Genomic DNA, 270,347 nt, shown 5'->3' on the forward strand with positions numbered 1-270,347 from the left:
TCCAGCAATAAACAGAGACAATCTCTTCCCATAACGGGCTCACAATGTCGGGGGGGCGGGGGAGAGAGACATCGATACAAGTAAACAGGCATCAACATACTCCCAGGCCTGGGTTCTTTCCATTAGGTCATGCTGCTTCATCCCCTCAGCCAGAAATGCAGTCCAACTCCACCCCCATCTGGCCCCTGGACCCCACCCCGCCACTGTTCTCTCCCTCTCACCCCCATCCCCGGGACTCCCAGACCCTTCCGCACATGAGTTAGCCTCTGGTCCAGCCTTTCAGAATCCACCTCCACCAAAGGAAAGGAGAGGAGAGGAGGGGTGAGCAGCAGCCCGGCCTAGTGAGAAGAACACGGGCCTGGGAGTCAGAAGGACCTGGGTTCTAATTCCGGCTCCACCCCTTGTCTGCTCTGTGACCTTGGGCAAGTCGCTTCACTTCCAGTGCCTCAGTTCTGTCATCTGGAAAATGGGGCCTTAGATTGTGAGCCCCACGTGGGACAGGGACTCTGTCCAACCTGATTAGCTTGAATCTACCTCAGCGCTTAGCACAGTGCCTGGCATTTAGTAACCACTTAACCAATACCATAAAAAAAGAAAGGACATGACCCAGCCCGGGGCTGGGGACAGGGGGGGGTTGGATTTCCTAGGAAAGCTCTCTTGACCCCCTCCTACAGCAAACAGACCCATAGCCTGGCAGCAGAATATCTTAATGGAGATGAAACCAAAATTCCTTTCCAAGGCCCGCAAATGGTTGAAAACAGCTCAAGCTGGGACCCTTTTTCCCTCAAGGGTCCACTGAGTAGCCTCTCTGATTCTCAAGTCCAGGAGTAGGGTGACTGACTCTTATAATGTCAAGTGACCTAGCCATGGCCTAAATAAATAAATTAGCCCAATTAGCCCAAACTTTGCTTGTCCAGTCATTGCTGACAGGAAGTCACAAATTGCTTCCACGCTGTCACCACCATCATCATCAATATCTATTGAGCATCTACTGAGTACAGAGCTCTGTACTAGCAATCAATCGGTGGTCTTTATTGAGTGCTCCCTGTGTGCAGAGTATCTTACTTGGAAAAGTACAGTAGAATTGGTGGAAGATATTCCTGTCCACAAAGAGCTGGCAGTCTATGGAGGGAGACAGGCATTAAAGTACATTAGCGATAGGGGAAATTGTAGAGTTTAAGAAAAGTTACGAAAGTGTCGTGGCTAAGCGCTTAAGGAGTACACAGACAAGTTCAGAGTAGATACAGAGGAGAAGGTTAATATGGGGAGTACAGTCTGGGAAAGCCTCTTGGAGGAGATGCGACATTCTGAGTAATCGAGAGCATACAATAAAACAAAAAAGACAGTTTTTGCCCTCGAAGTCAGTCAGTAAATAGTATTTATCGAGCGCTTACTATGTGCAGAGCCCTGTACTAAGTGCTCGGGAGAGTATGATATGACAATATAACAGAGACATTCCCTGCCCACAGCAAGCTTAGGCAAAGAGTTTACAATCTTCCAAAAGAGAAGGATGGAGGAATTAGTAACCGAAGAGTAAGTAAAGATGAATAAGCAGATGGAATCAAAATCCCGATATCCACAGAAATAATAAGGTGTCTGACAGAAGGGAACTCATCAGGAAAGAGGGGAGGGACAGGCTTTGTGGGGGAGGAGGGAGGGAGTTCCCGTTAGGGGAAGACAACCTCAAAAGATCTGGGAGTCATAGTCCCTCATCAGACACTGGCCTCTGTGGGTGAGAAAGGGGTCCAGGGTTAGCATCGTTGGCTTTACCCCGTAACCAGCAGGCCTGCCAGTTTGGAAGCAAGGCTCTAGGGGAAGCCAGGGGTGGCACAAGGCTGGCACAGGCCTGGGGGATGGTCTTGGGATGGAATTCTGACTGTGGGAATGAAGCCAGGTTGGTGGGGATCAATCAGTGGCACTTATTGAGTACTTGCTGTGTGCAGAGCACTGTAGTAAGCGCTTGGGAGCGTGTCATACAGTAGAGTTGGTAGGCACGATCCCTACCCTCAAGGAGCTTACACTCTAGTGAGGATTAGGCGAAGGGGTCGGTCTTAAGAGTGAGGGCAGTCACACTGGCCCTTCTTTTCCTCCTTTCTGGAAAGATTCTCCTTTCTGGAGGGGCCTGGGGGGCAAGGGGAGAGGAGGTGCTTTGAACTAAGCCCAGGCTCAAGGAGACCCTCAAGGAGGGGGAGGCAAGACGGGGCCCACTGCCCACTTGTCCGTCTGTTCAGGGAACGGCCAGAGCTTTCCAGTCCTGCGCCGGATCTCTCTTCTGGCAATAGAACCATCAAGTTCCGCCCGGGCCGAATGAGGCCTGTCCTGCCTAGGAGCCTGCCTCGGCTTGGCAGGACTCAGAAAGGAGGGGTTTGCCGAGGATGTCCCTCCGTTGGAGGGAGAGGGAGCTCCCGGGGTCCAGACCCACCGGCCCAGTCCTGCCTGTGCCCTCTAGGCTGGGACTTCCAACTGAATCCCCGCTCTGGGCTGGGACCAGCAGGCCCAGCTTCCCTCCCTCCGACTCATCCATGTCCACACCCGCCCCATCTGACTACAGTTCTGAAATGGTACTGTGGTACTGGGGGATTGGGGCTGGGGGCTCCATCTGAAGTCAGAGGGTGCCCATCTCTGTCCCTCCCAGTGCCAGGCCACAGTGTTGCCCTCCTTCTCCGGCCCAAATTGCAAGGGTTCCAAGGCCACGGACATTTCCGGGGCTCTCTAGGCCAGTCCACCCACCCTCAAGGGGAGGCGGGTTTTTTGAGGGGAAGGTCAACGCTGAACCAGGTCACCCCAGCTCCCTGTCTTGGACCCCATTTGGACTCAGGCCGGATCCCACCTGGGCTGGGAACGCTGTGAGGGGACTGGTCGAGGGGTGGTCTTCTCCCACTCCCTTTGACGTCGCCCTGATTTGTTCCCTTTATTTATCCCGCCACTCAGCCCCACAGCACTTGTGTCCAATCCTGTCATTTATTTATTTCTATTAATGTCTATCTCCCTCTCTAAACTGTAAGCACATAATGGTCAGGGAATGTGTCCATTATATTGTACTCTCCCAAGCACTAAGCACAGTATTCTCCACACAGTAAGCACTCAGTAAATAGAATCAGTCAATACATAAAAGCAGTGTGGCCTAGAGGATAATGGTTGGTATTTGTTAAGCGTTTACTATGTGTAGTGCACTGTTCTAAGCCCTGGGGTAGATACAGGGTAATCAGGTTGTCCCACGTGAGGCTCACAGTCTTCATCCCCATTTTACAGATGAGGTCACAGAGGCACAGAGAAGTGAAGTGACTTGCCCACAGTTACACAGCTGACAAATGGCAGAGCTGGGATTCGAACCATGACCTCTGACTCCCAAGCCCGGGCTCTTTCCACCCCTGGGAGTCAGAAGGCCATGGCTTCTAATCCTGGTTCCAGCACTTGTCTGCTGTGTGACCTTGGGCAAGTCGCTTAACTTCTGTGCCTCAGTTTCCTCATTTGTAAAATGGGGATTGAGACTGTGAACCCCATGTGGGACAGGAACTGTGTCCAACTCCATTTGCTTGTATCCACTCCGGCTTTTAGTAAAGTGCCTGGCACATAGTAAGTGATTAACAAATACCATTATTATTATTATTATGAATATTATTATTAATAATAAATACGATTGAGTGACTGACTTCCGGCCTGCTCCGCGCGGCCGACGGGCGCCCCCTTCCGGCCAGGCCTGGGAAGGACGGGCAGGGGCCAGGCGAGGAGGGAGAGTTGTCGGAATTGTTTTTATTTTATTTTTCTTTTTAAATAGGGTCTAAGCGCTTACTATGTGCCAGGGACTGTACTAAGCGCTTAAGCGACGAGGTAGATACAAGAGAATCGGGTTGGACTCAGTCCCTGTCCCACGTGGGGCTCCCAGTCTTCATTCCCATTTTACAGATGAGGGAACTGAGGCACAGAGAAGCAAATTGACTTGCCCACGGTCACAGAGCAGGCAATGGTGGAGGCAGGATTAGAACCCAGATCACCATCTGTTGTTGACTTCCTCCCAGCCCCTGTTTTGTCCGAAGAGGTGGGCAGGCACCCTCCAAAACCAGAGGCGTAGCGGATCTTCGGACCGAGCAGGAGCATCCCCATTCCTGCCTCTGGTCATCGGGGATTCACAGGCTTCAGACTTGGGAAACCAGGACACAGACGGAAATGCAAGACACCAGGCACACATGCCAACAAATCCCAGTCACAGGCCAATAAAGTAATTACGGGCAGTGACACCCAAGTCCAGAATGAGGCAAATCACAACTGTACAAAGGAACCTTCCTGCACTAAGCTTTTGTTTCTCCTACCCCCTCTCCCTTCTGCGTCATCACCTATACCTGATCTCTACTCTTTAAGCACCTGATATTCACCCCACTCTCAGCCCCACAGAACTTACGTACATTTTTTTATGGTATTTGTTAAAGCACTTACTAGGTTCCAGGCCCTGTACTAAGCACTGAGGTAGTTAAAAATAATAATAATGTTGGTATTTGTTAAGCGCTTACTATGTTCTAAGCACTGGGGGAGATACAGGGTAATCAGGTGGTCCCACATGAGGCTCACAGTCTGAATCCTCATTTTCCAGATGAGGGAACTGAGACATCGAGAAGTGAAATGACTTGCCCACAGTCATCCAGCTGACAAGTGGCAGAGCCGGCATTCGAACCCATGACCTCTGACTCCCAAGCCCAGGCTCTATCCACTAGGCCACGCTGCTTTATTTACAAATAAATGAACATTCTAAATTTATTTTAATGTCCGCCTCCCTCCTCAGACTATAAGTGCCTGGTGGATAGGGAACATTTCTACCTACACTGTTGTATTATAGTCTCCCAAGTGCTTAGTACAGGGCTCTGCACACAGTAAGTGCTCAGTAAAATGTGATTGATTGATTCCTCCTTTGCCTTCTACCAAGCCTGGGTGAACTTCCCCGGGGAAGCGGGATTTCACTGACCTTTTTCGTGGAGAGCTGCAGACCTAACCCTGTGATTCCCACCCCGGCCTTTGACCCTCCTGGTTGGAGGAGCAGGAATATGAGGGGATGGTAAGGGAGGCCTCTTGCTATAGGCCTTCTCCCCACCCACTTACTGCCTCTGACCTGGAAAGCCCTCCCTCCTCAATTCCGACAGATACTCTCCCCTGCAACAAAGCCTTACTAAAGGCCCATCTCCTCCAAGAGGCCTTCCCTGACTAAGCCCCCCGTCCTCTTCTCCCCTCCCTTCTGCGTTGCCCTGACTCGCTCCCTTTGTCCCCCCCCGGCCCCAGCCCCACAACACTTACGTACCTATCTGTAATTTATTTATTTATATTAATGTCTGTCTCCACCCCTCTAGACTGTAACCTCATTGTGGGCATGGAATATGTCTGTTTATTTTTGTAATGGACTCTCCCACCCACTTACTACAGTGCTTTTGCCTCAGTAAGCGCTCAATAAATATGTTTGAATCAATTAATGAACACTACAAGGTATTCTCTATCATCACTTCCCCTCCCCATTTAATCAATCAATTGTATTTATGCAGTATTTACCATGTGCAAAGCACTGTGCTAAGTGCTTGGGAGAGTTTAGTATGACAAAGTTGGTAAAAATCTTCCTTGCTCACAAGAAGCTCACTTTCTAAAGGGGGAGGCAGGCATTACTATAAATTAAAAAATGACGGATGTATATGTAAGTGCAATGGATCTGAGGGTAGGTAGAATACAAATGGCTCAAAGTACACAGATCCAAGCAGAGGGGCAAAGTGACCCAAATTTGATACATTAATTCCCTTGTCATATGCCACTTCTTTGAAAGATGTGTTAGCTATCTACTTCTTCAAACCTGGTAGTACTTTTAACAGAATGTTTACTGAAGTCTAGAAATAAACTTAACTAGATTCTTAAAAGTCAAGACAATTTTCTCCTCTTCAAGAGGACACAGTTTTAAAGTGGTCACATTTTGGAGGTTGGGAAAAAAAATATACTTTGACTGTGACTTTTTTTGGCCTAAATGCCGCGTGCTCTTGCTACATGGAAGCTAAGAGCACTTTTACACATCATCAGTTATTTCCTCAAATCTTCACACTTTCTCTCTCTCCTCACTCCTGTCCGTACTTCACTCTGCTGCCCGGATGATTTTTCTACAGAAACGTTCAAGACACGTTTCCCCATTTCTCAAGAGACTCTAGTAGTTTGCCCATCCATCCCCCTGCATATCAAACTTCAACTCCTCACCATTGGCTTTTCAGCACTTTATCACCTTGCCCCCTCCTACCTCACCTCACTACTCTCCTACTACAACCCAGCTCGCTCCTCTGGTGCTAATCTTCTCGCTGTATCTCGATCTCATCTATCTCACCACCCCTCGGCCCACATCCTGCCTCTGGCCTGCAACGCCCTCCCTCCTCAAATCCGACAGACAGTGACTCTCCCTGCTTCAAAGCCTTACTGGAGGCCCACCTCCTCCAAGAGGCCTTCTCTGACTAAGCCCCCCTTTCCTCTTCTCCCACTCCCTTTGCGTCTCCCTGACTTGCTCCCTTTATTCACCCACCCCCTTCCAGGCCCACATCACTTATGTACATATCTGTAATTAATTTATCTATATTAATGTCTGCCTCCCCCACTTCTACACGGGAAGCTTGTCGAGGGCCGGGAATGTGTCTGTTTATTGATATATTGAACTCTCTCGAGTGCTTAGTATTCAATAGTATTTATTTATTTATTGAGCGCTTACTATGTGCAGAGCACTGTACTAAGCACTTGGAATGTCCAAATCGGTAACAGATAGAGACAGTCCCTGCCCTTTGACGGGCTTACAGTCTAATCGGGGGAGACAGACAGACAAGAACAAGTGCTCTGCACACAGTAAATGCTCAATGAACGTGTTTGAATGAGTGAATGAAATGAATACAGTACTCTGAACCCAGTCAGCACTCAATAAATTCAATTCAATAAATTAAAACCATTCCAAGGAATGTTTTTCAAACGGCCCCAGTGGTGTTGATTTTAGTTTGGTACATCCAACCTGAAGCCAGCCAGCATCGGCAAGTTGAATGAGACCGGTGCCTTTCTTCTTGCCGCCTTCACGAGAGTTTCCTCTATTCTGTTGAAGTTTTCTGATCTCAGAAAACTTCTGCAGGAAGTTCACCGTTTGAAATACTTCCTGTCAGACATGGAGGAATAGGGAGAGGAGATAAGCTAGAAATGTTGAGCCAGAACCAGGGACATTTCAAAATGAAGCAGATGACTCGAGATGTGGAGGCCAAAGCTACTGTTTAATCAGCCAGTAGTATTTCCTGAGGGCTTATTGTGTGCAGAGCATTGTACTAAACACTTGAGAGAGTACGCTACAACAGAGTTGGTAGACCCGTTTCCTGCCCACAGAGAGGGAGTCATTAATGTTAAGTCATTTATAATATATAATCAATCGATCAATCGTATTTATTGAGTGCTTACTGTGGGCAGTGCTTTGTACTAAGTACTTTGGCGGGTATGGAGAGTTGGTAGAATTGTTCCCTGTCCACCACGAAGCAGTGTGGGATAGTGGATAGAGCACGAGCCCAGGAGTCCCAAGTCCTGTCTCCTCCACTTGTCTGCTGTGTGACCTTGGGCCAGTCACTTAACTTCTCTGGGCCTCAGTTCCCTAATTTGTAAAATGGAGATTAAGGCTGTGTGAGCCCCTTGTGGGCCATGGACCCCTCCTTATAAAAGTAAAAAATAAATGGTGGTATTTGTTAAGCGCTTACTATGTGCAAAGCACTGTTCTAAGCGCTGGGGGATACAAGGTGATCAGGTTGTCCCACGTGGGGCTCACAGTTTGAATCCCCATTTTACAGATGAGGTAACTGAGGCCCAGAGAAGTTAAGTGACTTGTCCACAGCCACACAGCTGACAAGTGGCAGAGCTGGGGTTCGAACCCATGACCTCTGACTCCCCAGCCCGTGCTCTTTCCACTGAGCCACGCTGCTTCTTGACTCACACTGCTTATGAGACATGGCGTTTCCAACCTGATTTCCTTATATCTACCTCAGCGCTTAGTACAGTCCCCGGCACAAAATCGTGGTTAACACCATGTAGTGGACAGAGCATGGGCCTGGGAGTCAGAAGGTGGCGGGTTCTAGTTCTGCTCCACCATTCATTCATTCATTCATTCAATCCTACTGAGTGCTTACTGTGTGCTAAGTGCTTGGAAAGTACAATTTGACTTGTTTGTGTGACCTTGGGCAAATCACATCAGTTCCTTGGACTCCAGTTACCTCACTTGTAAAATGGGGTTCGAGAGTGGGAGCCCCATATGGGACAGGGACTCTCTCCAACCCCATTTGCTTGTATCCTAAAAAAACCCCAAGTAACAGTCTAGTGGGGATATGAGAAGCAGCGTGACTCAGTGAAGAGAAGATGGGTTAAGCAGTCAGAGGTCACGGGTTCTCATCCCGCCTCCGCCACCTCCCTGCTGTGTGACTGTGGCCAAGTCACTTCACTTCTCTGGGCCTCGGGGACCTCATCTGTACAGTGGGGATGAAGACTGGGAGCCTCACGGGGGACGACCTGATTACCCTTTATCTCCTCCAGTGCTTAGAACAGGGCTCTGCACGTAGCGCTTAACAAATACCAATTTTATTATTATTAAAGGCCATCATTATTATTATCCTTATTGAAGCAGCGTGGCTCAGTGGAAAGAGCCTGGGCTTCGGAGTCAGAGGTCATGGGTTCGAATCCCAGCTCTGCCACTTGGCAGCTGTGTGACTGTGGGCAAGACACTTCACTTCTCTGAGCCTCGGTTCCCTCATCTGTAAAATGGGGATTAAAACTCTGAGCCTCATGAGGGACCACCTGATGATTGATCCTGTATCTACCCCAGCACTAAGAACAGTGCTCTGCACATAGTAAGCGCTTAACAAATACCAACATTAGTATTACAGCGTGGCTCAGTGGAAAGAGCCCGGGCTTGGGAGTCAGAGCTCATGGATTCGAATCCCGGCTCTGCCACTTGGCAGCTGTGTGACTGTGGGCAAGACACTTCACTTCTCTGAGCCTCGGTTCCCTCATCTGTAAAATGGGGATTAAAACTCTGAGCCTCATGAGGGACCACCTGATGATTGATCCTGTATCTACCCCAGCACTTAGAACAGTGCTCTGCACATAGTAAGCGCTTAACAAATACCAACATTACTATTACAGCGTGGCTCAGTGGAAAGAGCCCGGGCTTGGGAGTCAGAGCTCATGGATTCGAATCCCGGCTCTGCCCCTTGTCAGCTGTGTGACCGTGGGCAAGTCGCTTCACTTCTCTGGGCCTCAGTTCCCTCATCTGTAAAACGGGGATGAAGACTTTGAGCCTCATGTGGGACCACCTCATTCCCCTGGATCTCCCCCAGCGCTTAGAACAGTGCTCTGCACGTAATAAGCGCTTAACAAATACCAACGTTATGACTTTATTATTATTACTATTACCCCAGCGCTTAGAACAGTGCTTTGCACCTAGCAAGCGCTTAACAAACGTCCTCATCATTATGTAGAGACGCACAGACTGGGCCCCTCTTGGTGCCTATCGAGTTTCAGTCCCTGGCCACTTTTCCCATGAGGCCGCGGGGCGGCTTGTCCTCTCAGCTCCCGACGCGCCCCCGCCCCCCCGTTTCGTTCCTTTGCCACACCCAAGATGGCGGCCCGGCTTCAGACGCCCTCACGTCGTCGCGGCGCCACTTCCGGCCTCTCCCAAGATGGCGCCCGGCGGCAGGACCCGGATGTCTCGGGGTCGCCGCGGCGGCCGCTCTCGCGAGAGCGAGTCCCGCCGCTTCCCCCTCAGTCGACGCGTCCGCCTCGCCGGGGAGCCGTGAGGGGAGGTACGAGGGCGTCAGGGGCTTTATTTTTTATTATTATTATTATTTATCGAGCGCTTACTACGTGCACAACCCTGGGCTAAGCGCTTGGGAGCTCAGCTCCCCCTCCCTTCCTTCCCCCCCGGCTCACCCCTAGAATTCCATTTCTTTCTGCTCCCGCCTCTTTAATTATAATAATGTTGGTATTTGCTAAGCGCTTCCTCTGTGCAAAGCACTGTTCTAAGCGCTGGGGGGAGAGGCAGGGTCATCAGGTGGTCCCACGGGAGGCTCCCAGGCTTCATCCCCATTTTGCAGATGAGGTCACTGAGGCCCAGAGAATAATAGTGGTGTGGGTATTTGTTAAGCGCTTACTATGTGCAGAGCACTGTTTTAAGCGCTGGGGGAGATGCAGGGTCATCAGGTGGTCCCACGGGAGGCTCCCAGGCTTCATCCCCATTTTGCAGATGAGGTCACTGAGGCCCAGAGGATAATGATGAGATTGGTACTTGTTAAGCGCTTCCTCTGTGCTGAGCACTGTTCTAAGCGCTGGGGGAGATGCAGGGTCATCAGGTGGTCCCACGGGAGGCTCCCAGTCTTCATCCCCATTTTGCAGATGAGGTCACTGAGGCACAGAGAATAATGATGATGTTGGTATTTGTTAAGCGCTTACTATGTGCTGAGCACTGTTCTAAACGCTGGGGGGATCCAGGGTCATCAGGTGGTCCCACTTGAGGCTCCCAGTCTTCATCCCCATTTTGCAGATGAGGTCACTGAGGCCCAGAGAAGTGAAATGACTTGCCCAAGGTCACACAGCTGGCTTGGATGTCTGTCTCCCCGCCCCCACTTCTAGATTGGTTTTAATAATGTTGGTATTTGTTAAGCGCATACTCTGTGCAGAGCACTGTTCTAAGCGCTGGGGGAGATCCAGGGTCATCAGGCGGTCCCACGTGAGGCTCCCAGGCTTCATCCCCATTTTACAGAGGAGGTAACTGAGGCACAGAGAAGTGAAGTGACTTGCCCGCAGTCACACAGCTGACAAGTGGCAGAGCCAGGATTCGAACCCAGGACCCCTGACTCCAAAGCCTAGGCTCTTTCCACTGAGCCACGCTTTTACCGATTTGTCCATTCCAAGTGCTTAGTACAGTGCTCTGCACATAGTAAGCGCTCAATAAATACTACTGAATTCATGACTGCAAGCCAGGTGTGGGCAGGGGTTGTCTCTTTTTATTGCTGAATTGTATTCATTCAGTCCCTCCTATTTATTGAGCACTTGCTGTGTGCACAGCACTGGACTAGACACTTAGTTGTCATAATTATCATGGTATTGGTTAAGCGCTTACTATGTGCTAAGCGATGTTCTAAGCGCTGGGCACGTCATTGTATTTCCAGGCGCTTAGTACAGTGCTCTGCACCCAGTAAGCGCTCAAGAAGTACGATTGAAGCAGTGAATGAATAAATGAGAGGAGAATAGAACAATTAACAGACACATTCCCTGCCCACAAGGAGCTTACAGTCCCGGGGCCTGGAGCTGAGAGAGGAGGGACTGTCTGTCTGTTTGGCTCCCCCTCTTCTAGACTTTGAGCTCGCTGTGGGCAGGACTGTGTCTATTTGTTGTTATTCAGTAGTATTTATTGAGCGCCTACCATTCATTCATTCAGTAGTATTTATTGAGTGCTTACTTTGTGCAGAGCACTGGACTGAGCGCTTGGAGTGTACAATTCAGCAACAGATAGAGACCATCCCTGCCTAATGACGGGCTTACAGTTCTAATCGGGGGAGATGGAGAAAAACAAGACAACATATTCATTCAGTTGTATTTATTGAGCGCTTACTGTGTGCAGAGCACTGTACTAAGCGCTTGGAATTTACAATTCAGCAACAGATGGAGACAATCCCTGCCCCAAAACAGGCTCACAGTCTAAAAGGAGGAGATAGAGAGCAAAACAAACCAAGTAGTCAGGCATCAATACCATCAAAATAGATAAATAGAAGTATAGATAATCACGATAAATATATATGCACAGCACTGGGCTAAGCGCTTGGAACCTACAGTTCGGCAACGGATAGAGACAATCCCTGCCCAGTGACGGGCTCACGGTTGTTATGGTGTCCTGTCCCAAGCGCTTAGTCCAGTGCTTTACGCATGGCTTAGCGGCAGGAGCCCGGGCTTGGGAGTCGGAGGACGTGGGTTCCACTCCCGGCTCTGCCACTTGTCTGCTTTGTGACCTTGGGGAAGCCACTTGACTTCTCTGTGCCTCAGTGACCTCATCTGGAAAATGGGGATGAAGACGCGGGGGACAACCTGATTACCGTATAGCTACCTCAGGGCTTAAACCAGTGTTTGGCACATAGCGCTTAACAAATACCGTAACTGTTATCATTATTGTTATTATTATCAGTAAATACGATTGAATGAAGTTGGGTAGCAAGCGGTGGGTGGGGTTGAGGGGAATTCATTCAATAATATTTATTGAGCGTTTACACGTACTGTGTGCAGAGCACTGTTCTAAGCGCTTGGGAGAATGCAATACAACCATAAGTAGGCACGTTCCCCGCCCACAGTGAGCTTCCAGTCTAGAGGGTTGCTCCTTCCTTTCATTTTCTTACGAAGTCTTGCAGTTACACCGACCTGATTGTCTTTGCTCCTTCCTTTCTTTGCCTTATGAAGTCTTGCCGTTACACGGACCTGACTGTCCGATTGCGTGACTGTAGTGTTTAGCACATAAGAAGAGCTTAGGAGAAGATCAGCTACTGTCGCGTTTTTAGCTAAAGATATTAACGGCCAAAAGACGTGTCAATTCGATCACACTTTGTTTGTCAGTGAGTTTTCACCGTGGGAGAAGCCCCCGGGGAATGGGGATTCAGGCCTTAAACGGGGAGAGAAAGCTCCTTCTGGCCTGAGATTCCTGGATAACAGAAGCAGGACCGCAGCAGAGAAAGCAGGAAAGAAGGTAAGTCCACTCTCTCTTTCCCTCTCGACCTCCAGATCCCAAAGCTCTGTGCTCTGCACGCGGCAAGCGCTCAATAAATACGACTGATGAACGAGTCAGTCCGGGAAAGGGGGGTTTCCGGGGAAGCGTGAAAAGCAGGGTGGTTGAATGGAGAGATCCCAGGCCTGGGCGTAAGAAGGACCTGGGTTCTCTTCCTTGGTCCGCCACTCGTCTGCTGTGTGACCTTGGGTGAGCCGCTTCACTTCTCTGCCTCAGTTCCCTCATTTGTAAAATGGGGACTGGGAGCCCTAGGTGGGATACGGACTGCCCTGATTAGATTATATGGGAGAGGCTGCGTGGCTTGTTGGAGAAAGTACGGGCTTGGGAGTTAGAAGGACCTGGGTTCTAATCCCGGCTCCATCACATGTCTGCTGTATGACCTTGGCCAAGTCACTTCAGTTCTCTGGGCCTTTGTTACCCCTTCTGAAAATAGGGATTAAGAGTGTGAGCCCCATGTGTCGACAAGGACTGGGTCCGACCTAGTTAACTTTTATCTTCCGGCGCTTAGAACGGTGCTGAACACAGAGTAAGCGCTTAACAAGTGTCATTATTATTTTCTGCAGCACGTCTGGCACATCGCTTAACCTACCATAAGTTTTTTTTTGAAGAAAGCGTGGTCCCCCCCGCCCCATTCCTCCCAACTCCCACGGAGAAGAGTGACGGGCTCTGTGTGCGTTGGACCCCCGGGCTGATGTCGCGGTCGTGTGCTCTCTTCTCTCCCCCAGGACCATGTCTGACAGCGACGACAGCAACTTCTCCGAGGAGGAGAGCGACCGCAGCAGCGAGGCGGAGGAGGTGGAGGTGAGCCGGGATTGGGGGAGTGGTGGGTAGGTGTGCCCGCAGCCCCGGGGTTGGCTCGCCCGGATGGCAGCTGGAGACCCAGATCCAGCCCATTCCCTGCCAAGAGCCGGAAGTTGCCTCCTGTGTTCCCAGCCCTGGCGGTGGGGCAGAGTTCGAAGCGTGGGGCTGGGCAGCGTCCTGGGGTGCTTGGGCAGCCGCTTTGGGGGGGACGAGGTGGTTTGGCAGCACTGAGAGAGGACGGTCAAAGGAGCCGTGACCGAGGGGTTGCCTCTGCAGATGGGGGTGGGGAGCAATTCTCTCTCCCTCCCTATCTCTCTCTTTTTCTGTGGTGGGTGGTCCTGGACGTGGCCTTTGGCTTTTGGGTTGACACCCGCCCTCCTGCCCCTTGGCAGTTGGATAAAGTCGTTTACCCCCATCCCTAGCAAGCGGAGGAGGAACGCCGAAGCGTAGCAGGCAGTGAGAAGGAGGAGGAGCCCGAGGAGGAGGAGGAGGAGGAAGAGGAGGAGGAGTACGATGAGGAGGAGGAGGAGGAGGACGATGACCGACCCCCAAAGAAGCCACGGCACGGGGGCTTCATTCTGGACGAGGCTGGTGCGTGAAGCGAAAGGCCCGAGGGGACAGGCGGGGGGGCTGGGGTGGAACACCTGATGGAGTGGCGGGTGTCTCCCGGTGGGGGGCCCGAGGGTCTTCCTCCCTGTCAGCCCCTGCCCCCGGGCATCCCTCCTGCTCCTTGCAGATGTGGACGACGAGTACGAAGACGAGGACCAGTGGGAAGACGGCGCCGAGGACATCCTGGAGAAAGGTAGGGGCCGCCCGCCCGGCCAGAGCGTTCGAGCCGGACGTGAGGGATCGGCCTCGGGGCTGGGGAAGGGTCGGGGGGCTCTGGGAAGAGCCAGGATTGGCCCCGTGGGTTGGGGGGGCACCCGGACCCTCCCCCACATTTCCCCTCTCCCCCGCCGCCTACTCACCGTGCTTCTTTGTGTCCGCTGCCTGCCAGCCGGGGACCCGCCGCTTCTCCCTTGATGGTCTCCAGGGATGCCGCCCTGAGCCTCAAGGGAGAGTCGGGGAGGCCCCCTTCTTCCTCCTCTCCCTCTCCCCCCTCCCTCCGCCTCTCCCATCCTCCTCTCAGACAGTGGGGGTCTGTCTGACCCAAACCCTGACCCCCGCCGCCTCCCCTTTTCTCCGCCCGCCTCCCGCCCTCCCGTTTCTTTTGTTCTGTGCAATTCATACATTCCGGCTTCTGCCGCGCCTGCTGTTTGATTTTGATTTTGTCCTTCCCGTGTTCTGTTTCCCCCTACTTCCCCCGCCCCCCCCCCATCCCGATTGGTTTTGCTGATATAATTTGACTCATACTGTCTGCTCACGCCCTCCACCACCACCACCACCACCACCACCACCGCCTCCCGAGTAGAGGAGATAGAAGGTAAGAGCCAGAGTTGCCTCTTCTTCCCTTTCTCACCCCCTTTCTCCTTCCCATCCCGGGCAGAGACTAGGCTTCCTCCCCGGACCACTGAGGCTCGGACGGGGGCGGGACACGGCGGGGCTGTTGGCAGGAGGAGGCGGATTGGCCGGCAGCCCGAGGCTCTTCCTCCCCTCTCCCCACCAGCTCTGACCCGTTCTGGTTTTCTCCTTGACCTCCCCCGTCCCCGGGGAGCGTGACCGCTCGTTGCCGCCCCCTCTCCCCCCTTCTTCCCTGGGTTGGGGTATCATCGGGGGTCAATACGAGGTCGTCAGATCAGCCCCGGGGCTCACCGTCAAAGAGGGAGGGGTCCGATCACCTGAGGAAACCGGGTGCCGAAATGACTTGCTCAAGGTTACTCGGCAGCCCGGGGACAGAGGGCGTGGGTCTCCTGCCTCCCGACCCCTTTCCTCCTCTACTTCCACCTGTGGCCTGCTGCTGATCCCCACCCCCTTCTCTCCCCTTTGTTTTCACAGCTTCCAATATCGACAATGTGGTTTTGGATGAAGACCGATCGGGAGCCCGTCGACTGCAGAACCTGTGGAGGTGACCAGTGGGCCCTGGGCGAGTGAAACTACTCTTCCCCTCTCCCGCCGCGTCCCCTCTGCCTCCCCTTCCCCATCCCACTCACCTAGCTATTGCACGTGACCATCCTTGTTTTTCCGTGGCAGGGACCAGCGGGAGGAGGAGCTGGGCGAGTATTACATGAAGAAATACGCCAAGTCGTCCGTGGGAGAGACGTAAGTGGGGATCGGCTTGGAGGAGGGCTCTCGGGGCCGGTATTCGGGGAGGGATGCGGAAGCGGGCCCCAACCCTGACCTCTCCTCCCTCCCTCCAGCGTGTACGGCGGATCGGACGAACTCTCGGACGACATCACCCAACAGCAGCTGTTGCCAGGCGTCAAGTATGAGGGATGGGTCTGGGAGGGTCGGGCTCCGAGTCTGGGTTTGGGGAGGGGGGACGCGGAGGCCGGTAGGACCACTGCCCCTCACCATCTTCCCTTCTCTCCTTTCCCATGCTCCAGAGACCCCAATCTGTGGACAGTGAAATGTAAGGTATGGAATTGGGGGGGTTAGGGTGGGGGCACAAAGAGCGATGGGGGAGTACGTTTTGCCCATCCCTGTGCTCACCGTGGGGGCGTCCGTCCGTGTGTTTTAGATCGGCGAGGAGCGGGCCACGGCCATCGCCCTGATGCGGAAGTTCATCGCCTACCAGTTCACGGACACGGTGCGTACCGGGGGGGGTGGAAGGGTCTGAGGGTGGCGGGACCAGCGATGGCAGGATCACTCACGGCGGTCTCATCTCCCCCCTTTCCCTACCACAGCCCCTGCAGATCAAGTCGGTGGTGGCCCCGGAGCATGTCAAGGGCTACATCTACGTGGAGGCCTACAAGCAGACCCACGTCAAGCAGGCCATCGAGGGCGTGGGCAACCTGCGGATGGGCTACTGGAACCAGCAGATGGTGCCCATCAAGGAGATGACCGACGTGCTCAAGGTGGTCAAGGAGGTTACCAACCTCAAGCCCAAGTCCTGGGTCCGGCTCAAGAGGGGCATCTACAAGGATGACATTGCCCAGGTACCCAGGTTGACGGGGAAGGTCTGGGAGCGGGCGGAGGTCGAGGGCGTGGGGCGCTGAGCTTTCCATAGCCGGGGCGAGGGTGAGCCACTGACCTGCTCTGTGCCCAGGTGGACTACGTGGAGCCCAGCCAGAATACCATCTCCCTGAAGATGATCCCCCGCATCGACTACGACCGCATCAAAGCCCGCATGAGCCTGGTGAGGGCTGGGGTGTGGGGACCCGGGGCCGGGCCTGGGGGCTGGGGGCCTGGGCAGGGCTCATGCCTCCCCCCGGTTTCCCGCAGAAAGACTGGCTTGCCAAGAGGAAGAAGTTCAAGCGGCCCCCGCAGAGGTTGTTCGATGCCGAAAAGATCCGGTGAGCGCCCGGGGGATCGATGGCGACGGGTTTTCGGAGCCGGGTGTCGGGGGAGGTCCGTCTTGCGGGGAACCGCTGCCGGTCCACCCCTGACCCCGATCCTCTCCTCCCATTCTAGGTCCCTCGGAGGAGACGTGGCGTCAGACGGGGACTTCCTCATCTTCGAGGGGAATCGCTACAGCCGCAAAGGATTTCTATTCAAGAGCTTCGCCATGTCCGCTGTGGTTAGTGCAGTGTGGTGCAGTGGTTCCGAGTTAACTGCCAGAGGTGTTGGGGTGGCGGCTCCCTTTTCTCCGTAAAACATGACCTGTCCCGCCCCCAACTTCTCACCCACCCCAGGCAGGTCCTCTCCCCACAACTAACTCTCTGATGCTCCCTGTCCCACAATGGCCAGATCACCCTTCTGACCGCCCCCCGACCTGGGTCCCTGACCGTTCGTCCCTCCTAGATCACGGAAGGCGTCAAGCCCACGCTGTCGGAGTTGGAGAAGTTTGAAGACCAGCCGGAGGGAATAGACCTGGAGGTGGTGACGGAGGGCACAGGTAGATTCCTTCCCGATCCCCCAACCCTTGCCCCGAACCTCCCCGCCTCATCCCACACATCATCCACTTCTCCCCACAGGGAAAGAGCGGGAACACAACTTCCAGCCCGGAGACAACGTGGAGGTGTGCGAAGGGGAGTTGATCAATCTTCAGGGCAAGATCCTCAGCGTGGACGGCAGCAAGATCACCATCATGCCCAAGCACGAGGACCTCAAGGTACGGACGGTTACAGGAGGGAGGCGGGGGGAATCCAGGAAGGCGGAGGAGGCGGTGGGCGGGTTGAGGAGGTCAGGAGGGCGGAGGGATGGGCTGCTCCCAGTAATGGAAAGAGACCGAGGCTCAGAGAGGTTGGCTGATCCCGGCCCCATCTCTCCCCTCCCGCCTCTCAGGACATGCTGGAGTTCCCAGCCCAGGAATTACGCAAGTACTTCAAGATGGGAGACCACGTGAAGGTGATCGCCGGGCGCTTCGAGGGCGACACGGGTCTCATCGTCCGCGTCGAGGAGAACTTCGTCATCCTCTTCTCCGACCTGACCATGCACGAGGTGAGTCTGGACGGAGGGCCGGGGACCGTGGGGGAGCGGAGGACGTGGCGGTGGTGGGTCGAGGCGACAGGAGGAACGGGACCCTCTTCATTCCCCATCTTTACTCCCTCCAGCTGAAGGTGCTGCCGCGGGACCTGCAGCTGTGCTCGGAGACGGCGTCAGGAGTGGACGTCGGGGGCCAGCACGAGTGGGGCGAGCTGGTGCAGCTGGACCCCCAGACCGTCGGGGTCATCGTCCGGCTGGAGCGCGAGACCTTCCAGGTGAGCCCGGGGGAGTCGGGGGCCGGGGACGCTGCTGGGAGGGAGCCCCACCCGAGCACAGTATGAACCTCGTCCCTCGTTGATCTCCTTCAGGTCCTGAACATGTATGGGAAGGTGGTGACGGTGAGGCACCAGGCCGTGACCAGGAAGAAAGACAACCGCTTCGCCGTGGCCCTGGACTCGGAGCAGAACAACATCCACGTCAAGGACATCGTCAAGGTCATCGACGGCCCCCACTCGGTGAGTAGCGGCGACGATGGGGTCGCCTGGGATTTGCCGTCTTCCTTCTCTCTTCCGTCACCTCCATCCCTCTGGAGAGGGGGGAGACGGGACGGCGGGGATTGAGCTCTGCCATTTTCCCTCTGTTTCAGGGCCGCGAGGGGGAGATCCGCCACCTCTTCCGTGGCTTTGCCTTCCTGCACTGCAAGAAACTGGTGGAGAACGGCGGCATGTTCGTCTGCAAGACCCGGCACCTCGTCCTGGCCGGAGGCTCCAAGGTCGGTGGGCAGGGGCAGGGGCCGGGGCGGTTGGAGGGGCAGGGAGGGCAGGGAGGGCTCCTCGGCTGACTCTCCCTCCCCTCCCCTTCCAGCCCCGCGACGTCACCAACTTCACCGTGGGTGGCTTTGCCCCCATGAGCCCACGCATCAGCAGTCCGATGCACCCCAGCGCCGGAGGTGACTACCAGGATAGGGAGGGATTCTGGGGTGGGGGCGGACCCGAGGAGAGGAGCTCGTTGTGGGCAGGGCATATGTCTCTTTCTTGTTGTAGTGTACTCTCCCAAGCGCTCAATGAATACAGTCGAATGAGATTAACCCTCTGTCCTGTCCGTCGCAGGTCAGAGGGGTGGATTCGGCAGCGGCGGCAGCAGTGGGGGCATGAGCCGAGGCCGGGGTCGCCGTGACAACGACCTCATCGGGCAGACCGTGCGCATCTCGCAGGGACCCTACAAAGGCGAGTGGGCCGGAGGGGCCGGGCAGGGTCGGGGACGAGCGGAAGCCACGGGACTCCGGGTAACTCCGGGTAACCCGCCTGCCTCTGCCGTCTCTCCTCAGGCTACATCGGGGTGGTGAAAGATGCCACGGAGTCGACCGCCCGTGTGGAGCTGCACTCGACGTGCCAGACCATCTCCGTGGACCGACAGCGGCTCACCACCGTGTACGGATCCCGGGGAGCCAAGGGGGGACCGGAGGAGGCCGGATCTGGGGGGCGGGGGACGAGCAGCCCCCGTTGACCTTCTCTCTTCCGACCTCAGGGGTTCCCGCCGGCCGGGAGGGATGACATCGGCCTACGGACGCACCCCCATGTACGGCTCACAGACCCCCATGTACGGCTCGGGCTCCCGGACCCCCATGTATGGCTCCCAGACGCCTCTGCACGACGGTAAGCGGTCCCCGGGGGTCGGGCAGGTGACTCGGGGCGGAGGGTGCGGAGCGGTGGTCGGGGGGAGTCCCCAGGCTGACGTTCTCGTCTTCCCCCTCCGCAGGAAGCCGGACGCCGCACTACGGCTCGCAGACGCCTCTGCACGACGGCAGCCGCACGCCGGCCCAGAGCGGGGCCTGGGACCCCAACAACCCCAACACCCCGTCCAGGTGAGCGGGGGGAGGGCATCAGGAGGGGCCGCGGGGCTCGGGGGCGGACAGCTGGGGCCTCCGCCCGACGCCTCCCATCTCCGCTTGTCACTCCAGGGCCGAGGAGGAGTACGACTACGGCTTCGACGACGAGCCCACCCCTTCCCCCCAGGCTTACGGGGGGACGCCCAACCCGCAGACGCCGGGGTACCCCGACCCCTCGTCCCCGCAGGTCAACCCCCAGTACAACCCCCAGACACCCGGCACCCCTGCCATGTGAGTATCCATGCTACACCCGAGACCTCGTCTCCATTCTTCATTCTTCATTCCTTCTCCATTCTTTCTTTATTCTCCATTCCTATTATGTACTATATTTTGTGTATATTATACTATATTATATACACTATATACTGTACTACTATACTATATTATATATATACTATATACTATACTACTATACTATATTATATATACTGTGTTACATATATACTATATTATATATTATATACTATATTATTATTGTTATAGTACTAGGAATATTATATTAGTATTATATTATGTAATGTTGTATAACATTAGTATAGCATTAGGAGGATTGGTGGTTTTTACTGAGCCTTGCCTAAGCGCTAAGCACTGCGCTCAGCTTGGATCGGACAGACACATTAGAGCGTGTCCTGGGTTCCACTCGGGGCTCCGGGTGTAAAAGGGGGTAAGAAGCCCCCTTTTCAGAGGAAGAATTGGTGGTCCGGCGGGGTGGGGGGGGGGGGTCAAATGACTTGCCCAGGGTCACCCACTTGCCCCGGGCTTTGTGTCGCTCGCCCCACTCAGGCTCACGCCTTTCCTCCCCACCCCACCCACCCCCCGGCAGGTACAACACAGATCAGTTCTCCCCCTATGCCGCCCCGTCGCCCCAAGGCTCCTACCAGCCCAGCCCTAGTCCCCAGAGCTACCACCAAGTGGCACCAAGCCCCGTCGGCTACCAGAACACCCACTCGCCGGCCAGCTACCACCCCACGCCCTCGCCCATGGCTTACCAGGTACGCGCTGGGGGCGGGGCGCGGGCGGGGGGCCCCCCGGGCAGGGGGGCCGCCCTCCCGACCGGCCCCTCCAACCCCCTTCCCGTTCCCGCCCACAGGCCAGCCCCAGCCCCAGCCCGGTGGGCTACAGCCCCATGACCCCGGGGGCCCCCTCCCCCGGCGGCTACAACCCCCACACTCCGGGCTCGGGGATCGAGCAGAACTCCAGCGACTGGGTGACCACCGACATCCAGGCGAAGGTCCGGGACACCTACGTGGACAGCCAGGTGGTGGGGCAGACGGGCGTCATCCGCAGCGTCACGGTACGGCCTCCCTCCCCTTCTCCGTTGGTCGAGCCCGCCATCCTGGGGGTTGCCGGGGGGCGGGAGGAGTCTCCCGCGGCGCGCTGGTTCCCCTGACACCCGCTGAAGGCTCTTCCTCACCCGCCCAGGGAGGAATGTGCTCCGTGTATTTGAAAGACAGCGAGAAGGTGGTGAGCATCTCCAGCGAGCACCTAGAGCCCGTCACCCCCACCAAGAACAACAAGGTAGAGCAACGCGGTCTCCTTCCCCGTCCCAAGAGGTTGAGGCTTCGGGGGGAGCGGCAGGGGTGAGGCTGGGGTCGCTGACTCCCCTCCGACCCCCTCAGGTGAAGGTGATCCTGGGCGAGGACCGCGAGGCCACGGGTGTCCTGCTGAGCATCGACGGAGAGGACGGTATCGTCCGCATGGACCAGGACGAGCAGCTCAAGATTCTCAACCTCCGCTTCCTGGGGAAACTGCTCGAGGCCTAGGGCAGCTCAGGGAGCGAGGCCGGCGGGGACTCGCCTCTCGCCGCCCCCCGAGGGGGCCGGTGACCAGAACCACGGGAGGAGAGAGGGAAGGAAAAGAGGGGGGCAAAAGCCCCCTGCTTGATGTGTCTCACTGTCTTTCAATAAAAACTCAGACTCTTCGGTAGACACGGAATCACGAACGGTAGTTTCTCTGGTCCGGCTGTCCTTCCTCAGTCTTTCTGGCGGCTTTTCCATTGGCTCCCACTCTCCGACCACCTCTGGATCTCTCTAACCGTAGCTTTAAACCTTCCTTGCTTCTTCCTCTGCCCATCATGCAGAAATTAGAGAAGCAGCGTGGCTCGATGGAAAGAGCCCGGGCTTGGGAGTCAGAGATCATGTGTTCGAATCCCGGCTCTGTCACTCGTCAGCTCTGTGACTGTGGGCAAGTCTTCTCTATGCCTCAGTTACCTCATCTGTCAAATGGGGATTAACTGTGAGCCTCACTTGGGCCCTGTATCTACCCCAGCGCTTAGAACAGCGCTCTGCACATTGTAAGTCCTTAACAAATACCCACATTATTAAATCCCTGACCCAAGAAAGGCGCTCAGTCAGCTCTCTCCCTGCCGTCTCTTTGCCTTCGTCTCCCGCTACAGCCCAGTTTACAACATTTGTGCCCCCCAACTCGCCCTCCTCTCTCTTCAATAGGATTTACTGAGCGCTTACTATATGCAGAGCACTGTACTAAGCGCTTGGAATTCGGCAACAGAGACAATCCCTGCCCAATGATGGGCTTACAGTCTAATCGAATAATGTTGGTATTTGTTAAGCTCTTACTGTTTAAGCGCTCCATAAATATCACTGATGGCCACCCTGCCCTCTTTCCCGCTCCACGTAATAAGAATTATGGTATTGGTTAAACTCTTACTATGTGCCAAGCACAGTTCTAAGCACTGGGGTAGATAGGTGGTGGTCAGGTTGTCTCACGTGGGGCTCACAGTCTTCATCCCCATTTTACAGATGGAGTAACTGAGGCACAGAGAAGTTAAGTGACTTGCCCAGGATCACACAGCAGACACGGGGCAGAGGGAGATTAGAACCCATGTCCACTGACCACTGGTCTGTCAAATCTTCCAATCGCTCCTGAAATCATATCTTCAGGGCACCCCGATTATCTCTCTCCTCAGCCTTTCCGTCACTTCAGCACTTGGATAGTTTCCCTCCACAACATTTCTCAAATCTTTAAAGTCTTGCTTCTCCCTGCCTCTTATCTAACACTGGTATTTATTGAGCACCGTACTACTTAGACATAAAAACTGCCCACAAGAAGTTTACCATATTCATTCAATCATATTTATTGAGTGTTTACTGTGTGCGGAGCACTGAACCAAGCTCTTGGAACGGACAATTCGGCAACAGGTCGAGACCATCCTTGCCCAGTGACGGGCTCACAGTCCAGGACCGTATGTGGGAAGCAGTCTGGCTTAGTGGAAAGAGTCCACGTTGGGAGTCAGAGGACGTGAGTTCTAATCCTGATCCTGCCACTTGTCTGCTGTGTGTCCTCGGGCAAGTCACTTCACTGCTCTGTGCCTCAGTTACCCATGCTAGAGCATGCTAGAAGCAGCATGGCTCAGTGGAAAGAGCACGGGCTTTGGAGTCAGGGGTCATGAGTTCGAATCCCAGCTCTGCCACTTGTCAGCTGTGTGACTGTGGGCAAGTCACTTAACTTCTCTGTGCCTCAGTTCCCTCATCTGTAAAATGGGTATTAACTGTGAGCCCCACGTGGGACAACCTGATTCCCCTGTGTCTACCCCAGCGCTTAGAACAGTGCTCTGCACATAGTAAGCGCTTAACAAATACCAACATTATTATTATTATTACCCATCTGTAAAATGGGGATAAAGACTGAGCCCCACAAGGGGCAGTCTGATCACCTTGTATCTACCCCAGTGCTCAGAACAGTGCTTGCCCATAGTAAGCGCTTAACAAACACCATGATTAGAATTATTACTCCAGCGCTTAGACCAGCGTTTGGCACATAGTGTTTAATACCATGATTATTATTATTATTGTTACCCCAGCACTTAGACCAGCGTTTGGCACATAGCATTTAACAAATACCATGATGATGATGATGATTACCCCAGCGCTTAGACCAGTGTTTGCCACATAACGTTTACCTAATACCATGATGATGATGATGATGATTACCCCAGCGCTTAGACCAGCGTTTGGCACATAGTGTTTAACAAATACCATGATTGTTATTATTATTGCCCCAGCGCTTAGACCAGCGTTTGGCACATAACGTTTAACAAATACCATGATTATTCTTGCCCCAGTGCTTAAACCAGCATTTGGCACATAGCGTTTAACAAGTACCATGATGATTATTATTATTACCCCCGGGCTTAGACCAGCGTTTGGCACAAAACGTTTAATACCATGATGATGATGATGATTACCCCAGCGCTTAGACCAGCGTTTGGCACATAGCATTTAACAAATACCATGATTATTATTATTATTATTACCCCAGCGCTTAGACCAGCGTTTGGCACATAACGTTTAACTAATACCATGATGATGATGATGATGATGATGATGACCCCAGCGCTTAATAATGTTGGTATTTGTTAAGCGCTTACTATGTGCCGAGCACTGTTCTAAGCGCTGGGGTAGACATAGGGGAATCAGGTTGTCCCACGTGGGGCTCACAGTCTTAATCCCCATTTTACAGATGAGGGAACTGAGGCACCGAGAAGTTAAGTGACTTGCCCAAAGTCACACAGCTGGCAAGTGGCGGAGCCGGGGTTCGAACCCATGACCTCTGACTCCAGACCCCGTGCTCTTTCCAGTGAGCCACGCTGCTTCTCATAGACCAACGTTTGGCACATAGCGTTTAACAAGTACCATGATGATTAGTATTATCAGACCAGCGTTTGGCACATAGCGGTTAACAAATAGCACGATTATTATTATGACTATAGAGGAGGGGAGCCGGGCATCACACTAAAATGCAGATGGTAAATCCGTTTTGGCAGAGCGTCCGCCCGTCGAGGGCAGGGCTGGGCCCGTCCGACTCACGCATGCGCGGGAGCCCCACCTGGTCCGGGCGCGCCAAACCGCTTTAGTTTTGTCCCTCCGCGGCCCCCGTCACGACCTTTCCGGGCCTCCCGTCCCCTAAGCCCCGCCCCCTCCCTCTCATTGGCCGCCGCCCGGCGGCGCGTGGGGCGAGAAGGCGGCAAGGGGGCGGGGCCGGACGAGGGAAGCCCCGCCCACGAGCCGCTCCCATTGGCCGCTCCCGCTCGCGCCGCGCTCTGATTGGTGGACGCGGGGGCCCGGCTGGGGAAGGGAGGCGAGGAGGAGGAGGAGGAGGAGGCGGCCGTTTGGGAGGAAGATGGCGGCGGCGGCGTTGGTGTCCTCGCGCCTGCTGCGGGGGCTGCGGGGGGCGCGCGGGGCTCGCGGCCTCTGCGCGCGCCCGCCCCCCTCCCCTCCCCCTCCCCGCCGCCAGGATCAGGTAGAGAAAAGGCGGGAAGGGAAGGGAAGGGGCGGCACCGGGGGCGGGGGGGGTCGAGGGGGCGACGGGGACCTTCCCCCCCCCCGACCCCCTTTCGACCCCCCCCCCTCGCGGCCACGTGGCCGGGTTCCCTCCCCCTCCCCCCCCCCCCGCCGCCGCTGCGCGCACTCTGTGCTCAGCGCTCCGTCATTCATTCAGTCCTATGTAGGGAGCGCTTACTGTGTGCGAAGCCCTGGGCTAAGCGCTTGGAATGGGCGATTCGGCCCCAGAGAGACCATTCATTCCATCAATAGTATCTAGGGAGCGCTTACTATGTGCGGAGCACTGGACTGAGCGCTTGGAATGGACGATTCAACCCCAGAGAGGCCATTCATTCCATCAGTAGTATTTATGGAGCGCTTACTATGTGCGGAGCACTGGGCTAAGCGCTTGGAATGGACGATTCGACCACAGACCCATTCAGTAGTATTTATGGAGCGCTTACTATGTGCGGAGCACTGGACTGAGCGTTTGGAATGGACGATTCAACCCCAGAGAGACCATTCATTCAATCAGTAGTATTTATGGAGCGCTTACTATGTGCGGAGCACTGGACTAAGCGCTTGGAATGGACGATTCGACCACAGACCCATTCAGTAGTATTTATGGAGCGCTTACTATGTGCGGAGCACTGGACTGAGCGCTTGGAATGGACGATTCAACCCCAGAGAGACCATTCATTCAGTAGTATTTATGGAGCGCTTATTATGTGCGGAGCACTGGGCTAAGCGCTTCGAATAGACGATTCAACCCCAGAGAGACCATTCAATCAATAGTATTTATGGAGCGCTTACTATGTGCGGAGCACTGGACTGAGCGCTTGGAATGGACGATTCGACCACAGAGAGACCATTCATTCAGTAGTATTTATGGAGCGCTTATTATGTGCGGAGCACTGGGCTAAGCGCTTGGAATGGACGATTCGACCACAGATCCATTCAGTAGTATTTATGGAGCGCTTACTATGTGCGGAGCACTAGGCTAAGCGCTTGGAATGGGCAGTTGGGCCCCAGATAGAGACCATTTATTCATTCAACAGTATTTATTGAGCGCTTACTATGAGCAGAGCACTAGACTAAGCGCTTGGAATGGACAATTTGGCTGCAGAGAGAGACCATCCCTGCCCAGTGACGGGCTCCCAGTCTAATGGGGGGAGACAGACAGCGGAGCAGAAAGAGAACAGAGCAAAAACAAGACCACATCATCATGAGAGATAGAATAAAGGGGATGTACACTTCATTAGCAAAATAATTAGGGTCATAAATAATATATGCAAATGAGCACAGTGCGGAGGGGAGGGGGAGAAGCAGAGGGAGGAGGCTCTTCTAAGCGCTGGGGTAGGCACAGCCTAATCAGATTGCCCCTACGCGGGGCTCACATTTTTTTGCCCCCATTTTTAATAATAATAATGGTATTAAGTGCTTACTCTGTGCAAAGCACTGTTCTAAACGCTGGTGGGGGGGGATACAGGGTCATCAGGTTGTCCCACGTGGGGCTCGCCGTCTTCATCCCCATTTTATAGCTGAGGGAACTGAGGCCCAGAGAAGTGAAGGGGCTTACCCGAAGTCACGCAGCTGGCAAGCGGTGCTGGGATTAGAACCCACCACCTCCGATTCCCGAAGCCCGGGCTCTTTCCACTGAGCCACGCGATGAGGGAACTGAGGCTCAGAGAAGTGAATAGTAATAAGGATGGCGTTTTTTGAGCGCTTGCTGTGTGCAAAGCACCGTTCGAAGCACTGGGGGGGATACAGAGTCATCATGTTGTCCCACGTGGGGCTCCCAGTCTTCATCCCCATGTTAGAGATGAGGGAACTGAGGCCTAGAGAATTGACCTCCCCAAGGTCACCCAGCATACTGGTGGCGGAGCCGGGATTAGAACCCACGACCTCCCGCCTCCCAGGCCCGGGCTCTTTCCACTAAGCCACGCCGCTTCTCACTTGTCAGCTGGGTGACTTTGGGCGAGTCACTTCACTTCCCCGCGCCTCGGTTACCCCATCTGTAAAATAGGGATGAAGACCGTGAGCCCCACGTGGGACAACCTGATCACCTTCTATCCCAGCGCTTAGAATGGGGCTTTGCACATAGTAAGCGCTTAAATGCAAAAAAAAAAAAAAAAAAACCAAAACCTGGAGCCTGGCACCTTCCCCGTGATGGAGGAGAGGGACCCAGGCGTCCTGGCCTTCCCGGGGCTGAGTGTTGGCCTTTCCCGCCCTCAGGCCGCCGGAGAGCAGCAGCAGCAACGCGGGCCGGAGACCTCGGGCTACGCCAAGAAGCTGGCGCTGTGGCTGGCGGGGGTCCTGGGCGCCGGCGGTACCGTTAGCATCATATATGTCTTCGGTGAGAGGCCCCGGGCCTTCTAGGAACACGGAGGACCGCCCCCCGTATCCCCACTCCCCCGGGGAGGAGCCCCCGAGCCCCCTCCCCGGCTCCCCGCGGGCCCGAAGCCCGGGATCTCCCCCACCCCAGCCCCGACTCGCCCCCCCCGCCCCAAAGAGCCTCTCGCATGGGTCCGCGATCCAGGCCGCAGCGGGGCCCTCACCCCTCATTCCCCCCTCCACCTCTCCCTGCAGGAAGCAATTCGGTGGATGAACACGGCAGCAAGGTGAGGAAGGGTGGGTGGGACGAGACATCTGGGGGTCAGGAGCTTGCCCCTTCTTCCCTTTGTACCCCTTTCCCATTTCCTGGCAAATTGAGATTTGTCAATTGCTTATGAAAGACCCACTTAGCACCTCTCCCCCTTCCTCTTCCTCCCCCTCCTCCATCCCAGAACCGATGGAGGAGCCGTACCCCCTTTGATCTTGCCCTTTTTCGCAGCTGGCAGCTTGGGGATCCGGGGAAAGGGGCTCGAGCGTCCCCTTCTCCCTCCTGACACCACCCCTGCTCCAGCTTTTGCAACGAGTTGTAGTGTAGGAGTACAGAGTAATCAAGTGACACAGTTCCTTTCCCATCAGGAACTTCCTCTCTAATGAGGGATGGTGGGGACAAGCCTAAAGACATATCTGAGTAAATGTCCTGAACTGCATGTACTTCAAACAGTCCAAGGGGAGATGTGAGCTCGTTGTGGGCAGGAATGTGTCAGTTTGTTGTTATATTATGCTTTTCCCAAGCGCTTAGTACGGTGTTTTGCCAGGAAGCGCTCAAAAATTACGATTGAATGAAGGTAGGGGGGAGGGGCCCCACGAGGCAGTCCCCCTCCCGTTACATCTCGCTGTCTCTCCTCTCCCCCATCCAGATCCCTGATGAATTTGACAATGGTGAGTCTGGCCCGGCCCCCGGCAGACAGGGTGGACACAGGGGGCGGACACAGGGGGCGGCCACGTGGGGATCGAACTGTCCGGCCCCCTCCTCCCCCGCCCCGATGGGGCTTTGCCTTGGCCTGCAGGTGGGGGTGGAGAAGGGGGGTGACGGAGGAGGTGGGGGGCAGCTGGTGGGCGGCCCCAGACGGCATCCGAACTGAAAAGAGCAGATGTCTGGGATGGTGTGGGAGGGGAAGGGGGTGTCCAGATGTCACCTGACCTGCTGTTGTGGTCTGGGGGAGCAGCTCCTTCCCCAGCCTCCTCCTCCCATCTCCCCAACAGGCTCCAACCCGTCCTGCAGCCTGTTCTCCTCCCCCCGCCCTCCCCACATTCCCCTGCAGGAATCGGGGGTCCCCCCCCCAGCCCCCTGCCCCGCCTGCAGCTGGCCCCCTCCCCGCACCCGCTTCTGTAGGGAGAGCTCCTTGGAAGCCCCCTGGGGTCCTCTACAGGGGGAGGGGTGGGGAAGGAGCAGAAGGCAAGCCCGACAGCTTGCCGCGCACAAAGCCCCAGCCTGCTGCCCTTCCTTGCCCCCCGTCTGTCCTCACCTCCACTTCAGGGCCCTGTCCTACGTTCCTTAAGGGAGGGGTCCCGTGTGCTTATTCCCCCCCCACCCCCCAGTTCTGCCCAGTGCCCTCTGCTTTCCCCAGCTGCTCTGGGAATCTCCATAACAATCAGCCTCCCAGCTGGACGCTGGATGTCCACTAGCAATACCCGCCCTGGGCCTCTTCCCCCTCAGGCCCCAAGGACCAGAGCTGCTGGCTGGGATGATGTGAGTGTGTAGCCTCTGTCCCCCACCTTCGCCGGCTTCCCTGGGTGTGAGGCGGCTGGTCTAGGGGTCCAGGAGCACGAGGGGTGGGAACCCCCCTGCCCTTCTGGCACCCCGAGCCTCCCCCACCCGTCATCTCCCCTTCCCAGACCCGGTCCTGGTTCAGCAGCTTCGGCGGACGTATAAATATTTCAAGGATTACAGGCAGGTGAGCCCCGGGGCAGGGGTCCTTGAGGGGGCCGGGGAGCCCCCCGTCCCCCGCCCCTCCTGTCGGGTGGTCCCGTCACCTCCCTGCACCTTCATCTTTGGCCCCAACCGTGCCCCTCCCCCCTCCCGCCCTGCCCCCCCTCCCAGATGATCATCGAGCCCACCAGCGCCCGCCTGCTCCCGGACCCCCTGCAAGAGCCGTACTACCAACCTCCGTACACGCTGGTGCTCGAGCTGACGGGCGTCCTCCTGCATCCAGAGTGGTCGGTGGGTACGGGGGCGAGGCAGGGTGAGGGGAGGGCTGAGGGGAGGGCACGGAGGAGCCGGGGGCCGAGCCAGAGGGTCCCGTCGTGTCTCTCTGCCCCCAGCTCGCCACCGGCTGGCGGTTCAAGAAGCGGCCGGGCCTGGACAGCCTGTTCCAGCAGCTCGCCCCGCTCTACGAGATCGTCATCTTCACCTCTGAGACCGGCATGGTGAGCGAGCGTGGGGCGGCGGGGGCTTCCGGGGGGCCCAGGTGTTGGGGGAGGAGGAGCGGTGGGGCGCTTGGGTGGCCTGGTGACTCTCCCCCACCCCACAGACAGCCTTCCCCCTCATCGATAGCGTCGACCCCCACGGCTTCATCTCCTACCGGCTCTTCCGGGACGCCACCCGCTACGTGGACGGGCACCACGTCAAGGTGCGACCAGATGCAGATGCGCCCCGGCCCCCTCCTCCTCCCCCTCAGCCCCCTCCCCCCGGTACCCGGCCTCCTCCTGCTCCTCCCTCGACCCCCTCCCCATCGGTACGGGGCCCCATCCTCCCCTTCTCCTCAGCCTCCTCCCCACCTCAGTACCCGGCCCCTTCCTCTCGGTATCCAGCCCCTTGGCAGACTCAGTTGTGGGGTCAGGGAAGGGCCGGGACTCCCCCCGAGCACCTCCCCAAACCCCCATCCATCCCATCCTCCCCCTGCCCCCTGGCAGGACATCTCGTGCCTGAACCGGGACCCGGCCAAAGTGGTGGTGGTGGACTGTAAGAAGGAGGCCTTCCGGCTCCAGCCCTACAATGGAGTGGCCCTGAAGAAGTGGGACGGAAACTCGGACGACAGGACGCTCTTTGACCTCTCTGCCTTCCTGAAGAGTGAGCCCCCCCGCCCCGCCCCCGTCTCCACCCCTTCCCTCGCCTCCCGCCGGGCCCGCCCTCGTCCCCCGCGGCCTGTCGAGTACTGGGGGGGAGAGGGTTCTGTGGGTGGTGAATGGAGCGCATTGGCTGTCATCATCTAGTCTTCCCCTCTCCCGGTGAATTCGGGGAGTTGGCTACGGTGATCTAGGGCCCCCCTACCTTGCAGCCGTCTTGCCCTTTCCCCGGCCCAGGAAATGAGTCCGGGGGCGCGGGGTCCCACCTTGCCCCTCCGTGTCCGGCTGGGTTGTCGGCCCCGGGCGGTGACCCTGGTGTCTGGTCCCTTCCCGCCCCCCCCAGCTATCGCCCTGAACGGCGTGGAGGACGTGCGGACGGTGCTGGAGAACTACGCCCTGGAGGAAGACCCTCTGGAGGCTTTCAAGCAGCGGCAGTCCCGCCTGGAGCAGGTGAACCTCAGGGATGGGGAGGCCCATCCGGCGGCCGCGGTCCTGCCCCGGGTGGGGAAACTGAGTCGGGGAAGCCAAGGCAACATTCCGTTTCCCTCCTCTGGGGCGGGCGGGAGGGGCTCCCTCCCCCTTTGACGCGCGTCTCCCCTCCTCGGCCGGGACTCCCCAGGAGGAGCAGCAGCGCCTGGCCGACCTCTCCAGGACCAAGAACCAGCAGCTGTTCCTCGGCTCCCTCACCAGCCGCTTCTGGCCCCGCTCCAAGCAGCCCTGAGCTGGGCCGGGCCGGGCCCCGCTCTGGACTCCCACGGCCCCCCGCCCAACCCCGGGGCAGGGGGCTCCCGGCCCAGGCCGGCCCCAGAGAACTGTTGAGCAGCAGCCTGGGCCACCGGCCCCCCCGGAGGGTGCCAGCCCAGGAACTCGATGGGGGGGGAACCAGACCAGACCCCCCCCAATAAAGTCAGTGGCTGAGTTCTGTGTGGGGAGTGCTGTGGAAGGAGCCGGCGCAGGGCTCGGGGGGCAGCGGCTGGAGCCGAGGACCCCCTTCTTGGCTCCCCGGCCCCTGCTTTGCCTTCGTTCTTCTCCACGGCACCCTGGGCCTGAGACCGCCCAGGAGTAATCCATCAGTGGTGTTTGGCCAGCGCGTACGGGATGCAGGGCGCTGTACTAATTTAGCCTGTGGGAAATTACGGGACTAGAATTGGTAGATATAGTCTCCGCCCTCAAGGAGTTTACAATTTTGGGGAGGCGAGGGGCAGATACCGGGCAGTTACAGTCACCGGAAACAGCAGGGTTGAAGTTTCGGGAGGACTGGGTTGTAGTGGGAGAGCAATGAGGACAGGGAGGGAGAGCTGATTGAGGGCTGTGGAATGGATGGTCAGGAGTTTCTACGCAACGTGGTGTGGCGTAGTGGATAGAGCATGGGCCTGGGAGTACTAAGGTCATGAGTTCTGATGCCGTCCCTGCCATTTGCTTTGTGATCTTGGACAAGTCACTTGGCTTCTCTGTGCCTCTGTTATCTGTAAAATGGGGATTGAGACTGTAAGCCCTATGAGGGACAGGGATTGCTCAACCCCAGCGTTTACTACAGTGCCTGGCACAGAGTAAGTGCTGAACGAATCGCACAATTTTTTGGTGAGGTGGTGGATGGGCCAGAATTGGTGGGGGGTGGGTTGAGGAAGGGGATGATGTTGAAGGGTCCGTGGTTCTCCCCTGCAGTCTGGAATTGCCTGAAGGGAGGGGGAGGAAGATGGAGGATCCAGGGCAAACAACTGCCTTTTTTGGTGGGATGTGGGGGTGTGCAGGACCCTATCTGCTCTTTCCTGAGGTGGGAGGGGTGAGCTGGGGGACGGGATACCTGATTACCCCCCCGCTCCAGCTCCCGGTTTCCCCACCCAGTCCAGCGTACTGGGAGGGAGCCGGAGAGAGTAACCACCCCCTTGGGACCCCAACAAGTCTCTAGAGTAAGACCAGTCCTCCCCGCGGTTTCTTCCAGTGGGCCAGAGTGGCTAGCAAGGCCAGCGTCCCAAAGCGCCGGCTGGTCCACCGCATTGTCCCCCACGGCCCCTGCAGCTGGAGGGAGCTGGGAGAGGAGGGGGCTGCTGGCCGGCCCGCACCAGCTGCTGGCTGCGCCCCCCCGGGAGCAGGTGTGTGTGTGGGGGGTCCCGGTCCCTCCGCGGGGCGTCGGACTAAGAGGGGGTGATGGGGAGGCTGCGACCCCCCCCCCAGTCAAGCTGGAAGGGGAGGACGCCAGGGTCACACCTCGCATTTGCAGAAATCTGACACTGTCCCTCGCACCCCCTCCCCTTCACACCTCCCCTGTTGCCGCTGGAAGCCCCCCAACACCCCCCCCCCCCCCCCCGCACCAAATGCTGCTCCGTGCCGGGCAGCCCTTTATGACCCCCAATAAAATGAGGCCCCCCGAGTTGAGGGGGTGAGGGGGGCGGGTCCCCATTCCTCCAGATCTCATCTGAGCAGCATGGCCTAGTGCATAAAGCCCAGGCCTGGGAGTCAGAAGGTCATGGGTCCTAATCTCAGCTCCGCCACTTGTCTGCTGTGTGACCTTGGGCGAGTCGCTTCATTCTCTGGGCCTCAGTTGCCTCATCTGGAAAACGGGGGTTAAGACTGTGAGTCCTATCGGGAGAGGGACCGTACCCGGCCCGGTTTGCTTGTATCTACCCCAGCTCTTAGAGTGCTGGTACACAGCGTTTAACAAATACCCTGATTATTATTATTAGGTCTTCACCAGCAGAAAGGGGAGAGCAACGGCGGTGACCCCAGGTTGAAGGAGCCCGGTGTGAGGGAACCGTGAGCAGTTGTTTTGGCGGGGGAGGATGTAGGGTTGAAGTTTGGGAGCCCCGGAGTCTGGACGGGGCCCCGAGGGGGACCCAGCCGGAGGCAGGCAGATGGCATCATTAGCATACAGCTGGGCCACCCGGCTCCGGACCCCTCCCCCATCAAACCGGGGGCTGTGCGGGACCCTCGGGCTACTCTCAGTCATCCAAACGGGGTAGGGATGGGAGGGGTCTGCGGACGGAAAAGGAGCCCCTCTCCCGATCCCCGAGATAAACCAGGACGGGGCTCCCTAATTATTCCTACCACCAATTGTTTACTCCCGAGGTTGCATCAGAGTCCTGGTGGGGGGAAAAAGGGTGTCGAATCCCCTCTCATTAGGACCCCGCACCCCATATTAAACGAGGCCGGTCCCATTGGCCTTAACTAGAAACAGTGTGGATTTATACTGGCCAGAGTCATGCTTTCCCGCCGTTTCATTCATTCGAGCGAATTAATTGAGCGCTTACCGTGTGCAGAGTACCCTACTGAGCGCTCGGGAGAGGACAGTACAATGCAGGGGAGGCTACTGGTGTAGATCGGGGTTAATTTAGTCATATTAGTTGGTGCAGGGAGCGTCACCGGGATCGTTGTTCCCAACTGGACGTTGGAGAGAGGTTGCGAGCGTCGAATGGGAGGAAGAGGGGCTGGGGGACGCTGGGTGGGAGGGAGGGGAGCTGGGGGGGGGGGGGGTGTTGGATGGGGTGTTGTTTAGGGGAAGAAGCTGTGGAAATGTCCCTTCCCTGCGGTTTTGTCCCGGGACCGGCGGGAGGGGGCGGGGAGGGGGGCGGGGCCAGGGCTCGGCCTCCCTCATTTGGGATATAAAGCGCCGGCCGGAGAGGGCGACCCGCAGACCTGAAAGCATCCGACCCTGGACCATGAGGTCGCCCCCGCGACTCCTCCCTGGACTCCTGCCCCGGCTCCTGCCCCTTCTCTGCCTCCCCATGGTGAGATCAGGCCGCTCTGGGGGGCGGGGGGCGCGGGCTGGGGACAGAGGGGTAAGGGCTGGGGGCCCTGGATGGGAGGGAGGAGGGCTGGGGGCGTTGGAGAGGGGCGAGGGGAGAGGGACCCGGGGCTTGGGACAGGGGAGAGGGGCTGGGGGCGTCGAATGGGAGGGAGAGGGACTGGGGGCTCTGGAGAGGGGCTGGGGGCGTTGATGTGGGAGAGGGACTGGGGGCTTGGGAAAGGGGCCGGAGCATTGGATGGGAGGGACAGGGGCTGGGGGCCTTGGAAAGGGGAGAGGGGCTGGGGGGCTGGATGGGGAGAGGAACTCGGGGAGAAAGGGGTAAGGGCTGGGGGTTTTGGAGAGGGGAGCGGGTAAGGGCGTGGGTTGGGAGGGAGAGGGACTGGGGGCGTCGAATGGGAGGGAGAAGGGCTGGGGGGTTGGAGAGGGGAGAGGAACTCGGGGCTTGGTAGAGGGGAAAGTGGGTGGGGGCTCTGGGTGGGGGAAGAGGGGCTGGGGGATTGGAAAGGGGAGAGAGAGTCGGGGTTTGGGGTAGGAGAGAAGGGCTGGGGCCGTGGGAATGGAGGGACAGGGGCCGGGGGCTCTGGATGGGAGGGAGAGGGGTTGGGGGCATTGGATGGGGAGAGAGGCTGGGGGCGTTGGAGGGGAGGGAGAGGGGCTGGGGCGTTGGATGTGGGAGAGGAACTAGGGGTTTGGGAGAGGGGTTGAGCCCCTGGATTGGGAGGGAGAGGGGCTAGGGACGTTGGAGAGAGGTTGCGAGCGTCGAATGGGAGGAAGAGGGGCTGGGGGACGCTGGGTGGGAGGGAGGGGAGCTGGGGGGGGGGGTGTTGGATGGGGAGAGGAACTCGAGGTTTGGTACAGGGAAGAGGGGGTGGGGGCGTCGGTTGGGAGGGAGAGAGTCTGGGGGCTTTGGAAAGGGGCTGGGAGCATCGGTTGGGAGGGCGAGGGGCTGGGGGCTCTGAATGGGAGGGAGAAGGGCTGGGGCCGTCGGATGGGAGGGAAGGGGTTGGGGGCACTGGCGGGGAGGTGCGAGGGGGGAAGGGGGAGGGGGTCGGGGGGGTCCCCGAGTGAGGGTCCCCGCCGTTCCCGCCCGCAGGTCCGGCCGGCCGGGGTCTTCGAGCTGCAGATCCACTCTTTCCGCGCCATGGGGCCGGGGGCCCGCGGGGGCGGCCCGTGCGGGGGCAGCGCCCGGCCCTGCCGCCTCTTTTTCCGCGTTTGTCTCAAGCACGGCCAGCCGGCCATCAGCCCCGACCCTCCCTGCACCTTCGGGGCGGCCCTCAGCGACCCCCACCCCGCCGACCCCGGACCCCCGACCCTCGCGGCCAGCGACCCCATCCGGGTCCCTTTCCACTTCAAGTGGCCGGTGAGCATCAACCCCCACCCACCCAATTCCGGCACCAGCCCCTCCCCATGAGCCCCCACCCCTCTCCGAACACTGTCCCCACCTCTCCTGGGTCAGTCAGTCGTATTTATTGAGCGCTTGCCGTGTGTAAAGCTCTGTGCTAAGCGCTTGGAAGAGAACACTATAACAGACACATTCCCTGCCCAATCGAGCTTACAGTCTATTCATTTATTAATAGTACTATTGAGCGCTTACTATGTGCAGTGCACTGTCCTAAGCGCTTAGAATGGACAATTCGGCAATAGAGACGATCCCTGCCCAATGTGGGACTCACGGTCAAAACGGGGGAAAAGGACCATGCCCAACGTGGGGCACGAACCCACCACCCTGAGACTGAGTCTCATGCTCGATATGACACTATCACACTTTACCGTGTGATAAAGTGAGGGAAAGTATAATAAAAGAGAGTTTGGAGGACCTGATTCCTTCCCTCGACCGCCTTCAAATCTAGAGGGGGAGTTAGAGCTGAAAAATACATTACAGCTAGGGATGAGGCAGAGTATAAAGACATAAGTGTTATGAGGCTGGGGTTGGAATAATAATAATAATTATCATTAATTATTGAGTGACTAATTATCATTATGGTATTTGCTAAGCACTTACTGTGTGCCGGGCACTGTTCTAAGCGCTGGGGTAGATAGATCATAGAGTATCAAAGCGCTTAGGGAGCCCAGTCCCTGATTAATTAATTAATTCAATCACTTGTATTTATTGAGCACTTGCTGTGTGCAGAGCACTGTACTAAGTGTTTGGGAGGGCACGATACCACAATAGACACATTCCCCGCCCACAATGAGTTTACAGTCTTGGGGCGGGGGGGCAGACATTAATATAAATAAGTAAATTACAGATATGGACATTAGTGCTGTCGGGCTAGGAGGGGGGAATGAGCCAAAGGAGCAAGGCAGGGCAGCATAGAAGGCAGGGGAAGAAGAGGAAAGAGGGCTTAGTCAGGGAAGGCTCCTTGGAGGAGATGGGTCTTCAATAAGGCTTTGAAGTGGGGGGACTCGTCTGACGGATTTGAGGGGAGGGAGGATGTTCCAGACCCAAATGCATATTCGACTGAGAGGGAGAGTGTCCGTTGTCAGCTCTCCTCCCAGGTCTTTCCCAGATTTCTCTTCTTACCCTTCCCTCCGCCCTCCTTTTCTAGGGCACCTTCTCCCTCATCATTGAGTCGTGGCGGGCAGAGTCGGGAGAGCCATCCACAGGTGAGGGGCAGGGAGAGGAGGGGGTGGTTGAGCAAGAGAGACCCCAACCCCCACCTAAACAAGACTCCCCTTTCCCGGGTCCCCATCCCCGCTCCCGCACCGGCTCCCACTCCTGCGGGGGCCCCTTTTGGGGGTCAGGGCTGGGGTGGTGGAACTACAGCCCGGGAGCCGGAGGGTCTGGTGGGTTGTGGGGCAGAGGGACACGGTCTCCCGGCCTCCCCAGACTGACCGGCCTGCCCTCCTGGCCCCCGGCCCCTTCTCCCGGCCCCTCCAGAGGACGCCCAGAACCTGATCAGCCGGCTGGCCACCAGGCGACGCCTGGCCGTGGGGGAGCCATGGTCACAGGATGTGCACGTGGGTGAGGGCGGGGAGCTGCGCTTTTCCTACCACGTGCTCTGCGACCCCCACTACTACGGGGACAGCTGCTCCCGGCACTGCCGGCCCCGGCACGACGCCTTCGGCCACTACAGCTGTGACGACGAGGGAAACAGAGTCTGTTTGGAGGGCTGGCGGGGAGAATACTGCTCTGAGCGTGAGTCCCACCGGGAGAGGCGAGACCCAGGACCCCGAGCCCTTGGTCTCCCCGAGTTCTCTCCAAGCCCACCCCCCACCCTCAACCTGGCCCACCACCAACTCCCAAGCCTCTTTGACACCTCCCAGTGCCCCCATTCCTTTAACACAGGAACACCCAGATGCCCCAGGACCTCCTCAGGGGCTGGGCTCAGCAGAGGAGTGACTTCTTGTTTTGTTTTAATGGTATTTGTTAAGGACTTACTACATGCCAGGGACTGTACTGGCTAGATAGATACACGTTAAGGAGGTTGGACAGTCCCTGTCCCACATGGGGCTCTCGGACTTAATCCCCAATTTACAGATGAGGTAATTGAGACACAGAGAAGTGAAGTGGCTTGCCCAAGGTCACAGAACAGACAGGTAGTAGATCTGGATTAGAACCCAGGTCCGTGCTTTATGCCCTAGGCCACACTGCTTTTCATGTTGTCCAAGCCAATCCCCCCATTTCCCCACACTCTCTCTCCAATCCTCCTGGGACTGGGATCTCTGCTTCCAGATGGCGGGGGTCGGGGGGCTTGGGATTGGGGTGAAGGGAGCAGACCGGACCCTCAGAGTTCCCACAAGTCCTCCTCGCCCCCCATTTCCATCTCTCCCACACTCTCCCCGATCCCCCCGGGGCTGGGGCGACCTCTGCTCCCTGATGGTAGGGGTCGGGGGGCTTAGGATTGAGGTGAAGGGAATAGGCCGGACCTTCAGAGTCCCCACGGGTCCTTGCAGCTGCCCTCCCCTTCCCCGTTCTCCCTGGGGCTGGGGCGACCTCCGCCCCCAGATGGTGGGAGGTCAGGGGGCTCGGAATCGGGGCGGAGGGGTCGACCGGACCTTCGGCCTCCCCGCGGGTCCTCACCGCCGCCCCCCGCCCCCCACAGCGTCCTGCCTGGCCGGCTGCAGCGAGCGGCACGGGTTCTGCGAGCGCCCCGGGGAGTGCCAGTGCCGGCCGGGCTGGCAGGGCCCGCTGTGCCGGGACTGCGTCCGCTACCCGGGCTGCCAGCACGGCTCCTGCGCCCAACCGTGGCAGTGCCGCTGCCGCGAGGGCTGGGGCGGCCTCTTCTGCAGCCAGGACCTCGACTACTGCGCCCACCACCGGCCCTGCGCTCGTGGTGCCACCTGCACTAATGCCGGCCCCGGCGGCTTCACCTGCACCTGCCCCCCCGGCTTCTCCGGCCGCCTCTGCGAAGTGGACACCAACGAGTGCGACAGCAACCCCTGTGCTAACGGGGGAAGCTGCAGTGTGAGTGCCCCGGCTCCCGTAGTCCTGTCTGGGGCCGATCTTTGACCCCGGCCCCCCTCCTGCCCTCCCCGGTTGGCCTGACCCAGGGCCCGACCCCTTTCCCGCCACACCCCTGTGCCAGCGCTACCGGCTGCAGGCTCTGATGGCTAATCCATTTCCCGACTGTCGACTCTGCAGGGAGCTGTGCTAAGCGAGTGGGGGAGTAATCAATCAAGCAATCGTATTTATTAAGTGCTTAATGTGTGCAGAGCACTGTACTAAGCACTTGGGAAAGTACAGGACACCAATAAACAGTGACAGGCCCTGTCCACAACAAGCTCGCAGTCTAGAGGTGGGGAGACAGACATCAACACATATAAAGTTAGAGATCATAGACATGAGTGTTGTGAGGCTGGGTGGAAGGAGAGCAAAGGGAGTAAGTCGTGGTGATGCAGAAGGGAGTGGAAGATGAGGAAAAGTGGGGCTCAGTCTTGGAAGGCCTCTTGGAGGAGGTGCACCTTCAATAAGATTTTGAAAGGGGGGAGAGTCTGGCGGATTTGAGGCGGGAGGGTGTTCCAGGCCAGAGGCAGGACGTGGGTCAGGGGTCGGAGGCGAGACAGGCCAGTTCGAGGCATAGTGAGAAGGTTAGTACTAGAGTAGAGTTGGTAGCCACAATCTCTGCCCATGAGAAGTTTTTTTACGATTTTTTTAAATGGAATTCATTAGGTGCTTACTATGTGCCAGACACTGCACTAAGCACTGAGGTAAATACAAGATCATCAGACACATGTCCCAAATGGGACTCATAGTCTTAATCTCCATTTTACAGATGAGGTAACCGAGGCACAGAGAAGTGAGGTGACTTGGCCAAGGTCACCCAGCAGGCAGGTGGCAGAGCCAGGATTAGAACCAGGGCCTGCTTCTCAGGGCTTGCTTATAGTTTAGCGGAGGAGTTTAATAAAAATAATAATAATAATATTGGTATTTGTTAAGTGCTTACTATGTGCAGAGCACTGTTCTAAGCGCTGGGGTAGTTTACGGACTAGAGTTCACCCTCCTCCACTCCTGGAGCTGCTGCACCAGTTCTGGCATGGCTGCCTACCCCCCGACCTCTAAAACTCTCCCCAGTAATAATAATAATAATGGTGCTATTTGTTAAGCGCTTACTATATGCGAAGCACTGTTCTAAGCGCTGGGGGGATACAAGGTAATCAGGTTGTGTCCCACCTGGGGCTCACAATCTTAATCCCCATTTTCCAGATGAGGTAACTGAGGCCCAGAGAAGTTAAGCGACTTGCCCAAGGTCACACACCGACAAGCGGCGGAGCCGGGATTAGAACCCATGACCTCTGACTCCCAAGCCCGGGCTCTTTCCACTGAACCATGCTGCCTCTCTACCTGCCTCTACCCTCCTCTTTTTTTTTAAATGATATTTGCTAATGCTTCCTATGTGCCAGGCACTGAACTAAGCGGTGGGGTAGATACAAACTCATCAGGTTGGATATAGTCCATGTCCCATGTGAGGCTCAGAGTCTTAATGTGGCCCAGTGGATAGGGCACGGGCCTGGGAGTCAGAAGGTCATGGGTTCTAATCCCTCCACCACCTCTTGTCTGGTCAAGTCACTTCACTTTCTGGGCCTCAGTTACCTCATCGGCAAAATGGCGATTAAGACTGTGAGGCTGATGTGGGACAGGGACTGGGTCCAACCTGATTTGCTTGTATTTACCCCCCCCGCCCCAGTGCCTAGTCCTTAACAAATGCCCCTTCCGCCCTGGCAGGACCTGGAAAACGATTACGAGTGCACGTGCCCCAGGGGCTTCTATGGCAAGAACTGCGAGGTGAGCGCCATGACCTGCGCCGACGGGCCCTGCTTCAACGGGGGCAGCTGCGCTGGCGGCACCGGGGCCGGAGCCACTTACACCTGCCAGTGCCTCCCCGGCTTCCACGGTTCCAACTGCGAGAAGAGGGTGGACGGCTGCAGCCACGCGCCCTGCCGCAACGGTGAGCCCCCCCCGGGGGGACCCCGAGGGCGCTGGCCGGGGAGACCCAGACCGTGGCGGGCAGCGGGGAGGGGAGGGCAGGCCAAAACATTGGAACCATACACTGCCCGGGGAGACTCCTCATCCCATCAGGAAGGACTCCTCTCCCTGGCTCCTCATCCCTTCCCTCCTCCCCTGACTCCCCCTCCCCCCACCCCCCGGCCCTTGCAGGCGGGCTGTGCCACTGGGCTCCTCCCCCTCATTTCTCCTCCCTGGTCCTCCCCGATCCTCCCCCTAACCCCTCCTCCCCTTGTCCCTCTGCGGGCGGGCCGGGCCCGGATAATACTAATAATCGTAGTATTTGCTAAGCGCTTACTGGGTGCCAGGAACCGACCTAAGCTCTGGGGGGGATACGAGCAAATCGGGTCAACACGGTCCCTGTCCTATGTGGGGCTAACGGTCTCAATCCCCATTTGAGGCAACTGAAGCCCAGAGAAATGAAGTGACACTTGGCCCAGGTCACACGGCAGACACCTGGGGCAGAGTGTGATATGCTGCTGGGCTCCTCCTCCCTGATCTGGGGGCTTCTCCCCGATTCTTCCTCCCTGGTCCTCCCGCTCACTCCTCCTTCCCTGTCCCTCCTTAGGCAGGCTGTGCCACTGGGCTCCTCCCCCTTACTCCTCCTTCTCTGCCCTCCCAGCTCCTCCCCCCGCTGACTCCTCTGACCCCTGTCCCTCCTAAGTGCCTGGATTTGGGCCAGAGCTCGCTATGCCGTTGGGCTCCTCCCCCCGACTCCTCCCTCTACTCTGCCCCGGTCCTCCCCCTGCCCCTGGATCTGGGTGGGAGCTTACTATTCCTCTGGGCTCCCCCTGACTCCTCCTCCCCTTGCCTTCTCCTCCCCTTGGCATCTCCTCCTCGGTCCTCCCCCGACTCCCCTTCCTCTTCCCTCTCCCCGTCCCTCCTCAGGTGGGCTGTGCCTAGACCTGGGCCGGAGCGTGCTGTGCCGTTGCCGCCCGGGCTACGGGGGCGCGCGCTGCGAGCGGGACCTGGATGACTGCGCCGGGCGTCCCTGCGCCAACGGCGGAACGTGCGTGGACGGTACCAACACCTTCCGCTGCTCCTGCACCCTGGGCTACGGCGGCCGCGACTGCCGCCAGCGGGCCGACCCCTGTTCCCCCAACCCCTGCGCCCACGGCGGGCTCTGCTACGCCCACTTCTCCGGCCCCGTGTGCGAGTGTCCCGCGGGCTACATGGGCCCCCGCTGCGAGTTTGAGGTCCGGCCCGGCGGCCCCCCGCCGCCCCCCACCCCCGCCAGCCGGCGAGGGGCCCCGTTCTCCCCCGCCCTGGGCCTGCCCTTCGCCCTGGGGCTCCTGGGGCTGGGGCTGGTGGGGGCCACGGCCTGGCTGGTTTGGGGGTGGGGGGGCCGGAGGGCTCCCCTGGACACCGTTAATAACCTCAAGGGGCAGGAGGCCGGCGTCGAGGCCACCGGACAGCTCCCGGACACCGGGGTCTCCCCCCTGCTAGCGGCCGCAGCCTTCGGTGGATCTAGCTGGGGAGGGGCTGGGTGGGCACAGAGGAGGCTGGAGTCCCTGCCGGGCCCTCCTGGGGGCCGGAGGACAGAGGAGAAGTGAGTATGGGGTAGGGGAGGGGGCGGGTGTGTGCGTGTGTTACCCCCCCCCACACACTTAAGCGGCCCCCCGAATCACGTGTAAATCCCGCCCCCTCCGACGGCTGCTTTAGACCTGGATTTTGGCCTCGTCAGTAGAGGACACCTGCCATTTAAGGTACTGGGTCAGGTCCTGCTCCCACTGTCCCCTGCAGCCTGATTTCTTCAAGGCCCCACTGCCTGATTTCTTTGCCGTTGGAGGGACCGGGCTCAGAACCCGAGAGACAGGACTCCTGAGTTTGAATTGTGTTCCCCCATACACTTTCTACCTGAGTGGGGAGGGCCTCCTCAACGCTTCCCGCTTCACACTTTCTGCCCCTAGAAAAGGCTGATAGATTCACCCACTCTGATCGGCTAGCTGACAATCCTTCCAGCAGTCCTTCCCTGATCGGTCCAACCCCCCATCCCCTCGGCCCCCACACTGATGTACAGCAATTAATCGATCCTCTTGGCTGAGCCTCCGGATTGGTCCGACGCATTAAGTGGAAAAGTTGGAGCTGGAACTGGAAGTGAGAGCAGGACGGAAGTCAAGGAGGCCATCGAGACCAGAAGTGGGCCACTCACCCCTGGGGATCTCCAAGCACTTTACAGGCCGGACTCCTGCAGGGGGCACTAAGGCAGAAAGAGGGAAAAAGGGATTGTGGATTCCAAACTTCCAGAGATGCCTCCTTTCATTCTTTCAATCGTATTTATTGAGCGCTTACAGTACGCAGAACACTGTACTAAGCGCTTGGGAAAGTACAACAATAAACAGGGACAATCCCTGCCCCAAATGAACTTACACTCTAGAGGATCCTTGGGTCATTTCTCACTTTCCCCTGCCTCTGTCTGGGGTAGCCCCTTCCCCAAGCCTCTCTGCGTAGCCCTGGCAAGCTGGATGGAGGCTTGCGAGAGAGGGCCAACCTCTGTCCCCTACACTGACCCCATCTCTTGCCCCCTCCCAGAAGAACGGACAGAGGCTTGGCCCAGTAGTCTCCCCAGGGATGCCGGCTAATGGCCCATCCATGTCATTATGGACCGGCCGAATGCCCCTTCCTATGCCACTGAGGTAACCACTCCTCTACAACGCCTTAGTCTTGACCCTCACACTTGGGTGCCCCCCACTCCCACCCCCGGCAGGGTCTCCTGGTCCTTCAAGCCCCCCTCCCCTCACTGCTTCTTGCTCCTCCACACCCACAAAGTGCCTCAGCCCCTGTCCTCCTCCAGTCCCCCCCATCTGGTCTTAGCTTCCTGATCCTCCCCTCCCTTCTCATTCTGCTTCCAGGTCTGAAACGGCCCTCTCACCCCATCAGTTCTAGAGATATCTCCACGCACCAGAGACATCTCTGAAGGGGTCTGTGGGCCTGTCCAGAGAGACAAGCCCCAGAGGAGGGCTTCTATTTAATATTTATTCCTCTTCTCTTCCCCCTGCTTTCTCGCCTCCCCAAACGGCCTTCCCTGATTAGGGGCCAGGAGGAGGATCTAATCCTGTTTGTAGTATTTACCCTTGGGGAGGCAACACCTCCCCTTCACTCCCAGAGCTCAGGTCTAGGGGGAAGCAAGTCCCCCCAACCCCCCTGGTTGTACATAAAATATATTTATATTTCACCCCACCCTCCATCTTTCCACACCCCTCCCTCAATCTCTCTCCAAAGAAATCTATAAATTACTTCTATTTTGCTCGAGTTCTGCCTGTCTATGAGGGAGATGGGGGCTGGGATGCCTGGGTTCTCTGGGCAGTGAGAGAGGTTGGGGAGCTGAAGTCTTGCAGATGGGGGTGGGAAGGGAGGTGGAGAATGGGGTGGAGGGTCCCGGAGTTGGGAACCTGCGTGGGTGGACTGTGCTCCCTTGCAGGGTGATGGTGAAGTTTCAAGAAGAAAGTCAGGGAGCGGTGGGTAAAAATCAGGGAGAGGTACTGGTAATAACGGCAGGCTCTAATAAGAGTAATAATAATGGTGCTTGTTAAGCGCTTACTATGTGCCAAGCAGTGCTCTAAGCGCTGGGGTAGATACAAGTTAATCAGGTTGGACGTAAGAAAAGTTTGGAGGAGGCGGTGCACGTTTAGTGCCATGATGGGTTATTGGGGTGGGGGGGGATAAAGGGGTGTTGCAGGGTCCTACTGCTAGTCTACCTAGGCGATCGGCTGGTGCACGCTCCCTCCATAATAATAATAGTACAATGCCAGCGCCTAGTACAGTGTTTTGCACACAGTAAGCATGCAATAAATACAATTTAATGATAATAATTGTGGTATTTGTTAAGCTTTATGTGCCAAGCACTGTTCTAAGCACAGGGGAAGATGCAAGTTAATCGGGTTGCACACAGTCCCTGTCCCACATGAGGCTCACAGTCTTAGTCCTCACTTTACAGTTCAGGTAATAATAATTACGGTACTTTTTAAGCAAGTGCCAAGCACTGTTCTAGTCACTGGGGTAGACACAAGTTAATCAGGTTGGACACAGTTCCTGTCCCACATGGGGCTCACAGTCTTACGTGGGACAACCTGATTACCTTGTATCTACCCCAGTGCTTAAAACAGTGCTTGGCACATAGTAAGCGCTTAACCAATACCAACGTTATCATTATTAATCCCTCCTTTCACAGATGAAGTGACTTGAGGCCCAGGGGAGTGAAGTGACTTGCCTAAAGACACAACAGCCAAGTGGCACCCAGAGAAGTGAAGTGACCTGCCTAACGAATGGTGGAGTGGGGATTAGAACCCCGGTCCTTCGGGCTCCCAGGCCCGTACTCTATCCACTAGGCCACACTGCTTCAAAAGAGGGTTGGAGCCCAGGGGCAGACACTGCCCCAAATGGCACAACCTCCCTCTGAAGGCTCCTCCTCAGGGCCGGGGAGCTGGACTAGCCGGTCCTTGGCGCAGCTGAATAGCGGAAGGAAAAGAGGGGCGCGGGGCACGGGGAGGGGGGCCCCGGTCGGGCCGTACTTTCCTGTTTACTGCAGAAGCACCGCCGGGAACAAAAGTGGAAAAGACAGTCTCCCGGTGCCCCTCATCTCCTTTTTCCCACCCCTCCTCCCAGTGCTCACAGACACGTTTTTCGGGCGCACGGTTTATTGGACGCCCGGGCCCTCCTCCCCACCCCCCAAACCGGCTGAGATTGGTCGAACCTTCGGCAGGTTGGCCTGGGGGCGGAGCCCGATCACTTCAAGATGCGGAGACTCATCCTGTGCTCCACGTTCAGCGTCTCCAGGGACTGGGGTTGTTGCGAAGAAGAGGGGGGCAGAAAGAGAAGGGGATCTAATCCTGTTTGTAGTATTTACCCCTGGGGGGGGCAACACCTCCTCTTCACTCCCAGAGCTCAGGTCTAAGGGGAAACAAGTCCCCCCACCCCCCTGGTTGTACATGGGTCAGTGGACAGAGCCCGGGCTGGGGAGTCAGAGGTCATGGGTTCGAATCCAGGCTCAGCCACCTATCAGCTGTGTGACTATGGGCAAGTCACGTCACTGGGCCTCCCTTACCTCATCTGTAAAATGGGGATTAACTGTGAGCCTCATGCGGGACAACCTGACTACCCTGTATCTGCCCCAGCGCTTAGAACAGTGCTCTGCACATAGTAAGCGCTTAACAAATACCAGTATTCTTATTACATAAAATATATTTATATCTCACCCCACCCTCCATCTTTCCACGCCCCTCCTTCAGTCTCTCCAAAGAAATCTATAAATGACTTCTATTTTGCTTGGGAAGGGGACCCTCTTCTCTAAATCCTTTAGGAGATGGTTTTTATTTGGCTCAATTTGTGGTTGGCGGGAGTCCCCGGGGGCGGCTCAAAGACGTCTGGGAGCCGCATTTGGGGGTCTGGTTCCCGGGACCGGTTTGGCGGGGGGGGGGGGGGGGGGGGGAAGGGGTCGGGGGGCACCTTGGCGAATTCCTCGAAGGAGATGGCTCCGTCGCCGTCCGTGTCGGCCTCCTGGACCGTCCGTTCAGCGATGCTTTCCAGCTGCTCCTCCGTCACCTGCACCCCGACCATCATTCGCAGCACCTGGGAAGAGAGGTGAGAAGGGGCCCGAGAGACCCGAACGCTCAATCCCCCCCCCCCCTACGTCCAGCATAGGGCAGACTCCACCCTAACCCTCGACCCCCGAGACCCTCCCCCCAATCCTCTGAGTCCCCTCTCTGCTTCACCTCGCAAAGCCCCCCTCCCTTGTGATCCCGTTCTCCCACCTGGAGCATCTCTTCTCGAGAAATCTTCCCGTCCCGGTCCTGGTCGTAGAGTTGGAAAGCAACTGTGGGAAGAGGACTGGGGTAAAGGGGGTGTGCACCGTGGTGGGGGGAGCCGCCTGGGAAATGGGGAGGGGTTTGTTCCCCTGTTCTAGCCAGGGCGCTAGGACTCTGTGAGTTAAGCCTTCCTCAACTCACAGCGCAGTTTGTTGTCTCGGCTGTTGAGAGGTTCAGGGTTCTCCAAAGTCTGGGGGCCTCCATCGTCCTCCAAGGGCCGAAAATGAGCCAGGACCCGAACGAACCCACGGAAATCCACTCTCTCCTCCCTGGCAGGGTGGGGAGGGGAGTTAACCTCAAGGAAACCCCCCCTTACACTTACACACCACCTCTCTTCAGCTTGGCTTAGTAGATAAAGCACGGACCTGGGAGTCAGAAGGATTTGGGTTCTAAATCCGACTCTGCCACATAATTACTATTATTAGTAGCATCGTGGTATTTAAGCGCTCGCTATGTGCAGGCGCTGCCCTAAGCGCTGGGGTTGGATACAAGCAAATCGGGATGGAAAGTGTGACTTTGGGCAAGTCACTTCTCTTCTCCGGGCCTCCATGACCGCGAGCGCTTAGTACAGTGCTCCGCACATAGGAAGCGCTCAATAAATACCATTGAATGAATCTGTAAAATGGGACTGAGAGAATGCGAGTCCCACGCGGGACAGGGACCGTGTCCAACCTGATGATCGTGTGTCTACCTAAGAGAAGCAGCGTGGCTCAGGGGAAAGAGCCCGGGCTTGGGAGTCAGAGGTCATGAGTTCGAATCCCGGCTCTGCCACTTGTCAGCTGTGTGACTGTGGGCAAGTCACTTCACTGTGCTTCTCTGTGCTTCAGTTACCTCATCTGGAAAATGGGGATGTGAGACTGTGAGCCTCATGTGGGACAACCTGATTACCCTGTATCTCCCCCAGCGCTTAGAACAGTGCTCGGCACATAGTAAGCGCTTAACAAATACCAACATTATTATTATTACCCCAGCGCTTAGAACGGTGCTTGGCCCAGAGTGAGTGCTTCAGAAGGACTGTGGTTATTAATTTTTCAACCCCTGTGGGACAGAAAGTCCAACCCCCTGGCGCCACCGCTCCGAGCGCTCTCTAGAGTGGGAGGCGACCAGCCTTCCCCGGGAAGTCCCACTCTAAGTCTAGCCTCGGTCCCTCCTGCTTCGTCCTCCCCCCTCCCGCGCCGGCGTGGGGCCTCCCGGGTGTTGTCGGTTCCCAGCCCCGCCCGCCGCTCCTCCTCACCCCGCGGGGAAGAAGCTACTGACGATGCGGTCTCCCAGGGGGTTGACCGCCAACTTGCCGATACTCTGCAGGTCCTGGCGGCTGCGGGACGCGGGGAGGCAGATTGGGCGAGGCCGAGGAAGGGGAGTGGGTTTCCCCCACTCCCACCGCCCCCAACCCACCCCCAGCGACCTCCGCACCTCAGGTAACCCTTGCTATCCTTGTCCAGGGCCCGAAACCGGTGATGCAGCCGGGAGAGATTGGCCTGAGAGACTGGTGGGGGGAAAGGGGGACGGGGGTCCGGTTCAGGGGGGCGGGGAGAGCCCGGAAAAGGGGGGAGGGGCCGTCCTCTTCCCCTCCTCCCTCCGCAGGGAGTGGGGGGCCGCACCCCCGAGCCACAGTCCAAGGTGAGCCCGCATCCCTGCCCGTTGGGGTCGAAGGTCAGTGGGGCCCTGCTCCCGCAGCCCCAGAGGCCCAGGTCACAGACACCCACACACACACACCCCCGCCCCCCTGCGGACCCCGGCCCGGGATAGACGGGCAGCGCCTCACCCCCCCCCCCAGCCCCCCGGAGCCCCCCGACCCCCTCTGAATGGGGAGGGAAGCCGCGGCCCGCGGCCACCGCCCCGGTGCAGGGGTCCCCGGGGGAGGAACGGGGAGCCCACCCCGCCGCCCCCCGGTTCTCACAGCCCGTCTCCCGGCCGATGGCGTCCAGGTCCGGGACCTGGGCCAGGTGCGAGCCGTGCGACCCCATCCCGCTCCGGCTCCCGCTCCGGTCTCGGGGCCCGGGGCAGGGCAGGGCAGGGCTGGGCAGGGCTGGGGAGGGGCGAGGAAGGAGGGAGGGGCCCGGGCTCGGCGCCCAAGGGGGCCGAAGCCGTGGGGCAGGGCATCGACTCCCTTTCCCCGTCCTTCTTACCCCGCTTGCGCCCCCTCCCCTCCTTCCCTCCCTCACCAGGTTGCGGGAAGAATTGGGTCGGGGGCAGCTGAGGGCTGGAGGGGTGTGGGGGCTGGGGGTCCGCCTGGAAGTCCCTCCGGGGTCTCCCCCCCCACTAGCCCCCCTCCCTCTTCAGGACCAACCCCCATGAAGGGAGCCCGGAAAGCGGGCCCCAGTTTCTCCCGTCTCACCTTCCCCGCACAAGGCGAATGGGGGGTCGCAAGGGTCCCAGAGCCCTGCTCCTACTCCAGCACCCCCCTCCCCACACCAAACACACACACACACTCCTGCCGCTCTCGCAGGGAGGCGAGCTGGGGGTTGGGGGCTGGGGGCTTGTGGGGGGAGGGGGCTGGCACCGCCAACTCTGCAGCAGCCTGCATGCCGTCGGAACAGAACAGGAGGCAGAAGCGGGGGTGGAGGGACAAAAGCTTTATTGATTAAATAGTTTGCAAAACCCGGGGGGCGGGTGGCAGAAACGGTGAGATGGAGGGGAGCGGAGATGGGTGAGAAGAAGATGGGGAGGGGTCTACCTTGGGTTCCAGACCCTCCCCTCCAATACAACTGCCCTCCAACTTGAACACACGAGCCAAGCCCAGAGGCTTGGCTGCGCGGCCCCCACTCCCTCCCGGACCAGCCCGGTCTGGCTGAGGGTGGGGGTGGAGGCTCCGGTCAGCAGCAGAAGCTGTCCACCAGCTGCTTCGGAAGCCAGTGTCCCAGCCCCTCCTGGTCCAGCCGGGCACTCAGCGCCGCCTTGGCTGCCTGGTAGTTCGAGGCCTGAGCCTGGGGAGGACAGGGGGAGGCCAGGGTGGGCTTGTGCCCCTGCCCCTTCCCCCCCTCCCGCCCCGGCAGGAGAGAAACAAGGAGCGGTGGGGGGGTAGGGGGAGGGTGGAGCGTTGGGAGGTCGGGGCGGGGATGTCAGGGCTCAAGTGGGGAGGGTCCGGGGAGAGGCGGAGGGTCCAGACCTTGGCCTGCTGGTAAGTCCTTAGGTCCAGGAGGTCCTGGCGGCCGAGGGCACGGGCGCTGCTGCGGAAGGCTTGGAACAGGGCGGCCTTACAGAGGCGGCTTGGGGGGCCCCGGGCCCTAGGGAAGCTAGGAGAGAAGCAGGGGTGAGCCCAGGCCGGGAGCCTCAGACCCCACCCCGACATACACCCCCTTACCCCCCCCCCCAGCCCCTTATGACTAAAATATAGCGGCACTTTTTTAACTGCTTAACGTGCTAAGCGCTGGGGGAGCTACGTTCCAATTATTACCGCATTTGTTCAGCGCTTACTCCGGGTCAAGCCCCGTTCTAAGCCCTGGGGTACATTCAAGTTACTCAGCTCAGGCGCTCACCCTCACCTGGCCAGCACGCAGCCCGTGGTCACGTCCACCATCTCGGGGGCCTCGTCGCCCAGGCTCCAGTTGAGGCTCAGGCCCCAGCAGGTGGGGGGCGGGTCCACGGGGCCCAGGTTGGGCCCGGTGAACAGATGCATGGGGGTGCGGAGGAAGGGGGCGGGCAGGGCCGGGCCCGAGCCTTCCTCCAGGTTGGGGCGGGAGTGGATGGCCCGGTTCAGCGTGGATGGGTCGTGGCAAGAGTCGGCTGGTTGGCGATGGAAGGGAGGAGAGAAACGGGTGACTCCGATTGGTGCCTCTCCCCACATTCCCCTGTCCCTGGCAGGGCCGCCCGGTCCGCCCGTCGAGGCTCACCCAGAATTAGGCTGGTGGTGTAGAGCGGCAGCAGGAAATGAGAGAGCAGGGCTCCCTGTAGGCCGAGCACGGCCCAGCGGGCCAACTTGTCGCTGCCCGCCAAGGAGAAGACACGGGTGGCCCGTACTTCGGGGCGCAGGCAGCAGAGGGGTCTGAGGCTCCCCGAAGCGTGGACGCAGAGGCGCAGGGCCGGGCTCTGGGGCTCTGGGAAGGGGAGGCTGGAGAGAGGGACGAGGGGCGAGCAGCCGGAGATGGGGGCCATGAAATCCCCCCCTGTCTACTCCCCCCTCCCATGGGGCTCCCCGGGGTACGGGCCCCCCGCACGTACTAAAAGTTCTCGGCCGCTCCGGTGGGGGTATGGCTGAGGTACAGGTGCAGGAAGATCCTCGGCTTGAGGGTGAGGCTGGGGCCGAGACCCGGTGGGTTGGTTGGGGCCAGCACGGAGCGCTCGGCCGCCTCGGGGACCCCGCTGGTGACCAGCAGCAGTTGGCGGTACAGGTACCTGGGGATAATCATTGCGGTCTTCGTTAAGCACTTACTGGGTGCCAGGCACTGTACTAAGTGCTGGGGAGGATTGGGTTGGACACAGCCCCATGGGGCTCTCGGTCTCAATCCCCACTTTACGGATGAGGAAACCGAGGCCACAGAAGTAGAGAAGCAGCGTGGCTCAGTGGAAAGAGCACGGGCTTTGGAGTCAGAGGTCATGGGTTCGAATCCCGGCTCCGCCACTTGTCAGCTCTGCGACTGTGGGCAAGTCACTTAACTTCTCTGTGCCTCAGTTACCTCAGCTGTAAAAGGGGGATTAAGATTGTGAGCCCCATGTGGGACAACCTGATTCTCTGTGTCTACCCGAGCGCTTAGAACAGTGCTCTGCACACAGTAAGCGCTTAACAAATACAAATACCAACAGTATTAAAGTGATTTGCCCAAGGTCACACAGCAGACATGTGGCAGAGCTGGGATTAGAACCCATGACCTTCCGACTCCCAGGCCCGTGCTCTATCCACTATGCCATGCTACTTTTCTGGACCCGGTGGGGTAGGAGGAGATGAAGGACCGACCCCAACTCCTTTTTTTTTTTAATGGTACTTGTTAAGCGCTTACTGGGTGTCAAACCCTAAGCGCTGGGGTAGCTACACGTTAATTAAGTCAGACGCAGTCCCTGTCCCGCCTGAGGCTCACAGTCTAAGTAGAAGGGAGAGCAGGTATTTAATCCCCAGTTTACAGTTGAGGAAGCCGAGGCTCAGAGAAGGTAGGAGACTTGGCCAAGGTCTCACGGTAGACTAGTATCAGAGCTGGGATTAGAACCCAGAGCTTCCGACTGTCAAGCCCGTGCTCTAGGTCCCGCTGCCCCGCGGCTGGACAGGGAGTTGGAAGTGGATGCCCGGTCCCCGGCTTTGGGGGAGGGGGCTTGGGGATGGGCAGAGAGAGGAGTGGGGGGTGGGCGGTCAGGGGAGAGACGTTTCTGACCCTCACCTGAGCAGGGCCCGGCGAGCGATCACCAGGCCGTGGGCATCGTGCAGCTGACGCCCGTTGAACTCCAGCCAGCCCTCGTAGCTGTCCGTCCCCGTGCCCAGGGCCACCAGCTCGTAGGTCTCCTGGCAGCAGCCCTGGGCATCTGTCACTTCTGGGGGGACGGGCGGGGAAAGGGGCGGTCACGGGCTGCGGTTTGGGGGGCGAAGGGCTTTGGGGGAGGCGTTGGGGGGTCGTTGGAAACCACCTACCCCGTTCCAGGATGAAAGCTGCTACGCTGCTCTTGCAGCCCACGTAGGGTGAGTTGGGGTCTACCAGGCGGTCAAACATGGCACTGACCACGGCCGCACAGCGCTGCTGGTGGGTCAGCACATTGTCTGGGGGAGTTAGTGACGATGATGATGGTTTTTGTTAAGGGCTCACTCTATTATAATCACAATAATAAGCGCTTACTATGTGCCAAGCACTGTTCTAAGCACCGGGATAGATATAAGGTAATCAGGTTGTCCCACGTGGGGTTCCCAGTCTTTTTTTTTTTGTATTTGTTAAGCGCTTACTATGTGCAAAGCACTATTCTGAACGCTGGGGGATACAAGGTGATCAGGATGTCCCACGTGGGGCTCACAGTTTCTTTTAATCCCCATTTGACAGATGAGGTAACTGAGGCACAGAGAAGTTAAGCGACCGGCCCGAAGTCACACGGGTGCCAAGTGGCAGAGCCGGGATTAGAACCCACGACCTCTGACTCCCAAGCCCGGGCTCTTTCCACTAAGCCACGCTTCTTCTCCCAGTAATAATCACAAAAATAAGCGCTTACTATGTGCCAAGCACTGTACAAAGCACCGGGGTGGATGCAAGGTAAACGGGTTGTCCCACGTGGGGCTCACAGTCTTAATCCCCATTTTACAGATGAGGTAACTGTGGCACAGAGACGTTAAGTGACTGGCCCCAAGTCACACAGCTGATAAGCGGCGGAGCTGGAATTAGAACCCACGACCTCGGATCTCCAAGCCCGGGCTCTTTCTACTAAGCCAGGCTGCTTCTCAGCGATTATTGCGGGGGGCTTCATCACCGCCCCCCACCCACCAGGACCCAGACTGTCCCCCCGGGCCCCGCTCCCTACCTGTCGGCTGGCAGTAGAGCACGGTGTTTTGGCCTATTTTATCCGAGCCTGCAAGAGATGGCAGGATAGAGAGGGGTTGGGTTGAGCGGGGACCGGTTTTGGGAAGGGGTCGGGGTGAGGGTCCCCTGGGGTGGTACCGAGAAGCGAGGTGGTCGGTTTCTGCTTCTTGGATTCTTCTTGAGGGCGCTCAGGGGGGCTTGTCTCAGCAGGCGCCGGCCCTGGGCGGGAGTCGAGCAAAGACAGTAACTGTGCACCCCGCTCCCACCCCCACTATGGGGGGGCGTTTTCCTCCTGGCGGGGTCCTCCTTCTGACTGCCCCCGGGGTGGACCCCGGGGCTCGGGACACCGTCCAGCCGGTGACGGCGACCGTTTGGAGGAGGGTCCAGGAGCCCCGGCTAACAGCCCATCCCTGGAGCGGTCGAGCAGGGGTCGCGAGGATGGGGAAGCGCCCCAGGACCACCCCTTCACTGCCCCTAATAATAAAAATAATGATGATATCCGTTAAACGCTTACTGTGTGCCAAGCACTGCTCTAAGCACTGGGGTCGATACAAGGTCACCAGGTCGTCCCGCATGGGACTCCCCGTCTCAATCCCCGCTTTGCAGACGGAGCGACCGAGGCCCGGAGAAGTGAAGTGACTTGCCCAAGGTCACACAGCGGACAAGTGGCAGAGGGGGATTAGAAGCAGGTGGCTCAGTGGAAAGAGTCTGGGCTTCGGAGTCAGAGGTCAGGGATTCGACTCCCGGCTCTGCCACTTGTCAGCTGTGTGACTGGGGGCGAGTCACTTAACTTCTCTGTGCCTCAGTTATCTCATCTGCAAAATGGGGATTAACTGTGAGCCCCACGTGGGACAACCTGATTACCCTGTATCTATCCCAGCGCTTAGAACAGTGCCCTGCACCTAGTAAACGCTTAACAAATACCAACATCACTATTATTATTATTAGAACCCACGTCCTCCGAATCCCGAGCCCTCTGTGGGCAGGGAACGTCCCCGCTTATCGTTGGAGTGTATTTTGTGAGAAGCAGCGTGGCTCAGTGGAAAGAGTACGGGCTTTGGAGTCGGAGGCCATGGGTTCGAATCCCGGCTCGGCCGCTTGTCAGCTGTGTGACTTTGGGCAAGTCACTTCGCTTCTCGGTGCCTCAGTTACCTCATCTGTAAAATGGGGATTAAGACCGTGAGCCCCCCGCGGGACAACCTGATTCCCCTGTGTCTACCCCAGCGCTTAGAACAGTGCTCGGCACATAGTAAGCGCTTAACAAATACCGACATTATTATTATTATTATTAGAACCCACGTCCTCCGAATCCCGAGCCCGCTGTGGGCAGGGAATGTCCCTGCTTTGGAGTGTATTTTCCCAAGCGCTTCGTGCAGTGGTGGGCACGCGGGAGGCGCTTAACGAATGCCCCGGGACGCCGGCTCCCACCGCCCCCATGCCCCTCTCCGCCTCCCAGGCCACCCCCCACCCCCGACCTGCCCCCGGGGTGTCCAGTTGTTCCTCCTCCTCCTCCTCCTCCTCCTCCGGCCTGGTGGGCGTCGTCCGGGCCGGACTAGTGGCGGGGAGGGGGGTCCCCAGGCCGGGCGGGATCTGCAGCGAGGCGGCCAGGCGGGGTTTCCTGCGGGCCTCGTTCATCTTGGGCCGGGGAGGCCGCAGGCTCGGGCCACCGGAGTGGAGCCGGTCCCCGGGGAAGGGAGGGGGAGATCACTCCTGCTCCCGCCCTCGAAGACCAAAGATGCGGTTGCTTTTACCGGCCACGCGGCAGCTCCTTTCCCTCCCACCGGCTCCGCGTGTGACACTTTTCCCTTCGGGGCCAATAGGAAGGCTGGAAACCGGCGCGAGGCGGGGCCCTCAGCCAATAGGGAGGCATCGCGGGTGGGAGCGACTGTTTCTCACCCCCACCGGTCGACCCCGCGTGGGAAAGACACATCGGGCCACCCAGGATGGGGGGGAAGGCAAACTTTTATTGGACGCCCCCCCCCCCCCCCCCCCGGCTCTTCCCGAATGCCGAAGCAGGGGGAGATGGGGGAGACGAGCGCAGAGAAGGGGGAAAGTGTGGCCTAGTGGCCGGATCACCCGCCTGGGAGTCAGAGCCACCTGGGTTCTAATTCCAGCCATCCCCCACCTCGGACAGGTCACTTCCCTTCTCTGGACTTCAGTTCCCTCATCTATAAAATGGGGATGAAGGCGGGGAGCCCCGTGTGGGACTTAAGCCGGATCCAACCCGATTAGCTTCTGCGTATCCCAGTGCTTATGTTCGGTGCCTGGCACGTAGCGCCTAACAAATACCCTTAAAAAAATGAGAAGGGGGGGGAAGAGTGGGGTGGGGAAAGAGGAGGATGGTGGGGGAGAAGTGCGGGGTGTGGGGGGAACAGAGGAAGGAAAGAGGGAGGGAAGAAGAGTGGGAAAGGGCTTGGAGGGAAGAAGAGTGAGATTGGGCTCGGAGGGAAGAAGAGTGGGAAAGGGCTTGGAGGGAAGAAGAGTGGGAAAGGGCTTGGAGGGAAGAAGAGTGGGAAAGGGCTTGGAGGGAAGAAGAGTGGGAAAGGGCTTGGCGAGAAGAGGAGTGGGAAAGGGTTTGGAGGGAAGAAGAGTGGGAAAGGGCTTGGAGGGTTGAGCTCTAAGGAGAAAGCCCAGTGGTGGGGTCAGGGGCAGGGGTCCCGGGGTCGGGCGGGGTCGGGGGGCACGAACAGGATGGGCGCCTGGGCCCTGCAGCGGTGGTAGGGGGAGACGGTCCCATCGGGTGGGCCGGACGCCTTGCAGGCCCGGGACAAGTTCTGGAACAGAGACACCTGCACCTGGACGAGCACCTCGCGGCCCTGTGGGTAGCACGGCAGTGGCTGCTGGAGAGGGCCGGGCAGGCCACCCCGGACCTTGCCCACCGCCCCCCAGGCTCTGCCCCAGCCCAGGCCCCTCCCTGGTCCTCCCCAAACCCCTTGCCGGGCTCCCAAGTGCCCCCGCTCCCCGACCTGTCCGTCGGTCGCACACTGCAGCTCGTTCTCCTCACCCAGGACCGGCTTCAACGCCGCTTGCAGGGAGTCCAACTGGGATGAGGAGCAGTGGTTGTGGGGAATCAGACCCCATCAGGTGCAGCTGCCTCAGTCTCCCCCCCCCCCCCCCCGCTAAGGGACAGGTCCTATATTTATATAAATATAGATAGGTATATTTATTTATATGAATACCATCTCTCCCTCGAGACTGGAAACGTGCCCATCTAATCCGTTGTATTCTACTCTCCCAAGCGCTTAGTACAGTTCTCTGCATAAAGCAAGCACTCGATGGAAAGGCAGTGTGGCCCAGTGGATAAAGCCGGGGTGTTGGAGTCAGCAGTCATGGGTTCTAATCTCAGTTCCACCATTTGTTTGCAGTGAGAGCTTGGGCGAGTCACTTTACTTATCTGTGCCTCAGTCAACTCATCTGTAAAATGGGGATTAAGACTGGGAGCCCCATAAGAGATATGGACGGGGTCCAACCTAATTAGCCTGTTTCTACCCCAGAGCTTACTACAGGGCCCAGCACATGGGAAGCGCTTTAACAGATTTCATAAAACAGAAAAAAAAATTCCATTTTTGATAGCAGGGACATACCTGGTAGCTGTGGCTGCAGGTAGGAACGATACCTGCTCTCTGAAAGGCTCTGAGGGAGGAGAAAAACCTAGCTCATTTACATTCTACTTTTTCCTCCTTTCTGATGGTTAGTTTACCCCTGTTAAATTCTAAGCTCTGTGAGGGCAAGGATCATGTCTACTACTTCTCGTGTACTCTCCCAAGTGTTTAGTACAGTGCTGTGCACACAGGAGGTGTTCAGTTGATTGGAGGAGATGGAAGGAACGCTCATTCTCTTCCCCAAACCCAAAGTGAGCCCCCGCCCCCCTCCTAACCTCTGACTTCTCTGCTTCCTAGAGAAGCAATGTGGCTTAGTGGATAGATCACGGGCCCAGAAGACAGAAGGACCTGGGTTCTAATCCTAACTCTGTCACTTGTCTGCTGTCTGACCTTGGCCAAGTTACTTCACTCTCTGTATCTCAGTTCCCTCATCTGTAATCTGGGGATTAAAGCTGTGAGCCCCATGTGGGACAAAGACTGAGTCCAACCTGATTTGCTTGTATCCGCCCTGGCGATTATTACCCTGCCTGGAACACAGTAAGCGCTTAACAAATACCACTCTCATTATTTGATTATTAATTCCACGGCTCCCTCGCATCCTCCCCAGACCCTTCGAAGGCTCTCCACCCAGGTTCCCCAACCCCTCACCTGTCTATGTTGAAGACCTCCCTCAGTTTGAGCGCTGCCCCGAAGAACTTGCTGGGGGAGCTGAGGGTCTCCAGGCAGGCAGCGCACGTGCCATGTTTCCACCACTCCTCCTGCCTGGAGGAGCAAGGTGTATTGGGGGGACCGTTTCAGTTAATTCATCTGACCCCCAAGACCCAGGCAGGGAGCTTGTCAACCAAGGGCCAGAGAGAGGAAGCTCTGAAACCCCGTTTTATGGCTTGTTATTTATTTGCATAGTCACAATCCTCACGTTAGTTGCTTTCAGTGGGCGTTTTTTTTTCTCTCAATGAGGAAGCTGGGTTTTGCCCCATCGGAGGTAAAAGGGAGCTGAAACTACAGCAGGAAGGATGAGGGTTAGACTCTAGGACAGGTGACTGGGGAATTGGCAGCTGAAGATGCTGAGATGTCTATCCCCCTTTCCTCTTTTCCCACTCCCTTCTGCGTCACCCCGACTTACTCCCTTTGCTCTCTCCCCCCACCACTAATGTCCATATCTGTCATTTATTTATTCATATTAATATCTGCCTCCCCCTCTAGACTGTAGGTTCACTGCGGGAAGGGAAGGTACCAGTTTATTGTTGTATTGTACTCTCCCAAGCACTTAGTACAGTGCTCTGCACATGGTAGGTGCTCAGTAAATATGACTGATCGAAGGAATGACTGACTGACTGAATGAATATCTTCTGCGGAGGTCTCTGTCTGAGCAGGTTGGGGGGCCAAAGGCAGGGGGATAGATGGGAAGACCCTTCTTACCAAAAGTGGATGTTGCTGAGATTGAGGAACGTCGGCCAGTGCTGGTCCAGGAGGGGGGACAGATCCTGGAAAAGGGGGGAAGGAAGAGGTGGATTGAATCCCCACCTCCAGTTACAGCCCCGAAACTCCCCTGGACCTCCCCATCGGATCACCTCCTCTAGGAGACCCTATGAGATTCAGCCAGGATCTAATAATAACGATGGTACTTGTTAAAGAGCTCCTGATGAGCACTAGGTTAGACAGAAAATAATCAGATCGGGTACACTTCCTATCCCACAGGGGTCTCGCAGTCATTCATTCGGTTGTATTTATTGAGCACTTACTTTGTGCAAATCACTGTACTAAGTGCTTGGGAGAGTACGGTCTAGAGAAGTCGCAGTCTGACTTGCTCCCTTTATCCAGCCCCACAGTGCTTGTGTACATATCTGTGATTGATCGATTTATAGTAATCTATTCAATTGTATTTATTGAGCGCTTCCTGTGTGCAGAGCACTGTACTAAGCGCTTGGGAGAGTACCGTACAATAATAGACACATTCCCTGCCCTTTATATTTATGTCTGTCTCCCCTCCTCTAAACTGAAAGCTCAGTGTGGGCAGGGTATGTGTCTTGTATATTGTTACATTGTACTTACAAAAGTCCTTAGTAATACAAATAATATTGTTGGCATTTGTTAAGTGCTTAGTATGTGCCAAGCACTGTTCTAAGCACTGGGAGGATACAAGGTGATCAGGTTGTCCCACGTAAGTCTCACAGTTTTAACCCCCATTTGACAGATGAGGTAACTGAGGCACCGAGAAGTGAAGTGACTTGCCGAAAGTCACAAAGCTGACAAGCGGTGGAGCCGGGATTAGAACCCATGACCTACGGGTCTCAAGCCCATGCTCTTTCCACTGAGCCACACTGCTTCTCTACAGTGCTCTGCACACAGTAAATGCTACTGAATAAAAAGAACAGGGCTTAAATCCCCACTTGACAGATGAGGCTTCGAGAAGCTAAGTGTCTCGCTCTGGTCACACAGCAGGCAGAGTCAGGATTAGAACCCCGGTCCCCTGACTTCCCAGACCCGGGTTCTTTCCACCAGGCCGCGCTGCTTCTCTGCCCCTTCGCTTCGGGCAGCGCCCAGGCCTCACCCCCAGGTCGGAGCGGAAGAGTCTCCAGCAGCCACAGCAGTTCTGCACTTTGTTGGGCCTGGGGAGGAGGCAGTGGAGCAGAGGCGAGGGGTCAGAGGCTGGACAGGGAGCAGTGGGAAGACCGAGGGTGGAGAGGCAGACCAGGATGCCCACCTCCTGCCCCCCTACATTGCTCCAGCCCCCCCCCAAGGCCCCCCATCCGCCTCACCAGAGTCCATGGATAGTCCACGAATTCGAGCCGGGAGGCAGGACACATTGAAACTTCTGCTGCAGAGCCTGGGGAGGGGAGAGGAGGGATGAGAGGGAAGAAGACCCCCCCACAGAAAAAGGGGGTGAAGCCAGAGGGTCGCCTCCTCCTCTTCCCCCAGTCCCGCTGCCCTGCCCAGCCCTGACAAGGTGGTGGAGGCAAAGCTGAGGGACTGTAAGCTCCTTGAGGACAGGAATCTTGGTACCTTCCAAGCGTTTAGTACAGTCTCTGTACGCATTAAGTGCACAATAAGTACCACTGATTGCTTTAGACCCTGGGTGGGGACGAACGAGGGGGGCCCAAAGTCTTTGGAGTCTCAGGGGTGTTTCAGGGAATGGGGGAAGGTCAGGGGGCTCACCACACAGAAGGATCCCGGCCACATCTGGACGAATCGGATACATTTCCAGGGGCAGGGGCTGCGTGGAGAGGGGAAGGGGACAGGTGGGACAGAAAAAGCACCCCATCCTCCGACCCACCCCCACACCAGCTCCTGCCCTTGGGCTCCCCGACCACGAATAGCCCCACTTCCTCTGTCAGGGGCAGGGCTAATATTGCAATCAATCAATCATCGATCAATTGCATTTATTGAGCGTTTACTCCGTGCAGAGCACTCTTCTGAGCACTTGGGAGAGTTCAGTAGAACAGAGTTAGTGGGCACGTTTCCCGCCCACAACGAGCTTACAGTCTAGAGGCTGATACAGACATTAATATAAATGAATTAATTACGGATACGGACGTAAGTGCTATGGGGCTGAGGGAGGGGTGAATAAGGACGCAAATCCAAGTATAGACCCTGTAGACTGTAAGTTCCTTGTAGGCGGGGATGACATCGACCAACTTCATTGTGCTGTACTTTCTCAGACACAGTACATTGCTGTGCACACGGTAAGTGCTCAAGAAATGCCATTGATTAGAGGGAGAAACTGAGGCCGAGGGGGAAGCATCTCCCCTTCCCCAACCACCACCGGAGCTGGAGCTGTGGCGGTACCCAGGCCTCTTGCATCCCAGCCTGCGACTCTGCCATCCCTGTTGGCTGGCAGAGGGGGCAGAGGAAGAGCTGACAGGGATGACTGCAGGAGAGAATAATAATAATGATTATGGTACTTGTTAAGTGCTTACTATGTGTGCCAAGCACTGTTCTAAGCGCTGGGGTAGACTCGAGTTAGGTTGGACGCGGTCCCTGTCCCACATAGGGCTCACACTCTTAATCCCCATTTTACAGAGGAGGTAACTGAGGCCCAGAGAAGTGAAATGACTTGCCCAGGTCACACAACAGATGCGTGTCGGAGCGGGGATTAAAACCCATGATCTTCTGACTCCCAGGCCCGAGCTCTGTCCACTAAGTCACGCTGCTTCTCCAGGCCTTCTCCCTGCCAGTGCCTACCTGGGTGAATGCGGAATCCGGGAGCAAGCGGGAGGCAGGAAGAGTCCACTGAGGCTGAAGAGGAGCAGGGTCCCGTGCGTGAACATTGGGCTGGAGAAGAGGGGAGTAAGGGGATACAGAAACCTCTTCTTCCAGCTCCCCAGTCAGCCTTTCCTCTGATTCGGAGCTACAGGCAGCAGATCTGAGATGCAGGGCAGGGTCCCCAGCTGGGGGACACACAGGTGGCAGGGGACAGGGTGGGGGTCGGTTTCATTTCCCATTCTTGGGTGGGGATGAGTGAGAGTGGGGTGGAGCCAGCGAAGAGCTGCAGGGGAGGCTGGGAGCACCATGAGAGACGGGGACTGTGTCCAACCTAATTTTTTCTCTTTTTTTAATGGTATTTAATAATAATGTTGGTATTTGTTAAGCGCTTACTATGGGCAGAGCACTGTTCTAAGCGCTGGGGGAGATACAGGGTAATCAGGTTGTCCCACGTGAGGCTCACAGTCTTAATCCCCATTTTACAGATGAGGTAACTGAGGCACAGAGAAGTGACTTGCCCACAGTCACACAGCTGACAAGTTCCAGAGCTGGGATTCGAACCCAGGTCCTCCGACTCCCAAGCCCGTGCTCTTTCCACTGAGCCACGCTGCTTCGTTAAGCACTTCTTATGTGACAGACACTGTTCTAAACGCTGGGGTAGGCACAAGTTAATTAGGCCAGACAGTCTTCCCAGACTAAGCCCCACTACTCCTCGTCTCCCACTCCCTTCTGGGTCACCCTGGCTTGCTCCCTTTGTTCTTCCCTCCCCTCCCGCAGCCCCACAGCACATATGTATATATCTGTAATTTTATTTATTTTTATTGATGTCTGTCTCCTCCCGCTAGACTCTGAGTTTGTTGCGGGCAGGGAATGGCACTATTTATTGTTGCGTTGCACTTTCCCAAGATTTTAGTACAGTGCTCTGCACACAGTAAGCGCTTAATAAATACAATTGAACGAATGAATGAATGGGGCTCATAGGAGGGAGAAGAGGTTTTAATCCCCATTTTACAATTGAGGCAACTGAGGCACAGAGAAGTGAAGTGATTTGCCCGAGGTCACCCAGCAAGCAATTGGCCTGGCAGAGTTGGGATTAGAACCCAGATCCTCTGCTTCCCAGGCCCGTGCTCTTGTATCTACTTGTATCTACCCCAGTGTTTAGAACAGTGTTAGACACATAATATGAGAAAGAGAGAGAGAGGAGCCTCTGGAGCTGCGGGAGGGTTAATTTCCTCTTGTCTTTCATTCATTCATAAATTCAATAGTATTTATTGAATGCTTACTGTGTGCAAAGCATTGTACAAAGAGTTTGGGAGCGTACACTATAACAATAGACACGTTCCCTGCCCACTTCTAGTTCACAGCCTAGAGCAGGAGGTGAACATTAATATAAATAAATACATACATAAATAGCAGATAGGTACATAAGTGCCTGGGGGCTGGGAGGGGGGAATGAATGAAGGGAGCCGACGGAGAAGGGAGTGAGAGAAGAGGAAAGGGGGTCTTAGGGAAGGTTTTTTGGAGGAAATGGGCCTTCAGTAAGGCTTTGACCTGGAAGAGGGGGAGAGAAATTGTCTGATATGAGGAGGGAGGGCATGCCAGGCCAGAGGCAAGATGTGGGCGAGAGGTCGGTGGTGAGGTAGACGGGAGGGAGGAAGAGTGAGAAGGTTGGCATTAGAGGAGCGAAGTTTGAGGCCTGGGTGGGAGCAGGAGAGGCAAGCGGATCGACTGCTTTAAAGCCAATGGCGAGGAGTTTCTGTTTGATGCCCAGGTGGATGGGCAACCACTGGAGGTTCTTGAAGATGGGAAAATATGGTCGGAACGTTTTCGTAGGAAAATGATCCGGGCAGCAGAGTGGACTGGAGTGGAGAAAGGCAAAAGCCACGAAGGCTGATACAGGAATCAAGGCGGGATAGCACACGTGCTTGGAGTAATGTGGTAGTCTCAGATCCAGGCTCCGCTCCCTTTCCCCCGCACAGCCCTCTAGGGCCCCTGCTCTATCCCCTGGCATTATAATAATAATTATCATTATGGGATTTGTTAAGCGCCTACTATGTGCCAGGCACTGTGGCAGTCCACTATGGGGCTCACGGTCTCAATTCCCATTTTACGGATGAGGTCACTGAGGCACAGAGAAGTGAAGTCACTTGCCTCAAGTCACACAGCAGACGAGTGGCTGAGGCTTAGTGGAAAGAGCCCGGGTTTGGGAGTCAGAGGTCGTGAGTTCTAATCCCAGCTCCGCCACTTATCAGCTATATGATTTTGGGCAAATCACTTTGCTCCTCTGTGCCTCAGTGACCTCATCTGTAAAGTGGGGATGAAGACTTGTGAGCCCCACATGGGACAACCTGATGACTTTGTATCTACCCCAGCGCTTAGAACAGTGCTCGGCACATAATAAGCGCTTAACAGATGCCATCATCATCATTACAAGCAATCCACTTTGGGGCTCATTACAAGCAATCCACTCTGGGGCTCCTAGTCTCAACCCCCATTTTACAGATGGGATAACTGGGGCACAGAGAATAATAATAATAATAATGTTGGTATTTGTTAAGCGCTTACTATGTGCCGAGCACTGTTCTAAGCGCTGGGGTAGATACAGGGTAATCAAGTTGTCCCACGCGAGGCTCACAGTTAATCCCCATTTTCCCGGATGAGGGAACTGAGGCACAGAGAAGTTAAGTGACTTGCCCACAGTCACACAGCTGACAAGTGGCAGAGTCAGCATTCGAACTCATGACCTCTGACTCCCAAGCCCGTGCTCTTTCCACTGAGCCACGCTGCTTCTCGCTTAGAAGTGAAGTGACCTGGCTAAAGTCAGACAGTGGACGAGTGGCTGAGGAGGGATACACTTACTATGTGCCAAGCACCGTTCTAAGCGCTGGGGAGGATACAAGGTGAGCAGGTTGTCAAACGTGGGGCTCCCCGTCTTCATCCCCATTTTCCATATGAGGGAACTGAAGTCCAGAGAAGTGAAGTGACTTGCCCCAGGTCACCCAGCTGACAAGTGGCTGAAGGCGGATTTGAACCCATGACCATGGCTCAGTGGAAAGAGCACGGGCTTTGGAGTCAGAGGTCATGGGTTCGAATCCCGGCTCTGCCACTTGTCAGCTGGGTGACTGTGGGCAAGTCACTTCACTTCTCTGTGCCTCAGTGACCTCATCTGTAAAATGGGGATTAAGACTGTGAGCCCCACGTGGGACAATCTGATTCCCCTGTGTCTACCCCAGCGCTTAGAACAGTGCTCTGCACATAGTAAGTGCTTAACAAATACCAACATTATTATTATTATTATTACCAAAACCGTGATCTATCGACTAAGCCATGGTACTTCTCGCTGGGGCCCGGGCCCGTCAGGCCCAAGCCCCGCCCCCATTGGAACACAGGCCCCGCCCATTTATCTAAGCCCCACCCATTTGGGCACCAAGCACCGCCCAATGGTACCAAGACCACGCCCATTTGGCACATGCCCCGCCCATCGGGGACTCAAACCACGCCCCTTGGTCTAGGCCCCGCCCCTCCCCCAGCTCCGTCCCCCATCCCAGCGTGGCTCAGTGGCAAGAGCCCGGGCTTGGGAGTCAGAGGTCATGGGTTCTAATCCCCCTTCAACCGCTAGTCAGCTGGGTGACTGTGGGCAAGTCACTTCACTTCTCTGGGCCTCAGTTCCCTCCTCTGGAAAATGGGGATAATAATAATAACGTTGGCATTTGTGAAGTGCTTCCTATGTGCCAAGCACTGTTCTAAGCGCTGGGGGAGATACAAGGTCATCAGGTTGTCCCAGGGAGGGCTCAGAGTCTTCATCCCCATTTTACAGATGAGGGAACTGAGGCACAGAAAAGTGAAGTGACTTGCCCACGGTCACGCAGCTGACAAGTGGCAGAACGGGGATTAGAACCCATGACCTCTGACTCCCAAGCGCAGGCTCTTTCCACTAAGCCACGCTGCTTCTCAAGGAAGACCGGGAGCCTCACGCGGGACAACCTGATGACCCTGGATCTGTGCCTCAGTGACCTCATCTGTCAAATGGGGGTGAAGACTGTGAGCCTCACGTGGGACCACCTGATGACCCCGGATCTCCCCTAGCGCTTAGAGGAGTGCTCGGCACCTAGTAAGCACTTAATACCGACATCATTATTACTATCGTATCCTCCCCAGCGCTTAGCACATAGTAAGCGTTTAACAAATGCCAAAATTATTATTATAATTATCTCGTGAGGCCCAAGCCTCGCCCCCCGCCCCGCCCCCCGTCCCATGGGCCCAAGCTCCGCCTCCTGGAACCCAGCCCCCGCCCCCTCGGCGCCTCGCAGCCCCCGGGTCACGCGTCGTGTCCTTGGGCGGAGCCGCCACCGGACAGGGAGAGGACACGGGCGGACATGAGGGGCCTAATGGTGAGGGAGCCCCCCCGGCCTCCGCCCCGCTCCCCGGCTCCGGCCCACCCACAGCCCCGGGCCCTGCCGGACCCTGCAACGGAACAAACCGCCAAACTTTGCCCCCTCCCACCCTCAGCGCCCTTTAGTTTCACTTCCCTCCCCCAGGGACAGGTGCTCCTCCTCCGCGCTGTCCCCCTGAAACGGGGAAGTGACACCCCGGGGCCGGGGGCAGGGGGCCGGGAAGGAGAAGGGGGTGGGGGGGTTGGCGTCGAGGACGAATTGGGGAGGTGGGAGAAGCCACATTGGGGAGGGGAAGCCAAGGGGGGCTAGAGAAAGGGTTTGGGGGTGGGGTGGGAGAGGGCTTGTGGGGAGCGACCCTCTCCTCGCCCCCAAAGTCCCCCTTTACCCCCCCCCCCAGATCTCCCGCTCTGGAGCCCTGCTTCGGGCCTTCAGCTCCAGCGCCCGACGCTCCATCGAGAACCGCGTCCCTGAGAAGCAGAAACTCTTCCAGGTGAACGTCGGGCGGGACCGGAGCCCCTCGCCCTCATCCCCTTCCCGCCGCGGGGGTGGACAGAACCGGGGACCTGTCCAGCGGCATCTGATCTCCTCGGGTCTCACCCCCTGCTTAGGCCTGGGCCCGAGAGCGGGACCCTGGAGTCCTGGCTCCCCGTTTGCGGGGTGGGGACCGTCGTCCTTGGCAGCGGCTGCATCGCCAGAGGAGGGGGGCCGGGTCGGGGGGTTCTATTAGGACCACCCCGGTCCCCCAACAAGCGGACGACCTAACCCGCGCCGTCGTTCCTCTTCCAGCAAGACAACGGCCTCCCCGTGCACTTGAAGGGGGGGACCCGTGATGCCCTGCTCTATCGCCTGACCATGTTGCTCTCCGTGGGGGGTAAGTGACCTCACCCCCAAGGGGGCACCTTGGGGGGGCATCGTGTTAGGTTCTGGCGAGGAGAGAGGGAAGCGGGGAAAATGGAGGGGGTGGCTGGGGTGGGGGAAGAAAGGAAGATCCAGGGGAGTCTGGAAAAGGGGTCCTCAACTCTTCACTCACTTCACCTCACTTTCCTCCTCCTCCTCCTCCTCTCCTCCACAGGCACCTGCTACTCCCTGTACTGCCTGGCCTGGGCCTCCTACCCTCACAAGAAGGAGTGATGCTGGCCAGACGTGCCCTGAACTGCCAGACCTCTGCCCCCAGGTCTGAGCCCTGAAGGGAAGGGTGTGAGTAGGGCTGAGGTCTTCCTTCCTGGACCTGGGGGAGAGGATGTTGCCAATAAACCCCCAGTGGGGGGCAAAGATGTATATGTGTGTACACTGGTTCTTCAACCCCCTACTCCTTCGGAGCTTCGGTTTCCTCCACCACAATTCCTGTACACAAACACAACTTTATTGCTGTGCCTCCGACACAGAGTGGGAGGGGCAGAAGGGAAACCTCTCTCAGCCTGCCCAGCCCTCCCCGTCCCCTAACCCGGGGTAGAGTGGAGGACCAGGGGCTTCATCCTCTCCCCTCCCTGTCCCATTGCTGGATAGCTTCCTTTCTCTCTTCCCCGGAAAGACACCATCCCAACTTGGGTCCCCTCTCGCCCCGGACGGGGTCGGGAGAGGAGCCCGGGCCCAGTTCCAGAGGAGGTCTCAGGCGTTCTTGAGGATCTTTTTGGCTCGCGTGTTAGCCTCTCGGATCCGTTCCTCATTGACGGTCACCTGGGGAGGGTGGGACGGGCCGTCATTGCCATCTCCCCTCACCCTCCTCCCAACCAGATCTGGAAAGGAGAGGGCCGGGCCCCCTCCCTGCCCCTCAAGCCTAGGCAGTCTCCCCCCCGACCCCCGCTTCCCTCCACCGGGCCCCTCCGCCTCTGCTCCCCGTGGAGCAGGGGGAAGGGGTGGCGGCCCCCCGCTCCCTCACCTTCTCCATGATCTTGTCCACTTGCGTGTTCTGGATGTCGATCTCGTTGCTGACGTCCAGGGCCATGCTCCGCAGGTTCCCCAGGACGCTGCCCACCTGCACCAGATTCTCCTCCATCTCGTCCTCCCGCGCGTCCTGCGTCACCCTGGGGCCCCGACCGGTCAGTGGGCCGGAATGAGCCCCCGTCCCAGCCAGCTGGGGTCCTGGAACCGCCCCCGTCCCTGGAGTCCTTGCCGGACGGGGGCTGGAGTGGGAGGGGGGGACTGGGGCTCCGGCTCGGGAGCCCTGGGGCGTGGGGGGAGGGGGGGGTCAGTGAGTTTGGTGCCCCAGTCCGGAGGAGCCCTCGGTGCCTGTGCTGTGGGGGAGACTGGACTCAGGGAAAACCAAAGGCCGCAGGCCGGGAGTCCCAAGGTGGTCATTGGAGTGGGGGAGGGGGAGCCTGCTCACCGATGGATGTAGCCGCCACTCATGACCATCTGCTCTCGCTCGTCTGCCACGCGGGAGGAGGGCTGCCCGGCTACGACCCCGCCTGGCCCCGGTCCCCACACGGCCTGGTACGCCTTGCTCACCTTCAACCTGTGGAATGGTCGGGTGGGGGTGGGGAGTTGCCTTGGGTCGGGGGTTCATATGGGAGCTGAGGCCCGAGGGGGTGGGGTGTCCAGGAGTAGGGAATTGGGGCGGGGTGGGGGACTCCGAGGCTGTGCTTGTTGGTCTCAGACACGGCCCGATACCCTTATACGCCACGGATACCCTCTACCCCTTTCCTTTCTTCTCTGGAACAGGGCAGGTGAAGTGTAAACTTTAGACAGGGCCGGGAGAAGAGGGGACTGCTGCAAGCGGGGGCAGGGAGAGGCAGGGGTGCTTACTGAGGGCGGGGTGGGGGGGCGAACTATAGACAGGGCCCGGAAGAGGTGGACGGGGGCTGCAAACACGGACAGGGAGAGGCAGGGGTGCCTACTGCAGGCAGGGGCAAGCACAGAGCCCACAGCACTTGGCCATGTCCGTCAGGTTCTTCTCAGCCTCCTTCATGTCCTGGGTGATCTGGTCCAGTCCCTCATCGATCCGGTCCAGCTGCTCTGGGGACCGAGGGGACGAGGGTCAGGAGAACTCCCTAAATCCCTGACGGTCTAGACTCCTGTCCAGGGAAGCCACCCCCTCAGCAATAATAATAATTACGGCATTTGCAAAGCACCTACTAGGGGCCGAGCCCTGTACATCGCTGGGGAAGATGTGAGATAATTACTATGGTGTTTAAGTGCTTACTATGTGCCAGGTACTGTACTAAACACTGGGGTGGTCACAAGCAGATCGGGATGGATACAGTCCCCTGTCCCACTTGAGGTTCACAGTCTCCATCCCCATTTTCCAGATGAGGCCCAGAGAATAATAATATTGGTATTTGTTAAGCGCTTACTATGTGCAGAGCACTGTTCTAAGCACTGGGGGAGATACAGGGTAATCAGGTTGTCCCACGTGAGGCTCACAGTTAATCCCCATTTTACAGATGAGGTAACTGAGGCCCAGAGAAGTTAAGTGACTCGCCCACAGTCACACAGCTGACAAGTGGCAGAGCCGGGAGTCGAACCCATGACCTCTGACTCCGAAGCCCAGGCTCTTTCCACTGAGCCATGCTGCTTCTCTGCTTAGAACAGGGCTTGGCATAGAATAAGGGCATAACAAATATAATTATCATTATTATTATTATTATTATTAGCTCTGCTCTGACATCACCAGTGAGGGGGTCGGGTGGGGGGGGTTGTTGGTCTCTCTTCCTTACCTCCCTGCTCGTCCAACATAACCAGCGTCCGGATCCCGGCATCCTTGCTCTGGGGAGACCAGAGGGGTGGTGGAAGTGAGTCAGTCGTATTTATTGAGCGCTTACTGCGTGCGGAGCACTGTACGAAACGGGAGAGTGTAGTACAACACATTCCCTGCCCACAAGGAGCTTACAGTCTAGAGGGCGAGAGAGATATTAATATAAATAAGTAAATTAAGGCAGGGCCTATGAGGGTCTGGCCACCCCCCACCCCCACCCCTTTGCTCCGTCGTCCCCCCGCACCCCAACCTGCCCGCTCTTTACCTCCTCTACCAACTGCAGCATCCGCCGGGTGCTCTCCAGGGACTGAGGTTGGAAGGGAAGAGACACAATAATAATACGTATGGTTTTGTTAAGTGCTTACTATGTGTCAGACACTGTAATAAGCGCCGGCATCTGATACCTCCCCCAGCCATCCCCACGGCCATGTAGCTTGTGGGGAGCGTGAGGTGGCCGGAGGGGAGGAGTGTGGCCTCCCCTCCGTGGAGTGGTGGACCAGAAGGAGGAGCTTGAGTCTACAGGGAGGGTGGAGGGGAGAGGAAAATGGTCCCTGTTGCTGGCCTCTCCCTGACCCAGGATGCCAGGGTCTCTCTGGGGGTTGGGGCTGGACTGGGCTGGGATGCCTGGGTCCCCAGTGTGGACTGGGCTCACCCCACACCCACCTCGTCGGTGACTTGGTTGACCCTCCGCTGGATCTCCTGGAACTCCGGGTCGGCCGCCATCCCGGCCACTCCTGCCGGCGTCTCTCCCTGCTCCCTGAATGGCACAACCAGACCCCTAGGTGGGTGAACCAGCTGAATAAATGCAGCTGGCTGTCCCTCCGTCCCCCAGTGCTCCCAGTACTCTGCCCTTCTACTTCCCAAAGCTCTCAAACTTTGCCCTTCTACCATCCAGTGTCCCTGCCCCTTTCCCCCTCTAGTGCTCCTAGCCTGACTTTCCTACCCCCAGTGCCCACCCGTCCCTCACTCCGGTGCTCCCAGTCTCTGCCCCTCTACCCCCAGTGCTCCTGCCCCCTCACTTCCAGTCCCCCTGCCCTCATTCTCTGGGGGGCCTGCGGCTCTGTGCCCTAGCTGCCCTTCTCTGATCCCCAGATGCCAACCTGGATCTCAATCGCCTGGAACAGCACCGGCCAGTCCTTCTCCTTCTTCTGCCCCTGAAGCCGGCGGGAATGGAAAGTTGAGTGGCGGCGAGGGGGAGGGCGTGGGGGTGGGTGGGAGGGTCTGACGCCGGGAAGTAGGACGCCTGGGTCCCCTCCTCATTCCCTCCCCTAACACGGCTCTCCCGAGAGCCGGAGTTATTCTGGTCCCTCTGGGGGCGGGACCCCTTGGATCTCCCAGGCACCCCCCGGTCTCCCCCTGTCTCCCCTCCACCCGGTCCCATCTCCGCCCCCCGCCCCTGGCTCCCCGAGCCCGTCATTAGCTCCCTGGGTGATGCCGAGCCCCTGCGGGGAAACGGCAGCTGTGGGGAGGGAGATGTCAGCAGGCAGAGAGATGGGCCACCCCCGGGGGAGGACAGTCAGGAGGTGGATCGGGGTGGGGGGGGCTCTCCCCCCAGTAGCTGTAACTCTGGGCTCCCCTCTTGGTTGCCTGGACTCCCCTCTTGGTTGCCTGGGCCGGAGGCCTGGAGGTCAGAGCGCCAGGGGTCCAGCCCTGGCGTATCCTCTCCCTGCTGCTGTTGGGGGGCCCCCCGGTTTCCCCCCTCCCATGAAAGGTGGAGGAAGGGGTCCTGGGCCTTGAGGGACCCCTCCTCACTGCTAAATCCCTGGGTCCTCCAGCCCCAACTGCCTTCCCAATCACACTCCCTTTCCTGCCCTCCACCCCGTCTTTTTCCCTACCTCCTGCGGTTCCCCTGCTTCTGACCCCAACCTCTGACCGACCCCCAACTCTCTCGAAACTCCGCTCCCTCACCCCGATCCCCCAGCATCCCCCTCCTCACCTTCTTCGGTACCTGTCTTTCGCTCTTTCAGCCTCAGCTCCTTTGAGCCTCCTCTCCCCAGGGGGTGTGTAGCGGGTGAGGGTTGGGGGGGGTGGAGGGGCTGTGCCCTCTGTCCATTGGCTGCCCCGCTTGTGTTGGGGCGGGATCAGACCCCCGAGGGGCCCTTACACCCCCCCCCCAGGGGGAGGTACTGTTGCTGGGGTTGATGCTCTAGCCATTGGTGAGATGCGGAGGAGCTGGGAGGATGGAACTGGTCCAGCCCCCTGAGGGTCACCCTGGCAACCAGGCCCCACCTTGGCAACCAGGGCTGCTGCCCTGGCAACAGGCCAGAGGAGGGGCTACCCCAGTAACAGGTTCCCAGCTCCCCCCAGCCCCCCCCCCCCGCTGATTGGTTGTGGTGTTGTGGGGGGGGCAGGTGGCACTCTCAGGAAGGGCTGGGTGGGGACCCCCCTCCCGTCTAAGTTGTCCTTTGAAGATTCCCTGGGAAAGTTTGCGGTTAAAAAGGCAGTGACTAAACAGGAGACCAGGTGGAAGAGAAGGGGCAAGGGCGGCGAGGAGATAGAGGGGGGAGCTGGTGTTCCCCTTCCTCCATTAGGAGGTGGAGGCTGGGGTATTACCCGTTCCCCCCACCCCCAACACCTCAGGAATCATCCCTTGGACTTTGAACCTCTCATTCATCAACCATCATTCATTCCTAGTAATGAGTGAACATGAATATTCACGAGCACCCACAGAGACCATCAGAAGCCAGTGCTCCCTCTCCTTCCCCTCCTGCTTCCTGGGATTGTGGCCCTGCTGGGGCCGGGAGAGGAGAGGGAGGGGGTGATCAGGGCCCAGGCCCAGCCCGGCAACCCCTCTGCCCACGCTTTCTCTTTGCACCTACTTGCCCGGGGCCTCATCTCCACTAGAGCGGAGAAGAGGGGAAAGACCCCCAACCCCTGGACCGTGGCGTCCCCCTATCTAAGCCACTCGTGTTCCCTGTCCTTACTCTGGCTCCTCTCCAGAGGCAGCTGCTTCTGGCTGGGGAGAGGTTAAGAGCTGAGGGGGATGGGTCGGGAAAGGGGTGTGAGGGTCAGCAGGAGAGCGACACAACCAGCAGCTGGAAAACATGTTTATTTTCTGCCCTGGCAGCTGCCACCAGGCGGACCAAGCAGCTCCAGGGGAGGGTCAACCCACAGTCGGCAAGGCCCGGGAGAGGGAGAAGGGGGATCGTCAGGGACTGAGGAGGCTGGAGAGGGCGAGGCCTGGCCTGCGGTCACCCACTTGGGTGTGGCACGTTACAGGGGGTCCGCTCTGAGGCATGTTTTGGCATGGGGAGGTCTGCAAAAGCGTGAAGGGGGAGTGTTGGGGTGTCTGGGTGTGGAGCTGGAGCGGGCCTGTCACTGTCGGAGCGAGAGGTTGGCGGGGGTGCTCAGAGGAGGAGAGGGGGACGATGCTTAGAAAACGGGGGGGGGGGTGCTTAGAGTTGGGAAGGAGGCAGGACTCAGAGATGGGAAGGGGGGCGGTCCTCACTGGCATGTGCAGGTTCGCAGGGCTGTGGGGGTGAGGAAGGGAAGGGGAGGCCGGGCTGTTACTTGAAAAATCCAAACAAACAAGGAACCGGCGAAAAACAAGTCTCAGAGAGTGGGAAGCCTGGCGGGCAGGGAGAGGAGGAGGAGGAGGGCACGTCCCAGAGGGGGTTGGAGTCCAGGCTGGATGGTGGAGGTGGTGGGGGAGGAGGGGGTCCCCTCAATCAGCAGCTCTGACACCATCTGGTGGGGGCGGCGGGAGGGGGGTGGGGCAGACCCCACGCTGGCCAGCCCCACAGCAGCCTCACGAGTACATGGTCAGCTGCAGCCACTGAAGAGGGACAGAAGAAGGGGATCGGGCTCAGAGTGCGGTGGCTGGGGGGTGCTCCCCTACCTTAAGCCCTTCCTGCCCCCCACCCCCACTCACCACAGCAAAGGGAGAGCTAGGGACAGATAACGAGAAGCAGCATGGCTTCGTGGATAGAGCACGGGCCTGCGAGTCAGAAGGACCTGGGTTCGAGTCCCAGCCCTGCCACTCGTCTGCTGTGTGACCCTGGGCAAGTCACTTGACTTCTCTGGGCCTCAGTTACCTCATTTGGAAAATGGGGATACGAGTGGGACCGCCCGCCGCCATGTGGCCCAGGGACTGTGTCCCTCCTGAACTTATATCTATCCCAGCGCTTAGAACAGTGCTTGGCACATAGGAAGCACTTAACAGGTACCATAATTACTATTACTATAAACGATAATAGTAAATTAGTCCTGTCTGTCCGCATCCCCCAATAGTTTGTAAGCCCCTTGAGGGCAGCGAGCCCGTCTTACTTCTGCCGAACTCTCCCGAGCGCTTAGTACAGTGCTCTGCACACAGCAGGCGCTCCAATGCCTTTGACGGTCACAACGAGGACAAGAGCTGCTGGACCCCGGTCGTTCAGTGAGCCGATCAGAGGCTAAACCCGAGTCCAGGGGACCCTCCCGGCTAGAGGGGGCGGCGGGGTCCCTTGCCTACCTCCTGGATGTTCACTCGGATTTGACCATCCCCATCCTTGTCCAGAGACTTGAAGGCACCTGCGGGAAAGGGGACGACGTGAGGGGCCGGTGGAGAGAATCTCAGTGTTTTTAATCGCATCCCTCCCACCCCAATAGAGCAATAGTTAAGCCCTTTCCTGATGCCTCAGGAGCCAGAGGGATCCCCGGGAGATGAGGGGAGCCGTCCTGGCTGGAGAAAGGGGAAGGAGGGAAGGAAGGAGGAATTGATGTCTCTGAGGGATGAGGAAGATGTGCTCTTTGTGGGGGGGGGGGTCTCCCTTCCCAGGCCCCCCCGAGGAGGCCCCTTCGGGAGAGGTCCGGGCCGTCCAGACTCACGGAACATGGCGTCCAGGCGCACGAGGCAGCTGATGAAGTTGTCGAAGTCCATGTTTCCGTCCTCGTCCGAGTAGCGTCGGATGATCATCTGGTACAGCTGCTCGTTGAGGCGGAAGCCTGTGGGGCCGGGGGGCGGGTAGGCGAGGGATCCGCTCAGGGGATCCGCTCCGGGAGTCCATCCCGTCCCACTCTTCCAGGGACCACCCGTGATTCTCCCCTGCTGCCTTTTCCCAAGGGGACACGTAGCGGGGTGCACGGACTAACCCAGTCTGGGGGGCAGGGAGGGGATGGGGCGCGTACACACACAAACACACGCATTCCTGGGTCACCTCCTCCTTTCCCACCTGCAGCCTCGAAGGCACCCGGGAGCTCACTGCTTCCGATGGTCCCAGATCGATCCGCGTCAAACTGTTTGTAGATGCACTGGGGGCGGAGGAGCGGGGTGGTGAGACTCCCCGCCTCATCTCTGCCCTCCCCTCCTCCAGCCCTTTGAATAAGACCGAAGGGCAGCCCAGATCGGGGGCCGGGGGGCGCGGGAGTTGGGGCAAACCTTACCTGCCATTTTTTGATGTTGTTCCACAGATACTTGAATTCTTCAAACCCAAGCTTCCCGGTTGTGTCGCTCTGAGGGCAAAGAGTTAAGAAAAAACGGGCGCAGGGAATTTCTGGGAAGGCTAATGAGTAGGTAAACGAAGCCCAGTCCCGACCTGGGGCCCGGATCCTGGTTGGAGACTGGTAGAAGAGGAAAGAGGACAGAGATCCGGCCCCCTGCAGCCCGCCGCCCCCCTCCCCGCAGGCCCCTGGCTCCGGGATACATCCATGACGGCGACCATGCTGCGGCAGGTATCGATCCCAAAGCCATCCGTCTTCAGGTCAGGGTCTGTGGGGAAGGGAAGGGGGAGGGACGGATAAGAGGATCAGTGAGAGTCCTGGGGGTGGGTGGGCCACCCCCAAGCCGGGTTCCGTAGGGTCACGAGTGGGGGGCAAGGAGGGGGTCGGCCGGGAGGTCAGGAATCAGGCCTCCGGACACGGCCTCACCCGCGGGATGGGATTCCCAGTGGTGACCCCGGAACCCCCTGGGATCTCTGGGCAGGGGGGACCCCTCCACCCCCTTCGTCACACCCCAGACCCCCAGTCCTGCCCTCTCCCCATCGGGCCCAGGGGCCACTCACGCCGGGTCACCACTTTGTTGAGAATATTCATCAGCTCTGAGGCGCTCACCTCCAGGTCCTGGGGGAGAGATTGTTGGGAGGCACGGAGGCTCGCCCGGCCTCCCCACCTCCCTGTGGACCGACTCTGGATGGATCCATATCAAGGGAGGGGCGAGAGCTAGCGGGGGCGGGAGGGAAGAGCGTGGCCGGCAAAGGCCACCAGGCAAGGCCTGTGGGCCAGTGGTGGCAAGCCAGAGAAGCAGTGTGGCTTAGTGGATAGAGTTCAGGCCTGGGAGCCAGAGGGACCTGGGCTCTAATCCTGACTTGTCTGCTGTGTGACCCTGGGCAAGTCACCTTCACTTCTCTGGGCCTCAGTTCCCTCATCTGTAGAGTGGGGATTGAGACCGCGAGCCCCATGTGGGACAGGGACGGTGTCCAACACGATCAGCCTCTATTCATCCCAGGGCTCAGCACAGTGCCCGGCACAGAGTAAATGCTTCACAAATGCCATTCAAAAACAGAACAAAGAATCCAGAAAGCGAAAGCTGCCCGTGCCCAGGCGGCTCACCTCTCCGGCCAACTGGGTGAACAGTCTCCGGAACTGCCGCACTTCCTCGCTCTCGTTGGCCTCGATGTTGGAGTAGTGGGAGCGGGGGGGCTGGGGGCGGGAGACGGGGGGTGTCACGTCGCCTCTCGCCGGGCTCGGCCGCCCCCGCCCACCCCGAGTCGGGAGCCGGGGTCCCTTCCCCACCCCGCCGCTCCCCCCGCTCTCGGGACCGGCTTGGGGGACCGGGGGGCTGGGCGCCGGGGTCTGGGGGTGGGGCCGGGGGGCCGCGGAGGGCACTTACAGGGGGTTCGGGGTTGTACTGAGCCGCAGCTTCGCTGGAAGGAAGAGTCGGGGAGAAAAAGAGGGAGCGTTATCCCCGGGGGTGGGGCAAGAGCCGGGGGAGAGGGGAACATTCATTCATTCACTCCTACGTAGTGAGCGCTTACTGCGTGCGGAGCACTGTACGAAGCGCTTGGCAGGGGCAATACAGCGGTAAAGAGAGACAATCCCCGCCCACAGCGGGCTGGCGGTCTGGAGGGGGCGAGGGGGACATCAAAACAGGTCAACATCAGTGTAAATAAATGGATTATAGCTAGTTAATCTGTAGATAAGTGCTGCGGGGAGGCGGAAGGCCTCTTGGAGGAGGTGAGGCTTCGGGAGGGCTTTGAAAGGGGGCGTAGGGGAGGGATAGTTGGGCGGATTGGAGGAGGGAGGGCGTGGCCGGGGCCGGTTCGGTCCTTTGGCCGCTCCACCCCACGAACGGCCCGTTTCCAGCCCGGGGCCCAGGAGCAGGAAGCAGGTCTCACGGCAGGCAAGAGCAGCGGGCCGGTCCCTCCCCGCCCCCTCCGCCCAACGGCTGTGGCTTGGGTTCGAATCCCGCCCGGGGGCTTAACCCCTCCCCGCCGCTGTCAGAGTCCAGAGACGGCTCAGCCCCCTCCTCACCTGATGGCGCTGATGACCCCGCCGAGGATGCCCATGGCCCCTCCGGAGCCCCCTCCTGCGGCCCGGCCGCCCCCGCCGCTCAGGAAGCCTCCGATGACGTTGCCGATGTTGCCGCCCAGGCCCCCCGAGCCGCCCCCTCCCCCGAAACCGGGGAAGCCCCCGCCCCCGCCCCCCTTGCCGCCCCCCAGGAACGAGTTGACCAGGAACATGCTGCAGCCGCCGGGGCCCTGCAAGGGAGGGGCGGGACAGGGGACACAACGGGAGGGGGGGGGGAGATCGGACGGGGCTCAGCGCTTAGGACAGCGCTTGGCACCTCGTCAGCGCTTAGCAAATGCCAGCATCATCATCATTAGTATCATTACTATTATTATTATTATCATCATGATGATGATGATGTTATCATCATCATGATGATGATGACTCCTCGTAGGGGCCCAGGCCCAGACCCGGAAGCAGCCCCCCGGCCCGGCCTCCCCAAGCCCCTCGCCCCCCATCTCGGGAAGGTGGGTGGGGGGGGTCCAAGCCCCAGGCGCCCCCTGATTTGGGGGGGGGGCTCCGACCCCACCTGGGGGGGGAAAAAGGGGGGGGTGGTCTCCCCGGGAGAGATCTCACCCTACGATCTCTGTGTGTCTCGGCTGCGGGCTGGGCGGCTGTGTCCACCGGGGGGAGGGGACACCGGGGGGGAGGGGACACCGGGGGGGGAGGGGACACCGGGGGGGGAGGGGGGGCTCCCCGGCCCCACCCCGACCGACTCACCAAGGCGCCCGCCGGGTCCTAGCGCCACCCCCCCCCCAGCCCCGCCCCGCTCCCCGACACCACATTCATTCATTCAACTAGATTTATTGAGCGCTCACTATGTGCACAGCACTGGACTAAGCGTCCGTGTTTATTGAGCGCTTACTATGTGCAGAGCACTGGACTAAGCGCCCCCGTTTATTGAGCACTGGACTAAGCGTCCGTGTTTATTGAGCGCTCACTATGTGCAGAGCACTGGACTAAGCGCCCCTGTTTACTGAGCGCTCACTATGTGCAGAGCACTGGACTAAGCGCCCCTGTTTACTGAGCGCTCACTATGTGCAGAGCACTGGACTAAGCGCCCCTGTTTACTGAGCGCTCACTATGTGCAGAGCACTGGACTAAGCGCCCCTGTTTATTCAACGCTCACTGTGCAGAGCACTGGACTAAGCGCCCCCGTTTATTGAGCACTGGACTAAGCGTCCGTGTTTATTGAGCGCTCACTATGTGCAGAGCACTGGACTAAGCGCCCCTGTTTACTGAGCGCTCACTATGTGCAGAGCACTGGACTAAGCGCCCCTGTTTACTGAGCGCTCACTATGTGCAGAGCACTGGACTAAGCGCCCCTGTTTATTGAGCGCTTACTATGTGCAGAGCACTGGACTAAGCGCCCCTGTTTATTCAACGCTCACTGTGCAGAGCACTGGACTAAGCGCTCCTGTTTATTGAGTGCTTACTATGTGCAGAGCACTGGACTAAGCGCCCCTGTTTATTGAACGCTCACTATGTGCAGAGCACTGGACTAAGCGCCCGTATTTATTGAGCACTTACTATGTGCAGAGTACTGGTACTGGACTAAGCCCCTCTGTTTATTGAGCACTGTACTAAGCGCATGTGTTTATTGAGCGCTTACTATGTGCAGAACACTGGACTAAGCGCCCCGTTTATTGAGCGCTTACTATGTGCAGAGCACTGGACTAAGCGCCCCCGTTTATTGAGCACTGGACTAAGCGCATGTGTTTGAGCGCTCACTATGTGCAGAGCACTGAACTAAGCGCCCGTGTTTATTGCCTACTGTGAGGCATCTAGAAATGAAGTGACTTACCCAAGGTCACACAGTAGGCATGTGGCAGAGCTGGGATTAGAAGCCCTGACCTTCTGACTCCCAGGCCGGTGCTCGACCCACTAAGCCACGCTCCTTCTCCCAAGCGTTTAGTAGAGTGCACCGCACACAGTGAGCGCTCAATAAAAAATCCCCCCTTTTCCCTCCGCTCCCCGTCCCCTCCCCGTCTCCCCACCTCCCTCCCTTTGCTCTACCCGCCGCCTCACAGCACTTTTGTAGATCTGTACATATCTAGAATTATAATTCTATGTCTTTTTATCAGTGATGTGTATATATCTATCATTCTATTTATCACAGTGCTACTGATGCCTGTTTACTTCTTTTGATGCCTGCCTCCCCCCTTCTAGACTGGGAGCCCTTTGAGAGCTCACTTCCTCCAAGAGGCCTTCCCAGATTGAGCTCCCTTTCCCTCTGCTAATAATAATAATAATAATGTTGGTATTTGTTAAGCGCTTACTATGTGCCGAGCACTGTTCTAAGCACTGGGGAAGATACAGGGGAATCAGGTTGTCCCACATGGGGCTCACAGTTAATCCCCATTTTACAGATGAGGGAACTGAGGCCCAGAGAAGTGAAGTGACTCGCCCACAGTCACACAGCTGACAGCAGAGCCGGGATTCGAACTCATGACCTCTGACTCCCAAACCCCAGTTCTTTCCACTGAGCCACGCTGCATCTCTATCTCCCCCCTTCCCCTCCGCACTGTGCTCCTTTGTATCTATTTTTATTACCCTATTTATATTGTCAATGAGGTGTCCATCCCCTTGATTCTATTTATCGTGATGATGTGGTCTTGTTTTTGTCCGTCTCCCCCCGATTAGACCGGGAGCCCGTCCTTGGGCAGGGGATTGTCTCTCTCTGTTGCCAAGTTGTCCATCCTAAGCGCTTAGTCCAGTGCTCTGCACATAGTAAGCGCTCAATAAGAAGCAGCGTGGCTCAGTGGCAAGAGCCCGGGCTTGGGAGTCAGAGTTCATGGGTTCGAATTCCGGCTCTGCCGCTTGTCAGCTGGGTGACTGTGGGCAAGTCACTTCACTTCTCTGGGCCTCAGTTCCCTCATCTGTAAAATGGGGATCAACTATGAGTCTCACGGGCGACAGCCTGATTACCTGTATCTCCCCCAGCGCTTAGAACAGTGCTCTGCACATAGTAAGCGCTTAACAAATACCAACATGATTATTGAATGAATGAATTGCCTCTAGTTGTTGCGGAATGATGCTTGCCAAGTGCTTAGCCCAGCGCTCTGCGCACAGGGAGCGCTCAATAAGTACGATTGGATGGATGAATGAATGGTGGTGTGTCTTTAAGAAGTAGCAGGGGTGTCGTCCCCACTCCCGGGGGTGGAGCTTCCCCCCTCTGACTCAGGGCTCGGGCCTGCACCCGGCGGGACAGGGTGGGGCAGTGGGTGGCGAGGCCCACTGGAGGGGAGGTGGGCCACAGCAGGGTCCCCTGCCTCCACAGGCCCCCCTTTTTCCTCTTTTCCACCCCCCTCCCCGCCCCACTTGTGTATATCGGTGCATATTTATCATTCTATTTATTAATGGTGTGCATAGATCTTTAATTCTCTTTCTCTCGACGCCTGTCTACTTCTTTTGCTGTCTGCCCCCCGCCTCCCGCTTCTAGACTGTGAGCCCGTTGGGGGATAGAGGTTGTCTATTTGTTGCTGAATTGTACTTTCCAAGCACTTAATCCAGTGTTCTGCACCCACTAAATGCTCGATAAATACGATCGAATGAATATTTGTCGCTGAATTGTACTTTCCAAGCGCTTAGTCCAGTGCTCTGCACCCCGTAAAAGCTCACTAAATACGATCGATGGAAGGAAGGGCTGAATGAATGAAAGCAAAAGAGGGAGGCCGCTCCTCCTTTCCCGCTCAGTCCTTGGGGATGCGGTGACTCAGCCTCCTGCCTCGTTGCTCCCCTCCCTTTGTTTCCTGGAGCCCCAGGGCCTGGAAGGCCGCCCCAACTCGGCCCACTGAGTCACCGAACCCGAGATAACCTTGGGGTCATCCCGTCCCTCCCCCTGCCGCAGTGCCTGACCCCCCACCCCCAACAGGCAAGGGTCCCCCCAACTATGGAGAGAGCTCTAGGGATGGAAACTCCTGCCCCCTCAAATCCCCAGGCCTGGCCTCTTTCCCTCCTACAAGGAAGCCCTTCCTTGAGTCTAACTTTTACCCTCCTTGCTGCAATTTGCTTTAGGGTATTTAAGTGCTTTCTCTGGCCCAGGCACTGGAATTAAACGATGGGGTGGATAAAAGGGATTCAGGTTGGGCCCGAGCTGTGTCCCACATGGGGCTCACAGTCTTAATCTCCACAAGGAAATTGGGGCGCAGAGAAATCAACCGATTTGCCCAAGGTCACACAGTGTCGCACAGCAGACAAAGGGGCGGAGCCGGGAATAGAAGCCGGATCCTGCTGACTTCCCGGACCGTGCTCCAAGAGGCCTTCCCACACTATGCCTCCCTTTTCCTCCCCTCCCCGTCACCCCAACTCACTCCCTTTGCTCTAAAAATAATAATAATAATGATGATGATGGCATTTGTTAAGCGCTTACTATGTGCCAAGCACTGATCTAAGCACTGGGGCAGGGGATACAAAGTGATCAGGTTGTCCCCCGTGGGGCTCTCAGTCTTCATCCCCATTTTACAGATGAGGTCCCTGAGGCATGGGGAAGTTAAGTGACTTGCCCGAAATCACCCAGCTGACAAGTGCCAGAACTGGGATTAGAACCCACGACCTCGGACTCCCAAGCCTGAGCTCTTTCCACTGAGCCATTCTCTCCCTTTTGCCCCATAGCACTTGGGTATATATGTACATATCTAGAATTCTATTTATTTATATTAATGCCTGTTTACTTGTTTTGATATGTATCTATAATTCTATTTATTTATAGTGATGCTATTGATGCCTGTTTGTTTACCGGTTTTGATGTGTATCTATAATTCTATTTATGTTGATGCTATTGATGCCTATTAACTTGTTTTGACGTCTGTCTCCCCCCTCTAGACTGTAAGCCCGTTGTGGGCAGGGACTGTCTCTCTTGATTGCTGAATTGTACTTTCTAAGCGCTTAATACAGTGCTCTGCACAGGAATACCGGGTGCTGTAGGTATGGGAAGCAGCGTGGCTCAGTGGAAAAGAGCCTGGGCTTCGGAGTCAGAGGTCATGAGTTTGACTCCCGGCTCTGCCACTTGTCAGCTGTGTGACTGTGGGCGAGTCACTTCACTTCTCTGGGCCTCAGTTCCCTCATCTGTAAAATGGGGATTAACTGTGAGCCCCATGTGGGACAACCTGATTCCCCTGTATCTTCCCCAATGCTTAGAACAGTGCTCGGCACATAGTAAGCGCTTAACAAATACCAACATTATTATTAAATACGACTGAATGAATGCGTGAACTCCCCTCTCCCTGGTGAGAGGCTGAGGGTGCCAGGATGGGAGACCTGGAGGGGAGAGACTCGGGGGAGAGAAGCAGTATGGCTCAGTGGAAAGAGCCCGGGCTTGGGAGTCGGAGGTCGTGGGTTCTAATCCCGTCTCCGCCACTTGTCAGATGTGTGACTTTGGACCAATCACGTCGCTTCTCCGGGCCTCAGTCCCCTCATCTGGAAAAGGGGTATGAAGACGGTGAGCCCCACAGGGGACAACCTGATGACCTTGTATCTCCCCCATCGCTTAGAACAGTGCTTGGCACCTAATAAGTGCTTAACAAATACCATCATTAAGCAGCGTGGCTCAGTGGAAAGAGGCCGGGCTTGGGAGTCAGAGGTCATGGGTTCGAATGCCGGCTCTGCCACTTGTCAGCTGGGGGACTGTGGGCAAGTCACTTCATTTCTCTGGGCCTCAGTTCTCTCCTCTGCAAAATGGGGATGAAGACTGTGAGCCTCACGTGGGACAACGTGATGACCCTGGATCTCCCCCAGCGCTTAGCTGTGTGACCGTGGGCAAGTCACTTAATAATCATAATGTTGGTATTTGTTAAGCGCTTACTATGTGCTGAGCACTGTTCTAAGCGCTGGGGTAGATACAAGGCAATCAGGTTGTCCCACGTAGGCTCACAGTCTTCATCCCCATTTTCCAGAGGAGGGAACTGAGGCACAGAGAATAATAATGTTGGTATTTGTTAAGCGCTTACTAGGTGTCGGGCACTGTTCTAAGCGCTGGGGCAGATACATGGTAATCAGGTTGTCCCACGTGGGGCTCACACACTTTTAATCCCCATTTTACAGATGAGGGAACTGAGGCCCAGAGAAGTTAAGTGACTTGCCCACAATCACACAGCTAAGTGATTTGCCCAAGGTCACATAGCTGACAAGTGGTGGAGCCGGGATCTGTATCTCCTGCACCCCGTATCTCCCCCCAGCGCTTAGAACAGTGCTGTGCACATAGTAAGCGCTTAAGTGGTTAAGGCGTTGGACTTAAGATCCAATGGACATATGTGCGCGTGGGTTCGAACCCCACTCCTGGTAGCGAGAATTTTAGAGAAGCAGCGTGGCTCAGTGGAAAGTGCACGGGCTTTGGAGTCAGCACTCATGAGTTCGCATCCCAGCTCTGCCACTTGTCAGCTGTGTGACCTTGGGCAAGTCCCTTAACTTCTCTGTGCCTCAGTTCCCTCATCTGTAAAATGGGGATTAAGATTGTGAGCCTCATGTGGGACCACCTGATGACCCTGTATTCTCCCCCAGCGCTTAGAACAGTGCTCTGCACATAGCAAGAGCTTAACAAATGCCAACATTATTATTAACAACCACCACATTATTATTATTGTTCTGCTTCATCTTCCTCCCTTCTCCCCTCTCCCTCCCCGGACGCCGGGGGCTGCCACTCTCCCTCCGCCCTCCAGGGGTCGCGCTAGCGGCAGAGCCCCGCGGCGGCTCCCGGAAGGGACCCTCCTCCCTCTGGTTCTCTATGGTCCCGCCCAGGGCAGGCTTCTTTCTCCCCTCTCCCTAAGCGAAGGCGGGGCAAGATGGCGGCCGGGAAGCGGGGCATCCTGGGAAGGGGAACTTGGCCGACGGTCCCTGGGCTCCCGCAAAGCCCCGGATGGAGGAGGCCCGACCGGAAGTTGGCAATGGCGGCGGTGCAGGCCGCAGTCCCAGGCCTGGGAGGTGCGAGGCCCAACCTCCTCCTCCTCCTCTTCTTCCTCCTCTTTCTCCTCCTCCTCTGGGGTCCTGCCTCGGTTGACGGGGCCGGCTCCGAGCCCGGCAGATGGACCGTTAGGGCCGAGAGCGTGAGTCCCCTCTCCATCCAGAATACTAATAACACCATTTCATAAGCGCTTACTAGGTGCCAAACACTGTTCTAAGCGCTGGGGGGGATGCAGGGTGATCAGGTTGGCCCACGTGGGGCTCCCAGTTTTTAATCCCCCTTTTAATACTAATAATGTTGGCATTTGTTAAGCACCTACTATGTGCAAATCACTGTTCTAAGCGCTGGGGGGGGGGATACAAGGTGATCAGGTTGGTCCTCGTGGGGCTCCCAGTTTTTAATCCTCCTTTAAATAATAATAATAATGATGACGATGGCATTTGGTAAGCGCCCACTATGTGCAAATCACTGTCCTAAGCGCTGGGGGGGATACAAGGTGATCAGGTTGGCCCACGTGGGGCTCCCAGTTTTTAATCCTCCTTTTAATAATAATAATGATAATAATGATAATGGCGGCATTTGGTAGGCGCCCACTATATGCAAATCACTGTTCTAAATGCTGGGGGGGCTACAGGGTGATCAGGTTGGCCCACGTGGGGCTCACAGTTTTTAATCCTCCTTTAAATAATAATAATAATAATGATGATGATGGCATTTGGTAAGCGCCCACTATGTGCAAATCACTGTTCTAAATGCTGGGGGGGGCTACAGGGTGATCAGGTTGGCCCACGTGGGGCTCCCAGTTTTTAATCCTCCTTCAAATAATAATAGTAATAATAATAATGGCATTTGTTAAGCGCCTACTATGTGCAACTAAGCGCTGGGAGGGATACAGGGTGATCAGGTTGGCCCACGTGGGGCTCACAGTTTTTAATCCTCCTTTTAATAATAATAATAGTAATGTTGGTATTTGTTAAGCGCCTACTATGTGCAAGTCACTGTTCTAAGCGCTGGGGGGGGGGGATACAGGGTGATCAGGTTGTCCCACGTGGGGCTCCCAGTTTTTAATCCCCCTTTTAATAATAATAATGTTGGCATTTGTTAAGCACCTACTATGTGCAAATCACAGTTCTGAGCGCTGGGGGGGATACAGGGTGATCAGGTTGGCCCACGTGGGGCTCCCAGTTTTTAATCCCCCTTTTAATAATAATAATGATAATGATGATGGCATTTGTTAAGCACCTATTGTGTGCAAAGCACTGTTCTAAGCGCTGGAGGGGATGCAGGGTGATCAGGTTGGCCCATGTGGGGCTCACGGTTTTTAATTCTTTTAATAATAATAATGATGGCATTTGTTAAGCTCCTACTATGTGCAACTAAGCGCCGGGGGGGGATACGTGGTGATCAGGTTGGCCCACGTGGGGCTCCCAGTTTTTAATCGTCCTTTTAATAATAGTAATGATGATGGCATTTGTTAAGCGCCCACTATGTGCAAATCACTGTTCTAAGCGCTGGGGGGATACAAAGTGATCAGGTTGTTTCACTTGGGGCTCCCAGTTTTTAATCCCCATTTTAATAATAATAATGATGGTATTTGTTAAGCCCCTACTATGTGCAACTGAGCGCTGGGGGCCGGTATACAAGGTGATCAGGTTGTCCCACTTGGGGCTCTCAATTTTTAATCCCCAATTTAATAATAACAATGATGGCATTTGTTAAGTGCCTATTATGTGCATCTAAGCGCGGGGGGATACAGGGTGATCAGGTTGTCCCACTTGGGCCTCCCATTTTAATCCCCATTTTAATAGTAATAATAATAATGGCATTTGTTAAGCGTCTACTAGGTGCAAAGCCCTGTTCAAAGCGCCGGGGGATGCGATACAAGGTGGTCAGATTGTCCCACGTGGGGCTCACAGTTTTTAATCCCCATTTGACAAATGAGGTCACTGTGGCACAGAGAAGTGAAGTGACTTGCCCAAAGACACCCAGTTGGCAAGCGGCGGAGTCAGGATTAGCACCCATGACCTCTGACTCCCAAGACCGGGCTCTTGCCACCGAGCCACGCTGTTTCTCAATAATAACAGTGGTAGTTGTTAAGCGCTTACTATGTGCCCAGCACTGTTCTGAGCGCTGGGAGAGATACAAGGTAATGAGGTGGCCCCACGTGGGGCTCCCAGTCTTCATCCCCATTTGACAGATGAGGTCACTGAGGCCCAGAGATGTGAAGTGACTTGCCGAAAGTCGCCCAGCTGACAGGTGGCAGAGCCGGGATTAGAACCCACGACCTCTGACCAACGACGGGCTCACAGTCTAATAGGGGGAGACAGACAACGAAACAAGTAGTCTGGCGTCAATATCATCAAGATAAAGAGAATCGTAGATATATATATACACATCATTAACAAAATAAATAGAGTAATAAATTGAGCACCTGCGGTGTGCAAAGCACTGTTTTAAGCGCATGGGAGAGGCCGTTCATTCACTCGGTCGTATTTGTCATGTGCTTACTGTGTGCAGAGCACCAGACTAAGAGCTTGGGGGAGTAAAGTGCAGCAATAAGGAGTGACAATCCCTACTCATTCAATAGTATTTATTGAGCGCTTACTATGTGCAGAGCACTGTACTAAGCGCTTGGAATCGGTAACAAATCGGTACAGGGACAGTCCCTGCCCTTTGACGGGCTTACTTGCAGCGAGCTCACAGTCTAGAGGGCGGGGGAGACCGACATCGGTATAGAGAGACACCAGTGTAAATAAATAAAATGACAGATGTGGACATAAGTGCTCTGGGGTGGGGGGAAGAGCTAAGGGAGCAAGGCAGGGCGAGGCAGGAGAGAGTGGGAGATGAGGAAAAGTGGGGCTTAGTCCGGGAAGGCCTCTTGGAGGAGGTGAGCCTTCAGGAGGGCTTCGAAGCGGGGGGAAGTGTGATTGTTTGGCGGATTTGAGGAGGGAGGGCGTTCCAGGCCGGAGGCGGGATGTGGGCCGGGGGTCGGCGGCGAGACAGGAGAGATGGAGGCACAGGGAGAAAACACCAGAGGAGCGAAGTCTAGTATAAGGGAATTGGTAGACGCATTGCCGGCCCACAACAAGCTTATAGTCTAGATGGAAGATGGGCCTGAATATAAATATATTGCAGGTTTGTACATAGGGACTGTGGGATTGAGAGAGGAGTGGATAAAGGATGCCAAAGGGAGTGGGGGAAGAAGAAAGGAGGGCTTAGTCGGGGAAGGCCTCTTAGAGGAGGAGATGTGCTTCCAATAAGGCTTTGAAGGGAGTGGGGAGAGTGATCGTCTGTCGGATAATAATAATGTTGGTATTTGTTAAGCGCTTACTACGTGCAGATCGCTGTTCTAAGCGCTGGGGTAGAAACAGGGTAATCAGGTTGTCCCGCATGAGGCTCACAGTCTTAATCCCCGTTTTACAGAGGAGGGAACTGAGGCACAGAAAAGTGAAGTGACTTGCCCACAGTCATCCAGCTGCCAAGTGGCGGAGCCAGGAATCGAACCCATGACCTCTGTCTCCCAAGCCCGGCTTCTTTACACTGAGCCACACTGCTTCTCATATGATGATGTGATGAGGGAGGGCATCCCAAACCTTCGGAACTCAGTCGGAGGCTTCCGTCCATTAGGGTCAGACCCTCGGCGGAAGGAGGGATGAGGATTAGACTGGAGGAAGGAGTTCCCTCAGGGGGTCAGAGAAAGCAGAAGCCTGGTTTCCCGCTTTGGATCGCTCTGCTACTGGAAGATCTCGCCTGGGAGGGGGAGAATGGAAGCAGGAGGATGGATGGCATGAAACTGGTTGGGCTGAATGGGGGGTGACCCCAGATTCCCCTCACCCTAACCTCCCTTGCCTCCCGCTTCCACCCAGAACCGATCTGACAACATCTTTGTCTTCTCGAAAACGATGTTCAACGGGACCCGCATCATCCTCAGCGGTAAGTTGCGGTGGAGCGCCAAGAACTTGTCACTTCTTCTTCACGGAGTGAGGGAGTGAGGACTCCTGGGTCCACCGTCCTGGCTCCACCTGTCCTCTCTCTCCGTTTCCCCCAGTGGGCCGCAGAGCCCCTGAAGTGCTTTTTAGGCTAGTGACCCTGCAGCAGGGCGGACGGAGGGTAGACTTGAGGTCTCCCCAGTGGGAGGCGGGAGCAGGGAGGCGGTGGCCTCGTCTCCTAGAGACATTTGAGAAGCAGTGTAACCTGGCGGAAAGAGCACGGGCCCGGGTGCCGGAGGACTTGCGTTCTAATCCAGGCTCTGCCCCTTGCCTGTGGAGTGATCTTGGGCAAGTCACTTTACTTCTCTGTGCCTCAGTTCCTTTCTCCTCTGCAGAACAGAGGTTCAATACCTGTTCTCCCGCCTGCTTACCCCGTGAGTCCCACGTGGGACCTGATTATCCTGTATCTATCCCGGCACTTAGTCCAACGCTTGGCATTTAGTAAGCGCCTAAGTACCGCAGTGATTATTATTTCTCTTCTGGGACAGGCCTGGAGGGATGGGACAGCCCAGGAGTGGGCGGTTGGAGGAGGGGCAGAGTAGCCTTGGGCGGGACCCCTTGCTGACCCCTCATCTTCCCCTGCCCCAGCCACTGAGATCTGCGAGGAGGGGACGACGTTCAATGTCACCTGGTACCTGCGCAGCTCCCGCTGCCATGATGAGGTCAACATTGACGTGAGTATGTATGTGTTTGCGTGCACGCACGAGGAGGGGGACACTGCAGGATGATGACGAGGGAATTTGTTAAGCCCTTACTATGTGCCAAGCACGGTTCTAAGAGCTGGGATAGATACAGGGTCATCAGGTTGTCCCACGTGGGGCTCCCCGTCTTCATCCCCATTTTACAGAGGAGCGAACTGAGGCCCAGAGAAGTGAAATGAGTTGCCCAAAGTCCCACAGCTGACAAGTGGCGGAGCCCACGACCTCTGACTCCCAAGCCTGGGCTCTTTCCACTAAGCCGTGTTGCTTCATTCATTCAGTAGTATTTATTGAGCGCTTACTATGTGCAGAGCACTGTACTAAGCGCTTCGAATGTACAATTCGGCAACGGATAGAGACAATCCCTGCCCAGTGCTTCCTTATGGGACCTCCGGCTTTGGATCGGCTGAGTTTGGGGGCAGCGTGAGAGGACGGGAGAGCCGGAGGGGAGGAGAGGCGGGGTGGAGCGTCGATAACCTTCCCTCCCCATCCCCAGGAGCAGAAAGCGGCCGAGTACCTGCAGTTCCCCTCCCTGCAGCAGTCGGAGGAAGGTTCCGGCTTCTTCGTCTTCTTCACCCTCGGCCCCATCAATTGCAGCAGTCTGGGGCACAAGGTGACCTTGCGGCGATCCCGCCCCCGCCCCCTCCCCTCGGTGAACGCGTGCCTAGGGACCGAGCTGCCTACCGCGTGCAACGCACTGTGCCGAGCCCTGGGCGAGAAGCCCAGGGGTGTGATGTGGAGACAGCCCCTGGCCTTCGAGGGGCTCGCCATCTAAGAGGGAGGGAGGTTGGTCGCAGACCGACAGCGGTGACCCAGAGAAGCAGCTTGGCATAATGAATAGAGCACGGGCCTGGGAGTCAGAACGACCTGGGTTCTAATCCCAGCTCCATCACGTGTCTGCTCTGTGACCACGGGCAAGTGACTTGACTTCTCTGGGCCTCAGTTCCCTTGTCCGTAAAACATATTAAGACTCTGAGCCCCAAGTGGGACAGGGACTATCCAACCTGATAACCTGGTATCTACTCCAGCATTTAGAACAGTGCTTGGCACATAGGAAGGGCTTAACAAGTACCACCGTTATTATTATCGTTATTATTATTTTATAAAGACCCAGAAGTAGGAAGGTGCTGTGGTCAGGGGAACGGCGTTCCCGGCCTCTCACGGCTCAGGCCGACAGCCCCGGGTTCCCAGCCGTGGCCTCCCCGGCGATCCAAGATTTAAGGCCCTGCGATCCGGGTGTTTGAGGCTCCCTTGGGCCGGAGCAGTGACCGGTGCGAGTCCTGATGATACGGGGCCGGAGTGGGGCAGTCTCTCTCCCACCTGGCGGACCCCGGTGAGCTACCGTGAAGGGACTGGACCCATTTTCCGCCTCCACCGCTGCCTGTCTGGAAGTCCTTGCGGGTGTCTGACCCCCCCCCATCCACCCTGCTGCAGCTCCTGTCGTTTTTCCCGCCTTCCCAACTGAAGCATCATGAGTTTCTCCACCCCAAGCCCCTCGTCCTGCCACAGGTGAGCTCTTGATCTCCGTGGGGGAGATTGGTTCGGGAGATGCTTGGGGAAGAGGGAGTGAGTCACTCAATCGTGTTTATTGAGCGTTCTCTCTATGCAGAGTACTGTACTAAGCGCTTGGGAGAGGACAGTATAACAATACAAGGGACAGACTCCCTGCCCACAGCGAGCTTAGAGTCTAGAGATGGGGCAGGGAGGGGGATGGGTCCCCTTGTCTCTAGAAGTAATGCTCTGATCTTCCCCCTTCCCGGTGCTCTAGTCTCCCTCTTCCCACCCCAGGCCGTGCTTTCCTATCCCACCCTTGCACCATATTCCGCCGTCCCCTCCCCAACCCCTCCCGGGAATCCGGTCTCCCCTCTTCCCAGAGTTGTCCGAGGCCCCCGGAGGAGAGGTGGGCGGGGTGGGGGCGGGAAACGACGCAGCCAAGGAGGCCGGGGCCGCCAGTCCCGCACCGACCACCGTTTCCTCTGTGGGGCCGGCGCCGAGCCAGGAGCAGCAGGGGGATGGGGAGAAGCCGCCGGGGGCCGGCCCGCAGCAGCCCGGGACCCCGGAGCCCAAGCCGCCGGCCCAGAGCGAGACCCTCGGCGCTCAGGGCGGGAAAGACGAGGTGAGGTGGGGGGCCGATGACGGGAGAGGCGAGGCGGCCGGCCGCGGACGTCTCCCTGTCCCCATCCCGCTCCCTGAGCCCAGTGTCCCCCGTGGGGTGGGGTGGGAGGCCCCCTCCGTGCCCCCCTGTCTCCAGACGGGACGGGGGCGGATCGTTACAGGCGTCCCGGGCGGGCTTGACGGCGGCAGCCCAGACGTGGGAGGACGGACCCTACGTCTTCGTGCTGAGGATCGGCGCCGCCTCCGTCCGGAACCCCGCCCCTTACTGGGCGGTGACAGGTAGCCAGCTGCTGGCCCGCCCCTCCCCTGAGGGGTGGTCCCGGGAGGCGGGGTCCGGTTCCAGCCCGGTCCGGGTGCGGCGGGGGCGCGAGAGGGCCGTCGCTCACGTCATCTGCTTCTCGGGGGGTGTTTCTGCCCGTCCGGCCGCCGGACCGTCCCCGCCCGGTCACCTCGCCAGTGGACGTCCAGATGAAGCACCCCCGCCACCTCTACATCTCCGCCTCAGAGTGGCCCCTCATGGCGGTGAGAGCTCCAGGCCCCGGGGAAGCGAGGGCTGGGCGGAAGATGGAGCCATCCTGGGGGCGGAGATGGAGGGATCTGTGGGGGGGCGGGGTTCCTCCAACCCCGCCCCCCCCCGCCACCCCCTCACCGCCGCCGTAACCTCCCCCCGGTGACCCCCCAGTTCTACATGGCCATGTGCGTGGTGTACGTGTGCTACGCGGCGCTGTGGCTGCTGCTGCTGGCCTGGCACTGGCGGGACCTGCTGCGGATCCAGCTGTGGGTGGGCGGCGTGGTGCTGCTGGGCATGGTGGAGAAGGCCGTGGCCTACGCCCAGCTGCAGGCATTGCAGACCCACGGCACGGCAGGTGAGCGGGCGGCCGGGTGGCTGGGCGAGGTGGGGAGCGGGCGGCCCGGAAGCCCGTGGGAGGGGCCTCCTTGGGAGACGCCCACCCGCCACGGGCCCCAGGGAGGTCGAGGAGGGTGCGGAGGGGGAGCCAGGCGTCCGGGGCCGAGGGACGGGTATCTGACCCGCCCCGCCCCTCCAGTGCCCGGGGCCGTGGTGTTCGCCGAGGTGCTGTGTGCTGTGAAACGGATGTTGGCACGGGTCCTGGTCATCATCGCCAGCCTGGGCTATGGCATCGTCAAGTGAGAGGGCCCCGCCTCCTCTCCTCCATCATCTCCCCGGCGCCATCTCTCTCTCCGCGACGAATGCTTTCCCCCCACCCTCACTCATCTCCCCGCCCCGGGCCAGGAGGGAGGGGGTGGGGAAGGCGAGGCCGGGGCAGCTCCCGTCCCCGCCCGCCGCCGCCTCACCCGTGGATGTCTCTGCCGCCAGACCCCGGCTGGGTGTCCTGCTGAACCGCGTGGTGGGTGTGGGCCTGCTGTACCTCGCCTTCTCCCTCCTCGAGGGCCTGCTCAGGGTCCAGACAGTAAGTGCGGGGCTGGGCCGCCGGGGCCGCTGCTTCCTCCCGGCTGCCCGCTCCGCTGCCGTCCCCGACTCCCTTCCTTCCCCTACCTTCCCCTCCCGGCTGCCTGCTCCCATCTCCCACTCCCCTCCCGGCCGCCCCTTCCCTTCTCTCAAGTCTCCCCAGTTGGAAAGGCCGCCGCCTCCCCTTTCTCCTCTTCCTCCCTCCCTCCTCCTTTCCCTGCCCCCTCCACCAGAGACCCTGCCTCTTCTCTTTCTCCTCCTCCCCCCCCCCCCCCGACCACCCCCGGTGACCCCACCTCATCCCCCCTTCCCCAGGAGCGGAATGCCCCTGCCGTGACGCTGGGCTGTGAGGTGGTGCTGGCATTTGTGGATTCCTGCATTGTGTGGTGGATATCCTTGTCTGAGCCCCCTTCCCGGGCCCCCTCCAATACCCAGACCACACCCCCCCCCCGGGAGTGAGAGGCAGGGTGGGGGGCGCCTGCTGCAGGCCTACCTTGCTGGGTCCCCAGCTTCCCCTCTTCTCTTGCCACTCTGGCTGCTGCCCCTCCCTCCGTCCGTCCGTCCGATTTCTGGCTGTCTCTGGCCGGCCTACTGCTGTCCATCCGTCGAGCTGCCGTCTGTCTGTCTGTCTCTCTCCCTCCCCAGGCGCAGGATGACCTGCTCCTGCTGGCAGCTATTCCCCTCGCCCTTCTGGACTCTGCCTTGGCCTGGTGGATATCCTGCCAACTCCATCCCCGCTGTGTCAGCCCCCCCCCCGCCTCCCGTCACCTCCTCCAGCACCTTGTCCGGGCTCCCTCCCCCCACCCCCAGCCTCTCCTCTTCTTCGGTGTCCAGTTTTGCTCTTCGGGGGGGCGTCGGGGGAGGCTGCGATCGTGTCTTCTCGCACAACCTGAAGTTTGCACGTGCAGGGGAGTGGTCTGGGGGTTTCCCCGGGGAGGGAGTGGTTGGTCCTGACCCACTTCTGGCTGCCCCTTGACCCGCCCGCCCACATCCTGGTGAGCCTGGTCCAGACCATGAAGCTGCTGCGACTGCGGAGGAACGTGGTGAAGCTCTCGCTCTACCGCCATTTCACCAACACGCTCATCTTCGCCGTCATCGGTCAGCGGCCGGCGGGGCCGGGGGGACCACGGGGCAGGGCGAGGGGCCGGCGGGGCGGAGGGTTGGCCGGGGCAGGGTGGAGCGGCCCCCATTTTGACCCCTCCCCCCGCCATCGTGCCCCGCAGCCTCTGTCATCTTCATCATCTGGACCACCAAGACCTTCCGCCTTGCCAAGTGCCAGTCGGTGAGTGACGGGTTGAGCTCGAGGCAGTGGAGCTGCCCGAGGGTGAGGGTCTGCCCGGCTGGGCGATCTGGGTGGCCGGGGGGTTGTGCCGATCCCCAGGCCCTGGGGCCCCAGGGGCGGGGAGGGAGGACTCCACCCTAAGACCGCGGGTGGATGCGGTTGGATGCCCGGTGCTGGAGGGTTGACCCCGGCAGCCCGGGAATTTGGGGTGCAGGCCAGCAGGAAGGGGAGGGCATCGGCAGAGGACGGGGCCGGGCAGCCGTCTCCTTCCTGACCTGTGGCGGCGGGGGCGGGGCAGGACTGGCGGGAGCTGTGGATCGACGACGCGTTCTGGCGCTTCCTCTTCTCGCTCGTCCTGCTCGTCATCATGTTCCTGTGGCGGCCGTCCGCCAACAGCCAGAGGTGAGTGGGGGGGGCCGCATTTCTCCTCCCACCACCGTCCTGGCCTCTTATCCCATCCTCCTGTCCTGGCCCCCATCCCATCTCCCCATCCTGGCCCCTTAGAGCACAGGCCTGGCAGTCAGAAGGTCCTGGGTTCTAATCCCAACTCCACCACTTCTCTGCTGTGTCACCTTGGGCAAGTCACTTCACTTCTGAGCCTCAGTTCCGTCATCTGTAAAATGGGAGTAAGAGTGTGAGCCTCCTGTGGAACAGGGTCTGTGTCCAACCTGACGAACTTGTATCTATCCCACCACTTAGAATGGTGCTTGGCATAAAGTGCTCAACAAGAACCATAATTATTATTATCTGGCCGTCCCAGCCCCTTATCCCGGCCCCCTACTTCATCCATCTGTCCCAGCCCCCCTATTCCATCCTCATCCCATCCCCATTTCTGGCCTCCTATCCCTTTTGCCGTGGCCTCCTACCCCCGTGCCCCTGCCCCTCGTTCCATCCTCCCGGCCCAACCTCCCACCCATCGCCCCCTCACTGGTGGACCGTGCGGGGCGGGACTCCCTGTGTCCCCCTCAGGTATGCGTTCATGCCCCTGGTGGAGGATGGTAGCGAGGAGGAGGAGGAAGAGGAGGAGGAGCATACAGTGCACGCAGCCTTTGGTAAGGATACTGAGAGGACCCCCCCCACCCCGCCACCGCTCGTCTCCTCCCCTACTTCCTTGGGGGGCAGTTTCAGCCCCTGTAGCAATACCAGTCCCACTCCACTCCCCACCCCCACGGTGACCCCCACATCTCTCCTCACCCCGACCCAGGAACCAAGATGAGAAGCAGCAAGAACGAGACAAACGGGATCCTGAAGCCGAACCGGGCGGTGAGCTAGGGTGGCAGGAGGGACGGGGGGTTGGACGGACGGATGGACAGAGGTGGAGAAGGGGGGTGGGGAATTGGCACATCTGCTTCCCGTGGCTCCGTCCCCTACCCCCTGGGCCTCCGGGAGGGACTGAGGAGAGAGACCGAGGCTGCTGGGACACCTCTCCCGGGACTCCCCCCCCGACCACCTCCCCTCACCCCTTGCTCCCCAGGATGAAGACCTCAAGTGGGTGGAGGAGAATATTCCTTCTTCCATGGCGGACGCGTGAGTGGCGCCCCATGGTTGAGAACCAGCCCCGGGGAGGGGAGGGTAGTCCCGTCCCCTCGGCCCCTCCCTCCCCCCAGCCTGGTGGGATAGAACACAAGCCGAAGACCCGGTGATGTCCCCTTTCGGACCCCAGCTGGCCCGTCCCACTTCTGCCTTCCCCCTGGGGTCCTGCAGGAGCCGTGGAGCCAGGGGGTTGGGACCTGGGAGCGGCTTAGGCGGAGGAGCTTCCCCACGAGGCCAGACCGGGCCAAGGACCGGAAAGACACGGGCTGAGAGGGCAGCAGGGACAGAGGCTGCAGCCCCCAGCTTGGAGGGGCGGGGGGACACGATCCCCCAGCCAGGCTGGGGGGCGTGAGCACAGAGTGCCTCTCCCCAGAGGGAGGGTCTATATCATTCCCTAGCCGAGCAGGTGACGCTGGACCCGGGTCCCAGCTGGCAACGAGAGCACCACTGGGGTCTGGGGTGGACTGCCCGCGTTCCCCCGCCATCACCCCGGCCTGGAGGTCTCTGGTGGGGAGGCCCCGTCCCCAGGCTGCCGCTCTCTGACCTCTGATCTCTCTCCCTCAGCATGCTCCCTCCCCTCCTGGACTCTGATGAGGTGAGTATCGCCTAGCCCCCACTCCCACCCCTCAAGGCCCCTCCCCTGCTGCCCCCCCTTATCCCGTCCTCCCCCCAATTTCTCTTCTCCCCACAGGAAACCGTCACCACCCAGTTTGAGATGTCGAAGATGGAGTGAGCGGGCCTGTGTGTGTGTGTGTGTTCTTGTGTGTGTGTGTGTGTGAGATATGTCCCCAGGGCCCTGCCGGGGGCCGGGGCTGTACATAGTGTAAATGGTTCAAAGATTATTTTATTATAACTCATCTTTTTCTAATGGGGAGGGGCCCTGGGGCCCCAGCCCCCGACCAGTAGGGGGTGTCTCCTCATTCCCTGCCCCCCACCGAAGCTGCAGGTGGCCATCCCTGGTCCCCTGTGCCCTGGTCTAACTTATGAGTGTGCCCGGCCCCCATTAAAGCCGGCTGTAACCAAACCCCTCCGTTCCCCGACTCTGTCTCCACCCCAGGGGCGAGGGAGGGACGGTGTGGTTTAGGGGGCGGGAGGTGGCGAGAGGGTTCACAGCACTCGCCATTTATGGTCCAGTTTGGGGGGGCCTGGGGACCCCACGGTCTATGGGCCAGTGAGGGGCAAGAGAGTACTACCCTGTGGTTTATGCTCAAGTGAGGGGGAATGGTGGGGGGGGACCCCACAGTTTGTGGTCCAGTAGTGGGGGGAAGGGGGTGAGAGGGTACCCTGTGGTTTATGGTCCAGGGAGGGGGGACCAGGGGAGCCCACAGTTCACGGTCCAGCAAGGGGAGAGTCAGAGGTTGGGGGCTAGGTGGGAGGGGGGCCGTTGACGTAGCGTAAGACTAGGTGGGGGGGCCAGGCGGGGCGGTGCAGGGTGCAGTCGGGTCTCCCCGGCGGGAGCAGGAGCCACAGGGAACCGAGGAGCAGCAGGAGCAGGAGCAGCAACCCCGGCCCGGGGCCCGCCCGACCCCGTCTGGGTGGCGATGGGGGTCCGGCCACGGAGCTGCACCAGAGGAGAGGAGCAGGAGGAGGTTGCTGCAGAACACCCGCCCGCCGCCCCCATTCCACCCTCCCCTCCCATTCCCCGTCTTACCCCATTTCGATCTGCAGGGCAACCTCGGGGGGGGCAGAGGAGCTGGGCTGCATCTTCGGGGCCTAATAACAATGGTGGTACTTGTAAGCACTTTGTGCCAAACACTGTTCTAAGTGCAAGTTCGTCAGGAAGCAGCATGGCCTAGTGGATAGAGCCCCGGCTTGGGAGTCGGAAGGACCTGGGTTCTAATCTCCACTAGGTCTGCTGTGTGACCTTGGGCAAGTCACTTCACTGGGCCTCAGTTCCCTCATCTGTAAAATGGGGATTAAGACTGTGAGCCCCATGTGGGTCAGAGACCGTGTCCAACCTGATTAACTTGTATCTACCCCTTCGCTTAGAACAGTGCTTGATGCATAGTAAGAGCTTAACAAGTACTATAATTACTACCTTAATTATTATTTACAGATGAAGTAACTGAGGTCCAGAAAAGGGAAGGGACTTGCCCACGGTCACACAGCAGACAAGTGACAGAGCGGGGATTAGAATCTAGGTCCTTCCGATTCCCAGGCCCGGGTAACCGTGTTGCTGCTCACGGGGGTGGGGGAGACCCTTGGCGGGGGCCCATAGGAGAGAGGACACCCCCCCCCCCCGTGTGATTCCCAGGGGGGCGGGTGGGGGTCTGGGGCTCCCGGTACCTGGGTGTCCGGGGGAGAGCAGCGCTGCCTCCCGCCCGTGGTCGTCCTCAGCCAGTTTTCCACACGGGCCGTCTCCACACCCAGCCCCAGAGGACCCCGGTCCTGCACCACCGCCGGCCCAGCCCCAGCTGGCGATGAAAACGGGGCTGGAGCCCGGCACAGCCCGCCTGGATTTGAACCCTCATCCTGGGCCGGGCAGGGCCGGAGTGGGCAATCCCGCCCCAGCGCAGCAGTGCCGGCCCGGGTGGGGCCGGGCGGGGCCTGGAAAGAGGCGGAGAGAGATGGGGGTCGGCAGAGAGACGTACAGAGCCAGAGAGATCTCTCCCGGCCCGGCCCCCACTCACCCCTGGCGGGAGGGGGTCCGCCGCACCCGGCTCGGTCTGGCCGCACCACTGGCTAGGAGTCGTGCTCGCCCAAACCCAGTCGGCTTCTGGGCCCGATTTCCCTGAAAGAGAAGCCTTAGTTGGCGTCCGGTGGTCAGGGCTATGCCCCCTCCTCAATCTTGTCTCCCCAGGACTGGACTGCGAAAGAGCAGTGCCCCCTCCCCAATCGTATGGTTCCCCTCCAACACGGATGAGGGTAGACCGTGCCCCCTTCCCAATCTCGTAGTTCCCCCCAGCTTGGACCAGGGCAGAGCCGCACCCCCTCCTCAAATCTGGTCTCCCCCCAGATCGGAGCAGAACTATCCCCCCTCCTCAATCTGGGGTCTCCTGGCCCGGGGCAGGGCCGTGCCCCCTCCTCAATCTGGTCTCTCCCAGGTCAGAGCAGAACCATTCCCCCTCCTCAATCTGGGATCCCCTTGGCCGGGGCAGAGCTGTGCCCCCTCCTCAATCTTGGGGGGTTCTCAGGACCGGGGAAAAGCTACGCCCCTTCTCAACACCTCCCGGCGCCTTCTGGATGCCCGGCCGGGGTCAGGGGTCAGGGCACCCACCGCTGTGGAAGGACGAGTCCTCGTCGTCGGGCGAGGTTGAGCCGCCGACGTCCCCCGCCGGGTCCCACTCCAGCTCTTCGGGGGGACCCCTTCCGCCCCCCGCCCCGCACTCCTCTCCCTCCGAGTCCCACTCGGGCAGCCACGAGTCCTCGAACACCTGGGATGAGGGGAGAGAAAGAGAGGGCAGAGGAGGGGTCAGGCCCAAGGCCGGGCCGGCCCCTCCGGGGGCACTGAGGGCGGCGAGGTCCGGCCAGGGGGTCCCGTACCAGGCTGTGGCTGACGAGTCTGCCCTGCAGCTGGGCCAACCGGCCGAACACGGTCTGGCACTGCCCGCTGAGCGCCCGCAGCGCCTCCTCCAACGCCACCGCGTCCCGCGGGTCGCTGCGCTGCATCAGCCCCTCTCCGGCCGCCAGCACCGCGTCCACACGCTTCGCCACACGCTGCACATCGCTCCGGAAAGACTGCTCGGAGGGCCGGGGCCACAGGGCAAGGGAAGGGACAAACCAGAAGAGAGGAGAAGGGGAGCAGAAGATGCTTAGCTCATAGTAAGCGCTTAAATACCATAAAAAAACCAAGAGGGGCAGAGGTCTGCGACCCCAGCCTCCCACCCCTCTGCCAGGGACAGTTTCACATCCACCCCGCCCCTTCCTCCAGCCTCAGCCTCTTGCTTGTCCGTCATAAAATAATAATCTGGCCTAGTGGAGAGGGCCCGGGTCTGGGAGTCAGAATGCCGGTTCCGCCACTTGTCCGCTGTGTGACCTTGGTCAAGTCGCTTCTCTAGGCCTCAGTTAACTCGCCTGTAAAAGGGGGTTTGAGAGGGTAAGCTCCAAATGGGACAGGGAGTGTGTCCAGCTTGATTTGCTTGTAGCCAACCCAGCGCTTAGTACAGTGCCTGACGTAGTAAGCGCTTAACTAATACCATTCTTCTTCTTATTAAATGTCACTCATTATTAGGCGATAATAGTGCCATTTTCAGTGTTTACTCTGTGCCAGCAATTATACTAAACACTGGGGTAGATACAAAGTAATCCAATCGGACACGGCGACTTGGGGCTCACAGTCTCAATCCCCATTTTTACAGAGGAGGAAACTGAGGCGGAGAGAAGTGAAGTGACATGCCCAAGGCTACCCAACAGATAAGTGGAGGATCCGGGATTGGAAAGTAAGTCCTCTCACTCCAGGCCCGGGCTCTTTCCACAAGGCCTCGTGGGTCACCCCCTAACCCCAGATACCACCCCCGCGCCCCAGCCCCTACCGGATAGACCCAGGCCCGCTTTGCTCCGGGGGCAGACTCAGCCATCGGACATTGGAGACAGCCTCCCCGCAGGCTACCAGCTGGACCAGGACGGCCCCTCGGCTGCCCCGCAGCCCCCCGTACCTGGAGCCGTGCCACCTTCTGCCGGGCCGAGCCCCCCGAGAAGTGCTCCACGTCACTGAGCCTCAGGGCGAGTTCGGCGAGCCCCAGGCGCGCCCCCTCCTCCTCCCCGTCGAACAGCTCCCGCCGGCTGACCAGGTGCTGGGGAGGCGAGACCCCCGCCCGGTTACCTCCCCTCACCCCCCAAACCACGCGTCCCGCCGGGAGCCGCCCCCCGCCACTCTGACCCACCCAAGACTCCTTCGGCCCTTCCAGGCTCCTCCCGCCCCGGCTGCTGACCCCCGCACCGACCCCTGACTCCCCGGCCACTGTCCCCCGGCTCTGGCCACAGACCCCCCCCCCCAGGCTGCTGACCCCCTGCTCCGGCTGCAGGCTTCCCCGGATTACTGACCCCCGGCTCCGCTGCAGACTCCCCCAGGTCGCTGACCACCGGCTCCTCCGGCCGCTGATTTCCGTCTCCGACCTCTGACCCCCTGCTCTGGCTATAGACCCCCAGGCCTCTGACCCCCGGCTCTGGCTGCAGCCTCCCCTAGGTCCCTGACCCCCGGCTCCGGACGCTGACCCTTGGCTCCGGCCGCGGACCCATCCTCCCCAGGTCGTTGACCCCCTGCTCCGGCTGCAGACCCCCAGACCTCTGACCCCCAGATCCGGCTGCAGATTCCCCAGGCCTCTGACCCTCAGGGTCGGGCTCCAGACCCCCCCAGGTCGCTGCCCCCCAGGCCCGTCCGCCGTCCGCACCTTGAGCCTCTTGTGTCCGGCGGCCGCGCGTTGGTGCAGCAGGTGCCACCGCCGGTTACTGTCCTGCAGCAGGGCGCGGAGGCGACCCCGGGCCCGGTCCCGGTCGCCGTCCCCGCGGCCCAGCACCAGCCGCCGGTATCGCCCGTTCAGCGCCTCCAGCTCGGCCAGCCGCGCCCCCACCTGCCGCTGCAGCCCCTGCCCGCGGGGACGGACGGACACACCGGGGAGGTCAGGTCTACTAACTCTCTTCCCCTCTCCCAAGCCCTCCTGAGAGCTCACCTCCTCCAGGAGGCCTTCCCACGCTGAGCCCTCCCTTTCCCTCTGCTCCTCCTCCTCCTCCCTCTGCTCTTCCCCCTTCCCTCAGCGCTGTGCTCATTTGTATATATCATCTATTACTCTATTTATTTTGTTAATGAGGCGTATATCTCCTTGATTCTATTTATGTTGATGATATGGTCTTGTTTTGTTTTCTGTTCTGCTCTGCCGTCCGTCACCCCCGTTTGGACCGTGAGCCCGTCACTGGGCCGGGATTGCCTCTCTCTGTTGCCCAATTGTCCATTCCAAGCGCTTAGTCCAGTGCTCTGCCCATAGTAAGCGCCCAGTAAACGGGAAGCAGCGTGGTTCGGTGGAAAAGAGCATGGGCTTGGGAGTCAGAAGTCATGGGTTCGAATCCCACCTCTGCCACTTGTCAGCTGGGTGACTGTGGGCGAGTCACTTAACTTCTCTGTGCCTCAGTGACCTCATCTGGAAAATGGGGATTAAAAACTGTGAGCCCCACGTGGGACAACCTGATCACTCTGTATCTACCGCAGGGCTTAGAACAGTGCTCCGCACATAGTAAGCGCTTAACAAATACCAACATTATTGTGAGAAATACTGTTGAATGAAGGTGAGGTCAGGCCGGCCCGGGGTCTGCTCCCCTCCCGAGGGGCAGAGCGGAGGCGGGGGGCGAGAGGGGCAGGAGGAGCCGGCGGGAGGGGCACCCGTGACCCACCGGCCACGGCGTCCTGGGGTGGGGGAGACCCTGCCCCTCCGGCCCGCGCCCCTCCCCTACCTCGCAGCGCTTGAGCTGGGCCCGGGCCTCGGCGTAGAGCACGTGGGCGGAGCTGGGGAGGGGGGCGGCCGCCTCGGCCCCCTCCAACCAGTCCCGAAAGCGGCTCAGCGAGTCCAGCAAACTGCCCCAGAGCGCTCGCACCTGCTCCATCCTGGGGACGGGGGCCAGATGAGCCGGACGCCTGGGTCCCCCCCAAACACCCGCCTCCCTTTCCACGGGCAGCCGGTCCGCTTCCTCTCTCCTCTCCCCTCGCCGCTGCGTGACTCGGTTTACCCTCCCCAGGGGACGATCGGGCGCTCTCCCCCGCCCCCCCCCCCGACTCCGCCCCAGAGTGGACGGGGATGCGCGCAGGTGCGTGACTCGGTTTACCCTCCCCGGGGGAGGATCCCCACTCTGACTCACCGCCCCCCTCCCCCCCCCGGCGCCCCGGCGTCGGTGCCCGCCTCGGTAGCGGGTTAGGACCGGGGCCGGGCGCCAGGACGTCGGGCCTTCCCACCCAAGTGCAGGAGGGAAGGCCCGGCCTCACCTGATCCTCTTCTCCACCGAGGCTGAGCAGACGTCGCAGGCCGAGGAGCCCCTGAGCGGCTGCCCCCCGGGAGCCCCAGGGGGGTGGTCGCTGCGGAGCCCGGAGGGCCAGGAACTCGGTCTGGGGGGCGGCATCGCCCTGCGGGGACCAGGGGCAGAGGTGGGCAGACCACCCTCCTCAGGCCCTCCACCCCCGACCCGCCAGCCAGCGCTTAGGACATCAACCGTTAGTACGGGGCCTGGCGTATCGGTCGCCCTTAACAAATACTATTATTATTTCCAGCAGGAGAAGTCAAACCGCCCGGGGACCAGCCCACACCACCACCCCTCCCCGGGGGACCTGAGCCCCCAGTCGGCACTATGTTTAGTCTCTTCCAAGCGCTTAGTACAGTGCTCTGCACATAGTAAGCGCTCAATAAATAGGATTGAATGAACTATTGAATGTACGGGGCATCGAGGCACTCCAGAGAGGCGCCCCCACAATCTCTTTGGGGGCTCCGGGCGTCTCCCGTGAATCTCGAGTCCTCTCCACCTGGAAAGTGCTTGGAGATCCTCAGGGGGCGAGGGAAGAAGTCCAGCCCCCCTCCACCCGGGGGAGATCCCAGGGGGGGTCTCAGAGAGAAGGAAGGACGGCATTCCCAACCCAGGTTTCTGTGAGGCTCCAAGGGGGGAGGACCCGGGGCTCCTTTCCCTTCGCCCTTCCTGCTTCTCCCAGCTCGTTTTCGGGGGACAAAGATTACCGGTGGCTGGAGGAGGGGAAATGAGGGGGACGCCTTCGGGCTAGGAGGGAGTCCAAGGGGGGTCTGGGGAGGGGAGGGGGTTGAGGGCCTGCACCTGTCACAGGGGAGGGGCCTCCACCTCACCGGGATCCAGCTCGGCCTTCGATCCGGCCCACCCCCAGCCCCCCTTACCGTGGCCGGAGGGGACCGGGGCTCCCAGCCCGAAGAGGGGGAAGAGCTCGAAGGCCTCGGGGCCGTTGGGCCTCCTCCCCCGCCCCGCGGCCTCCAGCCTGGAGGAGGGGCCGGGGACCCAGGTAACCGGATCCCCAGGTGAGTCAGGGGGCGGACTCCGCCCGCCTGCTTAACCCCTCCCTCCCCGAGGGACGGTTCAAGTCAGGCAATCGAGCGCTTACTGTGTGCGGAGCGCTGGACCGTGCGCTTGGGAGAAAGACAAGCTGGCAGTACAACAGACACTGACCACAGCCAGCTTAGAGACTAGAGCGGGGAGACAGACATTAATAGAAGTAAATAAATGATAGTTTAAGGTGTCTGAGCGGCTTGGGGGCTGGGGGCGAGGCGGGACCCCGCCATCTCCCCAGGCTGAGGCCCCCGGAGCAGACCCTTTTCCCCGCGGTCCGGGGGCTCCATCAGCTCGCCCCCTCCCACCTGACCTCGCTCATCCGCTACAACCCAGCCCACCCACTTGGCCTCTCCGACGCCGACCCACTCACTGTACCTCGATCTTGCCTCTCTCACCGCGGACCCCTAGCCCGCGTCCTCCCTCTTCATATTCATTCAATAGTATTTATTGAGCGCTTACTATGGGCAGGGCACTGGACCAAGCGATTATATCTTCCTATCCGATAGACCACCACCCTCTCCTTCTTCAAAGCCCAGTTAAAATCGTATTTCCTTCGAGAGAACTTCCCTGACCCTAACCCTATCCACCCTCCCCCCTGCGTTATCTCTGCACATCGGCCTGTACCCCTCCAGGACTTTGATAGTCACCCCCTCCTCCCGCCAGCCCTACAGCACTTGTGGACGGAGGCTTATCTTTTGGTGTGTCCCCACCTGATTTATTTTAATGCCTCTCTTCCCCACTACCATGTAAGCCCCTTGAGTTTAGGTACATCATCTACTCTACTGTACTCTTCCAAGCACTTAGTACAGAACCGTGCACATACTGAGCTGATACTGTCCCCAAACCACCCTTCCCAGCTCCCTCCACCGCCATTCATTCTTTCAATTGTATTTACCGAACGCTTACTATGTGCAGGGCACTGTATTAAGCACTTGGCATGTACAATTTGGCGACAGATAGAGACGATCCCTGCCCAACAACGGACTCACAGTCTAAACGGGGGAGACGGACTACAAAACAAGTAGTCTGGCGTAAATATCATGGAGATAGATAGAATCATAGATATATACACATCATTAACAAAATAGATCACAAGACAGGGTCGCGCATCAGCAGGGACAACTCAATTTATTCCTTCCACTTGATACAAATGTCTTTGGCTGTGGGACTGGAAGGGGAGGGCGAGGTGGGCCGGTCTCGAGCCTTCTCCGCTGTCCCCCATATCGGATTGGGAAGCCAAACCCAAGCCAGTCCCTGACCATCCAACGGTCTCCTGGAGGTGGGGGGTTTGGAGACGGTCTCCTGGAGGTGGGGGGTTTGAAGAACTGCCCCCTGGACTCAGGTGCCTGGCTCCTCCTCCACTGGGCAGGGGGCATTGTGGCCTACCCTCACCTCTGGCCCTCTCCCTCCCATAACAGCAGGTCGGAACCGGGCGTCCTGCCTCCCAGCCCCTTCTCCCCACTCACGGCCCGCCATCGGTGAGTCGGTGGACCGCTACTTGGAGACCTCCCTCCTGCCCCCCCATCTTCACCTGGTGGTCACTTGCCCAGGAGGAGGCCGGTCTGCAGGACCCGGGGCACGTGGCGGACGGTCAGGGAGACGCGGGTGCCGCGGGGCAGGGTGGCACCGGGCTGGGCCGAGGGGCAGGAGGGCAGGTTGGCCACGGGGCCGGTCAGGGTATCGGCGGTGGCCGGGCGGATGCCGTGGAGGAGCCGGGTGTAGGCGTCGCCGGCCAGGACCAGCAGGCTGCGGCGCTCCAGCAGCAGGGAGAGAAGGTGGCGCTGCTGCTCCGTCTGGGGGGCCTGGGGGGGTGGGGAGGGTCAGGACCCTTCATTTTGGGGGGCCCTGGGTGGGACACGACTCCCTATCTGAGGGGCCTGGGGGAGGGGGCTACAGGGATAATAATAATGTTGGTATTTGTTAAGCGCTTACTATGTGCCAAGCACTGTTCTAAGCGCTGGGGTGGATACACGGTAATCAGGTTGTCCCACGAAGGGCTCACAGTCTTCACCCCCATTTTACAGATGAGGTAACTGAGGCACAGAGAAGTGAAGTGACTTGCCCAAGGTCACACAGCTGACAAGCGGCGAAGCTGGGATTAGAACCCATGGTCTACATGGATCCACAGCGGAGCGTGAGATCGGAATAATTATAATGGCATTTGTTAAGCGCTTACTATGTGCCAACCACTGTTCTGAGCACTAGGGTAGTAAAAGGGTATCAGGTTGGACGCAGTCCCTGTCCCACGTGGAGCTCACGGTCTTAATTCCCATTTTACATGGGGGTAACTGAGGCACAGAGAATAGAAGATAGAGTAAGGGCCTGGGAGTCAGAAGGTCATGGGTTCTAATCGCCATTCTGCCACTTCTCTGATGTGTGACCTTGGGCAAGTCACTTTGCTTCTCCTAGCCTCAGTTCCCTCATCTGGAAAATGGGGATTAAGAGTGTGAACCCCACGTGGGACAGTGCTATCGATGCCTACTTGTTTTGTTGTCTGTCTCCCCCTTCTAGACTGTGAGCCCGTTGTTGGGTAGGGATGGTCTCTATCTGTTGCCTAATTGTAGTTTCCAAGCGCTCAATACAGTGTTCTGCACACAGTGAGCGCTCAATATATACGACTGAATGAATGAATAACAGGAACTCTGTCCAACCCAATTTGCTTGGATCTGTGGTGAGCCTACAACAAGCTGCCTTATAATTCATTCAATAGTACTTATTGAGCGCTTACCATGTGCAGCGCACTGTACTAAGCGCTTGGAATGTACAAATCGGTAACAGATAGAGACAGTCCCTGCCTTTTGACGGGCTTAGTGACCGCTTGTGATCTGTGAACAATACGGAAGAGAGTGGAGAAGGCACTGATGGGCTTTACTAGAGGACAGGTGGTTGCCGGCCTGTGTGGGGGCGGAGCACTGAGGTAACGACTGCCCCGTACAGCCACAGCTGAGATGACTAGGGCAGATAAAAGGCGGTGGTTGGGAGCGGAAGAAAAGCAAGACAAGAAGAAGCACCTACCCAGCACAGCTGCAGTTGGAAGCGGAAAGAAGCATTAGACAGAACGGGCTCCTTTGACCAGCAGGTGGGTATTGGACCCTTGGTGGAGTGAGGGTGAGTGTGTGTCGTTTCCTTGCACGTTGGTAAAAAACTAAGTACAAAACCTCCCACGGTAACCTTGGTGGTTGGTGGTGTGGTCTGACTCTACTGCGTGTCACTGAGACTCCCCTGATCCACGAAAGTCCCGGTTGGTATGAGCTGGGGGCTCGCGACGGTATCCGCCCCGGCACTTAAAACAGTGTCTGGCACATAGTAAGTGTTTAACAAATGCCATAGTTATTATTGACTTGCCCAAGGTCACACAGCTGCCAGATGCTTGAGCTGGGGTTAGAATCCAGGTCTTCTGGCTCGCGTGCTCTATCCCCGACACCCTGCTGCTGCTCAGATGTGGCAAGACCTCCTGAGGGGCCTAGGAGAGGGGAGTTGCCACGGACCACCATGTGGAGAGGGGGCAGGAGGTGGAATGGGCCACTCCGGGGGTCCTGGGAGCAAAGGAGTTGACTGGGGGGAGCTGCCGTGATGCTTGGGGACAAAGAGTGGGGCGGGACCCTCCATCTGGGGGGAGACCGGGGGCCGGTAGCCGCCACGGAGCGCAGGGACCTAAGTGAATGATGAGGGGAAGCCGGGATGTGGTGCTACTGCCCTGCACTTGGGGGTGGGGCTGGCTTTTGGGGGATGCCGTGGTGGGGGGGGTGTCTTTACCTCCTGCTCTTCCTCCTCGGCCTCAGGACGGACAGGTCGATACAGGTCCAGGAGCGTGTGGGAGCCCAGGCTGATGGTGCTGACGCGCGGGTAGTAGAGGGGCCCGTCCTCGTGGGGCTGGGGGGGGCGGGGCGGAAGGGGCAGAGCCGGGCTCAGAGGCTCCCACCCTCGCTGACCCCCACGGTCCCCCTCCCCGCTCCGCCAGCGACCCCAGGGAACTGCCCTCCCCCAGTGTGGCTTGCTGGGGCGGGGGAGGCACCGTGACGCTTTGTGCTGGGGCCTGGGGGCGGCGCGGAAAGTGCGTCCCATTAGACACGAGTGATTTGAGGAGAGGGAATGTGCCTCGTTTCCCCTGGACTCTTTTTACATCTACCCCACTGCTTAGTACAGTGCTTTGCACTCAGTAGGTGCTCAATAAGTATCAATGAACGACTGCGGGAGTGTGTTGGCGGAACCACCGGAATAAATAACAACGGTGGTATCTGTTTAGTGCTTACACTGTGCCAAGCACTGCACGGAGCACAAGGGGAGATTTAGTACAGTCAGATCAGTACAGTCCCTGTACCACATGAGGCTCCTAGCCCAAGGGGAAGAAGCAGCATGGCCTCATGGCTATAGCACGGGCCTGGGAGTCAGAAGGACCGGGGTTCTAATTCTGGCTTTGCCACTTGTCTGCCGTGTGATCTTGGGCAAGTCACTTTACTTCTCTGGGCCTCAGTTCCCTCATCTGAAAAAGGGGGATTAAGACTGTGAGCCACAGGTGGGACAGGGACTGTGTCCAAACTTATTAGCTTCTACGTAACCTAGAGCTTAGAATAGCGGATGATACCTAGTAAGCGCTTAATAAATACCATGGTTAGAAAAACAGGCAATGAATTTCCATTTTGCAGATGAGGAAACAGAGGAAGGGATAAGTGAAGTAATTTGCCCAAGATTGCACAGCGGGCAAGTGGCGGAGTTGCAACTCGAACTCAAGTCCTCTGATTCCTGGGCTCTTTCCTCTAGGCCTTGCTGTTCCTCAAGGATGTAATAATAACTGTGGTATTGGGTAAGCACTTACTATATGCCAAGCACTGCGCTAAACGCTGGGATAGATATAAAATAACAGGTCCCACATGGGGTTCACAGTCTAATCAGAGGGAGACTAGGCATCGAATTCCCATTTTGCAGATGTAGGAACTGAGGCCCCAAACAGTAAGTGACTTGCCCGAGATCACACAGCAGACAGGTGGCGAAGCCGGGATTAGAGCCCAGGGCCTCCGACTCCTAGGCCCATGCTCTTTCCACTGGGCCACGTGGTTTCCCATGTTTTTGAGGAGGTTGTTGGGGGGCTATCACGATGCCCAGCGGGGAGGGAGGGGGCAGGGATGATTTACCATGATGCCCTGGCCGGGTTGGTACTCATTGATGAGGACGTGGTTGGCGCGTCGGCCCCCGAACACCCCCAGGCTCGTGATCTTGTCCGTGTAGCGCCGCAACCAGGCAGGAAGTCGCTCGGGCACCATGCCCCGGGGGTGGGGCAGCCCACCTGGGAGCGGAGGGGACAGTGGGAGAGGCAGAACTGCCCCCAGCTGGGCTTCTATTTCATTCATTTGATTTTATTTATTAAGCCCTTACCGTGTGCTTAGAACTGTACTAAGTGCTTGGGAAAGCACAATATAACAAACAGTGACATTCCCTGCCTATAACGAGCTCACTGTCTAAATGGGGGGGAGACAGACATCAATACAAATACAATTTTAGCTATATGCTTAAGTGCTGTGAGACTGGGGGGGAAGAGCAAAGGGAGCAAGTCAGGGAAATGCAGAAGGGAGTGGGAGATGAGGAAAAGCGGGGCTTAGTCCGGGAAGGCCTCTTGGAGGAGGTGGGTCTTCAATAAAGCTTTGAAGGTGGGAATTGTCTGGATTTGAGGAGGGAGGGCGTTCCAGGCCACAGGCAGGACGTGGGCCAGGGGTCGTTGGCGAGACAGGTGAGATGGAGGCAGAGTGAGAAGGTTAGCACCAGAGGAGTGAAGTGGGTGGGCTGGGTTGTTGCAGGACAGAAGTGAGGTGAGGTAAGAGGGGGGCAAGGTGCTGGACTGCTTTAAAGCCAATTGTGAGGAGTTTTTGTTTGCCAAGGAGGTGGACAGGCAACCACTGGAGATTTTTGAAGGCTGGGGGGTGGTGAGCTGTCCTGAACGTTTTTGTAGGAAGATAAATCTGGCCCTCGGGGGCCCCCCCGCCCTCAACCCCATTCACCCTAAATGGAGCTAGGTCCCCTTGATATGGGGAGGGAATGGAGGAGGTCTTACCCCAGTTCTGAAGCTTTCTTCCCGACAGCTGCGTCCACTTGGGTTTGGGAGCGTTGTAGACCTGGGTGTTGGGGGTGGGGGGGAGGGTCTCAGGGAGGATGGCTCCCCCTTATAGCCCTGGGCTTCCCCGTCCCTCCCTCCCTCAGCAGCAGGTCACCGCCGACCTTTCCTTTCCATCGGAGGCGTGCCATTCACAACTCTACACTGTAAGCTTGTTGTGGGCAGGGAATGTGTCCATTATATTTATTTAGTACTCTCCCAAGCATTTAGTACAGTGCTCTGCACACAGTAAGTGCTCAAAAACTACGATTGACTGACAACTCAGGGGCTGGGGTGGGGTAGAGATAATACAATAATAGTAATTGTACTATTTTAAGTGCTTACTTGGTGCCGAGCCTTGTACTAAGCACCGGGGTAGGGAGCGGATAATCAGGGCTGTGGAAGCATAATGCATTTGCCTCCTTTCCCTCTTTCGAACCCTTTCAGCCGCAGACCTGCTTCTGGTTACCAAGGCAATCCAGTTCCCAACACATCTTCAATTGGTTTCTAGAGGAGTAGCTGAAAACAAGATGAAGCTATTCCTTTAGTAGGTTTGAGTGGGTCTAATCCCCATGAGAACAAGGTAGAGAACCCCACCCGAGGGGTGTCGGCCCCCCATTCTGATGTATTCATCCTGTACTTGGATTAAATTAGATGCCGTACTGGGTAAAAGAAGCTCTGGTTTACCCAGAAACGGAGCCGGCCTTGACTAGCGGTGGAATCTCCGCTGCTCATCGCCTCTTCTTAGTAATGCTGGATGATGCACTAGTAATAATAAACCGTCTCTGACCTACCCTTTTCTAAAGACAGTGCAGAGTCTAAAGTTTTTTTTTCTTCCGTAGGGCCTACATGGTTCTCACAGGAGAGAGAGAACAGGAATTAAATCCCCCTTGTGCAGATGAGGGAACTGGGGGCCCAGGGAAGTTGAGTGACTTTTCCAAGCAGGTAGGTGGACGAGCGGGGATTAGAACCCAGGGCCTCTGACTGTAAACCCATCAATGGGCAGGGAGGGTCTCGATCTGTTGCCGATTTGTACATTCCTAGCGCTTAGTACAGTGCTCTGCACATAGTAAGCAGCGTGGCTCAGTGGAAAAGAGCCTGGGCTTCGGAGTCAGGTCATGAGTTCGACTCCCAGCTCTGCCACTCGTCAGCTGTGTGACTGTGGGCAAGACACTTAACTTCTCTGTGCCTCAGTTCCCTCATCTGTAAAAGAGGGATTAACTGTGAGCCTCACGTGGGACAACCTGATTACCCTGTATCTCCCCCAGCGCTTAGAACAGTGCTCGGCACATAGTAAGTGCTTAACAAATACCAACATTATTAGTAAGCGTGCAATAAATACTATTGAATGAATAAGCTCTTCCCACTAGGCCACGCTGCTTTCCAGCCACAAAACAGACCAGGCCCCTGAATAGCCCAGTGGATAGAGCACAGACTTGGGAATCCGAAGGTCGTGGGTTCTAATCCAGGCTCTGCCACTTGTCTGCTGGGTGACCTAAGGCATGTCACTTCACTTCTCTGGATTACCTCATTTCTAAAATGAGGATTAAGAGTGTGAGCCCCATGTGGGACACGGACTGCATCCAACTTGTATCTATCCCAGAGTTGAGTACAGTGCCCAGCACTATGCAAGTGCTTAAATACCATTTGAAAAAGAAAGGAAAAAAGAAAACGGAGTGTGGTCGGGGGGACGGAGCGGGGTCCAGGACCCCACATACCTGCCGCAGAAGATACTCCTCCTCCTCTTCGGACACAAAGTCAGGGATGTAGTAGATAGCAGGGGGAGCCTGCAAAGAAATCCCGCTCCTGAGGACCTGGCCTCGAACCTTCACCCCACAGCATGGCTCAGTGGAAAGAGCCCGAGCTTGGGAGTCAGAGGTCATGGGTTCAAATCCCGACTCAGCCGCTTGTCAGCTGTGTGACTTTGGCCAAGTCGCTTAATGTCTCTGTGCCTCAGTGACCTCATCTGTAAAATGGGGATGAAGACTGAGCCCCACGTGGGACAACCTGCTCACCTTGTATCCTCTTTGCACATAGTAAGCGCTTAACAAATGCCATCATTCATTCATTCACTGAGATCCAAGCCTCCCACTCGCAAGACCCCCCCCCCCAACCCCAACTCCAGCTTCAATCTTCTCCAACATCCTGCTGCTCCGAGACCCCTGAGCTTGGTCCCCAGGGGTCCTGGGACCTTGGAGGAGAGACTGTGGCCCAAGGAGCTGACTTTTTATTTTGGACTGGGGAAAGACAGGTAGGTTGGGGCCCATCTGATCTGATCAAGGGCTGCTGAATTTTTTTTTGGGGGGGGGGGGGAGGCAGGAAGATTGGGAACCATCTGTCCCTGATCAAGGGCCTGGGGCTTAGCCCTGCTCTTGAGCCCCTTCTCTTTTCCAACCAGTTACCTGCTCCACCCGGAACGGCTCCAGCGCAGGAACCCAGTCGCCCGGCTCCTCCATCGTCCAGCTCCTTGCCAGATTCCGGAGGTCAGCCTGGAAAGAGCAAAGAAGCAGGAGAAGGGCCGCAAATCCCCAACCCACCCACCGTTCCTCCTTGGACTGGTCCATATTCAATACTATTTGAGTGCTTACTATGTGCAGAGCACTGTATTAAGCGCTTGGAATGGACAATTCGGCCACAGATGGAGACAATCCCTGCCCAATGAGGGGCTCACAGTCTAATCGGGGGAGACAGACGGACAAAAACAAGACAACATAATCACGATAAATAGAATCAAAGGGATATACACCTCATTAGCAAAATAAATAGGGTAATGTTGGTATTTGTTAAGCGCTTACTATGTGCAGAGCACTGTTCTAAGCGCTGGGGGAGATACAGGGTAATCAGGTTGTCTCACGTGAGGCTCACAGTTAATCCCCATTTTACAGATGAGGTAACTGAGGCACAGAGAAGTTCCACTCCCACCCCCATGGGCTGGTCCATATTCCACACTCCCCTCCTCCCCCATGGACAGGTCCACATCATCATCCCCCTGAGACTGTTTAAAACACCCTCTTTCTCCTCCCTGAACACTGGTCCATATCTTACCCCCCGACCCCCTCGCCGGGGTCCAGGCAACATCTTAAACACCCCTTCCTTCCCTCCCTCCTCCCCAGGTCTGGTCCATAGCCCACACGGTCCACCCCCCGACCCATCCCCACCGTGGCCTCATCCACAGAAGAAGGATGCTGGTATCTGTTAAGTGGGCTAACTGCGTGCCAGGCACCGCACCCAACGCTGGGGGGGATACAAGCAAACTGAGCTGGACACAGTCCCTGTCTCACAGTCTCAATCCCCATTTTAAGGATAAGGTAACGGAGGACCAGAGAAGCAAAGTGACTTGTCCAAGGTCACAGAGCAAAGTGGCGAAGGCAGGATTAGAACCCATGACCTTCCAACTCCCAGGACCGTGCCCTTTCCAGTAGGCCCCACTTTTTCTTATCCCACCCTTCCCTGCAGACTGCTCCGTTCGCCCTCTTTCCTCCTTTCCCTCTCGCTTCTCCCTTACGACGGTCCCTCTGTCCGATTTGCTTGTACCCACCCCAGCGATTAGTACAGTCCCTGGCACATAGCACTTAAAGACCACTATTATTATTTGAATCTCAGCTTGGATCAAGCTTGATCACATCCCACCTTGATAAGCAGCGTGGCTCAGCGGAAAGAGCCCGGGTTTAGGAGTCAGAGGTCATGGGTTCTAATCCCAGCCCCGCCACCTATCAGCTGTGTGATCTTGGGCAAGTCCCTTCACTTCTCTGGGCCTCATCTGGAAAATGGGGATGAAGCCTGTGAGCCCCACGTGGGAGTAATAATGTTGGTATTTAAGTGCTTACTATGTGCAGAGCACTCTTCTAAGCGCTGGGGTAGATACGGGAATCAGGTTGTCCCACGTGGGGCTCACAGTCTCAATCCCCATTTTACAGATGAGGTAACTGAGGCCCAGAGAAGTGAAGTGACTTGCCCACAGTCACACAGCTGACAAGTGGCAGAGTGGGGATTCGAACCCATGACCTCTGACTCCAAAGCCCGGGCTCTTTCCACTGAGCCACGTACCTTGTAACTACCCCCAGCGCTCAGAACAGTGCTTGGCACATAGTAAGCGCTTAACAAATACCATCATTATTATTAAAATGGGGATGAAGACTGTGAGCCCCACGTGGGACAACCTGATGACCCTGGATCTCTCCCAGCGCTTAGAACAGTGCCCTGCACATAGTAAGCGCTTAATAAATACCAACAATATTATGATGATGATGATTATCAAACGACCCCTCCTCGAGCTCCCCTCCCTCTCCCCACTTGCCCCCCCGCGCCCCTTTCACCTCCGCCTCCCGCCACGGGGGGGCGGCGAGGAGCCGACGTCGATGCTGCCCAATTCTCACCTAACCACGGCGCGGAGCCACTTCCGGGGTTCGCCCGGGAGTGACAGCCCTCTCGTCCAATAGAAATCCAGAATGGGACCCAGGCCGCCGCGGACAGGCCAATGGGTGACGAGAGGTGGGGCTTAGGTCCGCGGATTAGCCATTGGGAAGGCGGTGGAGGCGGGACTTTGTCTCTCTCCCTCCAATCATCATCATCATAATAATGTTGGTATTTGTTAAGCGCTTACTAAGTGCAGAGCACTGTTCTAAGCGCTGGGGGAGATAAAAAATTGTGGTATTTGTTAAGCGCTTACTATGTGCAGAGCACTGTTCTAAGCGCTGAGGGAGATAAAATAAAAAAAATTGTGGTATTTTGTTAAGCGCTTACTATGTGCAAAGCACTGTTCTAAGCGCTGGGTGATACAAGGTGATGAGGTTGGCCCACGTGGGGCTCCCAGTTTTAATCCCCATTTGACAGATGAGCTCACTGAGGCCCAGAGAAGTGAAGTGACTTGTCCAAGGTCACACAGCTGACTAGTGGCGGAGCCAGGATTAGAACCCGTGACCTCTGACTCCCAAGCCTGTGCTTTTTCCACTGAGCCACGCTGATACAGGGTCATGGGATTGACCCACGTGGGGCTCACATCTTTTAAATCCCCATTTTTCCAGATGAGGTCACTGAGGCCCAGTGAAGTGACTTGCCCAAGGTCACACAGCAGACAAGTTGGCAGAGCTGAGATTATTCATTCATTCAATCATATTGATTGAGCGCTGACTGTGTGCAGAGCACTGGACTAAGCGCTTGGAATGGACAATTGGGCAACAGAGAGAGACCATCCCTGCCCAACAATGGGCTCACAGTCTAAATGGGGGAGACAGACAGCAAAATAAGCAGTCTGGCGTCAATGTCATCCACATAAATAGAATCGTCATCATAATAATAATGTTGGTATTTGTTAAGCACTTACTATGTTCCAAGCGCTGTTCTAAGCACTGGGGCAAGGTAATCAGGTTGTCCCACGTAGGGCTCACAGACTTCAACCCCATTTTACAGATGAGGTAACTGAGGCCCAGAGAAGTGAAGTGACTTGCCCAAGGTCACACAGCTGACAAGTGGCAGAGCGGGGATTAGAACCCAAGACCTCTGACTCGCAAGCCCGGGCTCTTTCCGCGAAGCCACGTTGCTTCTCATAGATATAGACACATCATTGACAAAATAAATAGAGTAATAAATAATATGGACAAATATGCACAAGTGTTGTGGGGAGGGGAGGAGTGGCGGAGAGAAAGGGAGGGCTCAGTCTGGGAAGACCTCCTGGAGGAGGGGAGCTCTCAATCCCCTCCCTTCCCTCCTCCCCTTTTCCCTCCACCCTCAGAGCCAGAGGGAACTGAACAAAACCAATCGTATTTATGGAGTGCTTCCTGTAGGAAGGACACTGTAATAATAATCATTCATTCAGTCGTATATTTTGAGCGCTTCCTGTGTGCAGAGCACTGTACTAAGCACTTGGAAAGTACAATGCGGCAACAAATAGTGACAATCCCTACCCCACAACGAGCTGACAGTCTAGAAGGGGGGAGACAATATGGTGTTTAAATTCTTATTATATGCCAGGCACCGTATTAAGGTCTGGGGTGGATACAAGCCTATCGGGTTGAACACAGTGCCTGTCCCACGTAGGTTTTACGGTCTCAATCCCCATTTTACAGATGAGGTAATTGAGGCAAGAAAAATGAAGTGACTTGCCCAAGGTCACGCAGCAGATAAGTGGCAGAGTTGGGATTAGAATCCATGAGCTTGTGACTTCCAGGCCTATACTCTATCCACTATGCCTGCTTGGGAGAGTACAATATAAGAGAGTTATTATTAATAATAATAACTATAGTGGTATTTGTAAGTACTCATTATGAGCCAGGCCCTGTACTAAGCGCTGGGGATAGATACAAAATAATTGGATGGGCTCACAGTCCCCAGAATCCCCAGGAAACTGTGGCACAGAGAAATTAAGTGACTTGCCCAAGGTCACACAGCAGACAAACGGCAGAGCTGGGATTAGAACCCAGGTCTTCTGACTCCCAGGCCCGAGCTCTTTCCACTACACCATGCTGAGATCATGGGCACGTTCCCTGCTCACAAAGATCTTATAGTCTAGATGGGGAGGCAGCCGTTAATAGGAGTAAATAAATTACAGATATGTTCTGTAAGGGCTGTGAGATTGAGGGAAGGGGGAAGAAATGCAAAACCAAGGGCAAGGGTGACGGAGAAGGGAGCGGGAGACGAGGAAATGAGGGTTTAGTCAGGGAAGGCCTCTTGGAGAAGATGGGCTTTTAATAAGGTTTTGAAGAGGGGGAGAGTGATTATCTATCCCATATTCTTTCATTCAATAGTATTTATTGAGTTCTTACTTTGTGCAGAGCACTATACTAAGCGCTTAGAATAATAAAGTTGGTATTTGTTAAGCGCTTACTACGTGCAGAGCACTGTTCTAAGCGCTGAGGGAAATACAGGCTGATCAGGTTGTCCCACGTGGGGCTCACAGTTTTAATCCCCATTTTACAGATGAGGGAACTGAGGCACAGAGAAGTGAAGCGACTTGCCCACAGTCACCCAGCTGACAAGTGGCAGAGCCGGGATTCGAACCCACGACCTCTGACTCCCAAGCCCGGGCTCGGCAACAGATAGAGACAATCCCTGCCCAATGACGGGCTCAATATGAAGAGGGAGGGCATTCCGGGCCAGAGGTAGGATGCGACATCTCCTCCGAAAGGCCTTCCCACATTAAGTGCCCCCTTTCCTCTCCTCCCACTCGCTTCTGCATCGCCCCGACTTGCTCCTTCTCCTCTTCCCCGCCCCCCAGCCCCCCAGCACTTATTTATTTATCTGTATTGATGTCTGTCTCCCCCCCTCTAGACTGTAAGCTCCTCGTGGGCAGGGAATGCGCCTGTTTATTGTAGTACTGTCTCCTCCCAACTCCTTAGTTGTGCGCTCTGCACGCAGAAAGTGCTCGATAAATACGACTGAATGAATGAACGTGGTCGAGAGGCGGGCAGTGAACAGAAATGAAGAGAAGCTCTCCTCTCTTGCTGTGCTCTCAATCTTTGTTTCCCTCAAGCTAAACTACTTATACAGCCTCGCTCACTCTCTTCCTCCTACGAGAACTATTTCCCCCAACGCGGACCACAAACCACAGTGCCCTTCATCTTCAAAGCCTTTCCGAAAGCCCATCTACTCCGGGAGGCCTTTCCTGATTCGTTCCTCCTTTCCTCCGGCTTTATCATCGTCCTCCTCAGTGGCATTTATTGAGCAGTTCCTATGTGCAGAGCTCTGTACGTAGGAGAGTGTCCTTGGGAGTCTACAATATGACGGAATCGGCAGACACATTCCCCGCCTACAGCGAACTTCCAGTCTAGAAGGGGAGGCGGACTTTTTTTTATATAGTATTTTTTTTAACGCTCATTAGGTATCAAATGCTGGTCTAAGTTCTAGGATAGATTAGGTTGGACCCATCTTGGACATCAATATAAATGATTTATAGTTTTTAATTTGAAGATCTGTATTTTAGTGCTTTATCGTTTCAACTACCTCCCCAACTCTCTGTATCCTCCACCACCTGTGGGACTCCGGTCCATGTTCTGTCTCTTAAGGGGTCACTCACTTAAATATCTACTCTCCTTTTTTATGGTATTTGTTTAATGCTTATTATGCACCTGGCACTGAAATAAGTGTTGGGGTAAATACAAGCTAATCAGGTTGCATACAGTCCATGTCCCACATAGGGCTCACAGTCTTAATCCTCATTTGACAGATGAGGTAACTGAGGCACAGAGAAGTGAAGTGACTTGCCCAAGGTCACCCAGCAGACAAGTGGTGGAGCTGGGATTAGAACTCAGGTCCTTCTGACTCCCAGGCCCGGGCTCTATCCACTAGGCCATGCTGCTGCTTCCTAGCTGTAAATTATTTTAGGGTGTGTCTCCTTTGCTAGATTATAAACTGTAGTCCCTAGACTGTAAACTCGTCACGGGCAGGGAACGTGACTACCCACCTCCCTCTAGATTGTAAAATCCTACGGGCAGAAAACGTCTACTAATTCTGTTGTTTTGTACCCTCCCGTGTGCTTAGGACAGTGCTCTGCATGTAGTAAGTGCTCAAAAAATACGATTGATTATATTGTATTCTCCCAACTACTTAGTACGGTGCTCTGCACCCAGTAGGCGCTCAATAAATATGATTGATTGATTATAAAATCCTGTAGGGTGAGGCACTCATTGATTACCATCGATTGACTCATGTTCAAACTTCAATAGGGCTTTCCGAGGGCCAGGAATCTAAAAATTAGGGATCCGAAGCCGGGGGGGATTCTCCAGGTGAGGAAGAATCCATCATCTCCTAATGCCACATGGGGGAGAAGGAAAGGGTGGAGACTACGGCAAGAGGAAAGGACGTTAGAGCTGAGGTAGAATTTCCTGACTGAAGGTCAAGTGGGGAAACACAGGATTGAGAAGGAGAAAGAAAGGCCGTCTCTTCTCCTGGAGATATTTCTGCCGAGTGGACTCCTCCATCCTGGCGGGCCGGAGAACCGAGACCCGGGGAGGGATGGGATGATGATGATGATGGTATTTTTTAAGCTCTTATTATGTGTCAAGCACTGTTCTAAGTGCTGGGGTAGGTACAAGCTAATCAGGTTGGACACGGTCCCTGTCCCACTTGGGGCTCCCAGTCTTAAAGCCCATTTTACAGTCGAGATAACGGAGTTCCAGAGCAGTCAAGTGACTTGCCCAAGGTCGCCCGGCAGACGAGTGGCAGAGCCGGGATTAGAACCCAGGTCCTTCTGACACGACCCCAGAGGGCAGCACGGTGGGATCGCAGCGACGACGGGAGTCCAGTGCACATAGAAACACTCTTTATTAATGCTTGGGAGGTGAGAAGCGGAGAGACAGACTGTTCTTGTCATGCTGTTTCTGGAGAGTGGGGGGCTGTGGGTTGGGGGACATGCGGGGAGGGAGGGGTTCTGGGGGTGCTCAGAGAGGTGGAAGAGGCCAGAGCAGCAGTGCGCTCACCGAACAATGTAACTCAGATCAAGAGAATAAAAAAAAAGGGGAAGAGGGAGAGGAGGGGACCTCAGAATACGTTAGAGGCAGAGAAAGAGAAAATGGGGCTGGGGGAGACCCTTCTCCCCGACCCCAGGTCTCCACCCCCATGGACCAGCAAGGGTACACTGGGTCTGGAGAGAACTTGGGACACAACCACCCCCTCCACAGGGCCCTGATTTTGGGGGGGGCTCTGGAATTGGGGTGGAAGAGAGGGTGTCCGGGGTCCCCCAGGTGGTCAGTCCTCTGACATCCCACCCCAATTGACAGTGAGTGGGCGATGGAGGGAGGAAGAAGGGAGGGGTCTCCCCACCCACGGCAGCGATGACTGCGGGAGAGGGGCCTCGCGGCCCTGTCCACAGGCCCCCCGGGAGGAGAGGCTTGGGTGGACAGGTGTTGGGAAGACTGGGAGCCAGGATTCCTGCCCCTCACCCCCTCCCCTGCTCCTTCAGGGGGGCGGGGAGAAGGAGGGAGGCAGCCGGTAGATTGCCCCAGCCCAGTTCTGACTGGGGCTCCTGGTGGAGGGGGAAGGGAGAGACAGTTATTTTTAAAAATAGACATTTCTCTAAAAGAGCAAGAATGAAATATCCAGACTTTTTTGGGGGGGGGGTGGGAGGCGGGGCGGGAGGGGCCACGGGGAAGAGGGACACCTGCTCTAGGGGGGAGACACATTGTGGGGTGGCCCGGGAGGTGTGGGGGTCCGTTTAAGACTGCATCTCTGCTCTCAACATCCACGGGAACCAGCAACAGAAGAGCAACCTGGAGAGAGAAGGGGACAGGGGAGGGGTCGGCTGGGGGCTCGAAAGGGCTGGGCTGGGGCCACCTGGATCCTCTCCCTGGTGGCAAGAAGACAAGGAATTCTGGTGCCCCTAGAAAGAGGGACCCCCCAGCAGGAGCCCCTGGAAATTGAAGCTGGAGTGGGGCTGGGAGAGATGGGCTGGGGGGAGATCTGGGGCAGGGGACGGGGCTCGTTGAAAGGGGAGTAACGAGTCACGGGATGATAGTAATAATCATTCTATTTGTTAAGCGCTTACTACGTGCCGAGCACGGTTCTAAGCGCTGGGGTAGTTACGAGGTCATCAGGTTGGGCACAGTCCCTGTCCCACACGGGGCTCGCTGTCTTAATCCCCATTTTGCCGATGAGGTCACTGAGGCCCAGAGGAATTAAGTGACTTGCCCAAGGTCACACGGCAGACAAGTGGCGGAGCGGGGGTTGGAACCCACGTCCCCTCGCTCCGGAGCTCTTGCTATGATGCTTCCCTGGGTTGGGTGAAGGGCAGACCAGGAGATGGAGGGGTGGGGGCCGGGCCCGAGCTGTACCTGGAGATAGAGTTTTCCGACGTGATGTCCTTCGGGGTGCGGACGGCAGTGAAGTTGCGTTTTGGCTGCGTCACTGCGAGGGAGATGGGGTGTCAGTGGGGCCTCCCCCCCGCATCCCCCCGGCCTATATACGTGCTCCTCCTGGACTGTAGTGGAGGATGGAAACAGGAGGCCATCTCCTCCAGGAGGCCTTCCTTGACTAAGCCTCCCCGCTTTCTTCTTCTCCCACTCCTTTCTGCATCGCCCTGACCAGCTCCCTTGTTCTCCCCCCTCCCCATCCCACAGGATTTACGTACACATCTTTAATTTACTTTATTTCTATTAATGTCTGTCTCCCCGCCCCCGCAGACTGCAAGCTCATTGTGGGGAGGGAATGTTTCTGTTTATTGTTGTATTGTATTAATAATAATAATAATGGTATTTGTTAAGCGTTTACTATGTGCAGAGCACTGTTCTAAGCGCTGGGGGAGATTCAGGGTCATCAGGTTGTCCCGCGTGAGGCTCACAGTCTTCATCCCCATTTTACAGATGAGGTCACTGAGAAGTGAAGTGACTTGCCCACAGTCACACAGCTGACAAGTGGCAGGGCTGGGATTCGAACCCATGACCTCTGACTCCCAAGCCCGGGCTCTTTCCACTGAGCCACGCCGTATTGTACTCTCCCAACTGCTCAGTCCGGCTCTCTGCACACAGTAAACGCTCAATAAATACGACCGAATGAATGAAAGGAGGTACGGGGTAGCAGGTGTCGGTGGAAGTGACCCCGGAATGAGGTTGGGGTAACGGAAAGGAGGGAGAGAATTCTGGGGGGAAGTCAGAGGGGAACCGGCCGCGGCATCCCTTCCTGGCCCCCGGGTCGCCGTGGACACGTACTGGTGACTTGATGGACCTTTTTCGCCAATGCACCTTCGCTCTGGGGGTCTTTGGGGCCGCCGAGCCTGCGGGGAGACATGGGGACAGGCGACCCTCAGAGGAGGGAGGATGTTGAAGTGAGGGGAGGCATCACAGGAGAGAGAGAGAGTTCCTAGGAGGGGGTCGGGAGAGAAGGGGAGCCCCTCGGGGGGACAGAGTCAGAGGCAAGCTGAGAGGGAGTGCTGGAGGAGGGGGCCTCAGAGCCAGATGCGAGCTCCTCCTTTAGACTGGAAGCTCCTTGGGGGCAGGGAACGTGTCTACCGACTCTATTTTATCGTGCTCTCCCAAGCGCTTAGTACAGTGCTCTGCACACAGAAAGTGTTCACAAAATACCATCGATTGATAACCCCGGCGTCCGGCTCCCCCCCCCCCGGAGCCGTACCTCCCTGAACCACGGGCTGGGAAGGGGACCACCCGAGGGGCCCATCTGGGGGACCCCCCACCTTCCCCGACCCCAACGCCTCCCCTTCACCTCTGCACGCGCGAGGCGGGGGCGAAGACTCCGTGCTTCGGGGGGCAGGTGAAGTAGCGGACGCCGAAGACGGAGCCGTCGTGCTTGCCCGTCGGCCGGTCCAGCTCGATGCCGAACCAGTAACCTGGCGGGGAGGGGAGGGGCGGGGGCGGGGAGGGGGGGCGGAGTCAGGGCACCCCGTCCCCCCCGGCCCCCGACCTCCGACCCCCGGCCCCCACTCACCGGGGGCGAAGTCGGTCTTGCCGTAGAAGCGGATGACCCCCTGCTTCTGTCCCGCCACCAGCACCTGCTCCCCCAGCTCGATCTTCACCCCCTCACGATCCAGGCTGCTCACCGAGGGGGACTTCTTCTTGACTGCTTTAAGGGAAGAGCAAGGCAGAGCCCGCTCCATTAATCGATCCCTCAATAATAATCATATATGGTATTTAAGTGCTTACTAAGTTCCAGGCACTGTACGAAGCGCTGGGGTAGATACGAGCTAATCAGGTTGGACACAGTCCCTGTCCTAAATGGGGCTCTCAGTCTCTCTTTTACAGAGGAAGAAACTGAGGCCCAGAGAAGCAGAGGGAAGTGCCCACACAGGTCACACAGCCAACAGAGGCAGAGCCGGGATTAGAACCCAGGTCCTTCTGATTCCCAGGCCCGTGCTCTATCCACTAGACTCATTCTCAATCATGAGCGAACCCAGGCATCCGCTCTCTCCCGCCTCCCAGTCCCGGGGTGGTCAGGGCAGGTGCCCGGGTCCATCGAGGAGAGAGCTGGGAGGCCGAAGACCAGGGTCCTTGACTCGCAGCTGGGGGTGCTCAGAAGATATCGGCCCCCTCCCCTCCGTGGCCGGAGAATTGAGCTGGGAGGGACCCCGGTCGGCCCCCGCCTCCTCCCGCACTGACCTTTCTTGTCCTTGCGGCCTTTGCCCGTGACCCGAGAGAAGTCCATCCGCGGGGTGCGGGGGGTGGAGGTGACCGAGGATGGCGTGGCATCCGTCGTCGCCTTGGAGATCTTGGACACGGATGCGAATATGCCTGAAGGGGACAGGGCAGCGACTGCTTCCTGCGGGGCGGCGGGGAGGGAGGGAGGACGGGGAAGGGGGGTGCCCAGGACGGAACCCGGCCGCCCCTGGGATCGGCTCGACCTCAGGAGTGACCCCTTGGCCGGTGGAGCATCTGGGTGGGGGTGGGACCCTTATGCCGAATCGGGGCAGAGACTGAGGAGTCAGAGGCAAATGTTGGCCAGTGTTACGAGCCACCAGTCCCCCAACCTAGGCCTGACCCACTATGACAGTCTCAGGGACAGTTAGGGATAGGGTGGGGTGCCATCTTGGGTCAGGAACCAGTTTGGGATGGGAAGTGGTACCGCTTTGGGACGGGAGGTGGTACTGGTGGTTTGGGATAGGAAGCGGTCCCGGTTTGGGTCCGGTGGGGGTGCTGGTTTAGGGCAAGCGGTACCAGCTTGGAACGGGAAGTGGAAGCGGTTCAGGACAGGAAATAGCCCCGGTTTGGGTCAGGACATGTCTTGGTTTGGGTCAGGAAACGTGCTAGTTTGGGAGAGGAAGTGGGGCCGGTTTGGAACAGGAAATAGTACCAGCTTGGAACAGTTGTGGGGCAGCAAGTAGTAGTTTTGGGACAGGGAATGAATGACGTTCCTTCCCCCCACCTGCCCCAACTCACCCTGCTTGGGGGGGCAATTGAAGTAGCGGATGCCCCCAACGCTGCCGTCGTTCTTGCCCTCGGGTTCATCCAGCTCCACGCCCACCCACTGGCCACTGGCGAACTCCGTGGTGCCGCAGAACCGCAGGGTCCCAGCCTGGGTGAGAGGTGGGGAGGTGGGGGGTTCACACTCAGTAAACAGTATTGATTGAGCATCTCTTGTAATAATAATAATAATAATTGTGGTATCTGTTATGTGCCGGGCACCCTACTAAGCACCGGGGTGGATACAAGTTGGACACAGTCCCTGCCCCATGTGGGGCTCACAGTCTCAATCCCCATTTTACACATGAGGTAACTGAGGCCCAGGGAAGCGAAGTGACTTAATAATAATGTTGGTATCTGTTAAGCACTTACTACGTGCAGAGCACTGTTCTAAGCGCTGAGGTAGCTACAGGGTAATCAGGTTGTCCCACGTGAGGCTCACAGTTAAATCCCCATTTGACAGTTGAGGGAACTGAGGCACAGAGAAGCGAAGTGACTCGCCCACAGTCACACAGCTAAGTGGCAGAGGCAGGAGTCGAACCCATGACCTCTGACTTTCAAGCCCGGGCTCTTTCCACTGAGCCCCGCCCAAGGTCACCCAGCAGACAAGTGGCAGAGCAAGGATCGTTATTATTATTCTCATCATTATTATGGTATTTGTTAAGCTCTTAATATGTGCCGAGCGCTGGGGTAGATGCAAGGTAATCAGGTCGTCCCACGGGGGGGTTCGCTGTTTTGAACCCCATTTTACAGATGAGGCAACTGAGGCCCAGAGAAGTTAAGTGGCTTGCCCAGCGTCACACGGCAGACGAGTGGCGGAGCCGGGATCAGAACCCATGACTTTCTGACTCCCAGGCCAGTGCTCTGTCCACCATGCCGTGCTGCTGCTTGTGTGCTGAGCCCTGCAATAAGCACTTGCAGGAGTAAAACAGAGTTAACCTTCTAATTCAATCCCAGGGTAGAAGTTGGAGAGCCTGCCCCCGATATGTGTCTTCCGGCCTAGAGGGACGCCCACCCTCCTCAGATCCGACACTGACTCTCCCCCGCCATTCAAAGCCTTAGTGAAGGCCCACCTCCTCCAAGAGGCCTTCCCAGACTAAGCTCTCCCCACTTTCCTCACCTTCCACTCCCTTCGGCGTGGCCCTGACTCGCTCCCTCTGCTCTTCCCCGCTCCCCGCCCCACCATCCCCATCATTTATATATTTCTATTGATGTCTGTCTCCCCCTTCTAGACCATAAGCTCGTTGCGGGCAGGGAACGTTATCCGCTTACTGCTGTACTGTCCTCTCCCAAGTGCTCAGTACAGTGCTCCACACCCAGTAGGCTCCCGATGAATACGATCGGATGAATGAATAGCAGCAGCCCCCTCCCCGCTTTCCCCTTCGTAGGCCCGAGCGTCGGAGCCCGGGGGTTTGCCCCCTGACCCCGGCCAGGCCCACCGACCACGTCCCCCGACCGTGCCCACCTTCTGCCCGTCGACCAGCACGCGGTCCCCCAGCCTTAGGCCCAGAGCGCTGAGCATCAGGTTCCCGGGGATGTTGTCGTAGTTGGGCAGCGTGACCCGGGGCAGCGCGCAGCTGAGGGGCACGGCCTCCTGCAGCAGCGTCCGCAGCTCCTTGGCCACCATGGCCGCCTCCGCCTTGTCCAGCGTCATGTCCATGGGGTCGGGCACCACGTCGGCCGGCACCTGCCCCTTACTGTTCTGAGGGAGCGGGGAGAGGGGCGGCGCAGGGAGGGGTGAGCCGCAGGGCACCGCCACCCACCTTGGCTCTCCCGGACCCGGGGGCGGTCACTGCTCCCCAGTGCTTGGAGTCCCCGCTGTCCGACTCGCCCTCTCCCGCTCGCCGCCCCCCCCCACTAGCCCTTCCCCGCTTGCCCCTGCCCCTCTCCCTTCTTGTTGCTGGCCCTAGCCCCTCGCCCCTCTGCTAGCCCTTAACCCCTCTTTGTTCACCCCTGTTCCTCCCTGCTAGTCTCTGCCCTTCACCGTTTGCTCCCCGGCCCTCTGCCCGCTCTCCCCTGCCCCTCTCCCCGCTCTCCCCCCGGCCCTCTGCCCCTCACCCCCTGACCCTCAGTCCGCTCACCCCTGACCCCCTGCCCGCTCACCCGACCCTTTGCCCGCTCACCTCTGACTCTCTGCCCGCTCACCCCTGACTCCCTGCCCGCTCTCCCCCTGGCCCTCTGCCCCTCACCCCCTGACCCCCTGCCCGCTCACCCCTGACCCCCTGCCCGCTCACCCTTGACCCTCTGCCAGCTCACCCCCGGTCCTCTGCCCGCTCACCCCTGACCCTCTGCCCGCTCGCCCCCTGGCCCTCTGCCCAACCGCTCACCCTGAGGGCGGGATTGGCTCCGTGCTCCAGCAGACACTTGGCGGCCCCCAGGCAGAGGTTGGAGGCTGCGATGTGCAGGGCGGTGCCGTGGTTGAAGTCGCTGCAGGTGGAGTTCACCACTGGGGGAAGTGGGGAGGGGGCGGGCATCAGCCCCCAGCCTGCCCTCCCGACTCCCCCCGACCCCCGCGGTGCCCAGGCCAGGCCGCCCCCCCGGCTCTTAACCCCCTTCCCTCCCAACGTCTCCTCCCGTCCCCTCCCCCGGCCACTGGTCCTCCCTGGGGACGGCCAGGGCCTGTCCCTCGGGTCCCCCGCGTGCCCCCGCCCGATCCCCGGGACCCCCACCGCGGGGCCGGGAGCTCTTGAGGAGGATGCGGATGAGGTCCGGCACGTCGAAATAGGCGGCGTAGTGCAGAGCGTTCATGTTGGTCCAGCGGCTGCGCAGGGTCACGTCCACCCCCAGGGCCAGTAGCTGCTGCGACAGGCGCACGGCCGCCACCGGGTCCCCTGTGGGTGCCAGGCGTGGGGAGGGAGAGAGAGGGTCAGGGGCTCCCTCGGGCCCAGCCCCCCACCCCGACCCCCCGTGAGCTCCAATGCGATGGAGATCGTGACCAACGTGATTACCCCCAGCGCTTAGAACAGTGCGTTTAACAAATACCGCAACACACAAACCCGTCCTCGGGAGAAACCCCTGGGGGAACCCTCCGCCCCAACACCTTCTCCGCACCAGAGATCGATCCTGGGACAGGACCCGCCCCGCCAGGCCTGACTGTGGGGAGATGTCTGTCCCCTCCCCACATCTCCCTGGGGAAACCAAGGCAGGCCAGGGTTGAGGGAAGCTGAGAACTGGGGGACAGACAGGAAGGGGGTTGGGGGGCTCCGGGCTCAGAACCCCTCCCTCTGCCCGCCGGGGGCTCCCCGCTCACCCACGCCATGCGCCCCGGCCTTGCAGGCGTAGTGGAGAAGGGTCATGTCCGTCAGCCCATCCCGGTCGTTGACGTGGCAGCCGCGCTTCAGGATCTAGGAGGGAAAATTGTGGGGTGCAGGGGTTCACCTGGGCTCTTCCACCTCCCTCAAACGCTTTCCCGAAGGAGACCATCCCCGGGACCGCAGGACCGAGGAGTGGCTCTGAGGGACGAAAGGGGAGAAGAAGAGTGGAAAGACAGAGAATGGCCCCCGGGGTGTGGCAGGGGTCATCTAAAGTGGCACGGGGACCTATCACGCTTCACCCCCAAAGATATACCCCAGTGTTTAGTACAGTGCCTGGCACTTAGTAAGCTCTTAACAGATACCATAATTATTATTAGTAGTAGTATTATTAGTAGTAGTAACATTATTATCAGTAGTAGTATTAGTAGGACTGCAGCAAGAAGGATGGAGGGTAGACTCCAGCAAGGACTTCCCGATGGGTGGGGTTGGGAGATGTAAGATTGGGTTCGGGGTGTGGGGAGCGGGGGAAGCTGGCGTGACTGCTGGAGATCTCTGCACAGGGGAGACCCTGCTTGGTAGGGTTAGGGAATGGAGATGGGGGGAGGGATGGGATGAGAAGCAGTGTGGTCTAATGGGAAGAGTACGGCCCCGGGCGCCACTTGACTACTGTGTGACCTGGGACAAGTCCCTTAACTTCTCTTTGCCTCAGTTTCCTCATCTGTGAAAATGAGGATTAAATCCCACCCCCTCCTACCTAGAATGTGGAAGCCCATGCAGGACAGGGGCTGTGTCCAAACTAATAACCTTGGATCTACCCTCTAGACTGTAAATTCGTTGTGGGCAGGGAATATATCTGTTATATTGTACTCCCACTTAGTACAGTGCTGTGTCTAGTTAGCGCTTGATAAATATGAATGATTGATCGACTGATCTACCCCAGTGCTTAAAACAGTGGTTGGCACCGAGTAAGCACTTAACAAATACCATAATTATAAATTATTATTATGACCCAGCCAGAGGAACATTTAGGATTGGACCCTTTAAACATTTTGGTGCCCTTGATTTATGTCCATATAATAATAATAATGTTGGTATTTGTTAAGCGCTTACTATGTGCAGAGCACTGTTCTAAGCGCTGGGGGAGATACAGGGTCATCGGGTTGTCCCACGTGAGGCTCACAGTTAGTCCCCATTCTCCAGATGAGGTAACTGAGGCACATCGAAGTGAAGTGACTTGCCCACAGTCACACAGCTGACAAGTGGTAGAGCTGCCATTCGAACCCATGACCTCTGACTCCCAAGCCCAGGCTCTTTTCACTGAGCCACGCTGCTTATCTTTACCTCTGCCGCGTCCCCACTCCGTAGTTTATTTTTATGTCTATTTCCTTCTCTACACTATAAATTCCTTGTGGTCAGGGATCTTATCTACTAAATTGACTGTATTGTACTCTCCCGAGTGCTCAGTACAGTGCTCCTGCACAAGGCAAGCACTCAATAAATAGCATTAATCGATCGACCGAGACAGGATCCCAGAGCCTGGGGAAGGAGTAGGGGTGAGCTGGGGGTGTCAGCTGATGTGAACCTCCAGGAATTCAGGTGTCCTGAACCTTCACGGGGGTTGGGTGGGTGAGAGTAGTGGTGGGGCACTTGGGAGGGTTTTTTTTTTATGGTATTAGTTAAGCACTCACTATGTGTCAAACACTGTTCTAAGCACTGGGGTAGATATAGGTTAATTAGGGCTGACACGGTCCCTGTCCCAAAAGGGACACACAGTGTAAGTAGGAGTTGTTGCTAGGAAGCAGAAGCAGAAGGCCAGCTGGGGAGAGAATTCCCCAACGCCGGGGGAGGGAGGGAGAGGCCACAGGGAATCCAGTACCCCTCTCCCGCCGAGGCCGAGCGAGGCCCCGGAATCCAGGCGCCCAGGTCTCCAGAGGTTGCCAACTCCCAGTCAATCGTATTTACTGAGCGCTTACTGTGTGCAGAGCGTTGAACTATATAACAGCCACGTTCCCTGTCCACGATGAGCTTACAGTCTGGTGGGGGGGGGGGGGGGCAGACTTTAATATAAATAAAAATGAAAGATACGGACATAAGCGCTGAGGGGCCGGGAGGGGAGATGAATCGAAGGAGCAAGTCAGGGTGATGGAGAAGGGAATGGGAAAAGAGGAAAGGAGGGTTTAGTCAGGAAAGGCCCCTTGGAGGAGATGGGCCTTCGGTAAGGCTTGGAGAGGGGGTGAGTTGGCACAGGTGTTGGCTGGGGGATGGAGCTGGAGCTGGGCATCCTGGCTCCTGGATGGGTATCAATGCCCACAGGGTGCCCTCTGCCCCAACCAGGCCTCCGAGCCATCACCCGCTTCCCTCGGGTCTGTCCCTTCCCCACCCGCGCCAGACCCTCCTGACCTCGTTGCCGATGACGTCGATCTTGTGCTGCACCTGGGGCACCCATTGGCGGATGATGGCGAACAGCTCCGGCACTGTGGTCTGCGGGTCGAACAGGATCTCCTGGCAGGCGGGGTCGTTGGGGTCGAAGAAAGTGAACGCTGGGAGAAGGGGAGAGGGGACGACCCGAGGGCGTGAGACGGAGGGAGGAGAGGCTGGATTCCCAATACCAGGTCCCCCTGACCCCCTCGATGGGATTTCACCCTCCCCGTAGGGTGGACGGCCCTGGTTCCCAGACAAAAATCTCTCTCCCCAGACTGGAATCCTCCAAATTTCTGGACCAGATCTTACTCAAAATTTAGTTATGGTCTTTGTTATTAATACCACTGTTACTATTACTACTACTACTACTAATTATGGTATTTGTTAAGAGCTTACTATGTGCCAGGCACGGTACTAAACGCTGGGGTATATATAAGCTAATCAGGTCGGACACAGTCCATGCCCCACATGGGGCTCATGGACAGAATCCCCACTTTGCAGATGAGGTAACTGAGGCACAGAGAAAGGAAGCGACTTGTCCAAGGTGGCACAACAGAAAAGGGACAGAGTGGGGATTGGAAACCAGGTCCTACTTCCTCCCAGGCCCCGGTTCTACCCACTAGGCCATACTGCTTCTCAACCCCCTTGGAAGAGTCTGCTTAGCCTCCCGGACCAGATCTCATTCTATCCCTGGACTGCGTCCCAATTCCTCTAATAATAATAATAATTCTGGTATTTGTTAAGCGCTTACTGTGTGCTGGGAACTCTACTAAGGGCTGGGGGGTTAGACACAGACCCCGTCCCACGTGGGGCTCACAATCTCAACCGCCGTTTTTCAGATGAGGAAACTGAGGCCCAGAGAGGGAAATAATGACGACGATGGCATTTGTCAGGCGCTTACTATGCGCAAAGCACTGTTCTAAGAGCTAGGGAGGATATAAGGTGATGATCTGCCCAAGGTCACACCGCAGACAAGTGGCAGAGCCGGGATTAGAACGCACTACCTTCTGACTCCCGGGCCCAAGCTCTATCCACTAGGCCATGCTGCTTCTAAGGGGGTCTCCTTGGGTCCGAAGGACCAGGGGTGTCTCCATCCCCTTCCCCTGGTCACCCAGAGGACGTTGAGGCTCGGAGGTCCGAGGGGGCCCGGTGGGGAGGTAGCCTTTGGAGGGGCGGGGCGGGCAGTTACCATAGTCCTTGGGCAGGGGGGCCGGGGCTGAGGGGTGCACCACAGGCTTCTGCCTTCTCTCCAGGATGGGGCTCGGGGGGTCCGGTGGCGGCGGGGCCAGCGGCTCCTCCTCTTCAGGGGGCCCGGCCACCGAGTCCGTTTTGGTCATGGTCCCAGTCCGGCCCCCGGGGTCAGGGGAGGCACCGGGCTGACCACCTGAATCCCGAGATGGAGGAAAGGAGGCGGGGAGTCGGGGGGGCTTCCACCCCCGACCGAGGGGCGAGGGGGGTGGGGGGGTGACCCTCCCCAGGCCACTCTGAGGGACCCTGGGGAAGAGAGCCCTCCTCACCCCCACAATCAGTGGGTTTTTGTTGAGCACTTAGTCTGTGCAGAGCACTGCACTAAGCGCTCGGGGGAGGACAAAAGCACAGACCGCGGCAAGCGAAGCCCCCAGGAGTCCTGGCTCCCAGCTCTGGCTCCGCTTCTCCCCACTCCATCCCTCCCAGCTAGGAACAGATTCCATTCCAGCAGACTGGCAGCCCCTTACTACCCTCAGACCCACAGACTAGGCCTCTCCCCCGGCTTCCCCTCAGTCCCTCGCCCTGCTGTCCCCTACCCCTCTCGGCTGGGAACAGATTTTAGGGGTGTGGCTGCCCAGTCCTGCCCTGGGACCCCCGCCAGGGACCCTCCCCCCACCCCCTCCATCCACTCCCCAGGCTCCAGGTGTCCCTACCCTCCCTGCTGTCCCTCCGCATCTCCCCCAACCCCAGTCATTACTGTCTCCCCTCCAGACCCCCTTCCCGCTAACCAGCGTCTCTTCTAGTCCCCAAAGCAGCCCCCTGCCCACCCCCCCCAACCCCCTTAGAGTCCCAGGACCCCGGTGTCCTGGCACCGGGCCCTCCACCGAGGCCCCGCCCCTCCCCAGGCGGTACAAAGGGCCCTCTGTGTCTGCGCCGAAGCCGATCCGGTCCCGAGGGGGAGCGGGGGAGGGGAGCAGAGGGAGATGGAGATGGGGGGGGGGGGTCCCCCACCCAGCAGCTCTGCCCCCTCCCCTCCCTCCATCTCCCCTCCCCACCTCGCCCCCCAGGGTCCTATTCACCCCCCAGTCTCCACCCATCAACGCTGAGCTCCAGCCAAGGCCCAGAGACCCTCCCATCCCCCAAACCCTGCTTCTTTTTCCGAGGGGACCTTGGGGGGGGTGTCTTTTTTTTGGGGGGGGGGGTCTGGAGCTTCGGGGACCAGGAAACTCCTGTTTCTGGCCAGAAGGGGGATGGGAGAAAGCGGGGCAGGGCGCCCGAGCCTTCCAAGATGGGAAAGGGAGGATGGAAGAGGCCGGGGGGACCCCCGCGAAGGAGGAAGAGTCCCTCATCTCCCCTCCCCCCAGCAGGCCGCCCCCCTCCCCCAGTTTGTTTATCCCGGGTGTGGGGATGCTCCAGCCGCCTCCTTCAGCCGCCCCCTCCCATCCCCGGTGTCCCTCGGCCCCTCCGGGGGGCTTTTTCCTACCGCGGGGTCCGGAGGGGTGGGGGGGGTCCCGGGTGGGGTTGGGGGAGCGGGGAGCGGAGAGGGGCGGCGGCGGCGGCGGCGGCAGCAGCGGGAGAGGGAGAGAAGATGACGATGCGCATGCGCCGGCTTACCCCCCCCTCCCCCAAACACACACACTCGGAAAGGGTGGGGGGCCAAGGGGGCGGGGAAGAGGGAAAGCGAGACAGCAACAGAGACCCCCCCCCCAAACGGGCAATGGGAGGAGGGGGAGAAAAGCACTTGGAGCTGTATCGGGGAGGGGTCCCCGTTACCCCCCAACAGGCCCCTTCTGACCCCAGCCCCCTCCCCTCCAAGCCCCTTCCTTCCTGCCCCCCGAGGGCCTAATAATAATAATAATAATTATGGCGGTATTTGTTAAGCGCTTACAAAGGGCTGCTCTAATTGCTGGTGGGGGGCTACAAGGTGACCAGTTGTCCCCCTTGGGGCTCCCCGTTTTGAATCCCCATTTTCCAGATGAGGTCACCGAGGAAGTGACCCCAAAGGCACGCGGCCGGCAATCGGCGGAGCCGCCGTTAGAACCCACGACCTCTGGGTCCCAAGCCGCCCTTGCCACCGAGCTCCGCCGCTCTTGCGGATGAACGTTAGGGGAGGGAAGAGGTTCTCACGGCCCACCCTGGATGGGGAGACCGGGGACCCCGACCCCTAATTGCACGGGGGTGTTTTTAGGGGGGGTGGAGAAGGGCAGTCGGGGGTCCCCGACAGGCGAGGCAGGAGCCCGGACGGTTCCCGCCGCTAACGGCACACGGACAAGACACCGATCCTCCTTTCTGCATTTTATTGGAACCTCAGAGAGGGCCGGGGGCGGGGAGGGGGGCGGGGAGGGGGTCCCGGCCCCCAGCAGCTCTTCACAGCATCCTCCGAGGGCCCGTGCCCTCTTCCCCTCCCTCGGCAGCAGCACGGGTGGTGGTGGAAGCCGAAGGAAAAGCCTCCCCGGGGCCGACGCCCCTCCCGCCCCGTGCCGAGGCCGAACCCGGAGGAGAGCGAGGGAGGGAGAAGATTGGGGGGCAGATCCCCTCCCCCCGGCCACGGCGGCACAATTTAGGAGGAAAGGGAGCATCTAAGGCAATCGTTCCTTGACCCGACTCCCTCCCGCCCCCCCGGTAAGGTGCCACAGCAGTAAGGCCACCAGGCGGACGCCCCTCCCAACCCCACCGAAGCCTGAGGTGAGGAAGGGGCCGGACGCCCGTCCCTGAGCAATGGTGGAGGGGCGGGGGCGGCCCCCGGCCCCGGTCACTCCTCTTCCATGTGGATGAAGGGGCCCGGCTCCTCGGGTTGGGGCGGCATCGTGTAGACGAGCGCTCGGTCGTCTTCCTGGCAGATGATGGCGACCGTGCCCCCGCCCTCTGGCACCACGGCGCCCGTCTGGAGGCAGGCCTGGAGGCGGGGAGGGGAGAAACAGAGACTTTACACGGGGACCGAGGCGTCTTCATGATGGGCTTTTTTTCTCCTTCTTATGGCATCCGTAAAGCACTTACTCTACGCCAGGTTCATACAAGTTTATCAGGTTGGACGGAGTCTCCGTTGCACGGGAGGCTCACGGTCTTAATCCCCGTTTTACGGATGAGGTAAACGAGGCAGGGAAGGGAACGGCCCGAACGAGAAGCGGTGTGGCTCGGCGGATAGAGCGCGAGGCTGGGAGCCAGAAGGACCCGCGTTTTCATTCCCAACTCCCCCACTTGTCTGCTCCGTCACCTCGGGCGAGTCGCTCAACTTCTCTGGGCTTCAGTTACCACGCTGTAAAAGGGGGATGAAGACCGTGAGCCCCATGCGGGAGAGGGACTGTGTCCAACCTGATTAACTTGCATCTACCTCCGGCCTCAGAACGGTGCTCGGTACAGAGCAAGTGCTTAACAGGTATCGTAATTATTACTACGAATAAGGTCACACGGCAGACGGGTGACCGGAGGGAGGGGAAACGGAGGGAGCGGATGTGCGCGTGTCTGTGTGTGTGTTCGGGGGGACGCTGCCCACCCTGCCCGTGACCTCCCCGCCCGCACCCACCATCTCCAGCAGCCGCAGCTTCTCCTCGGACACGAGGTTCTCCTTCCGCAGCTGCTCCACCAGCCCCTCCATGGCCTCCAGCTTAGCGCAGTGGTGTCGGTGCCGCTGCTGCAGGCCCTTGACCTTTCGCTGCAGCCCCGCCACCACCCCGGCCAGCTGGGCGGCGCTCAGCTCCGCTTTATGGTAGCCGTGCTCCGCCTCCAGTCGGCCCTCGGGTTCGGGCTCCGGCTGCCCCCCGCGGTCGCCTCGCTCCTCCTCGTCCTCCTCCTGGTCATCACCCTCCTCCTCCTCCTCCTCCATCTCTATCTCCCCGCCCAGCTCCCCGCCCCCGGCCCCGGCCCTCTGATTGGAGACGATGGGGAGGGTGGAGACGATGGGCAGGCTCAGGGCGGATGACAGCACCGTCTCCGGGGGGGGCGCGGGGGCGGGGGTCAAGGGGGCGGCCGTGGGGATGGTCTCGAAATAGGCCACCATGGGGGTGGGTGAGGCCGCTGGCATCGGGAGGGGCTCCGGGAAGGGCTCGATGGCCACGTTCTCGATGACCAGGGCCCCGGGCCCGGCCCCGCCGGGCTCCCCGGGCGGCTCGGCCCCCACCAGCTGCACCAGGGGCACCAGGCTGACGGTGCCCAGCAGCGGGGTCTGAAGTCCCAGCTCGCCCGTGGCCTCCACGTAGACGGGGGCCGAGGCCAGGCCGGGGTCGATGGCGATGGCCAGGGCCTCCAGGGGCCCGCTCACCATCGTGCCGGGCTCCCCTTCCGCCAGCCTCTTTGCCCCTGGCTCCGCCAGCGGTCGGCCCGGGCTCTTCCGCTTCTGAAAGGCAAAGCCGGATCTCGTGAGTGGGCTTCGGTCCCCGCCCTGCCCCATCAGCCCCGGCTGAACCCTTTCGGCTCAGGCCTCACCCTGGGGGTCAGCTCTGATCCCCTAGCCGGCCAGGGGGTAGATATCCTCCACCCCTCCCTCGGGCTGGGGAGCCCCCCAAGCCCCGCCGCTCTGGCCTCTGTCCCCCCGGGCCCTAGAACAGGTCTGCCCCACTCCCGCCCCACCTCCACCTGCCATTCTCCCCCCACCTCCCCGATTATCCAGACTGCCAACGCATCTCCCCCCTCACAGGGCACACGACGACCCCCCCATTCACCTCTGACCCACCTCCCACCCCCAGGCCCAGCCTGATCCCCGAACCTCCGGGCTCAGGGGGTCTTTGGCGAGATGAGAGAGCTGACCCAGGAGGCCGGGGACACCCGCAGACAACGCAGCAAGCCCGCCGGGGGTTAGACCGCGGGAAGGACCGGCCGCCGGGCGACCCCGCGCGTCTCACCGTGCCACCGGCCGAGGCTTGGAAGATGGTGGGGACGGCGTCGGGTTTGAGGTAGCGGACGCCCCAGCGCCACTCGAAGCAGGATGGGGCGAAGTGCTCGCTGCACAGGTGCTGGTGCCGGGTGGGGACCCACTGCTCCTGCCGCATCTGCTGCAGCCATTCCTGCAGCCTCGCGGGGTCCTGCAAGGGGAACCTGCCGGGGGGAGAGGTTGTCAGCGGGCCGGTGCCCCACGCTCAGTCTCTGGGAACTGAATGCCCTCCCTCCTCACATCCGCCAAACTAACTCTCTTCCCCTCTTCAAAGCCCTACTGAGAGCTCACCTCCTCCGGGAGGCCTTCCCAGACTGAGCCCCCCCTTTCCCTCCTCTCCTCCTCCCCTCCCCCCCCAAGCACTGTGCTCATCTGTATATATTATTTATTACCCTATTTATTTTCTTAATGAGGTGTCTACCTCCTTGATTCTATTTATCTTGATGATGTTGTCTCGTTTCGTTCTGTTTTGCTCTGCTGTCTGTCTCCCCCGTTTAGACTGTGAGCCCATCACTGGGCAGGGATCGTCTCTGTCCGTTGCCGAATTGTCCATTCCAAGCGCTTAGTCCAGTGGTGGTATTTGTTCAGCGCTTACTATGTGCAAAGCGCTGCTCTAAGCGCTGGGGGGATACAAGGTGATCAGGTTGTCCCACGTGGGGCTCACAGTTTTAATCCCCATTTTCCAGAGGAGGTAACAGGCCCAGAGAAGTGAAGTGACTTGCCCGAAGTCACACAGCTGGCAAGCCGCGGAGCCGGGATTAGAACCCATGACCTCTGACTCCCAAGCCTGCGCTCTTTCCACTGAGCCACGCTGCTATCTGCTCTGCACCCCCTCTTCCTTCCCTCCTCCTCCCCGGGTCAGCACCGGTCCCGCCTCTCCAAGGGACACTCTGCAGCAGGGAAGCAGCCTGGCTCAGTGGCAAGAGCCCCGGCTTGGGAGTCAGAGGTCATGGGTTCTAATCTCCGCTGCGCCGCTGGCCAGCTGGGTGACTTTGGGCAAGTCACTTAACTTTTCAGTGCCTCAGTTACCTCATCTGTAAAATGGGGATTAAACTGTGAGCCCCACGTGGGACAGCCTGATCACCTTGTATCCTCCCCAGCGCTTAAAACGGTGCTTTGCACAGAGTAAGCGCTTAACAAATGCCATCATTATTATTCTCTGGGCCCCAGTGACCTCCATCTGGGAAACAGGGATGAAAACTGGGAGCCCCACGTGGGCCCACCTGATCACCTTGTATCCCGGCCCAGCGCTTAGTTGCACATAGTAGGCGCTTAACAAATGCCATCGTTATTATTATTACTAAAATGGGGATGAAAAACTGGGAGCCCCACGTGGGCCAAAGCAGCGTGGCTCAGTGGAAAGAGCCCGGGCTTGGGAGTCGGAGGTCATGGGTTCGAATCCCGGCTCCTCCGCTTGTCAGTTGTGTGACTGTGGGCAAGTCACTTCACTTCTCTGGGCCTCAGTTCCCTCATCTGGAAAATGGGGATTAAAACTGTGAACCTCACGTGGGACAACCTGATCACCCTGTATCTCCCCCAGCGCTTAGAACAGTGCTCTTTTCTGTCCGTCTCCCCCGATTAGACTGTAAGCCCGTCAAAGGGCGGGGATGGTCTCTATCTGTTACCGATTTGTCCATTCCAAGCGCTTAGTACAGTGCTCTGCACATAGTAAGCGCTCAATAAATACTACTGAATGAATGAATGCTCTGCACATAGTAAGCGCTTAACAAATACCAACATTATTATCACCTTGCCTCCTCCCCGGCGCTTAGAACAGTGCTTCGCACCTAGTAGGTGCTTAACAAACGTCATCATTATTTTATTATTAAAATGGGGATTAAAAACTGGGCACCCCCCGTGGGGCAACCTGATGACCTGGCATCCCCCAGCGCTTGGAGCAGCGCTGGGCAGCTAGAGAAGCAGCGTGGCTCAGTGGAAAGAGCCCGGGCTTGGGAGTCAGAGGTCATGAGTTCGAATCCCAGCTCTGCCACTTGTCAGCTGTATGACTGTGGGCAGGTCACTTCACTTCCCTGGGCCTCAGTTCCCTCATCTGTAAAATGGGGATGAAGACTGTGAGCCCCACGTGGGACAACCCGATTCCCCTGTGTCTACCCCAGCGCTTAGAACAGTGCTCGGCACATAGTAAGCGCTTAACAAATCCCAACATTATTATTATTATTAGAGAAGCAGCGTGGCTCAGTGGCAAGAGCCCGGGCTTGGGAGTCAGAGGTCATGGGTTCGAATCCCGGCTCTGCCACTTGTCAGCTGTGGGACTTTGGGCAAGTCACTTCACTTCTCTGGGCCTCGGTGACCTCTTCTGTAAAATGGGGATGAAGACTGGGAGCCCCACGTGGGCCCACCTGACCACTTTGGATCCTCCCCAGCGCTTAGAACAGTGCTTTGCACATAGTAAGCGCGTAACAAATGCCATCATTATTACTATTTAGTAAGCGCTTAACAAATAGCGTCATGATGCTTCTCTGACAACAGGCATGACGTCAGAGGGGTGACGCCGTCCCCGCTGTCCTTCCTTACTTATAAAAGCTGATCCGGCGGTTGTCGGCGCTGACCTGGCCGGCCGTGTTGGAGCAGTTGGGCGCCCGGCAGTACTTGGGCATGGTGCCCGCCCTCCGTCCCCCGGGAATCCCGAGATTCCCGAGATTCCCGAGAAGGGGCGGGCGCTGGGAATGCCGGCGTCCCGGGCAGGAGAACGCGGCCCTCCCCGCCCTCGTCACGTGACCGCCCCCGCCACGCCCTCGTCACGTGCCGGGGGTGCGCCAGGGCGCCTGCGCCAAGCCGCTCCGCGGGCGGGGCCTGCGGGGCGAGGAGGGTTCCCGCGCCTGCGCAGTAGGGCGGCGCCGCCCCCGCCCGCGCCCGACGTCAATCGGCCCGTGCCTTTCCTCACGCAACCTCTCCGGACGTTACCATTTTGGGCGGAGGGGAGGTCACGGTCTGATCCATTCGACCGCGCGCGGGGGTGGGGTGTTTGGGTGTGGATTCATTCATTCGATAATAATAATAATAAGGTTGGTATTTGTTAAGCGCTTACTGTGTGCAGAGCACTGTTCTAAGCGCTGGGGTAGACACAGGGGAATCAGGTTGTCTCACGTGGGGCTCACAGTCTTCATCCCCATTTTACCGATGAGGTCACTGAGGCCCAGAGAATAATAATAATAATATAATGTTGGTATTTGTTAAGCGCTTACTGTGTGCAGAACACTGTTCTAAGCGCTGGGGTAGACACTAGGGAATCAGGTTGTTTCACGTGGGGCTCACAGTCTAAATCCCCATTTTACAGATGAGGGCACTGAGGCCCAGAGAATAATAATAATAATAATAATGTTGGTATTTGTTAAACGCTTACTATGTGCCGAGCACTGTTCTAAGCGCTGGGGTAGACACGGGTTTATTCATTCATTCAATAGTATTTATTGAGCGCTTACTATGTGCAGAGCACTGTACTAAGCGCTTGGAATGAACAAGTCGGCAACAGATAGAGACAGTCCCTGCCGTTTGACGGGTTTACAGTCTAATCGGGGGAGACAGACAAGAACTAAAGTCTAATCGACGGGCTTACAGTCTAATTGGATAATGTTAGTATTTGTTAAGCGCTTAGTCTGTGCAGAGCACTGTTCTAAGCGCTGGGGTAGATACAGGGTCATCAGGTTGTCCCACTTGAGGCTCACAGTCAATCCCCATTTTCCAGATGAGGTCACTGAGGCCCAGAGAAGTGAAGTGACTTGCCCACAATCACACAGCTGACAAGTGGCAGAGCAGGAATTTGAACCCATGACCTCTGGCTCCCGAGCTCGGACTCTGTAAGCCTCGGACATTCGTTCATTCATTCAATGGTATTGACTATGTGCAGAGCACTGTACTGAGCGCTTGGAATGTCTGTGGCTCAGTGGCAAGAACCCGGGTTGGGGAGTCAGAGGTCGTGGGTTCTAATTCCAATTCAGCCGCTTGTCAACTGGGTGACTGTGGGCAAGTCCCTTCACTTCTCTGGGCCTCAGTGACCTGAACTGGAAAATGGGGATGAAGACTGTGAACCTCATGTGGGACAACCTGATTACCCTGTATCTCCCCCAGCGCTTAGAACAGTGCCCGGCACATAGTAAGCGCTTAACAAATACCAACTTTTTATTTTATTATTGGGCAGGGATGGTCTCGGTGGCCGAATTGTCCATTCCAAGCGCTTAGTCCAGTGCTCTGCACATAGTAAGTGCTTAACAAATACCAACTTTTTTTTTATTATTGGGCAGGGATGGTCTCTGTGGCCCAATTGTCCATTCCAAGTGCTCAGTCTAGTGCTCTGCACATAGCAAGCACTCAGTCAATACTATTGCATGAAATGCCGTCGTAATAATAATAATAATAATGGTATTTGTTAAGCGCTTACTATGTGCAGAGCACTGTTCTAAGCGCTGGGGGAGATACAGGGCAATCGGGTTGTCCCACGTGAGGATCACAGTCTTCATCCCCGTTTTACAGATGAGGTCACTGAGGCCCAGACAAGTGAAGTGACTTAATGATAACGTTGGTATCTGTTAAGCGCTTGCTACGTGCAGAGCACTGTTCTAAGCGCTGGGGGAGATCCGGGGTCATCAGGTTGTCCAGTGTGGGGCTCCCAGTCCTCATCTCCATTTTAATAAGAATAATAATAATAATGATGGTATCTGTTAAGCGCTTACTATGTGCAGAGCACTGTTCTAAGCGCTGGGGGAGATCCAGGGTCATCAGCTGGTCCCATGTGGGGTTCACTTTTTTTTTTTTTTAATCCCCATTTTTCCAGCCGAGGTCGCCGAGGCCCAGAGAAGTGAAGTGACTCGCCCCAGGTGAATCCTAACCCCAAGGCGGCTCTCTGTGTGCCGACGCCGCTCGGCCTCTGGGGGGCGCCCTGGCGGGGAGCCCCGCCCTCGGCTGCCATTGGCTGGCGGCGGGCGGCGGCGCCCGCCTATTGGCTGGCGGCCGCCGGGCCTGGCCAATGGGCGCCCCGAGCCGGCTTTCCCGCGTCGGTTCGTCGGGCGTCGGGGGCGGCTAACGGCCGCGGGCTGGGGACATGGCGGCCCCCGGGCCCGGCGCGGGCGGAGGAGGCGGCGGCGGCGGCGGCTACGCGCGGGGCGGCGCCGGGCCCGGGGGCTCCCAACCTCCGGGCCGGAAGGGCCTCAGCTCCTCCCCGCCCCCGCTCCCGCCCCCGCTCCCGCCCCCGCTCCCGCCCTGTCAGCGCCGAAGGACCCGGATCCTGGGGGCGCCGGACGACACGGTGCACGGCCGGGTGAGTCCGCTCCCGGCCCCGGCCCCGGCCCGCCTCTCCACGGCCACGCCCTCCCTCCTCTGGACCCCGCCCCTTAGCCCCGCCCCTCTCCTCCTGACTCCTCCCTCCCCGGCCCCGCCCTTCCTCAGCCCCGCCCCTCCCTCCTCCCGGCCCCGCCCTCATCTCTTGGCCCCACCCCTCCCTTCCCGGCCCCGCCCCCTCCCCCTCTCCCCTCCGCCCCCTCCTCCTCCCGGCCCCGCCCCTCCCTCTCCCTCCTCCCCTCAGTCCCCTCTGGCCCCGCCCCCTCGTGCCCCCGCCCCTCCCTCTCCCTCCTCCCCGTAGCCCCGCCCCTCCCCTTTGGCCCCGCCCCTCTCTTCTCCCTCCCCCCTGGCCCCGCCCCTCGTTCCCGGCCCCTCCCCTGGCCCCGCCCCTCCCCTTTGGCCCCGCCCCTCTCTTCTCCCTCCCCCTCCCGGCCCCGCCCTCCTCCCCCGGGCCGCCCCCCCCCCCGTCCTGGACAAGGCGAGCGACTGGCCCGGGGTCACCCGGCAGACCGGCGGCGGAGCTGGGATTCGAACCCGCGTCCCCCGTCTCCCCAGCCCGGGCCCTTCCCGCCGAGCCACGCTGCTTCTCCGTGTTGGAGGACGGCCATTGGGCGGGGAGGGGTGGGTGGGTGGGTGGATGGATGGATGGATGGATGGATGGATGGATGGATGGATGGATGGATGGATGGATGGGCTCTATCTGTTGCCGCACTGTACGGTCCAAGCGCTCACTACAGTGCTCTGTGCCTAGGAAGCCCTCAGTCAATACAATTGAATGAATGAATGAATGAATAAGCGTTCAATCAATACTTTTGAATGAATGAAGGAATAAGCACTCATGAAATACTATTGAATGAATGAATGAATGAGTAAGCACTCAATAAATACTACCGAATGAATGAATAAGTGCTCAATAAGTACTATTGAATGAATGTGTGAATAAGCGCTCAATAAGTACTATTGAATGAATCAATAAGCACTCAATAAGTAGTACTGAATGCATGAGAAAGCGCTCAATAAATACTATTGAGTGAAGGAATAAGTGCTCAATAAATACTATTGAATGAATGGATGACTAAGCACTCAATAAATACTATTGAATGGATGACTGAGCACTCAATAAATACTATTGAACGGATGAATAAGTCCTCGATAAATACTCTTGAATGAATGTGACAGTGACTGTTCCCCCTCTTCGGAGCCTTCCTGAAGGCCCATCTCCTCCGAGAGGCCTTCCCAGACTAAGCCTTCCTTCCCTCTCCTCCCCTCCCCTTCTCTGTCCCCCTGACTTGCTCCCTTTAATCATAATATTGATTGTATTTGTGAAGCGCTTACTATGTGCCAGGCACCGTACTAAATCCTGGGGCGGACACTAGCAAATGGGGTGGAGCACTGTCCCTCGCCCCATATAATAATTACGGTACTTGTTAAGCGCTTATCATGTGCCAAGCCCTGCTCTGAGCTGCGGGGGTACCTGCAAGTTAGGTTGGACACAGTCCCTGTCCCACATAGGGATCACAGTCTCAATCCCCGTTTGACAGATGAGGTAACGGAGGCCCAGAGAAGTGAAGTGACTTGCTCAAGGTCACACGGCAGGCAAGGTGCAGAGCCGGGATAAGAACCCATGACCTTCTGACTCCCAGGCCCTTCCCCATCCACGACACCACACCGCTTCATCCCCCCCCCCCCCCCCCTCCAGCCCCGCAGCACTTGTGTCCGTATCCGTCGTTTATTCATATTAATGTCCTTCTCCCCGTCTAGACTGTAGGCTGGGTGGGCGGGGAGTGTGTCTATTGTTATGTCGTACCCTCCCAGGCGCCTAGTACAGGGCTCTGCACGCGGTAAGCGCTCAGTGATTGAATATGAATGAATGAACCGTGTCCGTCTGGTTTCCGTTGGAGCAGGTGACGTTGGAGAAGGTCCTCGGGATCACGGCCCAGAACAGCAGCGGCTTGGACTGCGACCCCAGCACGGGCCAGATCGCCTACCTGGCGGGGTGAGTACGGGCTCGTCTTCCCTTCTTCGGGGAAGGCGAGAGGTGCGTCAGAGGCGCCGGGATGCCGACGGGCCGGGCGACCGGTCGCCGGTTCCTCGTCCTCTCCGGCGGACTGGAAGGGAGGACGATGCTTGTTTTTAAATGGTATTTATCAGTGATGATAACTGTGGTTAAGCGCTCAATGTGTGCCCGGTCTAGCCCTGCGGTAGATACAAGGTAATCAGGCTACACGCAAGCCCTTTTCAAGCGCTTATTCTGTTCCGGACGCTGTACTGAGTGCCAGGGTAATAAATAAGCTGATCGGTCAAAGCCCGTGTTCCGCAGCCTTAATCCCTGCTTTCCAGATGAGGGAACCGAGGCACGGAGAAGTGAATTAATAATAATAATGTTAATAATGTTGGTATCTGTTAAGCGCTTACTATGTGCAGAGCACTGTTCTAAGCGCTGGGGGAGATCCAGGGTGATCAGGTTGTCCCACGTGAGGCTCACGGTTAATCCCCATTTTTCAGATGAGGTAACCGAGGCCCAGAGAAGTGAAGTGACTTGCCCGAGGTCACAGAGCAGGCAAGCGGCGGAGCCGGGATTGGAACCCAGGCCCTTTTGTAGCCCGGGCTCTGACCACTTGGCCGTGCTGCTTCTCGTGAAAGGAGATGGTGATAGGGCTTGGCAGGTTAGGGGTGAAGGAGTGGCCGGGAGGTGGACGGGGGAGCGAGACATCCTTCCCCGCCTGACCCGTCCTCCTCCCCCTCTGCAGCTGTGTGGTGGTGATTTTAAACCCCGAGAAGAACAAGCAGAGGCACATCCTGAACACATCCAGGTAAGGGAGCGGTGGGAGTCGGGGGGCAGAGGGGCGCCTCTCCTTTTTACCACCCACCTCGGCCCGTGGGGGACCCATCCTTCCCGGGACCGGGTTCTCCGGAACGGCCCCCCCGCCCCCGTCGCAGCCTGGGGGCGGGCGATGGTAACAATAATAATCACGATACCTGTCAGGCGCTTACTGTGTGCCAAGCACTCTTCGAAGCCCTGGGGTAGGTGTGAGATCATCAGGTCGGACCGGTCCCTGCCCCACGTGGGGTTCACGGTCTTAATCCCCATTTTCCAGATGAGGTAACTGAGGCCCAGAGAAATGAGCCGACCGGCCCAGGGTCCCACAGCGGCCTTGGGGCGGGGAGGATCTCGTTGGGGGCGGGGAATGCGTCTCTCTGTGGTTGTATTGGACTGGCCCAATAACAACAGTAATAATGACGATAATCGCGGTGTTTGTTAAGCGCTTACTGTGTGCCAGGCGCTGTTCTGAGCGCCTGGGTGCGTCCAAGCAAATCGGGTTCGACACAGTCCCTGTCCCACGTGGGGCCTGCAGTCTCCATCCCCATTTTCCAGATGAGGGAACTGAGGCCCGGAGAAGTGAAGTGAGTGGCCCGAGGTCACCCAGCCGGCAAGTGGCGGAGCCGGGATTAGAACCCGTGACTCCCTTCTGCCTCCCAGGCCTGTGCTCCATCCACTCTGCCAAGCTGCTTCCCCTGCGCCGTGCCGCTTCTCCTCAGTGCTTAGTGCGGTGCTGGGCACGCAGTAAGCGCCCGATAAATACGAGTGAATGAATGAGCAACCGCCCCCCCGCCCCCCTCCACCCTCTGCTTCTAAAATACATGGCAAGCCGACGGTGCCACCGGCGGGGGGGATCGGCCAGCTGGGCTAGTCGGGGTCGGCAGGAGAGCCTCCTCGGGCACCGGCGTCCGGGCCATTCCAGATCTGGAAGTGGTTCCAGGTTCTGGGTGCGGTCCCTGGCGTCGGTCCACCCCGGGCCGATGGGCAGGCCATCGTGACCGGCCCTCACCACTCCGTGCCTGGGGGCTCTGCCCTAGGCCCCGTTATCTGGGGGTAATAATGATAATAATAATATTGGTGTTTGTTAAGCGCTTACTGTGGGCCGAGCACTGTTTTGAGCGCTGGGGGACATACAGGGTGAGCAGGTTGTCCCACGTGAGGCTCACGGTCTTAATCGCCGTTTTGCAGAGGAGGGAACTGAGGCACAGAGAAGTGACCTGCCCACAGTCACCCAGCTGCCGAGTGGCAGGGCCGGGATTCGAACCCATGACCTCTGACTCCCAAGCCCGGGCTCTTTCCACCGCTTCTCTTAAAAACTACCTTTCTCCCCGTCGGGGAATCGAACCCCGGGCTCCCGCGTGACGGGGTAGAGAGTCCAGCTGCGATGGACCTGGCTCTGGGGTCCCCTTGGTTCCGACCAAGGGGCCGGTTGGCAGGTTGGGGAGCCCAAGCGGGTGGGCTAATGCCCTTCTCCAGCTGCTGGTCCCCAAATAATCATTCATTCATTCATTCAGTAGTATTTATTGAGCGCTTACTCTGTGCAGAGCACTGTGCTAAGCGCTTGGAATGGACGGTACGGCAACGTGATCGTGATAATGGTACTTGTTAAGTGCTTACTTTGTGACAAGCACGGTTCTAAGCACCGGGGTAGATACGAGTCAGTCGGGTCGGACACAGACCCTGTCCCTCATGGGGCTCACGCTCTTACTCCCCATTTTACAGATGAGGGAACTGAGGCCCAGAGGAAGTCAAGTTATAGGTTCGAATCCCAGCTCTGCCACTTGGCAGCTGTGTGACCGTGGGCAAGTCACCTCACTTCTCCGTGGCTCAGTTACCTCATCTGTAAAATGGGGATTAACCGTGAGCCTCGCGTGGGACGACCTGATGACCCTGTATCTGCCCCAGAGCCTAGAACGGTGCTCCGCACGTAGGAAGTGCTTGACAAATACCAACGTTACTGTTATTACTTGCCAAGGTCAGCCAGCGGACGTGCGGCGGAGCCGGGATTAAAACCCAGGTCCCTCTGACTCCCGGGCCCGTGCTCTGCCCACTGAGCCACGCTGCCTCTCGGTCGAGGATAACAATGATGGTGTCTGTTAAGCGCTTCTGTGTGCCGAGCACCCTTCTAAGTGCTGGGGTAGATATGAGATCATCAGGTTGGACCAGTCCCTGCCCGCCGTGGGGCTCCCACTCTTCATCCCCGTTTTCCAGATGAGGGAACTGAGGCCCAGAGAAGTGAAGAGCCTTGCCCAGGGTCTCACAGCAGACATTTGGAGGGGGTCCGGATTAGAACCCGCGTCCCAGGCCCGTGCTCTGTCCACTAAGCCACACTGCTTCTCTCGGGCTTGGGTCGGGACCCCCAGGTTACAGCACCCCTCCCCCTCTCCCCGAGGACTTTTAGCGGGGCTCTCCCAGACCATCCAGGCTCCTGCCGGGGAGGGGACGGGGCGGCGGAGAGTTGGCAGACTCAGTCTCTGACCTTGCCAGGGCTGGGGGAGGAGCCTGGGGCCGGCCTCCTGGATTCCTCCGTCGCTGGCTTCTCAAGTGAGAAATGGATGACGTTCTCGCTCTGTCCCTGTCTCCTTGTGTCTCTCGGCCCCAGGAAGACACTCAGCGCGGTCTCCTTCTCTCCAGATGGCAAGTTCATCGTCACGGGGGAGGTGAGTCCGGGTCGGATTTAGTGCCGGGCTGAGGCCCTCTCCCTCCCCTTCTTCCCCCTTCCCGCGGGGATCCTTGAGCCCGGCCAACTCCATCCCCGATCCAGCCGACGGGGGCAAAAATCAGACCCTTTGTGCTCTCCCTCCTCCCTTTTTCCCACCCCGACCCGGGCAGGAAGAGCAAATGAAGATTGTGTGGCTCCATATCTGGGTGTGGGTCTGGGGCCAATTCTCCTTTGGGGGTCACAGGTCACACTCAGTAGCATCTCTCTCCTTGGCTTGGGCTCGCTGGGCTGGGGTTAATCTAACCCTGGGCCGTGGAGCAAAAATCCCAGTGTGGCCTCCTCTCCCCCCAACACACGCTCCCCCCCCCCCCGCCGTAGCACGGTACGGTTGTCTCGGAGCCCCGATTTCCGACTAGAGCCTGCGCCTCGGGGTGTCCTGTTCTAGGGGACCCTACCAATCCACGCTCAAGTTGCGATTACACCGTGAGCCCGTCACTGGGCGGGGATCGTCTCTATCTGTTGCCCATTAGCGCTTGGTTCCGTTCTCTGCACATAGTAAGCGCTCAATAGATAATGAATGAATGGCCAGTTAAGCTGAGCCAGACCCTTGCTCTCTCCCACGTGGTCCTCCGGGTCCAGGCGCGGGCGCCTCCGAACCAGAACGTCTCCCGCTCCGGAGCGAGGCTTCCCCGGAGGGCCCGGGGAAGGTGGGGGGGGGGGGGGGGCTCTGCTCGGCGCTCAGGAGCTAGGCCATCCGAAATGGCCGCCCTTTAGAGGTCATGGGATCCAGCCCCCCCGCCTCCGGGCAGGCGGTGTGTCCACCCATCCGGGTCCTCCCTCGCCCACGTCTCCCCCCCGGCCTCTTTCAGAACGGGCACAGACCGGCCGTGCGGGTCTGGGACGTGGACGAGAAGACGCAGGTGGTCCAGCTGCTGGGCCACAAGTACGGCGTGGCCTGCGCGGCCTTCTCCCCCAGCGTGCGGTACATCGTGTCCGTGGGCTCCCAGCACGACATGGTGGTCAACGTGTGGGACTGGAAGGTACCGAACCGGGACGGGGCCGGGGATGAGGGGGCGACGGGGTTAGGCAGCTCTGAGCCCCGGCCGCTGCGGGCCCCCGGTTCGGAGCCGGCCCTCTGGACAAGTGACTTGATCTCTGTGAGCCTTTGTTTTCTGGTCAGCCCCCTGGGCTTCTTCATCCCTCCTGGATCCCTCCCTACGGAAGGCAGCGTGGCGCGACGGAAGAGCCGCGGGCCTGAACCCTGGAGGTCCCGGGTTCGAGTGCCGGCTCTACTCTGACGCCCGTCGGCTGGGTGGCTCTGATGTTGGTATCTGTGAAGCGCTTACTGTGTGCCGAGCACTGTTCTAAGCGCTGGGGGAGATACAGGGTCAGCAGGTTGTCCCACGTGAGGCTCCCAGTCCTCATCCCCCTTTTACAGATGAGGTCACTGAGGCCCAGAGAAGTGAAGTGACTTGCCCACAGTCACCCAGCTGACAAGTGGCCGAGCTGGGATTCGAACCCATGACCTCGGACTCCCGAGCCCGGGCTCTTTCCACTGAGCCACGCTGCTTCTCTGGCTTTGAGCAAGTCACTTCGCCTCCCCGTGCCTCAGTTTCCCCTGCTGGAAACTGGGGGCAATGATAGCCGAACCCTACCTCGCGGCGGGGGTTACGAGGAGTAAATAACTACACAACGTAAGGCGCCTTGCTAATGAAAGCACCACCTAGAAACTCACGTATTATTATTAGATTCTTTCAACGCCTAGAACGGAGGTCGGCACATAGTAAGCGCTTAACGGATACCGTCATTATTATTATTATTTATCCTCCTCGCTCCCAGGAGTTTGGGAGCAAAAACAGTGGAAGTCCAGTTGGGCTGCCCTCACTGGGCAGCTCCCTTATTTATCCATTCAATTCAGTCGTATTTATTAAGCGCTTACTGTGTGCCGAGCACTGTACTGGGGCTTGAGAAAATATAGGACCACAGTTAACAGTGGCGTTCCCTGGGAGGTGGTTGACCAGTGGGCGTCCAGTCGGGGCTCCGGAGAAGGAGGCTGGCGGGATCTCTGGGGCCCGGGAAGACCGGATCGCCCCGCGGCAGGGGAGCCGTTGCCCCCCTCGTAGGAAGCGGGCGCTTGACTGACTCGTGAGGAGGTGGGGGTGGGCGGGGGGTGGGCTAGGAGACCCAGCCTTTAGGAAGGTTACTAATTGCTGGTGTGGTATTAACCGATACCGTAATTAATTAATAAATTACACCAGAGCTGGGGCTTCCCTGCCTGGAGCCGGAACGGCTCTGTATAAGGCGACACTTCCTCCCCTCCTTCCCAACGGTCCTTTTGTTCTTTTTCCGTGACGGGGGTGGATACCAACTAATCAGGTTGGACACGGCCCCCGTCCCACGCGGGGCTCGCCGTCTTAATCCCCGTCGGACAGATGAGGGAACTGAGGCCCGGGGAATTAAGTGACTCGCCCAAGGTCACACAGCAGGCGAAGTCGGAATTAGAACCCTGATCCTTCTGACTCTCGTCCACCAGGCCACACTGCTTCTCGGTCCTCCCACCGCCGCCCCTCTCCTGTAACTCCCTTTGCCGATCCCCTCCCCGGCGATCGCTCTTCCCGTCACCCCGCTTCTCCCCACGCCCCTCAACCCTTCCGACCAGGTTGGCCCCCGGGACTTTGGCCCACACAGGACCCGATCGATCGATCAATCGGTGGTATTTATTGAGCGCTTACCGTGGGCAGAACACTGTACTAAGGGCTTGGGAGAGTCCAGTACAACCGAGTTGGCTGACGTGTTCCCTGCCTACAACGAGCTTGGAGTTTAAAGAGGGAGAGGGATTATTAATATAAATAAGCTAAGGATATGCACATTAGTCCTGTGGGGTGGAGGGTGGGGACAATATGTGCTTAGAGGATACGGATTCAAGAGCGTCAACAACGCAGAAGGGAGAGTCAGGGAAAAGGGGGCTTGATGGGGGGAGATTTCTCGGAGGAGATGAGATTTTAATAAGGCTTTGAAAGCGGGGAGAGTGGTGGTCTGGTGTAATTAATTAATTCTGGTATTTGTTAAGCACTTACTTCGTGCGGGCACCGTTCTAAGCTCCGGGATGGGATGCAGGCGAATCGGGGCCGGACACGGTCCCTGTCCCAGACGGGGCTCACAGTCTCAATCCCCAGTTTCCAGATGAGGTAACTGAGGCCCAGAGAAGTGAAGCGACTTGCCCGAGGTCACGCAGAAGGCCCTTGGGGGAGCCGGAATTAGAACCCATGACCTCCCGACTCCCAGGCCCGGGCTCTAGCCACGATGCCGTGCCGCTTCTGGGGGGCGTGGAGGGGAGGGAATTCTAGGCCAGAGGGAGGATGTGGGCCAGGGGTGCCAGCTGTGAGCTAGAGGAGCGAAGTGTGCGGGCTGGGCTGTAGTAGGAGATCAGTGAAGTGAAGTTAGGGAGGAGGGGGCGAGCTGATCGAGTGCCTTAAAGCCACCTGGGAAGGAGTTTCTGTGTGATGTGGGGGTGGGTGGGCAACCCAGAATGGCGTAACGGATGGAGCACGACCCGAGAGTCGGGAGGTCAGCGGGTTCAGATCCCGGCTCCGCCACTTGTCCGCTGCGTGAATCTTGGATAAGTCACTCCTCTGGGCCTCAGTCCCCTCGACTGTAAAATGGGGATGGAGACTGTGAACCCTAAGCGGGGCCAGGGACCGTGTCAACCCGATTTCCTTCTATCCACCCCCGGCGCTTAGAACAGTGGCCTGGCCCACGGTAACAAAGACCATCGTTATTATTTATTAACCCCTGGAGATTCTTGAGGAGTGGGGCGATGCGGGCTGAACGTCCAAGCCTCCCCTGGCCCGGGGGGACGGGCCCCAGGTTCGGGCAGGACTCGACACCACTCGGACGGCCTCTCGGCCCGGTGCAGGACGAGGCGGGGGGCGGGATGGGGGCGGTGCGGCCCGGGGGGTTGGGACCCGGGCACCCTCCTCTCTGACCCTTTGCAGAAGAGCAGCGTGGTGGCCTCCAACAAGGTGTCGTGTAAGGTGGTGGCCGTCTCGTTCTCCGAGGACAGCAGCTACTTCGTGACCGTGGGCCACCGGCATGTCAAATTCTGGTTCCTGGAGGCCTCCAAGGAAGCCAAGGTGAGAACCTCCTGCCCGCCAGGGTCCCCCGGAAAGTTGGGAAGGGGGCGAGGCGAGTCGACGGTCTTGGGGGGCGCAGAGTGGCCTCCCGGGCTGTAGGAAACGAACCACTCCAGATCCCGGCCTTTCCCGGTCCCAGTTTGTCCCAGTTCGGTGCCAGTCGGTCCGAGAACTCCTCATCGCCTCAGGGGTTTGCGTGATGGAAGGCTGACGGCCCCGGGGCGGGCGGGTCCGGGCCCAGCTGCCGGGAGGGAGGCTCGGGGGCGGGAGGGCGGAACCCCGAGAAGCTGCGAGCGAGTCAGAGTAGCGAGGTGACCTCGGACTAGAGGTGGGGGCCTCCTGGCCCGATGGGATGCTGGCCGGCCCGAAGTCCAGGAGCGTTAGTCAAGTATGGGCTGGTTCCCCAGCCGCCCTGCATGGGTTGGCAGTCAGAAAGGGTGGAGAGAGATTGAGAGACAAAGAGAGGTTACGTCTTCGGTTTCTGCTGGTTCATCTGCCTGATCTCAACGCTTCTTCCCGTGTCTCCTGGTTTCCCACCCACGTGTTCTTTGGGAGACCTCCCCCTTAGTGACTGACCCCCCCCCCCCCCCCGCTATCCGGAACCAAAGGTTCCAGGCTCTACGGCCTTCCCCAACTTCCAAACATTCCCCCCAAAGCCCCACCTCCTCCAGGAAGCCCTCCCATTCTCAGCCCGGCCCACCTGTCATACCCAGAGCTCTGTGCCCCCGTGGGCAACTTCTCACCTCGCTCCCCTCCTACTCCAGCCCAGCCCGCACACTTGGCTCCTGTAGCGCTAACCTTCTCACCGTGCCTCCACCTCATCCATCTCGCCGCCGACCCTTTGCCCAAGTCCTGCCTCTGGCCTGGATCGCCCTCCCTCCTCAAATCCGATAGACGATCAGTCTCCCGCCCTTCCAGAAACCTTACTGACGGCCCATCTCCTCCCAGAGGCCTTCCCTGACTGAGCCTCCCTTTTCCCCTTCTCCCACTCCCTTCCGCGTCCCCCCCGACGTGCTTTCTTTGTTCATCCCCCAGCCCCACAGCGCTTACGTTCATATGTGCGATTTATTTATACTAATGTCTGTCTCCCCCTCCCCGCCCCCGTCTAGACTGGAAGCTCACTGTGGGCAGGGAATGGGTCCTGTTTATTGTTGATTGGACGCTCCCAAGCGCTCAGTACAGTACTCTGTACGCAGCGAGCACCTCATTAAATAACGACTGAACGAATGAGGGGGGGGTGCCCGTCTGCCCTCCGAAACGATGAGCCCGCCCCGAGGTCTGGGGTCGGAATCTGAATTTTAGAACCGCAGGGGTTGGGGGATATGAAGTCGCCCCCCCCGACCGCCCCGTCCCCCATTTCCCTGCGTCTCACTGCCCCCCTTGGCCTGCGCCTTGGGGCCCGTTTCCCGAAGCCCCTCCGCGTCCGAGGCCTCCTCGGCCCGCCCCCGTTAGCGGTCCCCGAACTGCCACCGTTCCCGGCCTCACAGATGACGAGCACGGTACCCCTGGTCGGACGATCGGGGATCCTGGGCGAGCTGCACAACAACGTCTTCTGCGGGGTGGCCTGTGGCAGAGGGCAGCTGGCGGGCACCACCTTCTGCGTTGCCCGCTCTGGCCTCCTGTGCCAGTTCAACGAGAAGAGAGTGTTGGAGAGGTGGATCGACCTGAAGGTAACGGCCCTCTCCGTCCCGTGCGGTACGGGCCCCCCGCCTTTCAGTAATCATCGTGTTAATAATAATGGTGATGATATCGATGATGATTGCGGTGTTGGTTAAGCGCTGACTCTGTGCTAAGTGCTCAGCGAAGCAGCGTGGCTCAGTGGAAAGAGCCCGGGCTTGGGAGTCAGAGGTCACGAGTTCGAATCCCGCCTCTGCCACTTGGCAGCTGTGGGACTGTGGGCGAGTCACTTCACTTCTCCGGGCCTCGGTCACCTCATCTGTCAGATGGGGATTAACTGTGAGCCTCACGTGGGACAACCTGATGACCCTGTATCTCCCCCAGCGCTTAGAACAGTGCTCTGCACATAGTAAGCGCTTAACAAATGCCAACATGGTTATTATTATTATTATATCCGGCGCTGGGGAGGTAGAGTACGTGCTGGTCGGACGCATTCCTTGTCCCACAGGGGGCTTTCGGTCTAAGTGAAAGGGAGAACGGGCGTTTAACAGATGAGGAGACTGAGGCGCAGAGAGGTTTCCGGTGGCTCTTGGCGCTTCGAGATCCCCATGGACGGGGGAGTGGAGGGAGGGCAGCTTATGTGTGTGTATTGAGGGTGGGAGGAATCTCTGCGGACTCGTGGGGTGGGGGGTCTGGCCTACCCCGGGGGTCTCTGTGGCTCGGGAGGTGGGTTTGTCTGGTTGCAGCAGGGACAGCCTGGTGAGCCCCACGGAGCCCCAGATCGTCCCAGCCCAAGGGTTTCCCCCTATCCTGGGGCCTGGATCCCCCCCCCCCCCCCCGCCGATCCGGCCCCTCTCCCCGGCCCGTGTCCCCTCCCCGGCCGGGCTGCCCGGCCCTCTCCCCTCCCGTCCGGCCGCGGGGTCTGCAGCTCGGGGCTCTGCCGTGCCGCCGACTCCCCCAGGTCTCCCTCTCCTCGTGCCTGTGCGTGAGCGACGAGTTGATCTTCTGTGGCTGCACGGACGGGACGGTGCGCATCTTCCGGGCCCGTGACATGCACTACCTGCTCAACCTGCCCAAGCCCCACCACCTGGGCATCGACGTGGCTCAGGGGCCGGAGCCCGGCAGGTACGGAGGGGCGGGCGGGATGCCGGCCGCCCCCGGCCCGTGGGTCGAGACCTCCCTCATCCATCCCCCAGCCGCCCGAACCCCTTCGGCAGGGCAGCCCGGACATCTGGGGCGTCTGGGCAGGGCCCCGCTCCCGGACGTAGTCCAACCCTCGGGAAAGAAGGCAGATGGCCTCTCCCTCAGCTTCCTCTTCTCCAGGAGAGCAGAGTCGGTGTACCCGGACACGGTGGCCTTGGCCTTTGACCCCTGCCGCCGCTGGCTGTCCTGTGTGTACAAGGACCACAGCGTCTACGTCTGGGACGTCGGGGACCTCAAAAAGGCGGGCAAGGTGTGGTCCAACCTCTTCCACAGCTCCTACGTGTGGAACGTGGAGGTGAGCGCCCCTCGTCATTCCCCGACCCTTCGTCCTCCTTTCCCGTCAGCCCCCGGTTTGATCCTGGGGTCTCCCGGGGCCCGATGGGACCGCCGGAAGTCTCTCGCTCCAGTCCCCTGCCTCCGGGCCCGTGACGCCTAAGCCATCCGGGCGGGGACCCGGCAGAGGGATTGCGGCACCTCCCTCAGCCGCCTGCTCTCGCGTCTCCTCCCCTGTGGCCGAATTGTCCGTTCCAGGCGCCTAGTACGGTACAGTAAGCGCTCGATAAATACTGTTGGATGGATGGCCGAACGGTGATCCTTCCTATGTCTAACTGCTCGCTCCGCTGGCACGGGGGAAGCCCATTTCCCCTTGTGTGGGCCTCGGGGCGTCCAGAATTGAACTAGGCCTCGTGCCCCTCCTGGCTCCTTCGGGGCACGGAGGTCGAATCCTCCTTCAGTCGGTCTACGGTATCTATTGAGCGCTTACTATGTGGAGGACACCGTATTAAGCGCTTGGGAGAGGACAGCATGACAGACACATTCCCCGCCCACGGTGAGCCTTCCGTCTAGAGGGCTCCCCCCCAACCTCGTCTTAGGGCTAGAGACCCCAGCCCCTTGTCGCCCGGCACCCGCCTTTCCGTCCCGCTAGTGCCTCTCCATGGCATCCCCTCTCTCCCCGCCTCCCCCGGTCGAAGGCAGGGCCTGTTTTCGGTCGTCTGGGGCCGGGGGGGTCTCGATCCCCACCTCTGTACAACTCCGTAGGTGTACCCGGAGTTCGAAGACCAACGGGCCTGCCTCCCCTCGGGCTCCTTTCTGACCTGCTCCTCGGATAACACCATCCGCTTCTGGAACGTGGACGGCGACACCAGAGCCGGCGACCCGGGGAACGGCTTCAGTCACGTGAGTGGCTCTGGTTTCTCCTCCCAGAATGAATCCCGGGATTCGAAGAGTCCGGGGGTCCAGGTCCGGCCCGGCTCCTGGAGGGCATGAAGTGGTTGGGGGCTTATCCGGCCCGGGGCGGGGGGAGGCGGAGACATAGAGGCCCGGCTCTTCCGGTGGGTTGCTGGGATCCGTAGTCCCGACAGTCCACGGGCTCCCCTTTCATTCATTCGATTCATTCGGTCGTATTTATCGAGCGCTTACCATACGCGGAGCACTGTACCAAGCGCTCGGAACGGACAGTTTGGCAACAGATAGAGACCATCCCCGCCCGATGACGGGTTTACGGTCTGATCGCCTGTTAGAAGCAGCGTGGCTCAGTGGAAAGAGCCCCGGCTTGGGAGTCACAGGTCCTGGGTTTGAATCCCGGCTCTGTGTGACTTTGGGCAAGCCTCTTAACTCCTCCGTGCCTCAGTTCCCTCCTCTGTCAAATGGGGATTAGAACTGCGAGCCCCACGTGGGACAACCTGATCACCTTGTATCCCCCCTCAGCGCTTAGAACAGTGCTTTGCACATAGTAGGCGCTCAACAAATACCATTATTATTGATCGTCCCCTCTGTGTGTGACTGCACTGCCCACTCAGGGCTCCGCCTCCCGGGGGGTTCGCTCCAGGCGTCAGCTTCCGGCCCACACCGTGCGGGGCCGTGGGCTGTCGATACCGTCCTCTGCCCCCTCGGAGGGTTTGGTCACCTTCATGTCCTGGCCTCCTGCTCCGATTCCTGCCTGGGACCGAGCCGGGCAAAGCGGGTCCTCCGGGGACGGCACCCGTCTGTCCTCCTACCGAGCTGGGCCCCTGCCGGTCTCCCGGCTGCGCCTGGGTTGGGCTCCCGCGGGCTCTCCGGCCGCCGGTGACCCCCGGCCTCGCGTTGACCCCCCCCCCCCCGCCCAGGACTTGCTGAAGGTGGTGTACGTGGAGAACGACATCGAGCACCTGCAGGACGGGGCGCACCCCCCGGACCGGAGCGAGGCCGGCGGCTGCGTGGACGTCAAGGCGGGCGTGCGGGTCATGCAGGTCAGCCCCGACGGGCAGCACCTGGCCTCGGGCGACCGCAGCGGGAACCTCAGGTGCGTGGTCCTCCGCTCGGACCTCCTGGCCTCTGGGTCTGGCTGCGGGGGGCCCGGGGGGGAGGGGCTCGCGGCCCACCCTCCACCGACTCCCCGCCCGACCGCCGGCTCCTTGGGGTGGAAACTGAGGCCCCTTCCCCCGCCAGCCTCCGTGGCACCCGCTCCCGGACCCTGCCCCTGTTGATTCTCAGCCTCCCTTCTCCCCATCCCACCCTCCCTACCGTTTCCCACCGCACGTACCCACGATCCTGTGCCCGCGGACGTTGTGAGGAGGGGAACGGAGGCATCACGGCTCAGAGGGAACGGCACGGGATTGGGAGTCAGGAGACCTAGTCCTCGTTCCGGCTCGCCCCGGGGCGAGCCGCTGCACCTCTCCTGGCCTCGGTGTCCTCGTCTGTCAGATGGGCGTGAGATGCTCGCTCTACCTCTCTTTTGGACTGTGAGCCCTGGGGACTGGCCGCTTTAAGAATAATAATCGTAATTGTCGGGCTTAAGCACTTACCGTGTGCCGAGCGCCGTTCAGAGTTCCGGCATGGATGCAAGTTAATGCCGTTGGATTCGGTCCCTGTAAAATCCGTATCTGTAAAATGGGGATTAAGACCGTGAGCCCCAGTGGGACAACCCGATCACCGTGTATCGCCCAGCGCTTCGCGCATAGTAAGCGCTTAACAAATACCGTTACGACTACTATTACCGTTCCCCGCCGTACACGGGGCTCACGGTCTTTTGCAGACGAGGTCACCGAGGCCCAGAGAAGTGAAGTGACTCGTCCGGGGTGACACGGCGGAGGGGATTAGAACCCGGGTCCTTCTGACTCCCAGGCCCGGGCTCTACCCACCCACCAGGCCGCACTGCTCTGATGGTCTCGTGGGGTCCTCGGCGCTTGGCCCTCGGCGAGCGCTCTAGAGACGCCCCGACGGATAAGTAAAGGGTGGGGGTGGGCTGTCGCGCAGAATCCACGAACTCAAGTTCATGGGCGAGCTGATCAAGGTGGAAGCCCACGACGCCGAAGTGCTGTGTTTAGAGTATTCCAAGCCCGAGACCGGTAAGGCCCGGCCCCCCCGGGGCGAAGACGCGGGGAGGACACGGGAGCGAGAGAGCAAAGACCGCCGGGCGGCGACTGTCGAGACACAGCTAACTGGGGGCTCCGTTTAAGGGCTTGCGAAATGCACAGCACTGTCGTCAGCGTTGCGTCTTCGCTGGGGGCGCGGGGTCCCCGCGTACGGGGAGGCAGGCGCCGGCCAAGCGACGGGCTTCAGAATAGAACCCTGGTGCGGGTAAACGTTCAGTCAGTCCGTCAGGATTTATTGAGTGCTTCCCGATGGCGGAGCACTGGACTGGGCCCTTGGGCGAGGGCAATGCGGGAGGGTGGTTAGACGCCATCCCCGCCCTTGAGGAACGTAGCGGGAGGAACCGAGAAATGAAGTGACTTGCCCAAGGTAACTCAGCAGCCGGGTGGCAGAGGCAGGATTAGAACCCAGGTCCTCTGACCCTCAGGCCCGGGGTCTTGCGGCTCCAAGATCCGCCTCCAGCAGGGAGTCACCCAGACTCGCCGACCGTTCCCTCCTGTCGCTCCTCAGCTACCTACTGAGCGAACCAGGTTGAGTCGGCCCAGGTTTCGGGCGACATTTTACGGCCTCGGGGCCGGGTCGTTGCGCTTTAGGGTTCGGTCATTCATTCAGTGGTATTTATGGAGCGCTTACTCGGTGTAGAGCGCCGTACCAAGCGCTTGGAATGGACAGTTCGGCCACAGAGAGGGACCGCCCCGGCCCAACGACGGGCTCGCCGTCCGAACGTGGCTCAGTGGAAAGAGCCCGGGCTTCGGCGTCGGAGGTCGTGAGTTCGACTCCCGGCTCTGCCGCTTGTCAGCTGTGTGACCGCGGGCAAGTCACTTCACTCCTCCGGGCCTCAGTTGCCTCATCGGTAAAATGGGGATTAACTGCGAGCCTCACGTGGGACAGCCTGATCGCCCTGTATCTCCCTCAGCGCTCAGAACGGTGCTCTGCCCAGAGTGAGCGCTTAACAGATACCGACATCTTTAAACGGGGGAGACGGACAGCAAAATGGAACAGAAGGAAAACGTGACGACATTATCAGGATGACTAGAGTCGAGGGGATGGACGCCTCGTTAACAAAATAAATAGGGTCGTAAATAATATGTACCAAGGTGCACGGTGCTTAGGGGAGGAGCGGAGGGAAAGGGGGCTTAGCTGAGGGGAGGGGAAGGGGGAGCAGAGGGAAAAGGGGAAGCTCAGTGTGGGAGGGCCTCTCGGAGGAGGTGAGCTCTCAGTAGGGCTTTGAAGGGGGGAAGAGAGGGGTTCAAGTGTCCGCCGGCGCGTCCGTCCGGCTTGCGTGTCTGGAGCTGCCCCGTCACCCCCCGTGGGGCTTTCCGGCTGGGTTCTTCTCGTTTCCTTCCTCGCGTGGGTTTCTGACCACGGCGGACGCTTCGTGCGTGCCTGCGTGCGTGTGTGTGTTTTTAAGGTTCCGGTTAAGTGCTTACGAGAAGCAGCGTGGCTCAGTGGGAAGAGCCCGGGCTTGGGGGGGTCAGATCACGGGCTCGAATGCCGGCTCTGCCGCTTGTCAGCTGGGTGACTGTGGGCAGGTCACTTCTCTGGGCCTCACTTACCTCATCTGTCAAATGGGGATGAAGACTGTGAGCCTCACGAGGGACCACCCCGTGACCCTGTATCTCTTAGAACGGTGCTCTGCACGTAGTAAGCGCCTAACAAATACCAACATTATTATTATTACCGAGTGTCTCTAGACTGTGAGCTCCTTGTCGGCAGGAAACGCGTCTGTCGACCCTGCGGTGATGTACCCCCCCAAACGCTTAGTACAGCACTCTTAGCCCGGGCTTGGGAGTCAGAGGGCATGGGTTCGAATCCCGGCTCTGCCGCTTGTCAGCTGTGTGACTGCGGGCGAGTCACTTCACTTCTCTGGGCCTCGGTTACCTCATCTGTCAAATGGGGATGAAGAATGTGAGCCTCACCTGGGACAACCTGATGGCCCTGTATCTCCCCCAGCGCTTAGAACAGTGCTCTGCACATAGTAAGCGCTTAACAAATACCAACGTTGTTATTGTTATGTCAAGCCCTCTTCTAAGCGCTGGTCACTGTTCTCAGCCCTGGTTGTCCCTGCCTGTGTTTCTTGTTTTCCGCTGCTTGGGCGGGGTCTGTGTCTCCTCCTTCCTCTCCCACCTGCAATCCCAGTACCGCCCAATACAGTCCCAGTACAGCACCCATCCAGTCCTTTCTGGGCCCGGTCCTCAGAGATGCACCCCCCCAGGCCACAGACGGCCGGACAGACTCCCGGGGGCGGCGGGCCGAGGGGCTCCCGGTTGCCGTCGGCCTGGGGGAGAGGCAGGGAAGCAGGGAGGCGGCATGGTGTACTGGATAGGGCGTGGCCCTGGGAGACAGAGGGTCATGGGTTCGAATCCCGACTCCGCCGCCCGTCTGCTCTGTGACCCTGGGGAAGTCACTTCACTTCTCTGTGCCTCAGTGACCTCATCTGTAAAATGGGGATGGAGACTGTGAGCCCCACATGAGACAGGGTTCGACTTGATTTGCTTGTGTCTACCCCAGTGCTCGGTACAGCGCCTGGCCCTGCCGTTAACAGATATTACAATTATCAAGGCGGGGGGCGAGATGCTGTTGACTGGGTTCGGGCTGGGGGCTTCGGGGGGACCACCCCAGGGCTCTGCTCCGCTCTCTCCAGGGGTCACCCTGCTGGCTTCGGCCAGTCGAGACCGGCTCATCCACGTGCTGAACGTGGAGAAGAACTACAACTTGGAGCAGACCCTGGACGACCACTCCTCCTCCATCACTGCGGTGAAGTTCGCCGGTGAGCTGGGGGTGGGCCGAGGCGAGCGCGGGCTTCCGGAGGGAGGCCCCGGCCGGGCAGCCGGACCCCCGGGGGCAAGGACCGGCTCTCGCCGTGTGCCGGGCGACCTCGGGAGAAGCAGTGTGGCCTAAGGGAGAGGGAGCCCGGGAATCAGGGGACCTCGGTTCTGATTCTACCCCCCGCCACCTCCCTGCTGCGTGACTCTGGTCGAGTCATTTGGCTGCTCGGGGCCTCGGTTTCCTCGCCTTTAAAATGAGGCTCCGGTTCCCGTTCGCCCTCTCCCTTAAACGGAGGGCCCCACGTGGGACGGGGACTGTGTCCGACCTGGTCCTTTTGGCTCCACCCCGGCGCTCGGTACGGTGTTCGGCACCTAGTAAGTGCTTGACGAACGCCCCCATTATCAGTAATGGCAGCAGTAGCGTTCCCTGAGCTTCCCGGGCCCGTTTCCTCCTGTTGAAGCGGGAGAGGACGACTCCTCCTCCTGACCGGCCAGGGTGAGCGCGGAGGCCCCCGGGGAAATGGGGCGGAGGTCCGCCCGCCGGAATCGGAGGTGCCCCTGTGCTCTCCCCCAATCCCTTCCCCTCCCCACAGGAAACCGGGACCTCCAGATGATCAGCTGCGGTGCCGACAAGAGCATTTACTTCCGCAGAGCTCAGCAGGTGAGGAGCCCGCCCCTCTGCCCGCCCGCCCCCGTGGGACCGTCTCACCCGAGGGTCGTGGCGGTAGAAGGACCGGCCCTCCTGGTGGTCCCCGGGCCCGGGCCCGAGAGCGGTCAGGGTTGGGGTGCGGTGAGCGGGTCCTGGGCCTGGGGCTTTGGGAACACCGCGGGACCCGGGAAACAGGCCCGAGGAGAGGCCATCTGGGCTTCCGAGGGGCCCGGTGGGCGCTGGGCCAGCGTGGAGGCGGGCAGAGTCGCGGGGGCCTGGGGGGACCGGGGTGGGGGCTTCGGAATCCGTGGGGAAGGAGGGACCCCGGCCAGGCCGGAGAGAACGGGGACCAGATCTCCCCCGTGCCGTCCCCGCTTTGCCCCCGTCCCAGGTCTCGGACAGCCTGCACTTCGTCCGCACCCATCACGTGGCCGAGAAGACCACCCTGTACGACATGGACATCGACATCACGCAGAAGTACGTGGCCGTGGCCTGCCAGGACCGGAACGTCAGGTGCGGCCCCTCCTCTCCCAAACGGGACCCCTCCCCGGTCAGACCCCCGCCGACATCCTCCCGACCTCCCCGGTCCACCGGCATCGGAAGGCCTCGCCGGGACGGGGGGTGACGAGTCGGGCTCGGGGGGCGAGGGAGGTGGGAGGGATGGGAGTGAGCCGGGGCCCCTCCGGTGGAGCGGGGGGCTTTGTGGGCCCGGGGCACGTCCGGCCTCCCCGGCTCCCCCGACCCCCCCGACTCTCCCCGACCCCGGCCCACCCTCCCTCCACCCCAGGGTCTACAACACGGCGAGCGGGAAGCAGAAGAAATGCTACAAGGGCTCGCAGGGGGACGATGGCTCCTTGTTGAAGGTGGGCCGGGGGCCGCGGGGGCCGGGCTCGGGGACTCCAGTAGGGAAGCATTTATTAAGCCCTTTCTGTGTGCAGAACACCGTCTGGGAGGGAAGCACACGGGTGAGAAATGGGCGACCGTCTCTGACCAGCAAAAAACTCCCGGTCTAAGACTAGGGGAGTGGGGTCGGGGGGAGGGTTGGCGTGCATCAGGAAAGAGAAACCAGAACAAGGAAAGGTCCGTGGGCCCGAGCTCCCCGGACAGGGGAGTTGCAGGGCCTGAGTGGTGCCCCAGCGGGCAAGTGCTTGGTTTAGCTGGGCTCGGGGCGGGAATGGAGAGGAAGAGGCGGGTGGGGGCAAGGCGGGTGGGCGAGAAGTGGGCGTGAGCACCTGGGAGGGCCAGGGCTGCTGACCGCCGGAGCAGGGGCTGAAGCGAGCCAGCGATGGCTCTCCTCCTCGTCCTCCTCCTCCTCCTCTTCACCTCTCCCGCTTTCCCCGCCCCACCCAGGTCCAGGTGGACCCGTCGGGCACCTTCCTGGCCACCAGCTGCTCCGATAAGAGCATCTCGGTGATCGACTTCTACTCCGGCGACTGCATCGCCAAAATGTTCGGCCACTCGGGTACGTCTGCGGCTTCTCGCTCGGTCTCCGTCCTTGCCCGGCCACCAGCCTCCTGGGGAATTCTCCTCCTCCAGGAAGCCTCCCCATTTAACCCGCCCCCCCCCCCCCCCCACCAAAGGCAAAAAGCTCCGCCCTGAGGATGAGTCCCGTATTCCCATCCTACTCCTCGGGCTTTCCCCGACCGTGTTCGTGGTGTTCCCCTTCCCCCCGGCAGATTAGAAGCAACCGGGGGGTTGAAGGATGTGAGCTTCCTTTTGAGAAGCGTTGTGGCTTAGTGGATAAGAGCCCGGGCCTGGGAGTCAGAAGGACCTGGGTTAATAATAATACTAATAATGATAATAATTACGGTATTTGGGAAGTCCTTACTATGTGCCCCGTTCTAAGCACTGGAGTATATACGGGGTAATCAGGTTGGACGCCGTCCCTGTCCCATATGGGGTCACAGTCTTAATCCCCATCTTACAGATGAGGTCACTGAGGCCCAGCGAAGTGACTTGCCTAAGGTCACCCAGAAGACGAGTGGCGGAGCTGGGATTAGAACCCACGTCTTCTGACTCCCAAGCCCGTGTTTTTGCCACGAGGCCACGCTGCTGCTTAAACTGGGTCCTAATCCCAGCTCTGCCACGTGTCTGCTGTGTAACCTTGGGCAAGTCACTTGGCTTCTCTGGGCCTCAGTTCCCTCATCTGGAAAACGGGGATTAAGAGCGTGAGCCCCGTGGGAGACAGAGACTGTATCCCAACCTGACTCACCTGTATCTACCTCAGCGCTTAGAACAGTGCTTGGCATATAGTAGGTGCTAAACAAGTGTCACAATAATTATTATTATTGTCCCGCTCATCTCGTTCCACCCGGGCTTTGCGTCGGCTGCCGTACCGAACGCCGCGGGACCGTCTCCCCTGCCCCTCGGTGGAAGGGGGCCTGACCCGGTCCGGTCCGACCGTCTTGGTGGGTGGGGGGGGCGGTGTGACCCCCCTCAACCCCTCCAAACGGGGGTGTCTTTGGTTTGGTTCCAGAGATCATCACGGGGATGAAGTTCACATACGACTGTCGCCACCTGATCACCGTCTCCGGGGACAGGTAGCACGGCCAGGGGCGGGCTTGGCCGGGCAGTGGGCGGGGAGGGGGACGGGCAGGGGTCCCAGACTACTACTGGGACGCCCCCAGGGCCCAAGTGCAGGACCTGTCCCCGTCTGGATGTCAATCAGCTGCCATTTCTAAGCTTGTTGTGGATGGGGACCGTGTCCATCTGTTGTACCGTCCTCTCCCAAACGCTTAGTACGGTAAGCACTCAATAAATACGAACGGATGGAGGCAGCCTGGCTCGGTGGAAAGAGCCCGGGCTTGGGAGTCACTGGGTCATGGGTTTGAATCCCGGCTCTGCCACTTGTCCGCTGTGGGACTGTGGGCGAGTCGCTTCACTTCTCTGGGCCTCAGTTCCCTCATCTGGAAAATGGGGATGAAGACCGTGAGCCTCACGTGGGACGACCTGATGACCCTGTATCTCCCCCAGCGCTTAGAACGGTGCTCTGCGCATAGTAAGCGCTTAACAAATACCAACATCATCATTATTATTATGAGCGATTACAGGGCCTAGCGCTTAGGCCTCTGATGTCGATTGGCAGTCCCGTGGCCCGTCCGTGATTCATTCGTTCATTCATTCAATAGTATTTATTGAGCGCTTACTATGTGCAGAGCACTGGACTAAGCGCTTGGAACGTCCAAATCGGTAACGGAGAGAGACAGTCCCTGCCCTTTGACGGGCGCACGGTCTAATCGGGGGAGACGGACGGACATTGGAAGGCCCGGGCACTTGGGGTCTGGAAGCACCAGTCCCCCCGGAGAGTCCGGCTTCGTTCGGAAGCGAGAGTTGCGACACTCGGACTCTCTGGGAGGTGTAAACGCGGCACTGGGATCGGGGGGAGCGGTCCAGGCTGTCCGGCTGGTGGGGGGAGGGAGGGGAAGTGGGTGTCGCAGGGCCGGCCCTTTTCGGGCCGAGGGAGCCGTGGGCATCGCGGGGAAGGTGCCGGCTCCCGCCCTGACCCGGCCCCCGGCGGGTGGAACGATTCCCGGGGTCGGGGCCGTGGCCCCGTCGGCTCTCCCCGGGGGGGATCCCGTTCCTCCTTCCCACTTCCTCTCGCTCTTCCCAGTTGTGTGTTCATCTGGCAACTGGGCCCGGAGCTCACGTCCTGCATGAAGCAGCACCTGCTGGAGATGGACCCCGGCGAGCGGCGGCAGGCGACGAAGGTCGCCAAGTGGGCCGAACCCATCAGGGTCCTGAGCGCCTGGCATGGCGAGTCCCCCGAGGGTTCTGGGTGGCCCGGACTCCCTCTCGGCCAACTCTCTGACCTGCCTGATTCCTAGCTCTGGGGGTCCCCAGCCGATCTCTGCCCCGGGGCCCTCGGGGCACTGGGCTGGGCCTGAGACCCACCCCCTCCGGTCAACTCTAGGCCGGAGACCTACTTGTCGGCGCCGTGCCGGACTCCGTCTCCGCCCCCCGACGAGCAGACGGAAGATGAGATGGAGGAGGACGACGAGGAGGAGTCGTCACTGCAGACGCCGGCCAAAGACAGCTTCGATTCTGGTGAGAGCCGGCTTGAACTGGGGGGAGACCTGAACTCGGTGCCTGGGGGCCCTTCCGTTGTCCTCAGCAAACCTCCGGTTCGGCGGGGAGGCAGGGCAGACCTGGAACCGGTTCATACCCGGGGCCAGAGCCAGCCGAGGGAGAAATGGGCAGGGAGCGGGAGCGGGATCAGGGTGGGCCTGTGGGCGAGGGGTGGACCGGGCCTCCGGCTACCTGGAGAGTGACTCGACGATCGCCAGATCGCGTGGTTTCCGCCGTGGGCTCCTCGTGTCTGGCACGGTTTCCTCCAACGCGCGGACCGCGGGGCCCCGGGGCGGGGGACGGCCTGCGTGTCTATCCCACAGTGGGCCGACGCCGACCCCGAGGGCCTCGTTTGCCTGCCTCCCGCCTTGTGCCGCCCCCCTCCCTCCGTGGGGGTGAAAATGCGCTCGGGCAATCGGGTGTCGAAGGCGGTGGGAGGCATGGGTCTGGTGGTCGGGGCATTAAAACTCACCCCACACCACGGGCCCCCGCTCTGGACAAAGCGGACACTCTGGCCTTTTGTTCCAGACCCCCGATGCCTGCTGACCAACGGCAGGCTGCCCCTGTGGGCAAAGAGGCTGGTGAGTGGGGTCTGGCCGGGTGTCCCACGGGCTGCCCCTCCCTCGGCCCCGTGGATCGGCGGAGGGCGGCCGGGGGCGAACCAAGGGCCCGGGGTCTTGGTCTCCCCTCGGGACGGGGGAGGGGGGCGCCCGTGTCCCGGGGAAGCGGGCGACGCTGGGCCCGTGGCCTCTCCCCAGCTGGGGGCCGACGAGGCAGCCGACGGGGCGGCCCTGCACCCCAAGAAGAGCTACCAGCCGCAGGGACGCTGGGCGGAGCGAGCGGACGGAGACCCCATCAAGACCATCCTGGGCCCCCAGGCCCCGGACTACTGCTTCACACCCCTGCGGCCCAGGGCGCTGGAAGACCCGGACCCCCTGGACACGTTGCGGCCCCGGACCCTGGCTCGCCTGCTCTCCGAGGTCAGGTCCCGGGGGCCGGGCCGGGCACCGGGTGGCGGCGGCCACGGGGCCGGTCTTTCCCCTCTCCCGGGTCGGACTTCTCCGCCCCTGGACGTCCTGAGGGGCCTGGAGCCGGTCGATCAGTCAGTTGTATTTACTGACCGCTTACTGCGTGCAGAGTACTGTACTAAGCACTCGGGAGAGTGCGCTTCAAAAATAGACCCATCCTCTGCCCAGAACGAGAGCCGGTGACCCCTGGGCGGGCACGGGGCTCTCGGCTGCTTCCGGGAGCGGATCCGAGTGGGTCCAAGCCCCCCCCCCCCCCCCCCGAGCCCTGTGGAGCGCTAGAGGTTTGAGCTAATAATGATAATTATGGTTATTCGTTGAGTGCTTACTGTGTGCCGGGCCCTGTTCTAAGCCGCTGGGGAAGATACGAGTTACAGCCCCTGTGGCTCACGGTCTTTATCCCATTTTACAGATGAGGTAACAGGCACAGTGAAGTTAAGCCCCTCGCCCAAGGTACACCAGCAGACGAGCGGTGGAGCCGGGATTGGGACTCGGTTCCTTCCGACTCCCAGCCCTGTGCTCTGTCCGCTAGACCACTGGGCCCCGCTCCTCCTCCCGCTGCTAGAATGCTGGAGAAGCAGCCTGGCCCAGTGTGTAGAGCACGGGCCTGGGAGTTAGAAGGACCCGGGTTCTAATCCTGGCCCCGCCACTCGTCTGCCGTGCGACCTCGGGCGAGTCACTTCACTTCTCGGTGCCTCGGTTCCCTCAACTGTAAAAAGGGGATTAAAACGGCGAGTCCCGTGTGGGTCCCTGTGTCCAGCTGGATCAGCTTGACTGTCCCCCGGCGCTTAGAGCAGCGCTTGACGCTCGGTAAGCGCTTAACCAATACCATCGTCGTCATCTTTATCATTATTCCCCAAACCCACCTGTGGTCAGCTGTCCATCACTTGGGGCGGGCCCCTTCAGGGCCGGGACGGCCGCCCTTCTCCCTGCACGTGCGAACACACGCACGTGTACGCAGGCACCCTTCCGTGTCCACGCCCAGACCAGATTTTCTGGCAACTCCGGTCGGTGCGATTTACGCGGACGGGACGTGGGAGGAGGGGGCAGGCGAAGGCGACACGCACAACTCCTGCCGTCAGGGAGCTTCCGGTCTAATCGGCGGGCCCGGGGACCGATAGGAGGGGAAGGGGAGGGGAGAAGGCGGGTGGGGGAGAGGGGCACGCCCCCCCCCCAGGTCTTGGAATGGCCGAGCAGTGTGGGAGACGCTCCCTCCCCTAGCCCCCTCCTCGGAGACGAAGAGGAGGGGGGTTGGGACCCAGGTCAGGGAAGGCTTTCTGGAGGAGGAGAGCGGCAACCGAGAACAGGGAGGCGAGGGAGGGATGGGCGAGAACCGCCGGACCCGAACCCCGAACCTCTCCCTCAGGCCGGAAGCGGGGACCCGGCGGGCCAGCCGGAGGAGCCGGACCCCGGATCCCCGCCGCCCGTGTTGGCCGGGGCCGGCTCACTCGGGGTGCTCACGGCGAGCGGCAACGCCTTCTTCGACTCCGGGGAGATGTCGGGTGACACCGACAGGTGGGTGTCGGTGGAGGGAGGCAGGCATCGATGGGTGGCGGGGGGCTGGGGCCTCGGTCCGGCCGTCCCGTCTGCCCCCGGAGAAGGCCGTCCCCCCCCCCCCCCCCCGGGCTGGGAGCGGGGGGGTGCTTCCCGGTGGGGGAGTGGGGAGGGACCCCTCGGCCTGGACTTCGAGGAAAATCTTTCCCAAGCACGTACTGCGTGAAGGAGGTGGAGGGCCCGACCTCGGGGCGGCCGGCCGACAGCTACTCCGCCATCTGCTCGGTCACCTCGGACGACTCGGACACCTACTTCCTGGAGCGCCCGCTCGAGGGTGAGCCGGGGGCGGGGGCCGCTGGCTGGTGGGGGGCGTCGCAGGGGGCATCGGAGACCGCTGCCCCGGGCGGGGACAGGATGGGGGGCTGGACATCTCTCCCTGGTCTCCCAGGCCCAGACCAGGCAGGGAACGTGTCTACGAATTCTTATATTGCACTCTCCCAAGCACTTTCTACAGCGCTCTGCGCATTGTTAAGCCCTCGGTAAATACGACTGATTTACTGATCCCGCCCGGAGCCTCCCCGTGCAACCATCCCCATTCTTTTGGCCCTCTCCACTCACTCCTGATCTGACCACCCGCTCCTCCCGTCCTTCTTTCTGTCCGTCCGCGGGCCCTGGGATGTGGTTGGGCGAGTGTCGGTTCCACCTCCCCGGTGAGACTGGGAGCTCCCGGAGGGCAGGGCCCCGGCTGAGCCCACACCGCCACCCGCCCACCCCGCGGCCGGCGGCCCGGGGCCGAGCACTGGAGCCCCGGTGTTTCCCAGCGTGGCTCAGTGGAAGGAGCCCGGGCTTTGGAGTCGGGGCTCATGAGTTCGAATCCCAGCTCTGCCACTTGTCGGCTGTGTGACTCCGGGCGAGTCACTTAACTTCTCTGTGCCTCAGTTCCCTCATCTGTAAAATGGGGACGAAGACTGCGAGCCCCACGTGGGACGACCTGATTCCCCTGTGTCTACCCCAGCGCTCAGAACAGTGCTCGGCACATAGAAAGCGCTTAACAAATACCGACATTAGTATTATTATTATTATTATTTCCCCAGAGGGGGACTCGCTGGGGTCGGAGGACGCGGAGACGGAAGCGGAAATCGGGGACTCGGACGAGAGCCACGGAGCGGCCCCGACGTCCCCTCTGACGTCGCCGCCCGAGCCAGGAGGGGCCGTCGGGCAGCTGTTTGGGGTGTTGGTCGGTGAGTTGGCTTCCAGGCATCTGGCGTGGGCCGGGCCACACGGCGGGGACGGGCCGCATAGCGCGACCTCGCTCAGCTTGGATCTGTGCCTCCCCGCCTCGGGGCCTAGGCAGGAGTGAGGAGTTGGATGAGGAGGAGGAGGAGGAGGAGGAGGAGGAGGAGCCGGCTGAGATGGAGAGAGCTGTGCCACCCAGCAGTTCCCTGCCCCAGACGCCCGAGCATGAGAAGTTCCTCAGACATCACTTCGAGACCCTCACTGATGTCCACCCCGAAGGTAAAAGACCCGAGCGGCCCCTGCCACCCAGTCCCGAGGGCCCGGCGGCCCCTCGGATGTCGGCCGTCCTGCCGGGGGTTCCCTTTCTCCTTGCACGCTTCCCGGGGGCGACGGTCAGGGGCTGTAGCGTCCGGTGGGGTGCGAGGTGGAGGAGGGGGGCAGTCCTCGCCAGGCCTGAAGCTGGAGGCCCCAGTGCCCCCGAGCCAGCGTAGCTGGGGGGGGGGGTGACGATTCCCCTCTGCCTGCCGGGCAGTGCCGGGGCCGGGCTTCCTCGGAGCCTCGCCCTGCTTCGTCCCACCCCGCTGCGGTCCCGTCCCCCTGCTTCCCTGCGTCCCCGCCCCTAGGGTGGGCTCGGCCAGCGTGGGTGTGAGCGGGGCGGACAGACGGCCGCCCCCGCCAATCGATTGGTTCTCGTGTCCGGCCCCCAGAGGCGTTCGGCGACTCGCTGAAGGACCTGAAGCCCCCGGAGGATGAGGAGAACTTCTTCCCGAACCCCCGGCTGAGCATCTCGGCCCGATTCCTCTCCCGCTGCCAGAGGAACCCCAGGTGGGGGCCGGGCCGGGCGGGGGTGGGTCTGGGGGCCCGGGCGCAGAGCGGGTAGAGCTGAGCCCTCCATCCGGACGGGTGGGGCCGCCCGGGGCAGCCCCCCCGCCCCCGGCCAGATTTCTCTCATCCAAAAGATGAGAGGACGGGGCCTTCCGGGAGGCCCACGGCCGAGATGGGGGCCCACGGGTAGCCCCAGACCCCCGGTCCCCCCCCCTTCCGCTTCAAAAGACCCACCGGGACTGCGGCAGACAGGTCACCCCCATCCTCCCTAGCAAAGTTACCTGCCGGGGGTGCTGGGGGACTTGGGGGCGGGGGCCAGGTGCCTGTGTTGCCCCCGAGGGTTGGCCCACCGGGCGGCCGGCTCTCCCAATCCCGTTTCCGGAGCCACGCTCGCGACCGGGCACCCCCCGCCCCCCCTGCAGGTTTGCCCACGCCTTCCCGCCCAGGGCGCCCCAGGGGGCCAAGACGGACACCGCGGCCCCAGAGCGTCTGGAGGCTCCCAGGGCAGACGTGAGTCAGGCCTGGATCCCCATCTCCCGGGGCTCGCTGGAGGTGGGCGGAGCGGGGAGCAGGGGGATTGGACGGCTGGACCCCGGGGGTGGGGTTTGGGAGGAGTTGGGGAGAGGGGGTGCCGCGCCACTCCTGTACCCGCCGTGCCGACCCCTCCCTGCCGCTCTGACCCTATTCCAGCGAGTCCCAGGCGAGAAGACGGTGGAGACCGAGAAGAGCGCGGAGTGCGCTTCCTGGAGCCAGCCACGTAAGGCCGCGCTGCCTAGCGCCCACCGCCCTCGGCTGCGGCCTCGCAGTCGGAGCCCCGGGCTGGGCCTCCCCCTCCCCCGCATCTCACTCCGCTCTCCCTGGCAGTCCCGGGGGAGACTGAGGCCAGGAAGTCGGGGGGTCGGCAGGGAGACCCTCAGTCCCAGATCTGAGACCCCGGGGCCGCGGATGAGCCGTTAGGGGGATCACCAGACTAGGAGGTGGGAGGGCAGGGGTACGCGGGCTGTGACCTCTGGGGGGACCCCGGTCTTCCCCTGCCCCAGGGTCTGCCCCATCCCCGTCATCCCGAGGCTTCTGCCCCCTGCCCCGGCCCAGCTCTGAGACTGAGCGGATTGGAACCTAAAGGCGGCGGCAAGGGAGAGCGGGGCAGGAGCCTGGTAGTCCAGGGGCGTGCCCGGCACCGACGCCGGAGGAAGGGCACAGGGGAGGAGAGGCTCATCCCTTTCAGGGGCAGGGGTGACAGCCTGACCGGGGAGGCGGGGCGGGCCCAGCCCACATACCAGAGAGAGGAGATGCCCGGCCGAGTCAACTGATGCATGAGAACGGGTACCGGGAAGCCCCATCATCACAGAGATAGACAGATCTCAAGAGCAAGAAGGAGCCGGAGGGTTCAGGGGCCGGGATCAGGTGGGGTACATCCGGGATGCTTCCCAGGGAGGGCTTTCTCCCAGTTCGGAAGGAAGGAGGGAAGTGGTCTGGGAATGGAGGAGAGGGCATTTCAGGCCGGGAGCACGACAGGGAGGAGAGGACGTTCCGGGCCGGGAGCGCGGCAGGGAGGAGAGGGGACGGCGTTCCAGGCCGGGGGCATGGCAGAGAAGAGAGGGGAGGGCGTTCCAGCTGGGGGGCAGTGACAGGGGAGGGCGGTGGATATTCCAGGTGCAGGGGATGGCGAAGGAGGGGAGGGCATTCCAGACCGGGGGAATGACAGAGAGGTGGGGGAAAGGCATTCCGGGCAGGGGAACGGCGTGTGCCGTGCCTCGGAGGCGGACGACTGAGCCTCGGCCGGGTTCTTCTCCGTCCAGCGGCGTGCCACCCCGCCTCGTCCGTCCCGGCGCTCCCTGACGAGAGGAAGGCGAGGCCGCCCCCGCGCCCTTGGGCCCGGCCGGGCCGCCCCGCCCGGGGCCCGACGTACATGGAGGCCACGGCCAGCTCCCGGGCCAAGATGTCCCGCAGCCTCTCCGTCTCCCTGGGCGACGGCCCGGAGCCCCTGAGGCCCGGCCCGCCGGCCCGGCCGCCGGCCGCCGGCGAGCCGGCCGAGCCGGGCCGGGCCCGGGACGGGTGGCAGGAGGGAGACCGGGCGCTCCCCGCCCGGGGCAACCACGAGGCGAGAGCCAACTTGACACTGGACCTGCCCAGCTTCGCCTCCCGCCTCCTGGGGCCGCCCCCTCCTCAGCCCACGGGGGCGGCGGGGTGTGCCCGGTCCCCGGGGGGCCCCGCCCCCCCAGCCAACGCGACTCCGACCGAGATGAAGTCGCCGGCGGGGCCCCGGCGCCCCGGCGGCCCCAAGCGCCCGTCGGACCCGGAGCCGCCGGGCCTGCCCCCGGCCGGGGCGGAGGCCCAGGACGGCCCCCCGCTGTGCGGGAGGAGCCCCGGGGAGCCGGGGGCCGGCCCCGGGGCCCCCGCCCGCCCCCACCCCCGAGGAGGACTCCGGGACCGGACGGCCGGACCCCGAACCCGGTGAGTGGCCCCCGGCCCGCCGGCCCCGTCCTCCGGCTGGCCGAGGACCGGGCCCGGGTCATCTCCGGCACGGGCAGGTGGGGGGCTTCTCTGGGGAGGGGCTGGGCCCCCAGGGACAGCTCTGGGAGGAGGAGGAGAAGCAAAGAACCGCCCAGGTGGGGGGAAATCAGTCCGGCGATCGTATTTCTTGAGCCATTACCGAGCGCAGAGCACGGTACTGAGGGTTTGGGAGAGGACCGCGTAGCACGGAAGACAAGATCCCTACCCTCGAGGAGCTCATCACGGTGTTGCCGGGGCGGCACGTCACGGAGATGAAACGAGAGCGGAGGATAGGGATACGGACATAAGCGAAGCAGCGTGGCTCGGTGGAAGGGGCCCGGGCTTGGGCGTCAGAGGTCGTGGGTTCGAATCCCGGCTCTTGGCAGCTGTGGGACTGTGGGCGAGTCACTTAATATCTCCGTGCCTCGGCGACCCCATCTGTAAAATGGGGATTAACCGTGAGCCTCACGTGGGACAACCCGATTGCCCTGGATCTCCCCCAGCGCTTACAACGGTGCTCTGCACATAGTAAGCGCTGAAATACCAACGTTATTATTATCACTGTTAAGGGCGGTGGGGCTTTAGAGGCGGGGAGAGGGGTGGATCGTCAGATGTGAAGCGGGAGGGAGTGCCAGGAGGACACGGGCAAGGGGTCGGCAGCGAGACGGACGAGATCGAGGTACCGCAAAACAGACTGGGGTCAGAGGAGCCAAGCGTCAGTCCGTCGATCGTATTTAGCGAGAGCTTACTGTGCGCAGAGCCCGGTACGCAGCCCTCGGGGAGAGTACGCCCTAACGACAGACGGGCACATTCCCCGCCCACAACGAGCTTGCAGTCTAGAGGAGGGGAGACAGACATCAAGGGGAAAAAACAAATTACAGAAGTGGGTGGGCTGGGTCGTAGCAGGAGCAGAGAGGGAAGACGGGAAGAGGCCAGGTGTTCGTTGCTCCCCACACGGTAACGCTCAGTAAATACGATCCAATGTCAAGTGCGCACCACGTGCCGGACACTGAACTGAGCGCTGGGGTGGAGAAGCAGCGTGGCTCAGTGGAAAGAGCCCGGGCTCGGGAGTCAGAGGTCATGGGTTCGAATCCCGCCTCTGCCACTTGTCAGCTGACCGTGGGCATGTCGCTTCACTTCTCTGTGCCTCGGTTACCTCATCTGTAAAAGGGGGATTAAGACCGGGAGCCTCACGTGGGACGACCCGATTCCCCCGTATCTCCCCCAGCGCTTAGAACGGTGCTCGGCACCTAGTGAGCGCTTAACAAATACCAACATTATTATACAAGCAAATCGGTCAGGCGACGGAGTACCTTAAAGCCGAAGGTAGGGAGCGTCTGATGCAGAAATGGATGGGAAACCACTGGGGGTTCTTGGGGAGAGGGTGAACGGGGACTGCCCTTTTTTCCGAGAAATGACCCGCGTAGCCGAGTCAAGTGTGGACGGAGAGGGGAGAGGCGGGGAGGTCAGCGAGGAGCTGGAGCGAGTAGTCGAGGCGGGATGGGCCAAGCGCCCGATAAACGGGGAGGGTTCGAGGTTGTGGCGGTCGGGGGTAGAAGGGTGCCGGGACCCCAGAGATCCCGGGCGGAGAAGGGAAGCAGCGTGGCTCAGTGGAAAGAGCACGGGCTTTGGAGTCAGGGCTCATGAGTTCGAATCCCAGCTCTGCCACTTGTCAGCTGTGTGACTGTGGGCGAGTCACTTAACTTCTCTGTGCCTCAGTTCCCTCATCTGTAAAATGGGGATGAAGACTGTGAGCCCCACGTGGGACAACCTGACTCCCGTATCCACCCCAGCGCTTAGAACGGTGCTCTGCACATAGTAAGCGCTTAACAAATACCAACATTATTAGAAGGGGGCGGGGGCTCGGTCAACCCCTACCCCCCGATCTCCACCTGGTTGGTTGCGGTCGAGGAGCTCCCCTTGGCCTCCACTGCCTCCCACCCGGATCCCGGAGAGAAAGGGAGCTGGAGGGGGTGGGGTGCGGAGATGAGTGGCACTGGGGCACAGCCCTGACCTCCGACCCCGTCTCCGCGCCCAGATGTCCAGCCATCCCCGCCGCGGCGAGCCGAGAGCGTGGCCCAGCGGCTGCGCGGTGCGTTCCAGGAGGCCGTGGACCTGCACAAGGTAAGGGTGGACGGCCGGGGGCCGGGGGCCGGGGGCCGGGGGCCGGGGGCCGGGGGCCGGGGCCTCTCCCGGCTCCGCTCCGGCCCGCCCACCGGCCCCCCGCCTCCCCGTGCCCGCAGGTGGTCTCGGCCAGCGACGCGAGCGCCGAGCAGCTCCGGGTCCGAGCGGAGCTCCTGGCCGCCTTCCTGTGGCTGAGGCAGCAGCTGGAGGCGGTGGGCTGCCCCGGGGGGACCCCCACCCGCCCCCCCTCGCCCCAGCTGCCTCCCCTGCGGAGCACGGACCTGCGGGTCCTGCTGGAGCGCTACTCGGAGCTGCTGGTCCAGGCTGTGCAGAGGAAGACGGGGGGGGCTGGGGCCGGAGGGCTGAGCGGGCCCGGGGGCCGACCGGGGTGGGGGGTGCCGGGGAGAGGCCTCGGTCCCCGCCTGGCCCCCGACCCCGGACGCCCCCGGCTCTGGATGGCCCCGGCGGGTAGGCGGGCCGTAGAGGGGTCCGGTCGAGTCGCGCGTGCGGGCCGAGACCCCCCCCCCGGCCCGGCCCTCGGAGGCTCCGGGCCCCCGGGGTCCGGATCCGTCTGCCCTGCCTGCCCGGGCCCCGCCCGGGGCCTCAACCAGTATTTGCTGCTTTTAACAATATATCTATTTTGGAACAATAACGACTCTGCGGCGTGCTGGGCTTGGGGGGGTCTGCTCGGGGGAAGAGGGGGTTTCCTGGGACGATGTTCAGGCCGGGGATCACAGCCCCCGACCCTTCCCCAGCCCAACCGGAGCGAGACAGAGACGGCGTCTCCAGGGAAGAGGACGATGGGCACCATTGTTTCCCATCCCTTCCCTCCCCGTTTGGGAAGGCCTTCCTGAAGTCTGTCCTCTGTCCCTCTGGCTGCCGTCTCTCCCCTTTCCTATTTTCTCTGCTTCCCGAGGCCTGTTCTGTCCTTCTCCTTCGGTAGCAATAATAATGACGATGATAACCGTGGTATTGGTCAAGCACTTACCCTGGGCCAGGCACCGTACCAAGCCTTGGGGTAGATACAAGCTAATTGGGGGTCGGACCCGGTCCCTCTCCGACGTGGGGCTCGCAGTCTTCATCCCCATTTTACAGAGGAGGGAACCGAGGCCCAGAGAAGTGACGTGACTTGCCCCAGGTCACAGCAGATGAGTGGGAACTCGAACCCACGTATTCTACCTCCCGGGCCTGTGCTCTTCCCACTAGGCCACGCTTCCCCTCCCTTGTGGCTCGCGGGGGGTCCTGGATGGGGTGGGACGTCGGGCTTCCCGGGTCCCAGGGAGGAGGGAGGGTCTGCCCAAGCCAGCCAGGGGTTGGAGTGGGTGGAGGAGTCAAGGGCAGACAGGCAGGCACCTGGTCTTCTGCCTCTGCTGTACTCTCCCAACCGCCTAGCACAGCGCTCAGCACACAGACGATCCGTAGGTACCGTGGACGAGGATCACGAGAGCCAGACGGCAGGAAGGCGGAAGCCAGCGGGGGCGAGAGGGGTCGGGAGGGAGGGTGAGCGTGGCCGGGCCCCCCCCCCCCCCCCCCCGGCACCCAGACCCCTGAACGAGGGGGTGCCCCCTTCCTAGGAACTGAGGGAGGAGTCAGGAGAAGGGGAACCGAGGGCCGGGGCCTCTCGGGAAAGGAGTCGGGGGGCGCGGTGCCTCAGTCTCCCCGCTCGGGAAGGGGCAGCTCTAGGGGACCCAGCGTGGCAGGACCAGACGCCTCCAGCCCCAGCAGCGGTCACCATTCCCACACCTCTATGGCCCCAACTGCCCTCTCCCGCCCCGCCCCCCGGCCGGGCCAAATCTCTGTGGAAAATCAAAATCCAGCTCGGCCTCGCTTCCAGGCGGCCGCCGTGATTTGAATAAGCTGTGGCAGGGCCAGCTTCCCCGGGCCGTTGGCTGGCGTGTGGGCGCCGATTTGACTGGCAAACGGGGAAGGGGGACGGCGCTCCCCCGGCTGCCGTCCGGGCCTCCCTCTCCGCCCTCGAACTCGGGGCCCCCAGTCCGCACCAACCCCCCGTGTGGGGAGACCTCCAGGGGCCACCGCGCCCTCCGGCCCCGCCGTGGACATCCCCCGAGGTCTCGTCCCCCGTCCCCGCTCGTCTGGCCGGAGGTGAGACGCCCACGGTGGCCCCCCACCAGTGGGAGTCCTTCCCACTCTGACCCCGCTCCCGGTGGCTCTGGCTCCCATCCGGCCGTGGATGGGGGGGAAGGGGTAGGCGGAGCCCGGGGGGAGCGGGGGTGCGGCGGGCAGGGGATTTGCATAGGGAGGCCGGGGAAGACCGGGCCCCGCAGAGGGGCAGAAGCGGCCGCCACACGGTCCCACGCGTCGGCGGGTCGGACCCTCCTCCCGAGCCCGGCCCGTGACCTTCACGCCCGGCCCCCCGCCATGCCCAGGTCGTTCCTGGTGAGGAGTCGCCGGCCGCGGCCCCGAGACTGGGCTCACCTGGCCGACCAGCACCGTGGAGACGCCTACGTGCCAGGTACCCCTGCCCGCTGCCCTCCGCCGGGGTGGGGAGAGAGATCTCCGCGGACAGAGATGCCGCAGCCTCCCTCGCTCTCCCCCACCCACCCCAGCTGCAAAGAAGCCTCTAGCCCTGTGCCCAAATCCTCGACGCCCCCCCGCCCCCCACCTGCCCCTAGATGGTTTTATGCCCCCCCCCACCCCATCCCTCGGGGCCTCCAACGCTGCCTGGGGACGAGGAAGGGGGCACGATCGGGGCGGTGACACCGCCCGGGATCCGTGCCCCCAGATTGCAGCTTCGGGCGAGGGCCGGAGGAGGGGCCCCCGGGCAGGGAGCCCGGCGGGGACCGGCCGCCTCACCCGCTCCCGGTAAGTGCCGTGTCCCCGGGGCACCCGGGCCCCGGGGGCAGGCGGGGGGGGACCCCGGTCGGGGCGGGGGCCGGCCGGCCGGACGACGGGGCTGAGCGTCCCCGGTGCCCGCAGGCGGGGCGGGGGGCCGCGGGGGGGCTGGGCTGCCCGCTCTGCCCCAAAGCCTTCCCGCTGCAGCGCATGCTGACCCGCCACCTCAAGTGCCACGGCCCCGCCCGGCGCCACGTGTGCCGCTGCTGCGCCAAGGGCTTCCACGACGCCTTCGACCTGAAGCGCCACATGCGGACGCACACGGGTGAGCGGGGGCCGGGGGGGGGGGGGGGGGGGGCCGGCCCGCCGGGGAGGGGGCCCGCGCCCACCTCCCCGTCGGTCGGTTCTCCCCGGCAGGGTGGGGAGGTGGGGAGTCCCGGCGTCCTCACGGCCCGGCCCCGCCCCGCCCCGCCCCGCCCCGCCAGGGATCCGGCCCTACCGCTGCGCCGCCTGCACCAAGGCCTTCACTCAGCGCTGCTCGCTCGAGTCCCACCTGGGCAAGGTGCACGGGCAGCCGCCCCGCTACGGCTACCGCGAGCGGCGCGAGAAGCTGCACGTGTGCGAGGACTGCGGCTTCACCAGCGGGCGGCCCGACGACTACGCCCGCCACCGCGCCCTGCGCCACGCCCCCGCCCCCCACCAGCCGGGCGCCCCCGCCCTCCACCTCCTGCTCTACCCGCCGGGCCCCTGCTCCTGAGTCCCGGCCCCGGGTCCCGCCCCCTCCGCGCGGGGGGCACCGCACGTCACCCCCGCAACCTTCCTCCCTTCTCCGCTCTGGGCCCTGCCCTCCCCTCCCCCCCCAACCCACGGGGCCCGGGGGTGGTCCCCACTCCCGCGTGCCCGCCTCTAGCCGAGCCGCGGTCCCCGGACGGTAACGGCGGGTCTGCTGACCTCTTCTGCCGGGCGGGGGCCTCCATCCCGGTCTCAAAGGCGGCGGCCACCACAGGGGACGGCGAGGGCGTTTCGAACCACCTGGACTCTATGTCTCGGTTCCGCTCGCCGCCCACCGGAAAACGTGCCTCTTCCGACGCCTGCACGACCGAGGACCGCCCGCCACACTCGTCCGAGGCCATTAGACTCATTAGTCTCTAGACCGTAGACTCACTGTGGGCCGGGAATGCGGTCAGGGTTCCATTGTCCTCTCCCGAGCGCTTGGTACAGTGCTCTGCACATAGTGAGCGCTCAATAAATACGACCGAATCAGAGCTGCCTGCCTTTGGGCCTTATTTTTGGAGGGCTTGGCCCTCCACAGGTACCCACACGTCAGGGTGCAGCCCCCAGCCTTGGGGCGGGAGGACGGCTCCGGTCCGGCCGGGTCCCTCCTGCTTCATCGCCCCCCACCTCGCTCCCCCAGGGGCGGCCTGGAGAATGGAGAGGAGAGGGAGAGAAAAGCAGCATGGCCTCGTGCCACGGGCCTGGGAGTCAGAAGGTCATAGGTTCTAATCCCAGCTCTGCCCCTCGCCTGCTGCGTGACCTTGGGTGAGTCACTTGGCTTCTCTGGGCCTCAGGTCCCTCATCTGTAAAATGGAGATTAAGACTGCGAGCCCCACGTGGGACGGGGACCGTGCCCCACCCGGTTATCCTGTACCTATCCCAGCCCTTAGAAAGCACTTAAATACCATAATAATTATTATCATGAGGGGGCCGGGCGGACACCTGGGTACCCAGGATGACAGAAAGGGAGAGAGGCCAATTCAAATTTTTTTTTTTTAAAAAAAAAACCCCATTTATTAGCAATCCTAACGACACAGACGGGGAAGGGGAGACGACTGCGAAGGGGAAGGTCCCGGGTCACTCGGTCCAGCGGTGGCCGCAGTGGGGAGCAGTGCAGACGTAGTAGAGCCGCATGGCATCCTGAGAAAGGGGAGAGGGTGAGCAGAATTGGGTCCCAACTTCTTCTCCCCCACCCCTCCTTGACCCCAAACCCACCGAGAGAGGAGGAGTGAGAAGCAGTGTGGCCCAGTGGAAGGCCTGGGAGTCGGGGGACCTCATTTCTAATCCCAGCTCCGCCACTTGGCTGCGTGACCTTGGGCAAGTCACTTTTCTGTGCCTCAGTTACCTCATCTGTAAAATAGGGATCAAGACCGTCAGCCCCATGTGGGGCAGGGACTGTGTCCAACCCAATTATCTTGTACGTATGTACGTATCCCAGCGTTTAGAACGACGCCTGGCACATAGTAAGCACTTAAATGGCATTATAAAAAAGAAATTGCTTTCATAACCCTCAGCTTATCACTTCCATTCATTCGAACTGTATTTACTGCACGCTTATTGCATGCAAAGCACTGTACTTAAGCGCTTGGAGCTGGAGCAGCTGCTACAGGACAAACTTGCTGCTACCTGCCTTGGGGGAGGGAGGTGGGTTTACGCTCTAAGTTTATAACAATAATAAATAATTTTGGTAATTGTTAAGCGCTCACTATGTGCCAAGCACCGTTCTAAACGCTGGGTAGATACAAGGTAATGAGGTTGTCCCATGTGGGGCTCCCAGTCTTCATCCCCATTTTCCAGATGAGGGAACTGAGGCCCAGACAAGTGAACTGACTTGCCCAAAGTCACCCAGCTGACAAGTGGCGAAGGTGGGATTAGAACCCACGACCCCCAACTCCCAAGGCCGGGTTCTTTCCACGGAGCCAGTTTAGGCCAGTCTGGGGGTGGGGGGTCCTCTACAGTATCTCCAGAAAGAGGAGGAGGAAGAAGAAGAGGAGAGGGAAGAGGAGGGGAAGGAGGAGGGAGGAGGAGGGAGGAAAAGGAGAAGGGAGGAGGAGGGAGGGGAAGGAGGAGAAGGAGGAGGGAGGAAGAGAGGGAGGAATAGAGGGAGGAGGAGGAGGAGAGAGGAGGAGGGGAAGAGAGAGGAGGAGGGAAGAAGGAGGAGGGAGGAGGGAAGAAGGAGGGAAGAGGGAGAAGGAGAAGGGAGGAAGAGGGGAGAGGAGGAGGAAGAGGGAGGAGGAAGAGGGAGGAAGAGAGGGAGGAGGAAGAGGGAGGAAGAGAGGGAGGAGGAGGAGGAGAAGGGAGGAGGAGGGAGGAAGAGAAGGAGGAGGAGAAGGGAGGAAGGGGGAGGAGGGCGGAGGAGGTAGGCGGCTCACCTCGGCCCGGGCGCTGTGGGACTGGAAGAAGACCGCCTCCTTGTGGCCGCACCTGGAACGGACGGGCAGGGGCGCTGACGACCGAGGTGAGCGCATGCGTGGGGGGGGGGGGGTGGGCGGGAGGGAGGGAGGGTCACCGAGATTGGCCCGCGGGTCCCTCCCCTCCCCTCATTTATTAATTCATTCAATCCTATTTATTGAGCGCTTACCGTGCGCACTGCACTGGGCACTTGGGAGAGGCCGACAACCATAAACACATTGCCTGCCACAGTCTAGCGGCGGGGCAGACCGACATTCAGCAGCATGGCTGGGTGCAAAGAGCCCGGGCTGGGGAGTCAGAGGTCATGGGTGCAAATCCCCACTCCGCCGCGGGTCAGCTGTGTGACTCTGGGCAAGTCACTTCACTTCTCTTTGCCTCAGTGACCTCATCTGGAAAATGAGGAGGAAGACTGGGAGCCCCACGTGGGACAAGCTCATCGTCTTGTATCCTCTCCAGCGCTTAGAACAGTGCTTTGCGCATTGTAAGCGCTTAAATGCCATCATTATTATAAGTGAAAGATCTGTACGTAAGTGCCCTGGGGCTGGAAAAGGGGGAACAAGTCAGGGCGACGCAAAGGGTGTGGGAGATCTTTAACAATAATAATAATAATAATAATGTTGGTATTTGTTAAGCGCTCATTATGTGCAGAGCACTGTTCTAAGCGCTGGGGGAGATACAGGGTGATCAGATTGTCCCGCATGAGGCTCACAGTTAATCCCCATTTTTACAGATGAGGTAACTGAGGCACAGAGAAGTGAAGTGACTCGCCCACGGTCACACGGCTGACAAGTGGCAGAGCCGGCAATCGAACCCATGACCTCTGACTCCGAAGCCCAGGCTCTTTCCACTGAGCCACGCTGTTTATTTATATTGACGTCTATTTCTATCGATGTCTGTCTCCGCTCCCCCTCACCCGCGACTGAGCTCAAGGAGGGGAGTCACTGTCACCCTTTATTGCTGCACTGTACTTCCCCAAGCGCTCAGTACAATGCTCTGCACCCAGTAAGCGCTCAATAAATACGGCTGAACGAATGAAAAGCGGAGGACTTTCGCGGCCGCCAGTACTGACTTTTGGCAAGGATGGTCCTCGGTCCGGGGCAGCGTGGGATCCTGGGAGACATCCGCGATGATCTGGGTCAGCTCACTGCGGGGCGGGAGAGCGGCAGGTAAATAACCATCCTGGGCCCCAGTCCCCCCCGCGACACGGGACGGGGGGACCCAGGCCGCCCGAGCCTCCCGCCGACCCCGGACTCACTCCACCTCATGGGTGATCTTGTTGACGTAGATGCAGCTGTTGTCGGCCTCTTGCTGGTAGTCACAGTTCCGGCACTGGGGACGGCGACGGGGGGGGGGCGGGCGGTGAGAGGAATCGCGGGATGGAGGGTGGGGGGGGCCAAACGTTGTGGTCATGCAACCCCCCCACCCCGCCTCCAAAACCTCCAGTGGTTGCCTATCGGCCTCCGTATCGAACGAAAACTCATTATTGGCTTCAAAGCCCTCCATCACCTTGCCCCTTCTTACCTCACCTCCCTTCTCTCCTTCTCCTTCCCAGCCCGCACACTCTGCTCCTCTGGGCCTTCATCTCGTCGACCCCCGGCCCACGTCCGCCCTCCTCCAATCCACCAAACAATCACACGTCCCCCCTTCAAAGCCCTGCTGAAGGCTCCCCTCCTCCAAGAGGCCTTCCCAGACTAAACCCTCCCTTTTCCGCGGCTCCGCCTCCACTCCGTGCCCCATAATAATAATAATGGTGGTATTTATTAAACGTTTACTATGTGCCAAGTACCGTTCTAACCTCTGGCCTAGATACAAGGTAATCAGGTTGTCCCACATGGGGCTCACCATCTTCATCCCCATTTTACAGAGGAGGTAACTGAGGCACGGAGTTCGGCGACTTGCCCGAAGTCATGCAGCTACGTGGCAGAGCCGGGATCAGAACTCAAGACCTCTGACTCCCAGGACTGGAATCTTTTCCACTAAGCCACGCTGCTTCTCTGCCATAGCTCTTATGTCTTCATTCAATTGTATTCACTGAACGCTTACTATGTGCAGAGCACTGTATGCGTATATATCCGTGGCTCAGTGGAAAGAGCCCGGGCTTTGGAGTCAGAGGTCATGGGTTCGAATCCCCGCTCTGCCACTTGTCAGCTGTGTGACTGTGGGCAAGTCACTTAACTTCTCTGTGCCTCAGTGACCTCGTCTGTAAAATGGGGATGAAGGCTGTGAGCCCCACGTGGGACAACCTGATTCCCCTGTGTCTACCCCAGCGCTTAGAACAGTGCTCTGCACATAGTAAGCGCTCAACAAATACCAACATTATTATTGTATATCTAGAGAAGAGCGTGGCTCAGTGGAAAGAGCCCGGGCTGGGGAGTCAGAGGTCATGGGTTCTAATCCCACCTCCGCTGTTTGTCAGCTGTGTGACTTTGGGCAAGTCGCTTAACTTCTCTGTGTCTCAGTTACCTCATCTGTCAAATGGGGATGAAGACAGTGAGCCCCATGTGGACAACTTATTTACCTTGTAATAATAATGATAATAATGTTGGTATTTGTTAAGCGCTTACTATGTGCAGAGCACTGTTCTAAGCGCTGGGGTAGATACAGGGTGATCAGATTGTCCCACGTGGGGCTCACAGTTTTAATCCCCATTTTCCAGATGAGGTCACTGAGGCCCAGAGAAGTGAAGTGACTTGCCCACAGTCACCCAGCTGACAAATGGCAGAACTGGGATTAGAACCCATGACCTCTGACTCCCAAGCCCGGGCTCTTTCCACCGAGCCATGCTGCTTCTCTATCTCCCCCAGCGCTTAGCGCTTGGCACCTAGTAAGCGCTTAACAAATACCTGCATTATTATTATATCTGCACTTCTATTTATCTTGATGCTTTTTGCCTTGTTTTGCTATCTCCACTCCTCTTTAATTACACTGATGCCTGCAGACCTGTTTTGATGTCTGTTTCCCCCCTTTCTAGTTCGATTCCCGGCTCCGCCACCTGTCAGCTGTGTGACTATGGGCAAGTCACTTCTCTGGGCCTCAGTGACCTCATCTGTCAAATGGGGATAAAGACTGTGAGCCTCACGTGGGACCACCTGATGACCCTGGATCTCCCCCAGCGCTTAGAACAGTGCTCTGCACAGAGTAAGCGCTTAACAAATACCTACATTATTCTTCTCTGGGCCTCAGTGACCTCATCTGTCAAATGGGGATGAAGCCTGTGAGCCTCACGTGGGACCAGCTGATGACCCTGGATCTCCCCCAGCGCTTAGAACAGTGCTCTGCACCTAGGAAGCGCTTAACAAATACCAACATTATTCTTCTCTGGGCCTCAGTGACCTCATCTGTCAAATGGGGATGAAGCCTGTGAGCCTCACGTGGGACCACCTGATGACTCTGGATCTCCCCCAGCGCTTAGAACAGTGGTCTGCACAGAGTAAGCGCTTAACAAATACCAACATTATTCTTCTCTGGGCCTCAGTGACCTCATCTGTCAAATGGGGATAAAGACTGGGAGCCTCACGTGGGACCAGCTGATGACCCTGGATCTCCCCCAGCGCTTAGAACAGTGCTCTGCACCTAGGAAGCGCTTAACAAATACCAACACTATTCTTCTCTGGGCCTCAGTGACCTCCTCTGGAAAATGGGGATGAATAATAATAATAATAATGTTGGTATTTGTTAAGCGCTTACTATGTGCCGAGCACCATTCTAAGCGCTGGGGTAGACACAGGGGAATCAGGTTGTCCCACGTGGGGCTCACAGTCTTAATCCCCATTTTACAGATGAGGTAACTGAGGCACCGAGAAGTTAAGTGACTTGCCCAAAGTCACACAGCTGACAAGTGGTAGAGCCGGGGTTCGAACCCATGACCTCTGACTCCAAAGCCCGTGCTCTTTCCAGTGAGCCACGCTGTGAGCCTCACGTGGGACCACCTGATGACCCTGGATCTCCCCCAGCGCTTAGAACAGTGCTCTGCACCTAGGAAGCGCTTAACAAATACCAACACTATTCTTCTCTGGGCCTCAGTGACCTCCTCTGGAAAATGGGGATGAAGCCTGTGAGCCTCACGTGGGACCACCTGATGACCCTGGATCTCCCCCAGCGCTTAGAACAGTGGTCTGCACAGAGTAAGCGCTTAGCTGCTGCACTGTCCCGTGCCAGCGCTTCGCGCAGAGTGAGCGCTCAGTAACGAATGGTTGGACGGGGGGTTGGCGTCTCACCGCGTACAGCAGGATGCGGTTCTCCTTGTCCTCCTTCGGGTACAGCATGTTGTTGCTGCCGGGAAGGGTGAAGGGTGAGAGGTGAGGGGGTGTCGGTGGCGGACGCCCACCCTGCCTCCCGCCGGTGCCCGGCCCCTCGCCCACCATTCCTGGCAGAAGCGGATGCCCACGAAGCCCGGCTCGTACGTCCCGTCGGGCTCCATGGGCCTGCTGCCCGGGCCTCTCTGCGCATGCGCCGGGGCGCGGCCACGACTCCCCCCTTCTGCGCACGCCCCGGCGCTCAGCGACGACCCCCCCTTATGCGCATGCGCTGGCCGCGCAGCGACGACCCCCCCCTTCTGCGCACGCGCTGGCGTTCAGCGGCCCCGCCCCCACCCACTTTTGCGCACGCGCCGGCGCTCAGCGACGAACCCTCCCCCCTTCTGCGCATGCGCCGATACGATGCCGCCCACCCCTCTTGCGCGGGCGACGGCAGCCCCCCTTCTGCGCATGCGCCGGCGCGGTGCCGGCCCCCTCCCGTCCCTTGCGCGGGCGACGGCAACTCCCCTTCTGCGCATGCGCCGGCCGCCCCCTCCCCCTGCGCGTGCGACGGCGCGCGACCCGGCACACCCCCCCCCCCCAGCCCGCTTCTGCGCATGCGCCGGCTCGGACAGGGCGCGGGCCGGTAGCTTCTTTGGGCGCTTAGTAATAATAAATAAACAAATATTTGGTAAGCGCTTAATAGGTGTAGAGCATTGTTCTATGCGTTGGGGGAGATGCAGGGTCTTCGGGTTGTCCCACGTGGGGCTCACAGTCCTCATCCCTTTTTTAATTATAATAATACTAATGTTGGTATTTGTTAAGCGCTTACTATGTGCAGAGCACTGTTCTAAGCGCTGGGGGAGATACAGGCTCATCAGGTTGTCCCACGTGGGGTTCCCAGTTCTTATCTCCATTTTAATTATAGTATGTTGGTATTTGCTGAGCGCTTGCTAATAATATTGGTATTTGTTAAGCGCTTACTATGTGCAGAGCACTGTACTAAGCGCTGGGAGAGATACAGGGTCATCAGGTGGTCTCACGTGAGGCTCCCAGTCTTCATCCCCATTTTCCAGAGGAGGTCACTGAGGCCCAGAGAAGTGACTTGCCCAAAGTCACCCAGCTGACTGAGCCACGCTGCTTCTAAGCGCTGGGGGAGATACAGGATCATCAGGCGGTCCCACGTGGGGTTCCCAGTCCTCATCCCCATTTTAATTATAATAATAATGTTGGTATTTGTTAAGCGCTTACTATGTGCAGAGCACTGTTCTAAGTGCTGGGGGACATACAGGGTCATCAGGTGGTCCCACTTGAGGCTCACAGGCCTCATCCCCATTTTAATTATATTACTACTAATGTTGGCATTTGTTAAGCGCTTACTATGTGCAGAGCACTGTTCTAAGTGCTGGGGGACATACATGGTCATCAGGTGGTCCACGTGAGGCTCACAGGCCTCATCCCCATTTTAATTATAATAATACTAATGTTGGTATTTGTTAAGCGCTTACTATGTGCGGAGCACTGTTCTAAGCTCTGGGGGAGATACAGGGTCATCAGGTGGTCCCACATGAGGCTCACAGCCTTCATCCCCATTTTCCAGATGAGGTCACTGAGGCTCAGAGAAGTGACTTGCCCAAATTCTCCCAGCTGACAGGTGGAAGAGTGGGGATTCGAACCCAGACCTCTGACTCCCCCGATTAGACTGTAAGCCCGTCAAAGGGCAGGGATGGTCTCTATCTGTTACCGATTTGTACATTCCAAGCGGTTAGTACAGTGCTCTGCACAAAGTAAGCGCTCAATAATTACTATTGAATGAATGAATGAATGACTCCCAAGCCCGGGCTCTTTCCACTGAGCCACGCTGCTTCTCTCTGCACGTAGTAAGCGCTCAGTAAATAGGATGGAATGAATGGCTCCCCCTCCCAGATGTCCCTTCTCGTTTCCGCCCGGAGGAACAACAGGCAATCGAATTTTTTAGCTCCTTTATTGAGCAAGAGACTTGTCTGCTGTGTGACCCTGGGCAAGTCACAAGAAGCAGCCTGGCTCAGGGGAAGGAGCCTGGGTTTGGGAGTCAGAGGTCGTGGGTTCTAATCCCGGCTCCGCCGCTGGTCACCTGTGTGACTTTGGGCAAGTCACTTCACTTCTCTGGGCCTCAGTTCCCTCATCTGGAAAATGGGGATGAAGACTGGGAGCCCAACGTGGAACAACCTGATCACTTTGTATACCCTCCCCCAGCGCTTAGAACAGTGCTTTGCACATAGAGCTTAACAAATGCCATTATTAAAGTCACTTCACTTCTCGGTGCCTCAAGTTACCTATTCTGTGAGATGGGGATTGAGCCTGTGAGCCCCATCACAGGGACAGTGTCCAATCCAATTTGCTTGTATCCACCCCAGTGCTTAGTTCAGTGCCCGGCACATAGTAAGCGCTTAAAAAAATCATCATTCATTCAATAGTAGTTATTAAGGGCTTGCTTGGAATGTACAATTCTGCAACAGATAGAGACCGTCCCTGCCCAACGACAGGCTGACAGTCTAAATGGGGGAGACAGCAGAGCAAAACAGAACAAAACAAAAACAAGACAACATCATCAAGATAAATAGAATCAAGGGGATGCACACCTCATTAACAAAATAAATAGGGTAATAAATGATAATATACAAAGGAGCACAGTGCTGAGGGGAGGGGAAGGGGGAAGAGCAGAGGGAGGAGGAGGAGCAGAGGGAAAGGGGGGCTCAGTGTGGGAAGGCCTCCTGGAGGAGGTGAGCTCTCAGGAGGGCTTGGAAGAGGGGAAGAGAGTTAGTTTGGCAGACATGAGGAGGGAGGGCATTCCAGGACAGCGGGAGGACGAGAGCCGGGGGTCGACGGTGGGTTAGGTGTGAACGGGGGTCGGTGAGGTGAGCGGGGGCAGAGGAGCGAAGCGTGCGGGGTGGGCAGTAGAAAGAAGGGAGGTGAGGTAGGTGGGAGCAAGGTGATGGAGAGCTTTGAAGCCAAGAGTGAGGAGTTTTTGTTTGGTGTGAAGGCATTATTATTATCATTATCTTTCATGGAGCTTTTACTATGTGCAGAGCACTGTAGTGAGCGCTTGGGAGAGTATACTACAATGGAATTAGCAGACACGTTCCCTGCCCATTAGAGTTTAGTCTTGAGATTCAGATGGGGAGGGATTGTCTCTATTTGTTGCCAGATTGCACTTTCCAAGCGCTTAGTACAGTGCTCTGCACACAGTAAGCGCTCAGTAAATATGATTCAATCGCACTTATTGGGCGTTTAGTGTGTGTAGAGCAACAATAAAAAGACACATTCCTTGCCCATAATGAGCTCACAGTCTAGAGGATAATAATAATAATGATTGGGGCATTTGTTAAATGCTTACTATAGGCCAAGCACTGTACTAAGTGCTGGGGAAGATACAAGAAAATTACATCCCACGTGGGGTTCACAGTCTAAGTAGGAAGGAGAACTGGTATTGAAAATCCCATTTCGCAGATGAGGAAACTGAAGCTCAGAGAAGTTAAGCTCATTATGGGCAAGAAAAGGGTCTGCTTGTTCTGTTGTATTGCACTCTCCATAGTGTTTAGTACAGTGCTCTGCACATAGTAAGCTCTCAATAAATATCATTGATTGGTTGGTTGATTACTAAGCGCTCTGGTAGATACAAGCTAATTAGGTTGGATGATGATGATGGTATTTGTTGGACTCAGTCCATGTCCCACATGGAGGCAAAGGTGAGCATCAACCCTACTAATCCAGGGGAACGGCTCATTTTTTTAATGGTATTTGTTAAGGGCTTTGTGCTAGACACTGCTATAAGTGCTGGGATAAGAAGGAGAGAAGTGAGGTAGGAGGGGGCCAGGTGACGGAGTGCTTTAAAGCCAAGGGTGAGGAGTTTTTGATCGATACGGAGGTGGGTAGGCAACCATGGAGATTTTTGAAGGTGGAGGGGGACGTGTCTTGAACGTTTCTGTAGAAAGCTGATCTGGGCAGCAGAGTGAAGTATGGATTAGAGAAGAAGCGTGGCTCAGTGGAAAGAGCCCGGGCTTGGGAGTCGGGAGTCTTGGGTTCGAATCCAGACTCTGCCACTTGTCAGCTGGGTGACTGTGGGCAAGTCACTTCTTCGTGCCTCAGTTACCTCATCTGCAAAATGAGGATAAAGACTGTGAGCCTCACGTGGGACAACCCGATTACCCTGTATCTAACCCGGCACTTAGAATAGTGCTCTGCACCTAGTTAGCGCTTAGCAGATAACAACTTTATTCTATGGATTGGAGTGGGGAGAGATTGGGAGGTCCACTAGGTATTTATTTTGTTAATGAAATGTACATCACCTTGATTCTATTTATAGCTATTGTTTTAATGAGATGTACATCCCCTTGATTCTATTTATTGCTGTTGCTTTTGTCTGTCTCCCCTGTTTAGACTGTAAGCCCGTCAATGGGCGGGGACTGTCTCTGTTGCCGATTTGTACATTCCAAGCGCTTAGTACAGTGCTCTGCACATAGTAAGCGCTCAATAAATACGATTGAATGAATGAATGAATGCACATAGTAAGCGCTCAATAAATACTATTGAATGAATGAATGAATGAGGCTGATGCAATAATCTAGGCGGGATAGGATGGGATGGTATTACGTGATAGCAATTTGGAGGGAGAGGAATGGGCGGGATTTTGATGTCGTGAAGGTGGGGCTGACAGGATTTGGTGTTGGAGTATATCAGTACGTGTCAGTAGTCTTTGACTAGGAGGAGCGCCCGTATGTCTATGCCCGATCTACTCTGCCCTTCCCTCCCCTCCTCTCTTCTCCAGGCACGAAGGGCTCAAGCGTTCTAGCCTCCCAACCTCCCAACTCTGGAATCTTCTCCTGTTCCTCTACAAAAGAGTGGATCGGGCTGGAGGGGGGCCGATCCAAAGAGTGGAATTTGGGTGCCCAGAGAAGGGACCACTGAGAAACTGGGAACCACCTCCTGGCGGAGCGGAGGGCGGGCCATTCTTCTCAGGCGATTTCTGTGGGCTTCAAGTCTTCCGCTAGCAGCTCTGCTTAGTCACCCGCATTTGACCCATTTGACAGAGAAGCAGCGTGGCTCAGAGGAAAGAGCCCGGGCTTGGGAGTCAGAGGCCATGGGTTTGAATCCCGGCTCTGCCACTTGTCAGCTGTGTGACCGTGGGCAAGTCACTCCACTTCTCTGGGCCTCAGTGACCTCATCTGTAAAAAGGGGGATTAAGACTGTGAGCCTCATGTGGGACAACCTGATTACCCTGTATCTTCCCCAGCGCTTGGAACACTGCTCTGCACATAGTAAGCACTTAGCAAATACCAACATTATTATTATTATTATTATTATTGTTGACCCTAGTCTGTGCTCTTTCTCTTAACCAATCTGCTTTTTATTTCTGCTTCTCCTGCCTCTGGCCCATTATTCTTGATGAGACCTGCAGTCTCATCCTTCAGGTTCATTAGGCCACAGCCTTCTCCTCATCGCAGCCTCATAAAAAGTCATCTCCTTCCCTGATTAACCCAACTTTCCGGTCACGCCACTTTAATAAACTAGCTCAGCATCTTCGCGTCCCATCGATACCCTTCTGAAATCACACCTACAGGAGCCCTTCTCTTCTCTCTCTCTCCTTTTTAGTGGTATTTGTTCAATGCTTACTAAGTGCCAAGCACTGTATTAAGCACTGAGGAAGATACAAGTTAATCTGATTGGACATAGTCCATGTCTTCACATGGGGCTCCCATTCTTAATCCCCATTTTGCAGATGAGATAACTGAGGCCCCGAGAAGTGAAGTGACTTGCCCAAGGTCGGACAGGTGGCAGAGCTGGGATGAGGACCCATGACCTTCTGACTCCCAGACCTGGGCGCTATCCACTAGGCCACGCTGCTTCCCTGGACCCAGCGGCTCACTCAGTGTCGGAGACACTGATCCTGCCATCTCCAGAGTCTGCTTCATCCCCACATCCTTTTTGAGGAGGTAATAATAATAATAATAATAATGTTGGTATTTGTTAAGCGCTTACTAAGTGCAGAGCACTGTTCTAAGCTCTGGGGTAGATCCAGGGTAATCAGGTTGTCCCACCTGAGGCTCACAGTCTTCATCCCCATTTTACAGAGGTGCCACCCCATTCCGTTCGGCCTCTGAGAGGAGCGGGCATCTAACTAACTGCTCTCCTCATTAAGCCCTAGTTAATAAATGTAATTATCCTAATAAAACTTTCCTGGTGTCAGCCCAACAATAGGTGATTATAATAGCATTAATTTGGCTCTTCCCCAAGCTGTTGGAATAGGCCAAGGCCAGATTCATCTGAGAAGTAAAAATAAATATGGACAACTACCATCACCATTCAGAGGGAGAGTGGGGCACGGAACCCAAGGGGTCAGGTCACCCAGCTTTCCCCAAATCCCCTCCTCGATTGCCTCATAGCTCTAGAGGGGAGGGGGGTCCTAGGGAAGGCGGAAAGTGGGACCGGAGGAATCCAATCAGAAGTTCATTCAATAGTATTGATTGAGCTCTTACTATGTGCAGAGCACTGTACTAAGCGCTTGAAATGGACAATTTGGAGTGGCACCTGAAGACCCCGAATTGGTAAAGGGCCAATCTGGTCCCTCCCTGGGCATATAAATCACATCCGATCAATCAAGTCATGGTATTTATTGAGTGCTTACTTTGTGCAGAGCACTATACTAAGAGCTTGAAGGAGTTCCAGCTCCTTTTTCCCTCTGCTCCCTCTACCCCCCCTTCACCTCTCCGCAGCTAAACCCTCTTCTCCCCCTTTTCCCTCTGCTCCTCCCCCTCTCCTGTCCCACCCCCTCAGCACTGTACTCATCCGCTCAACTGTATATATCTTCATCACCCTATTTATTTTGTTTATTTTGTTTAATGAGATGTACATCACCCTGATTCTATTTATTTGCCAATGTTTTTATGAGATGTTCTTCCCCTTGACTCTATTTATTGTCATTGTTCTTGTCTGCCCGTCTCCCTCGATTAGACTGTAAGCCCGTCAAAGGGCAGGGACTGTCTCTATCTGTTGCCGATTTGTCCATTCCAAGTGCTTAGTACAGTGCTCTGCACATAGTAAGCGCTCAATAAATACTGTTGAATGAATGAATGAGTTCGATATGACAGAGCTGGTAGACACACTCCCTGGCCCCAGTGAGTTTATAGTCTCGAGGATGGGTGGTCGTTAAGGGAAAAGAGGGGAACTTGTCATTCCCCCCGCCCCGGCCCCGTCTCCTCCCCCATCCCCCTTCTCCCCCGCAAGTCTCCTGACTCCCAATTCTAACGTCCACCTCTTCCTGCTACTTACTCATTGCCTCATTTTCCCTGTGTCATAACAGTTGATGGGGGGGGGGGGGCTGAAGAATGGGGCTTTCTTATCCAACCCCAGCAACTCCAACTCCCAATTTGAGCTTCCACTTGCTTCTGTCCACAGCCCAGTGGGAAGTAGGGGTTGGGAGCCAGGCCTGAGACTGAGAGGTGCATCCCATCTCCCCCCCGCGACCCCCATTTCCTGGCTGCCCCATCCCTGACCCCCTCCCCAGGCAACATAACGTGGCCTCGTCTCCCCGGCGAGGCCCCTCCCGCTTACACAAGCGTCCACAGAACCGGTGCAGTGGGTTGGCTGAGCTGGCAGGGGAGGAGGTATCTCCCGACACCCATCCCATTAGTAATAATAATAATGTTGGTATCTGTTCAGCGCTTCCTATGTGCCAAGCACTGTTTCAAGCACTGGGGGTAGATACAGGGTCATCAGGTTGCTCCACGAGAGGCTCATGGTCTTAATCTCCCTTTTCCAGACGAGGTCACTGAGGTCCAGAGAAATGAAGTGGCTCGCCCAGGGTCACACAGCAGACAAGTGGCGGGGCCGGGATTCGAACCCACGTCCTCTGACTCCCGAGCCAGGGCTCTTTCCACGAAGCCAAGCTGCTTTCCACTCTGACGGGAAGAGGAGGCGAGGCTGGATGGCAGGGAACACCCCGTCTGGGTCCTTGGCGTTATCGGAGCCGGGTGAGTCCTGAATCCGGTTCTGCCGCCGGGACCTCGGTCCCTCTTCCCCCTCCTCCGGCCACGCGGGTAGGAGGCACTGTACTGAGGTCATGGGTTCGAATCCCGGCTCTGCCACTTGTCAGCTGGGTGACTGTGGGCAAGTCACTTCGCTTCTCCGTGCCTCAGTGACCTCATCTGGAAAATGGGGATGAAGACTGGGGGCCTCATGTGGGACAACCCGATGACCCTGTATCTCCCCCAGCGCTTAGAACAGTGTTCTGCACATAATCAGCGCTTAACAAATACCACCATTATTATTATTACTGGACGCTGGGGTGGACACAGGCAAAATCTGTTGCCAACTTGTTCATCCCAAGCGCTTAGTACAGTGCTCTGCACATAGTAAGCGCTCAATAAATACTATTGAATGAATGAAATGAGGTTGGACGCAGTCCCTCCTCCACGAGGGGCTCACGGTCTCCATCCCCCTTTTTCAGGGGAGGCCCGGAGAAGTGAAGTGACTTGAGCAAGGTCACCCAGCAGACAAAGTGGCCGAGCTGGGATGAGAAACCGGACCGGGAGAGGAGGCGGGGGAGGGGGCCGGAGTTAACCCCTTCCCTGCTGGTGGGTGGAGGGGGGGCATTTCTGGGGGATGGGGAGGCTGGAGGGTTCCCCCGACAGCAGGCTTGGAACTCGGGGATAATAATAATCATAATGTTGGTATTTGTTAAGCGCTGACTATGTGCAGAGCACTGTTCTAAACGCAGGGGGAGATCCAGGCTCATCGGGTGGTCCCACGTGAGGCTCCCAGTCTTCATCCCCATTTGACAGAGGAGGGAACTGAGACCCGGTGAAGTGACTTCCCCACCGTCACCCAGCTGACAAGGGGGCAGAGCCGGGATTCGAACCCGTGACCTCGGACTCCCCAGCTCTTTCCACTGAGCCAATCCGAACTCCGCCCCCTCCCCACCCCTTCAGGGACCCAGGTGTCCGGGCCGAAGGAGGCGGGGCGGCCGCAGCTATAAGAAGGAGGGGGAGCAGCGGGTCCCCGAGCAGAAGTCGCCTCGGACCCCTGGGACCCGCCATGGGGAACCGGGTCACCCGGGAGGACTTCGACTGGGTCTACACCGACCAGCCACACACCGCCCGGCGCCGGGAGATCCTCGGTGAGGAAGGGGGTCTTCCCGGGGAGAGGGGATTTGAGGTCCGGAGAGGGGGCCGGGGATGGGATGGGCCTCGCCTCGGGTCACCGCTTCCCTCCCATCCCCGTGTAATAGGAAAGGAGGGGACCCCCCACCCCTCATTGGAGGAGAAAGCAGATTCGCGGGGTGGATAATAATAACAATGTTGGTATTTGTTAAGCGCAGAGCACTGTTCTAAGCGCTGGGGGAGATACAGGGGAATCAGGTGGTCCCACGTGAGGCTCCCGGTCTTCATCCCCATTTTACAGATGAGGTCACTGAGGCCCAGAGAAGTGACTTGCCCACAGTCACACAGCTGCCAAGTGGCCGAGCTGGGGCGTCCGTCCCGGGGAGGATTCTCTAGGGGACACGACAGGGTCAGGCCAGGTATTGCAGTGGGACGGATGCAGGGTATTCATAATCATAAGGTTGGTATTTGTTAAGCGCTTACTATGTGTTGATCTCAAAGCGCTTCGAAGGGCGTCCGGCCCCTTGGCCCCAGGACCGGCCCCGTCGTCGGGCGTGGCGGAGGGAGCGGCTGCCGGGCTTCCAGGATGAGGCCAGCCGTTTCCATTGCGGCAACCCGCCCCGATCTCGCACCCAGAGCCCGTCCGGGGCTCCCCGGCCTCGTCCCGGACACTCTCATTCCCCGGGGGCCGCCCCTCGGATGTCCGACGGGCCTCGCAGGGGGAGGCCTGCGGGATAATAATAATAATGATGGCATTCGTTAAGCGCTTATTAGGTGCGAAGCACTGTTCTGAGCGCTGAGCTCCTCCCGTCCATCCCCCTGCCTCCGCTCTCTGGGCGGCGAGCCCTCCAGGGATGGCTACGCCTCATCCTGCCCCGACCCTTCCCATCGGCGCTCCCTTCCTGCCCCTGACGGCCTCCGGGAAGGGAGAGAAGAAAGGGAGAATCAGGCACGGGAAAATCGGGACCGGTTTTTTAAGGAAGGACGTGATAATAATAGTGACATATGTTAAGCGCTTACTACGTGCAGAGCACTGTTCTAAGCGCTGGAGGGGACGCGAGGGGGTCAGGTTGGCCCACGTGGGGCTCACAGTCTTCACCCCCATTTTCCAGATGAGGTCACTGAGGCACAGAGAAGTTAAGTGAGTTGCCCAAAGTCACACAGCTGACAAGCGGCGGAGCCGGCATTTGAACCCATGACATCCGAGGAAGGGGATGGTCCTGGTCCTTCAGGGCTGGGGGAACTGGGCTGCTGGGTGCCGGTCTCCACAGGCGTGCCCTCACCCCACTCTAAGGGGGCAGGTAGGGAGGCCGGACACCTGGGTCCCTCTCCTTCGGGATCGCCTCCCCACTCTCCCTCTCCCTTCAGGTCCGGGTGAAGAAGTGGGATCTCTGGGACGGGAGGAGGGTCCCAGGGGGATCTCGGACCAATAAGTGGGGAAGATGGACGATCTGTTCCTTCCCCTGCCGAGGGCGATTGGCGGAGGTGGAGAGGAAGGGGCTCCGGGTGGAGGGGGCTGGCAGGGGAGCTGAGCTGGAGTGGGTTTTTCCAAGGAGAGAAAGGTGGAGGTGCTTGGAGGACCATAATAATAATAATAATGTTGGTATTTGTTAAGCGCTTACTATGTGCCGAGCACTGTTCTAAGCGCTGGGGTAGACATAGGGGAATCAGGTTGTCCCACGTGGGGCTCACAGTCTTAATCCCCATTTTACAGATGAGGGAACTGAGGCCCAGAGAAGTTAAGTGACTTGCCCACAGTCACACAGCCGACAAGTGGCAGAGCTGGGATTCGAACTCATGAGCCCTGACTCCAAAGCCCGTGCTCTTTCCACTGAGCCACGCTGCTTCTCCTAATATAATATAATAGGAAATAATAGGACCATATAATCCTATTCTCCTAATATAATATAATAGGAAATAATAGGACCATATAATAGGAAAGGTGGAGGCCCCCCACTCCCCACTGGAAGAGAGAGCAGATTAGCGGGGTGGATGTCCGTCCCGGGGAGGATTCTCTGGGGTACACGAGAGGGCCAGAGCGGGCCCTGCAGTGGGACGGATGTAGGATAATAATAATAATGTTGGTATTTAAGTGCTTACTATGTGCTGAGCAGTGTTCTAAGTGCTGGGGTAGATACGGGGTGATCAGGTTGTCCCACTGAGGCTCCCAGTCTTAATCCCCATTTTACAGATGAGGTCAATGAGGCTCAGAGAAGTGAAGTGACTTGCCCGCAGTCACACAGCTGACAGGTGGCGGAGCCGGGATTAGAACCCATGGCCCCTGACTCCTAAACCCGGGCTCTTTCCATAGAGTTCGGGGCAGGGAGAATTTAGCCAAGGGAGGAGGGAAGGTGTGTGTGACTGACACTCAGTTGGGGGCGAGTGGGAAGGGCGAGGATGGGATACGGGAAGAGCCGGGAGGCAGAAGAGCGGCCGGCCTGACCCCTCCGTCTCCCTCAGCCAAGTACCCGGAGATCAAGCGGCTGATGGGCCCGGACCCGCATCTGAAGTGGGTGGTGACCGCTTTGGTCCTGGCTCAGCTCCTGGCCTGCTACCTGGTCCGGGCGGCCGCCTGGAAGTGGGTCTTCTTCTGGGCCTACGCCGTCGGGGGTCCCGTGAACCACGCGCTGACCCTGGCCATCCACGACATCTCCCACAACGCGGCCTTCGGCAACCGCGCCCCGGGCCGGAACCGCCTGTTCGCCCTCTTCGCCAACCTGCCCGTGGGCGTGCCCTACGCCTCGTCCTTCAAGAAGTACCACGTGGACCACCACCGCTACCTGGGCGGGCGGGGGCTGGACGTGGACGTGCCCACGGCGCTCGAGGCCCGCCTGTTCTGCCGGCCGGCCGGCAAGCTGGCCTGGCTGGTGCTGCAGCCCCTCTTCTACGCGCTGCGACCCCTCTGCGTGCGGCCCCTGCCGCTCAGTCGCCTGGAGGCCCTCAACGGGGCCGTCCAGCTGGGCTGCGACGCCGCCCTCTGGGCCGCCTGGGGTCCCAAGCCGCTGGTCTACCTGGTCGGGGGGTCGCTGCTGGCCATGGGGCTGCACCCCTTCTCCGGGCACTTCCTGGCGGAGCACTACGCCTTCGTCCGGGGCGCGGGAGCCGGCGAGACCTTCTCCTACTACGGCGTCCTCAACTGGTTCACCTTCAACGTGGGCTACCACGTGGAGCACCACGACTTCCCCAGCGTGCCCGGGAGCCGCCTGCCCCTGGTGAGCGAGGGACCCCGTCCCCACCCTCCCTGTCCGGCGCAGGGCCCCCACCCCAGAGGGCCAGGCCTCCCCCCCATTGCCCACCCCGACAGGCCCGGCTCTACCCCGATTCACCCGGTCACGCCCTCGACTGGCCCAGGCCCAGCCCTCGACAGGATGGACCTCATCCCCGACAGGACCGGCTCCATCCCCGATAGGCCCGGGCCCCCACCCTCCCAGAGACCCCGCCCCAGGCAGGGTGGACCCAACCCCAGCCCCAACAGATCCTGCCCCCGAATGACCCAAGCCTCACCCTCGACCGTCCAGGCCCTGCCCTTGACCAACCCAGGCCTAACCCCCAACCATCCCGACCCCGCTCCCGCCTGGCCTCGGCCCCGGGCCCGCTCCCACGGGTCCCCGGGGGCTCCGCCTCCGCAGGTCTGGCTGCACCCCTTTCCGCCTCTATCTCCGCATCTGTCACCGCTTTGGGGACCGGATTCCTCTGCCCCTCCGCCTCCCCAGCTCTCCTTCTGCCCCTATCTCAGCATCGCACCCTGCCTCCCGCGGACGGGCCTCCACAGATATCCGTCTGCCTGGCTCCTTCTCTCCCTGGCGCTCTCTATCTCTCTTTCCATCTCTCTGCCTGTCTCTGCCTTCGACTATTATCTCTGGTCCCTCAGGGCGAGGGAGGGCCACGGGAGGGGAGCTGGACCGCCTGGGTCCTGACCCTACCGCCTTCCCCGCAGGTGAGGAAGATCGCGGCGGAGTACTACGACCCGCTCCCGCACCACACGTCCTGGTGCCGGGTGCTCTGGGACTTTGTATTCTGCTCGTCCCTGGGGCTTTACTCCCGGTTGGTCCGCGAATACCCTCTGTCCCGGCCTTCCCTGGAGTCCCGGGATTCCCCGTCCTTCGCCCCGGCCGAGGGGACGGACAGCTGAGCGGAGACCGGGCACGACTCGCCCGGTTCCCTCTCCCCCAGCGAAGGACTTGGGAAGCGGGGGACCTGGGTTCCCTCGCTTGACTTTGAGGGAGGGGAAGAAGGGAGTCCCGGGAGGCTGCCCGACTGGAATTGGAGGATGAAGGACTGGGAATGAGTTTGAGCATCTTCCATGACTATTTATTGCGCCCTCAAGGGCGGTCGTGCGTGTGTATATGTGTGCGTGGATATGCGTGGGCAACCTGGAAGGGAATGGTCTCTCTAATATTGAACCACAGAGGTGGGATGGTGTCTGTAGGGCTGCGAAGGTGGGAGAAGAGAGGCCAGTGGGGCTCTGAGTTTGGGGTAGGATTTCCTCCTCCCCCTTATTTATTCTGGGGTAATCCCTGCCATCACACCCTCCTCTGAGCTGCCCAAATTCCCCCCCACTCCCTCTGGTGAATGCGGGTTAGCGATCTCCCACTGCTCCTTGATAACCAGAGTCACTCGGCTCCCGGGGACACGGTTAAGGATCCAGGCCCCTGAGACTCCCCAGAAAGGAGCCATGGGAGATGTGAAGGCCCACGCGGTCTTCCGACGGGGGCCCTAGAAGTTTCTGATGGAGGAAAAGTGACTGGAATAGGTAGGGAAGTCTAGAAGGGCTTCCTGGAGGAAGGTTCCACAACGGAATTTGAAGGGAGCGGGGGAGGAAGAGCCTAAGGAAGATGGGAGGGAATTTCCAGGTCCCCACTACTGGGCGGCTTTAGCCATACCCTATCATACTATTTCTCCCTGCTTTCCCAACCCCATCCCATACAGACCTGGGCGTTTACGTTAGATGGAGAGGACGGAAGAGACTCTCAGCCTCTCACCCCACCTCTCCCACCTCTATCCCTCCCACTGCGGTTTCATCCCAAATAAGGCCGACCCCAGCCTGGATTTTCCTCCCGTTCCGTGGTCATTCTGGAGGCACTGGGAGCTGGATCCCAGCTGGATTTGATCCCCGGTCACCGTCCCCACGGGCCCTGGTTCTCCAACTCTCCCGATGGGGCCACGAATGCATGGGGTTGTATCTGATTGCGTCTTTGCACGAAGGGGTCCGCTCCCTCCTCCGCTAGAGCGGGGAGGAGGTGGGGGCGCACACAGTTGTGTGAGACAGGCGGGCAGATGGCGGCAGATGAAGTTACATATTGTAATTAATAAAAGCGAAATTACTAATGTCTGTCTTCCCCCTTCTAGATGGTAAGCTCGTTGTGGGCAGGGAATGTGTCAGTTTATCGTTGTACTCTCCCAAGTGCTTATTAAAAAGAATAATAATAATAATGTCGCTATTTGTTAAGCACTATGTGCAGAGCACTGTTCTAAGCGCTGGGGTAGATCCAGGGTCATCAGATCGTCCCACGTGAGACTCACAGTCTTCATCCCCATTTTACAGATGAGGTCACTGAGACCTAGAGAAGTGACTTGCCCACAGTCACCCAGCTGACAAGTGGCAGAGCCGGGATTTGAACCCATGACCTCTGACTCCCAAGCCCGGGCTCTTTCCACTGAGCCACGCTGCTTCCCAGGACGGTACTCTGCGCACAGTAAGCGCTTAATAAATGCGATTGAATCATGTTCAAGCAGCAGCCGGAGGGTACGGTCTTCGGCGTGCACCCTGCCCACAGCGGTGCCACCCTAAAGAGAAGCAGCGTGGCTTAGTCGAAAGAGCAGGGGCTTGGGAGTCAGAGGTCGTGGGTTCTAATCCTGGCTTCACCACTTAGCTGTGTGACTGTGGGCAAGTCACTTAACTTCTCTGTGCCTCAGTTCCCTCATCTGTCAAATGGGGATGAAGACTGTGAGCCCCGCGTGGGACAATCTGATGACCTTGTATCTACCCCAGCGCTTAGAACAGTGCTTTGCACATAATTATAATAATGTTGGTATTTGTTAAGCCCACACTATGTGCCAAGCACTGTTCTAAGCGCTGGGGTAGAGACAACGTAATCAGGTTGGCCCAACTAGGGCTCACAGTCTTCGCTGCTTCTCCGAAAACGCTTAACAAATACTAGCATTATTATTATTATAGTAAGCGCTTAACAAACACCATTATCATTGAACGCTTAGAACAGTGCTTGGCACCTACTAAGCGCTAAACAAACACCATTATCATTCGGCGCTTCGAACAGTGTTTGGAACCTAGTAAGAAGCAGCGTGGCTCGGTGGAAAGAGCCCGGGCTTGGGAGCCAGAGGTCATGGGTTCGAATCCCGGCTCTGCCACCTGTCAGCTGTGTGACTGGGGGCAAGTCACTTCATTTCTCTGGGCCTCAGTTCCCTCATCTGGAAAATGGGGATGAAGACTGGGAGCCTCGTGTGGGACAACCTGATGACCCTGTATAATAATGTTGTTATTAATGTTGGTATTTGTCAAATGCTTACTATGTGCAGAGCATCGTTCTAAGCGCTGGGGGAGATAAAATAATAATAATGTTGGTATTTGTTAAGCGCTGACTATGTGCAGAGCACTGTTCTAAGCGCTGGGGGAGATACAGGGTCATCAGGTGGTCCCACGTGGAGCTCATAGTTTTATTCCCCATTTTACAAATGAGGTCACTGAGTCACAGATACAGGATCATCAGGTTGTCCCACGTGAGGCTCCCAGTCTTCATCCCCATTTTCCAGACGAGGTCACTGAGGCCCAGAGAAGTGAAGTGCCTTGCCCACAGTCCCCCGGCTGACCAGTGGCGGAGCCGGGATTCGAACCCACGACCTCTGACTCCCCAGCCCGGGCTCTTGCCACCGAGCCACGCTGCTTCCCTAGCGCTTAGAACAGTGCTCTGCACCTAGTAAGCGCTGAACAAATACCGACATTATTATTATTATTATTAAGAAATGCCATGACGATTACTAAAGGAGGCGTCGCCCGCTCGGGAACGAACACGCGCCTTCCCCACCCCGCGCATGCGCGGCGGGCAGTTCGGCTCCCCGCCCCTCAGCCTGCTTCAGCCCTCCGGGGAGGGCGGGGACCCCGCTGTGTCTCGCCTCCCCATTGGCCAGCGTTGGCCGGAGCTTTTGTCAAACGCTCGGCGATTGGTGCGCGCTCGTCGGAGCCCCGGATGGGCTTCAGGTGGGGAGGGAGGGCGGCGTACGGAGGCCGGGAGGGGCCAGGATTGGTCGGGGTGTGGGCCGCGAAGCGGCCGTTGGCCGGCTCGGGGCCCGCAGGGGCGGGACGAAGCTTCCAGAAGCGGCGGCGGCGGCGGCGGCGGGATGGACGTGGCCGGGGTCTCGGCCCCCGTGGTCACCGTCTTCATCAGCAGCAGCCTCAACTCCTTCCGCTCCGAGAAGCGCTACAACCGGGGGCTCACCCTGGCAGAGTTTAAGGTGGGTGCAAGGGGGCCGGGACCAGCCCCATCCCTGCCTGCAGCTGGGGCCCCAAATCATTCATGCCTTCGTATTGCTTAAGCGCTCACTGTGTGCAGAGCACGGCACGAGGCGCTGCGGAAGGTACAATGCAACACTAAACGGTGACATTCCCCTGCCGGCAAGGAGCTCACTGTAGAGAGGGCAGACATCAATACTACTACTGCTAATAATAGGACTCCTTAAGCGCTTACTATGTGCTAAGCACTGGGGGACATTCAGGCCCACCCTGGGGCGGGGCCCAGACTCATTCATTCCCTCGTATTTCTTAAGCGCGCACAGTGTGCAGAGCACTGCACTAGGCGCTGCGGAAGGTACAATGCAACACTAAACAGTGACATTCCCCTCCCTCCAAGGAGCTCACTGGGGAGAGGGCAGACATCAATACTACTACTGCTAATAATAGGACTCGTTTAGCGCTTACTATGTGCTAAGCACTGGGGGACATTCAGGCCCACCCTGGGGCGGGGCCCAGACTCATTCATTCCCTCGTTTTTCTTAAGCGCGCACAGTGTGCAGAGCACTGTACTAGGCGCTGCGGAAGGTACGATGCAACAATAAATAGTGACATTCCCCTGCCAGCAAGGAGCTCACTGTAGAGAGGGCAGACATCAATACTACTACTGCTAATAATAGGACTCGTTTAGCGCTTACTATGTGCTAAGCACTGGGGGAGATTCAGGCCCACCCTGGGGCGGGGCCCAGACTCATTCATTCTCTCGTATTTCTTAAACCTGCACTGTGTGCAGAGCACTGTACTAGATGCTGGGGAAGGAACAATGCAACAATAAATGATGACATTCCCCTGCCCGCAAGGTGCTCGCTGTAGAGAGGGCAGACATCAATACTACTACTGCTAATAATAGGATTCGTTAAGCGCTTACTATGTGCCAAGCACTGGGGGAGAGTCAGGCCCACCCTGGTTCCTCGGTGGGGGCGGGGCCGGGCCCAGTCCCATCCCTGGCTGCAGCTGGGGCCCAAACTGATTCATGTCCTCATATTTCTTAAGCGCTCACTGTGTGCAGAGCACTGTACTAGACGCTGGGGAAGGAACAATGCAACAATAAACACTGACATTCCCCTGCCCGCAAGGAGCTCACTGTAGAGAGGGCAGACATCAATACTACTACTGCTAATAATAGGACTCGTTAAGCGCTTACTATGTGCTAAGCACTGGGGTAGATTCAGGCCCACCCTGGGGCGGGGCCCAGACTCATTCATTCCCTCATATTTCTTAAGCACGCACAGTGTGCAGAGCGCTGCACTAGGCGCTGGGGAAGGTACGATGCAACAATAAATAGTTGACATACCCCTGCCCGCAAGGAGCTCACTGTAGAGAAGGGAGACATCAATACTACTACTGCTAATAATAGGATTCGTTAAGCACTTACTATGTGCCAAGCACTGGGGTAGATTCAGGCCCACCCTGGTTCCTCGGTGGGGGCGGGGCCGGGCCCAGCCTCATCCCTGGCTGCAGCCGGGGTCCAAACTCATTCATATGTCATTCCTCGTATTTCTTAAGCGCTCACTGTGTGCTGAGCACTGTACTAGGCGCTGAGGAAGGAACAATGGAACAATAAATAGTGACATTCCCTGCCCACAAGGTACTCACGGTAGAGAAGGGAGAAGACAGACATCAATACTACTATTACTAATAGCACTTGTTTAGCGCTTTCTAGGTGCCAAGAACTGTTAATAATAATAATGTTGGTATTTGTGAAGCGCTTCCTATGTGCCGAGCACTGTTCTAAGCGCTGGGGTAGACACAGGGGAATCAGGATGTCCCACGTGGGGCTCACAGTCTTAACCCCCATTTTACAGATGAGGTAACTGAGGCACCGAGAAGTTAAGTGACTTGCTCACAGTCACACAGCTGACAAGTAGCAGAGCTGGGATTCGAACTCATGACCTCTGACTCCAAAGCCCGGGCTCTTTCCACTGAGCCACGCTGCTTCATGCCCACCCTGGGGCTGGGTCCACCACGGTTCCACGGGATGGGGTCAGCCCAATTCCTGGGGGCAGGTGGGGCCCAAATTCATTCAGTCATATTTATTAAGTGCTCACTGTGTGCCAAACACCGTACTAGGCGCTGGGGAAAGCACAGTACAACAATAAACAGTGACATTCCCCTGCCCACAACGAGCTGGCAGTAGAGAGAGGAGAAGGCAGACATCAATACTACTACTGCTAATAATAGGACTCGTTAAAGCGCTTACTATGTGCCAAGCACTGTTCTAAGCACTGGGGTAGATTCAGGCCCACCCTGGGGTCGGGTCCACCACGGTTCCTCGGTGGGGGCGGGGCCGGGCCCGGCCCGTTTCCTGGGGGGAGGTGGGGCCCAAACTCATTCCATCGTATTTATTAAGCGCTCACTGTGTGCAGAGCACTGTACTAGGCGCTGGGGAAGGTACAGTGCAACAATAAATAGTGACATTTCCTGCCCACAAGGAACTCACGGTAGAGAAGGGAGAAGACAGACATCAATACTACTACTAATAATAGGACCTGTTAAGCGCTTACTATGTGCCAAGCACTGTACTAATCACTGGGGTAGATTCATGCCCACCCTGGGGCTGGGTCTACCACGGTCGCGCGGGGTGGGCTCAGCCCAATTCCTGGGGGCAGGTGGGGCCTAAAGTCACTCAATCATATTTATTAAGCGCTCACTATGTGCAGAGTACCGTACCAGGCGCTCGGGAAAGCACAGTATAACAATAAATAGTGACATTCCCCTGCCCACAGTAGAGAGGAGAAGGCAGACATCAATACTACTACTGCTGATAATAATAGGACTTTTAAGCGCTTACTAGGTGCCAAGCACTGTTCTAAGCACTGGGGGAGATTCAGGCCCAGCCTGGGGCCGGGTCCACCGTGGTTCCTCGGCGGGGGCGGGGGCAAGGCCAGGCTCAGCCCCGTTTCTAAGGGGAGGTGGGGCCCAAATTCATTCATTCAATAGTATTTATTGAGCGCTTACTATGTGCAGAGCACTGTACTAAGCGCTTGGAATGGACAAATCAGCAACAGATAGAGACAGTCCCTGCCCATTGACGGGCTTACGGTCTAATCGGGAGAGACAGAATCCAGTCGTATTTATTAAGAGACTTTACTGTGTGCAGAGCACTGTACTAGATGCTCGGAATGCCCTCCCTTCTCACATGCCCAAACTAATTCTCTTCCCCTCTTCAAAGCTCTACTGAGAGCTCACCTCCTCCAGGAGGCCGTCCCAGACCGAGCCCTCCCTTTCCCTCTGCTCCTCCTCCCCTCCCCATTCCCCCTCCTCCCTCCCTCTGCCCTTCCCCCTTCCCCGCCCCACAGCACTTGTGCATATTTGTAGATATTATTCATTACTCTATTTATTTTGTTAATGATGTGTATATATCTATGATTCTATTTATCTTGATGACATTGACGCCAGACTACTTGTTTTGTTTCCTTTTGTTGTCTGTCTCCCCCGCTTCGATCGTGAGCCCGTTGTGGGGCAGGGATGGTCTCTACCTGTTGCCCAATTGTACATTCCAAGCGCTTAGTCCAGTGCTCTGCACATAGTAAGCGCTCAGTAAATACGATTGAATAAATGAATACGATGCAACAGCAAATAGTAACATTCCCTGCCCACAACGAGCTCAGAGTAGAGAGGGGAGAAGGCAGACATCAATACTACTGCTAATGATAGGACTTGCTAAGCGCTTACTATCTGCCAAGCACTGTTCTAAGCAGTGGGGTAGATTCAGTTTAGGTTGGACACAGTCCTTGTCCCACATGAAAATTGTGATGAGCCTCACGTGGGACAACCTGATGACCCTGTATCTACCCCAGTGCTTAGAACTGTGCTCTGCACATAGTCAGCGCTTGATGCCAACATTATTATTATCGAATCCCGGCTCTGCCACTTGTCAGCTGTGTGACGGTGGGTAAGTCACTTAACTTCTCTGTGCCTCAGTTCCCTCATCTGTAAAATGGGGATGAAGACTGTGAGCCTCATGTGGGACAACCTGATTCCCCTGTATCTCCCCCAGTGCTTAGAACAGTGCTCTGCACATAGTAAGCGCTTAACAGATACCAACATTATTATTATATTATAATAATATAATGATATTAATAATAATAATATATTATTATTATAGGGCTCACAGTCTTAATTCCCCTTTTACTGATGAGGTAACTGGGGCCCAGAGAAGTGAAGCGACCTGCCCGGGGTCACACAGCGGACACGTGGCAGAGCTGGGATTAGAAACCGTGACTCCCAGGCCTGTGCTGTGTCCACCGAGCCAGGCTCAAAGGGGAACCAGAATGGGAAGGGGGGCTGGGATTCCTCTCGAGGTTAACATCTTCTCCCACTGCCCCTCCCAAGTGACCGAGCTGGGGCTCTGATGGTGGGGGGTTTGTCCTACAGTGTAAACTGGAGCTCGTGGTGGGCAGCCCAGCCTCTTGTATGGACCTGGAACTCTACGGCATCGATGACAAGTTCTGTATGAAGCTGGACCGGGACGACGCCCTGCTGGGTTCCTACCCCGTGGAAGACGGCTGCAGGATCCACGTGAGGATGCCTCCCTCCCCTTTAGCCCCCCCACCACACTTCCCCAGAGCTCTCTCGGTGTCCTGATCCCCCCAAAGCTTCCCAGGGTCCGAGCGTGGAGTTGAAACAGTTGGGTGTGCAGGGAAGTTTCACTCTCTTCTCAGCTGCAGCGAGAGCAGGAGCTGAGCAGGAAGGGGAAGAGGCTTTAGAGTGATGGGCAGGAGATTTGATTTAACGTGAGTGGGAACCGCTGAAGGATTAGGGGTGGGGCACTGGGAGAATAAGGGGGATTTACGCTTTAACCTGATCTGGTCCAAGCAAAGGGAGCGGGACAGGGGACCCAGAATCATTTTCCACTCCCATGCCCTCCCCCTCCCCAGGTGATCGATCGGAGCGGAGCCCGGATTGGCGAGTATGAGGACCTGTCACGGGTGGAGAAATATGAGATCTCCCAGTCTGCCTATGAAAAGAGACCAGGTAGTGTCCGGGGCTTTTGGGGGAGGGAAGGTTCCCAGCATCCGGATCAGTCTCCGGAAATCCCGAAGGTGGATGATTTCTATTTGGGGCCACCCCAGTTCGCTCAAGCTTTCCCCCGTACTCTCCCGGGATGAACCCGATTGCAGATGGCCAGGGAGTGGAGGTGCTGACTGCTCTGCTTCCTACCCCGCTGTTGAGAGGCAGGGGCACAGGGGGCTTGCCCTTGAGTGGATCTGTTCAGGGTGGTGGCCTCTTGACCTCTGACCTCGGGGTCTCCGGGCCGCAGATTCGGTCCGCTCGTTCCTGAAGCGCAGCAAGATGGGCAAGTTCAACGAGGAAGAGCAGAGCCGGCGGGAGGCGGAGCAGGAGCAGCGGCTGGCGGAGGAGAAGGCCTTGGCCGAAGCCATGACCGTGGGCTCCCGGTGCCAGGTGCGGGCAGCCGGGCAGCCCGCCAAGCTGGGCACCGTGATGTACGTGGGTGAGTGCCATCACCGTCTTCCCTTCTCTCCGGGGGAGGAACCGGCCCAGGCCTCGGGGCAGGAGCGGGCCAGGGTGTGGGCAGTTGGGGAAGCGAGGAGCAGAGAGAGGCAAATAGGACGGAGCTGGGGGCCAGTTTCCCTCTCAGTGAGGCAGCAGGGGAGAAAGAGTGAGAGAAAAATCCCGGCGATTGAGAGGCTTTCTCTGCCGAGAGCCCCCGTCGACCCTCCCGGTTGCCACCCACCAATTCATAGCGAACATTGTGAAAATGGGAACAAGACGGCATCGGGGCCACATCCCCCTTTACCCATCTGCAGGTCTCACAGAGTTCAAACCAGGATACTGGGTCGGGGTCAGATACGACGAACCTCTGGGAAAACATGATGGCAGGTAACACCCCCCCCCCGCCGCCCCGGCCCTTACATCCCCACCCTGTGAGAGCCATCCCTCGCTCGCCTTGGGGCCTCCAGCCAGAGGGGTGGTGGCCCAGCCCAACTCTCCCCAGCACTGCCTTCCCGCCCCTCCCCGTCACTTGGGGCTGATGAAGATACGGGTTTGGGGGATGGGGGCTTTAGGATTCCTCTGCGGAGACGGTCTGGGTGTCCCCTCCTCCACCCACACCCTTGGGGTACTGCCAGCCTCTCCCAACCCTCTGCTGGAATGGCGGCGGGGCTGGGAGGGGAAGGGGCTGGGAAAGGGGTGGGGGCCGCGCGGGGTTGGAGGGTCCCGCTCCCTCTGGAGGAACTGTGGCGGGCCTGACGTTTCGCCCTCTGACTCTCCCCTTCGCCCCCGTCCGCCGGCCAGCGTGAGCGGCAAACGCTACTTCCAGTGCCAGCCCAAGTACGGTGCCTTCGTCAAGCCGCAGAGCGTCACAGTCGGGGACTTCCCCGAGGAGGACTATGGGCTGGACGAGATGTGACTCGGGCGGGGAGGGGGGTGGGGGGCAGAGCCAGAAGGGTTAAACACTAGGCCGGAGTCTGGCCACCCCAAGGGTCCAGGCCCTCGGCGTTCGCACCGCTGTCCGTCCGTCCGTCCCCACCCTCAGCCCGGACCCCTTCCCTCTCCCCTGTGTTTGTGTGGCTTGGGCCCAGCGTCCTGGTTCTGCCTGCCCCTTCCTCTCCCCCGAGATGTATTTTTTTTCTTGTACTTTCCCACTTGGCTTTTGTGAGACCGTGACCCATTAAACCTGCACCTTGAACCCTGCTTGTGTGGAGAGGCTGAGCGGGAGGGGGTCAGTGGGAGGGTGCGAGAGGGGGTCAGCCGGCTCGCCCGGATTCCCGGCTGCTTCCTCCAGTCCTTTCCAGCGTCCAGATGGGTGGGGCCCCCCCCTCCCTTGTGAGTGACCTCCAGGGGGGGTTTCAGTGGTTGGGGGTGTGGGCCCGGGCAGGGTCGGGGGAAAGCCGAGGTGTCTCAATCTCTGGTTCTGTGCCAGCGGCAACCGAAGCCGGACCCAGGCCTCCCGGTGGATCTCGGCCTCGGGAGCCGATCCCCACCCAGCCGTGCACCGTTTGATCCCGGCCTGACCGGCTCCAGCACCCCGCGGGGATCCGGCAAGAAGTGCGCAGGAACAGCCCGGGGCCTCTCAACACCCGGCCCCCGGCCTCCCGGCCCGCCCTGACCCCGCCACCTCGGTCCAGAAGGAGTCAGGGCGGGGGCTCTCCCACACAGTGGCAGCGGAAGCTGCTCCCTCTCCGGGATTTGTTGCTGAATGGTGTCGTCTCTTAGGAAAGAATTTGGGCGCAACAACCCTTCCCAACCTCTTTCTTCACGGGCTCATAGATGCCAGAGCGAGGGCTTGGTCCCGAGGCGTGGGTTGGCTCTCCAGGCAGGCCTGGTTCAACTAATGGTAATAATAATTGTGGCATTTGTTAAACGCTTACTGTGTGACGGGCACTGTGCAAAGCACTGGGGTAGACACAAGGTTCCCGGGTCCCACAAGGGACTCACCGTCTAAATAGAAAGGAGGACGGGATTGAATTCCCATTTTGCAGGTGAGGTAACTGAAGCACAAAGTTAAGTGACTTGCCCAAGGACCCAGGCCCATGCTCTATCCACTAGGCCATTCCACCCTCATGACTCTTGTCCCCCCGGGCCCACCCTCTGCCCTGCTGGGAGCAGTTACCGGAGCAGGAACCAGTGAACCTTGCTGGTCCACCCCCTCGCCAGGGTCCGTCCTCCTACCTCCCTGCCCGGTACAGGGGATAGAGAACGGGTCTGGGAGTCAGAAGGTTATGGGTTCTAATCTCGGCTCCGCCACTTGTCCGGTGCGTGACTTTGGGCGAGTTCCTTCACTTCTCTGGGCCTCCGTTTCTTCATCTGTAAAAGGGGGATTGAGACTGAGAGACAGGGACTGTGTCTGGCCCACTTTGCTTGTATCCACCCCAACGCTTAATACAGTGCCTGGTGCATAGTAAGTGTTTAGCGGCGTGGCTGAGTGGAAAGAGCATGGGCTTGGGAGTCAGAGGTGGGTTCTAATCCCAGCGTGGCTCAGTGGAAAGAGCCTGGGCTTAGGAGTCAGAGGTCATGGGTTTGAATCCCGGCTCTGCCACTTGACAGCTGTGTGACTGTGGGCAAGTCACTTCACTTCTCTGTGCCTCAGTTACCTCATCTGTATAATGGGGATCAACTGTGAGCCTCATGTGGGACAAACTGATTACCCTGTATCTACCCCAGCACCTAGAACAGTGCTCTGCACATAGCGCTTAACAAATACCAACATTATTATTATTAATCCCAGCTCCGCCACTTGGCTGCTGAGTGACCTTGGGCAAGTCACAACTTCCCCGGGCCTCAGTTACCTCATCTGTAAAAATGGGGATTAAAAAAATGAGCCCCACGTTGGACAATCTGATGACCCTGTGTCTCCCCCTGTGCTTAGAACAGTGCTCAGCACATAGTAAGTGCTTAAATATAATAGTATTGGGACCTGGGAACCTTCTGTCAACCCCAGTGCTTTGAACAGTGCCTGTAAGCATTTATCAAATGCCACAATTATGATTACTATTAAGGCACAATTAGGGGTACGGTTGGGTGGTGGGGGACCCTGGGGACCCTTCCCCAGAGGGTCCACCCCCTCTTTGCTGTCGGTCTTGATGCTTTGGGGGAAGGAGTGGGTTCATTCATTCATTCAATAGTATTTATTGAGCAATTACTAGGTGCAGAGCACTGTACTAAGCGTTTGGAATGGACAAATCGGTAACAGATAGAGACAGTCCCTGCCCTTTGACGGGCTTACGGTCTAATTGGGGGAGATGGACAGACAAGTACAATAGCAATAAATACACATGGGCTGCCAGGGGGAGCAGGGAGTGGGAAGATGAGGCCTTGAAGCCGATTTTTATTGTCAGCTGTGTGACTGTGGGCAAGTCACTTCACTTCTCTGTGCCTCAGTGACCTCATCTGTAAAATGGGGATGAAGACTGTGAGCCCCACGTGGGACCACCTGATTCCCCTGTGTCTACCCCAGCGCTTACAACAGTGCTCGGCGCATAGTAAGCGCTTAACAAATACCGACATTATTATTATTTCCCTTCCCGATGCAACTCGAGGGTTGACATTTTGAGGCCTTTAAAACTGCGACTTCCGGCAGCCCCCGGGTGAGCAGGAGGCCGAAACGGCCGGCGCTCCCCGACCTTTGACCCGGAGCGGCCCCGCCTGCCCAGCGACGCCCCGCCCACCGGCCGCGGGAGCCAATGGCGGGCGGGCGTGACGTCCCCCGTCGGCCAATAGGAGCAGCCGGCGGCGCCCGGCAGCCAATAAGAGGCGGCGGAGGAGGGAATCCTCCTTCCTCGCCCGCCCCGGCCTGGCTCCGTGGCCGGACCGCTTGGAACCGGTGAGTGCGGGACGCGAGGGGCGGGCAAGGGGCTCAAGGTGACCGTGCCCGCAGTAATAATAATAACAATAACAACAATCAGTAATAATAATTATATTTGTTAAGCGCTCACTATATGCCAAGCACTGCCCTAAGCGCTGGGGTAGCTACAAGGTAATGAGGTTGTCCCACGTGGGGCGCGCAGTCTTCATCCTGTTTAATAATAATAATAATGTTGGTATTTGTTAAGCGCTTACTATGTGCCCAACACTGTTCTAAGCGCTGGGGGAGATAACCCCTTTCTCTCTGCTCCTCCCCCCCTCTTTTCCCTTCCCCTCAGCACTGTGCTCATTTGTTTATATTTTTTTTACCCTATTTATTTTGTTAAAGAGGTGTACATCCCCTTGATTCTCTTTATCGTGTTTATGTTGTTCTGTTTTTGTCCTTCTGTCTCCCCCGCTTAGACTGTAAGCCCGTCATTGGGCAGGGATTGTCTCCATTTGTTGCCGAATTGTATATTTCAAGCGCTTAGTACAGTGCTCTGCACAAACGCTCAATAAATACTATTGAATGAATACAGGGTACTCGGGTTGTCCCACGTGAGGCTCACAGTCTTCATCCCCATTTTCCAGATGAGGTCACTGAGGCACGGAGAAGTGAGGTGACTTGCCCACAGTCACACAGCTGACAAGAGGCGGGATTCGAACCCATGACCTCCGACTCCCAAGCCCGGGCTCTTTCCACAGAGCCACGCTGCTTGAGTCCATCATTGGGCGGGGATGGTCTCTCTCTGTTGCCCAATTGTCCATGCCAAGCGCCTAGTTCAGTGCTCTGCGCATAGTAAGCGCTCAATAAATACCATCAAATGAGTGCCTGAATTTGCAGACGAGGGAACTGAGGCCCAGTGAAGGGGCTTGGCCAAGGACACACAGCAATCAAGCAGCGGGGGTGGGATTAGAACCCACGACCTGGGACTCCCAAGCCTGTGTTCTTGCCACTGAGCCAGGCTGCCAAAAATCACGGGTCACCCTTCCGGGACTCCGGGACCCCGGGACTCCGGCTCCGCTGGACGCGCTCCCCACCCGCCACTTCCCTCCCAACCTGGAAGACAGGGAGGAGCGGGGAGAGATCTGCCCCACAGCAGAGGCCCGAAGACCCCCTTGCTCTCCCTCAAAACCCCCACGCTCCTCTTTTTTTTAATGGTACCTCATTCATTCAATCGTATTCATTGAGCGCTTACTGTGTGCAGAGCACTGTGCTAAGCGCTTGGAAAGTACAATTCAGCAATAAAGAGAGACATTCCCTGCCCACAACGGACTTATTTCATCCGTTTATTCATTCAATCGCATTTATTGAGCACTTACTGGGTATAGAGCAGTGTACTAAGCACTTGGGAAGTATAATACATTTGCTAAGCTCTTACTATGTGCGGGGCACTGTAGTGTGGCTTAATAATAATAATTATGGTATTTGTTAAGCGCTTATTATGTGCTGAGCACTGTTGTAAGCGCTGGGGTAGATACAAGGTAATCAGATTGTCCCATGTGGGGCTCACATTTTTGAGATGAGGTAACTGAGGCCCAGAGAAGTTAAGCTTCTCTACAAGAGCCCGGGCTTGGGAGTCAGAGGTCGTGAGTTCTAATCCCGACCCCGCCACTTGTCAGCTGTGTGACTTTGGGCAAGTCTCTTCACTTCTCTGGGCCTCAGTTACCTCATCTGTAAAATGGGGATGAAGACTGTGAGCCCCAAGTGGAACAACCTGATAACCTTGTATCTATCCCAGTGCTTGGAACAGTGCTTGACACATAGTAAGCGCTTAACAAATACCAACATTATTATTGTTGCTAAGAGCTGGGGTGTGTCGATCAATCATATTTAGTGAACAGTTACTGTGTGCAGAGCGCTTGGGTGAGTACAGTTCAACAGAGTTGGTAGATTCATTCATTCATTCAATAGTATTTATTGAGCGCTTACTATGTGCAGAGCACTGTACTAAGCGCTTGGAATGGACAATTCGGCAACAGATAGAGACAAGTAGATGGTGAGTCCCAGCCATGTGGGACGCAGTCCGAGTCCCCCATGGCTCTCACAGTCTTAATCCTCATTTTATAGAGGAGGGAACTGAGGCACAGAGAAGTGAAGTGATTCGCAGCAGACGAGTGGCAGAGTTGAGGATTAGACCCCAGGACCTTGTGACTCCCAGGCCCGGGCTCCGTCCACTAGGCCACACTGCTTCTTCTCCCCGCACTGCTTGGTGATCCTGGTCTGCCCTAGCACCGTCTCCAACCCTTCCACCTGCGGGACCCAGGGCTCGCCTGATGGGATGAAGCGGGACACCCTGACAACTTACCCCGTCTCCTCGCCCCTGTCCTGCGCGGCGTGACCCCACCCCTCCCAACTCCCCGAGAACCAACGCTGGTCATTTCTCAAACCACCAGGGCCTCGCCACTGCCTCCTCATCGGCTTGGGGTCTGCCGGGACCCTCGGATCGTTCTCGGCCGCCCTGTCCCCCCAGTGGTTTGTCTCGCCGCTCCCAGGCGGCCCGCCTCCCCTCACGCACGGGCCATGAGCCGCCACAGCAAGCTGCAGCGGCAGGTGCTGAGCCTGTACCGCCAGTTCCTGCGGGCCGGGAGGGAGAAGCCCGGCGCCATGTCCCGCATCCGGGCGGAGTTCCGCCAGCACGCCCGCATCCCCCGGGCCGACGTCCTGCGCATCGAGTACCTCTACCGCCGCGGGCAGCGCCAGCTGGACCAGCTCCGGGATAGCCGCACCAAGCGGCTCGGGGCCTTTGGCGGAACCCCGGAGGGCACGTGACGCCTCCGGGAGCGGGTTCTGAACCCCGTCCCTGCCGCCCCGCCCCCTCCGACAAACAGGCCTGAGGCCCCCTCATCGGCGTCGTCTCCCCGGATGCCTCCTCTAATCCTCCCGACCCGCCACGCTCAGTGAACCCGAGGGGAATAAGCGTAGTGGGGGGTGCGTGGAGAGGGACGGTCTGGGGCCGGGCCGGCTTTGGGGAGACTTGAAGCGGGGAGACGGGGTTGGAGAGCTGGTTTGCGGAGGTGGAGCCAGGACTGTCGGGTGCTGAAGAGGCAGGAGCAAGGTTAGAGGATTCCTGGCTGCCAGACAACTCTTGACTAACCACAAGTGGACGATCCGTCACAGATGGACGGTCAAACTCTCCCTGACTGGCAGACGGCCTCGGATGGGCCTTCTCCCACGCTGCGGCACACGGTGACCGAAACAGTGACTCTCTCCAGTCAGCGCTGACACCGGCCTGCCTTGCTCCACCACCGAGGCAGGTCTGGGCCTTCCTTCGTCCCGGGCTACTTCCCTTGTCTGTGTCGCCTGTTGTTTTGTATTTTCAGTGCTTGTCCCTCCCTCTCTATAGGCCGCCCGGCCCCCCCCCGCCCCCCCGACTCGGTATAATGGGGGGCCAGGTTGTCTTTCTCTGCGGCACATAGTAGTGGTGGGAAGGAGGGCAAGGCAGGGATTGTGTCTGGGTTTGGCTTTTAAATGGATCCGGGACTCAGAGGTTGGGGCTGTGCCCTTGCAAGGATGTTGTTTGGACTGAAAGAGGAAAAAATAAATAATGGTATTAAGTGCTTACTATGTGCCAGGCGCTGTTCTTAGTGCTGGGGAGGATAGAAGGTAGTTGGGTTGGACACAGTCCTTGTCCCACATGGGGCTCACAATCTTATTCCCCATTTTACAGATGAGGGAACCGAGACATAGAAAAGTGAAGTGACTGACCCAAGGTCACACAGAAGACAGGTGGCAGAGCCGGAATTAGAACCCAGATCCTTCTGACTTCCAGGCCCATGCTGTATCCACTAGGCCACGCCGCTTCTCTACTTTCCCCCATCGCACTGGGCAGATCATCAAGAGCCGCTGGGGAGTGGCTCCCACGGCCTGGGCGGCCACTGTCTGCTGCCTCTCATCTGCCAGTCATCGAAATCCTGATTGTGGGGGGCAGTGTGGCCTGGAGGAAAGTGCGAGGGGCTGGAAGTCGTGGGTCCCAGTTTCTAATCCCAGTGCTGCTATGTGACTTTGGCAAGTCATCTCTCTCAGTCTCAGTTTCCTCAGCTATAAAATGGGGATAAGATACCCGCTCTCCCTCATGAGCCCCATGTGCGACAGTTTTTTTTATGGTATTTAAACACTATGGGGCAAACAGTACTCTAAGCATTGGGGTAGGTATAACTTAATAAGGTTGGACACAGTCCTTGTCCCGCACGGGGCTCGCAGTCTAAGTAGGAGGCAGAGGAATCTGAGGCCCAGAGAAGTTAAGTGACTTGCTCGAGGTCATACAGCAAGCAGTTGGCAGAGCTGGGATTAAAACCCAGGTCCTCCAATCCCGGGCCCGTGGTCTTTCCACTAGGCCACACTGTTTCTCACCTTGGGTGAGACTTGGGTCCAAACTGATGATCTACCTATCCCATCAGTAAATCCCCTAATATGTCCTGGGTTCTAATCCCAGATCTGCCACTTGTCTGCTCTGTGATCTCGGGCAAGTCGCTTAACTTCTTTGTGCCTCAGCGACCTCATCTGCAAAATGGGGATTCAGTTCTCTACTCCCTCTTACTTAGACTGTGAGCCCCATGTGGGACCTGATTATCTTGCATCTACTGCCGTGTTTAGTACAGTACATAGTGAGCGTTTAACAAATACCACAATTATTGTTATTATTGGTGGGGTTGGGAGCCACAGCCCTCCCCGACCTCTCGTGCTGGCTCTGAAATTCCCATAAAGATGTGCTTAAAATGCGGCCTGTTGGTTTCCATCCAAGCTTTCTGCCTCACAGTTCCCAGCCCCCCACTGGAACCATCTTGCTGCCGGTTGTTTTGCCCATTTATTTATTTGAGTTTTCAAAGCGACGTCCTCTCCGGCACCACCCTAGGATGTGAGGACAAAGGAGCCGTTCTCTTTTCTGAACGTCGGGCACATTGTGAGCAAAGTCCCAGCTCCCTGAGCTGGCTACTTCCTGTCCCTCCCTCTGCGTAGCGCCCCAGCCCCCTACGGATATACTGGGGTGGGGTGGGGGGCAGAAGAGGGGTCATTTGAGGTGGGGGCTGCCTCTGTCTGCCTCACGCAGGGTGGGGGAGGAAGGGAAGACAGGGATGGTGACTGGGTTTGTTAGAAGCAGCAGCACGGCCAAGTGGAAAGAGGATGGGCCTGGGTCCGTGGGCTCTGCCACGTCTGCTGTGTGACCTTGGGCAAGTGTCCTCATTTGTAAAATGGGGATCAAGATTTTGAGCCCCATGAGGGACACGGACTGTGTCCAACCCGATGACCTTGTATCTTCCCCAGCGCTTAGAACCCTGTTTGGCACATAGTAGCCCCTTAACAAACATAATTATTATTATTATTGGCTTTTAAATGGATCAGAGGCTCAGAAGGGTTGGAACTGTGTCCTGGCAAGTTTGTTGTTTGTACTGAAAGAGGAGGTTTCTCCATCCGCTCTGCAGGGGACCGGAGGGAGTGATGAAGGAGGAGCTGGGAGTAGAGGGGGGCCTGGGGGTCTCAAACCTGGGCTCAGTCCTCAGAGGGGCGTGGGCGGGACCTCCACCCGCCTTTCTCATCAGCAGGGGACACCTAATATGCTGAGCCCCCACCCTGCCACGGCCCCTGGCCCAAACCCCAGCCTCCCAACCCCCAACTCTTTAGCTTGCAGCTACCTGGTGGGGACTTTGAAAATGCTTTCTAGGAAGTAATAATGATAGTAACTGTGGTGTTTAAGTGCTTATGATGTGCCAGGCACTTGTACTAAGTGCTGGGGTGGATACAAGCAAATTGGGGTGGGCACAGTCCCTGCCAGTCCTAATCCCATTTTACAGATGAGGTAACTGAGGCACAGAGCAGTGACTTGTCCAAGACCACACAGCAGACCGGTGGCGGAGCTGGGATTAGGACCCATGATCCACAAGATCATGCTGCTTCCCTCACCTCTAGCAGGGCTCGAGGTGCGGTCGGGCCCCTGCTCTCCATCCTCCTCCCCAATGCCGTCTGCCCGCGGGGTTGTTTCTTTGGGGTCCCCTTAAAATTAATAATGTTGGGATTTGTTAAGCGCTTACTATATGCAGAGCACTGTTCTAAACGCTGGGGTAGATACAGGTTAATCAGGTTGTCCCACGCGACGCTCACAGTTAATCCCCATTTTACAGATGAGGTAACTGAGGCCCAGAGAAGTGAAGTGACTTGCCCACAGTCCCACAGCTGACAAGTGGCAGAGTCAGGATTCAAACCCATGACCTCGGACTCCCAAGCCCGGGCTCTTTCCACTGAGCCACATCCCCTTTCCATTTCTGAGAGGGGCCAGATTCCAGGAGGGCACGGGCGCTTCACCCCAACCCCTGGCAACCTGGGCTCGGCCAGCGAAGCACACAGCAGGCTGGGGACCCGGGCGGCCCCGCATATGGCCCAGGCCAGGCGCACGGGGCCCAGGGGGGCCAGCGGCCCCAGCGGGCAGACCCAGGTGGCCAGGGGGCAAGGAGCCCCCCGCCGGCCACAGCGGCACAGAAGGTCGGCCAGGGCGAGGGGCAGGGAGCAGACAATGCGAGCCGAACTTGTCTGCTGGGTGGCCTTGGGCAAGTCACTCTGGGCCTCAGTTACCCCATCTTTAAAATGGGATAATAATGTTGGTATTTGTTAAGCACTTACTATGTGCACTGTTCTAAGCGCTGGGGTAGACACGGGAATCAGGTTGTCCCACATGGGGCTCAGAGTCTTAATCCCCATTTTACAGATGAGGTAACTGAGGCACAAAGAAGCGAAGTGACTTGCCCACAGTCACACAGCTGACAAGTGGCAGAGCTGGGATTCGAACTCATGACCTCTGACTCCAAAGCCCGTGCTCTTTCCACTGAGCCACGCTGCTTCTCAGCGCGGATGAAGACTATGAATCTCAAGAGAGACAGGGACAGGGACTGTGTCCATCTCGATTTGCTTGTATCCACTCCAGGGCTTAGTACAGTGCGTGACACATAGTAAGGGCTTAAAGAGCCCGGGCTTGGGAGCCAGAGGTCGTGGGTTCTAATCCCTACTCCGCCGCTTGCCAGTTGTGTGACTTTGGGCAAGTCACTTCACTTCTCTGGGCCTCAGTTACCTCATCTGTAAATGGGGATTAAAACTGTGAACCCTACGTGGGACAACCTGATCAACTTGTACCCCCCCAGCGCTTAGAACAGTGCTGTGCATATAGTAAGCGCTTAACAAATACCACCCTTTATTTTAACAAAAATCACAATTATTAAGGAAGACCTGCCCAGGGACCCCGGGTGGCACGCCGCCTCGTCTCCGCCAGGGGGCGCCACGTCCTCGTTAATGGGGAAATAGGCCGGGGGGTTCAATGGGGGGTGCGGGGAGGGGGGGGAACCCCGAGCTGGTCCGCTCAACTTCGCTTCTGGAAGGAGGAGGAGCCCGATAGCCCCCTCTCTCCTCTTCGGGGGTTGCCCCCGGCCTCCCCTCTCGGACCCTGGACGTGGGGGAGTCACGGGTCTTGAGTTCCAATTCAGGGGGCCTCCAGCTCCTCCTCTGGAAGCGGGAAGTAAGAGGTGCAAGGTTGAGGGCACATTCAGCAACTCTAAAGTGTCCCCCTTCCACCTCCTCTCCTGCTCACATCTCCCCAACCCCTGCTGCCTCACGCTGTGACCCTCTCATCTCCTCCCGCTGTGGCCTGACCTCGGGTTTTATTTTTATTTTTGCAGGGAAGGTGGTTATGGTATTTGTTCTTATTATTAATGATAGTAATAGTGGTATTTATGTGCTTAATATGTTTCAGGCACTGTACTAAGTACTGGCGGTCGGGGGGAAAATAGAAGCAAATTGGGTTGGACACAATCCCTGTCCCACATGGAGCTCACAGTCTTAATCTCCATTTTACAGATGAAGTAACTGAGGCATAGAGAAGTGAAGTGACTTGCCCAAAGTCACAACAGAGAAGTGGCGGAGCCGGGATCAGAACCCGTGATCTTACTATTTGCCAGGCACTCTACTAAACTTTGGGGTAGATACAAGCTAGTCATGTGGGGCACAGTCCATGTTCCACACGGGGCTCAAACTCAATCCAGTTTTGCAGACGAGGTAGGTAACTAGCACAGAGAAGTGAAGTGACTTGCCTAGGGTTACACAGTGGACAAGTGGCAGAACTGGGATTAGAACCCAGATCCTTCTGACTCCCAGGCCCAGGCTCTATCCACTAGGCCATTAGGTTTCAGCCCTTTGGTCTGATTCCACTCTTTCATGCTGCAGTTTAGGCCCCTGCCCTCTCCCCCACCCCCGAAGACCCCCCAGTTTTGCAGGGAAGTTGAGCCCTCGGCCACTCAGATTTAGGAACGTCGGCTTCACAGCTCCGGGATGCGCCGGACCGTGGTGCGGCCTGCTGTCTGATCCCGAGAGGGGTCTTTTCGCGGGGGGCAGAGCTCAAACCTGAAAAGAGAATGCAGCTCTCAACCCACCCTTGGCCTTGCCCCCGCGTCTCCAGCTCCTGCCCTGCCCCTCTTAAGGAGGTGAGTCAGTTGCTCCTCAAAATCCCGAAAGCCCTTAGAGCCTTATCGCTCTTCTGAACCGCCGATGGTAGGAAAGGAGGAGGAAGGGGAAGTGAGAGAGGAGGAAGAGGAGGTGGGAGAGGAGGAAAGAGAAGGAGAGGAAGGAGAGGAGGAAAGAGGAAAGAGAAGAGGAGGAGGAGATCTGCCATCGCGGGAGGCGAATCTGGTTCTCACATGCCACCCTGCGGGGGTAACCCCCTCCATCCTCAACTCCAAGAAAGGCCTTAGGTGGACCTGTGAGGTGGCCCCGCCTCGTCCGGCCGGTGACAGTTAAGAGGAATCACCCAATCACTCTTCCCTCCACGACCCACCTCGTTTCCTCCTTCCCCTTATCACGCTCTGATTAGCGCTGCTGGAGAGTGAAATCTGAGCCTCCGCCTGCCTGGTGGGGTCCGGGAGCTGGGGACACGTGAGGCTCCTTGAGTTAGCATGTGTGTGCTGCAGGGGTGGGATGGGATGGTCATTTTTTAAAATTTATATTTTTAAAGTGTTTACTGTGTGCCAGGCACTGTACTAAGCGCCGGAGTAGATACAAGCTAATCAGGTTGGGCACACAGTCTTGTTACCCATTTTCCACTTAAGGTAACAGGCACAGAGAATTGATCGGCTCAAGGTCACTAGGCAGATGACTGGCAGACCTGGATTAGAACCCAGGTCTAAGCAGCATGGCGTAATGGATAGAACACCTACCTGGGAATCTGAAGGTCATGGGTTCTAATTCCGGCTCTGCCACTTGTCCTCTGTTTGATCTTGGGCAAGTCACTTCACTTCTCTGGGCTTCAGTCATCTCATCTGTAAAATGGGGATTAGGACCTTGAGCCCCATGCGGAACAGGGGCTGCATCCAACCCCATTTGCTTGTGTCCACCCCAGCGTTTAGTACAGTGCCTGGCACATAGTAAGCACTGAGCAATACCACAATTATCATTATTATTAGGTCCTGTGGACTCCCAGGTCCCTGCTCTATCCACTAGGTCAAGCTGCTTCTACTTATTTCTTCCCAGGCCCTTATTCCAATAGGTCCTGTGCCTTCCCATGTCCCCAGAGTGGCGGTGGGTAGGGGAGGCGGCTTGGCTACCCACTGTGCCAGCTGCTGAGCTCTCCCGTTCATGCCAGGCTAAGGGTGCCCTCCAGTTCCTCGGTCCCAGCCACTCTTGGACAAGCTCCAGGGACAGATGGGCTCTAGGGCAGGGGTGCGCTCCGGAGTCGGAACAGACTCTGGATGGCCTAGTGGCAAGAGCATGGGCTTGGGAGTCAGAGGTTGTGGGTTCTAATCCTGGCTCTGCCAACTGTCTGTGTGACCTAGGGCGAGTCACTTAACTTCTCTGTGCCCAAGTTACCTCATCTGTAAAATCGGGTTGAAGACTGTGAGCCCCACATGGGACAAGATGATTACCTTGTATCTACCCCAGCACTTAGAACAGTGCTTGGCACATAGTAAGCACTTAACAAATACCACAATTATTATTATTATTATTATTAGGGACAGACTCTGGGGTAGGGATGGACTCTGGGGCAGGAACAGGCTCTGGGCATGGCCGGGCTCCAGATAAGGAGGTGCAGTCAGACAACTCCCAGGCTTTCTGGAATCAAAGTCAGAGAGTGCACATGGGACAACCAGGGGCTTCTGGCCAGAGAGCAGAGACCAGAAGGACACTCAGATTCTCCCCTCTGCATGTGGACAGACAGACACAGAGAGTGGAGGAGGGAGATGAGAAAGTGGAAAGGTAAGGGAGGAAACTGTGGAGGGCTTTCCAGAGGAGGTGAGGGTGAAGGGACATGGGGTGTGGCAGGCAGGGAGAGAGAGGCACAAAGGATGTTGTGGGAAAAACTCACAGACAGGAGAGGGAGAATGTGTCAGGAGCAACGGGGAGAAATCAAGAAGCAAACGTGGCCTAGTGGATATGCCACAGGCCTGGGAGTCAGAAGGATCTGGGTTCTAATCCCAGCTCTACCACTCGTCTGCCATGTGACCTTCAGCAAGTCATTTAATATTTCAGTGACTCAATTCTCTCATCTGCAAAATGGGGATTAAGATCAATCGATCACCTTTATTGAGGCCTTACTGTGTGCAGAAAATTGTACTAAGCGCTTGGGAGTGTACAATATAACAAGAGTTGGTAGATACATCTAGAAGCTTATAGCCTAGATGGGGAGACAGACATTAATCGAAATAAATAAATTATAGATATGTACTTGAGTGCTTTGGGCCTGAGGGAGGGGTGAATTAAGGGGTACAAATCCAACTACAAGGATGACACAGAAGGAAGTGAAAGTAGAGGAAATGAGGGCCTTAGCAGGGAAGACCTCTTGGAGATGGGCTTTCAATGAGGCTTTGAAGATGGGGAGAGTGATCATCTTCAGATAAAACGAGGGAGGGTGTTACAGCCAAGAGGCAGGACGTGGATGAGAGGTCGCGGGTGAGATAGACGAGACTGTGGGACCTTAAGTAGGTTGGCATTAGTTGAGCCAAGTGTTCATTCGGGTTGGGTTGTAGTAGGAGAGCAGTCAGGTCAGGTCGGAGGGAGGCATGGTGATTGAGTGCTTTTAATAATAATAAGGATGATGATGGTATTTGTTAAGCGCTTATCATGTGCCAAGCACTGTTCTGAGCATTGGGGCAGATACAAGGTAATCAGGTTCTCCCCCGTGGGGCTCACAGCCAATGGTGAGTTTCTGTTTGATGCGGAGATGGGTGGGCAACCACTGGAGTTTCTCAAGGAGTGAGGAAACATGGACTGAAAGTTTTTGTAGACAAACGATTGGCGCAGCAGAATGAAGTACAGACTGGAGTGGGAAGAGACAGGAGCCAAGGAGGTCAGCAAGGAGGCTGATGCAGTAATCAAGGAGGTTTAGGATAAGTGCTTGGATTTTTGTGGTAGTTAGGATGCAGAGGAACGGGTGGATTTTAGCGATGCTGTGAACACTGTGAATCCCATGTGGGATATGGATTGGGTCTAAACTGATTAGCTTGTATCTACCCCAGCGCTTAGTGCTTGGCACATAGTAAGTGCTTAACAAATATATATATATATATATATAAAAGATCCCAGGTCGACTACCAATTGCAGTCCCTGAGTAATTGAAAATTGGGTTTATCAGTAAGTGGGATCTCAACCTGGAGGTTTTTCCTTAACTCCTGGAAGTAGGAACAGCAGGACACCACCGGCCTCCCATCACTCAAGCCTGCAACCTTAACGTCGTTCTTGACTCCTCCCTCTCTTTTGAGCTCCATATTCAATTTTTTATGGTCTTCTTAAGCGCTTATTAGGTGCCAGGCACTGCATTAAGCACTAGTGTAAGTACGAGATAATAAATTGGGCTCACGCTCTTAATCCCCATTTTACAGATGAGGGAACTGAGGCCCAGAGAAATGAATTGACTTGCCCACGGTCACACGGGAGGCGTAGGGTGGAGTCGGCATTAGAACCCAGGTCCTTCTGACTCCCAGGCCCGAGCTCTATTGGCCAAGCCACGCTGCTGCTCAAATGGACAGAGATAAAATGGAGAAGGGGGGGGGGCGGCTGATGGAGACAGCTAATAGATAACATGGAGACAGCGGGGTGTAGGTGGTGGAGAGAGCCAAGAGATAAAATGGAGAAAGCGGGGTGTAGCTGGTGGAGAGAGCTAATAGCTAATATGGAGACAGCGGGGTGGAAGTGGTGGAGAGAGCCAAGAGATAAAATGGAGACAGCTGGTCGAGAGCCTCGAAGTCAATGGTTGGGTGTCCCTGTTGAAAGGGGAGATCTGCCATTTGCCGTGGGAGATTTATAGGCCAACGGGGTGTAATGCAGGCTTGAAAATGGCTAGAAAGCAGAGAGGGGCATATCCCCCCGGGGCTAGTTGGTGGGGGGAGTCCTGTGCCCTGCGCTCTGCACGGATGGAGTCGGCCTGCGGCAGCTGGCCGTGTAGCCGATCTAATCTCCGTGTTGAGCCCCGGGGCAAGGCTGTCAATTCCGCCTAATGGGCCGTGAAATGCGGCGTTTACCTGTTTACGATCCAGGCTGGTTAATTAAAGCTGAGATTTATCGCCGGGGAGCGCGCACGGCGCGGCCTCGGGAGAGGTAGGGAGTCGACCCGCCCGCCCGGTCCTGGGGTTTGGGGTGCGAGGAGGAGCGGGTGTCCTCGGGGGGCTGGTCCTCGTCCGGAGGTTCCCGGTTCGGCGGCCTCGTAGGAAGGTGATGATTTTGGGGTCCGGATCCCTGTGGAAGCCTGGCTCGGTGTGGTGTAATAATAATGTGGGTGTTTGTTCAGCGTTTACTAGGTGCAGAGCACTGGTCTAAGCGCTGGGGGAGATACAGGGTAATCGGGTTGGCCCACGTGAGGCTCAAGTGGATAGAGCACGGGCTTGGGAGTCGGAAGGTCATGGGTTCTAATCTTGACTCGACCGTTTCTCTGTTATGTGACCTTGGGCGAGTCGCTACATTTCTCTGAGCCTCAGTTCCCTCATCTGGAAAACAGGGATTGAGACAGTAAACCCCAAGTGGGACTGGGGCTATGTCCAACCCGATTTGCATGTTTCCACCCCAGCGCTTAGTACAGTGGCTGGTACATAGTAAGCACTAACAAGTACCACAATTATTATTATTATTATTATTACAGCAGACTAGGCCCCACCCTCAACCCATTGGCAAGCCACCCTCCAATCCATTTTTGTAATGGTATTTGTTTAATGTTTAATATGTGCCAGGAACTGTAATAATAATAATTATGGTATTTGTTAAGAGCTGACTAGGTTCTAAACAGTGGGGCAGATACAGCGTAATCAGGTTGGAGACAGTCCCTGGCCCACAAGGGACTCCCAGTCTTAATCCCCATTTTTAGATGAGGTAACTGAGGTCCAGAGATTCATTAAGTAATTTGCCCAAGGTCACACAGCAGACAAGTGGAGGAGCTGGGGTTAGAACCCACGTCGTCTGACCCCCAAGCCTGTGCTCTTGTCACTAGGCCATGCTGCTTCCCCTACTGTACTAAGCGCTGGAGTAGATATCAGCTAATCAAGTTGGACAGCTCTCCCCTCCAGTGCCTGCTTGAGCGAGGACCTGTGGCCCTTGGACCCTGACTCCTGTGGCAGTTCTGGGGTTCTCTCAGGCCGGTCAATGGTCCTAGGTGCCCGCTGGCCCGGGCAATGGTTTGGGACAGGTTTCTCCTGGCCAGGGTTGTCTGCACAGTGCAGATTCAACCTGCCTTCCTGCTGACGACTGACAGACTCAAAACAGGCAGGGAATGCCAGGGGTCATTGGGTCCAGCCCCCTGTCTCTGGGCAGGTGGACGACTGTCCTCCCAGGATGGAGATTTCATGGTTCCCTCAGTTTCTTGTCCCAGCGTTTCACCCCAAGATGTTCAGGGAGGTGTGCGTTGGGGGTGAGGATGTCTGAGGGGAACGTGAGAAATTCTTGTAACCAGGCAGCTTGGAGAGGCCCTCAGCCCCCCACCCTCCACCATCACCACCCCCCTTCTCCTCCCTGCTCTATCCCCGAGTTGGTTGTTTTCCTTCTAGACAAGCTGTGTTGCCATTGGATGAGCTGCTCGAGGTCATTTGTAGGTTTGGATATCGTACTGGGTGTCAAGCAGTTCAGTGATTCTGTTTCCATGGTGACTGGACCTGAGAGAAGGGATTTAAAATACAGTAGCAGAGATGTGGCCTGGTGGATAGACCACGGGTCTGGAAATCAGAAGGACCTGGGTTCTAATCCCAGCTTGGCCGCTTATCTGCTGTGTGACCTTAGGTAAGTCATTTCACTTCTCCGTGCCTCAGTTCCCTCATCTGTAAAGTGGGGATTAAGATTGTGAGTCCTGGGTGGGACAGGGATTGTCTCCAATCCGATTAACTTGTATCTACCACTGTGCTTAGTACAGTTCCCGGCACATAGTAAGCACTTAACAAATACCATCATCATTATTATCATCTCACCTCCAGGCAGAATTCCTCCTCCACCAGACGGTGAGCTCCACATGGAACAGAGACTGTGTCAGGTCTAATTAACTTGTACCTACCCCAGCTCTTAGAACAGTGTTTGATTCATAGTAAGCCATTAAAAAAAAAAAGTCCCTGTCCCACATTGGACTCACTGTCTAATTGGGAGGGAGTGGGATTTAACCCCCATTTTACTGATAGGGTAACTGAGGCCCAGTGAAGTGACTTGCCCAAGGTCACATAGACATGGGGCAGGGCAGGGATTAGAACCCAGGTCCTCTGATTCCCAGGTCCGTGCTTTTTCCACCTAGGCCATGCTGCTTTGGTATGGATAGGACCCCGGATAATAATAATATTAATGTTGGTATTTAAGTGCTTACTACAGAGCACTAAACGCTGGGGTAGATTTACAGGGTAATCAGGTCGTCCCACGTGAGGCTTACAGTCTTAATCCCCATTTTACAGATGAGGGAACTGAGGCATAGAGAACTTAAGTGACTTGCCCCCAGTCACACAGCTGACAGGTGGCAGAGCCGGGATGGCATCCTAGCCGGCATTTTGATTTTCCGGTCGCAGCCTCCACCTGCCTCGCCTTCTTCCCCGAGTTCCAGGGCTTGAAAGCGGTGTCTGTGCTGGGAGGGCTCTCTGCACATTCTTGGGGCGCCCACCCCTCCCCAGCGACCCCATCCCGGGGCTTTGCAGAGCTGGGAGAGGATGCAATCGAATAAACTCCTCCAGCGGAGGTCGGGGTCGCCTTTAAAACCTGCTTCGGACCCAAGAGCTCGGGTCTGCGGCGAGCCCAGCTCTGGGCCCCCGGCGGCTGCAGGTGTCGGCCCTAAGCTCCGAGGCCTTGATCCGGCCGCCGACAAAGGCTGGTGCCGTTCTCCGGTTTGTTCCCGGCGAACAAAGCTGGAGCCCGCCCCCCGCCCCCTCTCCACCGAGCCCAGCCGACACAGACAGGCGAAGGCGGCAGTTTAAGGCCTTTTCTTTTTGTGCATCGTCTGGGCCCGACAGGAGGAGATTAAAGACCAACCCACGCCCAACGCCCTCGAGGGGAGGGAGCCCAACGAGGAGGGGAAGTTGAGTCTGGAAATGGTTCCCCGGAGCCCGGCAGAATCGCGAGGAGCGTGGACCGGCTCCGCCCACGCCCCCCACGAGTCTGGGGAGGAGCCCCCCTCCCCAATCACTCACATACGCACGCACACTCTCTCCCCCTCCCCTGCATCCCCACTCTTGTGTGGCCATGGATTCTTCTTTCCTTAATAATCATGTTGGTATTTGTTAAGCGCTTACTATGTGCAGAGCAGTGTTCTAAGCGCTGGGGTAGATACAGGTTCCTTCCCGAGGCTGCCTCACCGTCCCCTAATAACAATGATGATGGTATTGGTTAAGCACTTCATTCCTTCATTCAATCGTGTTTATTAATAATGATGGTATTTGTTCATTCAGTCGTAGTTACTGTGTGCAGAGCACTGTACTCAGCGCTTGGAAAGCACAGTTAGGCAACAGATAGACAATCCCTCCCCAACAATGGGCTCACAGCCTAGAAGGGGGAGGTAGACAGCAAAACAAAACAAGTAGACAGGTGCACTGTACTGTATTGTATTTAAGTGGCTTACTATGTGCCAAGCACTGTTCTAAGCACTGGGGTAGATACAAGGTAATCAGGTTGTCCCACGTGAGGCTCACAGTCTTAATCCCCACTTTACAGATGGGTACCTGAGGCACAGAGAAGTGAAGTGATTTACCCAAAATCACACAGTTGATATGGTGGAGCTAGGATTAGAACCCACAACCTCTGACTCCCAAGCTGGGGCTCTTTCCACTAAGCCACGCGGCTTCTCTATTTATTGGGTACTTACTGTGTGCACAAGCGCCTGGAAAGTACAATTCAGCAATAGAGACAAACCCTGCCCACACCGGGATCACAGTCTTGAAGGGGGGAGACAGACATCACAAGTAAACAGGCATCAATATAAATAAGTAGAATTATAGATATATACATATATACAGAAGTGCTGTGCTTATTTTGTGACAGGCACTGTACTAAGTGCTGGGGTGGATACAAGAAAATCGAGTTGGACACAGTCCCTGTCCCATGTGGGGCTCACACTGTCAATCCCCATTTTACAGATGAAATAACTGAGGCACAGAGAAGTGAAGTGACTTGTCCACGATCACACAGCAGACAAGTGGAACCAGAATTAGAACCCATGACCTTCTGAATCCCAGGCCCGTATTCTATCTACTCCACCCTGATGCTTCTCACCACACTCCCCTACTCCAACCAGCGTCTTTCTTAAACCAACCGAGACAAGCCAAAATCAGACGGATCTGGGCACCCCCCAGGTCCGAGTATTTTGGAGCAGTGGGGGAGTCCTGTATCTCCCTCTCCCACCCCCCACAAAGAGTATTTGGGTTGCAGTTTGGGGTCCTGAAGTGGGCAAGACCAGGGCAGCCCATATCCCCAAGTTCTCAGCCACCCCTCAGTGCTTAGTACAGTGCCAGGCACATAGTAAGCATTTAAATACTATTATTATTATTATTGTTATTAATAATAATGTCTTGGCCCGAAGGGGATGTTTTCAGCTCTGGAAATTTCAGCAGCCAGGTTCTTCCCAGGAGGTGATATTCCAAAAGCTCTTTTCCATCATCATTTCTAGGCTCAGCTCTTAATAGAGTCAACACAGGGAAATTTGACTTGAAAAGGCCCAGGATTATTTTTCATCTGATAGGGGCCTGGGATCTGATTTAGCCTGGACTTGGAATCAATGGATTGCACAGATCCTGGTCTCGGGGCACTCTGCAGCCTGGTGAAGTTGAAGTGTAGCTTTGTGGTTCATCAGTCAGTTGTATTTACTGAGTACTTACTGTGTGCGGAACACTGTACTGAATGCTTGGGAGAGTACAATGACAAAACACATTCCCTGCCCACAGCGAGCTTAGAGTCTAGTGGTGAAGTACAGAGTGGCTTTTGCTTTCATGAATACCTGCAGAGAAAGGATGAGAGCATGGACAGCTCCAGTGAAGTTGGTTTCCTTCTCCTACTGACTTCTACCGAGGTGGCCCATGTTTCAGGCCGGTGGAGGCGTTGGGGGCTGGAATTAAGGGGTCCCGCTTCCCGTTTACGATCCGTGGTTCTGGGAGGTGCTGGAGGATTCTCCCTCCTCTGTGGAGCTCCATGTGGGACAGGGCCTGTCCCCCGACCTGATTATCTTGTATCCACCCCAGTGCTTAGCCGAGTGCTTGGCACATTGTAAAGCGCTTAACAAATACCACCCTTATTATTGGAGAGTCCCACAGCCTGAAGCTGGTTTTTGGACTGAGCTACCAGATGTGGGTGGTGGTTCAAAAGCCTCGGAGAGGTGATGTGATGAGAGGTGAGCCCCTCTGCTGCTGTTTTTTTGGGGGGGGCAGTGGGTTGGGGGGGTTGGACATTAGGTCAAAGCCTCATTGGATGGGGGCGAGAAGGGGACCTGGAAATGGTCATGGGGATGGGGGAAGAGAATGAGCTGGCTGGTCGAGGGGTGGCGGATGGCTTGGTGGCATCCTGAGATAAACTATAGAGAAGTGGCATGGCCTGGTGGATAGAACACAGGCCTGGGAGTCACAAAAACCTGGGTTCTGATGCCGGCCCTGCCACTTGTCTGCTGTGTGACCTAGGGGAAGTCACTTAACTTCTCTGTATCTTAGTTACCTCATCTGTAAAATGGGGATTCATTCATTCAGTAGTATTTATTGAGCGCTTACTATGTGCACAGCACTGTACTAAGTGCTTGGAATGTGACTGTGAGCCCCATGTGGGACAGGGATTGTGTCCAACCTGATTAGCTTGTGTCTACTCCAGGGCTTAGAACAGTGCTTGGCACATAGTCATCACTTAAGTACTGTAATAATAATAATAATAAAAATATTTATAATGACAATGTTGTTAAATGCTTACTAGATGCTAAGCATCTAGGGTAGCTTCCAAATAATCAGGTTGGACAGAGTCCCTACCCATCATGGGGCTCACAGGTCTAAGTAGGAGAGAAAACAGGTATTGAATCCCCTTTTTACAGATAAGAGAACTGAGGCACAGAGAAATCAAGTGATTTACCCAAGGCCATACAACGAACAAGTGGCAGAGCAGAGATTAGAACCCAGATCCTTCTGACTCCCAGGCCCATGCTTTCTTTGACAAGCAGCATAGCTTAGTGTCAAGAGCATGGGCTTAGGAGTCAGAGGGTGTGGGTTAATAATAATAATAATGTTGGTATTTGTTAAGCGCTTACTATGTGCAGAGCACTGTTCTAAGCGCTGGGGTAGACACAGGGGAATCAGGTTGTCCCACGTGGGGCTCACAGTCTTAATCCCCATTTTACAGATGAGGGAACTGAGGCACAGAGAAGTTAAGTGACTTGCCCACAGTCACACAGCTGACAAGTGGAAGAGCTGGGATTCGAACTCATAAGCCCTGACTCCAAAGCCCGTGCTCTTTCCACTGAGCCACGCTGCTTCCCCGACTCCCCCACTTGTCTGCTGTGTGACCTTGGGCAAGCCACTTAACTTCTCTGTGCCTCAGTTATCTCGTCTGTAAAATGGGGATAAAGACTGTGATCCCCACTTGGGACAGGGATTGGGTCCAACCTGATTAGCTTGAATCTACCCCCTTGCTTAGAACTGTGCTGGACACAAAGTAAGCACTTAATAAATACCATCACCTTGACATCTTTTGCATCCGTTTGACATCTTTTGCATCCGGGCACAAGAGAAGCAGCACGGCCTAGTGGGTAGAGCTTAGGCCCGGGAGTCAGAAGGTCATGGGTTCTAATCCCGGCTCCGCCACTTGTCTGCTGTGTGGCCTTGGGCAAGTCACTGAATTTCCCTGGGCCTCAGTTAAATGGGAATGAAATCTGTGAGCCTCGTGTAGGACAGGGACTGGGTCCAACCCAATTATCTTGCATCTACCCCAGTGCTTAGAACAGGGCTTGGCACATACTAAGCGCTTAACAAATACCACCATCATCATCATCATCATCTGGGCATCTCGACACGTGATGCCCCTCCATCAGTAGGAAAGCCAGGTGCAGGTTACAGGTGACAGGGTAGGGAGGGGTACCCCTCCTCTCAGGAGCCTCTCCTGAGCCCCCTCCCCCGCCCCCCGACTTCTTCTAGAGCTCCCACGCCCACCCCCTGACCCTCCCCATTAAGTAAAGCTGAAATGTCACTGGCGGCGGCCACCCGGGAAAGTGCAGCGGATTTTCTTGCAAGCGCCAAGAGGGGAAATATATTGCGGTGACATTTCTATCAGGGAGCGAGTCAGAGGCCCGTGGCCTTTTGTCTCCGTGCTGATGCCCCCGAGGAAATTCATGGTTTCCACTGTAATGCGACTTTTAAAGAGGGAGCAAATTATTTCTTTAATTCCCCCAAGTCACCCTGAAGGCGTCCTCCCGCATAGGTGAAAACTTCCAGTGTGTAATGGGATGGTCAGAGGGAACCGCCCCCCCCCCAGTTAAAAAAGGACCCCACAAACTCTAGGATGGAAGGGGTTTCTCCTGTCAGTTTGGGCCTCCCAACCCCACCTCGAGCCCAGAAAATAGTGTTGACCTCTCTAATAATTGTCTGTAAGGTCGTTGTGGGCAGGGAACGGGTCTACAAACTCTGCTCTATTGTTACATTGTGTTCTCCCAGGCGCTTAGTACAGCGTGGCGTAGTGGATAGAGCATGGGTGTAGGAGTCAGGAGGGCATGGGTTCTAATCCCGGCTCCGCCACTTGTCTGCTGTGTGATATTAGGCGAGCCACTTCATTTCTCTGTGCCTCAGTTACCTCATCTGTAAAATGGGGATTAAGACTGTGAGCCCCATGTGGGATAGGGTTATGTCCAAACCGGTTATGCTTGGATCCACCCCAGTGCTTAGTACAATGCCTGGCACATAGTAAGTGTTTAACAAATGCTATTATTATTATTACTAATAATGCAGAGCAGAGCATACAGTAAGGGCATAATCAATCAGTGGATTGATTGGTGGTAATGATATTTGTCAAGCGCTTATTAGGGCTAAGCACTGAAATAAATTCAAAATAATCAGGTCCAATACAGACCTTGCCCCTCATCGGGATCACAGCCTATGTAGGAGGGAGAATCAAACCAATTGAGTGCTGAGGATTTTTAAAAATAATATTTAAGTATTTACTATGTACCAAACACTGTTCTGAGCACTGGGTAGATCCAAGTGGCTGCTGGCCGGGGGCGGGGAGGTGCGTGGGGGGAGGCAGAGGTGGTCTGAGCCCAAGGAGAAAAGCAGCATGGCCTCGTGGAGAGAGCACGGGCCTGGGAGTCAGAAGAACCTGAGTTTTAATCCCGGCTCCACCACTCGTCTGCTGTGTGACCTTGCGCGAGTCACTTCTCTGTGCCTCAGTTACCTCATCCGTAAAATGGGGATTAAGGTTGTGAGCCCTATAAGAGTCAGGGACTGTATCCAACCTGATTAGTTTGTACCTGCCCAACGCTTAGTACAGTGCCTGGCACATAGTAAGCGCTTAACAGATACCACTGGAAAAAAGGGGGGAATGGATGAGGCTAGTGGGGCAGAGACTGTTCCAAACTGAGAAGCATCGTGACTTAGTGGATAAAGAAATGATGGCATTTGTTAAACGCTTACTATGTGCAAAGCACTGTTCTAAGATCTGGGGAGGATACAAGGTGATCAGGTTGTCCCATGTGGGGCTCACAGTTTTAAACCCCATTTTACAGAGGGGGTAACTGAGGCACTGAGAAGTTAAGTGATTTGCCCAAAGTCACTCAACTGACAAGTGGCTGAGCCGCCTGGGCATCCAAAGGACCTGGATTCTAATCCCGGCTCCACCACTTGTCTGCTTTGAGACCTTGGGCAAGTCGTTTCACTTCTCTGGGCCTCAGTTACCTCACCTGTAAAGTGGGGATTGCGACAGGGAGACTGTGTGGGAGAGGGACCGTGTCCAACCTCATAATCTTGTCTCCAGGGTATAGTACGGTGCCTAGAGCATAGTAAGGACTTAATAATAATAACTCTAATTGCGGACAAAGAAATACCATAAAAAAGCTCCGTTTTATGGGGCGGTTGTCTCCTAGCCAGGGTTGACCGGCAGACCTCCCTCAAAGTCTAACCTGCAGCCCTCCTGCTGGGTGTTCAGTTCTCGCTCTGTCCCACTAACTGGGGGAGGGGGACGGCGGCCCTCCCTCCTCTCTCCGCGGCCCGCTCCGTCTCATTCATTCATTCATTAGTATTTATTGAGCGCTTATTATGTGCAGAGCACTGTACTAAGCGCTTGGAATATACAATTTACAGTCTGATGGGGGAGAGAGACGGACAAAAACAGACAACATAATCACGATAAATAGAATCAAAGGGATGCACACCTCATTAACCAAATAAATAGGGTAATAAAAATATATACAAAGCACAGTGCTGAGGGGAGGGGGAGGAGCAGAAGGAAAGGGGGTTTAGCTGAGGGGAGGGGAAGGGGGGAAGGGGAGGGAGCAGACGGCGAAGGGGGAGCAGAGGGAAAAGGGGAAGCTCAGTCTGGGAAGGCCTCTTGGAGGAGGTGAGCTCTCAGTAGGGCTTAGTCTCGGGGCCGGGCTGCTGAGCCTCGGCTCTCCTCCCTCCGCAGAGGGGATTAGCACGGCCTCCAGACCCAGACCGAGTGTTTCATTCTGCAACGCTTTAATCCTTTTAATAAATCCAAATGAGGAGCGCCCAGGCGTCCCCCGCCCCCGGCCGGCCTCCCTCCCGGGACGGGCCCTGCACCGACCTCTAATCCGTTCCGCTCCAGGTAACTCGCTATTTGCACAACTCGGCCCCTCCCCGCATTATTGTTGTTCTATTACAGCAACAATAATAATTGTGGTATTTGTTAAGCGCTTACTAGGTGTCAGACACTGTACTAAGCGATGAGTTAGATCCAGGTTTATCGGGTTGGACCCAATCCCTGTACCCCATGGGACTCAGTCTTCATCCTGCTTTTATAATAATAATAGTAATAATGTTGGTATTTGTTAAGCGCTTACTATGTGCCAACCACTGTTCTAAGCGCTGGATGGATGAGGGAACTGAGGGACAGAGCGGTAAAGTAATTTGCCCAAGGCCACACACAGACAAGTGGCAGAGGCGGAATTAGAACCCGTGACCTCATGACTCCACCACCCGTGCTCTATCCACTATGCCATGCTGCTATTCTTCCAAGCACTTAGTACTGTTTGCACGCAGTAAGAACTCAATAAGTGCTATTGAATAATAATAATAATTAGGTATTTGTTAAGCACTGACTATATGCCAGGCACTGCACTAAACGCTGGGGTGGGTACAAGGTAATCAGGTTGGACACAGCCCCTGGCCCACATGGGGCTCAGTCTTAATCCCCATTTTACAGATGAGATAACTGAAGTGCGGAGAAATGAAGTGACTTGCCCAAGGTCACACAGCAGACAAGTGGCAGAGCCAGGATTAGAATGTATGACCTTCTGACGCCCAGACCCAACCTCTATCTACTACACTGTGTTGCTTCTATCTTCATTCATTCAATAGTATTTATTGAGCGCTTACTATGTGCAGAGCATTGTACTAAGCGTTTGGAATGTACAAATCGGTAACAGAGATAGTCTTCACATCTCCAGTACCTCTCTCCCCCTCATCCCCCTTCTTCCCTTGCTCTTTCCCCCCCGCTAGAGCACAGGCCTAGAAATCAGAGGTCCAGGGTTCTAATCCCAGCTCTTCCACTTGCTTGCTGTGTGACCTTGGGCAAATCACTTAACTTCTCTGTGCCTTGGTTTTCTTAACCGTAAAATACGGAATCAATACCTGTCCTACTTCCTACTTTGACTTTAAGCCTCAATCAAGTAGGACAGGATTAACTGATTAACTTGTATCTACCCCAGTGCTTAGAACAGTGTTTAATGTGTAATAAGCACTTAATAAATACCATTTTAAAAAATGGATTCCTGGCCCAAGTTCTTTCCACCGTCTCCAGGAAGCCCTCCCAGACGGATCTCTCTAATGCCCTGTCACAATCGCTTGTAATAATAACTAGTATGTTAAGCTTTTACTCTTGGCCAAACACTGTGCTAAACACTGAGAGATAAGGTATCGTATACCCTTCCCCCCAACTCTAGACTGTAAGCTCATTAAGAACAGGGAACGGGTCTATTAATTCTGTTGTATTGTACTCTCCCAACTGCTTAGCACAGTGCTCTGCACATAGTAAGCAGCATGGCGTAGTGGATAGAACACGGGCCTGGGAGTCAGAAGGTCATGGATTCTAATCCTGGCTCTGCCACTTGTCAGCTGTGCGACCTTAGGCAAGTCACTTCACTTCTCTGTGCCTCAGTTCCCTTATCTGTAAAATGGGGATTGAGGCTGTGAGCCCCAGGTGGGACAGGGACCGTGTCCAACCCGATTTGCTTGTATCCTCCCCAGTGCTTAGTACAGTGCCTGGCACAGAATAAGCGCTTAACAGTTACCCATCATCATCATTCGCTGCTGCCCGGGGCGTTCAGACAGAATCCAGGGCGTTAAGACGAAATGGGACTGGGGGGAAGGCCAAGCTTTTTCCGAAGAGCGGATGAGTCTGGTGGCTGGAGGGAAAAGGCTAATAAATAGAAGGAAACCTCCTCAGCCCAATTCGTCTTCCTTCCAAGGTCGTAATTCTTCTTAAAAATCTGCGCGCTTCGTGGAGCGTCGGCCCGCAGATCTTCCGCGCCTTAATGCGTTCTCTCTCTGGTCCTGCACCAAATGCAGAAGGAGAGAGAGACACGCCCAGAGACGGGACACCCGGGGGCAGAGACCGAGAGACACAGAGAGACCCACCGCGGCATCTCTCCTCGCCCTCCTGCCTGATAATAATGATGGTATTTGTTAAGCTCTTACTATGCGCCGGGCTCTGTAGTAAGCGCTGGGGTGGATATCAGCAAATCGCCCTGGACACAGTCCCTGTCCCATGTGGGGCTCACAGTCTCAACCTCCATTTTACAGATGAGATAACTGAGGCACAGAGAAGTGAGTCGACTTGCCCAAGATCACACAGCAGACGGGATTAGAGAAGCAGCGTGGCTCAGTGGAAAGAGCACGGGTTTAGGAGTCAGAGGACATGGGTTCTAGTCCCGGCTCCGCCACCTGTCAGTTTGTGACTGTGGGCAAGTCACTTCACTTCTCGGTGCCTCAGTTACCTCCTCTGTAAAATGGGGATTAAGACTATGAGTCTCACGTGGGACAACCTGATTACCCTATATCTACCCCAGCGCTTAGAACAGTCCTCGGTACATAGTAAGCACTTAACAAATACCAACATTATTATTATTATTAGAATCTATGACCAATCTTCCTAACCTTCCCTCCCTCAGCCCGCAGCCTCCCGCCCCTCTCTGTTCAGACCCTCGAGTCAGTCGCGGTTCCCCCAGAGAGAGGCTAATACTGATAAATGTCTCTTTCGGAGTCCCCTGCCCCAGATCATGAAATATTACATCGCTTTATTATCTTAATGCTCAGTTCATGAATCCGGTGACATTCCTGTTTATGAGTTGTAAATACAATTTATCTCCTAATTACCTCTCCACGCTAACACTTCCACTGAGCCAGCCTCGCTTCCTGGGGTGGAGCGGGAGCAGGGATCCGGCTCTGGCTGAATAATAATAATTAATCATTTTGGTATTTAAGCGCTTAGTATGTGCCAAACACTGTTCTAAGCGCTGGGTAGATACAAGGTAAACAGGTTGACGCACATGGGGCTCACAGTTTTAATCCCCATTTTACAGATGAGGTAGCTGAGGCTGAATCTCCCGTCCCAATAAGCCCCCTCCCATGCCCCCACCCCTTCTCCCTTTAATAATAACGATGGCATTTGTTAAGCGCTTACTATGTGCCAAGCACTGTTCTGCAGACTATAAGGTCGTTGAGGGCAGGGAACGGGTCTACTATCTATTATTTGGTACTCTCTCAAGCGCTTAGTCCAATGCTCTGCACACAGTAAGAGCTCAATAAATAGTATTGATAGATTGGTCTATTATTGAGACCAGCAGGGCAGGCCGAGGGAGGGAAAGAGAGAGCGGCTCTAGCACATAGCCTGGGGAGGAGAGGGAAGCTGGAGGGTGGTTTTATTCATTCAATTGCATTTATTGAGCGCTTACTGTGTGCAGAGCACTGTACTAAGCGCTTGGAAAGGACAATTTGGCAATAGAGACAATCCCTACACAACAATGGATCACAGTCTAGAAGGGGGGAGACAGACAACAAAACAAAACTAGACCGACATCAATAGCATCAATATAAAGAACCAGAATTATAGATGAATACACATCATTATTGTGAGCCCCACGTGGGGCAACCTGATCACCTTGTATTCCACCACCCCAGCGCTTAAAACAGTGCCTTGCACATAGTAAGCGCTTAACAATACCATTATTATTAATAATAAAATACATAAAATCATAAATATGTGCTTGTATACACAAGTGCTGTGGAGAGGAGTAGAGCAGAGGGAGGGAGTAGGGGCGATGGGGAGGGGAGGTTTGACTTTGGGCGACCCAAGGGGGCAATCTGCTGGGCGGCAGGGGCTGTCCTCCATCCTTGGGTAGAGCGGGGGCTGCTAGTAAGCGCTTAAGTAATACCGTTATGTTATTATTATTATTTCTGTGGCCACGCACGCGGCTTTTAATAGGCTGGGGCAGATGTCCGGAGGCGTGTGCGGAGACTACAAGTCCCATCAAGGCCCAGGGATATCTGCCGCCTCCCACCCCACCCGGTGTTTTCCAAGCTCCTTTCCCTAGGGATTTCCCAGCAGGAGAGAGGCGGTGAAACCTCCCCCATCCCCGCCATCTGCCTGGCCAGCGGAGTGACGGCAGGGGGATGGATGAGATGACGCCCGGCAGCTCCCGTTCTCCTTCCCCCATTCCCCCCCCCCCCCCCCCGTCTCCCCGTCCATCTCGTTCTAGTGGCTAGAGCCCGGGTCATGGGTCAGAAGGTCATGGGTTCTAACCCTCTCACCTCTGCCAAACTAATTCTCTCCCCCTCTTCAAACACCTCCTCCAAGACGCCTTCCCAGACTGAGCTTCCCCTTTTCCCTCTGCTCCCTCTCTGCTCCCCCTTCCCCCCTTCACCTGCCCTCAGCTAGGCCCCCTTTCCCTCTGCTCCTCCCCCCCCAGCACTGTGCTCATCTGTATATATTTTTCTTACCCTATTTATTTTGTTAATGAGGTGTCCATCCCCTTGATTCTATTTACCGTGATTATGTTGTCTTGTTTTTGTCCGTCTGTCTCCCCCGATTAGACTGTGAGCCCCTCATTGGGCAGGGACTGTCTATCTGTTGCCGAATTGTACATTCCAAGCGCTTAGTACATTGCTCTGCCCATAGTAAGCGCTCAATAAATACTAGTGAATGAATGAATAACCCCGACTCCACCACTTGTCTGCTGGGTGACTTCGGGCAAGTCGCTTCACTTCTCTGTGCCTCAGTTCCCTCATCTGTAAAATGGTATTTGAGATTTGGGAGCCCCACCTGGGACAGGGACTGGGTCCAACCCGAATTGCTTGTATTCATTCATTCACTCATTCAATCGTATTTATTGAGCGCTTACTATGTGCAGAGCACTGTACTAAGCGCTTGAATAATAATGATGGTATTTGTTAAGCGCTTACTATCTGGCCAAGCACCGTTCTAAGCGCTGGGGTAGATACAAGGCAAGCAGGTGGTCCCACGTGGGGCTCACAGTCCTAATCCCCATTTTACAGATGAGGTGACAGGCACAGAGAAGTGAAGTGACTTGCCCAAAGTCACACAGCTAAGTGTACATTGCAAGCGCTTAGTACGGTGCTCTGCACATAGTAAGCACTCAATAAATACTATTGAATGAATGAATAAGCGGCGGAGCGGAGATTAGAACCCACGACCTCTGACTCCCAAGATCGTGCTCTTTCCACTGAGCCACGCAAGGCACCTCAGCGCATAGTACAGAGCCTGGCACATACCGACCGCTTAACAAATACCGTAATTATTATTGTTAGTATGATTCTCCCTCCATTCATTCAATAGTATTTATTGAGCGCTTACTATGTGCAGAGCACTGTACTAAGCGCTTGGAATGGACAATTCGGCGACAGATACAGTCCTTGCCCATCGACGGGCTTACAGTCTAATCGGGGGAGACATGGACAAAAACAAGACAACTTAATCACGGTAAACAGAATCAAGGGGATGGACACCTCATTAACAAAATAAATAGGGTAATAAAAATATATACAAAGGAGCACCGTGCTGAGGGGAAGGGAGAAGGGGAGGAGCAGAGGGAAAGGGGGCTTAGCTGAGGGGAGGTGAAGGGTGAGCAGAGAGGGAGCAGAGGGACTGCCATTCTGTTGCAGGAGAGGGGGCTTCCCGTGGGTGCAAGAAACGGGGAGGGATGGAGCCGGATCACCAGGAGGCAGGGGATGCTGCCTGGTCTCCATCCATCTGTCGCCCCCTCCTCCTTTCCCCCCGCGACCCTCTCCCGTGTTCGGGCGCCGTGGCAGAGGGAGGACGCGTGTCCGAGGCCTTGTCAGGCCGCAGCCCCCACCCCCCCAGTCTCCGGTTCGCAAACACTCCGCGCTCATCTTCATTTACTTAAGTACCGTGTTCATTTGCATACCAATTAGTATCAGAATACGGAGAGTTCCTACCGTCCCTGACCGCCCCCCCCGCAAATAAATCAGCGCCTTCAGTCCAGCCTCAGTGTCAGTCGTCAATCGTATTTGCTGAGGGCTTACTGTGTGCAGGGCGTTCATTCAATTGTATTTATTGAGCACTTACTGTGTGCAGAGCACTGTACTAAGCGCTTGGAAAGTACAATTCAGCAACAGAGACAATCCCAACCCAACAACGGGCTCACTGTCTAGAAGGGGAGAGACAGCAAAACAAGTAAAGAGGCATCAATAGCATCAATAGAAATAAATAGAATCATAGATATGTACATGTCATTAATAAAATAAATAGAATACTAAATATGTACATATGTACACAAGTGCTGTGGGGCGGGGAGGGAGATAGAGCAGAGGGAGCGAGTGGGGGTGATGGGGAGGGGAGGAGGAACAGAGGAAAAGGGGGCTTAGTCTGGGCTTGCTGTGTGCAGAGCACTGTACTAAGCTCTTGGGAAAGTACAGTACAATAATAAACATTCCCTGCCCAAAATGAGCTCACAGCCTAGAGAAGCAGCATGGCTCAGTGGAAAGAGCATGGGCTTAGGACTCACAAAACATGGGTTCTAATTCCGGCTCCATCAGTCGTGTGACTTTGGGCAAGTCACAACTTCTCGGCGCCTCAGTTACCTCATCTGTAAAATGGGGATGAAGACTGTGAACCTCACGTGGGACAACCTGATTAACCTGTATCTACCCCAGCGCATAGAACAGTGCTCGGCACATAGTAAGCGCTTAACAAATACCAACATTATTATTCTTAGAGTGGGGGAGAGAGACATCAATACAAATAAATAAAATGACAGATATATGCATAAGGGCTGTGGAGCTGGGGTTGGGAGGGAAGAACAAAGGAAGCAAATCAGGGTGACGCAAAACTGTGGGAGATTGAGGAAAAGTGGGATTTAGTCTGGGAAGGCTTCTTGGAGATGTGCCTTCAATAAAGCTTTGAAGGTGGGGATGGTACTTGTCTGTCAGATTTGAGGAGGGAGGGCATTCCAGGCCAGAGTTAGGATGTGGGCCAGGGGTCACTGTACTAAGTGCCTGGGAGACTACACCACAACAAGAAACAATATATCAGACTCATTCCCTGCCCACAACGTTTACAGTCTAAAGGGGGAGATGCACATTCATAGACTGTCTCTCAAGTGATGGGGTAGATACAGTCCCTGTCCGACGGGAGGCTCGCGTTCTTAATCTTAAAAAGATTAATCTTAATCTTAATCACGTTCTTAATCTTGAGAAGCAGCGTGGCTCAGTGGAAAGAGCACGGGCTTTGGAGTCAGAGGTCATGAGTTCGAATCCCAGCTCTGCCTGTGGGCAAGTCACTTAACTTCTCTGGGCCTCAGTTACCTCATCTGTAAAATGGGGATTAAGACTGTGAGCCCCATGTGGGACAACCTGATTCCCCTATGTCTACCCCAGCACTTAGAACAGTGCTCTGCACATAGTAAGCGCTTAACAAATACCAACATTATTAACCCTATGTGGGAGAGGGACTGCATCCAACCCAATTTGCTTGTATCCACCCCCGCTCTTAGTACAGTGCCTGACACATAGTAAGCACTTAACAAATGCCATTAAGAAAAAAACTAGGCTGCAGAGCCCAGTCAATGCTCCTAGAGGCCTCCACCTTTTCTCATCCCCAGGCCTGCTTCCCTATCTTGGAGATTTCCCTTTGGCGACCTGTCCTCTGTGGGGGAAGGCTGGGGGGAAAGAGAGGGGAGAGGGTGAGACCATCAGACTTTCCCTGCTCTCCCTGGGTGGCAGAGGGTTAGGGTGCTTGCTCCCAGAAAACATTCTTGAGTGGCTGCATCTATCTGTGCTCCTTCCACCCGGCCTGCTTCCTCCTTGCCTGCTTCCTCTGCCTTCTCCCTCCCTCCCTCCCCAGCACGGAATTAAATAAACACCACAATTAAAGAGAGGCCCCCAAACAGCAATTACCCAGACGGGCTCCAAGTGGCTGATTGGTGTTTTCACAGGCGCACACAAACACAAACACACACACACACACACACACGTACTCTGAAGAGTTGTCTTTCATTTCTATTTCTGTGGCCTGCAGGGAGCAGGGCTGGCAGCTGAGGGAAAGGCAGGTGGAGACAAGGCATCTCGTCTTCCTTCCACCCCCTACCAGTTTCCTGGACAGTCTTGGAGGGCTACTTGGAGGCAGTGGGCACGGAAAGATAAAATGAAGGGGGGAGGAAGGGGTGGATAGTCCACCCGCAGTAGATTAGGGAGGGGCAGCGATGACGGATTTTCAAAAAACGCCTGCACTCTTGACTCTAAAAGCCATAGGGGCTAATTTCACATAGGTGGTCTTCATTTAAAGTGAAAATGCAAATAAACACCCTGCCACAAGGCACCCCCACCGGCCAAGTCTCCCAGGCTCTGCTGCCCCAAATTCAGCCTATCTGGAAAAAATATTGGACCCTCCCCCAGTGCCAGCTGTAACCCTGGCTACCAGGATGTGTGTGTGTACACGCACACACGCCTTAGCATGCACACGCACACACGCCTTAGCATGCACGTGCATGTGGTCTAGACCAAGGGGATCTGAGTCTGAGGAGTATATTGAATTACTCCAGCGAGCTGGAAAACGCAGAACATAAGAGTGGTTTAATTTTAGTCTCAGTTCTGAGAGGCAGTTAGGCCAAGCACGCCATTTGGTCTGGAATCAATTAATCAATCAATCAATCAGTTGTATTTACTGAGCTGTTACTTCGTGCAGAGAGAGTACAATATAACAGAGTTGGCAGATGTTCCCTGCCCTCAATGAGCTTACAGTCTAGATGAACCCAGTCTGAGGATTTTACGATTTTAAAAGACCAGACGGGTCCCTTCCTCCAAGGGCCCTAACTCTGATCCTCCTAGCCACAGTGAGGGTTTATGGGGACCACCCAGTGTCCCCCACCCCAGTCATCCTGCATTCCTCCCCCCGCCCCCTGTCTCTAAGAAGGGTAGCCCCTTATCATAGGCCAGATGAGGAAGGTGCTGTAAGCACTGGGGTAGAGGTCGTGGGTTCTAATCCCAGCTCTGCCACTTGTCAGCTGTGTGACTGTGGGCAAGTCACTTAACTTCTCTGTTCCTCAGTTACCTCATCTGTAAAATGGGGATGAAGACTGTGAGCCTCACGTGGGACCACCTGATTACCCTGTATCTACCCCAGTGCTTAGAACAGTGCTCTGCACATAGTAAGCACTTAACAAATACCAACATTATTATTATTATTCTTGTTAAGAAATGGACACATTCCTTACCCACACTGATCTTACAGTCTAGAGGTATTTATGTAGTGCCTTCTAGGTGTGAAGCACTGTGCCAAGCACTTGGGAGAGTTCATCAACAACAAGACACACATTCCCTGCCCTCAAGGAACCCATGCTGAAATGGAGATGGTGAATTCCAACCTCCATCCATCCTGCTGCAGCGTGGGCCCACCTAGTCCGGGGCCGAGTCCAGTCTGGCTCAGAGGGCCCATGAGAGGGTGGGTCAGCTGCAGTGAGGAAGACGGGGTTGAGCTGGATGGAGACTCAGTGGTTGGATGGTTTGGTCTATTTGGAAAAGGCAGATTAATAAAAGAAAGCGGGGACCATATGCCTTTCCTCTATTTAAATTAACAACAAGGGTTTAATCTGCAGCAAAGTGTAATTAAGTAATTGCGAACAGGAAGCCGGGAGATCTGCGGGTGGGGGCGGGGACAGTCGGGGGAGCAGCAGTGAATTTGCTTGAGAGATTATGAAGGGAAGAGATTTAGGAATTCAATCCTCTTGGCTCATTCCATCCATTCCCCTGCCTCTTTGCCACCCCCAAGCTCACACACATTGAGGGTGGGACTCTCCTCTGCGGAGAGATGCCCCGGGATCAAGACCATCTCTCCACCCATCTTAGTCTCCCTCTCGCTTGTCCGATTTTTGCTTTTCCCATCCCTGCCCAATAGGGAGGTCCGAATTCTGACCTGAATCCCTGCTGCTGCAGTGCGAGTGTCTCTGGGCTCTGAGCTCTTGTCTTCCACCCCCTTACCTGCTGAAGTGCTGATACCTTCTGCTGCAGGTTCGACAACCCCCCGCCTTTTCCCCAACTCCCGATGCGGGTCCCCGCTTCCGTCCATGATTTCCTGCCTTTACAGGCAGGAAAGGGCAGGGTGGATCGGAGCAGGGCTCACTGCGGGGGAGGAAGGGTTAGGGGAGGAATCGTCGGGATCCCTGTCTTTGCCCCGGAGAGAAATTAGAACGAGCCCCATCCCATAGGCCCTCCCAACTCCCCAGAGAAAGAAGTAGCGTGGCCTAGTGGGTAGAAAACGGGTCTTGGAATCAGAAGGTTCTGGGTTCTAATCCCACCTCTGCCACATGTCTGCTCTGTGACCGTGGACTAGACACTTCACTTCTCTGTGCTTCAGTTACCTCATCGGTAAAACTGTGAGCCCCATGTGGGATAGAGACGGTGACCAATCTGATTAGTTTATATCTACCCCAGAGCTTAGTACAGTGCTGGGCACTGTAGTAAACGCTTAATGCTTAACAGTGAATGCTTAACAAATACCGTATAAAAACAAACAAAAATCCCCGACTTCCTGGGTTCCTCAAACACAGCAGGGCTGGGTTAGGGAACAGAAGGATGCCCGATCCCGCCTCTGAGATAATAATAATAATAATGGTATTTTTTAAGCGCTTAACAATGTGCGGGCACTCTACTAGCACTGGGGTGAATACAAGCAAATTGGGTTGGACACTTTCTCTGCCCACATGCGGCTCACATTCTCAATCCCCATTTTACAGATGAGGTAAATGAAGTCCAGAGAAGTGAAGCAACTTGCCCAAGGTCACACAGCAGACAAGTGGCAGTGCTTGAATTAGAACCCATGACCTTCTGACTCCCGTGCCGATGCTCGTCTCTCCACCTGCCTCCTTCTCCTCACCCTGTGTCTCCCATCCCCTCCACCCCATGAATTAGCGACCAAGATGAGACAGAGACTGAGAGGAAAGGCCAGGAAGGAAAGAGGGAGAGACAAATAAATTCGTCTCATGGCAGGAATCAGGAATCCTCAGAGCCTTGTGACTCAAAAAGAGATTACATAGGTCACATATATAAATACGTATAAATATATATTAATTTGTATTAATGTCTGTCTCCCCCTTTAGACCGTCAGCTCCTCGTGGGCAGGGAACGTATCTACCAACTCTGTTGTATTGGACTCTCCCATGCGCGTTTGATTGAGGAATTGATTTATTGGGAGGGACACAGAAACCAATTTTCCTCTGCCCTCAGGATGCTTACGGGGAATGCAGACGGGCCCAGGAAAGTTATCAGACATTTTCAAATGACCAAATTCGTTTTCCGTGGGAGACCGGGATCCATCCTTGGCTATCCAGCCCCTACCCTTTATCTCCAACTCGGCCCACCCCAAGCGGCTCTGTGATATAGTGAATAGAGCACAGGCCTGGGCGTCATGAAGTTCTAATCCCACCTCCACCACTTGTCCGCTGTGTGACCTTGGGCAAGTCATTTCGCTGTGCCTCAATTACCTCATCTATAAAATGGGGATTGAGACTGTGAGCCCCACCGTGTCCAACCCGCTTTGCTTGTATTCAACCCAACGCTTAGTACCGTGTCTGGCACATAATAAGGTTTAACAAACACCATAATTATTATTAATAACTATTATTATTAAGTCCAGCGTCCCCAATCCTTCTATCCCCGCGCCTCTCTCACCCCACTTCTGTCATGCACGTCTTCAAGTCTAACCTCCATCCCCGTCACTGCAGGCGAGCCCATTTCCCTCACCTTGGTCCCAGGAGGTTTGGAAACGGCATCCGCTCTGGCGGCCCCTTCCGCGGGGGAAGGAGGGAATGTGTTCTGTGCCTCTCCTCCTTTCCCAACAGGGCCAAGCTCAGAGAGGCAGCATATGGCTAATGACTAATTTATCAGGTTTAAACCCTGCCCGCCGTAGTGTGCTTGCCTGCTGAATAATCCGGCGGCCCAAGAGGAAGGTCTGCTTGGGCTCTCCTCCTCCCTTCCAGCCTGGCACCACAGTCCGGGGTGGAGGAAGAGCAGGAGGTGGGGGGAGGCCACCGGGAGATGGGGGTGGAGGGGATGGGGAGAGGGAGGGGTGCTTGGGGAAGGGGCAGGAGGGGCGGAATCCAACCGGCCAACTGCTTCTTGAGATCATCCCATCCTCCCCAGGCCTCCGTCCCCTTGTCCGCCCCCGGGGGAGGAGGCGTCCAGCTGCCAGGCCGGCTTGGCCCAGGCCCTTGCCTTCTGCCGAGGAAGTTCTTAATCAGGTCTGCCCCACTGCCCGTCCGGCCCTCCGGTGGTCCCCGAGGTTTGGGGATGGGGGCGGGAACCCCCACGGAGCTCTTAGTTCCAGATGGGCTGGTGAGCGGATCCTACCGTAACACAGCTGCGGTTCCCTCCCTCTCCTCTGGAGAATCGCACGTGTTTGTCGGGCGGGATTAGCAGTGAGCAGGAAATGGGTGGAAAAGCAGCCAAGTTTGAGGGGGTGGGGCAGGCCAGAGAGGGCCGTCGCCTCCCTCCCGGACAGCAGATTCTTCTCCTCCCTTCTTTCTCCCAGGTGGATCTTCCTGGAGTCTCCCGGGCTCAGAGGGAAACCTGAAATCCACTGGGGGGTGTATCCGGGTGCCTCTGTGTGAACCCTGTAAATAAAATAATAATAATAACAACTGTGGTATTGGTTAAGAGTTTACTATGCCTGGCTCTGTGCTGAGACCTGGGTGGATACAAGCAAATCAGGTCCCTGACCCTCGTGGGGCTCACAGTCTCAATCCCCATTTTACAGATGAGGTAACTGAGGCACAGAGAAGTGTAGTGACTTGCCCAAGGTCACAGAGCAGGCAATGGCAGAAGTGAGATTAGAACCCAGATCCTTCCGATTCCCAGGCTCAGCCTCTATCCACTAGACCACACTGCTTTTCTCCTTGTCTCCATGTGTAGCTGGTTACCTGGTATCTAGCCCAGCACTTTGAACAGGGCTTGGCACATAGTAAATGCTTAACAAATACTATTAATAATGTTGGTATTTGTTAAGCGCTTACTTTATGCAGAACACTGTTCTAAGCGCTGGGGTAGACACAGAGTAATCAGATTGTCCCACGCGAGGCTCACAGTCTTCTTCCCCATTTTACAGATGGGGTAACTGAGATGCAGAGAAGTGAAGTGACTTGCCCACAGTCACACAGCTGACAAGTGACAGAGCCGGGGTTCGAACCCATGACCTCTGACTCCTAAGCCAATGAGCTTTCCACTGAGCCACGCCGCTTCCCAAGAATAAATATTATCATTAAATTATTAAATATTATTAAATTATTAACAACGACCGATTATTAAACAATTATTATTATTATTTGCGGGTGTCCCATGTGAGTGAGTCTCTATGTGAAGGTGCTTCCACCTAGAGGTGTCTCCATGTGAGAATCATCAGGTGGAACATAGTCCCTGACCCACATGGGGTTCACAGTCTACATAGGTGGGAGCAGGGTTTAATCCTCACTTCACAGATGAGAAAACTGAGGCACAGGGAAGTTAAATGATTTACCCAAGGTCACACAGCAGGCAACTGGCAGAATCGGGATTAATAATAATAATGTTGGTATTTGTTAAGTGCTTACTATGTTCAGAACACTGTTCTAAGCACTGGGGGAGATACAGGGTAATCAGACTGTCCCACGTGAGGCTCACAGTTAATCCTCATTTTACAGATGAGGTAACTGAGGAACAGAGAAGTTAAGTGACTTGCCCACCATCACACAGCTGACAAGTGACAGAGCCGGGAATTGAACCCATGACCTCTGACTCCAAAGCCCAGGCTCTTTCCACTGAGCCACGCTGCACCTCTTGTGAGCCTCTATTTGTCTACTTGTGTATGCCCGAAACTCTTCAAGAGTGGGTCTCCTGGGAGCAGAAGGGATGGAGGTTAGACTCAAAAAGGACTTTTATCTCCCTTTCTGAGGCTGCCCCAGCATCTGGAGAAATGGAGACTGTAAGCAGGAAACACATATATCAACTCTGTACTCTCCTAAGCACTTAATATAGTGTTCTGCGCACACTAAGCGCTCAATAAATACCATTGATTGGTGGAGAATAGACTCAGAGAGGACTGTAATCTCCCTTTTTCAAACTGATCCAGCGATTGGAGGGATGGAAGCTAGTCTCAAGGTGGTTTTTTTGTTTGTTTTCCCCAGCCAGTGGTGAATAGGGACAGGAGCCCAAAGGGAAACAAGGAGAGAGAATGGGGCTAGAGAGGAGAGAAGCCACGACAGTTTTTTCCCTGGAAATTCGACCATAACCCAGAGCCCTCATTCCCAATCCTGTTGGAGGAACCGATCCCGGGAAGGCCCCGCCTCCCAGGTCCTCCTTAAGAACGGGACATAGGAGCTCCCGCAGCCGACAGCCGGAGCGCGGGAGAAAGGTGTGGTCAGAACGATTGCATCGGATACCGTCCCCGCAACAACCTGATTAATTTGTACTACCTCCGCGCTTAGAACAGTGCTTGGCACATAATAAGTGATTAGCAAGTGAGCCCGTTATTGGGCAGGGATTGCCTCTATCTGTTGCCGAATTGTACCTTCCAAGCGCTTAGTACAGTGCTCTGCACATAGTAAACGCTCAATAAATACTATTGAATGAATGAACAGCCCGCTTGGCTGGCCGCTCCCCCTCCCCTGCTCACTCGCCTTCTTTCCAACCCACTCGCCCCCCCAGAAGTCCACTCGCCCTTCCCCCAGCTCACCCTCCCTTCCTCCAGCTCTCCCCGCAGCTCGTCCCTCCTCTCCCCAGCTCGACCTCCCTCCCCCCAGCTCCCCCTCTCTTCCTCCAGCTCGCCCTCCCTTCCCCCAGCTCTCCCATCCTCCCCCCAGCTCGCTCTCCCTTCCCCCAGCTCGCTCTCCCTTCCCCCAGCTGGCCCACCCTACCCCCAGGTAGTCCTTCCTTCCCCCAGCTCGCCCACCCTCTCCCCAGTTCACCCGCCCTTCCCTTCGCCCTCCCGCCTTCTCCCCAGCCCGCTCGCCCGCCCTGCCTCTTTCCGAAACCTAGAGGGGCCGGAATAAATGCTTGTTTGGGTTTGATGCCATTTTGCTCCTCTTTCCGCGGCGGCTTAATGGCCTGGAAAAATTCTCCGAGAGTTCGCACATCCCCGTCCCCAAAGCGCCTGCTGGCCTCGCTCGGAAACTCAATCACTGCCCGCCGCCGGAGGAGGGTGAAGCCGGGCCGAACTGGGCCAAAACGAGCCGAGCCGAGCCGGGGCCTGCAGGTTCTGAGAGAGTGACCAGATGGCAGGGTCGAGGGGGTAAGGGGACGGGGCCAGGTGACCAGACGAGGGAGCCGGATGTCTGGGGGTGCTCCGAAGGGAGTGTTCCCCGATCCCGAGAGGGGATCCCATCTCCCTGCCCCAAGGGGAGAGCGACAGGAGAGATGTTGCAGCAGGAGGGATGCGGGTTAGACCTGAGAAGGATTTCCTGACAGAGGTAGCACAAGTGTTAGTGAAGAAAGAAGGGAAGGCTGGGGGCTCTTCCTCCTCTCCAGGCCGGGGAACGGAGGCAGGGGGAGGGACAGGATGACCCTGAGCGGGGGCCAGATAATTAATCTCCCCTTTAATCATGTAACGCTGCTCTTGGGGAGGGGATCCTCTCACTCCTTCTCTCTTGGGTGACTGGGTCGGCAACAAGAGAGAGTCAATAATACGCACTGATGGATTGACTGCTTCCACTTCAGAAAGGACATCCTTGACAAGCAGGCAGAGGGAAGTCAGGGGAAGGGGGAGGCCTGGCAGGGGGGACGAGATCTCTCCCGAGAGAGGTCCCTCCCCTGCTTCTAGGTGGGAGATGGAGAAGTAGGCCCGGGGGAAAGGGGATGACTTGGAGACCCTCCCCAGTCTAGCCCCAGTGAGGGGTGGCTGTCCTTCTCTCACCCCTTGGGTCGAGGCCTGGAGCCGGCATAATGGATAGAGCACGGGCCTAGGAGTCAGAAGGAGCCTGAAAGTTTTACTTCCAGCAACTCCACTTGTCTGTTGTATGACCCTGGGCAAGTCACTTGACTTCTCTGGGCCTCAGTTACCTCACCTGTAAAATGGGAATTGAGACTGTGAGCCCCACGTCGACAGGGATTGTGTCCAACCCGGTTTTCCTGTATCCACCCCAGCGCTTAGTACAGTGCCGGGCACATAGTAAGCACTTAAATGTCATAACAACAACAATAATAATAATTCATTCCAAACCTGGCAGAGGAGCGGAGGCCTGATTCGAAGCTGGTAGGGTAAGTCCCCGAGGAGAAGTCGCCAAGCAGCTGTGCCCGGCAGATGGCTTTCCGCGGGATAAGCCCCCACCTCCTCGCCTGCACCCCTTCCCCTCCTTTCCTCCACCCCCGCTAATTCTTGCCTTCTAGCAGCTCCGCGCTCCCCTCCCTCCTTCCCTTTACCCTTCTCCTCCCCCCTCCCTCTGGCTGCCGGGGGGGGGGGGGCTGGGGGAGCCTAGACTCTCAGCTCTCAGTCAGATCCACCCTGATTAACTTATATCTACCCCAGATCTTGGAATAATAATAATAATAATGTTGGTATTTGTTAAGCGCTTACTATGTGCAGACCACTGTTCTGAGCGCTGGGGTAGACACAGGGGAATCAGGTTGTCCCACGTGGGGCTCACAGTCTTAATCCCCATTATGCAGATGAGGTAACTGAGGCACAGAGAAGTTGTGACTTGCCCACAGTCACACAGCCAACAAGCGGCAGAGCTGGGATTCGAACTCATGACCTCTGACTCCAAAGCCCGTGCTCTTTCCACTGACCCATGCTATGCTTGGCACATAGTAAGCGCTTAACAAGTACAGCAATTATTATTATTATCCCCGTTTCTAACTCTCCTTGGGAAAGGGGCAAGAGTGAGGAGGGGGCTTCATTTGGGGGGGAGAGCAGGCTGAGAAGGAGGAGGAGGAGAGTGAGGGGGTGAAGGGGGAAGGAAATAGCTCTGGGGATCACCTAGGGACGAGGGCTCCCAACTGTGGACCGAGTCAGAGAAGAAGGCTGGCACTGCAGCAGGAGGGATGAAGGTTAGACTCCCGGGTGGAATTCCACAGGAAAAGGGGGTAGTGGGGGTCCCAGGCGACCCTGGGGAGCAGGTGCAGAAGAGGGGAGCAGCATTTGAGCCGGGAAGCCCCAGCCAGTTCCCCAGCGCATCTGAGAATGAGTTTCCTCTACACTGTAAGCTCGTTATGGGCAGGGAATGTGCCTGTTTATTGTTGCATTGTCTTCTCCCAATTGCTTAGTACTGTACTCTGCCCAATGGTAAGCGCTCAATAAATACGACTGAACGGTTGAATGAATGAATAAAAGAATGAAACTACGCTTTTGTGTCGGGCCTGTGGGGGTTCTGGACTGGGGAAGTGGAGAGGCACCTTATTGGGGAAAAACTAGCAGATCCTCCCCCAGCTCTCCCCTCTACGCCCCCCAAATCTTGTGCTACCCCTTGTCCAGGGTCTTCTGTCCCCTCCCTTTGCCCCTGCTCGCTCCCCTCGCCACTGGCACCCCGTTCCTTCCGCTTCCCACCTCATTCCTCGCCCCAGAATTTCTCTGCTTGGCAGAGGGGAGCGTTGAGGACACCACCAGGTCCAAACTCCGGCTCCTCTGCCCCCTCCCTCCAGCCCTTACCCCCAAACCACCACTCCAACCACTCCCCCATCTTGGAATGCCCTCCCCCACCCTCTTTGAGAGAGTTGGTAAAGGGGGAGGGCAAGCCAAAAACCCACCGCCTCCAGGAAGCTCCCCCGGATTAGTCCCACCTGGCTCCGGTTCTTCTGGTCCGAGCCCCTCACCCCTCACCCTGGTCCTGCTGGGGAGCCATACCAGGAATGAGCTAGTGACCAGATGGTCTCGGCTAGGGTGAGGGAAAGGGGTGAGGGACGTAAAGGGAGAGGGATGTCACGCTGCTGATTGACTATTGCCTAGGTATTAGCTGGCCTGATTGCACGATTTCCTTTTAGAGAAGCAGCGTGGCTTAATGACAAGTGCACGGTCTTGGGAATCAGAGGACGTGGGTTCTAATCCCGGCTTTGCCACTTGTCTTCTGTGCGACCTTGGGTTAGCCATTTAACTTCTCTGTGCCTCAGTTACCTCATCTCTAAAACGGTAATTACAAATGTGAACCCCACGTGGGACAACCTGATTACTCTGTATCTACCCCAGCGCTTAGAACAGAGCTTGGCACATAGCGCTTAACAAACACCATGATTATTCTTATTATTACTATTTCCTTCAACAGCCCACCGCCTAATTTCCACTGAACCCCACTGTATAATTTCTTTTTTTTTTTTGGCTCCGCTCCCTGATTTACTTTAGGCCCCGTGGCCCGATTTCCTTTTAGACCCCGCTGCCTTATTTCCTTAGGCCCTGCTTCCAATTTTCTTTCAGTCTCCCCTGGGCTGGGATAAGAGACAGATCCTTCCAGCTCCGTGTCTGTGGCTTCGCCGCTGGAATAGACAAGACAGCAGGGTCGCCCCGGTTCCCTCCGCCCCCGTTCTGCCCGCCCCCCGGCCCCCCTACCGGGCTCCCGTCTCCGCCACCGAACCAGCTTCCCCCCACGAACCCCGGGGAGGTGACAGTAATTGTTGTCAGCGGGGAGCGGCTCCGAGCGAGAAGGAGGCCGCGTGTTCCGAAGGGGGTGGGTTTGTCCCTCAAGTGGTGAGTAAAAAATGTCTTAACTTTAAAGGGTTTTGGGTTCCTGTTCCAGATCTTCCCGTGCGTCTGGCAGCCCCCGGACTCAATCTCTCTGGCTGCGGGGGGGCAGGGGAGGAAGTCACCCAGCCTTCCCAGGCCGGGTCTTCCCGCTGGGGTAAGATTTCTAGGGAAAGAGATGAACGGCCTCCCTCTTCGTCTTGCTCGTCTACTCCGGCCTTTCCTGAAGGCTTAAATTCCATTCCTCTTGCTGCCTCTTAGTGTGTGTGGGCTCTATCTGTTGCCGAATTGTACACTCCAAGCACTTAGTACAGTGATCTGCACATAATAATAATAATGATAATAATGTTGGTATTTGTTAAGAGCTTACTATGTGCGGAGCACTGTTCTAAGCGCTGGGGGAGATACAGGGTAAATGGGTTGTCCCACGTGAGACTCACAGTTAATCCCCATTTTACAGATGAGGGAACTGAGGCACAGAGAAGTGAAGTGACTTGACCACAGTCACACAGCTGGCAAGTGGCAGAGCCGGAATTCAAACCCATGACCTCTGACTCCCAAACCTGGGCTCTTTCCACTGAGCCACGCTGCTTCTCTAGTAAGCGCTCAATAAATACTGATGAATGAATGATAGGGCATAGCAGACCCGCCCCCACCTCCACCCCCATTTCGGAGAATGCCCCTTCAGAGCCTCCCCCGGACCCCTTCATTCAATCAATGGTATTTATTGCACATTTACTGTGTGATGAGCACTTTAATAAGCGCTTGGGACAGTAGAATATAACAAAAAACAGATATTCCCTGCCCACAACGAGTTTACAGTCCAGAGAGGGAGACAGGCCTTAAATAAAATAAGTAAATTACAGATATGTACATAAATACTGAACATATAAGTGCTGTTCCTTCCCCCTACCCCATCTGCTTCCCTCTGCCTGAGCCCCAGGTAGCACTATCTGGACTCCTTTTATTGCAGCAGGAGGAATTGAGGGATCAGGAAGAAGTTCTTAGCTCTGAAGGAAGGGAATAAGGTGAGAAGAGGGGAGAAGGGAAAGAGAAGCAGCGTGGCCTAGTGGAAGAGCACAGGCTTGGGAAGCAGGAGGACCTGTGTTCTAATCCTGCCACCGCCACTCATCTGGGTGTGAATTTAGGCAAGTCGCTCAACTTCTCTGTGTCTCAGTTACCCCGTCTGTAAAATAGGGATTAAAAGTGCAAAACCCATTATTCTAGGAAGGAATTCTTGATGATCACGGATGGAGGAGGAGCTCCCCTTCCTTCTACCCCACTTTCTACGGTGGTATCTCTAGGGAAGGGGACCCCAGTCTCCCCACCCCCAGCCTTTTGGGAAGTCCTTCTTGAAACCTAACTCCCTTCCCTTCTGCTGCAGATGAGGAGCCGTCCTGTCCTGTTCCTGCAGAAATCCTACCACAGGATGGCTTCCTTTAAGAGCCTCGGTCTCCTCCTCTCTCTCTGCCTGGACCCGGGGTGGGGCCCAGTTCCAATTTGGAGATAGGGGGAGACTTATCAGGAGAGAATTAGTCTCTAAATATGGTTTTTAAAGCAGCTGACACAGTCCTATCTGCTGTGGCCTCTAATTAAAGATAAGGCGGTGAGAGAGAGGAAATGATTTCAGGCCGGTTTTGTAATTACTGCAACAATACCTTGGAACAAGGATTCTGTAGCAAATTCCTCACCATCCTGGCCCTTCCCTGGTCCCCAGGATCACTCCCGGAGTCATGCGCCGGCAGGTGTATCTGGTCTCTCGGAATCTCCAGCACAAGAGGGAATTGGAGGAAATGAAATGTAGTCGGGGGTGGGGGGGTTGGTTGAGAGGGAGAGGATGGACGAGGAATCTTCCAATCACAACCCAACCCTCTGAGCCCTATTTCCCTGACCTGAAAGGAATCAGTCTAGACTTTTCAGTCCCCATGGCTCTAGTTACTCGACACCCCCCACCCCCAACCTTCCCTCACCCCCGAGCTCCTCAAATCCGACAGACAATTACCCACCTCTGCTTCAAAGCCTTATTGAAGGCACATCTACCAAGAGGCCTTCCCTGGCTAAGCACCCCCCGCCCTTCCCGCCCTTTCTCTTCTCCCACTCCCTTTTGCATCCCCTGACTTGCTTCCATTATCCTCCCTCTCAGCCCCGCAGCACTTATGTACCCATCTGTCATTTATTTATTTATATTAATGTCTGTCTCCCCTTCTAGACTGTAAGTTCATCATGGGCAGGGAATGTGTCTGTTTATTGTTGCATTATACTCTACCAAGAGCTTACAGTGCTGTGCACACAGTAAGCACTCAATAAATGACTGATTGAATGAATGAACTGTGGGAAGGTCCTGGAAGGTGAGCTGGAGGTCAGAGGGGACCCCAAAAAGAGTGGACATCGTCCAAGGAGGGCTCCCCCTCTGGGGTTGCGAGAGGAGTTTTTCTCCAATTTAGTTCTGATTGCCTGGGACGAGGGCTAATCCCGGCTCCGGCCACTTGCCTGCTGTGTAATCTTGGGTAAATCACTTCACTTTTCTGTGCCTCAGTTCCCTCATCTGTAAAATGGGGATTAAGACTATGAGCCCAATGTGAGACAGGGACTGTTTCCAACCCGATTTGCTTGTATTCCCCCCAGCGCTTAGTACAGTGCCTACCGCATAGTAAGAGCTTAACAAATAACACAGTAATAATAATAATCATGGTATTTGTTAAGCGCTTACTGTGTGCCAAGCACTGTTCTAAGCTCTGGGGTATATACAAGGGAGTCAGGTTGTCCCACGAGGAGTCCACAGTTTTAATACCCATTTTCAGATGAGGGAACTGAGGCACAGAGAAGTTAAGTGACTTGCCCAAGGTCACACATCAGACAAGTGGTGGAGCCGGGATTAGAACCCATGTCTCTGACTCCCAAGCCCGTGATCTTTCCACTAAGCCACGCTGTTTCCCCATAATAATACCACATAATAAATCTTATTATTACTTCATTTCCTCCCTCCTGTCCTCCCACTAAATGAGGGCGGCATGGGGATGAGGCTAAAATGGATCTAGCCTCCCTTTCCCCACTTGGTACCAGCCATTCTTTCCCCTCCGGTGCAGATGGAGTCTCCCCCTTTCCCCCCACGCCCCCAGAGTCCCCCCACCGCAGGGATTAGCTCCCCTGAGACTCGGTGGCCACTTTGGGGTAGCTGTTGTTCTCTGAAGTTCTGGCAGGAGAACAGATAACCACATCTGGTAATGTTCCTCTCCCTTCCTTCTCCTTCCCACTCCACCCAGGCCAAGGCGCGGTCCAAAGATTTCCCTAAAGACGAATCCATCTCTCGGACGGCCTGGCCCGGGCCTCTCCCCACAACGGGCAGGATGGAAGGAGGAGGGACATCAGGAGGAACTTTTTTTTTAATGGTACTTGTTATCTTGTTAAGCCTTTACTATGTGCCAAGCACTGTTCTAAGAGCTGGAGTAGATACAAGTTAATCAGGTTGGGCTTGCCCCCATGGGGCTCACACTCTTAGTCCCCGTTTTACAGATGAGACAAACGGAGGCCCAGAGAAGTTAAGCGATTTGCCCAAGGTCACACAGCAGGAACCTTTTGGAGTGGGGGGAGTCTTCAGAAGGGTCCCGGAGGGATGGGCGATTTGCGTTCTGAAGACCTCTCTATAGAGGAGGCAATCCTTCTTTAGTAATAATAATTATAATAATACTGATGGTATTTGTTAAGTGCTTACTCCGTGCCAGGCACTGTACTAAGCGCTGGGGTGGATACAAGCAAATCGAGTTGGACACAGTCCCTGTCCCGGGGGGGGGGGGCTCACGGCCTCAATCCCCATTTTACAGATGAGGTAACTGAGACACAGATAATTGAAGTGACTTACCCAAGGTCACTGTGGTGCTGGATGTGGTGGTAGAGGGAGTGGACAGGGTGATGGGGTCCCCGAGAGGTCTGACCTGTTCTTGGAGGGTGGGCCCGCTGTCAAGGATTTGGCCGGCGGTTTCTCCAGCTCAGGCAGGAGCACACCAGTCCGAGAGAACCCCTCCCTCACTTCCCCCCACATCCAGACACCTGAAAGTACCTGGATCTCTTCTCTCTCTCCTCCGACCTCTCGCCCACGTCCTGTCTGTGACCTACAACGTCCTTCCTCTTCGTATCCGTTGGACGATCAGTCTCCCAACCTTCAAAGCCTTATTGAAGTCACATCTCCTCCAAGAGATCTTCCCTGACTAAGCCCTCATTTCCTCTTCTCCCACTCCCTTCTGCATCGCCCTGGAGCCTGTCTTTGCACCCTTTATTCACCCCTCCCGCAGCACCACAGCCCTTATGTACATATCCGTAATTTATTCGCATTAATATCTATCTCACCCTCTAGACTGTAAGCTCTCTGTGAGCAGGGAACGTATCTACCTACCTTGTTATAGTGTAATCTCTCAGGCGTTTAGTACAGTGCTCTGCACACAGTAAGCGCTCGATAAATAGGGTTGATTGACTGTTTGCAGATGTCAGGTTAAGAGGGAGGGGAAGAGAGGAGAGGATCCCTCGATACCAGCAGGACGGCGAGGGGCGGGGGTGTCTCTGTCTCTGCCTTTAATCGGGACGAATCGCTGGGAGGGGCAGGCCAGGGCCCCAGCCCCTCTCAATCAGGGAGGCCTTCCTGGAGGAGACGGCGCCCTGCGGGACAACTGGGAAAGAGAGTAGCGGGGAGGCAACCTGGCGGGGGAAGTCGTGTTTGGGGGGGGGGTTGGAGAAATAAAGGGAGGGGGCGAAAGAGGAAGAGGGGAGGGAGAAGGGCGGAAAGTGGGGGCAGGAGGGAGGAGATGGAGAGGAGGAGCTCCCTACCTCCGCGACACGTGCCCCGCATGCTTAATCGCTGGCCGCGGAGATAAAACGCGGCGAGATCTTTTCATGTTCGAATCCAAAGAAGGACAGCTTGACAGGCGGGTAATTAAGCCGTCCCTCTCCCTGTTTACATGATGCTGGCGATAAAGAGCCGAAGGGGGAGGTCCGGAAACTCGATCAGAATTGGGGAGGGGGGAGCTGGGAGACGTTCGATTGCTTCCCGCCACCCTCCCTCCCCTCGAGCCCACCCAAACAGAGAGATGTCCAGGGAAAGACTCAAAACAGTTCTTCCTCGAGTCTAACCCCCATCTCTCCGGCTTCAGTTTCGGTCCAGGGCAACAGTCGTCCAGGGGAGATTCTCCAAGGGCTCAGGCCTTCCCCGTTCACCCTTCTCTCCCGCCCCCTCCAGCGTTCACTTATCAGGAATTCGGGGCCTGGGGTGGGGTGGGGGCAGCGGAGAGAGGGTCTGGGATTGGTTGAATCACCCAGATCTTTGTCCCGGACTCTAAAAGATGGGTATAATAATAATTATGATGATGGTATTTGTTAAGCGCTTACTATGTATACTAAGCACTGAGGTGGATACAAGCAAATCAGGTTGGACACAGTCCCTGTCCCACATGAGGCTCACAGTCTTAATCCCCATTTTACAGATGAGGGAGTTGAGGCACAGCGAAGTGAAGTGACATGCCCAAGGTCACACAGCAGAGAAGTGGCGGACCTGGGATTAGAACCCATGACCTTCTGACTCTCAGGCCCGTGCTCTATCCACTAGGCCATGCTGCTTCTCAGGGGGGAGCCTGGGGAGCCCCCGCCTAGGAGGGAGACAGAAAGAGTGATGGGTTGGTCCTGAGAAGGAATGGGGAAGGATATCTGTACACCGATAGAATCCAAACTGACTCTACATCTTTTTTTCTTTTAGATCCGTAGAATGATTTCTTTTAGACACCACTGCTGTGATTTCACCAGGCCCTGGGCTCCGTATATTTCTGGAAAACCATTCTAAGCCTACCCTTTCCATCCCTCCCAACGGCCCCACACTCTGCACATAGTTTTCGCTTGCAGGGTCACCAGGTTTTTGGTGAGGGGGATTCCTGGGAGCCTGCGGGGGGCTGTGGGAAGATGAATTGGCAGAGACTGAACCCCTCCAGCTTCTTACTCCTGCTGACACCACCGTTTCTCCGTCATTTCTCCTTCTGCGTGTGGCTCCCGGCGCAGGACAGAAAATGTTTAAAACGCAATAAAATAAAATGAAAAATGACGCGCTGATGGATTTTTTTTCCCTTTTGTAATTTCAGGCGATGAAATAGGCTCCAGAAGGATCGCTCTCTCCCTCCATCTCCATCTCACCCCCTCTCCTGCTCCCTTCCCTGTTCTCTCCTTCCCTTCTTCTCCTGCCCCTGGTAGAAGGTTTGGGGGCGGGGGGGGGGGTCGGTGGCGACAGAGCCACACAGAAGAGGGTAGAGCAGCCAGGCAAATCAGCTCAGAACCAGCCCGCCCATGCCTCATTATCCACAGGGAGACGATATGGAAATGGCTGACCACTTCTTCAAGTGGAGGATGGGGGAGTGGGGAAGAGTGGGTTTTATAAAGCGCTGATTCAGGGGAGAACCCTGGGGTTTGGGTCGGAATTGTCCAATCAGGGATTTTCCTGCCAGTCTCTCTCCACGGGCAGTTGGCAGACAGAGAAAATGATTATTCTGGGCTGCCTTTGGGGGCTCAATCTAATTCTTGGTATATAAATATGCCCTGTCCATTTTCCCCTCTCCGGTATCAATAGGACAAGAGAAGTAGCGTGGCCTAGTGGAAAGAGCGTGGACCTGGGATTCAGAGGACCTGGGTTCCAACTCCGGTTCCACCACTTGTCTGCTGTGTGAGCTTGTGCGAGTCATTTAACTTTTCTCTGCCTCACTTACCTCATCTGTAAAATGGGGATTAAGACTGTAAACCCTGTGAGGAATAGAGACTATGTCCAACCTGGTTATCTTGTTTCTACTTCAGCAATTCTACAGTGCCTGGAACATAGTAAGCACTTAACAAATGCTATAAAAAAGGACACCTGTACCATACCTTACCGATTACAAGTGCTATATGTGTAAGGGAGTCTCTATTTTCCCTGCTACACTAAAACAGGAGTCTCTCTTTCTAACTCTTTCTGTTTCTCCCCCTCCCTCTGGGCCCACCTGTCCGCCTGTTTCTGGTTTTCTCTTTGCTCGTCTCCTGAAGTTCGTTTTTTCTCTCTCTCTCGCTTGCTCGCTTGCTCTTCTGCTCCTTCCCCTGTCTACCGACCTGTTCTCTTGCTGATGACTCAGTGAGGTAGTGAGGGAAAGCTGTGGACAGTAGGGCAGGAATTGATTTTGGAGAGAATGAGTGTCTGTTTCTCTCCCCCACCCCCTTCATTCCTCCTTGCCCCTGCCCCTTTGGTGAGGACCAGCCTGACCTCTCTCGAGAGGTGGCATTGTCCATTTCAAGGCCGAGGCCTTTTAAATTGCTTCTCTCACTCAGGCCGGGCCCTTGGCCTAAGGCTTTCACACTTCATCCCTGGCAGCCGCTCCTCTTTCCTGGGGGCTCCCCGGGCCAGCCGATGACTCCGTTAGCCAACTGTCAGAGCTAAATTGGTTTCCAAATTCTTTACTGACTGAGTATAAAACTCACCCGGCAAGCAAGCCCTCCCGCCCTTCCTTTCCCTGTTAAATTAATCGGGTCTGCTATATGGGAAATTACGACAGGCCGGGTGGTGAGTTTTTCTTTAAACGACGGATGCTACAGTGGGGATATAATGGTGGGTTAAGTAAAGGGGGAGAGGCGTGGGGGGAAGGGCGGTCAGGGATTGGTTTCTTAAGGTTCCAAGCGGCCCGAATGATGGAAAATTTCCCGGTGGAGTGCTCACCTTAGTTTAGCTCGGTGGCCCCGGCCCCAAGGAGCTGAAGGGAGAATGGAGGATTTGGGCTGAGTCTATTTTTGATGGGTGAAGCTTCCTCAGAGGGAGGGTCGCAATGGGAACACAGAAACTGTAAGCCCGTCAAAGGGCAGGGACTGTCTCTATCTGTTACCAATTTGTACATTCCAAGCGCTTAGTACAGTGCTCTGCACATAGTAAACGCACAATGAATATTATTGAATGAATGAAACTGGGAGACACCTTCAAAACCCATTAAAAACACATCTTCTCCAATAGGCCTTCCCTGACTAAGCCCTCATTTCTCCTATCTGCCCTCCCTCTGTGCCTCCTTTGCGTTTGTTTACGTACCCTTTTTTTTTTAACATTTGTTAAGCACTTACTATGTGCCAGGCACTGTACTGACCACTGGGCTAGAAACAAGCTAATCAGGTTGGACACAATCCAACATGGAGCTCACAATTCCCATTGTACACATGAGGTAACTGAGGCATAGAAAGCTAAGTGACTTGCCCAAGGTCACATAGCAGATAAGTGGCAGGACCCGGATTAGAACCCAGGCCCTTCTGACTCCCAGGCTCATGCTCTATCCAGTTGGTCACGCTGCTTCTCTTTAAGTACTTACATACCCTTAAGCAGTTTGTTACTCAACTCAGTCCCACAGCATTTATGTCCATATCCTTACACTCTGTTATTTCTCTTAAATGTAGTGTATTGTAATGTCTGTCTCCACCTGTAGACTGTAAGATTCCTGTGGGCAGAGATTATGCCCAACAACTGCATTAATAATTATGGTATTTGTTTAGCTCTTACTAAGTGCCAGGCACTGTTCTAAATAAGGGGGTAGATACAAGCTATTCAGGCTGGATATTGTCCACTTCTCACCTGGGGCTCACAGTCTCAATCCCCATTTTACAGATGAGGTAACTGAGGTACAGAAAAGTGAGAAGTGATAAACCCAAGGTCACTCAGCAGACAAGTTGGGGAGCTGGGATTAGAACTCATAACCTTCTGACTCTCAGGCTGGTGCTGTATCCACTAAGCCGTGTATTGTATTTTCCCAAGTGCTTAGTACTGTGTTCTGCACAGAGTATATGCTCAATAGATGGATTGATTGATTAATTGAGAGACAAAATCCGGGGACACAGACTCAAAAAGACACAAGGGGGTTGCAGAGACAGACAAAGTCCTTCTGAAACCACATTTCCTCGGGGAAGGTTTTCCCATTAATCTCTTATTTCCCTAGTCTTTATCCCCACAACTGCCATTTTAGCACTTCAGCACACACTAAACCCTTCTGTCCTCACAACTCCCCATGGCACATGTATACACATCTTACACACCCCACTGTTTAAACAGTAATTCATGTACATATCCTCTAGTTTGTAAAGTACTCAGTGCTGGGATCATGTCTCCTTACTCTCTTGTATTTTCCCAAGTGCTTAGAACAGTGTTCTTCACTTAGTGGGCACTCAATAAATGCTATTGTTTGATTTGTCCTTCCTCCTCCTAACTAGAATTTATTTTAGTCTAAGTTTCCCCTGTTAGATTATAAATTCCTTGAGGGAAGGGATTGCATCTACTCATTTTATCTCTCAATGTTATTTATTGTTGATATTTCTCAAGTGCTTATTATGTGCCAGGCACTATACTAAGTGCTGGGATATAGTGCCTGGAGCACTGCACCAGTTGGACACAGTTCCTGTCTCACCTGGAGCTCAAAATCTTAATTCCCATTTTACAGGTGAAGTAACTCTGCAGAGAAGTTAAGCATTTTGACCAAGTTCACACAGCAGACAAATGTCAGAACCAGGATTAGAACCCAGGTCCTCTGACTCCCTGGCCTGGCCTCTTTCCACTAGGCCATGAGTGCTTACTGTGTGCAAAGCACGGTAGTAAGGTCTTGGGAGAGTCACAGTGCAATAGACAGTGGACACGATTCCTGCCCTCAAGAAACTTTCAGTCTGAGCAGGGAAGATGGGTTTCAAAATAATTTACAGAGATGAGAAATGGCAGGGTATAAGGATATGTATGTATGTGCTCTGGGGTTGGGAATGACAATTAAAGTGCTTAAGAAATGCTCCCCCAAGCACCCAGTACAGTGCTGCACATACAGTAGCTGCTCCATAGATATAGAAGCAGCGTGGCCTAGCGGAAAGAGCATGGGCTTGGGAGTCAGAAGGTTCTAATAGCTCCACCACTTGTCTGCTGCCTAAATGCTGCCATTTTACCTCCATCTGTAAAGTGGGGATTAAGACTGTGAGCCCCACGTGGGACAACCTGATTGCCTCATAGCTACCCCAGAGTTTAGAACAGTGCTTGGCACATAGTAAGCGGTTAGCAAATAACAATAATAATGAGGGTATTTGTTAAACGCTTACTATGTGCAAAGCTCTGTTCTAAGAGCTGGGGGGGATACAAGATGATCAGGTTGTCCCACCTGGGGTTCGCAGTCTTGATCCCCATTTTACAGATGGGGTCACTGAGGCACGGAGAAGTGAAGTGACTTGCCCAAAGTCACACAGCTGACAAGCTGCGGAGGCGGGATTAGAACTCATGACCTCTGACTCCCAAGCCCGTGTTCTTTCCACTGAGCCACGCTGCTTCTTCAATACCATCATCATCACCACACGAGGACGGAGAGAGACCCTCTACATACATACACACACACACCGAGGAGTAGGAGTAGAGAAGCAGGGTGACTCAGTGCAAAGGGCACTGGCTTGTGAGTCAGAGGTTACGGGTTCAAATCCCGGCTCAGTCGCTTGTCAGCTGTGTGACTTTGGGCAAGTCACTTCACTTCTCTGTGCTTCAGTGACCTCATCTGTAAAATGGGGATCAAGACTGTGAGCCCCACGTGGGACAATCTAATCACCTTGTATCCTCCCCAGCGCTTAGAACAGTGCTCTGCACCTAGTAAGCGCTTAACAGATGCCATTATTATTATTAGGACCGATGGAGAAACCTCCCTTGGGGGTGGAGGAGGTTGGGGGTGACCCCTGCACCGATGCTCCTGCTTCTCCCCACCGCGCTTTGAAATGAAGTCTAACCTCGATTCCCTCCTATTGCCACCCCATTGATCCCGCTCCGGGACTGAAGACGAGGGAAAAAGAGAAGGCAGTTAAGCTCCTGCCCTGGAGATCTCCCCGCAAAGAGTAGAATGAATAGAGCAGGGATCCGAGAGCCAGAAGGACCTGGGTTCTAATCCCTAATCCTCCACTTGTCTGATGTGTGCCCTTGGGCAAGTATTTAACTTCTTTGTGCATCAGTGACCTCATCTGTAAAATGGGGATTAAAACTCTGAGTCACTCATGTGACATGGACTGTGTCCAACCTGATTACCTTGTATTCACTCAGTAGTATGGATTATGCGTTTATTGTGTGCAGAGCACTCGACTAAGCGCTTGGGAGAGTACAATACAACAGAATTAGTAAACACTTTTCCTGCTCATATGGGTTTATAGTCCGGGGGGTGGGAGGGATAGACATTTGAATAAATGAATAAATCATTTATGATATATCATTTAAAGATATGTACATAAGTGCTGTGGGGTTGAGAGTGGGGCAAATATGAAATTTCCAAAGGTCACAGATAGAAGTGTACAGATTTTTGGCAGGGGCAGTTCCTCCAGGGCAGTCCCCTCCCGGAGACCTGCCTTCCTACTCTCTCACACCTCTCCGACTCTAGACTGTAAGCTTGTTGTGGGTAGGGAATGTATCCTTTATACTGTTATACTCTCTCAAGAGCTTAGTACAGTGCTGTACTCACGTAAGCGTTCAATAAATACGATTGACTGACCTCGTCGCTGCCCCTCCACCAATGCTGGGTTCCCGCCCCGCTCCCAGCCGGCTCCGTTGCATTCCAAATCCAGGCTGGGAGAAGGAGGAAGGGGGAGGAGGAGAGGGCGGAGGATTTTCATTCCGTTGAGCGATTCTTCCCAATCCGAGGAGCTGATTTACGATCTTGTCGCCAGCAACGCCGTGGCAGAACGGGAACTCTATGTTGGGGAGGGAACTGCAGAGTTTGGGGGACCCCCGGACACCCCCAATCTCTCTGGAGGTTCTCCCTAAGCAGAGATCTTCAACGCCTGTAGCACCCCCTTTTCTTCCCTCCCACCTTAAGAGGTCGATTCTTCCTGAGGCGTAACCTCTATCCCTCTTGCTGCAGTTCAATCCATCAGTGGCTGGATTGGGGAGAGGGAGCAGGAGGATCCGAGAGGCCTCAACTTGGAAAAGAGAGGCCTTGGGGGGCTGGGAGAGGGGATGACCCTGAAGCTGGGGCCTTTAGGGGAGAGGACGCCACAGTTCCCCATTCCCGCTGTCAGGAATTCCTTCTCTAAGGCTAACTTTTCATCTCTCTTGTTGTATGGCTACATAGGCAGCTTTCTGGCAGCGTATTAATAGTCGTATTAATAGTAGTAATAATATATGTAAACACAACACTGTACTAAAATGCTATTAAAGGGGTTCAGACCAAGAGAGAGGGATGGAGAGGGGGATGGGGTGGGGGCTGGAGGCTGGGAACTGACATAATAATAATAATAATAGTGGTATTTGTTAAACATTTACTATGTACCGGGCACTGTACTAAGCGTTGGGGTGGATACAAGCAAATTGGGTTGGGCACAGTCCCTGTTCCACATAGGGTTCATAGTCTCAATCCCCATTTTACAGATGAGGTAACTGAGGCACAGAAAAGTGAAGTGACTTGCTCAATGTCACACAACAGACAAGTGGCGGAGCTGGGATTCTTCTCCCTCTCCCCTCACGCCGGGAACAAGGGGGGGTTCTCCTTCAGATAATTCAGCTCCGGAGCCTCACTGCCACTGGGATCTGGGCCCACCATCCCACCCCTGCCTGTTGAACCCCCGACTCTTTATGGAGGAAGAGAAATGAGGGGGCAAGTGCCTCGGGGAGAGCCTCCCTCCTCTTCCTTTCATCCTCACCACCCCCCTCCCCCAACCACCGCTTTCCCTCCCCTCTGCCAAGCTGGATAAACTGCACTCTGCCAGGCTTGTCTCTCTGCGGCTCAGGCCGCCCGAGGGACAGATCCATCATGGCCCTAAAGGAGGCCGAGTCCCGGGCTGAGCGTTTGCGGCATCCATCTCCAGCCCGCCCTCTCCTCCCTTGGGACCGCTCTACCTCCATCAGCGCCTGGAAAGGCGGGAGGCAGAGAGTCTGGAACCCCGGGGTCCTATTAGGAGAAGTAACATGGCCTAGTGGGAAGAGCACGGGCCTGGGGGGCAGAAGATGTGGGTTCTAATCCCAGCTCGGCCACATGTCTGTTGGGTGACCTTGGGCAAGTCACCTAACTTCTCGGGGCCTCACTTATCTCTTCTGTAAAATGGGGATCAAGACTGTGAACCCCATGGGAGACAGAGACTGCGACCGACCTTCTTCAATAGTATTTATTGAGCGCTTACCCTGTGCAGAACACTGTACTGAGCACTTGGAATGTACCATTTGATTACCCTGTTTCCACCCCAGTGTTTAATATGGTGCCTGACATATAGTAAGTGCTTAACAGATGTCATTATTATTATATTATTCCAATGCAGCATGACCTGGTGGAAAGAGTCCAATGATGGGAGTCAGAGGACCTGAGTTCTGATTCTGGCTTTGCCACTTGCCTGCTGAATGACCTGGGGCAAGTCACTTCACTTCTCTGTGCCTCCGTTTCCTCATCTGCAAAACGGGGATAAAATATCCATTCTCTCCTCCCCTTGGTCTGTGAATCCCGTGTCCCAGGCACTGAATCTGATCTGACTGTATCATATCTATCCCAGCACTTGCTATCATGCCGGGCGTGTAGTAAACACTTAACACGTGCCACGATTAATATTATTATTATTCCCCCTTTAGAATGTAAACTCGTTGTGGGCAGGAAAACGTATCTACCAACTCTACTGTATTGTACGCTCCCCAGTACTTAGTATAGTACTCTGTACACAATAAGCACTCAATATAGAAGCAGAGTGGCCTTGTGGATAGCGCAAGGGCCTGAGAGTCAGAGGGACTTGGGTTCTAATCCCGCCCCCGCCACTTGTCTGCTGTGATCTTGGGCAAGTCACTTCACTTCTCTGTACCTCAGTTCCCTCATCTGTAAAATGGGGATTAAAATGTGAGCCCTATGTGGGGTAGAGACTATGTTCAACTGGATTATCTCACTCAGAACAGTGCCTGGAACACAGTATTTAACGAATACATAATTACTATTATTAATTATTATTATTAATAGATATGACTGGATTGATTATTTCACCAGCTTTACTGGGGGAGGGGAGAGAGCACCCCCTTCCCTTCCTCATGTGCCCTGGCTCTGGATTGGGCAAACTCCTTCCCTTTGGGCTGCGTCTGGGAGCCGAGCAGACTCCAAGGCTCTGGTGTCAGGAACTCAATCGATTCCTGAAGCCTGACAGGGGCCATGAATGAGAAGGAGCCTGGCCCTACCACTGAGGCCCAACAGGAGGAAATGGGCAGGGGCTGGAACAAAAAGGATTCAGATTAGACTTGAGAAAAGCTCCCTGGCCTTCAGGGGATGAACAGTTGGGACTGATGCCTGGGGGAAGTAGGGGGGGTCTCCAGCCCTGCAGGTCCTTGCAGACAGGGTGGCTACCAACTCCCCTGGATGGGCTGGGCCAGAAGCCTTCAACTAGGGATGCCTTGGAGTGTAAGAGAGGGAGGGAAAGATGATGATGAGGAGGAGGAGGATGATTGTGGTATTTGTTAAGCACTACTTATGTGTCAGGCACTGTGCTAAATGCTGGGTTAGATACAAGATAATTGGGTTGGACCCAGTCCTTGTCCCACATAGGGCTCTCAGTCTCAATCCCCATTTTATCAATGAGGTAACTGAGTCACAGAGAAGTTAAGTGATTTGCCTAAGGTCACACAGCAGACAAGGGAGATATGGAGATGGAAGAAGGCACAGAGAGACTGAGAGAGAATGAAAGTGAGGGAGAGAGAGACAAGGAGAAAGCAAGAGAGAGAGGTGGCCTTGGGGTGGGGTAGGGGAAGATCATGCTAATAATTATGGTATTTGTTAAGTGCTAAATATATGCCAAGCACTGCACTAAGTGCTGGGGAAGATACAAGCTCAAGTCCCGCATGGGGCTCACAGTTTAAATAGGATGGAGAACAAGTATTGAATCCTCATTTTGTAGAGGAGAGAACTGAGACACAGAGAACTTAAGTGACTTACCCAATGTCACACAGCAGATGAGTGGCAGAGCCAGGATTAGGACTCAGGTCCTTCGGACTCCCAGGGCTGTGTTGTATCCACTAGGCCATGCTGCTTCTTCTGTTTCTTGGAAGGGCTCACAGCCCAGAGGTAGGAGGCTGGATGGGAGAGATGGATGCCAGAGTCTATTTAAACTGTAAGCTCCATGTGGGCAGGAAATGTGTCCACCAACTCTGTTATATTGTATCACATTAAAGCAGATGGAAGGTGGGGTTGGAATGACCCTTTACGAGGTCACTGTGCCCAGTCCACTGCCTCCAAGGAGCCCGTCACTCGATTTGAGCCAGTGGAAATTCCCCTGGTTCAAACCCTTCAGAAATGGAGACTGCCTGTGGTCTTCCATCCACTTCTCAAATGGGAAGGGAAGTTCTTCCAGTCAATCCTCCATCTCTGTTGCTGTTACTTTTCCTGTGCTCTAACACCCACCTCACACCCAAATCGGTTTGGAGCTTGAAAGAAGAAAAAAATATAAGAAATCCAGGCTCGAAGGGCGTTTCTCTCTCCCACGGCTCTACCGTCCTCCCCGCGTCCAGCGTGTCCTTAATAGACTCGGCTGGACCGGGAGCAGTGGAGCCGGAGCTCTCCGCCTGTCTCCCATTAGGCGACGTGATTCATTAGTTCTCAGGAACTCGCCTAGCGTTGGCAGTCCGGGCCGGGAGCTGGACAGAACTGAGAGGAAATCAATAGAGTGAGAGCAGCCGGAGCCGGGGGAGAGGAGTCCGTGATGGATAGAGAAGAGTTTTTCGAGATGGACGAGGACTCATGACGAGGGGGGAGCAGAGGAAGAGGGGGAGCCCTAGCCCCCAGTCCCTAACACAGCCTTGCAGTCAAGAGGGAGACGGGGAGAGGAGTCCATGATTGATAGAGAAGACTTTTTCAAGCTGGACCAGGACCTGCATCGAGGGGAGAGCGGAGGAGAAGAGAGAGCCCTAGACTCCAGGCCCTAACACAGCCTTGCAGTTAAGAGGGAGAGGGACCCTCCTGAGGCCAGCTGGTTGATTCATCATTCATGCAGTAGTATTTATTGAGCGCTTATTGTGTGCGGAGCACTGTACTAAGCGCTTGGAAAGTACAATACACCAATAGAGCCAATCACCTCTCTCCGTGAAGCCTCAGGGCAGGAAAAGGCTAGGATGGATCCAGCTTGGGGCTGGAAGGAGGTGGGAGGGGGGAAGTGGGGGTGTCCATTAGGATCTCTTCAGAGACAGGGATACAGACTGGGACCCCCATAACTTCCCCAAGGGCCTGTTGGCATCTTGCCCCATGTGAGAGTGGTGTCTGGTGCTTAGTGGAATGTAAGCGCTCCTCCAAGGTTCAACCCAGATGGTCTCAAGAAACCCATCTCAAGAGAAGCACTGTGGCCTACTAGATAGAGCAAGACCTGGGAGCCAATGAAATGAAAATCATTCTTCACCTGCCCCTTCTCCATCCCCCAGCTGCTCCTCACTTAAAGAGTCTGAAATATGAACTTATTAATTAGAAAGATAAAGAACACAGATCACTCAGAAACTCCTCGACCCTGGCCCTGCTCTCGCCCTACCCCGGCCCCGACCAGATTCAATCAATAATTGAGGGGGAATGATAATTGATTGCAATGATATTTATCGAGCGTTTACCGGGTACAGAGCACTGTACTGAATACTTCAGAGCTTAGAGAAGCAGGGTGGCGTAGTGGATAGAGCATGGGACTAGAAGGTCGTTGGTTCTAATCCCGACTCTGCCACTTGTCTGCTGTGTGACCTCAGGCAAATCACTTCAATTCTCTGTGCCTCAGTTACCTCATCTGTAAAATGGGGATTGAGACTGTGAGCCCCCCGTGGAACAGGGCCTGTGTCAGAGCCAATTTGCTTGTACCCATCCTAGCACTTAATACAAAGCCTGGCACATAGTAAACACTTAACAAATATCGTAATTATTATTATTATAATAATATAACAGAGTTGGTAGACACATCCCCTTTCCACAAGGAGTTTACATTTTGTATTCCCCATGAACAGATTAGTGGGAAGAAAGGAAGTAGGCAGGGGGCGGCACCAGTTCTGAGCTGTGGCTCGAGGAGTGGGGGGAAAATGAGTTCTGGGACCCCCAGTCCAGGCCTAGGCTATGGGGGCTCTCTCCAAAGACCCGGATACAGCAAGAGGGCTGGAGATTAGACGGGAGGAAGGACTGCTGGGTGGTTGAAAGTGGGGCGAGACGGCTTGGCTTCTCCTTGTCTTGAAGGGGAAGAAAAATAAGATTAAGGGAGATGTTGAGAGTGAGGAGATAAGGAGGAAGGGAAGGAGGAGGAGGAGAATTGAGGAGAATGAGGAGAAGGAGGAGGAGGAGGAGGATATTTGTTAAGAGCTTACTATGTGCCAAACACTGTTCTAAGGCCTGGGGTAGATAAAAGGTCATCAAGTCCCACATGGGGTTTACAGTCTTAATCCCCACTTTACAGATGAGGGAACTGAGGCACAGAGAAGTTTAGTGACTTGCCCAAAGTCGCACAGCTGAGAAGTGGCAGAGTCAGGATTAGAACCCACGACCTGACTCTCAAGCTCGTGCTCTTTCCACAAAGCCATGTTTCTTCTCTAAGGAAGGGCCTCCAAGACTAATAATAATAATAATTATTATGTTATTTGTTAAGCACGTACCGTGTGCCAAGCACTGTTCTAAGCCCTAGAGTAGAAACAAGGTAATCAGGTGTCTCACGTGGGGCTCACAGTCTCAATCCCGATTTTACCGATGAGGTAACTGAGGCCCAGAGAAGTTAAGTGACTTGCCCAAGCCCACATGGCAGACAAGTGACTCCCAAGCCCGTTCTCTTGCCACTAGGTCATTTTGCTTCTCCAAAGTGGGAGACTGATGGGGCCAGGTTCGTCCTGCTCACTCACTCCCGCAGGACAAATATCACAAACTGAACAGCTGAATGTCATCGAAAGGAGGATCCCTGGGTCCCTCGACGCCTATCCCGAGGGGCCCCCCGGGGCCGAGTCGGTGACACAGCAGCAGAAGACACGGTCGTGTGGCCCAAAAAAGAAAATTTGGGTCCCTGATGGTCTCTGGCCGTCAGTAAGCGAGCCTCTGGCGGAGGCTGCAGAAGTTCAAATCTAATAAAGAAATCAAAATTCCCTCCCCCGCCTCCCCCGTTCACAGGGGAGCCGGTTCCCCCCTTGAGCCGGGAACGGACGGTAAAGGTTGCTTTCTGCAGTCGCCTTCCCGCCTCCCGATGGGCCCGGTCATCAGCGGATGAAGAAACGAATTTTCCTCTAACAACATTTATTTCTTCATTATTTACTGCTCCCTTACAAGTGGTCGGAGGGGTCAAGGGCCAGGGCAAAGCTCCTGCTGCTTTTCTTGAGCTGGACACACACACAGACACACACATAGAGACACACACAATGCAGCCTCTTCCCCCCAGCTCAGATATATGCCTCCATTCTGCACACACAGACGTGGATATTCCCACAGCTACACAGAAGGGCATATCCGCACACCCGCTCTTACGCACAGACATTGATGTGCACACACCCACATCCTGTCATGGAGTCACACACCCATACAGATGTGCATACCCACCCCCAGATACTGATATGCCCACACACGCACACACAGATACTGATAGGCACACACCCACACAGACACACAGACGCTTATAATCACACCTATACAGATACGTACACCCACGCACAGCACAAATATACACGCAGACCTGGGTATACACACACCCACACAAGGCACTCACGGAGGCAAGGATATATATATATTCACATACACACACTCACAACTCCCCTACACATCCCTATGCATCTAGGCTCAAGTTTATATAGCCCCTCAAACATACACACACAGCTCAGATAGACAAAAGCATCTCCTCCGACAGGGACTGTGTTTGATCTAATTATACTCTACCTTACTCCAGCGCTTAGCACAGTGCCAGGCCATAGTAAACACTTAATAAATAGTATAGCTAACTATCATTTAAACACAGACACCCACATAATTCGTCTACAGACACACACACATTTAGGGATACATTCAATCGTGAATAGAATATACAAACACCAACACAGACACACACAGCCTGCAAAGCTACAATAGTGCCAGCTTGTCTATTGGTGTGTTTGGGTATGTTCGTGTGGGGGGGTGCGTGTGTGTTGATTGCGTGGCTCAGTGGAAAGAGCACGGGCTTAGGAGTCAGAGGTCATGGGTTCTAATTCTGACTCTGCCGCCTGCCAGCTGTGTGATTTAGGGCAAGTCACTTGACTTTTCGGTGCCTCAGTTACCTCATCTGTAAAATGGGGATTAAGACTGTGAGCCTCACGTGGGCCAACCTGATTACCTTGTATCTACCCCAGCGCTTGGAACAGTGCTTGGCACATAGTAAGCACTTAGCAAATACCAACATTATTATTATTATTGTCAGGGGAAGTCTCTGGTGGTTGGGAGGGTGGGGAAGGACTGAAGAGCAGGGTGGGAGCGGGGCAGACATCAACCGGAGGATAGAGAGGGAGGAGGGGAAAAGCGGGGAGGGATCTTAGGTGAACAGCCAGGACTATCCCCTCCCCCTGACACCTCCCTCAATCAGTCACTGAAGGTACCTATTGAGTGCTTCCTATGTGCAGAGCACTGTACTGAGTGCTCGGGAGAGTAAAAGAGAAGCAACGTGGCTTAGTGGATAGAGCATGGGCCTGGGAGTCAGAAGGACCTAGGTTCTAATTCAGGCTCCACCACATGTCTGTTGTATGACCTTGGGCAAGTCACTCCACTTCTCTGGGCCTCAGTTACCTCATCTCTAAAATGGAGATTACGTGTGTGAACCCTAAGTGGAAGGGACAGAAACTCTAACCAACCCCATTAATTTGTATCTACCTCAGAGCTTTGAACAGTGCTTGGCACAAAGTAAGCACTTAACAAGTACCATAATTATTATTCTTATTACAATACAAGCAGAAGCTTTCCTCTGGGAGTCCCGGTAAGACAAATTCACAAATAGTATTTTGGGGGGGGGGGCTCATATTCTGTGCAGAGCACTGAGCACTGTATTAAGTGCTTCGGAAAATACGCTAAAGTAGGTAGACGTTTAAAGAACATTCATTCATTCATTCATTCATTTATTGAGCACTCACTGTGTGCAAAGTAGTGTACTAACCGCTTGGGAGAGTACAATGTAACAACAAACAAGCACCTTCCTGCTCACAACGAGTTCACAGTCTAGAACGTATAGTCTGGCGGAGGAGAGACAGGTATTAAAATATATCACAGGAAATTTAGAGATTTTCCTCTTCCCCGCCATGCCCTCCTCTCCTTCCTCTCTCCCAGGCAGTGCTCCCCCCTTCCCCCCGACCCTGACGAGCTGCAGGGATCGGTCCCAGCTCCCCAGATCCAGCTGTGCAACACCTGGGAAGGTGGCCCCAGCGGGTCTTCAGGCGGATAGACGGACAGATGGTCAGAGAGGCAGCCGGGAGATGGGAGCAGGAACAGATGTGGATGTCTTCCTCTCCGGCTCGCTGGCCCTTGTCCTGCGGTCTCTGAATCTGTTTCCTTGGCAAGTGCCTCTGAAAACCATCCCCTGGGTCAGACCCACTGACCTCCCTCCTCCCCAGCAGGAACGGGGGTTGAGGGGAGACTCTGGGTTGTGCAGGCCCCGGGCTGCTGCAGGGACGGTGTAGTGGTTAGGGCATGGGCCTGGGAGTCAGAAGGTCAGGGGTTCTAATCCTGGCTCCTCCACTTGTCTGCTATGTGGCCTTGGGGAAGTCGCTTCACTTCTCTGGGCCTCAGTTACCTATCTGTAAAATGGGGATTAAGATTATGAGCCCCATGAAGGATAGGGACTGTGCCCAAATCAATTTGCTTGTATCTATCCCTGGCACTTAGTACAGTGCCTGGGACATAGCAAGGGCTTAACAAATACCATAAAAAAAGAAAGAGCCCGGGGCCTGGAAGTCAGGGAACCTAATAATAATAATAATAATAATAATATTTATGGTATTTAGGTACTAATGCTAGTTCCTCTTACCTGATGTGTGACCTTAGATAGTCACTTCTCTTGTCTGTGCCTCGGTTTCCTCTTCTGTATAATGAGGACTAAATACCTGTTCGCTCACTAACACCAATTTAGAGCCCCATGAAAGAAGGGACTGTGTGTCTAGTCTGATTATCTGCTATCTACCTCAGTGCCAACCAAATTTACCAGTGCTGCTCTAATGTCAATCACACTCTGGTTCAGAAAATGCACCCAACTCATCCATCTCCTCTCTATTAGTCTCTCGAGCAGGAGGGTGCAGGGGAGCACACCATTCCAAACGCCTCCCTCACCCCCAAGTCTGTGAATGATAGGCAGAGCAGCAAAAAAAAAAAACGACATTTGGGGCACCAGGTCGATAATCCATTATTCCTGAGTAGATTATCATGGCAAACCCTAATAATGAAAATTGTGATGTATTAAGTGCTGGGGTAGATACAAGATAATCAGGTTGGACACAGTCCCTGCCCCACAGTCTTAATCCCTATTTTACAGATGAGGGAACTGAGGCACAGATAAGTGAAATGACTTTCCCAAGGTCACACAGCAGACAAGGGGTGGAGCCGGGATTAGAATCCAGGTCCTTCTGACTCCCAGGCCAGTGGTCTATCCACTAGGCCATGCTATGATTCCTTTTCCCCTTCCTACTTGCCGAGTGTCCCCTCCTAAA

General features: G+C 57.0%; 20 protein-coding genes across 30 annotated transcripts; 10 read left to right on the forward strand and 10 right to left on the reverse strand.

Moving 5' to 3' along the window:
• The first annotated feature begins 9,731 nt into the window (after window positions 1-9,731).
• SUPT5H (SPT5 homolog, DSIF elongation factor subunit) lies at window positions 9,732-21,882 on the forward strand. 2 transcript variants are annotated; one of them, XM_029064764.2, is made up of 31 exons: window positions 9,732-9,821; window positions 12,619-12,748; window positions 13,513-13,588; window positions 14,011-14,179; window positions 14,325-14,390; window positions 15,000-15,011; window positions 15,524-15,593; window positions 15,719-15,787; window positions 15,886-15,951; window positions 16,072-16,102; window positions 16,206-16,274; window positions 16,372-16,623; window positions 16,734-16,823; window positions 16,910-16,980; window positions 17,099-17,204; window positions 17,429-17,522; window positions 17,602-17,738; window positions 17,912-18,067; window positions 18,181-18,327; window positions 18,421-18,567; window positions 18,699-18,824; window positions 18,917-19,001; window positions 19,162-19,278; window positions 19,380-19,482; window positions 19,580-19,707; window positions 19,811-19,916; window positions 20,013-20,171; window positions 20,764-20,932; window positions 21,031-21,234; window positions 21,363-21,458; window positions 21,560-21,882. In XM_029064764.2, exons 3-31 carry the CDS (start codon window positions 13,517-13,519, stop codon window positions 21,701-21,703), a joined length of 3,261 nt encoding a protein of 1,086 aa, XP_028920597.1. In that variant the 5' UTR covers window positions 9,732-9,821; window positions 12,619-12,748; window positions 13,513-13,516; the 3' UTR covers window positions 21,704-21,882. The 2 variants fall into 2 exon arrangements, with proteins under 2 accessions (XP_028920597.1, XP_028920598.1); XM_029064765.2 differs by lacking the exon at window positions 15,000-15,011.
• A 3,197-nt stretch (window positions 21,883-25,079) lies between these two features.
• TIMM50 (translocase of inner mitochondrial membrane 50) lies at window positions 25,080-31,541 on the forward strand. 2 transcript variants are annotated; one of them, XM_029064480.2, is made up of 11 exons: window positions 25,080-25,199; window positions 27,455-27,575; window positions 27,809-27,840; window positions 28,471-28,492; window positions 29,450-29,508; window positions 29,655-29,774; window positions 29,876-29,980; window positions 30,085-30,183; window positions 30,467-30,623; window positions 30,963-31,069; window positions 31,239-31,541. In XM_029064480.2, the coding sequence occupies exons 1-11, from the start codon at window positions 25,080-25,082 to the stop codon at window positions 31,338-31,340; spliced, it is 1,044 nt and encodes a 347-aa protein (XP_028920313.1). In that variant the 3' UTR covers window positions 31,341-31,541. The 2 variants fall into 2 exon arrangements, with proteins under 2 accessions (XP_028920313.1, XP_028920314.1); XM_029064481.2 differs by lacking the exons at window positions 25,080-25,199; window positions 29,450-29,508 and having other exon boundaries at window positions 27,482-27,575.
• Window positions 31,542-31,935: 394 nt separating this feature from the next.
• Window positions 31,936-42,362, forward strand: DLL3 (delta like canonical Notch ligand 3). Its single transcript, XM_039912175.1, has 8 exons — window positions 31,936-31,972; window positions 32,639-32,712; window positions 35,458-35,724; window positions 36,914-36,971; window positions 37,246-37,503; window positions 38,411-38,772; window positions 40,531-40,753; window positions 41,698-42,362. The coding sequence occupies exons 1-8, from the start codon at window positions 31,936-31,938 to the stop codon at window positions 42,360-42,362; spliced, it is 1,944 nt and encodes a 647-aa protein (XP_039768109.1).
• A 3,066-nt stretch (window positions 42,363-45,428) lies between these two features.
• Window positions 45,429-48,591, reverse strand: CHP2 (calcineurin like EF-hand protein 2). The gene is made up of 7 exons (XM_029066594.2): window positions 48,514-48,591; window positions 48,027-48,099; window positions 47,848-47,928; window positions 46,755-46,882; window positions 46,560-46,621; window positions 46,255-46,377; window positions 45,429-45,588 (listed from the first exon to the last, which is right to left on the reverse strand). The coding sequence occupies exons 1-7, from the start codon at window positions 48,578-48,580 to the stop codon at window positions 45,535-45,537; spliced, it is 588 nt and encodes a 195-aa protein (XP_028922427.1). The 5' UTR covers window positions 48,581-48,591; the 3' UTR covers window positions 45,429-45,534.
• A 583-nt stretch (window positions 48,592-49,174) lies between these two features.
• ADAD2 (adenosine deaminase domain containing 2) lies at window positions 49,175-54,786 on the reverse strand. Of its 4 annotated transcripts, XM_029064686.1 has the most exons (10): window positions 54,517-54,786; window positions 53,180-53,260; window positions 53,043-53,090; window positions 52,171-52,296; window positions 51,923-52,073; window positions 50,775-50,948; window positions 50,447-50,664; window positions 50,099-50,339; window positions 49,723-49,849; window positions 49,175-49,540 (listed from the first exon to the last, which is right to left on the reverse strand). In XM_029064686.1, the coding sequence occupies exons 1-10, from the start codon at window positions 54,674-54,676 to the stop codon at window positions 49,430-49,432; spliced, it is 1,437 nt and encodes a 478-aa protein (XP_028920519.1). In that variant the 5' UTR covers window positions 54,677-54,786; the 3' UTR covers window positions 49,175-49,429. The 4 variants fall into 4 exon arrangements, with proteins under 4 accessions (XP_028920519.1, XP_028920520.1, XP_028920521.1 ...); XM_029064687.1 differs by lacking the exon at window positions 53,180-53,260; XM_029064688.1 differs by lacking the exon at window positions 52,171-52,296.
• A 727-nt stretch (window positions 54,787-55,513) lies between these two features.
• LOC114812241 (ribonuclease T2-like) lies at window positions 55,514-61,082 on the reverse strand. Its single transcript, XM_029066314.2, has 9 exons — window positions 60,826-61,082; window positions 59,800-59,857; window positions 59,403-59,470; window positions 59,195-59,252; window positions 58,063-58,127; window positions 57,292-57,405; window positions 56,626-56,674; window positions 56,008-56,082; window positions 55,514-55,857 (listed from the first exon to the last, which is right to left on the reverse strand). Exons 1-9 carry the CDS (start codon window positions 60,909-60,911, stop codon window positions 55,684-55,686), a joined length of 747 nt encoding a protein of 248 aa, XP_028922147.1. The 5' UTR covers window positions 60,912-61,082; the 3' UTR covers window positions 55,514-55,683.
• Window positions 61,083-65,130: 4,048 nt separating this feature from the next.
• Window positions 65,131-66,518, forward strand: LOC114811991 (cytochrome c oxidase subunit 7A1, mitochondrial). The gene is made up of 4 exons (XM_029064376.1): window positions 65,131-65,237; window positions 65,638-65,730; window positions 66,027-66,111; window positions 66,313-66,518. The coding sequence occupies exons 1-4, from the start codon at window positions 65,223-65,225 to the stop codon at window positions 66,369-66,371; spliced, it is 252 nt and encodes an 83-aa protein (XP_028920209.1). The 5' UTR covers window positions 65,131-65,222; the 3' UTR covers window positions 66,372-66,518.
• A 67-nt stretch (window positions 66,519-66,585) lies between these two features.
• LOC100076473 (synaptosomal-associated protein 25-like) lies at window positions 66,586-71,123 on the reverse strand. 2 transcript variants are annotated; one of them, XM_029064374.2, is made up of 9 exons: window positions 70,871-71,123; window positions 70,035-70,088; window positions 69,598-69,691; window positions 69,200-69,241; window positions 68,897-68,945; window positions 68,078-68,195; window positions 67,567-67,695; window positions 67,120-67,264; window positions 66,586-66,917 (listed from the first exon to the last, which is right to left on the reverse strand). In XM_029064374.2, exons 3-9 carry the CDS (start codon window positions 69,655-69,657, stop codon window positions 66,849-66,851), a joined length of 612 nt encoding a protein of 203 aa, XP_028920207.1. In that variant the 5' UTR covers window positions 69,658-69,691; window positions 70,035-70,088; window positions 70,871-71,123; the 3' UTR covers window positions 66,586-66,848. The 2 variants fall into 2 exon arrangements, with proteins under 2 accessions (XP_028920207.1, XP_028920208.1); XM_029064375.2 differs by lacking the exon at window positions 70,035-70,088.
• An 842-nt stretch (window positions 71,124-71,965) lies between these two features.
• On the reverse strand, window positions 71,966-77,060 carry CAPNS1 (calpain small subunit 1). The gene is made up of 11 exons (XM_029066743.2): window positions 76,993-77,060; window positions 76,381-76,607; window positions 75,740-75,773; window positions 75,460-75,549; window positions 74,913-74,970; window positions 74,556-74,620; window positions 74,296-74,364; window positions 74,085-74,163; window positions 73,741-73,857; window positions 73,385-73,443; window positions 71,966-72,709 (listed from the first exon to the last, which is right to left on the reverse strand). The coding sequence occupies exons 2-11, from the start codon at window positions 76,587-76,589 to the stop codon at window positions 72,683-72,685; spliced, it is 807 nt and encodes a 268-aa protein (XP_028922576.1). The 5' UTR covers window positions 76,590-76,607; window positions 76,993-77,060; the 3' UTR covers window positions 71,966-72,682.
• A 6,280-nt stretch (window positions 77,061-83,340) lies between these two features.
• Window positions 83,341-95,384, forward strand: LOC107548049 (transmembrane protein 87A-like). Its single transcript, XM_029066453.1, has 20 exons — window positions 83,341-83,456; window positions 87,181-87,247; window positions 87,892-87,977; window positions 88,498-88,614; window positions 89,436-89,510; window positions 90,001-90,117; window positions 90,278-90,395; window positions 90,574-90,638; window positions 90,799-90,982; window positions 91,163-91,262; window positions 91,453-91,546; window positions 92,191-92,259; window positions 92,535-92,643; window positions 92,769-92,827; window positions 93,126-93,229; window positions 93,797-93,879; window positions 94,032-94,090; window positions 94,302-94,354; window positions 94,925-94,955; window positions 95,052-95,384. Exons 2-20 carry the CDS (start codon window positions 87,217-87,219, stop codon window positions 95,091-95,093), a joined length of 1,596 nt encoding a protein of 531 aa, XP_028922286.1. The 5' UTR covers window positions 83,341-83,456; window positions 87,181-87,216; the 3' UTR covers window positions 95,094-95,384.
• SYNE4 (spectrin repeat containing nuclear envelope family member 4) lies at window positions 95,187-102,263 on the reverse strand. The gene is made up of 11 exons (XM_029066454.2): window positions 102,181-102,263; window positions 101,271-101,408; window positions 100,745-100,895; window positions 99,691-99,885; window positions 98,956-99,093; window positions 97,844-98,038; window positions 97,578-97,734; window positions 96,991-97,091; window positions 96,647-96,907; window positions 96,012-96,073; window positions 95,187-95,921 (listed from the first exon to the last, which is right to left on the reverse strand). Exons 2-11 carry the CDS (start codon window positions 101,402-101,404, stop codon window positions 95,726-95,728), a joined length of 1,590 nt encoding a protein of 529 aa, XP_028922287.1. The 5' UTR covers window positions 101,405-101,408; window positions 102,181-102,263; the 3' UTR covers window positions 95,187-95,725.
• Window positions 102,264-103,451: 1,188 nt separating this feature from the next.
• On the reverse strand, window positions 103,452-112,832 carry ALKBH6 (alkB homolog 6). 3 transcript variants are annotated; one of them, XM_029064324.2, is made up of 7 exons: window positions 112,751-112,831; window positions 110,837-110,923; window positions 110,153-110,221; window positions 108,396-108,456; window positions 107,482-107,633; window positions 106,106-106,222; window positions 103,452-104,151 (listed from the first exon to the last, which is right to left on the reverse strand). In XM_029064324.2, the coding sequence occupies exons 2-7, from the start codon at window positions 110,888-110,890 to the stop codon at window positions 103,888-103,890; spliced, it is 717 nt and encodes a 238-aa protein (XP_028920157.1). In that variant the 5' UTR covers window positions 110,891-110,923; window positions 112,751-112,831; the 3' UTR covers window positions 103,452-103,887. The 3 variants fall into 3 exon arrangements, with proteins under 3 accessions (XP_028920157.1, XP_039768203.1, XP_028920158.1); XM_029064325.2 differs by lacking the exon at window positions 103,452-104,151 and adding an exon at window positions 105,458-105,812 and having other exon boundaries at window positions 112,751-112,832; XM_039912269.1 differs by lacking the exons at window positions 110,837-110,923; window positions 112,751-112,831 and adding an exon at window positions 108,780-108,953.
• A 4,841-nt stretch (window positions 112,833-117,673) lies between these two features.
• Window positions 117,674-130,647, reverse strand: CLIP3 (CAP-Gly domain containing linker protein 3). Of its 2 annotated transcripts, none has more exons than XM_029066562.2 (14): window positions 130,619-130,647; window positions 129,137-129,331; window positions 127,927-128,066; window positions 125,523-125,616; window positions 124,942-125,103; window positions 124,600-124,718; window positions 123,738-123,974; window positions 122,249-122,384; window positions 121,472-121,603; window positions 120,804-120,938; window positions 120,582-120,705; window positions 120,071-120,135; window positions 119,198-119,270; window positions 117,674-118,636 (listed from the first exon to the last, which is right to left on the reverse strand). In XM_029066562.2, exons 2-14 carry the CDS (start codon window positions 129,282-129,284, stop codon window positions 118,582-118,584), a joined length of 1,620 nt encoding a protein of 539 aa, XP_028922395.1. In that variant the 5' UTR covers window positions 129,285-129,331; window positions 130,619-130,647; the 3' UTR covers window positions 117,674-118,581. The 2 variants fall into 2 exon arrangements, with proteins under 2 accessions (XP_028922395.1, XP_028922396.1); XM_029066563.2 differs by having other exon boundaries at window positions 120,804-120,935; window positions 130,619-130,646.
• Window positions 130,648-131,417: 770 nt separating this feature from the next.
• Window positions 131,418-136,722, reverse strand: THAP8 (THAP domain containing 8). Its single transcript, XM_029064587.2, has 4 exons — window positions 136,538-136,722; window positions 133,974-134,166; window positions 132,659-133,468; window positions 131,418-132,031 (listed from the first exon to the last, which is right to left on the reverse strand). The coding sequence occupies exons 1-4, from the start codon at window positions 136,618-136,620 to the stop codon at window positions 131,888-131,890; spliced, it is 1,230 nt and encodes a 409-aa protein (XP_028920420.1). The 5' UTR covers window positions 136,621-136,722; the 3' UTR covers window positions 131,418-131,887.
• Window positions 136,723-139,199: 2,477 nt separating this feature from the next.
• WDR62 (WD repeat domain 62) lies at window positions 139,200-172,775 on the forward strand (the record flags this gene model as incomplete). The annotated part of the gene is made up of 33 exons (XM_039912176.1): window positions 139,200-139,277; window positions 141,202-141,293; window positions 142,048-142,110; window positions 144,721-144,778; window positions 145,650-145,820; window positions 148,776-148,913; window positions 150,401-150,583; window positions 151,492-151,655; window positions 151,854-152,028; window positions 152,772-152,909; window positions 153,839-154,014; window positions 154,968-155,059; window positions 157,729-157,854; window positions 158,446-158,513; window positions 158,893-159,014; window positions 159,289-159,364; window positions 159,852-159,963; window positions 160,978-161,041; window positions 162,112-162,235; window positions 162,413-162,545; window positions 163,095-163,147; window positions 163,325-163,546; window positions 164,958-165,106; window positions 165,298-165,419; window positions 166,180-166,326; window positions 166,403-166,600; window positions 167,029-167,146; window positions 167,569-167,656; window positions 167,837-167,903; window positions 168,946-169,498; window positions 169,542-169,600; window positions 171,678-171,763; window positions 171,883-172,775. Coding segments are annotated over 33 exons (4,950 nt in total), but the record flags the coding sequence as incomplete, so codon positions are not given.
• A 1,291-nt stretch (window positions 172,776-174,066) lies between these two features.
• OVOL3 (ovo like zinc finger 3) lies at window positions 174,067-175,708 on the forward strand. Its single transcript, XM_039912177.1, has 5 exons — window positions 174,067-174,377; window positions 174,507-174,586; window positions 174,701-174,881; window positions 175,042-175,241; window positions 175,547-175,708. Exons 1-5 carry the CDS (start codon window positions 174,143-174,145, stop codon window positions 175,706-175,708), a joined length of 858 nt encoding a protein of 285 aa, XP_039768111.1. The 5' UTR covers window positions 174,067-174,142.
• Window positions 175,709-176,315: 607 nt separating this feature from the next.
• Window positions 176,316-182,216, reverse strand: POLR2I (RNA polymerase II subunit I). 2 transcript variants are annotated; one of them, XM_029065887.2, is made up of 6 exons: window positions 182,104-182,216; window positions 181,960-182,014; window positions 178,998-179,071; window positions 178,812-178,886; window positions 177,703-177,754; window positions 176,316-176,470 (listed from the first exon to the last, which is right to left on the reverse strand). In XM_029065887.2, the coding sequence occupies exons 1-6, from the start codon at window positions 182,160-182,162 to the stop codon at window positions 176,408-176,410; spliced, it is 378 nt and encodes a 125-aa protein (XP_028921720.1). In that variant the 5' UTR covers window positions 182,163-182,216; the 3' UTR covers window positions 176,316-176,407. The 2 variants fall into 2 exon arrangements, with proteins under 2 accessions (XP_028921720.1, XP_039768132.1); XM_039912198.1 differs by having other exon boundaries at window positions 179,003-179,071; window positions 182,104-182,203.
• An 8,813-nt stretch (window positions 182,217-191,029) lies between these two features.
• Window positions 191,030-196,442, forward strand: LOC100088407 (sphingolipid delta(4)-desaturase/C4-monooxygenase DES2-like). The gene is made up of 3 exons (XM_029064580.1): window positions 191,030-191,131; window positions 193,575-194,326; window positions 195,052-196,442. The coding sequence occupies exons 1-3, from the start codon at window positions 191,050-191,052 to the stop codon at window positions 195,244-195,246; spliced, it is 1,029 nt and encodes a 342-aa protein (XP_028920413.1). The 5' UTR covers window positions 191,030-191,049; the 3' UTR covers window positions 195,247-196,442.
• Window positions 196,443-198,433: 1,991 nt separating this feature from the next.
• TBCB (tubulin folding cofactor B) lies at window positions 198,434-205,296 on the forward strand. Its single transcript, XM_029064356.2, has 6 exons — window positions 198,434-198,584; window positions 203,017-203,160; window positions 203,520-203,616; window positions 203,903-204,094; window positions 204,411-204,483; window positions 204,898-205,296. The coding sequence occupies exons 1-6, from the start codon at window positions 198,471-198,473 to the stop codon at window positions 205,010-205,012; spliced, it is 735 nt and encodes a 244-aa protein (XP_028920189.1). The 5' UTR covers window positions 198,434-198,470; the 3' UTR covers window positions 205,013-205,296.
• Window positions 205,297-207,853: 2,557 nt separating this feature from the next.
• On the forward strand, window positions 207,854-211,510 carry SDHAF1 (succinate dehydrogenase complex assembly factor 1). The gene is made up of 2 exons (XM_029064613.1): window positions 207,854-207,925; window positions 210,343-211,510. Exon 2 carries the CDS (start codon window positions 210,470-210,472, stop codon window positions 210,716-210,718), a length of 249 nt encoding a protein of 82 aa, XP_028920446.1. The 5' UTR covers window positions 207,854-207,925; window positions 210,343-210,469; the 3' UTR covers window positions 210,719-211,510.
• Window positions 211,511-270,347: the final 58,837 nt, after the last annotated feature.

The sequence above is a fragment of the Ornithorhynchus anatinus genome, chromosome 5 (genome assembly GCF_004115215.2).
Source record: "Ornithorhynchus anatinus isolate Pmale09 chromosome 5, mOrnAna1.pri.v4, whole genome shotgun sequence".
Taxonomy (NCBI): domain Eukaryota; kingdom Metazoa; phylum Chordata; class Mammalia; order Monotremata; family Ornithorhynchidae; genus Ornithorhynchus; species Ornithorhynchus anatinus.

What these genes read in the sequence shown, in the direction of transcription:
- LOC107548049 (XM_029066453.1), top strand. Translation starts at nt 87,217, where the DNA reads ATGTTCAACGGGACCCGCATCATCCTCAGCG. An exon ending in CTGGGCTATGGCATCGTCAA is followed by an intron (nt 91,263 to 91,452) that starts GTGAGAGGGCCC and finishes CTCTGCCGCCAG; the next exon opens with ACCCCGGCTGGGTGTCCTGC. An exon ending in CCGTCCGCCAACAGCCAGAG is followed by an intron (nt 93,230 to 93,796) that starts GTGAGTGGGGGG and finishes TGTCCCCCTCAG; the next exon opens with GTATGCGTTCATGCCCCTGG.
- TIMM50 (XM_029064480.2), top strand. Translation starts at nt 25,080, where the DNA reads ATGGCGGCGGCGGCGTTGGTGTCCTCGCGCCTGCTGCGGGGGCTGCGG. An exon ending in TAGCATCATATATGTCTTCG is followed by an intron (nt 27,576 to 27,808) that starts GTGAGAGGCCCC and finishes CTCTCCCTGCAG; the next exon opens with GAAGCAATTCGGTGGATGAA. An exon ending in TGGATGAACACGGCAGCAAG is followed by an intron (nt 27,841 to 28,470) that starts GTGAGGAAGGGT and finishes TCCCCCATCCAG; the next exon opens with ATCCCTGATGAATTTGACAA.
- SYNE4 (XM_029066454.2), bottom strand. Translation starts at nt 101,404, where the DNA reads ATGCCGCCCCCCAGACCGAGTTCCTGGCCCTCCGGGCTCCGCAGCGAC. An exon ending in CCCAGCTCAAGCGCTGCGAG is followed by an intron (nt 99,886 to 100,744) that starts GTAGGGGAGGGG and finishes CCCCGCGGGCAG; the next exon opens with GGGCTGCAGCGGCAGGTGGG. An exon ending in CCGGACACAAGAGGCTCAAG is followed by an intron (nt 99,094 to 99,690) that starts GTGCGGACGGCG and finishes TCGCCTCCCCAG; the next exon opens with CACCTGGTCAGCCGGCGGGA.
- SUPT5H (XM_029064764.2), top strand. Translation starts at nt 13,517, where the DNA reads ATGTCTGACAGCGACGACAGCAACTTCTCCGAGGAGGAGAGCGACCGC. An exon ending in GCGAGGCGGAGGAGGTGGAG is followed by an intron (nt 13,589 to 14,010) that starts GTGAGCCGGGAT and finishes CCCCATCCCTAG; the next exon opens with CAAGCGGAGGAGGAACGCCG. An exon ending in CCTACCAGTTCACGGACACG is followed by an intron (nt 16,275 to 16,371) that starts GTGCGTACCGGG and finishes TCCCTACCACAG; the next exon opens with CCCCTGCAGATCAAGTCGGT.
- OVOL3 (XM_039912177.1), top strand. Translation starts at nt 174,143, where the DNA reads ATGCCCAGGTCGTTCCTGGTGAGGAGTCGCCGGCCGCGGCCCCGAGAC. An exon ending in CAAATCCTCGACGCCCCCCC is followed by an intron (nt 174,378 to 174,506) that starts GCCCCCCACCTG and finishes CCGTGCCCCCAG; the next exon opens with ATTGCAGCTTCGGGCGAGGG. An exon ending in GCCACCGCGCCCTGCGCCAC is followed by an intron (nt 175,242 to 175,546) that starts GCCCCCGCCCCC and finishes CCGGTCTCAAAG; the next exon opens with GCGGCGGCCACCACAGGGGA.
- LOC100076473 (XM_029064375.2), bottom strand. Translation starts at nt 69,657, where the DNA reads ATGGCGGCCGACCCGGAGTTCCAGGAGATCCAGCGGAGGGTCAACCAA. An exon ending in TGCTGCAGTTGGTAGAGGAG is followed by an intron (nt 68,946 to 69,199) that starts GTAAAGAGCGGG and finishes TGGTCTCCCCAG; the next exon opens with AGCAAGGATGCCGGGATCCG. An exon ending in AGTGGCGGCTACATCCATCG is followed by an intron (nt 67,265 to 67,566) that starts GTGAGCAGGCTC and finishes TCGGGGCCCCAG; the next exon opens with GGTGACGCAGGACGCGCGGG.
- CHP2 (XM_029066594.2), bottom strand. Translation starts at nt 48,580, where the DNA reads ATGGGGTCGCACGGCTCGCACCTGGCCCAGGTCCCGGACCTGGACGCC. An exon ending in CCGAGACAACAAACTGCGCT is followed by an intron (nt 46,622 to 46,754) that starts GTGAGTTGAGGA and finishes CTCTTCCCACAG; the next exon opens with TTGCTTTCCAACTCTACGAC. An exon ending in CCTTCGAGGAATTCGCCAAG is followed by an intron (nt 45,589 to 46,254) that starts GTGCCCCCCGAC and finishes CAACAACCCCAG; the next exon opens with TCCCTGGAGACGCTGAACGT.
- LOC100088407 (XM_029064580.1), top strand. Translation starts at nt 191,050, where the DNA reads ATGGGGAACCGGGTCACCCGGGAGGACTTCGACTGGGTCTACACCGAC. An exon ending in CCGGCGCCGGGAGATCCTCG is followed by an intron (nt 191,132 to 193,574) that starts GTGAGGAAGGGG and finishes CGTCTCCCTCAG; the next exon opens with CCAAGTACCCGGAGATCAAG. An exon ending in CCGGGAGCCGCCTGCCCCTG is followed by an intron (nt 194,327 to 195,051) that starts GTGAGCGAGGGA and finishes CCTTCCCCGCAG; the next exon opens with GTGAGGAAGATCGCGGCGGA.
- CLIP3 (XM_029066562.2), bottom strand. Translation starts at nt 129,284, where the DNA reads ATGACCAAAACGGACTCGGTGGCCGGGCCCCCTGAAGAGGAGGAGCCG. An exon ending in CCCCCTGCCCAAGGACTATG is followed by an intron (nt 128,067 to 129,136) that starts GTAACTGCCCGC and finishes CCCTTCTCCCAG; the next exon opens with CGTTCACTTTCTTCGACCCC. An exon ending in GAGCCAATCCCGCCCTCAGG is followed by an intron (nt 123,975 to 124,599) that starts GTGAGCGGTTGG and finishes CCGCTCCCTCAG; the next exon opens with AACAGTAAGGGGCAGGTGCC.
- LOC114812241 (XM_029066314.2), bottom strand. Translation starts at nt 60,911, where the DNA reads ATGTTCACGCACGGGACCCTGCTCCTCTTCAGCCTCAGTGGACTCTTC. An exon ending in TCTTCCGCTCCGACCTGGGG is followed by an intron (nt 58,128 to 59,194) that starts GTGAGGCCTGGG and finishes CCCCTTTTCCAG; the next exon opens with GATCTGTCCCCCCTCCTGGA. An exon ending in CTCAGCAACATCCACTTTTG is followed by an intron (nt 57,406 to 58,062) that starts GTAAGAAGGGTC and finishes TTGCTCCTCCAG; the next exon opens with GCAGGAGGAGTGGTGGAAAC.
- CAPNS1 (XM_029066743.2), bottom strand. Translation starts at nt 76,589, where the DNA reads ATGTTCCTGGTCAACTCGTTCCTGGGGGGCGGCAAGGGGGGCGGGGGC. An exon ending in GCATGGTCGCCGTCATGGAT is followed by an intron (nt 74,365 to 74,555) that starts GTATCCCGGAGC and finishes CTTTGCCCTCAG; the next exon opens with AGCGACACAACCGGGAAGCT. An exon ending in GCGCCTGGACGCCATGTTCC is followed by an intron (nt 73,444 to 73,740) that starts GTGAGTCTGGAC and finishes CCTTTCCCGCAG; the next exon opens with GTGCCTTCAAGTCTCTGGAC.
- DLL3 (XM_039912175.1), top strand. Translation starts at nt 31,936, where the DNA reads ATGGATGGTCAGGAGTTTCTACGCAACGTGGTGTGGC. An exon ending in GTCGGGAGAGCCATCCACAG is followed by an intron (nt 36,972 to 37,245) that starts GTGAGGGGCAGG and finishes CGGCCCCTCCAG; the next exon opens with AGGACGCCCAGAACCTGATC. An exon ending in GGGAGAATACTGCTCTGAGC is followed by an intron (nt 37,504 to 38,410) that starts GTGAGTCCCACC and finishes CGCCCCCCACAG; the next exon opens with CGTCCTGCCTGGCCGGCTGC.
- SDHAF1 (XM_029064613.1), top strand. Translation starts at nt 210,470, where the DNA reads ATGAGCCGCCACAGCAAGCTGCAGCGGCAGGTGCTGAGCCTGTACCGC.
- ADAD2 (XM_029064686.1), bottom strand. Translation starts at nt 54,676, where the DNA reads ATGAACGAGGCCCGCAGGAAACCCCGCCTGGCCGCCTCGCTGCAGATC. An exon ending in ACTGGACACCCCGGGGGCAG is followed by an intron (nt 53,261 to 54,516) that starts GTCGGGGGTGGG and finishes ACTCCCGCCCAG; the next exon opens with GGCCGGCGCCTGCTGAGACA. An exon ending in GCTCGCCGGGCCCTGCTCAG is followed by an intron (nt 50,949 to 51,922) that starts GTGAGGGTCAGA and finishes GATTATCCCCAG; the next exon opens with GTACCTGTACCGCCAACTGC.
- LOC114811991 (XM_029064376.1), top strand. An exon ending in AGAAGCAGAAACTCTTCCAG is followed by an intron (nt 65,731 to 66,026) that starts GTGAACGTCGGG and finishes TTCCTCTTCCAG; the next exon opens with CAAGACAACGGCCTCCCCGT. An exon ending in CATGTTGCTCTCCGTGGGGG is followed by an intron (nt 66,112 to 66,312) that starts GTAAGTGACCTC and finishes TCTCCTCCACAG; the next exon opens with GCACCTGCTACTCCCTGTAC.
- ALKBH6 (XM_029064324.2), bottom strand. Translation starts at nt 110,890, where the DNA reads ATGGAGGAGCCGGGCGACTGGGTTCCTGCGCTGGAGCCGTTCCGGGTG. An exon ending in AGGAGTATCTTCTGCGGCAG is followed by an intron (nt 108,457 to 110,152) that starts GTATGTGGGGTC and finishes CCCAACACCCAG; the next exon opens with GTCTACAACGCTCCCAAACC. An exon ending in AAGAAAGCTTCAGAACTGGG is followed by an intron (nt 107,634 to 108,395) that starts GTAAGACCTCCT and finishes CTCCGCTCCCAG; the next exon opens with GTGGGCTGCCCCACCCCCGG.
- THAP8 (XM_029064587.2), bottom strand. Translation starts at nt 136,620, where the DNA reads ATGCCCAAGTACTGCCGGGCGCCCAACTGCTCCAACACGGCCGGCCAG. An exon ending in CGCCGGATCAGCTTTTATAA is followed by an intron (nt 134,167 to 136,537) that starts GTAAGGAAGGAC and finishes TCCCCCCGGCAG; the next exon opens with GTTCCCCTTGCAGGACCCCG. An exon ending in AAGCCTCGGCCGGTGGCACG is followed by an intron (nt 133,469 to 133,973) that starts GTGAGACGCGCG and finishes TTTGCCTTTCAG; the next exon opens with AAGCGGAAGAGCCCGGGCCG.
- TBCB (XM_029064356.2), top strand. Translation starts at nt 198,471, where the DNA reads ATGGACGTGGCCGGGGTCTCGGCCCCCGTGGTCACCGTCTTCATCAGC. An exon ending in AAGACGGCTGCAGGATCCAC is followed by an intron (nt 203,161 to 203,519) that starts GTGAGGATGCCT and finishes CCCCCTCCCCAG; the next exon opens with GTGATCGATCGGAGCGGAGC. An exon ending in TGCCTATGAAAAGAGACCAG is followed by an intron (nt 203,617 to 203,902) that starts GTAGTGTCCGGG and finishes TCCGGGCCGCAG; the next exon opens with ATTCGGTCCGCTCGTTCCTG.
- POLR2I (XM_039912198.1), bottom strand. Translation starts at nt 182,191, where the DNA reads ATGCGCAGAGAGGCCCGGGCAGCAGGCCCATGGAGCCCGACGGGACGT. An exon ending in ATCCGCTTCTGCCAGGAATG is followed by an intron (nt 182,015 to 182,103) that starts GTGGGCGAGGGG and finishes CCTTCCCGGCAG; the next exon opens with CAACAACATGCTGTACCCGA. An exon ending in CCCACAGCGCCCGGGCCGAG is followed by an intron (nt 176,471 to 177,702) that starts GTGAGCCGCCTA and finishes CCCCTTTCTCAG; the next exon opens with GATGCCATGCGGCTCTACTA.